Source organism: Glycine soja, chromosome 20 (genome assembly GCF_004193775.1).
Source record: "Glycine soja cultivar W05 chromosome 20, ASM419377v2, whole genome shotgun sequence".
Taxonomy (NCBI): Eukaryota; Viridiplantae; Streptophyta; class Magnoliopsida; order Fabales; family Fabaceae; genus Glycine; species Glycine soja.
This window is the reverse complement of record NC_041021.1, coordinates 30319237-30587638: the sequence shown is the minus strand read 5'-3', so window position 1 is coordinate 30587638 and position 268402 is coordinate 30319237. Positions and strand designations below refer to the sequence as shown.

At 39.3% G+C, this 268402-nt stretch overlaps 5 protein-coding genes, 1 long non-coding RNA gene and 2 pseudogenes across 8 annotated transcripts; 4 read left to right on the top strand and 4 right to left on the bottom strand.

The window, feature by feature from the left end:
• The first annotated feature begins 33604 nt into the window (after positions 1 to 33604).
• On the top strand, positions 33605 to 118132 carry LOC114402956 (chromosome transmission fidelity protein 18 homolog). Of its 2 annotated transcripts, XM_028365665.1 has the most exons (23): positions 33606 to 34275; positions 35532 to 35593; positions 35770 to 35907; positions 36040 to 36315; positions 37687 to 37773; positions 50397 to 50498; positions 50584 to 50649; positions 69804 to 69911; positions 70064 to 70125; positions 78227 to 78271; positions 90718 to 90791; positions 92136 to 92203; positions 104520 to 104588; positions 104695 to 104789; positions 104875 to 104956; positions 105049 to 105127; positions 105206 to 105293; positions 105394 to 105547; positions 106074 to 106262; positions 106358 to 106417; positions 108061 to 108368; positions 109618 to 109723; positions 117805 to 118132. In XM_028365665.1, exons 1-23 carry the CDS (start codon positions 33759 to 33761, stop codon positions 117856 to 117858), a joined length of 2889 nt encoding a protein of 962 aa, XP_028221466.1. In that variant the 5' UTR covers positions 33606 to 33758; the 3' UTR covers positions 117859 to 118132. The 2 variants fall into 2 exon arrangements, with proteins under 2 accessions (XP_028221467.1, XP_028221466.1); XM_028365666.1 differs by lacking the exon at positions 78227 to 78271 and having other exon boundaries at positions 33605 to 34275.
• Positions 118133 to 118533: 401 nt separating this feature from the next.
• LOC114401578 lies at positions 118534 to 121083 on the top strand. Of its 2 annotated transcripts, XR_003664304.1 has the most exons (3): positions 118534 to 119217; positions 120430 to 120693; positions 120776 to 121083. XR_003664304.1 is itself a non-coding variant. In XM_028364126.1 (2 exons), the coding sequence occupies exons 1-2, from the start codon at positions 120547 to 120549 to the stop codon at positions 120950 to 120952; spliced, it is 324 nt and encodes a 107-aa protein (XP_028219927.1). In that variant the 5' UTR covers positions 120316 to 120546; the 3' UTR covers positions 120953 to 121083. The 2 variants fall into 2 exon arrangements, 1 of the variants encoding a protein (XP_028219927.1); XM_028364126.1 differs by lacking the exon at positions 118534 to 119217 and having other exon boundaries at positions 120316 to 120693.
• Positions 121084 to 121679: 596 nt separating this feature from the next.
• Positions 121680 to 122460, bottom strand: LOC114401768. The gene is made up of 2 exons (XR_003664367.1): positions 122299 to 122460; positions 121680 to 122014 (listed from the first exon to the last, which is right to left on the bottom strand). It is a non-coding gene; the product is annotated as an uncharacterized LOC114401768 (long non-coding RNA).
• A 15123-nt stretch (positions 122461 to 137583) lies between these two features.
• On the bottom strand, positions 137584 to 138501 carry LOC114401973 (annotated as a pseudogene).
• Positions 138502 to 233369: 94868 nt separating this feature from the next.
• On the bottom strand, positions 233370 to 234239 carry LOC114401972 (uncharacterized mitochondrial protein AtMg00860-like). The gene is made up of 2 exons (XM_028364537.1): positions 234109 to 234239; positions 233370 to 233727 (listed from the first exon to the last, which is right to left on the bottom strand). Exons 1-2 carry the CDS (start codon positions 234237 to 234239, stop codon positions 233370 to 233372), a joined length of 489 nt encoding a protein of 162 aa, XP_028220338.1.
• A 4326-nt stretch (positions 234240 to 238565) lies between these two features.
• On the top strand, positions 238566 to 239501 carry LOC114401971 (annotated as a pseudogene).
• Positions 239502 to 245384: 5883 nt separating this feature from the next.
• LOC114401562 (zinc-finger homeodomain protein 2-like) lies at positions 245385 to 246484 on the bottom strand. The gene has a single exon (XM_028364093.1). It carries the CDS (start codon positions 246340 to 246342, stop codon positions 245593 to 245595), a length of 750 nt encoding a protein of 249 aa, XP_028219894.1. The 5' UTR covers positions 246343 to 246484; the 3' UTR covers positions 245385 to 245592.
• A 1312-nt stretch (positions 246485 to 247796) lies between these two features.
• LOC114402276 lies at positions 247797 to 249259 on the top strand. The gene is made up of 4 exons (XM_028364787.1): positions 247797 to 248299; positions 248555 to 248706; positions 248828 to 248977; positions 249071 to 249259. The coding sequence occupies exons 1-4, from the start codon at positions 248275 to 248277 to the stop codon at positions 249227 to 249229; spliced, it is 486 nt and encodes a 161-aa protein (XP_028220588.1). The 5' UTR covers positions 247797 to 248274; the 3' UTR covers positions 249230 to 249259.
• The last annotated feature ends 19143 nt before the right edge of the window (positions 249260 to 268402 follow it).

Below are 268402 nucleotides of genomic sequence, written 5' to 3'. Positions count from 1 at the left end.
CGGTATCCAGAATGGGTTGCCCACATCGTACCAGTTCCTAAAAAAGATGGGAAAGTACGAATGTGTGTAGATTATCGGGACCTGAATCGGGGCCAGTCCCAAGGACAATTTTCCTTTACCACACATCGATATCCTCGTAGATAACACGGCCAATTTCGCTTTATTTCCTTCATGGACGGTTTCTCTGGTTACAATCAGATAAAAATGGCGCCCGAGGATATGGAAAAGACTACTTTCGTCACCCTGTGGGGAACGTTCTGTTACAAGGTGATGTCCTTTGGACTCAAGAATGCCGGGGCAACTTATCAACGGGCCATGGTAGCTTTGTTCCATGATATGATGCATCAAGAGATCGAGGTCTACGTGGACGACATAATTGCTAAATCTAAATCCGAGGAAGAACACCTTGTCAACCTGCGGAAATTGTTCGAAAGGCTTAAGAAATATCAATTAAGGTTGAACCCCGCTAAGTGTACCTTTGGGGTCAAATCAGGGAAATTGCTTGGTTTCATTGTAAGCCAGAAAGGATAGAGGTAGACCCCGAAAAAGTGAAGGCTATCCTTGAGATGCCAGAACCCCGTACAGAGAGGCAAGTCCGAGGTTTCCTGGGGCGCTTGAATTATATTGCCAGATTCATATCGCAGCTCACCGCCATTTGTGAGCCGTTGTTTAAACTCTTGCGCAAAAACCAAACTGATCGGTGGAATGAGGATTGCCAAGAGGCTTTTGGAAGGATCAAAAAGTGCCTAATGAATCCTCCCGTGCTTATGCCACCAGTACCTGGAAGGCCTCTCATTTTGTACATGACAATCTTGGACGAGTCAATGGGGTGTATGCTGGGGCAACATGACGAATCCGGGAAGAAAGAGCGCGCTGTTTACTACCTAAGTAAGAAGTTCACGACCTGTGAGATGAATTACTCCTTGCTCGAAAGAACGTGTTGTGCTTTAGTATGGGCATCCCATCGCCTAAGGCAGTACATGCTGAGCCATACTACTTGGTTGATATCCAAAATGGACCCGGTTAAGTACATCTTTGAAAAGCCAGCTCTCACAGGACGAATCGCCCGGTGGCAAGTCTTGCTATCTGAGTTTGATATAGTCTACGTCACCCAAAAGGCGATAAAAGGAAGCGCTTTGGCAGATTATTTGGCTCAACAGCCTCTTAACGACTACCAGCCCATGCATCCGGAATTCCCGGATGAGGACATCATGGCCTTGTTCGAGGAAAAGTTGGACGAAGATCGGGACAAATGGACTGTATGGTTTGACGGAGCGTCAAACATTCTAGGCCATGGCGTTGGAGCAGTATTGGTCTCTCCGGACAATCAATGCGTGCCTTTCACAGCCAGGTTAGGATTCGACTGCACCAACAACATGGCCGAATATGAAGCATGTGCCCTAGCCGTCCAGGCAGCAATTGACTCCAATGTCAAACTACTCAAGGTGTACGGCGACTCAGCGTTGGTAATCCATCAGCTGAGAGGGGAATGGGAAACTAGAGATCCCAAGCTGATACCCTACAAAGCCTATATCAAGGAATTGGCTAAGACTTTCGATGAGATCTCCTTCCATCATGTTCCCCGCGAGGAAAATCAAATGGCGGATGCACTTGCTACGTTGGCGTCTATGTTCCAGCTAACACCGCACGGGGATCTACCCTACATTGAATTTTGGTGTCGTGGCAAACCCGCACATTGTTGCCAAGTGGAAGAGGAACGGGACGGAAAGCCTTGGTATTACGACATCAAGCGATATGTCGTAAGCAAAGAATACCCGCCAGAGATTGCCGACAACGATAAAAGGACATTGAGGAGGTTGGCAGCCGGTTTCTTCATGAGCGGAAGCATACTGTATAAAAGAAATCACGACATGACACTCCTACGGTGTGTGGATGCCAAGGAGGCAAATCACATGATCGAAGAAGTCCATGAGGGCTCGTTTGGAACGCACGCCAACGGACATGCTATGGCCAGGAAGATCCTAAGAGCAGGTTATTACTGGCTTACCATGGAAAGTGATTGTTGTGTCCATGTGAGGAAGTGCCACAAATGTCAAGCATTCGCAGATAATGTCAATGCCCCACCACATCCTCTGAATGTCATGTCCGCCCCTTGGCCTTTCTCCATGTGGGGAATAGATGTCATCGGGGCCATTGAGCCCAAGGCCTCGAATGGTCATCGCTTCATCCTCGTAGCGATAGATTATTTCACCAAGTGGGTCGAGGCGGCTTCATATACCAATGTCACGAGGAATGTGGTGGTCAGGTTCATTAAGAAAGAGATCATCTGCCGATATGGTTTGCCAAGGAAGATTATCACGGACAACGGCACCAACCTGAATAATAAGATGATGGCGGAAATGTGCGAGGGGTTTAAAATCCAGCATCACAATTCCACGCCCTACCGGCCAAAGATGAATGGAGCCGTGGAAGCGGCCAATAAGAATATCAAAAAGATTATCCAAAAGATGACCGTGTCATACAAGGATTGGCACGAGATGCTCCCCTTCGCGTTGCATGGTTACCGGACTTCAGTGCGAACGTCAACTGGGGCAACGCCGTTCTCATTGGTATATGGGATGGAGGCTGTGTTGCCGTTTGAGGTAGAAGTCCCGTCATTAAGGATCTTGGCAGAATCCGGATTAAAGGAATCAGAGTGGGCTCAAACACGCTACGATCAGCTCAACCTCATTGAGGGTAAGCGCTTAACGGCCATGAGTCATGGGCGCTTATACCAGCAGAGAATGAAGAGTGCATTCGACAAGAAAGTACGCTTACGCAAGTTCCATGAGGGAGACCTTGTGCTAAAGAAAATGTCCCATGCTGTCAAGGACCATCGAGGGAAATGGGCCCCGAACTACGAAGGGCCTTTTGTTGTGAAGAGGGCTTTTTCCGGAGGAGCCCTGGTGCTTACCAACATGGATGGCGAAGAGCTACCTTCACCCGTGAACTCTGATGTCGTCAAACAATATTATGCTTAGAAGCTGGGGCAATTAAGGATGTCGCTGAATGTTCTTTATCTTTATGCGTTTTCTGGATTTCCCCCAGGGATTTCCTGTCTGTTGTATCTCTCGTTACAATCTTTCAAAGAAATGAACGTAGGATTCGAGGCTTTTAGTCCTCACGTTAGTCTCACACCTTGCGTTAATCTGTGATCACCTGAGCCCTTCCGCTCAGTTCATGGGATCCCCCAAGCGCTTAATTAGAATTGAACCTGAACCAACTTTCCCTAAAATTTTCTGTGTTTGAAAACATTCATGCATACGCATGTATATTGTTGTGGTAAAACAGGAGCAGGATCACCTGGGGCTACCTTCTGGAGTAGAGACGAAACATGAACGGCAGAAACCAATCAAGGTAGGGTAATGACGCGGTCAAGATTGGCCATACCTGGTTGTTTATTACTTGCAGGTACTTAAGGACGAACGCAAGGGGGGATGGGGTCACGACCGACCGATCGTTGCCCTTCTCTGTGCGAAACAAGCAGAGAATGTCGCTGCAAGGCAGCCCCGTATCCTTTGTATTTTGCAGCTTTCTTTTACTTTTTGTTTGTTTTAAAAAAGGTAAAAAAATAAGTAATCAACACCTAAATTCTAACCTAAGTAAGTTCAAGTTAGGCAAGATGCTAATCCATAGGAAGGGAGGGGACATGGTTAATGTTCCCCTCAAAAAAAAAAAAAAAAAGAACCAAAAAAAAAAAAAAAAAAAAAAAGTGCAGGTTAGCTCGCCTGGGCGAGCCACCCCTGCACCAAATTATAAGAATGACGAAAGGGGGGGCGTTTTTACATTCAAAAACTTCTTTTCCCCCCTTTCAAAAGCCATACCCACGGGATTGACGAGTTTGCAGCCCTAGGGTCATCCTTTTTCGCATTTTTTGATTCCGTTTTGCGCTTTTGTTCATCACCACCAAGTAAGTGTTCCATCCCTAAGCTTTCTAGTTTTTCATTGGTGTATTTTGATCTCCTTTTGGTGCTCTAAATTGTGGGAGTGTGCTCAAATATATGGGGCAATTTTGGTTTGTTTTCTTGCTTGATTAGGTTGAATTAGGGGTTGGTATGGGATGGCCCTAGGCCTATAATGCTTTTTGAAACAATGGGACATGCCACATTGTCCCCGTTCTCTTGCTATTGACACCTAAACGCGCGCCCACCAAGTGTTCGGTGAAATGCCTCAATGGCATTAGCGCGTGACTTTTGTAAGGAAACAACCCATGGGGCATTTTGGTTTGTACATTTTTTCTATTTTTGGAATATGTATTCATTCCCGAAAAAGGCTAGGGTAATTGCCACACATATATCCTAGGCCTAGAAACTAAAATTTTATGCAAAAAGAACACAAAAGGAGGTGCATATTGGGTAAAGTTACCCTTTTTGGCCAGCAATCAGCTATGGGCCACACTACAATATTTTCCCTACGCCTAGATGTTTAGGAATTTTGCTCGTCATGAATGTGTAGGTTTAGAATAGGTAGCAAGATACCTTTGGCAATTTACACTTTGGGTATGATAGCAAGATACTCGGATGTATGTATATATAATTTTTGGTAGTCAAAATGTCTCACAAAAAATATATATAAATATGTTGCATGTTATGTGAAGAAACCATATTACAAAAAATATATACCTTTTTAATTTGAATACAATTTTAGTCAGCAAAGGAAAATATGCTTGAATTTGCATGCGGCTTTAGGTAGCAAAAACTTGAAAAAAAAAAAAAAAAAAAAAAAAGGCATGAAATGTAGCACCTTATTGTGTAGGTAGTCAAGATTCATCGTGAAGTTTGTGTATGTATAGGTATTAGAAATACCAAGGTGAGCGCATGTGCAATTTTTGGTACCCCAAAATGCTTTGAGTATGCATGTGTGTAAATTCAGCCAAGGAGGCGTGTGTGATGTAAATAACAAATACACCTTGGGAGTACATGTAAATGATCTAGGTGATGAAGCTACCTTGATTGTATATGGGTGCATTTTTCATAGTTAATAGGATGTCTTGTGCAAGTGAACGTTCGTAAGGAAATATGCGCATAAGCTTGCTCTAAATTTACATTGATGTTTGTATTTATGGGAGGAGGTTGTATGCCATTTTTGTTTTAAGAGTAGTGTCTCACTGGTAAGACTAACTTTCCAAATGTTTGCCTTCGCAGGAAATGGCCCCGAGGAAGCTTGCCTCAAAGAGGTCCAGGAAGGACAAGGCAGCTGAAGGAACTAGTTCCGCTCCGGAGTATGACAGTCACCGCTTTAGGAGTGCTGTACACCAGCAGCGCTTCGAGGCCATCAAGGGATGGTCGTTTCTCTGGGAGCGACGCGTCCAGCTCAAGGACGATGAGTATACTGATTTCCAGGAGGAAATAGGGCGCCGGCGTTGGGCACCACTGGTTACTCCTATGGCCAAGTTTGATCCAGAAATAGTCCTTGAGTTTTATGCCAATGCTTGGCCAACAGAGGAGGGCGTGCGTGACATGAGATCCTGGGTAAGGGGTCAGTGGATCCCGTTTGATGCCGACGCTATCGGCCAACTCCTAGGATATGCGTTGGTGTTGGAAGAGGGCCAGGAATGTGAGTATGGCCAGAGGAGGAATCGGTCTGATGGGTTCGATGAGGAGGCCATCGCCCAGCTGCTATGTATACCGGGGCAGGATTTCGCCCGGACTGCTGCAGGGAGGCGAGTGCGAATCATGCGCACCAACATGACCACCCTGACCCAGATATGGATGACATTGCTCCTTAGCAACATCCTGCCCACCGATCATAATTCCGACCTTCCCATGCCGAAGTGTCAGCTGGTGTACGCCATCCTGACACGGATGAGCATCCATGTGGCTCAGTTGATCGCTGATGCCATCTATATTTTTGCAGGTATGGCGCCCACTAGGCACCCTTTGGACCCAGATAAGTCCAACAGGGCCCTGGGATTCCCCGCACTGATCACAGGACTCTGCCAGTCGTTCGGAGTCCCCGTTGCACCTACCAAGGTGATTCGGCCGCCCATCACCCGGGCTTTTATTGAGAAGTACTGTACCCAGAGACAAGCTCAGGGTGATGCTCCACAGGCCGCAGGCGCGCCCCCACCACCTCATCAGGCTGGCCAGGCTGGGGCATTTGACATGGAGCAGTATTTACGGCATTTGGTTCGCCAGCAGGCGGCCAACCACCGAGCACATGTACAGACCCATGATTGTCTGTACCAGATGAGCCTTAGCATGCAGAGCCAGGGCTTCGCTTCTTTTTCATGCCCTACTCCAGACCAGTTCAGGGCAGAGGTTGCATGGCCCGGAGATTGGCCCGAGGCCCAAGCAGGAGAGGCACCCCCAGAAGCTCCCGGCGACGGAGAAGAGGCCCACGAGGATGAGGAGATGGCCGATTTGCTTGACTTCTTGGGAGGGAGTGGAGATACGTGACTGGGAGATCCCCAGATTCATGTTTTCTTTCATATTTCTTTTGTCATTTTTATTCTATGTTATTGTTTTGACTTGAGAGACTAATGTTTGTTTTTGTTGTTTCGATTGTCATTTGTACAGCGCATACATTTTTGTTTAGGTTGTTGCGTTAGTGTTTATATATCATTACTATTGATGATGTTTGGAATTCTGGAACCGTGTAGAGTTCTTCGTTTAGGAACATCGTCCAAAGAATATATGTGTGAAATAAAAAAAAATCATGATAAAAATAAAAATAGAAAAGAAAAAATGAAATGAATGAAATGGAAAAAAGAACAAAAAGGAAAAGAAGAAAGCAAGTAAGGAAAAAGGTAGAAAAAGAGAAAATAAGTTGTCAAGCTGAAAAACCAACATGCTTTTGAAAAGAGATGACTTCCAACTTTTCTTTGAAAAAAAATTCACTGATCATAACTAGTTTTTGAAAAAATGTGTATACACCTGAAGGGTGAATGCTGTGAAGATTTTCCCAGACGCCCAAAATGGACTCGGATAAATGCACAAATTGATGAAAGAACATATTTTGGAAACATTGGGTTGACTAAAATAGAGGAAACGAATCATGAGCCCTAGCATCACATGACCATAAAAATTTGACACTTGAGTGTCCGCATAGGTGCATGCATGACCAGTTTTGCATAAAGTTTCCAAATCATCATTTTTGCATTTGTGTCATGGAAATAATGTGGGGCATCCCTTTTATCCTTGAGCCAAACCAAACCCCGACATGTATCATGTCTAGTCATTCTACAAACCTTGAGCCAAAATCCTGACTCACCATAATCCTTACCCTCGGAAGCGAAAAAAGAAAGAAAGGAAATTCCCAATCAAAGAGTGGGAGAAAGAGAAAAAAGAAAAGAAAGGAAATTCCCAATCAAAGAGTGGGAGAAAGAAAAAAGAAAAGAAAGAAAATTCCCAACCAAAGAATGGGAGAAAGTAAAAAAGAAGGAAGCTCCTGGTCAAAGAAACCAGAAGAAATGTGCAGAGAGGTCTTTGGACCAGACAATATCTGAACAGTACAGAATTGTCACCAAATGAACAAAAAGGAAGGAAAGGAAACCACGACCTAAAATGGTCTTCTCCCTTTGATTACCAACCAAAATCCCGTGCGCTAGCGACTTTTTTTCTCGCCCCGCACTAAACAAAAAAAAACAGAAAAAGAAAAAAGCCAGAAAAATCAAAAGCCAAAAACACACAAAAGCCGAAAAACTCCCCAAAAGAACCCATTCCCAAGGGAAGCCCTATTGATCCATGATCACGCATGTGATTTTTGATTTGATAGGTAATAATTTGCAAAGTCAAGTCATGACATATCTATGGTTCGGAATTAGGATGAAACACTTACCTGTGCGAGATTGATACACTTTGAGTGATTTCTTCTATTTTTGTCGAACCCGGTGTTTCCTCTAAATGGTCATTTAGAAACGAAATGCTAACATCCAAAATCTCATTTATGGTTATGGGGAATTTCATCAGCAGACTCTCCTTCCCCGGTAGACGCATTGTTTTTCACTCGAAAAAAGCATATGCTGCTCTAAATCAGTTGGAATATTTGTCTCTTTGCTAAAGCATGTTTGCATTTTAGTGGAGAAAACACCGAGACTTTTTCAAATCTCACAAGTTATCCAGAACTACGTAGGTCTGAGTTCCTCATTGGAGGATACGTAGGAGCAAGAGCCTCGCTTTTGTCGACCACACCGCCTTTTGTTGCCATGACTCAAGAGCTGGTAGCCCGCGGAGACACCTTACGGTTATCCGCACCTCGTCGTTCAGTGACCCCAAGTGTGATTCACGAGCAGAGACCAATATGGTCATCTGCGCCCTTTCCGGAGATGTCAGCATTTTCCGATGGAGACTTTTCAAGTCTCACAAGTTATCCAGAACTACGTAGGTCTGAGTTCCTCATTGGAGGATACGTAGGAGCAAGAGCCTTGCTTTTGTCGGCCGCCCCATAATCTTTGTCATACTGACCCTGAGGTCATGTGACGTGCACCCTTGTATCATCCAGAGGCGGCGGGCCCGATGATACGCGGAGATACCTTACGGTTATCCGCACCCTTTTGTCATCCAGAGGCGGCGGGCCCGATGACAAGCAGAGACCAAGTTTGGTCATTCTGCACCCTTGTATCATCCAGAGGCGGCGGGCCCGATGATACGCGGAGATACCTTACGGTTATCCGCACCCTTTTGTCATCCAGAGGCGGCGGGCCCGATGACAAGCAGAGACCAAGTTTGGTCATTCTGCACCCTTGTATCATCCAGAGGCGGCGGGCCCGATGATACGCGGAGATACCTTACGGTTATCCGCACCCTTTTGTCATCCAGAGGCGGCGGGCCCGATGATACGCGGAGATACCTTACGGTTATCCGCACCCTTTTGTCATCCAGAGGCGGCGGGCCCGATGACAAGCAGAGACCAAGTTTGGTCATTCTGCACCCTTGTATCATCCAGAGGCGGCGGGCCCGATGATACGCGGAGATACCTTACGGTTATCCGCACCCTTTTGTCATCCAGAGGCGGCGGGCCCGATGACAAGCAGAGACCAAGTTTGGTCATTCTGCACCCTTGTATCATCCAGAGGCGGCGGGCCCGATGATACGCGGAAATACCCGAGTGGTTATCCGTATAAACATTCTTTTGCTATCTGTAAGACAGAACGCTTGATAGCATGCAGAGGCTGACGCAGTCTTCTGCACCTTTTGTTCCTCCGGGAACAACAAGTCATTTACATGCGGAAATTTCATGGTCACCCGCGACTCTCGTCAACCGAGAGGAGCGAAATTAGTGTCATACACTGATTTTCGTCCGGGGACCTTTGCTTGATGACATGCGACCATTCTTTGGTCCTTGTGAGGTGCTTGGCATCCATCATTAGGCAATTTGTGAAATTCTAGGAGCGACAAGTCATGGTCACCCGCGACTCTCGTCAACCGAGAGGAGCGAAATTAGTGTCATACACTGATTTTCGTCCGGGGACCTTTGCTTGATGACATGCGACCATTCTTTGGTCCTTGTGAGGTGCTTGGCATCCATCATTAGGCAATTTGTGAAATTCTGGGAACAACAAGTCATTTGCATGTGGAGGTTTTATGGTCACCCGCGACTCTCGTCAAATCGAGAGGAACGAAATTAGTGTCTTATCTTTACTTTCCTTTTATCTCCAATAAAAGACAAGTAAAGAGGGGCAACTGTCATACCCTAATTTCGTCCGGGGACCTTTGCTTGATGACATGCGACCTTTCTTTGGTCCTTGTGAGGTGCTTGGTACCCATCATTAGGCAATTTGTGAAATTCCAGGACATGCCGGAAAACCAAAAAAATATTGATGCACAATCCGTAAGTTTCCGTGACACACCGGAAATCAAATGGAAGCATCGTTGCATAATTAAGTGAGGTTCCGTAACATTCCGTAAGTCAAAAGGGGGGTGATTATGTAATCCGCAAGGTTCCGTAACATTACGGAAAGAAAAGAAGTATCGTTACGAAATTCGTAAGTTTCCGTAACTTTACGAAAAAAGAATCACAAAAAAAAACAGCAGGGGGGGTGTACTTAGTGAAAATGGGGGTGCAAATAGCACCCAGGCCCACTTGGGCCCTCTAGAATATTCCTCCAGAAGGTTGTTGCTTCTGGAGGAAGCAACCTGGCTCGCCTGGGCGAGCTGAGCTCGCCTGGGCGAGCTGGGCGGCAACCACCTCCCCTATTTTGCTATAAATAGGGGAGGAAGTGAAGAAGAAAAGGGTTCAGCCCCTTTGGCACTTCTCTCTCTTTCGAATTTGCTTGGAAAAATTGTTTCCGTGAAGAAAATCTAAGCCGAGGCGCTTCCGAAACGTTTCCGTAACGTTTTCCGTGAAGAATTTCGCAAAGGTTTCAACCGTTCTTCGACGTTCTTCATTCGTTCTTCATCGTTCTTCGATCTTCAACGGGTAAGTACCTCGAACCAAGCTTTTCGATTCATTCTATGTACCCGTAGTGGTCCACATTGTGTTTCGTGCATTTTTATTCTCGTTTTGTTCACTTTTTATACCCCCTGTTGACGTGCTTAAGCCATTTTACTTAAGTCATTTCTCGCTTAACTTAAAAATAAAATAAATTTCCACCGAACGTTTGAATTGTATTATCCATTAACTTCGGTTAAAATAAATTCCGACCGTTCGGTCGTGCCGTAACCACGTTGGAAATCAAAAAGAGGTAAAAAATAATATAATAATCAAAAAGACATCTTTTAGTAAAATAAAGCGGAAAATCAATCGGACGTTTTCTCTTTGGGATTTCTCATTCTTAATCGAATTGATTAATAACTAAAGTGAAACTAAAGGCTAAAATCAATTCGCCTAGTCAAGCTCGTCCATAAAAATAGGCTTTTGAAGTTTGTCATTTCATTTTCTCACTAAGTAAAATGGATCATTTTTAAGGTCCAACGCCTTAAAATGATCACCTCTTAAAGTAAAAAAGAATCACTTGATAAAAAAGAACTACGTAGGTCTGATTTTCTCATCCCAAATTGAGGAATACGTAGGAGCAAAGGGAAACACCCTTGTCGACCACAAAAAAGAGAAAATATAAAAAGGGTATAAAGGATATAGAGACATAAAAAGGGAACATAAAAAATCAAAGTCATGTTTGCACATTCGATTAAAGGCTGTCGTCCCTTGGGGCGGACGTGTGGGGTGCTAATACCTTCCCCGTGCGTAAATACAACTCCCGAACCTTTCACTTAAAAGTTCGTAGATCGCGTCTTTTCCGGTTTTTCCGACGTTTTCCTCAAATAAACGTTGGTGGCGACTCCGCGCGTATTCCTTTCGTGGAACACGCATCCCGCGAGTCACGCGTCGCCCTCCCGCCGAAGGGTAGGTTGCGACACAAGGCCATGATGTCCTCATCCGGGAACTCGAGGTGCATGGGTTGATAGTCATTGAGAGGCTGCTGAACCAAATAATACGCCAAGGTGCTCCCCTTTATCGCCTTTTGGGTGACATAGACTATGTCGAACTCGGATAGTAAAACCTGCCACCGGGCGATCCGCCCTGTCAGAGCAGGCTTCTCAAAGATGTACTTGACCGGGTCCATCTTGGATATCAGCCAGGTGGTATGGCTCAACATGTATTGTCTTAGACGGTGGGACGTCCAGACTAAAGCACAACACGTTCTTTCCAGCAGGGAGTAGTTCATCTCACAAGCTGTGAACTTTTTACTCAAGTAGTAGACAACGCTCTCTCTTTTCCCGGACTCGTCATGTTACCCCAGAATGCACCCCATTGACTCGTCCAAAATCGTCATATACAAGATGAGAGGTCTTCCGGGAACCGGTGGCATAAGCACGGAAGGGTTCATGAGGCATTGTTTGATCCTTCCTAATGCCTCTTGACAGTCCTCGTTCCAGCGGACGGATTGGTTCTTGCGTAAGAGGTTGAACAACAGCTCACAGATGGCGGTGAGCTGTTATATGAATCTGGCAATGTAGTTCAAACGCCCCAGGAAACCTCAGACCTGCTTCTCGGTACGCGGTTCTGGCATTTCAAGGATGGCTTTCACCTTTTCGGGGTCCACCTCTATCCCTTTCTGGCTTACGATGAAACCCAGTAATTTCCCTGACTTGACCCTGAAGGTGCACTAGGCGGGGTTTAACCTCAATCGATACTTCCTAAGCCTTTCGAACAACTTCTACAAGTTGACAAGGTGTTCCTCCTTGGTTTTATACTTGGCGATCATGTCGTTCACATTGACCTCGATTTCTCGGTGCATCATATCGTGGAACAAAGCCACCATAGCCCGTTGATAAGTTGCCCTGACGTTCTTGAGCCCAAAGGACATCACCTTATAATAGAACGTCCCCCATAGGGTGACAAAGGTAGTATTTTCCATATCCTCTGGCACCATTTTTATCTGATTGTAGCCAGAGAACCCGTCCATGAAGGAAAATAGAGCGAAATTGACATATTATCCACGAGGATATCGATGTGCGGCAGAGGGAAATTGTCCTTGAGACTGGCCCGATTCAGGTCCCGATAATCCACGCACATTCGTACATTCCCATCCTTCTTAGGGACTGGTACAATGTTGGCAACCCATTCCGGGTACCGAGCAACAGCCAAAAAGCCAACGTCAAATTGTTTCTTTACCTTTTCTTTTATTTTCAAGGATGTCTCGGGCTTCATCCTCCTCAGCTTTTGTTTTATCGAGGAACACTCAGGATTTAGAGGTAATCTGTGTTGTACGATGTCAGAACTCAAATCGGGCATATCTTGGTATGACCAGGCAAAGATGTCTTGGTAGTTTTTTAGTAGGGCCATCAATTCTTCACGGATGGGTGCGGTCATACCCGTACCTATCTTTACTTCCTTTTTCCCACTGTCGGTTCCTAAGTTTACTAGTTCTGTCTCTTCTTGATGAGGCCCCATCTCTTGGTCCTCCTGAGCGATTATCCTCTCCAGCTCTGGGGGAAGTCCCACATCCTCGTCCTCTTCACTCTTCGTCCGACCCGCTTCTTGCTCGAAATCGACGGTCGGGTCCCGGGTATTAGTACCTTCGAGGGACTCATCGTCGGATCTGGCGTTTTTTAAGCATAAAGAAATAAACATGCAAATGAAATGCGAATGGGTAGAGGCGCAGGAACAGATGAAGAAAGATCAAAAGACATAATGCCTTAACAAAAGGAAACTCTAAAGCCTACCATAGAGTTTTAAAGCAACAAAGGGTTACATTATGCTTGTCGCGTAAACATCTGGGCGCTCCTCCACTCACCAATTTCCTAGTCGGAAACCAAGAGGACATGGTCGTACCAAATCCGATCCCCTCGGGGGGTCATCCTCGTATATCGCGGCGATTTGGCCTTCGTGTCTTAGACCCGCACTTATAAAGGTTCTACTGATGTGGCAGGGCGGGGCCCCTTCGGCTTGTTGTCCCAATCGCAAGCCTTGGCCTCTGTTATTCCTTTCCGCGATACTTTTCCTTATGTCCGCTTGCGTGGGTTTATAGTCTAACCCAAACTTCCCGTGATTTCCACTGGTGCATACCAGGCTGGTTCTGCCGCCGTTGTTCTTGTCCAAACCCATTCTGGGCTTGTAGCCGTACCCCAACATCACCCGGGCCACCATCATTGTCGTGTCGGACAGGAAAGGCTGCCCAGAGAGGGAATCTACAGAGGCAATGCTTACTACCTCAAAAGATTGGAAGGTCGTTTCCAATGACTCCTCTGCGACTTCCACATATGGCATAGAGGACGGGCAACTTACCAAGACGTCTTCCTCCCCCGATACAATGACCAAATGCCCCTCCACTACGAACTTCAGTTTTTGGTGGAGCATAGAGGGAATGACTCCTATCGAGTGGATCCACGGGCGTCCCAAAAGACAGCTATAAGCCGGGTTAATATCCATCACTTGGAACGTAACCTGACAGGTATGAGGCCCTATCTGTACAGGGAGGTTGATCTCTTCCCTCACCTCTCGACGGCTGCCGTCAAAGGCACGAACCACCATGGAACTTGGCCTTAGATGGGAAGCGTTAAACGGCAATTTCTCCAACGTGCTTTTGGGCATTACGTTCAAACTGGAGTCGTTATCGATGAGTACCTTGGCCACGACATGGTCCATGCATTTGACTGACACAAGCAAAGCCCTGTTATGCCCTCTCCCCTCGGCAGGGATTTCCTCTTCAGCGAAGGCGAGGTAGTTGTTGGCGATGATGTTATTGACGAGTCCCCCAAAGCCTTCTACGGAGATGTCTTGGGCTACATGAGCTTCGTTCAAGACCTTTACTAGCAAAGCCCGATGAGGCTCAAAGCTCATGAGCAGTTCCAAAAGAGAGACTCTGGCCGGGGTTTTGTTGAGTTGCTCAATGACCTTGAACTCGCTTTGTTGAATAATGCGGAGGAACTCGCCTGCCTCCTCTAGCGATACTTCTTTCTTGCCACAGCCATCCCTTTTCTCAGAAAGACCTTTCATTGGAACATCCTCGTTTAGAGCAGGGATCACTTTGTCATTTTGTCCTTCCGCTATCTTCGCCTTCCCTTTAGCGTTTGCGGGCTGTGTCGGCAGGTCAGGGGGTGCGAACACGCGACTGCTGCGGGTCATGCCGCTCAGCCCCGTGATATTGGTTACCTTGGCCGACAGCGTGCTGATGTTGGTGGCTTCTTCCTTCCTTTCGCTTGGAGGCGCATACCTCCATGGAACTGTGTGGTTGTTTTGGTATGGAAACGGAATAGGTCTAACTACCGAGGGGTATGAGGGCGTTTAGGGAGCTGCATCTCTGGTGAAATATATCACCAAAGGCTTAGGCTTTCTAAGACCTTCCTCATCTGCGGACTGCATGCATATGTGCTGCTCTTCACCCCCTCTCATCGCCGACTTCTAGCCAACCTTGGTCTATCATCTGTTGCAATAGGTCCTCTACTGCTAAACATGCTTCCATGTTATATTGCATGTCGGGATGCATCAAACAGGAATCTTCCTCATGCCCACTGTGGGGAATTACGCCCCCCTTTTGTAGGGCCTCGTAGATAAACCTTCTAGGGGTCGTCACGTCCTTCAAAGGTTTGGACCTGCGCGGCCTACCCGACTCGACGGCATTAACCGCTCCCCCTCCATGATTGGCAAGCGGGTTGGTTTTTACGTTGGGTCAGTCCTCTTGAAAGGTCAGCCATCCAGCTTCTATCAAACTTTGGATCTTGTGCTTAAAGGCCAGGCACTGTTCGGTTGAGTGGCCCGGGGTTTCCCATGGTATCCGCAAGTTCCGTCAGGGTTCTACCACTTTGGGAAAGGAGGCTGGTAGATCCTTCCGGGAGATATTATAGCCATCTGGTTGGCGACGAGGGATGGCAAGAGGTCCTCGTACGTCATTGGAATCGCAGTGAATCTTGGAGTTGGCCTCAGGGGAAAGTTCCTTATCGCGTTGGAACCAACGCCAAAGTGGGCATTGCTGGCTAGGCGAGTCGAGGTTGGAGCCGGAGCTTGGGGGGGCTCCCTCTAGATGGGTGCGGGCGCCCTAGTTTGTATAAGTGCTGAGTTGGAGGAGTCCCCGGCGCGAGCTAAGAAGCTCGGGTGATGTTGCACATACTGATGGGTACCGTGGGAGATCTGCGGTGGCTTGATCCATCCGGGCGTTGAAGTGACGGCATGGGTATCTCCTTCCTTCCTCTTTGCCGCAGTTGCTCCGATACTTCTAGCGTTGGTACCTGTGGAGGAGACGTAATCGAACTTCCCTCTCTTCAAGCCCACTTCGATTCTTTCCCCGACGAATACCAAGTCTGCGAAGCTGAAGGGCATGTAGCCTACTAATTTCTCATAGTAAAACACTGGCAAGGTGTCTACCATCATGGTAATCATTTCCCTTTCGACCATGGGAGGGGCTACTTGCGCTGCCAGGTCCCTCCAACGCTGAGCGTACTCTTTAAAGGACTCGCTTTCCTTTTTAACCATGTTCTGCAGCTGAGTCCGGTCGGAAGCCATATCAGAGTTATACTGATATTGCCTAAGGAAGGCAGTAATCAGATCCTTCCAAGTGCGGATGCGGGAAGCTTCTAGATTAGTGTACCAAACGACCGCGGCCCCAGCCAAGCTATCTTGGAAGAAGTGCTTCAACAACTTTTCATCCCTAGAATGCACCCCCATCTTGTGACAATACATTTTGAGATGGTTCTTAGGACAAGTCGTCCCTTTGTACCTATCGTAATCAGGTACCTTGAATTTTGGGGGGATGACGACGTCCGGTACTAAGCAAAGATCAGCCATGTCCGTGAACGGATAGTCGCTAAAGCCTTCAACAGCTCTCAATCTCTCTTCGATGAGATCAAGTTTCCTTTTTTCTTCCGCTGCCGGGGGTGGCCCTTTTGTGGACAAGAATATTGGTTATGCTGGGAGGTTTCGAGGTTCTCCCGTGAGGTTGGGCTGAGGTAGTGTGTTAAGTGTCGGCCCCTCGACGAGGACCGAGGAGTAGGAATCGATGTCTTCTTGGGCATGCTCTCTATGATCCTCATGAACCTCGTCCGACTGTCGAGGAGGCTCCCCTTCAAGGATGGGGAAAGGGACATGACCCGCGTCATCACGCATGACTGGTGGCGTGTAATTAGGTGGTAATCCATAAGGGTAAGCCACTCGGTTGTATCCCAGATGGGGGTTTTTGATGTGCCCCAGTGTGCTTCTTTCTCGTCCTACCACGTTTGGGATAGGATGGCGCGCGGTAGCTGGGAGAGTTGGGTCTGCTTCGGCAGCCGAACTAACAGCGGCAGCAGTGGCCACGTTATTCTCCATTAGTTGCCTCATTCCTAGCATGGCATCCATCATGGAAGCCATTTGCTCTTTCAAAGCCGACATGTCAGCTTTCATCTGTTCCTGTATTTCCTCTTGGTCACCCATCGTCCTAGATTTAGATCTGGTGCGATAGGGATGCCTTGGGGCGCGTTTAGTTATGGCGTTTTTTCCTAAAAAACCAAACGTGAGGAGTACGTAAAAAATAATGAATGCATGCTAGAGATAAAATGTGGGAGTGATTTGATTCGCACTGATTTTTGGAGTAAAAACTCGGGATAAACTCATCTTATTCAGAAAGTTATAACTAGTCAAGATCTGAGTGACAATACAAACTTCCTAGCGGTTCCTAATCATATGGGCCATTAAGTCTATCATATGCTGGCAATAGCTGAGAAGTACGTGGATCTCCTCGAGGGCGGAGTAGGTGTCCGCCATTGCTTTGGCCTTGGCTAACAATCGGGGAAGTTCTTGACTCCCGTTCAAAGTAAGAGCAAATCGGTCCATCCACATTGTTGCCTCTTGATGTAACGAGTCAATTACCCTTCCTCTAGCCTCCTTTTCCGCGTACACTCGGGCATACTCGTCCACCACTTTGTGCTCGTGGGCTGTGGCTAGATTTAATTCTTCTTGGTATTTGTTGATGATGGCTAACATGTTGGTCTCTGTCTCGCATAACCATTGAGACAAGCTTCTCTTGGACCTTAGGCAAACCTTCAACTCATCCTTCAAGATCAAACTATCTACTCGTGATTGGTCTCTTTCCTCTCTCCGAAGCTTAAGCTCGTTTTTACTGCCCCACAAAGCCCCTCGGAATTTGTTCCGGCCATGTTCTTCCCTACGGGCCCTTTTGGTCTCTTGTTCCAAGGCCTTGGTGGTAGCTATATTTACCTCTCTCAGTTTGGCATTCTCCTTTCGGATCTTAAGAGCTGCTGATTTGAACTTTTCTTTGACTGTTTGGGCTTTCTCGAGTTCTTCCCTGAGGGCCTACACCTCTTCGTCTTCCTCTGGCGCTTCAACTTCCACCCCTTTAGTGGTTCTCAAACTCGGGATCCAATCCAAACCTTTCATGTGGGCTTTCAACCACCTACGGTAGCCTCCGATGGGCCCATTGTTACTACCTCTGAGTTCCTTGTCCTTCTTTTGCACCATCTCCCATGCCTTACGGACCTTCTGAAGTGCCTCCGCGTTAGTGTTATTGAAACCTCGTGCAATAATAGGTGCGAGCTCTTCCTCTAGTGGTGCCCCTCTCATGGGGTAGCCAAGTTGTCTTATAGCAAGAACGGGATTTTAGTTGATGCAATCCCTTGTCCCCATCAAGGGAACATTTGGAAATCCTCCGCACGAAATCAAGACCCCGGTTCTTCCTTCTTTCCATCGGGGGAACCAGTTGACAAACGCTCCTTCTTTGCTTGCTAAGAGTCGGTCCCAACGTGCCTCTTTCTTCTTTGTACATGAACGGTGGCTTTCTAGCGGGCAAGCATGTCTTACCTCTTGGCGGAAAAGGTGCAAAACCAACCATACGTAGAGGGCCGGAGTACAGCAAACAATCCTTGTACTGCTCTTTTCACATCTTCGGTCGAAGGTGTCATATAGATCGGCTAGGATAGCGACAACCGGGCTTTCCTTGCGGTCATGAAAGGCGAGAAAAGCGTCGATCGCCGCTAGGTCCACCAACCCATCCACATTTGGAAAGAGGACTCCTCCGAAGATCAAAAGCGCGAGGATGTCTATGAACGGGGCCCATTCGCCTCTACCTGCCAAGATTCTTGCTTTTTCCTCCAAACATTTTCTCGGTACTCCAACCACCCCATTTTCGACTTGCTTTCTGTGGTCTAATTCCTGCGCCGAGATTTGGACTATCTTAGAAATTCTAGCTAAAGAGGGATAGAATCCTGAGAAGAGGTATGGTTTCCTTCCCCCTAGAGGGCATCCCAGGATCTCTTCAAACTCTTCCACCATGGGTGATAACTAGAAGTCCCCAAAGGTGAAGCACCTCAACGGCCGGTCATAATACTGGGTGAGGGAGGCAATGTGTTAGACAAGTGGCCTCAGATATCTTAAGAATGAGGGGTTGAATTAAGATATTACAAACTATTTCCCCAATTAAAATTCTATTTCACTTTCTATTCAAGTTACAAATTCCCTTAACAATGAACTTCTTAAATATTGATTCAAATAGAACAATATGAATAAGAATATAAAACAATAATAAATAAAATAGTTTAAGGGAAGAGAAAGTGCAAACTCGGATTTATACTGGTTCGGCCACACCCTTGTGCCAACGTCCAGTCCCCAAGCAACCCGCTTGAGAGTTCCACTATCTTGTAAAATCCTTTTACAAGTTCTGAACACACAAGGACAACCCTTCCTTTGTGTTTAGAATTCTTTTACAACAAGAGACCTTCGGCCTCTTAATCCCTTAAAGAATTAGAAAGAGAAGAAGAATGAATCTCTCTTGAAAGAGATAGATTTTACAATCTGAGCACTCAAATGATTCCTTAATGAATTGCAAGTGGATTGGCCAAGGAATTCTTAAGAGGATAAAATGATTTTGCTCTTTGAGAGAATAAACACTTGTTGTTCTGAAAAACTCTGAGCAAATTCGTGTTCTAAGTCACATATATATAGACCATTGGTGGTCATGTAAAAACCATTTGAGAAGTTGTGACTCTTAGAAATATTTTTCTGAAAATCTTGTCTGGTAATCGATTACAAGATTTGTGTAATCGATTACAGCTTTTAAAATTTGAATTAAAACGTTTATTAACTGCTGGTAATCGATTACTAATATTGTGTAATCGATTACACAGTCTAAAATTTGAATTCAAATATTTAGTAGCTGTTGTAAATCATTTTTGGCCACTGGTAATCGATTACCAGAGAGTAAATCTCTTGAAAAACACTTTTTAACTTAAATTACTTGGCCAAACCTTTTGTTATATCAATTAGGAATTCCCTTCCTAAAATACTAGTGATCATCTTGATGTTGTGGCTTGTATTCTTGAATCATTGTCTTGAATTTAAACTTTAAAAGCCCATTTGCATCAAATCATCATGATCATCATCAAAACACTAAAGGCATTAGCGTCTACACAATAGCCTCTGTGGAGACCTCTACCATGGCTAGGTCCCAGATTTTACCGTAAGCTTTGTGAAAGGCTTGTCGCTGGAGCTGACCCATCAACTGCCCTAACTCTTTCAGGCTGGTGATTCCTAGGCTCTTGACCTTGACTTGATAGAACCTTTTTTTAAGCGAAGGCGCCTGACTCGATCCCATGTTTTACTAAAGTGAAACAAAACCCAGTGCGAATCAAAACTCCGACATCTATCATGGGTGGAATGGATGAATGCATGAAGAAATGCATATGACACAAATGCATTTTATGAATACAGGAGCCCGGGAAATTGTCCCCTTCTTAGATACAACATTTGGGCAGCATGGCGTCCGACGTATGCATTTAAGAAGGAGACACGGACCCTCCGTCGGTTTGACAAAGTGAGTGGATCAAGACACAATTCGTGCATGATGCAGATGCGAAAGGCATAACACAGGGATGCACATAGTACGACAATATCCACAAATAATTATAAGCAAAGGCGTACATGATATTTAGGACTACATGCATGGCAGTGTTTAAAAATGGCACGCGGCGTGTTTACTCCGTGCCCCTATTTTAGGGACCTACATGGGAGGAACTAAAAGGCTTTTTAGTGATAATTCCCAAGGTGGTCATATCTCTCTCGATGGTTTCTAGAGGTATCATCCCCTTCGAAGAACATATTGCGGCAGTAAGGACTACCAGCAACAATATGTTATCAAAGAGAAAAACTCTAGATGAGGGTTCACTGTTATCAAGCAAGTCGGAGACCTAGCATGACCACATATTCACCTCCACTCCTTATGTTCCCATGGACCCGGGTATAGGGCCCCTTTTCAACTCACTGTGTGTGCAAATAGTGTTGGTGTTTGTGTGCATCAAATGAATAAATATTTATCTCATGCATACATTTTGAAAACACACTAAAAAAGCATCAAAAATTTTATATATATACAAGAGCATAAGGAAAAAGACAAAGAAAAAAAGAACAAAAGGGAAGTCATGGTAAGGAAAGCACACTGATTGATTGGCCTAACTCTCTAAAAACAGTCCCCAGTGGAGTCGCCAACTGTCGCAACCTACCCTTCGGCGGGAGGGCGACGCGAGACTCACGGGTGTGTCTTCCAAGAAAGGAAAATGCGCGGAGTCACCGCCAACATTTATTTGAGGAAAACATCGGAAAAACTGGAAAGGCGTGGTCTACGAACTTTAAGTGTGAAAGGTTCGGGAGTTGTATTTACGAACGGGGAAGGTATTAGCACCCCACGCGTCCGTCACAAGGGACGACAGCCTTTAATCGAGTATGCGAATATGACTTCAATTTGTTTTATTTTCTCTTTTACGCTTTTTATGTCTTTTTATGCCTTTTATATTTTTTGTCTTTTTGTGGTCGACAAGGGTGTTTCCCTTGCTCCTACGTATTCCTCAATTATGATAAGGAAATCAGACCTACGTAGTTCTTTGAGAACTAAACGTTGGTTAAGTTGTTTTTATCTTTTTTTGCAAGATATATTTTGACCAAACAAAAGGTCGTTTAAGGCGTTAGACCATTTAAACGATCTTTTGATTCTTTTGAAATGAGAGAAAACATTAAGGCATTGGGCCATTAATGATCTCTTGGTTTTTCAAAGAGGTGACAAAGTTATGTGTTGATTTTAGGCTTTCAAAAGTCCACGTTTAACTAATAAAAGCAAAGAGGACCATTCAAGGCGTTGCATCTTGGAATGGTTTTTAGGTGATTTTTAATGACAAAGCTTGATTTGTGAGTTGATTTTAGCCTTAGTTTCACTTTGGTTATTAGTCAATTCAATTAAGAAAAATCCCAAAGAAAAAACGTCTGGTTGATTTTTTTATTATTTTTTTAAAAGATATTTTTTATTATTTTATTATTATTTTTCCACTTTTTGGTTTTAAACGTGGTTACGGCGTGAAAGATCGGTCAGATTTTATTTTAACAGAGATTAAAAGATATTACAACTCAAATGATCGGTGGAAATTTATTTTATTTTTTATTAGGCGAGAAAATGACTTAAATAAATGGTTAAAGCACGTCAAAAGGGGGTACGGAAAGCAAACGAAAAAAAAATAAAAGCACGCGAAACAAGTGGGGACCACTAAGGGCACATAGAATGAATTGAAAGGTTCGATCTCGGGAACTTACCAGTTGAAGATCGAAGAACGACGAAGAACGAACGAAGAACAATGAAGAACGGTGGAAAACCTTCACGAAGTCGCCCACGGAAACGTCTGAGAAGCGTTACAGAAGCGCCTCGGCTAGGATTTTCTTCATAGAAACAATTTTTCTCACTAATTTCAAGTGAATCCTAGATACCAGGAGGGTTGAACGAATTTGCTCTACCCTCTTTCCCCTATTTATAGGGGAAAAGAGGGAGGTGGTTGCCGCCCAGCTCGCCCAGGCGAGCTGAGTTGCTTCCACTAGAAGGCACTGCCCTGGTTGCTATTTGCACACCCCTATTTACTAAATACATCCCCTTTTGCCTTTTTTGCTGATTCTTTTTTCGTAACGTTACGGAACTTTACGAATTACGTAACGATACTTGTTTTATTTCCGTAACGTTGTGAAACTTTACGGATTACGCAACCATCCCCTCTTTGACTTCTGGAATGTTATGGAACTTTACGGGTTACGCAACAATGCTTCCTTTCGACTCCAGACATGTCACAGAACTTCACGGATTGCCTAACGATGGGTGTTAAGTTCCTCAAAGCGATCAAGCGAAGGTTGCATCCCACCAAACAAATGGTCCTCGGACGAAATTAGGATATAACAACAGCAACAAATTATATTTAATAAATTGCAAATTTCAGCAACAAATTTCACCAACATATTATATTTAATTGAAATGGGTAATTGATAGTAGCAACAAATTACACTACAAATTCTTCAACAAAACAAAAATTACAATATCAAAAGATGCTATTACACATTTTACCTAAAATACATTCCCCCTAAAACTAACATTACAATTAAAAATGAAAAACCTAACAACACAATGTTTGTTAAATTTCTCATTTTCTTCTGCAAAGCTTCAATATGTAGCCTCAAATCAGCCACTACCATTGCTTCTCTTGAGACAGAAGATGAATTAGAAACTTGGTTTTCTTCTTCAACCCATTGAAAAAATTGACAGTTATCTAGGTCTGTTTGGGGCAATGCACAAGTATCGAATAACCTTCTTGGGTTCCTCCTTGTTCTTGCGGTTCAAATAGCTACACGTCTTCCATGGTGGCATTGCCGAATGAAACTACCAAAAAATGTGCAACAATTGCCACTTGCAGACATGGAGAAATCAACTGAACAACAACAAGCAAAGGGTAGATACAGATGAGACAAGAAGAAGCAACTGAGTGTCAGAGGAGAAGAAGAAGAAGCGACTCAGCGTGAGAAACCAGCAGCTTCGTAAACCCTAATTTATTTGGGGAAGAAGAAGAAGCAACCTTGCGTGAGAGAGGATTTATAAATGCAGACTTCAGTGCCACGTTGGACAGTCTACATGGCACTGAATTGCCACCTATGCAACTCACTAACACCATCACTTGGGAATTTAACGACAAGGACTATTTTGCAAAAATTATGTAAAGTTAGGAACTATTTTGAATTAAAATTTAAGTCAGGGATTAATATGCAAACTGGTTACAATCTCAGAGACTAAATTTCCTATTCACTCAAAGCTTAATATTAATAATGATTAACTTCATAGCTATGTTCTGTTCCTTAAGAAAAATATTTTTTTAAGACCAAAAGCCTATTTACCTTAAAATATCTTATAAAATAGAAAGTTAAAAAATAGAACTCAAACAAGCACATTTTCAAATATTTCCTTTTCCTAAAACAAAAAAAAATCAAAACAAACTTACTTTTTAAATTCTGAAAAATTGGAAGAATAAAAATGATTGACAGACAAAAATTAGAAAATGAAATAAAAGACATTTTCTCAAATCAACGTGCTCATAATTTTATTTTTCCATCAAACAAGTACCATTGATATGTTTTTTCCACTGAATCAATGGTGTGCCTTGACATGCTTTTGTGCACTATATATATATAAGATGTTACAACTTTTAAGTTAGAAGTAGTAACACTCATTATAATTTTATATTTTTTTAAGTCAGATCGTAAAATTATTTTTCATTTCAATTAAATGCTTTTTACGACTTTAAAATGTAAGTAATTTTTGTTTTATTATTTTTTTTCATTTTACGACTTTAAAGTCCTAAAAGTTTTTTTATTTATTTTACGACTTTAAAGTTTTTTTAAAATTGTTTAAGTTTTTTGTTTTTTTAAAAATATAAAAGTTTATATTCTTTTACGGTCTATTTTTTTAATTTTTTAAAATTGTAAAAAATTATTTATCTAAATGTCAAATAAATAATTTTAGTTTTACTTATTAATAATTTTTATTAATATGGTGTACATTTTTTATGATTATATTTTATACGTTATTAATTTATTTTAATGTTTTATTATTAAAATATATTATATATTTTTAATATTATTTTATTTAAATATTTTTACTTATTTAAAATTTAGATAATTTATTAATAAAAATACATAATAAAATTAAAAACAATATAATACATTAATATAAAATACATCTTTTATATGAATAATTATTAGGATAAATAGTCACTTTTGTTCTTCAATGTATAATTCGTTGACAAATACGTCCCTAAAAGATGAAAATACAAAATTCAGTCCCTTAAAGTGTAATAAAATACAGACGGATAAATTTGTCACTGAAATAATTGTCAACATGAATTTTCGACATATGAGCATATTTGTCATAATATTTTTTTTTTACTCTCCATTTTTCCACTCCGCTGACAAATGCGTTCAAAGATAAAAATGTAAAATTTAGTCCCCGAAAATATAAAAAGTACAACAAATATATTCAGACTCAGAGGTTAATGATAGATTGTGACTAATTATTATTATTATTATTATTATTATTATTATTATTATTATTATTACTACTACTACTACTACTACTATTGCTCTTGTTCATTTAGTAATTTATGCAATATATTTTTTAAATTTCCTTTTAATATATATATTTTTATTATTTTGATTTCCTTGTAAAACCTTAATCTTTGCTGTTAAAAAAATCTTTATCTTATATCTTATAATTTTATCAAATTTCTACTAAATTTCTCACTTTTAATCTTTAAAATTATTCCATATCACAATTTCAACTTAAATGTCCTCATATTTATATTGAAAATAATATGTCAATAATTTTGAGAGAAAAAAACACACAACCGACTACGGGACCAAATTTATTTATTTAAAAATTATAATTTTATCAACTATTTTTTTTTAAAAGTGTTAGGAAATTTAAACTAGATAAAGCTAAAGTAAAATTATAAGTCTTTTTTCTTAATCAATAATATATATATATATATATATATATACCTCAAATATGAAAGAATTACTAGATAAACCTTATGTGTTTTCACTAGAGATAACACTCATTATACATAATATGAATTAAATGAAAACAATTTCTAACAAATCAAGAACCCAAATAAATTTAAATAAAAATACAATAATACTCAAACTAATACATATATTAACTAAAAAAAACTAAGGGTAAATAGTCATTTTTATCCCTCAATGTGTAAATTAGGGGTGTTCGCAGTGCGGTTTGGGCGGTTTTTATCTCAAAATTACGTCCGAACCAAACAATAAATTAACATGCGATTTGGGCGGTTTTTTTTAAATTATAAAATCTTGTTTATAATCATAATAAAAATTAACATATTGTAGATCTAAATATTCCTTAATAAAATAAAGTATAAAAACATAAAACAGTCAAATAATTCAAGTAATTCATAAAAATTTGTTACAACGATAATTCAAGTAAAACAATCAAAGAATTAATATTTCTTTTAATACTCAATCAGTACTCAGTACTATTATCTTTGAATTGAAAATGTAAAGGAGATGTGTCATCCAAATTCAAATCCAAATCTATTCATGCTTCCTAGAATAACTCTAATTAGAACAACAAATCATGTCATACAAACACCTTCACATACTAATCAAACATAAATTTTAGCAAATCTCCCTACAATAATTTTTTCCCTGTGTAGTGAACTGTGTGGAGGCGCGCTGTTTGGTAGGAGGAAGAAGAAGAAGGTTGGGGTTTTGAGGTGCGCCACTGCTCGCTGGTACTCGTAGAAAGAAGAGGAAGAATATTAGGGTTTAGGGTAATGTCATTACTGTAATGGTAAGTGAAACGTGAATTGTATAGTCAGTAGTGTGTAAGTGAAACACAACACAGAAATAAGTGAAACGCAATCCGCACCTATTGGGTAATGTCACACGTACTAAAATAAAAATTTAAAAAAAATATATATAATATGTAAATATGCGGTTTGGTTTGGTTTGGTTTGGATTTTCAACTAGGAACCGAAAATCGGTTTCTATAAAAAAAACCAAACTAATCCGAAAACTCGCGGTTTGGTTTGGATTTTGGTTTTTTTTTTTTTTTGCGGTTTGTGGTTTTCCGTTTGGGTTGGTTCAGTTTTGAACACCCCTAGTGCAAATCGTTAACAAATGCATCCCTGAAAAATGAAAATACAAAATTTTATTCCTTGAAAGTGTAAAAAGTGCAACAAATATGTCCTGATGTTAACTTTCGTTCGTCACCGTTAATAAAATAACCTACATGACACGGAGGGACAAATTTGTCACTGAAATGATTGCCGACATGGATTGTCAACATAAGGGCATATTTGTCATAATATTTTTTTGGCTTTTCGTCTTGTAAAATGAAAATGCAAATTTAGTCCCCGAAAGTATAAAAAGTGCGAAAAATATATCTAGACATTAATAATGAATTGTATAGGAGAGAAACTATGGAAAAAGGAATTAAAAAAGAGTAAAATACAACTTAAGATTTAAACTCTTATATTTTGATTATCTATCTATTTATTCATCTATCAAATTATTAATTAATTTTTTAATTAATCAATATAACTACTTATTTTTTAAAATAAAATAAAATTCTTTAGTTTTATGATATAAAAAAATTGAGTTACCATTTAAAAAAAATGAAAGTCGTTTATTTCTTGAAATTTTTTATTTCTTCAATTAATTATTAATCTATATCATGTACTCTGTCACAATATGTCAAATGGAATGTAAGGTCACTGCAGCTCCTAAAACAACGAGAGATACAATTCTACGTCCCAAAGGCAAATAATAAACCTTTGTATTAGTTTTTTTTGTTTTGTTTTAAAGTTAACATCTCTATTAGTTTAAGCATTATTGTATTTTTTTTTATTTAAATTTATTTAGATTCTTTATTTGTTAGTAACTATTTTCATTTTCATTCATATTATGTATAATAGTGTTGTCTCGAATGAAATGGAAGCACATAAGGTTTATCCAAGAGATTCTTTTATATTTGAAGTATATATATATATATATATATTATTGATTAAGGAAAAGACTTATAATTCCATTTTAGTTTTATCTAGTTTAAATTTTGTGAGATTTTTTTAAAAATTAATAGTTGATTAAATTCTTTTTTAAAATAAATAAATTTGGTCTCGCGGCCAGTTGTGTTTTTTCTACTCAAAGCTCTCGACATATTATTTTCAATCTAAATATGAGGACACTTAAGTTGGAATTGCAATATGGAATAATTTTAAAGATTAAAATTGAAAAATTTAGTAGAAATTTGATAAAATTATAAGATACAACATACAGTTTTTCTTAACAGCAAAGATTAAGGTTTGTTAAATAAATCAAAATAATAAAAATATATATATTAAAAGGAAATTAAAAAAATATAATGTATAAGAGACTTCCGGATCAACTTGATCTGGAAAAGGAAAAATAAAATTTTTGTTAATTATACAAGATATTTAAATATATTTATTTCATTAATTATAATATAATTAAATATATTTGTTTATTTTATTGATTATAATATATTTATAAATATTAATTTATTATAAATAATTAATGCTGATCAATCATAATCATAATTCATGCTAATCAATCATAATTCCCTATAAGAGGATATAAATAATTTCAGAGTTAGCAATTTTCAGAATCAATCAATCATGCTAATCAATCAATCATAATCATAATTCATGCTAATCAATCAATTATGCTAATCAATCATAATTCCCTAAAAGAGAATATAAATAATTTCAGAGTTAGCAATTTCAAAAACTGCATTATGATTGCTAACTCTGAAATTATTTATATCATCTTTTAGGGAATTATGATTGATTAGCATGATTGATTGATTAACATGAATTATGATTATGATTGATTAGCATTAATTATTTATAATAAATCAATATTTATAAATATATTATAATTAATAAAATAAATAAATATATTTAATTATATTATAATTAATGAAATAAATATCTTTAAATATCTTGTATAATTAACAAAAAAATTATTTTTCCTCTTCCGGATCAAGTTAATCTGAAAGTCTCTTCCGGATCAACTTGATCCGTAAAAGACTTCCGGATTAAGTTGATCTGGAAGTTACAGATCAAGTTGATCCGGAAGAGAAAAACCAAACAAGGGCACTTTTGTCATTTTCTTAGAATGTTGGGTGCACCAGCAATAATGTTGGGTGCACCTAGCAACACTCTTTCTTAAACTCAAAAAGTCGCGCATAGAGAGTGCTGCTAGGTGCACCCAGCAATTTTGCTAGTGCACCCAACAATTAGTGTGAAAAGGCAAAAATGCCCTTCGTTAATTTTTTTAAAAAACGTAACCTCTCTCTTTCCCTCCCCGCGTTTGCGCTTCCCTTCTTCTTCTTTCAGATCAGCTCTCTCCTTCTTCTTCCTGCTTCTTCATCTTCCTCATCTTCCTGCTTCATCACATTTCTTCTTCTTCCTGCTTCTTCTTGATGCTTCTTCTTCTTGCGCCTTCTTCTTCCTACGTCTTCTTTGTGGCTCTTCTTCTTCTTCATTGAGGAGGTGCGGTGGTGGTGCGAGGAAGCTTCCTGCGTCTTCTTCTTCCTGCTTTCCTGCGTCCACCGTCGAGGTCAGGCCCGTGAACTTGACTTTTTTTGGCTCCAATGTTGTCGGCGATGGCGGAAAACGCTGTCGGAAATCGCTGGGAGCTTTACAGATCAAGTGATCCATAAGGTATGTTGAGTAGTTTACGGATCACTTGATCCGTAAAATACTCAACATACTTTACGGATCACCTGATCCGTAAAACTCACAGTTTGATTTTAATTCAAAAATTGCCAAATATTATTTGATACCTCTGAATGTATGCTAAATATTTGATAAATAGTGTCATGAATATCTACTATTTCATACAAATTGCCATGAATGTATGCTAATGATTGATATCCCTATAAGCTAACTTCCATGTGCTTCCATATAAGCCAACTTCCATGTACTTCCTTTAACTAAGTTATGACCAATATGATTGATGCAAATACTTGTGAGTAACAATCTGCAGCTTCTTGTACCTAAATTCATACCTTAGATAACAATATGCAACTTCTTGTACCTAAATTAGAGGAGAACAACAATGAATAACAATGTGCAGCTTCTTGTACCTAATCCAAATTAGAGGAGAACAACAATGAATAACAATGTGCAACTTCTTGTACCTAAATCCAAAATTAGAGGAGAACAACAATGAATAACAATCTGCAGCTTCTTCTACCTAAATTCATACCTTAGATAGATGCAAATACTTGCAATTAATGAATTAAACTAGGAAATAGGAATTTGACATGATAGAATTGGGAATTTGGCATGATGGTAGTTTGCTTAGAACCTTTGAGCCTGTATGTGAAGAAATGCATTTGGAATCATGAACCAACTATCCCAAAACCTTAAGTTATTTAGAACTCTAAGCCACATGGTCGGCTATAATATAATATCACAAATGATGAACCAACTATTCCATACAAATGGTTTTATATCAAACTTTAGAGCAATAAGCATTTTGGTCATCAATTAAGCAACCATTCTATCACCTAATGCTAATATTAATTCAATTCCCAAAACCCTATCATAATCATCAATTAAATTTGAAAAACTGAAAACATAAAAGGTAGAGAAACAAAACACAAATTCTCAATTAATAAAAGGGACTTTAAATTTAATCACAACCTCGAGATCCTTGAATTGACTTTGGGCTACACTAAACATTCTTAGCAAGAAATGAAAACTTGTTTTAATTTCTCATGACTTTTTTGGTAACATAAGGAATTCCTTGTTCAACAGTGAGCTTGCCAAGAGCTTCAATTATATGGTCATGAAGTGATCTGTCAGGGGACTCAATATGAGAGAATATGGATACCATTTCAGCTTCATAACCTGAACCATTCCTGCTTCCCATGTGTGAATTCATTCAACACCTATGGAATAAATCATTCTACATGTCAATTTTCTCTTCCTGATTGGCTCAACATTGGCCAATCAAAGTCTTGATACACAAATATAATTAATGTTATAGACGTAAAGGAAAATTTAATGAAGAGATAAACAATCCATTCAATCCATTTAATGCATGGAGACATTTATAAAACAATCCATTTAATCCTCATAAGGAAAATTTTACCCTTAATTCTCGCAACAAAGTCCTAAATTCTTTGATCCATTGAATTCTGTGCCTTCTTTGGCCTGAATTAAATTGTCCATACTCTACTGATGTTAGTATCAATGAGACGAACACAACCAAAACCATGTTGTCCCAAATCAATGTCCTATATGCGTTAGACGCATGAAATTTGAGAAAATGAAATGAGTGATGCATTTTGCGGTACTCATTTGCAGATCATGGTTAGGACCAGAGGATTAGGTCGTGCCTTAGGTCAGGTCACTCGCAGAGGTGTGGGTAGAGGAGATCATGATGATTCCGATGATGCTCCACAGCGTCGACGACCTACTGCATCCGCACGGAGGCAGCGAGTCGCTGTGACTGCGGATCACGTCGAGGAGCCAGTCATCCCTGACCCAGACGTTCAGGATGACCCGATGGAGGCACCAGCTGTTGTGGAGGACATTCCTGCGGACACAGGCGCAGAGGTGGCTGAGGATCAGCCTTAGGGATTTCCGGGTGGTCCGAGCGACCCATCTGTGTTGACAACGTATGCGGATCACATTGCTTGCAGCGTATGGACGGGAGAGGTATTTATACTATTTATTTTTAGTTACTTGTAAATTATACTATTAGTTTTCCTTTAAATGATAATTTTAACGAATTGTGCGTTCCTTTTATACTTCAATTCAGGAGCGTCCTGAATTGAAGTTATCCTCGCATGGGAGGAAGGTCCATAGATTAGGTAGGCCTGTCCCTGCCATTAAGGGACTCATCGTTGGTACAGGACTAAGTCCTCTGATCGTGTGTTCGGTAGACACCGGTGATCGGGGACTTTTGTCCGCGTTTGTGGAGCGCTGGCACCGGGAGACGTCTAGTTTCCATCTCCCGGTGGGTGAGCTGACCATCACTTTGGACGACGTCTCCTCTCTTCTTCATCTTCCTGTTATAGGCGACTTTCACGCATTTGAGCCCTTGCATGTGGATGATGCGGTTCAGATGCTGGTGGACTTGCTGATGGTGTCTCCAGAGTCTGCTAGGGCTGAGATAGTCCAGTGTCGCGGACCGTACATACGCTTGCAATGGGTACGTGATGTATATCAGCGCCGATGCCAGGCAGGTCATTGGACAGCTGCGGCTCGTGTATATCTTCTTCACCTGCTGGGTTGCACTCTGTTTGCTAACAAGAGTGCAACCAATGTCCATGTTGTCTACTTGGAGGCCCTTCGGGACCTTAGTATGACAGATAGGTACGCTTGGGGAGTGGCTGCTTTGGTTCATATGTACGACCAGCTGAACGATGCATCCATGAGCCACAGTCGACATCTTGGCGGTTACATCACACTATTGCAGGTAACAAATATGTTTTTCATTCATTCAGGCTAAACAATGTTCAACTTTAAATTTTGTTACACTTTCATTATTAATGTTTATAATTTGAATGTTACATCTGTAGTGCTGGATTTACGAGCACTTTCCCTCAGTTGCGGAGTCCACCGTTGATCAGGACTACGACAAGGCTTCTCCGCGTGCGTGCAGGTGGATTGCGACGAAAAAGACCGTGAAGAGCATTCGCACGCCGTCGTATAGGAAGCACCTGGACCGACTCCAGATTCCGGATGTCTGTTGGATCCTGTATGGGGAGCATCGGGAGGTCCGGGACTTCCACGTCAGATCATGCTACTCTGGTCTCTTGCGTTGGGGGCCTGTTGCTGTGTATTACCGACCAGAGAGGGTCGTGCGGCAGTTTGGTTACACGCAGACCATTCCTGCTTCTCCTGTCGATTCATGGGTCTCGTATGATGATATACACGACAGGTGGATGCACTACGAGGATCATATTGTACCTGCAGGTGAGGTGTGTGTGGTGCCAGGGGCGTGTTCCAGTGACTACATCGACTGGTTCTTCCGCATCTCCCATCCTTTCATGACACCAGGCCACGCAGTAGATCCTTTGCCTCATGGTCATGCCCCGCAGCCCCGAGTCGTCCCTTAGGCCCCACAGACGAATATCCCTCGCGTGCCGGAGCCAGGAGCATCGTCGACATCTACGAAGGAGCCCAGACATGCAGTGGTAAGTAATACTAATAATTTACGTCATTTACCTCAATATTTGCATAATAATTTGTGTAATTAGTTTGTTTTGTATGTAACAGGAAGTTTGTGATGACATTGCTGAGCGGTTGGAGCGCCATCTGAGTCTAGGGGTGGTCACTCGTGGCTCATCGACACATGAGGTGATCGAAGAATGCCTCAGATTGGCCAGGAGTGTCACACAGGACCATCTAGTATACGTTAGGTGTAGACGCAGGCGGCGCACTGATCAGGCTTAGTTTATATACATATTTTACATTGATATTCCTTGTATATACATATATTGTACATGAACTCATTTCATGAGTATTGTTGGTTTTATTTATTTTCATTACTAATGTTAGTTTTATTTATTTTCATTGATTGTGTATTCCATTTGTGTCTATATACACGCGTGTTATAACTTTAAATATAATTGAAATAAAGAAGTTGAAAAGGGTGTAAAAAAAATAATTAACCAAAAAATGGACATCATTCGTTATCTAAGATCGTATATACCGTACTAATATTTTTAAATTCTCTTATAATTACAATTTTCCCACTTATACTAATGATCATGTAAAAAAATGTATTGTAAAGTAGTTAGTATTTTAATTTTTTATATAATACTAATTATTTTTTTATATTCTTTATAAATATTAATAATGATATGATTAATTCTTTATAATATTATCTTTTATGTATTTATTGATTTTTATTAATATGTATAAAATAACCTTAAACAATAATTATAATGGGACTGAGTAAGTATTTTAATATCATCTTCTAAATAAATTTATTCTAAAAAAATATATCAAAAAAATTAATTATTTATAATAAATCAATATTTATAAATATATTATATTTAATAAAATAAAAAATATATTTAATTATATTATAAATAAATATGTTGTATTTAAAAGTATATTATAATTTTTTTTCCTCCTACGGATCAAGTTGATCCGTAAGAGACTTCCCGATCTGCTTGATCCGTAAGTCTTTTCCGGATCAACTTGATCCGTAACTTCCGGATCAACTTGATCCGGAAGTCTCTTACGAATCAAGTTGATCCGAAAAAGACTTACGGATCAACTTACGGATCCGGAAGTGAAAAACTAAGCAAGAACAATTTTGACATTTTCAAGAATGCTGGGTGCACCTAACCACGCGCATAGATTGACTCGTGCCCCTTGGAAAGCCGCATAGTAGAATACAACACTGTCTCCAATCCAGCAATCTTTTCTCACCTTCCCGCCAAAACCAGAGTTCACTTAACCTACACACAAACCTTTCTTCTCAATTCTTCTTACACAAATTGAAACCTCTCTCTCTCAACTGACATGGATGATATGGACATGGATATTCCCCTCCCCGAAGAACTCGAATTTCTCGAATCAAATTCTCATTTTGCCGAACAAGAACAAGAAGAAGAAGACCATCACTATTACTTCCCAGACCTAGACCCCGCCGCCGAATTTCTTGAATCAAATTCTCAACAATCGCCGTCGCCGCAAGATCTCGCGGTTCCTTCGGCGGAGCCCGAATTCAACGGCCACAAGCGATCGCGTCCGCCTTCTCCAGAAGAGAAGAGAGCGAAGGTTAGGGTTGCCGTCGAGGAGGATTTCGCCGTGGCCGACGAGGACTGGCCCCGGTACTCTCCTCCGCCGGCTCCTCCGGAGCAGGCGATGGAGGAAATGATGTTCGAGAAGGAGAAGACACTGTCGAGATTCGCCTCGGAGATTGACGGCGAGTGCATGCCGATCACCGCGCCCAGCGGCAACAGGGTTTACGCGAAGCTGAACCGGTTCCAAGGAGAGGAGCGCGTCACGAAGCTTGATTACAATGGATATTCTGCTGGTACCTTTTTTGTTTCTTTAAAATTTTAATAAACCACCAATTTCGTTCCTTTCAATAATAATAAAACTACTATTTAAGCAATTCTTGAAATGTCGAATATTCGATACTTTAGTCCTTAAGATGGTGTATTTTTTGTAAAATTTAGGGACCGAGGTTATTCTGCTGGTACTTTTTCTTCTTGAATTATTACTCCCTGTGCTAGTAGCTCCTAGAGAAATGAAACTATTTAACTAATTTAGTTATCCCCTCTCCTAATAATTCCTAGAGAAATTAAATCATTAAAATAATTCCTGAATTATTGAATATTCATCAATCATCACGTTAGTCCTTAAGTTGATGCTGATATATTTTAGTAGTATGGTTTAGGTAATTTGAAAGGTTTCTTTTAAATGTTTTTTTTGGGTGTGGGGTGACTGTCTAACATGGTTTTTAATATTTCGAGGACTACTAGAGTATATTTATTATTTTTATTTCAAGGATTTCTTAGCAGGGAGGGTAATAGTACTAGGATGAAATTGGTGGTTTACTTTTTTTTTTTTTTTCACGTCCCTAGCTAATTAAGATAAAGTTTTGGATGAAACTGTTAAAAGAAAAAGGGAATATTTTATTAAAAAATAACCTGAACTGAATATGACTGAAGATGCACCAAGATTATTTGCGTTTTCACAATTTCAGATCTTGAGGGCATTTTGGAGGAGAGGTTTTGGACTTTTGGTACAAAAGAAAAGGAAGGATAACTTATGAATTAAGAGAGTTATATAATGCTATTGTTGAAGTAAATAAAACGCTAGGACATTAAGTTAATGGTAGTTTATCATTTTATTTGTTTTCTTTTAAAAGATTATCAAATTAGAGAATATTTATTAGAAATTGTTCAAAGAGAGAAAGGAGAGGCATAGAGCTACTGAATCCATGTGTTCGAATGACATCACAGAGTTTGATATATAGGCTTAGTACAATAAATACTCATAATTAGAGGATATATTGTTCCTACAAATCAGATATGATTAGGCTATATATCAGATATGACTTGCCTACAAACAGCTATTCAATAAATACAAAATATTTGAATCTGATTTTTAATAGAAATGAAGGTATTCCTCTCTTTCCCCATCCAAAATCTGACTCCCGAACATTACTTTAGGATCTAACTTTGTTAGAAATACAATTATTTTAATGTAAGGTTTTTGCTTAAATTTTGATAATGATCTTTGTTTGATGCTGAGCTAATTTGCTTGAATTCTATTTGGTTGCAGAGCTTAGTTCAGAACCAGTTAATGTTATACTTGAGAGGTTGGAGCAAGAGGCTTTCGCTAAGGTTTGGACTAAAGAGTTAACAATGTGTTTTCTGAGCTTCTGATTTTCTGAAACTTGAATGAAAATTTCAGTGTTTTTGCATTGTGGTTGTTTGTCACTTGGAAAGCATCTAAAATTGTTATCAAACATGACTTGTAATATTTCTGATTCTTTATTCTTGCTCTTGTAATGATATAGGCCTTGGAAGCTAGTTCTGAAGGCCAAAGTGTTCTAGACATTCCTGAAGCACAAACGGTTCATGAGCGACTTTGGGTTGATAAATATGCTCCAAAATCATTTACCGAGCTTCTCAGTGATGAACAGACAAATCGCGAGGTAAGTCATTGGCATAACATTTAGCTATGAAAAACATTTATTAAAACTGTATAGTTAAAGATATATTATTCTTAGACTTTCTTGGCTTGGCTTCTGTTGCCATTGACGGATTTGACTGGTTGTCTACGATAGGTACTCTTGTGGTTGAAACAATGGGATTCTATTGTGTTTGGATCTGAAATTCGAAGCACATCAGATGATGTTTTGTCATCTTTGAAACGACATTCTTCTATTGTCCACAATCAGAAACCATTGAATTCAAAGTTTCCAAGGATGAATGGAGGACCCAAATGGAGTAATGGGAGGAGGTATATAAATGCTAGAAGTATGGATGAGAGTGGTAGTTCAAAGAGTATTCAAGATGTATGGAATGCAAAGTCAAGGAATATTGGTCCTCCAGAACAAAAGGTAATTTATAATAATTGTCTGATTGCATTTTCATTGATAATTGTCTGGTTAATATGATTTGTAGCCAAGTGGTTATTCTTACATAGCCATCCATGCATTTGTCATTTTTGAGAAGAAAATATGCAATAGTGCCAAATTGGTAGAATTGTGCTATTAATTGTGTTGATTTTGTGAAGACTGGTGACCATTTTTGTGAGATTTTTAACGGGCTGATCATAATTAACTAGTTAACAATATGTTTCTTCTAGACCGATCCAGGGTGGGTTTTAGAATATGTATTAGTATTTGGGATTATGTATTTGGGTTGTGATTAGTATTTTGATTGTTTGTGTGATCACGTTCACTAAACATGTAATGGTTGGGTTTGTAACAATGAACTATTGACTCTTTTTTGATAGATAATTTTGGAAAGCAGTTGGCTTTATCTTGAAATGTAAACATTTTTTACTCTTGAGGACTTTTGATATATTGGAAACAGGTCTATTCTTTCAGCTTCCTTCTGAGCATTTCCCACTCATGTTTTCTGATTATTTGATAGTTTATGGACAAAAATACTTATCTTCCGTCCAAATCATATTCTAAAATTCTGATGTATGGAGTGTGAATTGCCACATGCTGCAGCTCTCTCTAGAATACTTATTAATGGAATGCCACTCCAGATCCAAGTGGTCCAAATTTCCATCTTATATGTTTTATAATGGATTCTACTGAAAAATATTTTAATTTTTGAACTCTTTTGGGACTTTTAATATTTAAAGCCTTTTAATAAAACAACAGATATACTAACTCCTTCCCTATATATAAAATTCTTTTGAAAAATTTGGTTGTCCCTTTTTATATGACTACTTTTAGTTGTCTCTTGCTTTAATTTTTTTTTTGCCAAAATACTCTTAATTATTTACAATTTTTGTAATCAATAAACAATAAATGCTATAAGTTAAAAGGTAAATTTATTTTCTCTCTTGTGAGGATTGGGAAAGATGAGTAACACACATTAATTAATTAGGTAGAAAGTAATTAAGTAAAAAGAGTGAGATGATGAGTCTTAATAATTTTAATGGTAATTTTGAAAATATTATATAAATTGTTAACAAATTTAATGTTACTAATTAAATTAACTAACTTTTTTAATGAGTGCAAATTAGTTAAAAGAGTTTTATATTTAGGGATGGAGTTAGTATTAATGTATTGATTCTTGATAATATTTTCAATATGATCCTTCTAATCATGCAATTACACTATGCTCATTGTGTTGTTTGTAAATTGTATAAGATGCAGCCATTTGATTTATAATGTTTTATGATACCAACCCCATTGTTAGATATTGAGTGTTGAATCACATTGTTAACTGAATTTTCATAATGATTACAGATCCTTCTGCTCTGTGGATCACCAGGTCTTGGAAAAACAACACTTGCCCATGTAGCTGCTAGGCACTGTGGATATCATGTGGTGGAGGTATTTTTCTGTATTATTTTACACATAGATTCATGGGTCTTCAAGCTGTAACCTATTTTACTTTTTATTTATTTATTTTTTGATCGGAAAAATTAGATATATATTATAAGTAATAGTGAAAGCAGTACAAGCGGTACTGATTTGCATACAACCTAGCATCAACAGGAGCAGAACTATGGTTAACTAATACAATATACAGAACAAGTATTAAGGAACCAAAGATCTAGCTGTAAACTAGGTAACCACCCACACACAAGATCTGTAATTTTATACACTATTGTCCCCGAGTACAAAAAACATCCCTAATACTGCTAGACCAAGAATGAAATGGGATATCAAATCCTTTTTCCAGGTTTTTAAACCAGGTCCAGCAGAAGAATAAGGCATCCTCCATCAATTTATGACCATTGAAACTTTCATTTAGGAATACAATCCTATTACTATGATGCCAAATACACTAAGTGAGGGCGATCCACCAACTCGGCCATCGTTGACCCCTAAAACCTTCAGAATTACAATAAGCAAGTTGAAGGAAATGGTTTTTTGGAATTTTTGAGAATGCCCCCACAATATTTACCCACGACATCGACTCCCACCACAACGGCAAGATTTTATCACAACTAAAAAATAAGTGGCAAGATTTTATCACAACCAAAAAATAAGTGAGATAAAAATATCCTCCCAGCAAGGAGATGGATGCAAAGCTACGGGATGAAGAAGCTAGAAGATTGAGAGCAGCTGGTAAAGCTAATGCTGATGGTGTCAAGAAATCTCGTCCACGTGAGCGAGTTGGGAGGGGAGTTCCAGTTCCTGAGGCCAATGCTGAACTGCAAGCAAATATTGATTTAGTGCACCACTAGAGAGAGAATGTGTAGAGAGAGAAACAGTGGGGGGGAGAGTGAGAGGAGAGGAAGTGATGTAAGAGAGAGAGGTAGAGTGAGCTTCAACGAGGATCCTTGACGGACATCTACAACAAGCTACGATGGACAACAACAAGGATATAGTCGACAAAACTGGCGGGATAAGGGCGACATATCGACATTTTACTTCACACGTTTTGCAGAGGACATTACAGAGAAGGAGTTGTGGTATCACTTTAGGAGGTGGGGTGACCTGAGGGAGATCTTCATTTCTAAGCAAAAGAACAAGAACGGGGAGAAGGTTTGGCTTCGCCAAATTTAAAGGAGTGAAAGACGTACATGGGCTAGCAAAGGCAATGGACCAGATGATCATTGGTGGTCTGAAATTGTACGTTAACATTCCCAAGTATGGGAGACACACGGGGAGGGTGACTCAGTTGAAACCATGGTGGTACGAGGACAAGACCCAGATTTCAGTAGCACGAGGGAGACAAACATCAGCTTCCACCTCCTATGCGGCAGTGGTGGCTGGTAACAAGACAGAGGCTGGGCAGAGGAGGAGACCAAACGTTGACTTTAACGGTCACACACCTTCCCTATCCTCCATACACCTTGATATCTCACTGAAGGACAAAAAATGGTTCAGCGAGGCTTGGGTAGGGCGACTCAGTAACCTCGTGGTCTTCGACAGACTTGAGGAAGACCTTCTGTGGGACTTTGGAGTTGACGTAACTCCGAAATACATGGGAGACGACATGGTGTTGTTACTCGGGCTCACGGAGGATAAGGCGGAAGGACTGAAGAAGGAGATGGAGGATGGAAAAGTGGTATTATTTTACTCACTGGAAAAATGGCACCCAGGGCTTCGTCCGGGACAACGAATCACCTGGGTACAATGCTGGGGAATTCCTCTAATAGCAATGGAAAAGACGCACATCCAGAACATTGTCACCTTATTTGGGGAACTGGTGGACGTTGATGACGATATGGAAGCAGCCCGACGTGTCGACAGAACACGGGTCCTCATCCGCACTCCCTGGAGACCGACAATCCAGCATACTGTAAGGGTGTTCGTAGGAGGGGAGAGTTTCGATATTTACGTAGTGGAAGAATGTAGCCAGAATGTAGAGCCATGTTATTGCTGGAGAACGCGAAACACATGGTCGTCGGACGAAGTCGCATCTGATGACAGTAGTATTGGAACGCCTATATCGGGAAAGTTAGATACGTCATTCCTTGAGGCAGATGAAGTCGCACCTCCGGCGTCAGCACTCGTGCCTGAGCAAAGCTGGCCCCATCACGATCTTCACGGCGGGGGAGGTGACGCCGCGAGCATCCTGAGCCCGCCAAACACGACTGACCGGCGACGGGATGCCATTGTAGAGCAAGTCGGCGACGTCGACATTACCATTGTGTCAACTACCACCGATTGCTGTCGGCCAGGACGCGAGCCCACTGCCGGAAGCATTGACCGTGGATCCTCGTCATTACCCACCGGTCCAACCCCATCGCTTCGTTTGCTGGATAATGCCTTGGACCTGCGATTCAAACCACCAATACCTTCACCAACCACAACAGTCATGTGTGCAGACTCACGCACAAACCACGTGGCTTGTCAGGGGTCCAGTTCAGAGGAGGCGTTTCATGCAAAAGCCAGGTGTCAAGACTATGGGGTGCAGGCTGCCAGGGAGGTGGTTCAGCCCGAGGAGGATAAGAACTTTCACAAAAGAGGAAATGGTGCAGTGGAAGGAAAGGATGCACCAAAAAATAATGCTCTCACCAATGACACCGCGATTTCAAAAGGGGTGCACTTTATGCATCCTAGTGGAACTCCAGAAGTTAGAAAAGATGATGATGTGGCAGTGGTAGACCTGATGGGAGAAAAGATACAACATTATCACATGGGAGCAAACGTGGCTAGTAGGGAGTTGGGCTTTCCTAGTCACACCCCCTCCAAAATTAACAAAGCCAGTAGCAGCAGCCCACAACCATTAAAAAACACACCTAGCAATAACTGGATGGTCTAATCAAGATCTCGGAGGTGCAAACAGAAACTGCAACTGGACCCCTCAACTCAACCAACTATACATACAGCCCCAAAAATTAAAATACTGACCAGAGATCAACAAACTGGGTTGCCTGAAGATACTAGGGGAGATGGAAGCAGTGGGCCCAAATGGCATGAGGAATGCACTCAAACACTGCAACGAAGGGAGTGAAAAACCTGAGAGCAGTCAAACGGAGGAGCAAGGTGGGGAGAATGAAAAACCCGAGAACAGGCCTATGGAGGAGGCAGTAGTCATATGGAACATGGCTCAAGAAATGGGGGTAATTAGTGACACAGAACAAGGGGTGATAATCAGGAAAATAAAAGACATGGAGGAAAGAGATAAAAAGGAGGCACAGAGGCTGGGAGAAGGAAGACATATTCCATGAATATTATCTCCTATAACGTTAGGGGATTAGGGAGGAGAGTGAAGTGGGGCGCAATAAGAAGAATGATCAAGAAAGAACATATTGATATGATTTGTATCCAAGAGACAAAAAAGGAGTTCATTGATAAGCGATTATGTCAAACATTGTGGGGGGATTCAGCAGTACTGTGGGAAGCACAGCCTGCAAACAACACAACAGGTGGTTTACTGTGTATGTGGAGTGATGAAGCTTTTCAACTGCAAAGCAAAATAGATGGAGCAGGTTTTATCTTACTGAAAGGCCATTGGATCAAGGAAGACCAGCTGGTTCACATTATGTGCATCTACTCACCATGCGACATTCAGAACAAAAGAGTACTTTGGGACAGTATCAAGCAGTTGAGGAATCAAAACAGTGGGGGGCTATGGTGTATTTTGGGGGACTTCAACAATGTGAGAAATCCAGCAGAGAGGATGGGGCAGTGCTGTAACGGGGCTGGTGATACTAGCATCAAGGAGTTTAATGATTGGATCGATGAATTGGAGGTAGAGGATGCGCCATGGGTGGGCAAAAATTTCACTTGGTTCAGGCCAAATGGTTCAGCTAAAAGCAAACTGGACAGATTTCTGATATCTCATGAATGGATGGCAAAATGGCCAGATACAACCCAATACACTCTAGAAAGAAACTTTTCTGACCATTGTCCTATTCTGCTTAGATCAAAGATCATTGATTGGGGACCCAAACCTTTTAGGGTCATGGATTATTGGCTGAAGGATAGCTCCTTTACAAAAACAGTCCATGAATGCTGGACATCTACTCAGATAGGAGGTTGGGGCGGGTATGTACTTAAAGAAAAATTAAAACGCCTTAAAAGAAGATTGCAGATTTGGAACAAGGAAGAGTTTGGAGATACTTACAAGAAGTACAAGCAGATTCAGGGGGAGTTAAACAGGCTGGAAGAGCAGACAATTGACAGATTTTTATCACCCCAGGAGGCTAATGCTAGAAGGCAGCTGCAGCAAGACTTGTGGGTAGCTGCACTTTCTCATGAGTTGCTGCTGAGGCAAAAATCCAGGGCTAGGTGGATTAAAGGAGATATCATCAAGAAGTTTTGGCCCACAATTAAGTCTGATATCCTGCGCTTCTTGGACGAATTTTTTGTTAATGGACATTTTCCAAAAGGAAGCAATGCCTCTTTTATTGCATTGATTCCTAAGGTGTCTGATCCGCAATCCCTTCATGACTATAGACCTATTTCCCTAATAGGTTGTGTCTACAAGATAGTGAGCAAGCTATTGGCCAATCGATTGAAGAAAGTTATGCCTACCATTATAGATGAACGGCAATCAGCCTTTATAAGCGGTAGGCACCTGCTGCACAGAGTCATTATTGCAAATGAAGTGGTAGAGGAGGCTAAGAGAAGTAAAAAGTCATGCCTAGTGTTCAAAGTCGATTATGAGAAGGCTTACGACTCAGTATCATGGGAATTTCTGAAATACATGATGAGGAGGATGAATTTCTGCCCCAAATGGACACAATGGATTGCAGGATGTTTGTCTTCTGCATCAGTTTCGGTCTTGGTGAACGGGAGCCCCTCCGCTGAATTCAAACCCCAAAGAGACCTCAGACAAGGCGATCCATTAGCGCCACTTCTTTTTAATATAGTTGCTGAGGGTCTGAATGGCCTAATGAGACAAGCTGTGGAGAAAAATCTATTCAGAGGGTACTCAGTGGGAAGCCATAATGTGAACATTAGCTTGTTACAATACCTTGCATTGTTGGGCAAATGGAAATTGAGCTTATTCCAAAACCATAAAGAGCTATGGGCTAAAGTGCTGGAATCAAAGTACGGAGGTTGGAGGAGTTTAGATGAAGCATCTCGAGGTTCTAATGATTCTTCTTGGTGGAGGGATCTGAAATTGGCACTCCATCATCCGCAACAAGAGTTTGCTTTTCACAATGGCTTGGAGTGGAAGTTGGGTTGCGGTGATCGAATAAAATTTTGGGAGGACAAGTGGACTTGTGGTGGGACAACTTTGGCAGCCAAATACCCAAGGCTATATCTTATTTCTTGCCAACAGAATCACCTTATTCAGCAAATGGGAGATCACAAAGCCACTGGTTGGGAATGGGATTTCCAATGGAGGCGACACTTATTTGATTGTGAGGTATCTATGGCTGACAACTTCATAAATGAGGTGGCAGCAGTGAGGGTCCAGCTGAACTGCAGGGATGATTGGGTCTGGAAACCAGAACCCTCTGGTCAATACTCAGCGAAAACTGATTACGACATGCTGTGGGGGGATGCAGTGCAGGGGGAAGATGTTGCAGATTTTGTGCAATTATGGAAACTGCGGATTCCATCCAAAGTTGCAGTTTTTGTTTGGAGGCTACTTCGAGACAGATTGCCCACCAAAGCAAACTTAAATAGGCGGCAGGTGGAAATACAGGACCAAACATGCCCATTCTGCAGAAGTACAGTGGAGGATACATCACACCTTTTTTTCCAATGTAGCAAAATCATACCTCTCTGGTGGGAAATCACGTCCTGGGTGAATATCTCCATTGTTTTTCCACTGCATCAAAGGCAACATTTTGCCCAACATATGATTGACGGGGTCAAAGGAATTTGTGTTAGTAGGTGGAGGGTTTGGTGGGTGGCGCTTACATGGTCAGTGTGGCAGATGAGAAATAACATTATTTTCTCAAATGGGACCTTCAATGGAAACAAACTCATGGAGGATGCTACATTTCTGTTTTGGACATGGCTAAGAAACTATGAGAAGGATTTTGTAACTAATTACAATCAATGGTCATCTAACCTTACAGAGGCTTTTGCTGTTAGATAGGGATAGAGCTATAGGGTCTTCTTACATGTATATTTCTTATTCCAGTTTGGTTCCCTTCGAGACTGCCCTAGTCTGCCCTTGGGAACCATCTTACTGGTCTCTTTGTACTGGTACCTCTGGTACTCTATTTCCTATATAAAATTATATTATCGTTGCTGATAAAAAAAAAATAAAAAATAAGTGAGATGCATCCTCCTCATGACTTCTGCAAAATGAGCAGCCAGCATCATTTATTTTCACACCTCTTCTTAAATTGTTCCTTCTAGGAAATCTATCCGGTATTAATCTCCAAGCAAAGATTGAGGCTTTGCTTGGGATTTTTAATTTCCATATTGCTTTAAACACTTCATCCTGAGTCACAAATGACAAGGTTCTGTAGAGAAGTGTATACGCATTTCACACTGAACACATTGCACTTAACTCCCCTCCCAAAGTCCAAGTGTTTTTGCTGCATTTGTACTACCAAACCCTGTATTTCCTCCTTAAAATTTGCAGTTGCAGCTATTTTCTCCTTCCCGAAAAAACCTTCTCCACTGGAGTTGCCATTCCCAATCTGTATTTGGTTTTTTTTTTTATCAGCAAAGATAATAAGTATATATTACTAAGTACCAGAGGTACTAAAAAGATACAAGATGTACATCAGAACTGGATCCAAGTCATACGTAAAGATTGACTTGGGCCAAGTCTGAAAACAAGATTAAACTTTTACACATATTTATTCTATTTTCTTATCCTCAGCTTCTTAGAAACCCATCCCTGATATTGGTAGACCATTGATTGTAGTGAAAGTCAAAATCCTTCTCCAGATGTCTGAGCCATGACCATAGTAAGAACACTGCGTCGTCCAGCATTTTGTTGGGACTAAAGGTAACATTGGAGAAGATAATATTATTTATGTGCCTCCAGATCATCCAAGTCAATGCTAGCCGCCACCATTTCCATCTGTTAGCCATCATTTTCTCCGAACCACCATAAATGTGTTGGAGAAAATGTTGTCTTGGCTGAACTTGTTATCCCCATTTGCTGAACTTGTTATTGTTGTTGTTGAGAAATCTAGTATAGTCTTGGATACTTCTCCTTTAGCGACACTCCATCCTCCTTCCAAACATCTTCCCAAAATAACACCTTTGAACCACAACCTATTTTCCATTTTATGTTGCTATTAAACCACCTCCCTTCCTCCATCTAATTGCAAATGAAGCTGAGGTCCCTCCACCATATAGATTCTTTGTTAAACTTCATGTCTCATCTAGATTATGCCAACCTCTGTATTTTGAATTCAGAACTGCCCACAATTCACCTTGACAGTGAAACAAGTTCCAACACCATTTTCAAGTAAAGCATAGTTGAACTTCCTCAAATCCCTGATACCTAGCCCCCTTACCTCCTTTGGCATACATACTGTTCCCCAGCTCACCCAGGCGATCTTCTCCTGATTTGAATTTCCTCCCTACAAGAACCACCTCTGTAGCTTTACCAATCTATCCACCACCTTCTTTTACACCCTAAAAAAAGAGAAGTAGAATATTGAGATTGAGTTCAATACTGATTTTATCAAAGTCACTCTTCCCCCGAAAAAAGGATTTTTTTTGTTTCCATTTTGACAATTTTCTTTCACATTTTTTGACTACTGCATCCCATGTCTCTCTACGCCTTGGGTTTGCCCCAACACGGATACCCAAATAAGTAAAGGGTACTCACAACCTTCTGCAATTTAAGTAGCTGGCTACATTAATAATCCAATGTTCAGTCGTCCCAAACACCCCAAAACTACTTTTGGCAAAATTAATCTTCAATCCCGACAGTAATTCAAAACATCTCAGCATCACCTTGATTTCATGCAACCTTCATTCCATGTAATCCATTTAAGACAAAAACCCATCCTCCTCATCATATACACGACAAACTCCCAGCATACTGAGTCATACGCCTTTTCATAATCAACTTTGAATACAAGGTAGGTTTTATTGTCTTTTTGCTTCATCAACCACTTTATTAGCTATAAGCACACTATGCAACATATGTCTGCCTTCTACAAAAGCAGTTTGGCGTTCGTCAATGATGGTTGGCATGACCTTCTTCAATCTTGTAGATAACACTTTGGCCACAATTTTATACACACCTTCCTATTAATGAAATAGGTCCATATTCATTTAAACTTTGAGAGTCATGGACCTTTGGGATTAGTGCTAAGAATGATGCATTACCCCCTTTTGGAAAAAACTCCATTAACATGGAATTCATCCAAAAAGCGGAGCAAATCTGATTTGATATCATCCCATAAACTCCTTAATAAATTTTGAAATTTAAACCATCCGGTCCCGTACTCTTCTCATTACCACATTCCCACACCGCATCCCTCACCTCATTTTCATCAAATCGAACCGCCAGGAAATTATTGTGTTGTTGTCCAATGGATTTGAATCTGACCTCGTTTAATTTTGGTCTCTCCCACTCAAATTCCTTGAATCTCCTCAAGAAATCTTGAATTTCCTCTTTGACCCTACATGGCTCTGCTATCCAGCAACCATTAACAAACACACCTTTAATCATAATGCTTTTACGCTTTCAATTTGCAGTCATGTGGAAGAACCGGGAATTGCAGTCACCTTCCTTGATCCATCTAGTTCTTGCCTTTTGCGTCAAAATTGACGCATTTGAGTGTGTTGCTACCCACGAATCCTCTTGTAGTTGCCTTCTCAATTTTATTTCTTCAGCCGTTAGTTGTTTGTCATCACCTTCTACTTCCAGCTTGTTAAGCTCCGTCTCTAATCTTCTTATTTTCTACTCAATGTCTTCGAACTGGGTTTTATTCCATTCTTTCAGCCTTTGTTTTAGTCTCTTAATTTTTTCTTTTAAGACAAAACCCCCCTGCCACTTACAGGGGTCTCTGTCCAGCTATCACGGACCACCTTCCATAAATTGCGTGCTTACCATTTGGCAAACCATTCTACAGATACAAGCACTTTGTCCAATCTACTTTTAGTAGTCTCATTTGGTCTGTACCAGGTGAACTTTCTCCCCACACAGGCCAAATCCTCAACCTCTTAAGTCAGCAATCCATTCATTAAACTCCTTTATAATGCCCTCATCTTGCATCCTTTGAGAAATACCCACTCTTTCTAATGGTCTTCTAACATTGTTAAAGTCTCCTAATACACACCATAGCCATAGCCACCCCCACCCCCTATTTGCAGTTTTCAGTTGTCTGATTTGTTCCCACAGATTTCTTTTCAGAACTGTATCACAAGGCGAGTAAATGTTTTAATTATCACTTTTGCACCATTTGTTGCCCTTGTACCTTCCAGGTAAATGACACCACTTCCCCTCAGCTTCTTCTCTACTTTAAATGCTTCCTTATTCCAAATGCATAGTAGTTTCAGCACTATTACATGCTGACTGCATCTCCTGACTGACACCATAGTTACCTCACAAAGCTTGGCATATATTGTTTTCTATGACTTCCTTCTTAGTTTCTTGTAGGCATAACATATCTACCCTTTCTTTTGTCACCAATTTTCTGATTGAAGCCCACTTTAACCTCCTCCCTAACTCCCTTATGTATGTTATAATCTTCATTAATCAACTTCACTGCTTCCCATCCTCTAAACCTCTCCCTTATCCCTTTCTTCCATATTGACCATTTTATCCATCATTATCCCTTCTTGGTCACAGCAAGTAACTCCTAGTTGTTTTGCCATCTCCCAATTGTTAGCTACTTCTTTGACCAACTCACAATTTTTTGGGCTCAAGGCTGACTTCATTGACATTGTAATATGGTTTTCCATGTGCCTTTCCACCCAACCCACAATCTCCTTCAACCCACCTCTTCTAGGTACTTTTGTGGGTGTCTGTAGATTGTTTTGATAGTTATTGTTTTTATTTCCATTTAGACTGTTCTGTATTTTATTTTCCTCATGGATCCCACTTATTTCCTGGGCTCATGTTCCTTTTTGTACCCCCTACTTCTTGAATATACTTTTCAATTAGGATCAGGTCCTTTCGTACCAAAGCAAGAATGGAAAACAGGATCAGGTCCATTTGTACTAGAGCCCAACAGCTTATCTGTGTGTCTTTGTCTCTGAACATTGTTTCTTAGATAGTTTCCTGTAAGTGAACAACCACCAACAGCTTCTCTATCCTCTGACTCATCCTGTACCTGTACCTGTACCCCCTTTAATTCAAAGTTGTTATTCATGAGTGGACCCCTTTCTTCCCTATCTTTTCCATTCTCATCTCTATTTTCAGTCTTCTCTACACCAGTCATAATGCTATCCACTATTTTTGTGTATGCTTCTATAGATCTTTCCTCTTGATTTCTTCCCCCTTCGGTGTTGCTATCTCTATTTCCCTGTTGGCACCCTTGAGTGGGTGTCAATAATCTGCTGAAAGAGAGTATTGCATCATCCCCATGTCTTGGAACTCTATCGCTGGACCTAATATTGGTGGGTCCACATTTCAGTGGGTCCTAGTTAATGCCCATTGGTCCTTGCACATTGCATTGACCGTTAGATCAAAGGTTCTTCCCACTGTTTCGCGTCTATTTGTCCCCCTCCACACCCACCACCATGGGTATCATCAGAGACTCTCCAACATGCAGTGTTCCTCCCGACAGCAAGCTCAACCCCGCATCACTTTCATCTGACGATATTTCCTCTAATGACCCTTCTAAGTACCCCTGTTGCTTCTGCATTTGTTTAGACTGTAACACGCATTTTCAACAATATGAACAACATTGTTGACCCCGCTAATGGACACCAGCACATTGTGGTTGATTGTTGGGTGCCATGGTGTTTTCAGTAACGCTCGTGCCTTGTCCAGGCGTTTGAGATCTTCAAGATCATCGTCAAAGTCCACCTCTTCTTCCACTCCCGCCACTATCTTGTTGATATTCTCCAAGTCCCATGCATGTAATGGAATTCTCCAGCACAAAACCCGAACTAGCCTGAAACCAGTCCTCAAATGTGGGCTCCATTTCTCCTGTGAATGAAACATGGACAGCCTGCTGTCATCTTCTTCCCTGCATATTTTCTCTGCTTTTTCATCACTAAGGCCCATGAGTAGCACTATATCATCACCAAGGTATTTTGGCTTAATATCTTCCCCTCCATCGCACAAAAATTCTTCTCCATGGATATTGTAAGCTGAATTGATGAATGGGAAGGCTTTACCGTCACTTAAGCATCTGTCGTAGACCATCTCTTCTCTATCGTTTTGCTGCTTGTCATCACCATTGTCGCATACGAGACCGACAATGTTTGTCGATGAGTATAATTCTACTTTTTCCTCCTTTTGTTGGTGTTTGTGCTGTTATCGCCATGTCTTTTATGTTGACTCTGTCTACCTGCATATCCCTGAGTGGCCCTTGCTTATATTGGTCCTCCTTGTAGAGTTTCTTTGTCGGCTTCACCACCATTCCATGTTTCGGTAGGTTTGCATGCATTTTATGGCCACATATAATCAGATTATCCAGCTGTCTCTCAAGTTTCTGGACATCGTCAACCCCTTTGAACCTCACAAAACCATATCTCCTTTCGCTCCTATTTCTTTTCTTTGCAATAAAAACCTCTGACGTCACCCAATTTTTTGAATTCAAACCATAGTTCCTCTTCCCCATATCCTTTGGGAATCGCATGAAGTAGAAGGAATACACGTCTAGTGCATTCCTCCAATTTTTCCGCCTCCTCTCCCCTCGTTTTGCCACCACTATTGTCGTAGTATGTTGCTGGTACCCTTTTCTGACATAGTTGAGATTGGGTGTCTCAATTACTCTTTCTCTGTTTCGTTCTCTCACTTGCTTAATGCTGAGGTTGAGGGTGTGGGAGAAGGGCTGACTCTGGAGATCGCTGATGACGATCATCTCTGGGTGGTCGTTGGAGGAAGGTGGTTGTCGGAGGTCGGTGGACAAGGTTGCTTAATGCTTGTAGCAGGTCCTCAAATGTTTGAGAGGAGATGATATGTTTTTAGATGGGTGATAATTTTTTTTTAATGTTTTGGGCCTGGGTGGGGTCAGGGTTTTAGGCTTCTTTATAACATTGGGCCTTAGTTGGGTTGGGTTTTTAGGGTTTCTTTAATTTAGAATTGGTTTTGGTCTGGTCCAAATGCCCAAAACCCGTCTTCAATTTGTTTTCAACAAGCTTGTTCCTTGGTTGGAATATCCTTGGCATAAAATGTCATGCGTTCTAGAAAATATTCTCATATTATTATTGTATGTTCAAATATTTAAATTATTTTAAATGATCTCTTCGGACTTGGTAGTGGCTTCCATCATTATATTTCATGATTTGCTTACTTTTTTACTTTAATTAGGCCAAGTGGTCTGGATGTCTAGTATTGTCATAACTAGGGGTTACTGGCATTACTTTTCTTTCTTATCACAGCATCACATTGCATCATTATCAATTTCTAATTCATTAGCTCACTCTCTCTTTCCTCCTCCTCTACATACATCCATTTAATTTGAACATATACTAAACAAGAGTTTTAAATTTTGTAGGTCAATGCTAGTGATGATCGTTCAACAGCATCAATTGAAGCCAAAATCCTTGATGTGGTCCAGATGAACTCTGTCTTGTCTGACTCAAGGCCAAAGTGTCTGGTATTTTTCTTCCTTTCAATATTTTCATTTTGTATCTTACTATCGTTGCATGGATGTGAAAATGCTTATCTGTTGCCTTTTTCAGGTGGTGGATGAAATTGATGGAGCTCTTGGTGATGGCAAGGGTGCTGTGGAGGTTCTTTTAAAGATGGTTAGTGCTAGATGCCAATCTCAGTCTGTCTTCTAAAGTGAATTGTCTAAACAGACCTTGTTAATTGTAGATTTGTAGTCATACTAAACATTCTTTTCACATTGCCGAAGGTCTCCATTTCATGAAACAAGTTTGTACCTTGATTTTTGTTGTGGCTCCACTATAATTGATTTACTGGTTATGTTCACTATTCATGCATTCATCATTATGACTATAGTACAAGCACATAAATTATCTTACTAAACATGTTATGATATGCTTGATAACATTTGTATGTAACTGAATGTAGTTTTCTGGTTCTATTGTGTTTTAAAGTAGATTGAATAAACTTTTGAGAGGGTAGTGTTGGACTTTTGAGCTTGAACTGCACGATTATCTAAATATTGTTTTATATACATTTTAGAACTGTATATTTTTAATGAATTTTCCTAGGTTGATAGGATCAAGGTTCCTTGTCTATTGTGTCACTTGTAATTGACTATAGAACCTTTAATCAACTTAAAAATAATACATATATAGTTTTTTCTAACCAACTAAAATTATGCTAGTTAAGAAGAAAAGATCGGATAATGAGAGATGAGAGAGAGAGAGAGAGAGAGAGAGTGAGTGACGGTGGTAGAGAGAGAAACAGAGGGAGACAGAGAGAGAGTAAACACGAAACGGCGAGGACGACAGTGATTGGTAGAGCGAGGGAGAGATTGAGAGGTGGAGCTCAGAGGAATGCCACAGATCATTCCTTGTCACGCGAACATTCTTGGTCCTAGAGGAGCCTTAGAGGAAGACAACAAAGGAGATGGAGTGGCAGTGATCAAAGGGAGATTTATGAAGATAGAGGTTGGCATAACGAATATGGGAAGGAGGACAGGTATGATAAGGAAGGAAAATGGACGGAGGTCATAAGCCGGAGGTCAGCGAAAGAAAAGAAGAAGAATGTAGAAAACAAAAGAACTCCCGGCAATCATGGAACAAGGAGCAAACCCACAGAGCACCACTTCAACTGGAGAAATAAGGATGACATCACATCCTTCTACTTCACACACTTCACTGATGAAGTTAATGAAGTAATGCTGTGGGAAAACTTTAAGAGATGGGGGGATGTGCGCAAGGTTTACATCACAAAACGTCGCAATAAGGATGGAAGAAGATATGGCTTCGTGCGCTTTAAAGGAGTGTCAGATGTTAAACGCTTGGAGGTTCAGCTGGATAACATCTTCATCAATCACCAGAAGCTCTTTGTTAATATTCCCAGGTTTGCTAGACCAACCAGACCAACCAGAACACAAGTTGTGCAGTCAGTGATTATTAACGGAGGGGAGCAAAACAAGGACGTTAACAAATGCCGAGAAGGCCGTACACCACGACTGCGATCATACGCAGAGGTGACGGCCCAGGGTGGTGCTTCAGGAGGTATGGCGGCAGACGTAGGATCATCATTCGTGATCTCCATTCCAACCAATGAACACGGCGAGTACTGGTGCAACGGGGCTTGGGTTGGGAAATTAAAAACACCAATGACGATGGAGAGTATGGAGGATCGTATATCGTGGGATTTAGGGTACAACATTCGTACCAAATTTCTGGGTGACGATATGGTTCTTCTCATTGGACTATCCGATGATACAGCTCAACAAATCATATCATCGGAGATTGATGGCGGCAAATCAATATTCTATTCTCTTGAGAAGTGGCGACCAGGGCTCAGACCAAATAATCGGGTTATATGGATACAGTTATGGGGCTTCCCGATTGAGGTTTGGGATATCGATAACATGAGGAAGCTTGTTGCATGTATCGGTGACGTGATTGAACCAGATGACGACACCGATGATCGTCGCCGATTGGACCGGACTCGTCTGTTAGTCCAAACCCCACTCCCGCCGACGATTAACAAGCTAGTCATTGTTCGATTAGGGAACACTGATCATAATGTCTGGATGGTGGAGGAGGTTGGAGAAGATGGTGATGCGAGGTACAGGCGGAGCGCGGTGAATGACAATTGGACCGATGAGATTCCCTCCGACGATGGGTGCGACGGAGCTGATGACGACGCCTCCGACACAACGTTTTCGTTCTCGTCGGAGTTATCCTCGAAGAAGACGACCCACGGTACGAACCACTGGTCCCATGACATAACCAGCGGTCTCGGCCAAGCTACCGTTACCCACTCTAGTCCGCGGGATAATACTACCTCTGACGACACTCGCAGGGAGAAGTCAGAGGTTAGAGGGAACCAAAACTAGTCCCAGTCCCCCCTTTTGGCTAACGTTGACTCCGTTGAGTACTCTGCAGAGAAGAACATAGGAAATGAAGCACCAGAAAAGGAAACCTCGGTTAAGACAAAAGCTGGGCCATGGCAGGAGGATGGAGATCATTCGGGAAGTATTTTGAATGGTGAAGGAAGACCAGAAAAGGTGCTAGACTCAAATGGGGAAAGTAGGGCAAAGAAAATGACTACGGGACTCCACCTAGACACATTGTCTATGCAGTTCCAAAAAGAGATTGGCCCAAGTACTAAGTTGGGCCCAATACAAAATATTGAGGGGTGCAATAAGAATAATTATCCAATTAAGGCCCAATTAGCTAAAAGAAGCCCGGACATGTTCTCTAAAGTATATGTTAGGCAACGAAATGCATCATCAAAAGCTGTATCTCTTGAGCCTGTTGCTGAAGAACCAAACTTGTTAAAGGAAGGCACTGATCAGCAACATCTTAGTGGGCTTAATGACAGTGGCCCAAAACATAATGTTTCCGAGGAATGTCAACTATTAATTTTTTTTTGATCAGCAAAATAGAATATGTTAGTGCTTAGCTCTACTGAGTTTTAAAAGATTGGCTAAGATTTTGTTAAAACATAAGCACTTAGACAATGAAGGAAAGCTGGAGCTGCTGCACATGATGTCCAACGTTATGTCAAAGAATAAGATCGGGCTGCACAATGCACAAGGCAAGATGAAATGTCAAATGAAGAATTGAAGCTGCAGAATTCACGATGTCGGATACAATGTCCAGGACATCCTGCTCGAAAATACTGGAATTGCTAAAAGCATTGAAGCTGCAGGATCCACGATGTCGGATACAATGTCCAGGACATCCTGCTCGAAAACACTGGAGGTGCTGTACAATGTACAAGGCAAGATAAAAGTCAAATGAAGCTGCAGGATTCACGATGTCGGACACGATGTCCTGACATCCGGCCCGAAAATACTGGACACATAAATCTGTTATCTCTTTAACAGATTATGGTGCAGTTAGCAACAGATTAGACGATCTATCTTTAGGAACGAATTAAAAGATAATTAAAGTTCGAATTTCAAAGTAGAAGAGTTCGTTCAGGGATTAAAGATTAAAGATAAAAACTAAAAGATCAAACTGTATCTTTTAGATCTTTAAGTGCAGATTTTCAGGAAAATGATAGATCTCATCCAGCACAAGTAGTTGCAGCCCAGAAACGCACACTGCTATAAAAACACGGAGGCTGCACGAGTTCTGTACCAAGTCCGGGATTGAAGAGTTATTTTGAGAGTTTTGGGACTTGAGTGTTTTGTGAGCCACCTTGATGGTACCCTAACATCAAGTGTTGGACCTGAGTGTGTAGAGTTGATCTCTTGTGTGTAGAGTTGATCTCTTGTGTGTAGAGTTGATCTCTAGTGTGTAGAGTTGATCTCTTTTGTTCAGAGAGCAATCTCTGGTGTGTTTTTGAGTTGATTGTAAACACGGGAGTGTGATTGAGAGGGAGTGAGAGGGGTTCTCATATCTAAGAGTGGCTCTTAGGTAGAGGTCGCACGGGTAGTGGTTAGGTGAGAAGGTTGTAAACAGTGGCTGTTAGACCTTGAACTAACACTATTTTAGTGGATTTCCTCCCTGGCTTGGTAGCCCCCAGATGTAGGTGAGGTTGCACCGAACTGGGTTAACAATTCTCTTGTGTTATTTACTTGCTTAATCTGTTCATACAGTCAAATATAATCTCCACGTTCTGAAGCGTGATGTCGTGACATCTGGTACGACATCTGTCCCCAGTATCAGAATTTCAATTGGTATCAGAGCAGGCACTCGAAATCACTGAGTGAGATCTAGGGAGATAAATTCTGATGAACATGGAGAAAGAAGGAGGACCAGTGAACAGACCACCAATCCTGGATGGAACCAACTATGAATACTGGAAAGCAAGGATGGTGGCCTTCCTCAAATCACTGGATAGCAGAACCTGGAAAGCTGTCATCAAAGGCTGGGAACATCCCAAGATGCTGGACACAGAAGGAAAGCCCACTGATGAATTGAAGCCAGAAGAAGACTGGACAAAAGAAGAAGACGAATTGGCACTTGGAAACTCCAAAGCCTTGAATGCTCTATTCAATGGAGTTGACAAGAATATCTTCAGACTGATCAACACATGCACAGTGGCCAAGGATGCATGGGAGATCCTGAAAACCACTCATGAAGGAACCTCCAAAGTGAAGATGTCCAGATTGCAACTATTGGCTACAAAATTCGAAAATCTGAAGATGAAGGAGGAAGAGTGTATTCATGACTTCCACATGAACATTCTTGAAATTGCCAATGCTTGCACTGCCTTGGGAGAAAGAATGACAGATGAAAAGCTGGTGAGAAAGATCCTCAGATCCTTGCCTAAGAGATTTGACATGAAAGTCACTGCTATAGAGGAGGCCCAAGACATCTGCAACATGAGAGTAGATGAACTCATTGGTTCCCTTCAAACCTTTGAGCTAGGACTCTCGGATGGGGCTGAAAAGAAGAGCAAGAACTTGGCGTTCGTGTCCAATGATGACGGAGAAGAAGATGAGTATGACCTGGATACTGATGAAGGTCTGACTAAGGCAGTTGTGCTCCTTGGAAAGCAGTTCAACAAAGTGCTGAACAGAATGGACAGGAGGCAGAAACCACATGTCCAGAACATCCCTTTCGACATCAGGAAAGGTAGTAAATACCAGAAAAGGTCAGATGAAAAGCCCAGTCACAGCAAAGGAATTCAATGCCATGGGTGTGAAGGCTATGGACACATCATAGCTGAATGTCCCACTCATCTCAAGAAGCAGAGGAAAGGACTTTCTGTATGTCGGTCTGATGATACAGAGAGTGAACAAGAAAGTGATTCTGACAGAGATGTAAATGCACTCACTGGGAGATTTGAATCTGCTGAAGATTCAAGTGATACAGATAGTGAAATCACTTTTGATGAGCTTGCTATATCCTATAGAAAACTATGCATCAAAAGTGAGAAGATCCTTCAGCAAGAAGCACAACTGAAGAAGGTCATTGCAGATCTGGAGGCTGAGAAGGAGGCACATGAAGAGGAGATCTCTGAGCTTAAAGGAGAAGTTGGTTTTCTGAACTCTAAACTGGAAAACATGACAAAATCAATAAAGATGCTGAATAAAGGCTCAGATACGCTTGATGAGGTGCTACAGCTTGGAAAGAATGTTGGAAACCAGAGAGGACTTGGATTTAATCCTAAGTCTGCTGGCAGAACAACCATGACAGAATTTGTTCCTGCCAAAAACAGCACTGGAGCCACGATGTCACAACATCGGTCTCGACATCATGGAACGCAGCAGAAAATGAGCAAAAGAAAGAAGTGGAGGTGTCACTACTGTGGCAAGTATGGTCACATAAAGCCCTTTTGCTATCATTTACATGGCCATCCACATCATGGAACTCAAAGTAGCAGCAGCAGAAGGAAGATGATGTGGGTTCCAAAACACAAGACTGTTAGTCTTGTTGTTCATACTTCACTTAGAGCATCAGCTAAGGAAGATTGGTACCTAGATAGCGGCTGTTCCAGACACATGACAGGAGTCAAAGAATTCCTGGTGAACATTGAACCTTGCTCCACTAGCTATGTGACATTTGGAGATGGCTCTAAAGGAAAGATCACTGGAATGGGAAAGCTAGTCCATGATGGACTTCCTAGTCTGGACAAAGTACTGCTGGTGAAGGGACTGACTGCAAACTTGATCAGCATCAGTCAGCTGTGTGATGAAGGATTCAATGTAAACTTCACAAAGTCAGAATGCTTGGTGACAAATGAGAAGAGTGAAGTTCTAATGAAGGGCAGCAGATCAAAGGACAACTGCTACCTATGGACACCTCAAGAAACCAGTTACTCCTCCACATATCTATCCTCCAAAGAAGATGAAGTCAGAATATGGCATCAAAGATTTGGACATCTGCACTTAAGAGGCATGAAGAAAATCATTGACAAAGGTGCTGTTAGAGGCATTCCCAATCTGAAAATAGAAGAAGGCAGAATTTGTGGTGAATGTCAGATTGGAAAGCAAGTCAAGATGTCCCACCAGAAGCTTCAACATCAGACCACTTCCAGGGTGCTGGAACTACTTCACATGGACTTGATGGGGCCTATGCAAGTTGAAAGCCTTGGAGGAAAGAGGTATGCCTATGTTGTTGTGGATGATTTCTCCAGATTTACCTGGGTCAACTTTATCAGAGAAAAATCAGACACCTTTGAAGTATTCAAGGAGTTGAGTCTAAGACTTCAAAGAGAAAAAGACTGTGTCATCAAGAGAATCAGGAGTGACCATGGCAGAGAGTTTGAAAACAGCAGGTTTACTGAATTCTACACATCTGAAGGCATCACTCATGAGTTCTCTGCAGCCATTACACCACAACAGAATGGCATAGTTGAGAGGAAAAACAGGACTTTGCAAGAGGCTGCTAGGGTCATGCTTCATGCCAAAGAACTTCCCTATAATCTCTGGGCTGAAGCCATGAACACAGCATGCTACATCCACAACAGAGTCACACTTAGAAGAGGGACTCCAACCACACTGTATGAAATCTGGAAAGGGAGGAAGCCAACTGTCAAGCACTTCCACATCTTTGGAAGTCCATGTTACATTTTGGCAGATAGAGAGCAAAGGAGAAAGATGGATCCCAAGAGTGATGCAGGAATATTCCTGGGATACTCTACAAACAGCAGAGCATATAGAGTATTCAATTCCAGAACCAGAACTGTGATGGAATCCATCAATGTGGTTGTTGATGATCTAACTCCAGCAAGAAAGAAGGATGTCGAAGAAGATGTCAGAACATCGGGAGACAATGTAGCAGATGCAGCTAAAAGTGGAGAAAATGCAGAAAACTCTGATTCTGCTACAGATGAATCAAACATCAACCAACCTGACAAGAGACCCTCCATTAGAATCCAGAAGATGCACCCCAAGGAGCTGATTATAGGAGATCCAAACAGAGGAGTCACTACAAGATCAAGGGAGATTGAGATTGTCTCCAACTCATGTTTTGTCTCCAAAATTGAGCCCAAGAATGTGAAAGAGGCACTGACTGATGAGTTCTGGATCAATGCTATGCAAGAAGAATTGGAGCAATTCAAAAGGAATGAAGTCTGGGAGCTAGTTCCGAGACCCGAGGGAACTAATGTGATTGGCACCAAGTGGATCTTCAAGAACAAAACCAATGAAGAAGGTGTTATAACCAGAAACAAGGCCAGACTTGTTGCTCAAGGCTACACTCAGATTGAAGGTGTAGACTTTGATGAAACTTTCGCTCCTGTTGCTAGACTTGAATCCATCAGATTGTTACTTGGTGTAGCTTGCATCCTCAAATTCAAGCTGTACCAAATGGATGTGAAGAGCGCGTTTCTGAATGGATACCTGAATGAAGAAGCCTACGTGGAGCAGCCAAAGGGATTTGTAGATCCAACTCATCCAGATCATGTATACAGGCTCAAGAAGGCTCTCTATGGATTGAAGCAAGCTCCAAGAGCTTGGTATGAAAGGCTAACAGAGTTCCTTACTCAGCAAGGGTATAGGAAGGGAGGAATTGACAAGACTCTCTTTGTCAAACAAGATGCTGAAAACTTGATGATAGCACAGATATATGTTGATGACATTGTGTTTGGAGGGATGTCGAATGAGATGCTTCGACATTTTGTCCAACAGATGCAATCTGAATTTGAGATGAGTCTTGTTGGAGAGCTGACTTATTTTCTGGGACTTCAAGTGAAACAGATGGAAGACTCCATATTCCTCTCACAAAGCAAGTATGCAAAGAACATTGTCAAGAAGTTTGGGATGGGAAATGCCAGCCATAAAAGAACACCTGCGCCTACTCACTTGAAGCTGTCAAAAGATGAAGCTGGCACCAGTGTTGATCAAAGCCTGTACAGAAGCATGATTGGGAGCTTACTATATTTAACAGCTAGCAGACCTGACATCACCTATGCAGTAGGTGTTTGTGCAAGATATCAAGCCAATCCCAAGATAAGTCACTTGAATCAAGTAAAGAGAATTCTGAAATATGTAAATGGCACCAGTGACTATGGGATTATGTACTGTCATTGTTCAGATTCAATGCTGGTTGGGTATTGTGATGCTGATTGGGCTGGAAGTGCAGATGACAGAAAAAGCACTTCTGGTGGATGCTTCTATCTGGGCAACAATCTTATTTCATAGTTCAGCAAGAAGCAGAACTGTGTGTCCCTATCTACTGCAGAAGCCGAGTATATTGCAGCAGGAAGCAGCTGTTCACAACTAGTTTGGATGAAGCAGATGCTCAAGGAGTACAATGTCGAACAAGATGTCATGACATTATACTGTGACAACTTGAGTGCTGTTAATATTTCTAAAAATCCTGTGCAACACAGCAGAACCAAGCACATTGACATTAGACATCACTATATCAGAGAGCTTGTTGATGATAAAGTTATCACACTGGAGCATGTTGACACTGAGGAACAAATAGCAGATATTTTCACAAAGGCATTGGATGCAAATCAGTTTGAAAAACTGAGGGGCAAGCTGGGCATTTGTCTGCTAGAGGAATTATAGCAGCTACTGCTATCTGAACGTGCTCAAACGTCTCACTTAACATTAATAGCACGTTCACTACTAAGCCAAAACAAATTCGACCGTTGCTTCACACGTCCCTCTACATTCTTCATTCAAATTTATATTTTCGTGGCATTCGTGTTTTCACCAGCATTTCCCAATAGCTCTCAGAAATTCACGAAACCATTCCAAAAGCTCTGCTTCTCCATGGCTACCTCACCAAAAGAAACTTCAGCTTCTGGTTCACCCTCTGTACCATCATCTCCGCACCAGGGACAACCTGAATTCAACATCCAACCCATACAAATAATTCCTGGTCAAGCCCCTGTTCCTGAGAAACTGGTTCCCAAACGACAACAGGGAGTAAAAACTGCTGAAAACCCTAGCCTTGCAACAAGTCCTAGGGAAGTAGACCCGGAGATGGATAAGAAGATCCGCAGTATTGTGAGTAACATTCTGAAAAATGCTTCTGTGCCTGATGCTGATGAAGATGTTCCAACATCTTCCACCCCAGATGTTGCTGTTCCTGATGTTGATAAAGATGTTCCAACATCTTCCGCTCCAAATGCTGAAGCCCTCCCTTCACCCAGTGAAGAGGAATCAACAGAAGAAGAAGATCAAGCCACAGAGAAGACCCCTGCACCAAGGGCACCAGAACCTGCTCCAGGTGACCTCATTGACCTTGAAGAGGTAGAATCTGATGAGGAACCCATTGCCAACAAGTTGGCACCTGGCATTGCAGAAAGACTACAAAGCAGAAAGGGAAAAACCCCCATCAAGAGGTCTGGACGAATCAAAACTATGGCCCAGAAGAAGAGCACTCCAATCACTCCTACCACATCCAGAAGGAGCAAGGTTGCAATCCCCTCCAAGAAGAGGAAAGAAATTTCCTCATCCGATTCTGATGATGATGTCGAACTAGATGTCTCGACATCAAAGAGGGCCAAGAAATCTGGGAGAAAGGTGCCTGGAAATGTTCCTGATGCACCATTGGACAACATCTCTTTCCACTCCATTGGCAATGTTGAAAAGTGGAAATATGTGTATCAACGCAGACTTGCGGTTGAAAGAGAACTGGGAAGAGATGCCTTGGCTTGCAAGGAGATCATGGACCTCATTAAGGCTGCTGGACTACTGAAGACAGTCACCAAGTTGGGAGACTGTTATGAAAGCCTAGTCAGGGAATTTATTGTCAACATTCCCTCTGACATAACAAACAGAAAGAGTGATGAGTATCAAAAAGTATTTGTCAGAGGAAAGTGTGTTAGATTCTCCCCTGCTGTGATCAACAAATACCTGGGCAGACCTACTGAAGGAGTGGTGGATATTGATGTTTCTGAGCATCAGATTGCCAAGGAAATCACTGCCAAACGAGTCCAGCATTGGCCAAAGAAAGGAAAGCTTTCTGCAGGGAAGCTAAGTGTGAAGTATGCAATCCTGCATAGGATTGGAGCTGCAAACTGGGTACCCACCAATCATACTTCCACTGTTGCCGCAGGTTTGGGTAAATTTCTGTATGCTGTTGGAACCAAGTCCAAATTTAATTTTGGAAACTATATTTTTGATCAAACTGTTAAGCATTCAGAATCATTTGCTGTCAAATTACCCATTGCCTTCCCAACTGTATTGTGTGGCATTATGTTGAGTCAACATCCCAATATTTTAAACTACACTGACTCTGTGATGAAGAGAGAATCTCCTCTATCCCTGCATTACAAATTGTTTGAGGGGACACATGTCCCAGACATTGTCTCGACATCAGGGAAAGCTGCTGCTTCAGGTGCTGTGTCCAAGGATGCCTTGATTGCTGAACTCAAGGACACATGCAAGGTGCTGGAAGCAACCATCAAAGCCAACACAGAGAAGAAAATGGAGCTGGAACGGATGATCAGAAGACTCTCAGAAAGTGGCATTGATGATGGTGAAGCAGCTGAGGAAGAGGTAGAAGCAGCCGAGGAAGAAGAAGAAGCTGCTGAGGAAGAGGAAGATGCAGCAAAGGATACAGATTCAGATGATGATGATTCTGAAGCCACCCCATGACCATCAGACCTTTACTTTTGCTTTTTACTTTTACTAGCTATAAGGGCATGTCCCTTTGAACAATTGATTGTTATTGGTCTGTAATATTTGCACATTAATTTCATGCATTCTACTTTTGCCAAATTTATGTCTAAAAAGGGGGAGTAGTAGTATGTATGTATTATGCATGATTTTGAGTAGTAAGATACTATGTATGCAATAGTAGTAGGATACGATGTATGCATGATTCATGATTTTGAGGGGGAGACAAACTGCTGCTGCTGATGATGACTGGTGTAAGCTACTAGCTGATAGAAGATGCTGCAGTAAGAGCATGGAGACAGGGGGAGCAGAATGGTGATGTCACATGAGATGTCTTGACATCCTGAAAAGACTAGTAGCTGATAGAAGATGCTGCAGTGAAAGAGCTTTGAGACAGGGGGAGCAGAAAGCTGATGTCACGTGAGATGTCTTGACATCCTGGAGAAGACTTGTAGATTTGCAACTTGAAGAATTTCCGCTGTGCTTGATTACTCTGATAATGAAAGTTGCTGATCCCACTTGCATAACTGCTCGTACCTGCTCAGGAAGTGTCTAAGTATGTTTTAGACAAAATTTGCCAAAGGGGGAGATTGTTAGTGCTTAGCTCTACTGAGTTTTAAAAGATTGGCTAAGATTTTGTTAAAACATAAGCACTTAGACAATGAAGGAAAGCTGGAGCTGCTGCACATGATGTCCAACGTTATGTCAAAGAATAAGATCGGGCTGCACAATGCACAAGGCAAGATGAAATGTCAAATGAAGAATTGAAGCTGCAGAATTCACGATGTCGGATACAATGTCCAGGACATCCTGCTCGAAAATACTGGAATTGCTAAAAGCATTGAAGCTGCAGGATCCACGATGTCGGATACAATGTCTAGGACATCCTGCCCGAAAACACTGGAGGTGCTGTACAATGTACAAGGCAAGATAAAAGTCAAATGAAGCTGCAGGATTCACGATGTCGGACACGATGTCCTGACATCCGGCCCGAAAATACTGGACACATAAATCTGTTATCTCTTTAACAGATTATGGTGCAGTTAGCAACAGATTAGACGATCTATCTTTAGGAACGAATTAAAAGATAATTAAAGTTCGAATTTCAAAGTAGAAGAGTTCGTTCAGGGATTAAAGATTAAAGATAAAAACTAAAAGATCAAACTGTATCTTTTAGATCTTTAAGTGCAGATTTTCAGGAAAATGATAGATCTCATCCAGCACAAGTAGTTGCAGCCCAGAAACGCACACTGCTATAAAAACACGGAGGCTGCACGAGTTCTGTACCAAGTCCGGGATTGAAGAGTTATTTTGAGAGTTTTGGGACTTGAGTGTTTTGTGAGCCACCTTGATGGTACCCTAACATCAAGTGTTGGACCTGAGTGTGTAGAGTTGATCTCTTGTGTGTAGAGTTGATCTCTTGTGTGTAGAGTTGATCTCTTGTGTGTAGAGTTGATCTCTAGTGTGTAGAGTTGATCTCTTTTGTTCAGAGAGCAATCTCTGGTGTGTTTTTGAGTTGATTGTAAACACGGGAGTGTGATTGAGAGGGAGTGAGAGGGGTTCTCATATCTAAGAGTGGCTCTTAGGTAGAGGTCGCACGGGTAGTGGTTAGGTGAGAAGGTTGTAAACAGTGGCTGTTAGACCTTGAACTAACACTATTTTAGTGGATTTCCTCCCTGGCTTGGTAGCCCCCAGATGTAAGTGAGGTTGCACCGAACTGGGTTAACAATTCTCTTGTGTTATTTACTTGCTTAATCTGTTCATACAGTCAAATATAATCTCCACGTTCTGAAGCGTGATGTCGTGACATCTGGTACGACATCTGTCCCCAGTATCAGAATTTCAGAATATATATATATTAAGATATCAGTACCAGGGGTACTATAGTTACAAAAGAGTTAAAGAAAACGTAGTGGATCCACCTGCCAAGCTACTCAGCTTGTGGAAATCCACCCACTCAGGAGGTTACATAATCAGGCCCCTTGGCTTGTGAACCCTCCTAAATTACATCCCCACCTTTAAAACCCATCCTAATCTGCTGAAAAGCATATTGGTAAATTGGTGGACCAGTAGTTGTAGTGAATACTGAAGTCTTTCTCCGATGCTCTAAGCCACGACCACAACAAGAACAGAGCATGATCCATTAGCTTAGCAGCGTTAAATGATTCATTCGAGAAAAGGATCTTATTTCTGTGCTGCCATATTGACCACGTTAGTGCTACCCACCAGCACTTCCACCTATTATTTCTTTTTCCTCCATTCATCCCGATTTGATGCTGCAAAAAGTGGTACCTAGGGATAATGGGGAATGCCCCTACTATTCCAGTCCATGCTAGGGATTCCCACCATAGAGCTAGAGATTTGGGGCAGTTGAAAAAGAGATGTGCTGCGTCCTCCTGCTGAGATCTGCAAAACGGGCATAAACTGTCGTTTATCTCTATTTGCCTCCTTCTCAGATTAGATTTAGTCGGCAATCGATCCTTGATGAGTCTCCACACAAAGATTGCAGCTTTGGATGGGATTTTTAATTTCCACAGGTTCTGCATTGCTTCATCCAGATTGACACCCATTGAGCTTTCTTGTAGCATGTTATAGGCACTCCTTGTAGAGTAACATCCATTAGGCTCTGCTTCCCACGTCCAGGTATCAGATATATGTCGCTGTATAGTAATGTGAGAGATTTCTTCCAGAAAGCCTGCAGCGGATGCGATTTCATTATCAAATAAAGCCCTTCTCCATGAGAGATTCCATTCCCATGAGGATTCATTGAAATTTCCCACCTGCTGGATGAGTTGATGCTGCTGAAGAGATATCCTATACAGCCTTGGGTATTTTATCTGTAGAGCCTCTCCATGTCCAGCCCAAGAATCCTCCCAGAATTTAATTTTATCCCCACATCCCACCCTCCAAGTAATGCCATCTTGGAGGATAGGATTCAGCTGTTGGTCTTGTGTAACCTCCATTATATCTTTCCACCAGGCGGACTCGTTATTCCCTCTCCTGCCTTCCACCAATGACCTCCAACCACCATACTTGGAATCCAATATCTTGGACCATAGCTTGTTGCTTTGCTGGAGCATGTCCCACCTCCATTTACCGAGAAGAGCCTTATTGAAAGCCCTTATGTCTTTTATACCAAGGCCCCCTCTTTCCTTTGGGAGGCAAACTGTTTTCCAGTTCACCCAAGGTATCTTTCGCTGCTCCAAACTACCTCCCCATAAGAATTTACGCTGGATTCGGATCAGCTTCTCTGCTACTTTCTCGGGCAACCTGAAAAAAGATAAAAAATAGATAGGGATGGAGGATAAGGTGGAATGGATAAGGGTCACTCTCCCCCCATATGATAGGTGCCTTTGTTTCCACCTTGCTAATTTGTTCTCACACTTCCTAATAACCGAATCCCACAGCTGACCACGCCTTGGGGTAACACCAACAGGAATGCCCAGATATGTGAAGGGAAAAGATAAAATCCTGCAGTTCAAGAATCCCGCAGCTTCTCTGACCCACTGATCAGGTCTGCCCAATGCACCAAAATGGCTTTTTGCAAAATTTATTTTAAGACCAGAGACTAGTTCAAATCCTCTCAGAATTGATTTTATAACCTTGACATTTTGCATGGTGGGTTCCCCGAAAAATATAGTATCGTCCGCGTATTGGAGGGTATGCTGTCTTTACCAACCAGAAATTCAGAAAACAGCTTTTCATTTACTGCTTTTCTCATAAGGCCAGTTAGACCTTCAGCAATAATGTTGAAAAGCAACGGTGCTAGTGGGTCTCCCTGCCTCAGACCTCTATGGGGGGCAAATTCAGCAGTTGGGCTCCCATTTACTAAGACCGAAATGGAAGCAGATTTAAGGCAAGCTTGGATCCAGCAAATCCATTTATTACAGAAACCCATTCGGGACATCATATAGCTAAGAAAACTCCAGGAAACCGCATCATAGGCTCTCTCAAAATCCACTTTGAACAGCATACAAGGTTTTTGCCCCCTTTTTGCTTCCTCCACCACCTCATTTGCAACAATAACACTGTGTAGCAGCTGTCTGCCTTCTATGAAGGCAGATTGTCTCTCGTCAATGATGTTTGGCAGAATTTTCTTCAACCTGCTTGATAAGAGCTTGGCCACAATCTTGTATATGCATCCAATAAGGTCAACTATTAATAAATACAGAAGAAAGCAATTCTCAAGTTATAGAAGAAGCCAAACAGCAATGGTGTCTTGCGAAGATTTTGGGTGTACAAGCTGCTGATACAGAACAAGAAAATGGTATTCACAGCTTTGCTAATATGGAGTCTAGGGACAGGAAAGAGGCTATGGAGTTGGGGAATAGGAATATTCTTCGATGAATATCCTATCATACAACATTAGAGGGCTAGGTAGAGGCATTAAATGGGCCTCTATCAGGAAGTTGGTGGGGAAATTCAAAATTGATCTGTATGTCTTCAAGAAACTAAGAGGGAAGCTATGGATGAAGCTTGCTGCCAATCTCTGTGGGGCCAATTTGATGTGGCTTGGGAATGGCAGCTTGCTGTCAATGCTGCTTGGGGGCTCCTTTGTGCTTGGAACCCTAATACTTTTCAGGTTGACTCTCGGGTTATTGACAAGGATTTCATTATGCTAGGTGGGGTATGGCTGCCTGATATGCAAAGGCTGGTTGTGGTTAACATATATGCTCCCTGTGACCTCCTGGGAAAGAGACAGCTCTGGCAGAACCTAAAAAATAAAAAGATCCAATCCCAAGACACATGTTGGTGTCTTCTAGGGGATTTCAATTGCATTAGGCACCCTTCAGAAAGAATGGGATGCAATCGCAGCAGCTCTGATAACAACATTATAGCTGAATGTAATGAGTGGATTGCTGAATTAGAAGTTGATGATATACCTTGCATGGGAAAGTCTTTTACCTAGGTCAGGCCAAATGAAACTTGTAAAAGCAAGATTGATAGAGTCTTGGTTAGTGATGGGTGGTTAGATAAATGGCTAGATAGCTCCCAATGTAATCTAGAGAGGAACTACTCTGACCACTGCCCTATTATTATGAAATCTAAGAGCATCGACTGGGGTCCAAAGCCTTTCAAGGTTTTTGATGCTTGGCTCAAGAACAAGGAGTACCAGAAAGTGGTGAGGGACTGTTGGGCTGCCAACCAGCTCTTTGGGTGGGGTGGATTTGTCTTAAAAAATAAGCTCAAGATCTTAAAAGCTAGACTGAAATTATGGAGTAAAGAGAATGCAGCAGACATGTGTAACAAGATGAAGCAAATTCAGCAGGATTTGAATGATTTGGAGAATTCTATGCCATCCCAGCCTTCTGTCCAGCAAGTTCAGCTGCTGAAAAAGCTTCAAGCTGAGCTTTGGGAAAAGGCCAACATTTATGAATCCACCTTGAGACAAAAGTCCAGAAGCAGATGGATTAAGGAGGGGGACAGCAACACGAATTATTTCCACAAATTGATTAACCACAGCAGGAGAAGAAATAACTTGAGAGGGTTGACAATTGACAACTCTTGGGTGGAAGATCCTAACCTCATTAAGGCTGAAATCCTTCAGCATTTTCGGAGAAGATTTCATGAATCCCAGCTGCATAGACCTAACTTGGATGGAGTCTCTTTCAATGTTTTAACCCATACTCAGAGGGATACATTGGTTGAACCTTTTAAAGAAGAGGAGGTGCGATGTGCTGTGTGGAGTTGTGGGAATGACAAAAGTCCAGGGCCAGATGGCTTCAATTTCAGATTTATTAAACACTTTTGGGAGGAATTAAAACCTGAATTTCTTAGGTTTATATCAGAGTTTTATGTTAATGCTTCTTTCCCTAAAGGAAGCAATTCTTCCTTTATTGCTCTGATACCTAAGATAAAGGATCCCCAGGTTATTAGTGATTTTAGGCCTATTTCCCTCATAGGCTGCATGTATAAAGTTATCACTAAATTGCTGGCTAATAGGATGAGAAAGATCATGCCTCAGATTATTGATGAAAGGCAGTCAGCATTTATTAAAGGGAGACAGCTGCTACATGGAGTCTTGGTGGCTAATGAAGTGGTTGAGGAGGCTAGGAGATCTAAGAGACCCTGCATGGTTTTCAAAGTGGACTTTGAGAAGGCCTACGATTCTGTTTCTTGGCAGTTTCTTCTATATATGCTCAAAAGAATGGGATTTCATGAGAGGTGGATTAGGTGGATCAGGGGTTGCCTCACTTCAGCTTCTATATCTGTCCTTGTGAATCGCAGTCCTACTGTTGAATTCAAACCTCAAAGAGGGTTGAGACAAGGGGATCCTTTGGCTCCTCTTTTATTTGATCTAGTGGCTGAAGGATTGACAGGACTCATGAGGGAAGCAGTGTCAAATCAATGCTTTACAAGCTTTTTGGTGGGGAGCAATAAGGTGCCTGCTGATGTTCTCCAATATGCTGATGATACGATATTTTTTGGAGAAGCATCTATGGCAAATGTCAAAACTGTGAAGGTTATTCTCAGGAGTTTTTGAGCTGGTTTCTGGATTGAGAATTAATTTTGCTAAGAGCAAATTTGGAGCTGTTGGTCAATCTGAGGAGTGGTGTCTTCATGCTGCAAACTATCTTAACTGTGCTTTGCTTCAATTTCCTTTCTGTTATTTAGGAATTTCGATTGCTGTCAATCCCAAAAAAAGGGTTGTGTGGGATCCTGTAATTAGGAAATTTGAAGATAGGTTGAATAGGTGGAATAAGAGAAACATATCCATGGCTGGCAGACTCACTCTTATTAAGGCTGTTTTAACAGCACTACCTTTGTTTTACTTATCCTTTTTCAGGGCCCCTAAAACAGTCATTAATAGGTTATCTTCCATTCAAAGACAATTTTTGTGGGGAGGTAAACCAGAAGAGAAGAAGATTGCATGGGTATCTTGGACACAATGCTGTGCTTCTAGAGATGTAGGAGGCTTGGGGATCAAAGATTTGAGAATTTTAAATAATTCTCTACTAATCAAGTGGAAATGGTTCATGTTTCACCAACCACACCAGCTGTGGAATAGGATCTTAATTTCTAAATATCAGGGGTGGAGAGGATTGGATCAGGGGCCTCACAAACAGCATTTCTCAACCTGGTGGTCTGACCTAAAGGCACTCAATCAAGACCATAATATGACTGTTGTCTCTAAACAATTCTGCTGGAAGATGGGTAGGGGTGATCAAATTTTGTTCTGGGAAGATGCTTGGGCTGAGGATGGAATTCCACTCAAAGATCAATTTTCAGATTTATATTCAATTTCCTCTCAAAGAAATCATATAGTGTATGGGATCCTTTTCTGAAAATGGATGGGAATAGAATCTTCTTTGGAGAAGAAACCTGTTTGATTATGAGATGGGAATTGCTTCCAAGTTCATTGATCAAATTGCAATGACTAGGTTAAATAGCAACTTCAATGACACCTGGGTTTGAAGAGCTGACATTAATGGCAACTTTTCTACTAAATCTGCCTATCAAGTGCTAAAAGATGAGCAGCCTTCTGAGGTCTAGTACTTGGCATTCCAGCAACTATGGGATATTAAAATCCCCCCGAGAGCCTTGTCCTTTGCCTGGAGGTTGTTATGGGATAGACTTCCCACTAAGGATAACCTGGCTAAGCTGCAAATTCAAACTAACAATGATTTGTGCCCTTTCTGCCACAGCAAGTCTGAGTCTGCTTCCCACTTATTTTTCACTTGTGACAAAATTCAGCCTCTGTGGTGAGAATTCTTATCCTGGGTGAAGGAAGACAGAACCATCAATTGTAGACCAATGGATAATTTTCTCCAACATGCACCTACTGCAGGAACACAGGCTATTGGTAGAAGATGGAAAATCTGGTGGTTGGCAGCTACAAACTCAATCTGGAAAGTTAGGAATGATATCATTTTTCAGAATCAATCCTTTGATATCTCTAAATTGGCAGATACCATTCTTTTCGTTTTGTGGACCTGGCTGAAGGGGTGGGAAAAGGACTTCACTGTCCCTTTTACACAGTGGTCCTCAGCAATGTCTTTAGTATTTATTTAACACTATTAGGAAGGGCAGGTTTTATGTGTTGTATTTTGATGGGTGCCTGTATGGCTAATCTTCAGATGTAATTTCTCATTGTAACCTGTAGTACCACTGGTACTTCTAATTATCAATATAAATTATCTTTGCAGTTCAAAAAAAAATGCTAGTTAAGGCCTCCTTTTTCTGGTAAAGTATTACTAATAGTTACAAGGAAACTTTGATGAAAGGTTTTTATGGGAAATCATAAAGCTCTATTCAAATCAAATCATGCAGATTTCTTCCGAAAGGAAGCCTGATGCTGGGAAACAAAGTTTTGGCAAAGGACAGCAGGAAAGGAAGTCATCAAAAAAGGGTTCGAAAGCAGCTTCACTTTCAAGACCTGTGAGTTTTGGATGTTCTTTTTTTTTTTTTGGATGTTCTGATGTTCCTATTGTCAGTATTGTTCACTAGACAAATCATTTGCAGTTCCTATTGTCAGTATTGTTCACTAGACAAATCATTTGCAGTGATGTTGATATTGGTTGTTAATGTAGGTGATTTGCATTTGTAATGACCTATATGCACCTGCCTTAAGACCATTACGTCAGGTAGCCAAGTAAGTTTCTAATTTAGATAACTAATCTATGACATTAATGTTCTATGTCTGAACCTTCCTTAAATATTCTATACTACCTTAAATTGTTTTTCTCTTTTAATTAAATTTTCATGATTGTTTGCCACAATTTTAAAACTTTGCCAGATCAAAATCTTATTTGCGTGTTGATTTAGTTTGTGTTAGGATATAAGGATAAGGGAAAGTTAGTTAACATAATTAGACTATTGATTAGTTAGTTAAGGGGTTAGTTAGTTAGATAAAGGGGTTAATTAGATATAAATAGGGGAAGAAGGATAGGGGAGAGGGAGATTGTATCATTTGTAGATCAAGCATAAGCTCTTTGTGAAAGGAGAAATCCTTTGTGAAGAGAATCCCTTGGAGGAGAGTTTTCTCTCTTGTTTTTTGTTCTTTTCTTACTAGTCAATAAAATCTTTTATTTTGTTTCTCATTTCAATGCTGGTTCCTAACAATTGGTTCAACTTGCTGGATCCGAGTTGCGTGATGGAGAGCAGAGTGAGTGCTTTTGAGAAATTGGCCAACGAGTATGGAAAGGTGATTACAGACCTAAAACCAGACATGGATCTCATAAAAGAAAGATTGCTGGACATGAGGCAAATCAAGGAATTACTTCTTGAATTCAAGAAAGGAAAGCCACCTTCAGATGGTGGGGGAAACTCGGTCAACAGAGACAAGAAGCCGGAAGAGGAGAACAGTGACAATAACAGGTCTAGTGAGGACAGTGAGGAAGAGGAACCCAATTCTTGTGGGTTGCACCATCAGTCTTGCAAAATCAGCATTTCAGAGTTGAAGCTTGGACACGGCTAAAAAGTTTAGAAAACATTCTTGAGGTTAAAAGGGAGGAAGGCATGGAGGAGCTGCCCTCTGAAATGAAGATCAAGAAAACCTTGAGGGAATTAAAGAGATCAAACAAATGCTACAATTGTTGATCAAGAAAAGGGCATCAATCTTGAGTTCAAAAAAGAGGACAAATAACCCATGCAAACAGTATCGACTTTGCGGTTGGGTGTGTGGGTAACAAAGTCACAGCAAGAGAGTGATTTAGTAAAATCCCTTGAGGGTTCTGCCAATGAGAGAATTGGCGCCCATTGTGGGGAGGAGCTTGGTGTCGAAGACAGACTCGAAAACCATTGATGCTGAGACGGTAGAGGAGATCAGGATGGAAGAGTCTGGTAATTTGCAACAAAAAATGCAGGAACAAGAAGGGAATTTCTCAATTATCATCAAAGAATCTCATTCCTGGGTAGCAAATGTCGTTGAAGTTGAGGGTGATAATGGTTTCTTTATGAAACCCACAGCCATGGAAATTGGGATTATATGGAGACTGATTGCGTCTACACCACCACCAGACCCACCGGATGCAAGCTCACATACGACCCGTAATGGGTTGTCATCACCAGAGCTACAACTTCTCAAGGAGATAGATGGGTCTTCTTTGTTGACAAAGCTAAGGGATTTTGGCATGCTAGCCAAACTGCTATACACCAAACCACTTGTAACAACTAGTGGAAAAGGGCCATTTTGATGTTTCAAAGGATATCTTTACACAGGTTCAAGAAGCTGCAAGTGGTAGTGTTCAATGTTGTTAAATGGCGGCCATGGTGGCGTCACGGCGGAATTGCGTAGCGGTTTTTTGAAAAAAAACGCCACTAAATAGCGGTGGCGTGGCGGGTTGTAGATGGCGGCGAGGTGAAAAATGACAGATTTTTTTTGTTTTTTGTCCACGGTAGGAGTTGGGCTGACCCGACCCAACCCTACCCGGTAATTCATTCAAAAGCTTAGCCCTCCCCTCCCATGCACCTGTTAATCAAAACGCAGCCCTCCAACCAAAAGCAAACCAGCCGCACCCTCCTCCCTAGCACCCAACATTCATACCGCGACCCAGCTGCACCCAGCCGCGACACCCTCTGCAGTCTGCACATAGAATGCAGCCAACTTCGGCAGGAACGGCGGCGCGAGCACCGACAGGAACGGCGGCGCGAGCATGGGCCAGGAACAGCGACTAGCACCCCCATGAAGGCAAACAACATCGCGGGTGAAGTGGTGCCCTTCAGCTTTTATTTTTTTTTTAAATTTTGTTTTTGCTGTTTGACATCCCTTTTTTCTGCCTGCAACTTTTTTTTTTCCTTTTGCTATTTGACACCCTCTTTTTACTTTTGACAGTCCCATTTTTTCCTTTTGGTAATTGATTATTGTATGAACTCATGAAATATTTTTAGTTTATTTGAATGCAATCCATTGTTTTTTTCAATTTCAATGACTTTATATATATGTATTTTTTTTTGTCCGCCATGACATCTGCCATTTTCCGCTACGCCATCCGCCATATTTTTATGGCGGATTTTTGGCTTTCCGCCACGAACCGCCATCTGCCATTAACAACATTGGTAGTGTTTTTGTCTAGATGTGTGATGTGAGGATAAATCTGGCGCATGTTTATTTTGCTCAGGGAAATTTTACTTTGGCTGTGAAAATATATCAAAATTGCTTGCAGAATTTTTATTATAACACATACTCTCAAATACTTCAATCTTTAGCTTGTACACATTATGAAGCTGAACAGTGACAAGGCTGGACAAAAACTCTACTAATAGCCATCCATTTGGCATCCTCAAACTATAATTTAAGGTTTGATGCAGGGGTTGAAATGCAAAAGTTTTCAGCATCAACACTACAAAAGGCAAAGAGGTTGCAGGTGAGAGCAATTGTTGCTGAGCTGCAAAATCTTGTTCGTGTATTTAGTCAGTTGTCTGCTGCTTCCTACCTACATATTCATGGGTTTGATGGAAACAAAATTAACACATGTTGGATACTGCAACCACTTACTTTTCGCTGCTGAAGTTCTTCGGGAAGCAATTGAGCGTGAAGAGCAGGAAGTACCACAGAGACAAGAACTTGCTCGTCAGGTTGCATTGGTGGAAGAAGCCCAGCGAAAGGATGAAGAGCAAAGAAAATTTCAGATGGAAAGGAGAAAACTTGAGGATGTGTGTGATTTTAGTTTTCAAATTCCAACCATGAGGACAAGGTTGATTTTTAGGAGGGGTGTATTGTTAGGATATAAGAAGGGAAAATTAGTTAACATAGTAAAACTATTAATAAGTTAGTTACTACATTTAGTATCTTGATTAGTTAGTTAGATAAAGGGGTTTATTAGAGATATAAATAGGGAAAAAAGGATAGGAGAGAGGGAGATCTTATCATTTGTAGATTGAGCATTAGTTAATTGTGAAAAGGAAAATCCTTTGAGAAGGGAAAACCCTTGGAGGAGAGTTTTCTGTCCTATTTTCTATTTTTTTTACTACTAGTCAATAAAATCCTTTCTTTTCTTTCTCATCTCAATTCTTTGTTCCTGTTCCTAACAGTTTCCCTATAACCTTCAACCCAATAGTAGCAACTGATGTCTTATCTCGCTATTTGAGAAACTTTGATGGCAAACTTTTGTTGGAAATCAATACCTAAATTTCAAGAGAATCATGGCATCATGTTAATTGGAAGGATTATTGTCAACTATTTTATTTTTGTTTCATTCCTAGTGAATTTTGGGAATATTTTTTGTTATTTTTTTTTTGTTTTCTTCTTTTTATATAATGAATCTTTGCACTTATGAAATAATAGAGATGAAACTATTTTCTTCATGCTCATACTTTCTATTCTTCTCAAGCCTTTGCAACTTGATTTCAAGTCTACATGTTCTAGTTTTTCCGTAACCACCACCCACCTCATGTTGCCAACTAGTGCCAACTGTAGGTGGCCAAGCCCAATGCTCATCATCCTACCTACAACATTGCTCGATTGTTGCTTCTAACAACTTGTTTCTGGCTTTGGCTTAGGAGATGCTTACGTCCAGCAACTGCCATCAGCCAAACCTCACCCTATTCAAATTTATTCGTTCCATTATTAGGAAAGTTAAACTGTTTCTTGCCTTTGTCTGGAAAAAAAAAATGAAAGAATGCATTGATGATTGGTTCTTAATCCATTTACTTTTAGATGCGGTTTTGAATATAGCTTTTGTTAGAAAGGAATTTATTGTGCTGTGTTATTACCACACACAATACCTTTATTTATAATAAGAATTGATACATCATAAGGGAAACCTAATAATGAAGATTAAATAAGGAAATCCCTAATTTTAGCTATACAATTAAAGCATATCAATCATATCCTAATTGTATATTTCACACTACCCTCAAGCTAGAGCATTGTCACATAATAGTTTGGTATGTTGAACGTCTCCAAATTTTATCTGTTGGAGAAGTTGCCTAAGTGATGTGATCTTAGATGCAGCTGCTGCCATGACACAATACTCAACTTCGGAACTAGATCTAGCAACGGATTTTTGCTTCTTGAACTTTTGCCAAAGCCAAGTGGAATCTGCCTCTCATCTTTTCTTTTCTTGCAATAAGATTATGCCACTGTGGTGGGAATTTACCTCTTGGGTCAACGAAGCTAGAGTCATGCATTGTAGGCCTGTGGATCACTTCACTCAGCACCTCTCTTTGGCTGCTTCGCAAGCTATTAATAGAAAGTGGAAGGTTTGGTGGGTAGCAGCCACAGTTTCTATTTGGAACTATAGGAACGCCATGATTTTTAAAAATCATCAGTTTGCCATTTCTAAATTGGTGGATGATGCAATTTATCTTACCTGGTCTTGGTTGAGGCGGTGGGAAAAGGACTTTGCCATTCCGTTTAATCAATGGTCATCTTCTATGTCCTTTGCCTTCTCCTAGTCTGGGAAGGATGGGTGGTTTTTTGTAAGGTCTCTAGTTGGGGAAGCTTGTGTAGTTTTTCTTTATATCCTCAGCCTATGGCTTTCTTTTTGTATCTCTGTAGTACCTCTGGTACTATCCTTATTTAATATCTAATATATGATACTTTTGGCCGTTCAAAAAAAAAAGTTTCCTCCAATAAGGACACAATATCTAGACGTGAAACTCCTGTTTGATGGTCATCCTGCCCAATCAGCATTAGAGTAACAAACCAGGATACTTGAGTACAATCATCAATAAAAATGACAAACCAGCGGGCCCCAGATATTTGGAATGTTGGATGGACCCCAAACATCACTATGTACCAAGGAAAAAGGAATTGACATTCTTTTATTACAGATAGGAAAGCTAGCATGTTTGTGTTTAGCAAATTCACAATCATCACAATGAAACACTCCTATGTCTAGTCCTTGAAACAAGCTAGGAAACATAATTTTTAGAGACAAGTGGCCTCAATAACAATAACTTAAGGAGTAGGCGGGGGGGGGGGGGGGGGGAGGGGGGAGGGGGGAGGAGTGAAGCAACCCACTTGAGATTTCCACTAACTTTGTAAAAATCATTTTTACAAATTCTGAACACTCGAGGGATCCCTTTCCCTTGTGTTCAAGAAACTCACAATTCAAGAGACAAACAACCTCTTGATCTCAATAAATCTTTAAAGAAAGTACAAATGTTTTTCTCTCTTTTAGATAAGAAGATACAAGATGAAGTTCTTAGAAGAATCCTTAATTGATTTGCAAGTGTTTGGATAATGATTTGTTTTTGAGAGGATAAGACAATAAGGTTTTGAAAAACTCTCTTAAAAACTTTCGTAGATAAGTCACATATTTATAGGCCTTGGTGGTTTTTCAAAAACTTATGAAGGGATGTGACTTTTCAGAGTAACTTTTAAAATTTTCTCATTGGTAATTGATTACAACTCTTTGTTAATCGATTACACAGTTATGTAATGAGGAGTCATGACTTTTCAATTTGAATTTTTGTAATTCCGTTACTGGTAATCGATTACAGACAAGTGGTAATCGATTACCGCTTTCAAATTTTAAACTTCAAACTTTCTGAAAAAGCTTTTAAAATAGTTTTGCTTCTGGTAATCGATTAGAATGCCTGGTAATCGATTACCAGTGGAAAATGCCTTTTTCAGAAAATGTTAAATTATTTTAAAATCAATTTGAAAACTATGTTGTGAGGTCAAATCTTTGCAATCACTAAGAGACTCTTTTAACAAAGATAGACTAAGACTTAGCTTTCTTCTTGATCTTTGTTTTCTTGGTCTTGATTTGGACTTGAAATAAAACTTGTGTTTCTTTTGTCTTGGCATCATCAAAACCTTCATACACATACATTCACAGTACTAAATGAAGGGTGACCTAAACGATAGTGACACAACCATATGTCTTTATTGTGGGAAGGAAGTTACTCTGACAACAAAGACAATGGAAGTTGACTCTTAGTGCTACATGTCCCACGAGCTTCCTTAAGAAGGTAGAGCTCATTTTCCTCCGTAGTAAGTCCAATCATCTTCCCCGTTCCCTGATCCTGAAATTTGCATAGGGTGGGAGAGAATGTCACTAAACATTGTAAATCCGTTGTAAGTTTATGAATGAAAGCAGTTTGACAGATAATTTGGGCACATGTAAAACATCTTTCACAATTAAATCCAGCAACTGTAATAAATGTGTCATCTGCACTTGCAATTTTTTTATTGCTAGGACAAGGTCTATATGGGATAAATTCAGTAAAGGAATGGTCATGTGATTTGAAGCTCCAGAATCAACAACCCTTGTCCCTTGTGCAATAGATTGTAGAATGCTGAGATCATAGGCTTGGGAAGTACCTGAGAATGCCAAGGAAGAACTACCTGTGTTTGTGGGTTTGACTAAAGTCTCTAGGACTTTCCTCAATTTTTCAATTTCTTCTGTATTGTAATTTGTAAGGGGTCTAGAAGGAGTGCCCGCTGCAGCACCTGACTGAGCTAGGCGGGCTTGTGTTGGTTCTCCTCGTTGGGTACCTTTGGTGGTCCTATTTCAGTTCGGATTTGGAGGCTTACCATGACGTTTCCAGCATTTGTCTTGGGTATGTCTTCACTTCTTACAAAAGGTACACCATAGAGAATCCTTGTTCTCTCCTTTGTCGATCTCCATCTTGGGGGCTACACCTCCAGGTTGACTGTTCTGCCACTGATTTAGTCCAGTCGAGAACTTATAGATTTTGTCCTTCTTGTAACGTTTGAGTAAATCAGCATCTTCTGTGCATTTTGCTTCAAATTGTTCATAATGGTCTAAATCCAGCCAAAGATTCTGCAGAGTCTAGGCATACTCACTAACGGATCGGTCTCGTTGTTTGGTAGTCACGATCTTCATCTTTATTTCATAAATTTGAGCAGCATCACCAACCTTGGAATATTTTTGTTTACAGCTATCCCACACATCCTTGGCGGTCTTCATGAACATGCAAGCATTGCTCACCTCTGGCATCATGGAATTCCACAGCCTCGACATACTGCATATGCTTCATTCCAGGCACCAAAGATATTGTCTGTGGATTTTGGGGCATCTATCACAGTAAGATGATTCAATTTGCCCTTCCCTTTTAGAAAGTTTGGACAAAGTGAGACCATTTGAGGTAGTTTTTTCCATTGAGACGACGGCTGGGTTGAATATTTTGTAGCTCAATAGTGCCGTTATTTTTAGCTTGACCGGGATTATTGGCTGCTGCAGACATTCTCAGTTTTGGTGGGTGAGATTCAAAGGTGTGGAGGGTGTTTTAGGGCAGAAAAAAATTGCTAATATAGGCCGTCAAAGGGAGGAGAAAAAAACAATACAGGTCGCGTAGCGGAAGAAAAAAATGTGTGGTAGTGTAGGCCACGAGTTTACATAGGCTCCCACAGATTTTGGAGCACTGATACCATGTCAGAGGATAATTTTCTGATTCATATAGATAGAAGAACATGTGCTCTTAAATAGAATACAAGGTAATCTAAAAAAGGAAACTCCTAAAGTAATGCTCATCATTGTGTCCACGGTCAATTCCTATAATTAAGGGTCAATGATTCATGGTCATAAATACAAAATATGCAGCTAATCAAATCTCCTAATTATGGTATTTAAATCCTATCTATAAAAGGAAATAAAATATATAGTGGGATTCTGACAAGAGGTTTCTTTTTGTTACAACTTGATCCTTTATCCCTAAATACTAATTTTATCTCAAGCTAATATTCCTGCCTTTCCTGTTTGCATCAATCCTTCTGTTATTTGTAGATATGAATTTATATATAATTTGATTTCTTTACAAAAACTTTTGCTCCTTGACAGGGTTCATATATTTGTTCAACCAACGGTTAGTCGTGTGGTAAACAGGTGACCATTAGCTTGAAATAGTTCATACTTCATACATATCTAGAATGGGTTCAAGTTTACTTATGATATCTATGCCTACTTAATTTATTTTCTAATTGTTGACATACTTGATTACTCTTTGGTTCCAATTATTTTTGGGGGCTGGTCTAGAATACCCCATTTTAAAATAAATATCGTTTTAGTGTGTTGCATTTTTTTTTGGAAGGCAAAAATATAGTATTATTAATATATAAACATAACAGTACCAGAAGTACTGAGTATAACAAATACAAGACACTGAAAGTGCCACCTTCCAAAACAATACCCAACAAAAAAAACCCACCACGAAAGGAAATATTACAAGTTAACCAAAGGACTCCGGAAGATTGGTAGACCAATGGTTAAATGGAATATTGAAACCTTTCTCTGTAGCTTTAAGCCAAGACCAAGCATGAAATAAAGCATTATCCATCACTTTGGGAGGTTCAAATGGGGTGCCCTTAAACAGGAGGGAATTCCTGTGCTGCCAAATAGTACTAGTTAGAGCAATCCACCATACACACCATCTACTGTGATTCCTCTGTGCCCCAAAGCCATCACAGAATTGAATAAAATGTCTAGCTGGGTCATCTGAGAAAGCTCCTGTAATCTGGGTCCAACTCATGAATTCCCACCACAGCCCTATAGTCATTCTGCAATGAAAAAAGAGATGGCCAGCCTCCTCCTGGTGATTTCCACAAAGAGGACACATAGTATCCTGTAGAACCACATTTCTCCTGAGCAAATTAACCCTGGTAGGGAGTCTATCCCTAAACAATCTCCATGAGAACATCTCAGCCCTTGGGGGGATTTTAAGCTTCCTTAGAATCTGGAAATTCCTACTGTGCTGACCAGGGCTATTGGTAGGTAACAAGAGCCTATATGCTGACTTGGTAGAATAAAGCCCAGTAGGGTCAGCTTTAAGGAAATCCTAAATTTTTGGAAAAAAATGACAATAGGACTAAATTATCCCTTTTTCTGGTAGTATACTATATGAAAGAGGAATAGTTATTAAGAACTAGTATAGAGGGAGGACAGAGTTAGAAAAAGGTAACAAATGTTTTCCTGGTATTGTAAAATGATAGAATTTGGAATTGGAACAAAAAGTTATGCCAATACAACACTTCATAATGTAGGATGTACGATGGATTCATTTGATGGTATAGATATTACTTTAACTTGAATTACATTTGATTTTATTAAGAAAATATGTTTAGTCACATTTTAATTAATCCTTTGCTTTAGCCACTTATCAATTTAACAACTGTTTATGTATGCATTATAATGATTTATAATTATAATGAGATTGACTGTGTGCACATCCAAAATATGAACCTTCTTAGAAATTCGTACTGATATCTCAATCTTCACCAGAAACATCTGCCAGAAGTTTACTATTGTTGTTTTAGATATGGGAGAAGGACGAGAGGATTAAAGAGACTGAATATGTTGAGATTGATACTGAGTTGTTATGATAGGATGTGTTTAGATTTTCAAAACATAAAGCATTAACCCTTATTCATATTAATACTAGATCGAAATCCTAATTTAACAAGGTCACAAATCATGAAATATAAGAAAACACGGAAATTAATTCCAAGAGATAATAAGGAAATAAAAGGATTCATTGTTAGAGATAATTTATGATACTCTAAATTACTATAAGATACGGGAGGATTATGAGCTCACTGTGGTGGAGGATACGAGTAGCATGGGCACGAAAATGAAGAGCTATCGGAACAATAGCTGGTTCCCTCCATCACCTTTATCGACGCAGCCAAACACCCCAGCTCTCCCCGGCGACGGCACTCCTGGGCGTAACTCCGGCACCGATGACAGTGACGGTGGCTTTGACGACACGGACGATGGTTTTCCTAATCACTGGAACAACCTCCGTTCGTCCCAACCTCGCCGTGACCATTAGGTAAAATCCCTTGGTCGTTCTCCTTCGGTCCGGTCCATCAGTGACACGGATGACGTGGACCACTCCAAGGTGGTCAATGGCGGGAGATACCCAAGAGTCTCGTGTGGTGTGGATTCCGAACCCCACAACGGTCACATTACCCAGAGTGGTAATGCTTTTATTAATAAGGGAGAAAGACAAAACTGGGCTAGCATGAGTATAGCAAAATCACCAGAGAAAAGTAAAGGAGTAGAGGAGGGGCAGACGGCACAGATTTATATGGAGAATAAGGGAAGTTCAGACATAGATACAGAGGGGGACAGGGAGGTGTTTCGGCCTCTTGAGAATGACCACCCACATAGGGCTGACATGCCTACATTGAAGAAATGTGGAGTCAACTTACAATCTGGTCAACACTATGTAAAGGAAGATATAGGGGAAATGGGCCAGAAGTTAAAGGGCCCAATTAAGTCAGCCACAAAGGTATATGTTAGAAGAAAGGAGGTGCTGTTAAGTCATGGAAAGGCCCAATACCTTCAAGGACCAGGTGTGGAATCAGATTCAGTTCCAAAAACAGATTGCATGCCAACAATTCAAGGGGATAAAATAGAAAAGCAGTGTGCTTTAGTAAGAGAAATGGGCCTCAGTTTCGGGAGAGATGATAAGGATATCAAGGAGATTATGCTAGACATGGATAACAGAGACAATATGGTGGCAGCTGAGATGGGAATTAACAAACAGATAATATGATCATTCTTTCTTACAATTCCAGAGGTTTGGGGAGGGGGATTAAATGGACAGCTATCAGAAGGACCATTTCAAAATATAAGGTGGATATTGTTTGTATCCAAGAAACTAAAAAAGAGTGCTTTAATAAAGAAATATGTCAATCCATATGGGGAGATTCATCTGCATCTTGGGACAATGTACCTTCTGTACAGGCTGCTGGGGGGTTGCTATGTCTATGGAATAATTCTGTTTATGAGGTGGAAAGGAGGGTGAAAGGTAGATACTTTCTAATGCTTGAAGGTAGGTGGACTAATAATAATCAGAGGATGTTCCTAGTGAATGTTTATGCCCCTTGTGACCTTGCTGGGAAGAGAGCTCTTTGGGATGATCTGAAACAGCTTAGAGCTTCTAATTCCCCTGGTGCCTGGTGCTTTTAGGGGGATTTCAACAGTATTAGAAGCCAAGATGAAAGAGTTAGTTCCTCTAATCGAATTGCTGATCCCTTGGGTATCTCAGAATTCAACCAATGGATATCGGAAATGGAGCTTCAGGAGATTAAGTGTGTTGGCAGTAGCTTCACCTGGATTAGGCCTAATGGAAGTGTGAAGAGTAGGCTTGATAGATTCTTGGTTTCAGACCAATGGATGTCTAATTGGCCTGATAGCTGTCAACATGTCCTCCCAAGGGACTTTTCTGATCATTGCCCAACCATCTTGCAAACTAAGATGCTGGATTGGGGCCCTAAGCCTTTTAGGGTAGCTGATTGGTGGATACATCAAAAGGGTTATCAAAGAGTAGTGAGGGAGGCTTGGAGTAGTGCTCAGCAGGGGGGATGGGGGGGAGTTGTGCTCAAAAATAAGTTGAAGTACTTGAAAGAGGTCATAAGGCAGTGGAGTAAAGATTATGGGTTCATAAATGATAAGGGGATTCACAAAATCCAGAAGAAGCTCAATGAAGTGGAGGATTTAGCATCTAATAGAAGTCTATCCGAGGATGAGATTAAGGCTAAGAGAGATTTGCAGCAAGAGTTGTGGGAGGTCTCAACTGCTTATGAATCTTTATTAAGGTAGAAATCTAGAGCTAAATGGCTAAAAGAAGGGGACAACAACTCAGCTTATTTCCATAAAGTCATAAATTTCAGAAGACATTATAATGGTCTTCAAGGAAATCTCATTCATGGTGAATGGATTCAGAACCCCAATGATGTTAAGAATGAGGCTGTGAATTTTTTCCTCAACAGATTCACTGAGCAGCAGCTTTTTAGATCCACCCTTGATGGAGTACAATTCTCTTCAATAAACCAGGAGCAGAGGGAGGAATTGATTGCTCCTTTCTTGGATTTAGAGATCAAAGAAGCAGTGTGGAGCTGTGATGGGGACAAATGTGCTGGACCTAATGGATTCAACTTCAAATTCATTAAAGAATTTTGGGGAATGCTGAAAACTGACTTCAGAAGATTTGTAGATGAATTTCATGTGCATGGCAGCTTCCCTAGAGGCAGTAATGCTTCCTTTTTGGCTCTAATTCCCAAAATTAAACATCCTCAGGCATTTGATGATTATAGACCAATCTCCCTGATTGGGTGTATGTACAAGGTGATAGCTAAGTTATTAGCAAATAGATTGAGACATGTGATATCTGGCCTTATTGATGAGAGACAGACAACCTTCATCAAAGACAAACACATCCTTCATGGCATACTAATTCTCAATGAGGTGATTGAGGAAGCTTGTAGAAGCAAAAGGCCAGTTATGGTCTTCAAGGTGGATTTTGAAAAGGCCTATGATTCAGTCTCATGGGCTTTTTTGGATTATATGCTGCAAAGAATGGGCTTTTGTCCCAAATGGAGACAATGGATTTTTGCCTCTCTCAATTCAGCAACCATTTCAATTCTTGTGAATGGCAGTCCTACAAAGGAATTTGCTCCTACTAGAGGCTTGAGGCAAGGGGACCCTTTAGCTCCCTTACTCTTCAACATAGTTGGAGAAGGCATCACAGGATTGATGAGGGAAGCAGTTCAGAAGAATTTATATAGAAGTTACATGGTTGGAAAGAAAAAGGAACCCACTAATATTTTGCAGTATGCAGATGACACAGTATTTGTGGGAGAGGCTGATTGGGAGAATGTTTTTGTTTTGAAGGCTATGCTCAGAGGATTTGAATTGGCCTCAGGTCTGAAGATTAATTATGGAAAAAGCCAGTTTGGGATTATAGGAGGTAGGGTCAATTGGGTAAGTCAGGCTGCCCAAACCCTGAATTGTAGGCAACTGGAAACCCCCTTCTGCTATTTGGGTATTCCTGTTGGGGCTAAACCCTCAAGCAGGTTGGTGTGGGAGCCTCTGATCAGTAAATGTGAATCCAAATTATCCAAGTGGGCACAGAAGAATATCTCCATGGCAGGGAAGGTGACTCTAATCAATTCGGTCCTCAATGCTTTACCAATATATCTGCTTTCCTTCTTCAAGATTCCCTAAAAGGTAGCTCATAGATTGGTAGCATTGCAAAGAAACTTTTTGTGGGGGGGAGACAAGGACTACAAGAAAATTCCCTGGGTAAAATGGGAGGTTATTTGCCTACCTAAGGAGGAAGGTTGTTTGGGGATTAAAGAAATATCTAAATTCAATGAAGCTTTGCTGGGCAAATGGATATGGGCCTTAGCTTCTGACCAACAGCAGTTATGGGCTAGAATCATTAACTCCAAATATGGAGGTTGGGAAGAGTTTCAGTCGGGCAGAGATAAAAGGGGATGCTCACACTGGTGGAGGGACCTGAGGAAGATTTATCATCACTCTGGTCAAAACATCTTTCAACAAAACATGGCTTGGAAGGTTGGTGGGGGTGACAGAATTCATTTCTGGACAGACAAATGGTTAGGGGAAGACTGCACTCTACAACAGAAGTACAATTCACTTTTTATGATCAGTAGACAGCAACACAGCACCATTTCAAAGATGGGGACCTTCTCTGAAGATAGATGGAGATGGGATTTCAAATGGAGGAGGAATTTATTTGACCACGAAAATGATTTGGCAGTGAATTTTATGGAGGATATTACTTCTATCTCTATTCAGAGATATGTGAAGGACAATATGATGTGGAAAGCTGAATCTAGTGGTGTGTATTCCACCAAGTCAGCTTATAGAATAATGCTGAACACCAATGCCTCAGCCTCAAATGTCAGAAATTTCAAATTAATATGGAAGATGAAAATCCCCCCAAGGGCAGCAATCTTCACTTGGAGGCTCCTCAAGGACAGATTACCTACTAAGGGTAATCTATTAAGAAGAAATGTGATTATCCAAGATGCTGGCTGCCCTCTTTGTGGTCAAGTGCAGGAGGAAGTGGGTCACCTAATTTTTAATTGCAAAAGGACAATGCCCCTGTGGTGGGAATCCATGAGATGGATCCAGGCTGTAGGACCTCTTCAAGCTTCCCCAGCAAGCCATTTAGCACAATTTTGTGAAGGATTTGGAGCTAATATAAACCATAGCAGATGGTGTGGGTGGTGGGTGGCTCTAACTAGTACTATATGGCAACATTGGAATACCCTCATCTTTCAAGGAAAACAGTTTGACTCCTCTAAAGTCATGGAAGAGGCTATGTTTTTAGCTTGGTCTTGGCTAAAAGCTAGAGAGAAAGGCTTCAACACTAGCTTCAACCATTGGTCCTCTAATATAAAGGAGTCCTTTGGTTAACCTATGTGGAGATGTCCTTATTGATGGGTTAGTTTGGGTTTTATTTTGGGAGGCAGCACCAGAGGTGCTTTGTATTTCCTTTTCATTCAGTACCACTTGTACTGTTTTGATTATTTCAATAATATATTATATTTTATGCCTTCCAAAAGAAAAAACTATAAGATACAATGAATATGACATTAAATGTTTTTCATATTTTCCAACACTCCCAAGCTGAAGCCTACTAATCTTTAAGCTTGTTACAAAAAATTATGACATGAACTCCACAAATCTTGGTCAGAAAGGTATCTTAAGGATGCTTCAGGACTGAGGTGTTAGAGAGATGAACATTGTTGGAAAGACAAGACAACTCAGCAAAATGGCTGGATTCATTGTTAGCCTGAAGAGCTGGTTGGAATGTTGCATAACCAAAGAAGAGATTCATTGGTGAGAACTAAAAATTCTTCAAATTCATCAAGAATGTGATTTGGAAGCTTTCATTAGGATGCCAAAAAATTGAAACTGAAACTGAGGCTGGTGTGCATCACAGCCATGGAGGTTTCGTCGCTGGTTGTCTTGTATGAACCATCAGTGAGATAGAAAAAAATCACTACTGGTATGATAGATAAAATTGAAACCGAAACTGAGGCTGGAGTGCATCACAACCATGGAGGATTCGTCAGTGGTTGTCTTGTATGAACCATCAGTGAGAGAGAAAAAATCACTATTGGTATGATTCACAATTGGAGGGTGGTGTGAATCTCAACGAATTCATCACTAATCACCGATGTATGACTCATTGGTGAAAAGAAGTCATCAGAATAATCGTTGATGGAAAGAAAACAGACAAACACTGGATGGTTTCGGATGGAGACAAGACTATAGCATTTGAAACTCAAGACTGCCAGGCTAGTGTCTGAAACTAACTCTTGTACCCTTAATTTGGATGCACTACAAGTAACTAGTGGTTTAATGATACGTATTGTATCAATTTCATGCTGCAAAAGAAAGAAAATAACAGACAGGCACAGATAGAAGATGAGAGCAAGCTCCCCCAAGTCAGAGAACATCTTCTAGACTCCAAATTTCTTTCCAAATCATCCATGAGGTTAACAGAAAGCACTCACCTCAATATAACAGACCCCCACTTGCCCAATCTCTCTCCTCAAACTAACTTAGGACACAATTGCCCTTTTGGGCCTACGAGTGTAATAAAACTTAAAAGGCTTAATCTGTTGGGATGGGTTCCTATGAATACCACCCTCTCTAAAATGTGCCTTGTCCTCAAGGCAGAAACAAGGGAATCTGGTCTTAATGAACTGAGCTGACTCCTAAGTGGCTTCTTCCACTGGCTGAGATTTCTATAGGATGAGCCATTCCTCAGCAACTGGACCTTGCTGTTTGTATTTTCGAGTAGCTAGAATAGCTTCAGGTGTAGGAGGATCAGAATCAGCCACCTCCATTCCTTGGGGTAATGCTGCTGGAGCAGTAACATTCTTCAAAAATCATTTAAGCTGAGAAACATGGATCATAGGATGAATACGGGCTGACTCTTGAAGTTGCAATTTGAAAGCCACTTCCCCAACATGAGATACAACTTGAAAGGCTGAAAATATCGAGGCGACAACTAGGGATTAGCTTGTCGGTGAGGCCTGAGTTTGACATAGACCCAATCCACCCATAACATATGTCACATGTCGGCAATGAGAATCAGCATAGGGCTTCATAGCCTATTGGGTGCGATTCAAATGTTATTTTAAATAACGCAGGGCCTCATGCTTATCCAGCAAAACAGCAGCCACATATTCCAATCGAGTTTCCCCAATCGAATAGTGAAGCACAGAAGGAGGCTTACGACCATAAACAACTTCAAATGGTAAAGATCCTGTGGAGGAATGGGTATAAGTATTTTACCAGAATTCGGCCCATAATAACCAAGAGTACCATTTGGTTGGTTGTTCTGAAACAAAACAACGGAGGAAGGTTTCAAGGCAATGATTGGCCATCCCGTTTGACCATCAGTTTGGGGGTGGTAGGACATACTCATTCGTAGCATTGTACCTTGAAGGCGAAAGAGCTCAACCACAGTTTTTGCAGTAAAAGGGTGCTTCAAAGCCAAGAAATGTGCATACCTAGAGAGACAATCACAACAACCAAGATGACCTTATAACCTTAGGAATGCGGCGGACGAGCGATGAAGTCTAATGGGATGTCCTCCCAAACTACTTCAGGCATAGGGATAGTTTGGAGTAAACCAGTTGGGGACATAGCTTGGTCCTTATATTTCTGATAAATATTGCACCCCCAGATAGCCCATGATATTCTTCTTCATCCCTTTCTGTGAAAAGGTTGCTGCAAGTTTCTTCTAGGTCTTAGTAAATCCCGAATGGACGATTGCTATCATGAAACTCAGTAAGCAAAATGGGAATAAGGACAGAACTGAGAGAAAGCACCAGTCTTCCCTTGAAGAGGAGCAACCCCTCATGAGAAACATAATCTGGCATTGAGGTTGGGTCTTGCTGTAATGCTTCTTTGATGTGGGTTAGGACAGGATCATTGTTCATCTCTTCGCGTAATTTGGAAAAATCTACCCAGTAAGAACTTAACGAGATAGTATTGAGCTCAATGTCTGCGGTTTTGTGGGGCAGAGCATCTGTAACTTTGTTTTCAGGCCCCGGTTTATACAGGACTTAGAATTGAAATCCAATCAACTTTAGCAACCAATATTGTTGGTCAATGGTGGCGACTCCTGTTGTAATAGATGGCGAAGACTTTTACGGTCCATATAAACCTTAAAATTGCAACCCAAGAGGTAGTATATCCAATGCTGGACAGACAAGGCAAGAGCCATTATTTCTTTATCGTACACGGATTTGGACAGAGTACCATGAGGCAGAGCTTTACTAACATAAGCAATTGGCTGGTGGTCTTGCATCAAGACTGCTCCTATGCCATGACTAGATGCATCACATTCAATGAAGAATTCTTTAGTAAAACCGGGTAAGGCCAAAACAAGGAACGACGCCAAACAACTTTGAGCACAAGGTGGAAACCGATTTGGTAGGTCTCCAACATTGGCCAGCAGAGATCTGAGTTGGGTAGTGTGTTCTTGTAATGCTTGGTCATGATATTTAAGAACTGGTTTGGTAGCAACAATTTTGGATCAGCAGCATCAAGTCGTGTTGTCATCCTTGTGTGCATACGACTGTGTTCAACTCTCAATGAAAGCACCAATGATACGTATTGTATCAATTTGATGCTGCAAAAGAAAGAAAATAATAGAAAGGCACAGATAGAAGATGAGAGCAAGCTCCCCCAAGTCAGAGAATATCCTCTAGACTCCAAGTTTCTTTCCAAATCATCCATGAAGCTAATAGAAAGCACTCACCCCAATATAATAGACTCCCACTTGCTCAATCTCCTCCTCTAACTAATTAGGACACCATTTCCCTTTTGGGCCTACGTGTGTAATAAAACTTTTTTTTTTTTGTCAGCAAAGATAAATATATATATATATATATATATATATATACCAGAAGTACAATGATTACATAAAGATCCAGTCAATTGGTTCCATAAATCAGACTAACAACAGTCTCGATGGGAACCAAAATCTGGGAAGTAACAGTATTATAAAGCTACCAAAAACCTATGGCTTCTTCCCTCGGCTAATAAACAAAAGCATCTCTATGATTAGATGACCAGTGATTATAATGAATTACAAAATCTTTCTTGAAATTTCGAAGCCATGTCCACAGTAAGAATATAGCATCCTCCATCAATTTATTGCCATTGAAGGTGTCATTGGAGAAAATGATCTTTTTCCTCAGCTGCCATACAGACCATGTAAAAGCCAACCACCAACACCTCCATCTATTAGCCCGAATTCTGTCAGCCACAACAGTCACATGTTGGGAGAAATGTTGCCTTGGGTTCTGTGGAAAAGCACTAAGAGTATTCACCCAAGACATAGATTCCCACCATGTAGGGAGAATTTTGCTGCAGTGAAGGAATAAGTGTGCTGCATCCTCCTCTATGCTCCTTCTAAATGGGCATCTTGAATCATTAATTTTCACCTGTCACCTTCGCGAATTTACTTTAGTTGGAAGTCTATCTCTAAGTAATCTCCATGCAAAAACTGAAACTTTGATTGGGATCCTTAGCTTCCATAGTTCTTCGAAAACTGCATCGTCATTCCCCTGTGTTAGATCTCCCCTCAACACATCATAGGCTCTTTTTGCTGAATATTGGCTTCTTGGGTCTGGTTTCCAAGCCCAATCATCCCTTCTATTAGGTTGAATTTGGCTGCCTACCACATCATTTAGGAAACTGGCAGCCATAGTTAACTCACTGTCAAACAAGTGTCTCTTCCATTTGAAATCCCACTCCCATCCTGTGTCTTTATGAGCTCCCATCTACTGAATGAGCTGATTCTGTTGGCAGGAATTGAGGTATAACCTAGGGTATTTGGCTAGTAATGTTGCCTCACCATCAATCCACCTATCCTCCTAGAACTTAATTCTATCACCACACCCCACCCTCCACACCATTCCATTATGAAAACCATTTTCCTGTTGCGGATGGTGAAGAGCCATTTTTAGATCCCTCCACCATATGGAATCATTAGTATCTCGTGATGCTTCATCTAAGCTCCTCCAACTACCATACTTTGACTCCAATACCCTAGCCCATAATTCTCTATGATTTTGGAATAAACTCCATTTCCATTTGCCAAGCATTGCAAGGTTGAAGCTATTGATGTCCTTGATTTCCAACCCCCCTTTTTCTTTTGGAAGACAAACTGTCTTCCATTTGACCCAAGCAATCTTGTTTTGGTCAGGTCCACCACCGCAAAGAAAACTGCGCTGTATGCACTCCAACCTTTCCACCACCATTCTAGGAACCATACTTCCATGAAAACGGATAAAAAGTAGGGTCCTTAAGGAAAACTAATAGAGCTTCCTCTCACCCACTATAATAAAACTTAAAAAGGCTTAGTCTGTTGGGATGGGTTCCTGTCATTTAACCATAACAATGTCCTAACAACTCAATAAAATATTATATCTCAATAATACCAAAATTATACCCAAATCTTAAGCTATTTATGCTTCTACTATTCAAACAAACCTTAAAAAACATGGTGGTAGTTGTATTCTTGTTTAAGCTATTTATGTTGGTCCTCTATCGCAAAACCCAAAACAACATTTCCTTCAACACATCTTTGGAGTGGCTCAGGGTGTAAGGGGCAATAGGTGGAGGTGGTGGTGGTTGGCTCTCACATGGTCGATATGGCAGCAGCGGAATAAGATACTCTTTTCCAATGACACATTTGATGCTAACAAAATTATGGATGATGCATCCTTTCTACTGTGGACGTGGCTGCGGAGTTTAGAGCAGGGATTTGAGACAAGTTACAACCACTAGGCGAGTAATCTTAGCTTAGGGTTTGTGTGTTAGCTGAGGATTGTATAGTGCATTTTTGCAAAGTACAGGTCACTTGTAATCTAGTCTGTGGTCCATGTCTTGACTACATAAGTCTGACAATGGAACCATAGGTTTGTGGTATTAAAATGTAAAACTTGTATTGATTGTACCTCTGGTACTCAATTAATATGTTAGCTTAGCAAAAAAAAAAAAAAAAGTGGAAAGAGCACACATGACAACTTATCCTTTAATTTGGTGAATCATCACAAAATCAAAGACTCAAACAATTATCCTATGATTGTTGTTATTTTCTTGTGGAAATCATTTGCTAGCAAGAAACCTCCCTGTCTTCAACATATAATAGCCCAAAGCTCTATATTTTCAGTAGAGAAGCGCTCAAAAGCTCTATATTCCACTTGCACTTTCAGATTGGAGAACTTTTATGATAGCACAAAGCACTAAGCGTAGAACTGAGGGAATCACAACTTTTGGAAGCTTAACAAATTAGCTACACAGGCCATATATTAATAAGATATGGATTGGGATTGTTATTATGAATTTAGATGAACTATAAACTCTATGGATTAGTACTCATTGTTGCTGGACTACATATTTGATCATTTGATTATTGTTTACCAGTACATTCTCTGTTCATTTAGTTTCATATATTTATCCTTAGACATAAATGATCTTTGTAGGCTGACATATATATGTAACAAGGAGGGGATGAAAGCCAGTGCAATTGCACTAACTGCTCTAGCAGAATATACAGGTGATTTTTTGTTATCTTTTTAAATTTCGTACCTTGCAAGTCGTGGAAATAAATTAAGTTGTTAATATTTTTTTTTTGTTTTACCAATGCATTTTAAGCGTTTTAGTGTTTGACTTCAAGTTGAGGGAGAAATTTTTTTTATCAGATTGGTGCAAATTAGCCTCTGTGTTTACCCTTTCACCTAATTTAGACCCTAAATGAACAACTAGGGAATAAAGTAGAAGAAAGACGACTAATAGAAGACGACCAAAGTCTGTTAGCCAATTTAAGAGGGATGATTAGCAATTGCTAGGATATACTCGGGATTCAATTGAAATAAAAATTAAGAGAAACTTAAAGGTGCATTCATAATCACAACCCTAGGTCTCTTTTTTTGTTAAAACTTTCACTCATTTTGTCTATTCACAATTACTGCTTTTCTACAATTGTTTGCCAAAACCATTCTTAATAAAATTCGCCTGGACTACTTGTAGAACATAATTATTTGAGAACCAACACTAGTCTGTAGGGTACGATATCCTGACTTTAGGTCTACTGTTATTGTTGTGTAGGGTTCGCTTGTCCTTAAGTGCAATTTTTACGCATCAAGTTTCTGGCTCTGTTGTCGGGAAATTGATAAAAGTGTCCTGAGAGTTATATCACTCCTTATACTATTGAATATATATATATATAGATAGATAGATAGATAGATAGACAGATAGATACACAGAGAGAGAGAGAGAGAGAGTTGATAAAAGTTTTTCTATTATTGAATTGTAGAAAATGTACAAAAAGGTGCTAAGCTGTGCAAAAAGCTACAGCTAAGACCTAGTGCCAGCTGTGACAGTTATAACTGACATGAAGACAGGTATAAATCCCTTACAACAACAGCAGTTGAGAGTTTTTCTTTGTTTTTTTTTTTTGGTTTGCCAGCTGAGAGTAATTAATACACAATGCAAAATAAAGAGAAATGGTATTCTCTTAGATGAATGCTGTCCAAAAGTCTGAGCAGGCTTATGTTGTAGTGTACACTAATTCCTTTTGATGTGCCTTTTCTGAACCTAATAACGGGTCACCATTTTAACCACCTTCTTGGCCACTCCCATGTCAGCATTGAAAACTGCCTCTTCCTGATCTACCACTTCCTCTCATTTCAAAATCTAGGGTTAATCTTTATCTAATATGGTGATAGTGTTTGTGACATCTTGAATGCTTGATCCATTCTGGGTCTAATACTTGATTTTGTGGTGTGTCTAGATGTTCTGACACCCTGTGTAATTAAAGCTGTTTTAACATTCTCCAAATCATCTTTCCAGTCATTTAATTTTTCTCTTGTGCTCTTTCTTTTTCCCCCATTCGTTACAGAATGTGATATTAGATCATGCTTGAACACTCTCCAATTTCTCTCCAAGAAGAATGAGGCCCTCAATGTGGTAAGACTTTAATGTGATCCAGAAATTCTGAAGAACTTTTTAAGACTTGTGAATTCATACAGGTTGGTTGTGTAGTACATATTTCTTGTACAATTGGCTGGAAACTCCAAATTTCTTGCTTTGAAAACGATTGAAAAAGTTAAAGAAATGTGTTGCTTTTTTTAATTTTTTTAGTGAGTGATTATCCTGTTTCTGTCTGCTAAGATTTTCTAAATTTCTAGAATAGGATGAAGTTGATTATTTATAAAATCTCAATTATAGGAGTATACTTACTGGGTGTACTAGTTTTCTTTTCTTTTTCCTTAACTGTAAGACTAAACTATTGTTAGTAGTTAGTCTATAGTTAATTAGTTAGTTAATAGTTAGGAGAGCTATTTAACAGCTGTCACTAACTAACTTGGGTTAGTTGACAGTTACATAATTGTAACTGTATATAAACAGAATTGTAATTTGTTTCAGGTTGGGTTGAATACAATCATCTTTTCACCTCAATTGAGTTCTTTCTCAGTTTCATTCTCTCAGATTCCTTTATCAATTTTCCTAAGTATCTCTCAACTTATTCCCTAGAACCACTTTATTGTTAGAAAACATGTGTAATATTTTTTTTTTGCACTGCAAAAATCAATAATATATATTATAAAAGAAATTCAGTACTAGTTGTACTGAAGATACAAAGATAAAGGCAATAAAGATACAATGAGAACCCCTCTAGGGAAAATCGAAGGCAGCCCACAGAATACAACAAGCCCAACCCCTCTAGGAAAAAACATCCTGTAAATTGGTTGACCAAGAATGAAAGTGCAGTTGGGAATCCTTCTCAACATATTTTAGCCATGACCAAGTGTGAAACAGGGCATCATCCATGACCTTTTCAGGATTAAAAGGCTGGTTCTTGAAAATCATGGCATTTCTATAATGCCAAATGGAGAAGGACAGGGCTAACCACAGAAATTCCCATCTTCTGTTTGTACTAGCTTTGCTACTCCATTGAGTGAATTGTAAGAAGTGATTCTTTGGGTCTATGGAAAAAGGACCCACTCTATTAACCCAACTCAATGGCTCCCACCAAAGGTTCCTTGTCATAACACATTTGAACATAAGATGGTCGACCGATTCTTCTTCATGATCGCAAAGGGGGCAGCTATAGGAAGGCATTGTGACCTGTCTCTTTCTGAGATTGTCCCTAGAAGGGAGTCGGTTCTTGAGGAGTCTCCAAGAAAAAGCACTCACTTTTGGAGGGATTTTCAACTTCCACATAGTGTTAAGAACATTGTCTTGACTAATACTATGATGAGTCTCCTGCAGCACTTTATAGGCAGATCTTGTTGAAAATAATCCATTAGGGTCTGGCTTCCACCAAAGGATATCCCTGTTGGATTGGTTTAGGTGAGCAGAATCAATCTCCGCTAGAAGGTCAGCTACCATTTGTATTTCATGATCAAAAAAATCCCTTCTCCATGATAACTTCCATTCCCATCTGCCCTCCACAAAGTCTCCCATGGAACTAATTGAAGAATGCTGCTGTTTACTAATAAGATATAATTGGGGGTATCTTCCTTGGAGATCACAATTGTTCTCTAGCCATATATCCTTCCAGAACCTGATGTTGGACCCCGTACCCACTCTCCATTTGAAATTATCACTAAGGCAATTGTTGTGTTGCTGCTGAAAGATTATCTTCAAGTCCTGCCACCATTGAGAACTGTTATTTCTCCTTCCACCAGAAATCAGCTCCTTCCATCCACCATACTTCGAAGTTAAAATTCTAGACCAAGGTTGGTTATGATCATTTGCCAACTGCCATCCCCATTTACCAAGTAAAGCCTCATTAAATAAAGATAAATCTTTAATCCCTAGGCCCCCTTGGCTCTTAGGAAGACAAACAATATCCCACTTTACCCAAGGAATCTTTCTGGCCTCTTGGTGAGCTCCCCAAAGGAAATTTCTCTGAATGGAAACGATTTTGTGCACCACTTTTTTGGGGATCCTAATGAAGGACAGAAGGTAGATAGGTAAGGCTGAGAGAACAGAATTAATAAGGGTGATTCTGCCCCCCATTGATAGAGTTCTTTGCTTCCATTTTGCAAGTTTAGCTTCAAACTTCCTAACAATAGGCTGCCACACAAAATCTTTTAGAGGACACCCCTATTGGAATTCCAAGGTAATTAAAAGGGAAATCCAAAGTACTACAGTTGAGAAAATGGGCAGCTTCCCTGCACCAGCTAACAGATTTACCCACACAGCCAAGTTGACTTTTTGAGTAGTTTATCTTGAGACCAGAAGCCTCTTCAAAGCATCTCAAAATGCATTTTAAGATTCTGACATTATGCTGAGTAGCATCTCCAAAAAACAGGGTATCATCAACATACTGAAGGATGTTTACTTCTTCTTTTAAAGATCTCACTAGGAAGCTTTTAAACAAATTCTTGGATACAGCTGACCTCATTAAACCTGTGAGCCCTTCCACTACAATATTGAAAAGGAAAGGTGCAAGGGGGTCACCTTGCCTTAGGCCCCTCTTAGGAATAAATTCCTTAGAAGGGCTTCCATTCACTAAGATGGATATGGTTGCAGTGTTTAGACAACCACTTATCCATTTCCTCCACTTTTCGCAAAAACCCATCCTCATAAGCATGTAGTCAAGAAATCCCCAGGAAACTGAGTCATAGGCCTTTTCAAAGTCCGCTTTGAAGACCATACAAGGCTTGCTTCTTGATTTGGCCTCAGCTAGAGTCTCATTGGCAATTAAAACACCATGAAGGATGTGCCTCCCTTTCAGAAAAGTCGTCTGCCTTTCATCTATAAGGCGAGGAATAACAGCAGCCAACCTCTTGGCCAAAACTTTTGCCACAATTTTATAGACACACCCTATAAGGGAGATGGGTCTATAATCATTGAAAGATTGTGGATCATTAATCTTTGGAATGAGGGCTATAAAGGAAGCATTAGATCCTTTTGCGAAGGATCCATTGATATAAAATTCATCCATGAATCTCAAGATGTCTGGTTTCAAAATCTCCCAAAAATGTTTAATGAAATTGAAATTCAAGCCGTCCGGACCAGGGCTTTTGTCCCCCCCACAGTCCCAAACAGCAGTTTTGATTTCCAATTCATTAAATCTGGACACTAGGCTTTCTTTATCTCTTAGATCAAGAGAGGGGAAATGGACACCATCCAGAGTTGGTCTATTAGAGCATTCCTCCGAAAATCTGTCTTGGAAATAGAGGACAGCTGCATTTTTAACCCTACAAGGTTCATGAATCCACACCCCATCCATGAAAATACCTGGAATAGCATTTTTTCTTCTTCTATGATTGATCAATCTGTGGAAATAAGAAGAATTGCTGTCCCCTTCTTTAAGCCATTTAACTCTAGCCTTTTGTCTCAACATAGATTCATATGCATAAGCTGCCTCCCACAGTTGGACTTGAAGAGATTTCTTAATATTAACTTCCACTTGAGACAGAGGTCTGCCATTTAAACCATTCTCCAAAGCATTCAGCTCCTTTTTGATCTTGATGACTTTTGTAGCATTAGCTTCACCATTTGATAAGCTCCACTGCTTTATGCACTGTTTCAGATGTCTAATTTTATGATTCAGAACATATCCTCCCCATCCTGGAGGGTGGTAATTACCCCACTGCTGCTGAACTAGTTGTTGAAGACCCTTATCATTCAGCCACCAATCCATGACCTTAAAAGGTTTTGGCCCCCAATCTATGTTCTTAGATTTCAACAGGATGGGGCAGTGATCAGAAAAGTCTCTGTCAAGAACAAACTGGGTAGAATCCGGCCACTGAACCAACCAATCATCTGATATAAGAAACCTGTCCAGCCTACTCATAGCACTGCCATTAGGTCTATACCAAGTGAATCTTCTCCCAACAGATCTAACCTCCTCTAAATTCATATCTGAAATCCAAGCATTGAATTCAGAAATGCTAGGATCCACACTTACATGCTGAGCTGAGCTCACTTTCTCATGTTGGTGTCTTACTGAATTGAAGTCACCTACTACACACCACATGGCTGCTTGAGAAGCTGTCTTCAGATGAAGGATCTCCTCCCATTGTTGCCTCTTTCTTTGAAGATCACAGGGTGCATAGATATTGAGTATGGAAACCCTTATGCTGTCTTTAATCCACTTCCCTTCCAACAAAATAAATCCACACCCCACTACCTTTCTGTCAACTAAGAAGGAGTCATTATTCCATAAACACAAAAGACCACCAGCAGAATTGATTGCAGGAGCAAACTCTGAGTAAACATTACAATCAGCCCATAAATACTGACAAAGTTTTCTATCAATGCTCTCCATTTTTGTTTCTTGGATGCAGAGAACATCAAGATTGTTAGACAAAGACATCTTTCTAATTGCTGATTTTTTAACAGCCCCACCCAATCCTCTAGAATTAAAGGATAAAATATTCATGAGGCCAGATTCATACTTCCCATCCTAGCTGATGAGGCTGTTGCATTCTCACAGCTATGTTCTTCAAAAATCAACCCCAGGTTTTTAGCTACTTCATTGTGAAAAATCTCCTCGTCCTCTGAAGAAGCATTAATGAAGCTGTTAGAAGGACTAGGGCTGAGACAGGTGTGAGGCTGAGATGGAATATCTTCAGCTACGTGTGACCCCCCTGGCATGTCATGATCCATAAGAGTGGGGCCAGAGACTTGAAGTTCCAGAGGTAGAGACTTGTTAGCTATCCTACTGGTCTCATCAAATTTATTTGTAAGGCCCGAAGATATACTACCTGCACCCATCTTTTTTCTAGAATAAACCTTGAGGTTATGGTTAGATACTTCTCCCTTTTCTTCTGGGCCTTTAAGATTGAGGCCCAAGTTGTATGTGACTCCTTCTGACCCCCTGTTTTGAGTAATATTATTCAAACCGCAATTCGGTGGGTTTGAAGGTGAATGGACCGCGGGACATAAAGCAAGGTTATTATCCTCTGGTCTATGGTAAAGGACCCTAAGGTCAGCCCCTTTGACTATATCTTCTTCGTTGGACCCAGCAGCACCAGAATCTCCTTTTTCCTCATTCAGCTCCCGCTTCTGATCTAGAAAGGATATACTATGATCCTTCCTTCCACATCCATGCAAAAGGTCTTTGAGAGGACCGTTGTAGTCCTCGTGACGCGTGGCGCAGACTGGCAGTCTCCCAGCAGAGAGCAGCTCCTGTTGGTGGGGTGACACGTCCCCATCAGAGGACACCTCGGATTCTGCACGCCAACGGTTGACGGCATTGGCCCATCGTCGCCGCCGTCCATCCCCCATGAATTCCGACGAAGCTCCATCTGGATCGCGAGAAATAGAATCTTCGTCGGAATCGGCCAAAACTGTCGTGAACGGTGATGGCGGAAAAGCCTCCATCTCCGGCCGACACCACCGTTTCCCATAAGGACGTGAAACCTCTTCCCTCAGGAACAGGAGATGTTCCGTATCATTGACCCTAGCCACCATTGATTTGGAGAAGATGGGATTCTCCTTAGTGCGAATCAAAATCCGCGCTACATCCAATCTCAAACGGTCCGCCGTCTCCTCGTCAAGTTCAACGACTTCACCAAATGTCGACAACAAGGTCTGAAAGTGCTCTGCGTCCCAAATCTCCAGGGGAACACCCCATATGTGAATCCATGCTAATCGGAATTCAGGCGTCATCCCCTGTGTCCATTTCTGGATTGAGTAGATCGTTGTGTCTCCTTTGGAGTGTTCTCTGAGGTTGAGTTTTTCTGCTTTTGCCTCGTCCATGTCTTGTAAGATAACCAAGTCATCCCCCCAGTATGACACCTTCACATCCATACCTACCACCTCCTGAACCTCATCCACCGCCTTCTCAAACATACCCCTATTTTTTAGATGGCCCACCCAGGTGTGGTCCAACCATGTTGTTTTGTTTTTCGTAGTTTGTATATCTACTGATACTACTTCAGCTTCTGGTTCGTACTTCCCCATCCAAGACATCTTAATCTCCTTATCTATCATCTTATGATCGTGTCTGACAACTTCAGCATACGATTTCATATTATTGAGTGTCGTACTATTGGGTCTGGCTTGTGTAGGTACCGTGGGATTCATGGAATCTTTCCACCCTCGAGCCACTTCACCCCCTTTTCTCTCCGCTTCCCTTTTACCTCCTCTCTGAAATTTTGGTTTGTTGACAAAAAGCTTCTTCCCTTCTATGTAGATTTTATTGTCCAGTTGTCTCTCCAAACGTCCTTCGTCCTCCACTCCTTTGAAGCGAACAAACCCATAGCGTTGACCCTGTTTGTTCTTTGAGTTGGGTATGAACACCTCCCACACTTTTCCCCACTCTTGGAAGAGATTCCAGAGGTAAGTTTCGTTCACAAAATCAGGGAAATGAGAGAAGTAAAAGGATGTTATGTCCTTATTATTTCTCCATGATAGAGCTCTGTGATTTTGTCCTGGCCGATGTGCGTGAGTAGCATTTTGGCGTAAAGCATGGTCTGATGTTTTCTGAAGACGAGCCTTCCTCCTACCTTCCACCTGAATCCACTGGTCCTCATGGGGAGTGTCATCCATGTCTCTGTGGTTGGTCCTTGTTGTGTTGAAGTCTGTTTCATTAAAGGCATAGCTTCTTCTCCTTCGGTCTCCCTTACTCTTTCTGTAGCGAGCCCTCCCATTAGGAAAACCTTGCAGGTATCTAGTAGTCGAACGTCCTCTCTCTCTCGCATTCTCCTTCTCGAAATCATTCGCTACCTTACTGTATGGTACTCTCTCTCTCGCTCTGTGCCTGTCGTAATCTCTCTCACACTCTCCACCTCTGAATCTCTGTCTCTCACTATCTCTGTATCTCTCTCCCTCTCGTTCTCTCTCTCTCTCACTCTGTTTCTCTCTCTAACCATTCTCTCTCTCATTATCTTCCACAAAGATAAAGTGAAACAGCAAATTAGAAAACATGTGTAATATAATTTGGGCTTTTAGTACTCTGGCATTTTTGAACTTTACAGTTTCAAATTCCAATTATTGAAGTGTCCGGGTAATCATTAGATCTTATCCTTTGTGAAAGAAAAAGATGAGACACAAAATTCTTAAGGGGATGATCTTACATAACAATTAGGCTTCCAACTGTAGTGGTGAACTGGAGATCTGAAGTGAGAGTGGAGAATCCACAACACTAGAATTGATTCTCTGTCTTAAGTCTGAACACTGAACGGAGTTCTCATTTATACATTCAGTTATTATTCAGAACCTAGAGTCATGCCTGGTGTAACAGAGTTAGCTGTTAATCTGTTGTAAGTTGTAACATATTACAGAATTAACTATCACAGAAACAGAATTACACGTGAGACATTGTCTCTAACACACGAAAATAAGTTAGAGAACAAAATATTTTTAAATTTGTTTTTAATTTTTTGCTTCAAAAAAAGATTAAGGAGAACAAGATTTCAAAGATGAAAAACTAGTCACCTAAACAGATTGAGGTTGCAATTAAGGCAGTCCTCAATGCAAGTAGGGATGGGTAGGGGTTACCTCAATTATGACAGCTTTCCAACAGGTAAGTTTTATTAATCTGTTACCTGTATTGTACAAAGCAGTTGATCCCATTAGCTTCAAGCCCAGGCTTTTTACCAAATATGACAACATGCTTTCATCCCTTCCCTTAATTTGTTTTAGTTGTCGCAATGTTCATGGGGTATTATAGACTTATAGTGTAAAGTTGCAATGGCCATTTTGTGGGATTTGGGTTGTTGTTTAATAGTTGTAACTTTCTTAAGCATTATTAGAGTATATTGTAAGAGATGCAGTTACTCAACTGCAGTCTCGGGTAGTCAGTGTAGTTAGTAAGCTGTTAGACTACTTGTGCCAGCTGTCATTAACACAACACTCTATAAATACCTATTTGTACGCTCTTTTGAAGTGGTTAATAAGATTGGGTTTCCTTTTCCTCTTTCAATTTCTATTTGCAATCACCAAAAGTGTTGCAGAAGCCCCATTCACTGCAGACTTTCTGATGAAGGATAAAAAATGAAAGAAAATTTACCAAACTCCAAATCTGGCCTCTTTAAAAACTTAGCTAGTATATCACTGTTTTATTGAACCCGGGATTATTAGTAAAGTGTGAAGCTTTCCTCAAGTCACTCAAGAAATCACCATGCATAGTTGCTGGGTATTGCCTACTTGTAGCTTCATCAGCAAAAAATTGTGGGTTCCCTACATTTTCTGCGAGTAAATCATGACATCATCGGATGAGTGCACACTAACATTGGATCAGTGATCCCCTTTCATATGGTTGATATGTTGTTAGTGTGCACTCATGCGATGATGGTTATGATATACCTGTAGAAAATCTGGTGAATTGACTGTTCTATGCTAGTGAGGCCTCAAGCAGGCAATATCCAACAACTGTGCAAGATGCTTTCTTGAGTGGCTTGAGGGAAGCTTCATGCATTTATTGATCAGCCCGGGTTCAGCAAAATAATCCTAGGAAGTTCATGCGTAAGAATGCTGAACCAAACAATGACCTGTAGAAGCCTTATTCACTGCGGACTTTTTGATGAAGGATAAAAAATAAAAAAATTTCCAAATTCCAAATCTGGCCTCTTGAATAAATCAACCAGGATATCATTGTTTGGTCCAACATTCTTAAGCGTGAACTCGGGCTAATCGGAAAATGCATGAAGCTTCCCTCAAGCCACTCAAGAAAGCATTGTGCATAGTTGTTGGATATTTCCTACTTGTGGCCTCATTAGCAAAAAATTGTCGATTCCTCACATTTTCTGCAAGTATATCATATTCATCACCAGATGAATTCACACTAACATGGGTCAGCAATCTCCTTTCTTATGGTTGTTACTCTCATGTTAGTGTGCATTCATCTGATGGTGATTAAGATATACTTGCAGAAAATGTAGGGACCTATTGTTCTTTGCTAAGCGTGAACTCGGGCTGATCGGTAAATGCATGAAGCTTCCCTCAAGCCACTCAAGAAAGCATTGTGCAGTTGTTGGATATTACCTACTTGTGGCCTCATTAGCAAAAAGTTGTTGATTCCTCACATTTTCTGCAAGTATATCATAATCATCACCAGATGAATTCACACCAACATGGGTCAGCGATCTCCTTTCTTATTGTTCGTACTCTCATGTTAATGTGCATTCATCTGATGGTGATTAAGATATAATTGCAGAAAATGTAGGGACCAATTGTTCTTTGCTAGTGAGGCCACAAGTAGGCAATATCCAACAATTGTGCACAATGTTTTCTTGAGTGGCTTGACTGAAGCCTCATGCATTTACTGATCATCTTGGGTTCCGAAAACCAATCTTAGGAAGTTCATGGTTAAGAATGTTGGACCAAGCAATGGAATACTGGCTGATTTATTCAAGGGGCCAGATTTGGAATCTGGGAAATTTTTTTTCATTTTTTATCCTTAATTAGAAAGTCGCAATCAATGGGACTCCTACAAGTCACTTTTGGTGACGTTGAAGAAAGTTACAAGGAGTTATTAAACAATTACCCAAATGCCAACAAAGCAGCTATTACAACTTTACACTATAATATGTGAACAGGTTAATCAACTATAACAAATTAAAGGAGGGGGTGAAAGCAAGTTGTCACATTTGGTTAAAAGCCTTGGCTTGAAGCTTATGGATAAAATGCTTTGTAAATAGAGGTAACACATTAGTAAAACTTAGGCAGTCCTCACTTGTTAGAATGCTACCTTAATTGTGGTCACTTCTAGCATGTCTTAGTTGTGACTACTTTGGGGGCTGCCTTAATTGCAACTACATGGGGGGTGTTTTAGTTCCACATCGATTAGAGATATGTCTAGAGCTTATAAAGCTTGGATAGTCCTCACCTTATAAATCTGTTCTTAACTGTTGAGTTAGTCTGAAAGCGAAATTCTAAGATGGTATAACTTGATCCATAATCCATCCAGATCAGACTCGGACCATCCATTGACTCGGTCGGGGTATTGAGCCACTGGGTCAGGGGTCAACCCAATGAGTCACTAGTTGACTCACATGACCCGTCTATATTAAAAAATTATAAATAATTTATAACTTGTAAACTTTTATACTTAAAAATATAAATGGAAAATATAATCAAACTTCTATCAATTTGACAACTGCAATTTGACATTTCAATTATATAAATTCAAGTTTCTAACAGCTACTATCCAAATAAAATTACATTCCAATTAATTTGACATTCATTGAAGTTTCTAATGGCAAATTATGTTTCAAAAATATTTGTGTCATCATATTTTATGTTTTTAAAAATTTATTCCATTCTGAATTATTTATTAATTGATTTTTTTCTTTTTTATCATTTGTTATCTTAATTAAAATTACTAAATTGCCCATATTAAAAGTAAATATAAAGGATATTGAGAAAAGTCAGACAACAAATGGTAGAAACTGTAAAGTATTAGCTTTAGTGTGGTAAGGTAAGCACATCTCACGTAGAAGGTTGACGGCTCTCGATTTCTAGCAGTGCCACGTAGGAGTATTTGGTAGCTTTTAGTATATGAATTGTGTAGCATTTGACTGATTAGAGGCAACTTGGAAAATCAACAGCCTTGTAGAGAGAGAAAAAAGCGTGAAAGCTACAACTAGGCTGCAAGCCTGCAACATTGGAGAACATGAAAAGCTGTCTCTGCAGAGACAGATAGAGAAAGAAGTGAAAACCCAGTTACCTAGGGGAATTTTGCGGTCTGCTCCGAGTCAACTACACCAGTTTGGCACTCGGTTTGATGACATGTATGTCAAAGAGTTACTTACAGAAATGATCCAACAATTGAATCAGCTCTGCTTAGGGTCTGGTTTCCGATTCAACCAGCCGGGCTGAGCCAAGTTTAATAACACTGATTGGGAGGGTTCCTTGCTTAGTATTGAAAATCTTGCTTTCAATTTGATAGTAGGCAGTAAAGTCCTTCTTCATGGAGTATGTCTCATTAAGATTCTCCCGCATTTCACAAATGGAGGGATAAAACATACAATTACAGCTTATTTTTTGAATCAGAGTGCCATAGCCAGGTTTATGATAAGAGCATCCTCATTATCCCAAGCCTCAAACTTTGGACCACCACTTTCAATATGGCTTAACATCATATGCCTTTTGCAAGTTGTAAGAATGTACTGTGCCCATTGTAGATGGTTGTGACCATCAAGTTGATAAAAACCACCAAATTTGAAAGGTCGTTAGGACCCAAGGCGATAACTTATTCCTCTGCCATGATTAAGAGCCTGTTAGCATAAGAAAAATGCTGTAAAAAATAGGAAAGAGTGGCGTTGTAGATCTAGAGTGCACAACACTGGATTTTGCCAAATTGACCCCTGGGATAGTCAGAGGGCATGCTAACGAGCTATTCTGTGCCAGTGTCAAAGAGTGGCCTACACATGCTAGGTATTAGTGTGACGTGTGGGGTGGAGATCTGCCCCATTATGGTATCAAACCAGTAGAGGAAAGGCACTCCTCCTGTTCTGATCACTGGTCCTGAAGGCTGCAATGATGAGGGGAGCAAACAGGGGCATGCTGATATCGAGCACCGGAAACAGAGCTCCCAAGACTAGGAGCTCTGATACCATTTTGAGAAAAGGACGTTTGTGTGAATAGTAAAATCTCTAATTTCCCTTTTACAGATAAGCAACTAAGCCTAAGCAAGGAAATAAGAAATTATATCAAGAAATATAAACATCAGTATACAATGATACTTACAACATCTTGCTTCTTGCACACAAAGCTTATCTTGAAAAGTTCAAAAAAGAGGCAACGACATTGGTATTTCATTCAGAATCTTCCTTATCAGCCGGTGTATTATCCTCTTACAATCCTCCTCATGCACATTTTGCCTAATCACTTCACTCAGGGTCATCAAATCTCGGCTACCAGCCTTTTGGTAGTCGTGGAGGTTTCCATAGAGGCTGTAGTGGCCACATTGCAGGGCATTCCATAGCCCGTGGTGGCAGAATGTATGTTCAGTGTTCAGGTGTAGCATAAATTTGGCCACAATATGTCCATTTGCTTTCACTGTTTCAAGTATGACTTCATTCCACTAGTTTTTGTGAATTTGCAACCTTACTCAGTACAGGGACTAACTGTTAGAGTCGGTTAACAGTTTGCTGGTTTTTTCTGTCAGAAAACTCCTGGCATCATTTCATATATTAAAGGAAGTGAATATATATCAGAAGCTTGTCTTTCTTTGGCCCTATAATTGGTATCACAAGATTTTTGTGGCTCTGTGGCCCTTCACTTCAAAATTTGGAGTAGATTTTGCTTGAATGAAGAAAATGTGTTCTGTTCATTAGATGCTGGATTAATATTCACTTGCTTTACTTGTGCTCAGTTTGATATTGGTTCTCAAGTTGTTGGCCAGAAGGACACGTCAAAGAATGTTCTAGACGTCTGGAAAGAGGTAATAGACACCACTCTTTTAAATTGTCTATTTCCTATCCAGTAATTGCCTAAAAGTACTACTTTAAATTTACCATCTTTAGCATTGGGTGATATTCTTTGTGTAGATATTCCACAAGAGAAGAACAAAAAAGACGGAAAGAAAATCTCATAGAGGCAAGTCCTTTGAATTTGACTCCTTGTACTCCCTTGTTTCAAACCGGTAGGCCATATTTTACTGTTTTACTCATTTCTCCATCTTATGTTCAAATATCTCTTCATGGTAATATGGGAATGTTAATGTGCAGTGGTGATAGTAACTTGATTCTGGATGGAATTCATGAAAATGTTTTGCAGCTCAATTATCATGACCCAGTAATGCAGAAAACTGTAAGCATTTATCACACCCCCACTGATTTCCTGGGATTCGTTCACTTATTCTTTTGAATCATTGAGAATTTTGTTTTGAAATCTGTTTGAAGGTCAAGTGCTTCGACAATCTTGGAGTTTATGATCTAATGCATCAATATATAATGCATACACAACAGATGCCCCTGTATGGTAAGAAGATAATTTATCTACTTAATACTGTTAACAAGTTAAATCTCACTCTTGTTTCTCTATCTTTCCTTTCATCAGTATATTTGCCCCTAGTAGCAATTACTGTACATCATATAGTATCTCAAGTTCAGAAACCAAACATTGAGTGGCCAAAATCACATCAGAGGTATATCTTGTTATTGTGCTAGTAGGTTTAGCATAAATTGAAAAATGTATTTTTCTTACAAAACAAGATTTCCTAATGCTGTATCATATAAAATCTTCAGATATCGTACCATGATGATGGAAAAGATGGACATTTTGAATACCTGGCACCACAAAATCCCACCGTATATTGCAAGGAACTTATCAGCTAGTTCCTTTGTTGAAGACTTAATTTCTCCATTATTACATATTTTGTCCCCACCAACTGTAAGACCGGTAATGTACTAATTTTATTTATGAATACAGGTTTGTTATCTAATCAATTTGGTCTCCTTGTTTTCTCCTCTATAATTGCTTGAGTAGATGTAATTGCAGATCCCGTATTATTTGATGTTCAATTTTGTGTTTGTGAAGACACACTGTTCTTTTTTGATAAATTATTTGTTGAGATGTTTAGGAGAAAGGTAGTATTATGATAAAGAATGCATCTTTTCTTTTGTCTTATTATTTATTATTGAATTCAGTTTGAACAAAACTTTAGTCTAGTTTGCTTTAATCCCTAGAACCTATAAATTCCCAATCTCAGTTCACAGCCTGGCAACAGTACTGAGTCAGTTCTTAAAATTTGTTTATGAAGATCCTGCATTACTGTGTTCTTTCTTTAATTATATTTTTATTTATCTACAGCTCTTCTCATGTATTTTTGCTTACCTTATCTGATAGCTAAGTTGAGCTTGATTCAGCTCTGGTTACACTGTAGTTTGTTTCCCTCTTTTTTTTATGTGGTTTCTTTTTTCTTTAGGTAGCATTTCAATTACTATCAGATAAGGAGCAGAATGATCTTGCTCAATTAGTTAGCACAATGGTATCATACACTATAACATATAAAACTTTGAAATCAGATATTCTGCCTCAAACCCAGAGGTGTGAAGTAGCTGATGGCTTGGCACTGTCTCTTGTTCCTCCTATTAGCGACTTTATAAATTTCAAGGTTTGGACTTTGGATCATTGGTCATACTTCTATAATGGAAGTATATGAATCTCAGCCAGATTTTGATATCTATTTTATGGTCTACATTTGTGCAGGATTATACTTCAAACCATTATGTGCTTTCTGTAGCTATGAAGCAGGTTTTGGTTCATGAGGTTAGACTTCATTAATATTCATGTTTTACTTTTGTTGCATATTTTTCTCTTGCTTCTCTATTTAAGGAGGATATTCAGAACTTCTTTTTTTTTTTTCCTTTTGCTCAGCAAAAATAAGTATATATATATATATATATATATATGAGTACCAGAGTTACTAAAGATACATGATGGGATTAGGTAGGCATTTGGTTCCTATGAGCGGACAGTCTGGATAGGGACCAATGCTACTTACTTACAGTGAAAATATACTACCCAGATCCTATATCTGCTACCCTCTCCTAATCACAAAAACCTTCTCTTAGGTTGCTCACTTGCTCGACCATTGATTGAAATGTATTACAAGATCTTTCTCCATAAATCTGAGTCATGTCCACACTAAGAATACTGCATCATCCATCAACTTACTTCCATTGAAGGTCTCATTTAAGAAAACTATCTTGTTCCTCTGCTGCCAAATAGTCCATTAGTGCTACCCACCAACACTTCCATCTGTTAAACCTTATTCCTGCATCCACCCCATGGCCATGCTGCAGAAAATGTTGTCTTGGGTTTTGCGGGAAGGTGCTCGAGATATTTACCCAAGACAAAGACTCCCACCATAAAGGTACAATTTTACTGCAGCTGAAAAAAAAGTGAGCTGCATCCTCCTCCTTGTTCCTGTAGAATGGGCATAGCAGGTCATTGATCTGTACATGTCTCCTTCGCAGGTTTAATTTCGTGGGCAATCGGTCTCTAATTAACCTCCATGCAAAAAAAGATGATTTGGTTGGGATCTTTAATTTTCATAGTTCGTCAAAAACTCCATCCAAGTTCTCATCCGTTGATTCCCCCATCAGCATATTATATGTGGTTTGTGTTGAGTATTGGCCATTTGGATCAGCTTTCCATACCCAGTTATCTCCTCTATGTGGCTGGATTACAGTCCGTGCTATGTCCCCCAAGAAGCCGTCAGCCATGTCGACTTCATTATCAAATAAGGGTCTCCTCCATATGAAATTCCATTCCCAGCCTGCATCTGTGTGACTGCCTAGCTGCTGAATGAGCTGCTTTTGCTGGCAGGAAATGCGATACAACCTAGGATATTTTATCATTAATGATACATCATCACCAGTCCAGCAATCCTCCCAGAATCTGACCTTATCTTCACATCCTACCCTCCAAGCTATCTTGTTACTAGTAACAGAACTTATTATTTATAAATTAAAAAATGTTTGTTGACCAATGATTATACTCATAGTATTCTTACGGCTGTCTTCATATAATAATTGCTTTGTGTCTGAAAGGTGAACAATTAATTTTGCTTATAAGTTCAAGTCTGAAAGAATGAAAATGAAATTTGAATGTCAAATATAACTATCTGGCTCTATAAGGCTTATTTATATCTTTCATTTATTTTTTATATTATAGCAATTATCTTCTAATCGTATTATAGTTATAATTCCATTCTTGAGATTGCTTGTAGACTTTGGTAAAACCTTAGATTGTTTTTTATTAGCCAGATGGCATGTTATCATAAATGACTTAATTCTCAAATAGCTTTTTGCTTCAAATTGATTCATTTAAAATTTCGTAGTTATATTAGGGATGTCTGTATCCATTTTTTCACTTGTATTTCTGTTCTGCTTTTTTACACGTTACAGGTTGAAAAGCATAAGATTTTACAAGTTGGTAATGACAAAGCTGGGGCCTTCACAAATGGAGGGCATGAAGTTATTGAGACTGGAACTAACAACATCCCATTAGCCAATACCAGTCATGCAACTGCAGTTGATTTGAAAATTAATGAAAATCAGGCTAATGTTTTATCATGGCAATTAAATGCTAATCCAACAACAGTTTCACCAAACTTGGATTCCAATAAAATTTCACGTGCAGCAGACTGTGGGAAACTACTAAACATGGGAAATATGAAAAAACCATCCAGAAGTTCCTCAAGTTTCTTTGATAGGTAATTCTTCCTCAGTGATTTCTAAGTACCTTGTCAATCGCTATGAAAAAACTACTTTTTTGTGTCAATTGTTACTTCTAAAGTGAATATTGATATATGAGAATCATGTCTGCTAAACTAATCCATTTATTGTAATTATAGCTTCTAGTTTTGAAAATATAATTAAATGTCATAAAATTGGAAACACATTTTCCCGTTTGTTTAAAACTAAAAAAAGTAAAAAGTGTCATTTAAAGAAGTGATTTTTTAAGAAACAGATAGGATTTGCTTCTTAAAAAAAATACTTTTATTAAGCAAAAACAGTCTAAACAAACACACTAAAAAAGTTGAAAACTGATTATTTTATTAAAAAAAAAAATTGTTAACTAATAAGTTTAAACAAATGGATCCATTAAAATGAAATCTAGCTGAAGTCAGGCCTTTCTCAATATATTATTCCTTAATAAATTTGCATAGCCAGGTTTAGACATTTCCCGGCCTTTATACTTGGCATGGTATTGATATCTGTCTCTAAAAAGTATTCCTAGCATATCTTAATTCAATATTGATGTACATAATGAAATCATGTCTTAGACCTCCTATTAAAAATGTGTATTCTTGGAGAAACAGAAAACGGCTCAATACAAGTGGGTCTTTAACTGGGTGAAGTTTCTTTGGGAAATTAGTTGGTTAAAGTTGTTATAAATAGAAAAATTAAAGCAGTTTTTGGAGTTGTAATTGGTTGATTGGGAGAGATCATGCATTCAAAAGTCCTTGATCCATGAAATTTCAGTGCTATAAAATTTCTTTCGTCTAATCTACCAGACCAGTTATCCAACATTACCTATATCTTGTCAGATTTAGTATGAGAATGCGCTATTTTATATACCAGATTTTCATAATGTATCATGGTAAAGAATATTGATTTTGTTAGACAGCGACGTCAATATTTTTTCTTAAAATCTGGATCATTATTATTTTTAAGTATTTCCTTTTTTCTTTGATTTTTATTTAGACTTTGATACAATCTGGCAAAGATACCATGCTTCATGGATAAAAAATGAAAATCTCCACTTTAACTGATTACTATTTATTAAAAAACAATTATATTGAGTTGTGTATAATAGGATTAATTGTGTCCATTGATTTATATTGGTTCCTTTTATTGTACTATTGGATTTATGGATGGCTGGCTGGCTTGCCTTACTGAATGATTATCATTATGTAGTCATCATTTACTCCTGCTGATCTTTGTTTGCTTCGAGGACAGGTTTAAAAAAGTAAATGCTAAGGGTTTACAAAGTAATGACAGATCTCCACAGGAAGAAGCTACCTTGGAGAAAGATCGATACCCTTTACTTTTTAAATTTAACGAGGTATACTGCATTTCTTTTTAGTAATGAATGAAAATGGAAGTTTCTTTATTTTATCTGGCACTTGAAAGCAAAATAAAATGTAATTGCATTTAATTAATAAGGATAGATTGTTGTGGACATAAAGGCACTAATTCAATGCTGTTGGATATGTTTAAGAGAAACATTTGTTCAAAATCATTGCATCTAGTTTCACTATTTTTAAGCATAATGGAGAAATGATTTAAGTTAATAGCAATAGTTGATTCATTGATACGTAATTATCATCTTTGGTAGTGATGGTGCTAGAATAGTAAACTGTACTTGCATGATTTTCTTGTTGTTCAGCGCAATCTGGAAATATTGTATGCATCCATTTGTAGAGCATATGCTATATTAAAAAATCATATGCTCTGAATGTGTCAGAGGATAATTTTCTGATTCATATTGATATAAGAGCATGTGCTGTTAAATAGAATACAAGGTAATCTAACAAAAGAAACTCCTATACTAATGCTCATCATTGTACCCACTGTCAATTCCTACAACTAAGGATCAATGATTCTTGGTCATAAATACAAAATATGCAGCTAATCAAATCTCTTAATAATGGGATTTAAATCCTATCTATAACAGGAAATAAAATATATAGTGGGATTCTGACACTCCCCCTCAAGATGGTGAGTGGATGTTAACCATTCCCAACTTGCTAACAATAGATTGAAATGTTAGAGCCACTTAATCCTTTTGTTAGAACATCTGCAATGATGTACAAATTGTCCCACTATCCAACTTTTCCTTTATGAAGTGATTGTCTACTTCAACATGCTTGGTCCTTTCATGTTGCACTAGATTATGTGCAATGTTTATTGCTGACTTGTTATCACAGTATAGCTTCATAGGTCCATTCCACTCAATCTTTAGGTCATCTAGAATTATTTTCATCCATAGGAGTTCACAAATTCCTAAGGCCATAGCCCAAAATTCTGCATCTGCACTTGACCTTGCAACAACGTTTTCTTTTTTGCTCCTCCTAGTTACTAAGTTTCCTCCAAGAAAAGTGTAGTATCCGAAGGTGGATCTTCTGTCATCTACAGATCCAGCATAGTCCGCATCTGCATAGGTATACACCATAAAGTATCGGGTTGATGGGATCATTGAACGTTACAAGGCAAGGTTAGTGGTCAAAGGATTCACTTAGACATATCGAGTGGATTACTTGGAAACATTTGCCCCAGTTGCTAAGATGAACACGGTCAGAGTAATATTGTCATTAGCAGCAAACCATGATTAGGACCTGCAGTAGTTTGATGTGAAGAATGCATTCCTACATGGAGATCTTGAAGAAGAAATATACGTGGAGTTACCCCCTGGTTATGATGGACAAGTTGCTACTGGAACTGTTTGGAAGCTAAAAAAGGCTCTATACGGGCTGAAACAATCCCCGAGAGCATGGTTTGGAAGATTCACCAATGTTATGACAAGTTTGGGCTATAAACAGAGCCAAGGTGATCACATTTTATTTATCAAACATTCAATTTCAGGGGAAGTAACAATATTATTGGTGTATGTAGATGATATTATAGTAACTGGGGATGACAAAAGGGAGCAACAAGAGTTAAGTCAATGCCTTGCCACAGAATTTGAGATTAAGACATTAGGGAGACTTAAATATTTTTTGGGAATTGAAGTGGTCCATTCTAAGAAAGGAATCTTCATATCTCGACAAAGATACACCACTGACTTGCTTAAAGAAACAGGTAAAACAGCTTGCAGAACAGCATTGATCCCACTACATTACAGCCTATCCCATACTCTATTGGTTCAGTCAGAACCTCAAACACCTGGTTAATCCGAATTCTAAGAATTCTGGTCCAAGTCATAGTCAGTCCAGTGCCATGCTCACTAGTTTAACCTCTCAAGGGAACGGGCAAGCTGGTACCACCTGGATTCCAGATTCTGGAGTCAGCTTTCATGTAATTGGAGACTCACAGGATATTAAACAATTCACCCACTTGGATGGACCAGATCAGATATTCATAGTCAATGGTGAAGATGTAAGTATTTTTTCTACATCATTTATATCTCCTAATGATGTTGGCATAACCTTTAAACTTCACAAGTTACTAAATGTTCCTTCAATTTCGAAAAAATTTGCCAAAGATAACTCTGTTTTCTTTAAATTTCACCCTGATGTGTGTCTTGTAAAATCTCATGAGACCAATAAGATCCTTCTTAAAGGAGTTGTTGGTGCTGATGGACTTTTCTCCATTCATAATCTCAAGCTTCAAGAGTGTTCTTCACTGCTGATGTCTGCTGTTTCAAGTGCTGCCTCTCCTAGTTCAGCTCCCACTATTAATAATAATAGTTCTAATGTAAATGTCTGATTTTGTTTCTTCTTCTCTCAGTGTTGGTAATCTCTGGCATGCTAGGTTAGGGCATCCTAATGATCATGTAATGAAACTTGTTCTCAGTCATTGTAATATTTCTTCATCAAATAAAAATTCCACAGAGTTTTGTGCTTCTTGTTGTATGGGTAAATCTCATAGATTACCTTCTCATACTTCTACTTCTGTCTATTCTCCTTTAGAGCTTATTTTTACAGATTTGTGGGGACCTTCTCATATTACCTCATATTTTGGTTATAAATATTATGTCTACTGTTTCAAGTGCTGCCTCTCCTAGTTCAACTCCTACTATTAATAATAATAGTTCTAATGTAAATGTCTGATTTTGTTTCTTCTTCTCTCAGTGTTGGTAATCTCTGGCATGCTAGGTTAGGGCATCCTAATGATCATGTAATGAAACTTGTTCTCAGTCATTGTAATATTTCTTCATCAAATAAAAATTCCACGGAGTTTTGTGCTTCTTGTTGTATGGGTAAATCTCATAGATTACCTTCTCATACTTCTACTTCTGTCTATTCTCCTTTAGAGCTTATTTTTACAGATTTGTGGGGACCTTCTCATATTACCTCATATTTTGGTTATAAATATTATGTCTCTTTCATTGATGCTTTCTCTAGGTATACTTGGATATATCCTATAAAGTCCAAAGTTGAAACCATGTATGTTTTTCAAACTTTCAAGTCCATGGTTGAACTACAGCTTAATCTCAAAATCAAAAGTGTCCAGTCTAATTGGGGAGGTGAATACAGACCCTTTTGCACACTTTTAGCCTCTTTTGGTATTACTCACAGACTTGCCTGTCCTCACACTCATTATCAGAATGGTGTGGTTGAGAGAAAGCATAGACATATAATTGATCTGGGTCTCACATTGCTGCATCATGCATCTTTACCTTTGCAATTTTGGGATTATGCTTTTACTACGTCTGTTTATCTCCTTAACAGGCTTCCTATTGCTTCTCTAAAATTTGTCACTCCCTTTGTTACCTTGTTTAAAAAGGAACCTGATTTTCATTTTCTTAAAACTTTTGGGTTAGCATGTTTACCTTTATTGAGACCATATCATACACATAAACTGAATTTCCGTTCTCAAGAATGTTTATTCCTTAGGTATTCCTCTTCCCACAAGGGTTACAAATGCTTATCTTCTTCTGGTAAAGTGTACATTTCTAAAGATGTTTTGTTCAATGAGTTAAGGTTCCCCTATTTTGATCTGTTTTCCACTTCTACTAGTTCAATCACTAACCTTGATTTCTACTTTAGTCTCAATCCAAATCTTTCTCCACCCTCTGTCTCTTCCATTTCTCAAACATCTCAAGTGTCTGATACAACTTCTATTCCCCTTGTTCCTCTTGGGTTTTCTCCTTTATCAAATCAATCTTCTGGCAACACTGAGTCTGTACCTCAAAATTCTACTTCCATTGTGTCTGCCTTTGTTCAGCCTGTCAATTCAGAGTCTACTACCCTTGCTTCATCGTCTTCATTATCTATTTCTGTACCAAATTTTGTACCAGTTAATACTCATCCTATGAAAACAAGGTCTAAGTTTGGTATTCACAACCCTAGGTTACATACTTCTCTGTTTCTTACTCATTTTGAGCCTAAAACTGTAAAACAGGCTTTGGCAAATGCAAACTGGCTCACTGCTATGCGACAAGAGTATGATGCCCTGCTAAAGAACAGAACTTGGGACTTGGGACTTGGTATCATTACCTCCTAATAGGCAAGCTATTGGTTATAAATGGGTTTTCAGGGTAAAGGAAAATGCCGATGGTTCTATTAATAGGTTCAAAGCTCGATTGGTAGCCAAAGGATTTCATCAAGTGCATGGTTTTGATTTTCATGAAACCTTTTCTCCTGCGATCAAACCTGTTACTATTAGGATCATTCTTACTTTGGCTTTGTCTCATGGGTGGAAATTATTTCAACTTGATGTAAATAATGCTTTTCTGAATGGTTCACTTAAAGAAACTGTTTTCATGACTCAACCTCTTGGTTTTGAAGTTGCAGATAAGTCATTGGTATGCAAACTCAACAAAGCCATTTATGGCTTAAAATAGGCTCCAAGGCAATGGTTTGACAGGCTAAAATCTACTTTACTGCAGTTTGGTTTTATTGGAAGCTAAAGTGATTCATCTTTATTCATTTTTCGCCAACAAATGCATGTTGTTATCTCCTGGTCTATGTGGATGATATCATTCTAACAGGTAGTTCACCTTCACTAATACAGTAGATTACATACAAGTTAAACACTGCTTTTTCACTCAAGCAGCTTGGTCATCTAGATTATTTCCTGGGTCTAGAAATCAAGTATCTACCCAATAGTTCTATCCTTATGACTCAGACCAAATACATTAGAGATTTACTTCACTAGAATAACATGGCTGAAGTTCACTCTATCTCTTCTCCAATGGTATCCAACTGCAAGTTGTCTCGACATGGTGCTGATGCTTTTCATGATCTAACCTTATACAGGTCTGTAGTTGGTGCATTACAGTATGCTACCCTTACTAGACCTGAGATTAGTTTTGCTGTCTACAAAGTTTACTAATTTATGGTTGCTCCTTTGGATTCTCACTGGACAATGGTAAAACGGATATTAAGGTATCTGTAGGGCACTTTGTTTCATGGTTTGCTCCTTCAACCTACATATGTTACCAAGCCCTTAGTTATTCGAGCTTTTTGTGATGCTGACTGGGCATCAGATGTGGATGACAAACGCTCTACCTCAGGAACTGCTATTTTGTTTGATCCAAACTTAATCTCTTCGTGGTCTCGAAAACAGAAAGTTACTGCCAGGTCTAGTACAGAAGCTAAGTATCGCAGTATAGCTCAGATTTCCACTGAATTAACTTGGATTCACACTCTACTAACAGAATTGCAAGTTTCATTCACCACTCCTGTTATTTTTTGTGATAATCAGAGTGCAGTTTCTATTGCACACAATCCAGTTTTTCATAGCCGTACCAAACACATGAAAATTGATGTCTTTTTTGTAAGATAGAAGATTTGGGCCAAGCAGCTTACTAGTGTCCATGTTCCAACTCTAGATCAGTGGGCCGCTTGATTTGCACTCCATATGTGTCCACTCAAAATAAACTTTTAGATATATTCACCAAGGGGCTGAACTGTATCAACTTTGAAAGAATTATATCCAAGCTGGGAATGGAGAACATTTATTCACCAGCTTGAGGAGGAGTGTCAAAATCGTGTTACTTAGTGTGTATTTTAGGAAAGTTTATATTTTATCCCTGATTGTATTTTTATTCTTTATCACAGCTGTATATTGCTATTAATACTAGGATTATGTATTTAGAATAAATCCCATAATTATAGGGATTTGTCTCCCTAGAATTAGTTGTCCATATTTCCTAAATAGCCAGCAGACTCATGTACATATAGGTCCAATGACCTCATAATTCTATATGAGAAAATAAAATATTATTCCTTCTAAATTTGAGATTATCATCTGAAAAAAAATTGGAATATCTGGCTGACTTCGCTTTTTTGTTTCAAAAGATAAAGCCTAGATACCTAAGTACAATCATCAATAAAAATGACAAACCAGCGGGCCCTGGATATATTTGGAATGTTGGATGGACCCCAAACATCACTACGTATCAAGGAAAAAGAAATTGACATTCTTTTATTACTGATAGGAAAGCTAGCACGTTTGTGTTTTGCAAATTCACAATCATCACAATGAAACACTCCTATGTCTAGTCCTTGAAACAAGCTAGGAAACATAATTTTTAGAGTACCAAATGAAGGGTGACCTAAACGATAGGGACACAATCATATGTCTTTATTGTGGGAAGGAAGTGACTCTGACAGCAAAGACAATGGAAATTGACTCTTAGTGCTACATGTCCCACGAGCTTCCTCAAGAAGGTAGAGCCCATTTTCCTCCCTAGCAAGTCCAATCATCTTCCACGTTCCCTGATCCTGAAATTTGCAAAGTGTGGGAGAGAATGTCACTAAACATTGTAAATCTGTTGTAAGTTTATGAATAGCAAGCAGTTTGACAGATAATTTTGGCACATGTAAAATATCTTTCAAAATTAAATACTGACTTAGGAGAATGTCTCCCTTTCCACAAACTAATAAATGTGTCATCTGCAATTGCAATTTTTTATTGTTGGGACAAGGTCTATATGAGATAAATTCAGTAGAGGAATGGGTTATGTGATCCGTAGCTCCAGAATCAGCAACCCATTTGAGGTAGTTTTTGTCATTGAGATGAAGGTTGGGTTGAATATTTTGTAGCTCAACAGTGCCGGTATTTTCGGCTTGGGCGGGGTTATTGGCTGCTGCATACATTCTCAGTTTTGTTGGGTGAGATTCAAAGGCATGGAGGGTGTTTTAGTGCAGGAAAAAATGGCAATATAGGTCATCAAAGGGAGGGGAAAAAAAGGCAATGCAGGCCACGCAGCTGAAGAAAAAAAACATGTGGCAGTGCAGGCCACGAGTTTACACAGGCTCCCACAGATTTTGTAGCGTTGGTACCATGTCAGAGGATAATTTTCTTTTTCATATTGATATAAGAGCATGTGCTCTTAAATAGAGTACAAGGTAATCTATAAAGGGAAACTCCTAAACTAATGCTCATCATTGTACCCAGTTCCAATTCTTATAATTAAGGGTCAATGATTCATGGTCATAAATACAAAATATGCAGCCAATCAAATCTCCTAATAATGGAATTTAAATCCTATCTATAAAATGAAATAAAATATATGGTGGGATTCTGAGAGTATGGATTGGAGGTATTTAATTATTAGGATTACATGTGATAGAAAACAACCGGTTCTCTAATAGTAAATCTATTAGATAGCAGTTCTGTATCCCCGATACTGTAATCTGATAGCAAATCTATCAGAGAGCAGTTCTGTATTAGAATCTGCATGATGGCGGGTATGCATAGAAAATAATCGTTGGTAGGAGTATATATTTGATAGAAAGTTGTGTAATTAAAAAGTGTAAAGTTTTTTGCTATTTGTGGACAGAGAATACTCTGTAGGAGACTTTTGTCTCTGGGACAGCAAGCGTATTGCTGCACTGTGTAATTTAAGTGTTCAATAATTATATTTTATTACTTTATCAATTGGTGTTCTATTATGCTCTCAGTAATATATATGGAAATTTTCCAAACAGAATTGTATTCGCATTTACAAATCTTGTTTGTTATACTGCTCTTTTTTAAGCTAGTTTAGTCTTAAAATCTACAGTTAATAATATTCTTCACTCTTCATGTTTGACCAAATTTAGTCTCACGGATAATCTAACCATTTTTTGTTTTGTTTTCAAAACTTGTCTGAGTCTCTGATTTTGGGTGGTTGAACCATTTGTGAGTGGTTTTAAGGTTAGCCTGATCAGAGTGGGGTCTGGTTGGTTTGAGCAGTCCGATCTAACAAATTTTAAAACACTGATTTGGAGCACAATTTTGAACTTTTTGAGTGTTTAGCAATTTTAAACTTGTTTGTAACTTATTTAAATTTTACTACTGCTACTTATTGTTTTTACATATTAACTTGGTGCTATGAGAAGTTTTGCCTAAAAATAGGGCGAGTCTAGTAATTGGTCACGAGTTGAAATAGTTATTTTTGTATCTGTTCATGCATTTTTACCAACAAAAAAAATGTCTTTTAATTACAAAAGGACAATATATGCTCATTGTGACTTGTTCATTGCTTTTCAGGGCTTTACTAATGCAGTGAAAAGGCCTGTTCGTATTCGTGAATTTCTATCCTAATGTGTTTAACAAGTAATGTTCTTTCTTTGACTTGATTGCCTTAGAATTATCGATTTATCAAGGGCTCCATTTGTTCCCTTTAGATTAACTTTGTTGTATGCTTCAGAATCAAAGTTCTTACCAATTTTAGTCATGATCTTTATTGTTGTTTATCATTTACACTTTCCAACAAGAAGAGAATGTAGTGGCAGATATGTCAACCAAGCTAAATTGTCTATGGTTACAGTTTACTCATCTAAAACTAATTTGTTCAGCAAAAGAAAATTTACAATAATTCCAAGTTGCTGCATCTATCTTCATGTTCAATTGATATCCAATCAACTGGGTTGTATTTTTAGAGAGGTTTAATGAAATATTAGTTACCAATTCTTAAATTAATCTTATAAGTTTTTTAGCTGCAAAATAATTTATAAATGTTTTATATAATAAAAAAATTCTAATCATTTTACCTCAGACGGACCTATTAGCCTATAACAAAGTAATGGTAATAACGGGAGACGTGAGACTGCATTCCTGATGCAGTCACATAGAAGGCATCACCCAAGTAATGAAGAGAAATGATATTAAATATACATTCACTTTTTCAATTCACTATTTGTTATTTCGTAAATTCACTAACTTAGGCCCCTTTTGGTGTAGTTTTTGATTTTAAGTTTTCAGATTTATAAAAACAAAAATTGAGTTTTAAATTTCTGTTTTTTTTTTTTTGGTTTCCAATTTTATAATTTTAGTGTCAATCATTCTTATAGACAAAAGCCTTACAACGAGAAGAACCCAATCATAGGCTGAATCTTCACTGCCATTAGAATCAAACTCCACATGCCCGAATAAACCATAAACACAACCCGGGGGGAAAAAAATTGCTACTGTCATGACTGTGGGTTCAATAAAAATGGCACTACCCAGAACGGTGGGTTCAATCAAAATCGTCTCACTATCAATAAAAAAATTTGCCACGGCTTGGACAAAAGTTTGCCATAGAATCCCCTAACAAAATCTAGAGTGTTGCTAGGTGCACCTTGCAGTTTTGCTGGTGCACCCAACAATTAATGGGAAAAGTCATTTATGCCCTTCAGTAATTTTTTTAAAAAAACAGCTCTCTCGCCTCTCTCTCTCCCGCGTCGTGTTTCAACTTCTTCTTCCTCGGAGTTCTGCTTCTTCTTCAATCTTCTTCATTCATCTGCTTCTTCTTGTGCGTCGCCGCGATTCCATCTTCTTCACTGTTCTTGGCATTTCTGCTTCTTGGCGTTTCAATCCCTTCATTGTTCTTCGCATTTCTTCGCATTTCTGCGTAGGACTGTGGGTGTGGTTCTTCTTCGCGTTTCTGCTTCATCTTCGACACTCAGTTTCTTCCTCGAGGTACGTTTCTCCTTCGCGTTGCTTCTTCTTCCTCCATTGTTGTCGTCGATGGCGGAAACCGCCATTGGGAAGTTGTTGGGCTGTTTACGGATCACCTGATCCGTAAGCCTTTTCCGGATCAACTTGATCCAGAAGAGGCTTACGGATCAGGTGATCCGTAAACTATTTTTTAGTATTTACAGATTACTTGATCCGTAAGCCTCTTCCGGATCAACTTGATCCGGAAAAGGCTTACGGATCACTTGATCCGTAAAAGTACCAGTTTCATTTTAATTACTTTTAAATGAACTTGAATTATTTTGTTTTTTGTTGTTTCAATATTGTTGAACTTTTTTGTAGACATACATATTAGTTAGGATGCTCCCCCTTATATGATGAATAAAATAAAACACACATTAGTGGTTACATTTATGGGTCTATTTAGATAAACTTTTCTATATATATAGATATATCCTCTTTTAGTTAGGGAATTATCCAAATAGTATATATTGATTAGCATTTTTTTTATCAGCAAAATAGGATATATATATATATATATATATATATATATATATATATATATATATATATTAATAAAAGAGTACCAGATGTACTATAATTACAATGTGTTAGAAAAATCCTAGTGGATCCACATGTGATGCTACTTTCGGACTGATGTGATCCACCCTACAAAAAAAAATACATCATCAATACCCATTAGCGTTGAATGATTAGCATGAATTACTTCATTTAAAAAATTCCAAGAGATAGGTAGTGCTTGTATGAAATTATCCAAATATTCCAAACCAAATATTACTAGTAAAACTAGTCTCATTATTACAAAGATAAAAATCACAACTAGAGTAAGCACGGGCACAAAGATGTCACCCCCACCAACACCTTCCACAGTCCTAAATGCTGATTCCTAGGAATCCTAGGAATTCAATCATATATTTTTTGTAAGTGGTATACTCTTAGGTAGCATTTGGTAAACATATTAGAACAAAAGTTACAAAATGGAACATAACCAATGGTGAATTATAAAAATAGAACAAAACACAATATTGTGTTGAGAAATGGTATATTTTGATTCTATTTCGTTTATCCACACACATCAAACACATCAATCCTGGTTTGATTCTATTTCGTTTATCCACACACATCATTCCTTCATGAATCATTATCCGGTGGTCACACTACTAACTTCAATTTCAACGTTCACAACATATTTAGGACTAGCATTATTAGCTTTTTATAGAACTGGTCAACAAAAACATATTGGTCAACGTGGTGCCAGGGGCGTGTTCCAATGACTACATCGACTGGTTCTTCCGCATCTCCCATCCTTTCATGACACCAGGCCACGCAGTAGATCCTCTACCTCATGGTCACGCCCCGCAGCCCCGAGTCATCCCTCAGGCCCCGCAGACGGATATCCCTCGCGTGCCGGAGCCAGGAGCATCGTCGACATCTACGGAGGAGCCCAGACATGCAGTGGTAAGTAATACTAATAATTTACGTCATTTACCTCAATATTTGCATAATAATTTGTGTAATTAGTTTGTTTTGTATGTAACAGGAAGTTTGTGATGACATTGTTGAGCGGTTGGAGCGCCATCTGAGTCTAGGGGTGGTCACGCCTGGCTCATCGACACATGAGGTGATCGAAGAATGCCTCAGATTGGCTAGGAGTGTCACACAGGACCATCTAGTATACGTTAGGTGTAGACGCAGGCGGCGCACTGATCAGGCTTAGTTTATATACATATTTTACATTGATATTCCTTGTATATACAGATATTGTACATGAAGTCATTTCATGAGTATTGTTGGTTTTATTTATTTTCATTACTAATGTTAGTTTTATTTATTTTCATTGATTGTGTATTCCATTTGTGTCTATATACACGTATGTTATAACTTTAAATATAATTAAAATAAAGAAGTTGAAAAGGGTGTAAAAAAAAATAATTAACCAAAAAATGGACATTATTCGTTATCTAAGATCGTATATAACGTACTAATATTTTTAAATTCTCTTATAATTATAATTTTTCCACTTATACTAATTATCATGTAAAAAAATGTATTGCAAAGTAGTTAGTATTTTAATTTTTTATATAATACTAATTATTTTTTTTATATTCTTTATAATATTAATAATGATATGATTAATTCTTTATAATATTATATTTTATGTATTTATTGATTTTTATTAATATGTAAAAAATAACCTTAAACAATAATTATAATGGGACTGAGTAAGTATTTTAATATCATCTTCTAAACAAATTTATTCTAAAAAATATTAAAAAATTAATTATTTATAATAAATTAATATTCATAAATATATTATATTTAATAAAATAAAAAATAGATTTAATTATATTATAAATAAATATGTTGTATTTAAAAGTATATTATAATTTTTTTTCTTCTTACGAATCAAGCTGATCCAAAAGTAAAAAATTAAGTAAGGATAATTTTGACATTTTTCAAGAATGCTGGGTGCACCAGCAATAATGTTGGGTGCACCTAGCACCACTCCAAAATCAAATATCACCTTTACTATTCCAAGTCAGAAAAAGAGAGAAAACAAAATACTGAAAGTAGAAGCAACAGAACCAAGATATTGCTGCCGAATAAGACAACAAAATAGGGAGCATTGCCCCCAATTCTTGATTTATGTTCTCTTTCTCTCTCATGCCACCCCGCTATCGTCACGTCTCCTCCGCCATCATTGGTTGTTGCGTTGCTGCTTCTTCCTTACCTTTCTCTCTTTCTCTCTCTCTCTCTCTCTCATTCATTTCAGTGGGGGCTAGCGGCATTGAATGGCGATCGACATATATAGATCATACGAGAGAGAGAGCAGCAGCAACAGCATACGAGAGGCAGAACAGCGTGAAGGGAGAAGTTCGAGAGGGTTAGCGTGAAACCAACAATGAGAGGGTTAGCGTGAAACCAACAATAGAAACCCAAAAATCTAATTTTATTGTCTCTGAATTAGGATGAAAACATTTTGGTTTCAAAATTATATTTTATAATAGAAAATCAGAAATTTGTAACCACCCCAATCAAGGCTTTAAGAATCGAAATACATACCATTCGTCACACTTAGACTTGACTTGCAGGATACCCATAAAGCTTCTCTTAATAATGTTTCTCTTGACTTCGACAAATATTCCACATGGTTGGACGATGTGTGCAGTGTATAATATTTTCATTAAGAAAAAAAAAATCAGTAGTTATGTCTCAACTTTTCCTTTTAAACTGTACATCCGCCGAATCCACAGAATATCCATACGGTAATATAAAGTTCTCTGTGGAGAGAAAATTGTCTCATTTTGCAAATTGCAGCACAACTTCCATTCGACACTGATAGGATGGAAATGTCCCTTCCTTATTGCAAAGTTTAGACGCATTGGATTCTAGTGCTACATTTCGTTTGCATTGAATAAACTGAGTGATGGTTGATAGATATTTCTTCATTTTAAATACTCATTAATAGTCTGTTGAAATCAGAATATTATGTTCTGATTCTATTAACAACGGTGTAATTAATTTTTCTGTCATTAATTTCTTGAACTGTTTGGTTGTAATTAATTTTATCTGTGTTTGAATTGTTTGTAGTGTTTTATTTAAATATTTATTATAGAATTTTAAATTAATTTAATTGTTTGCATGTTCTTTGAATTTATTTAAATTCTAAAATTTGTTGGTGAAATTGGTTTTTGTAAAAAATTTCCTGTAAATAATTCTTCGGATGAAACTTTAATTGATATGTTTTATTAAAATGTAATTATAATGATATACAGTGTAAAATTACAATTCTTGGAATGAAACTTTAATTGATATATTTTAGGGTAAATAGTCACTTTTGTCCCTTAATGTGTGATTCGCTGATAAATGCGTACTTGAAAGATGAAAATATAAAATTTAGTCTCTGAAAGTGTAAAAAGTGTGACAAATATGTCATGTCGTTAACTTTCCTCCGTCACCGTTAATAAAATAGCCTATGTGATATAGAGGGACAAATTTGTCACTGAAATGATTGTCAACGTGGATTGCCAGCTTAAGGGCATATTTGTCATAATATTTTTTTTTTTACTTTTCGTCTTCTTGCTCCGCTAACAAATGCAATTTAGTCTCTGAAAGTATAAAAAGTATAACAAATATATCCAGACATTAATAATACATTGTGACTTATTATTATTATTATTATTATTATTATTATTATTATTATTATTATTATTATTATTATTATTATTATTATTATTATTATGTGTTTATAATTTACTACTCCCATTCGTTTAGTATTTATGCAATATATTTTTTAAAACTTCCTTTTAATATATATATATTTTTATTATTTGGATTTCCTTGTCAAACTTTAATCTTTGTTGTTAAAAAAAAACTTTATCTTATATCTTATAATTTTATCAAATTTTTACTAAATTTTCCAATTTTAATCTTTAAAATTATTCCATATCACAATTCCAACTTAAGTGTCCTCATATTTAGATTGAAAATAATATGTCGTGAGTTTGAGTAGAAAAAATACAATCAAATTTATTTATTTATTTAAAAAAAAAAGAATTTAATCAACTATTTTTTTTAAAAAAAAATCTCACAAAATTTGAACCAGATAAAACTAAAGTGGAATTATAAGTCTTTTTTCTTAATCAATAATATATATATATATATATATATATATATACCTCAAATATGAAAGAATCCCTTGGATAAACCTTATGTGCTTCCATTTGAGACAACACTTATTATACATAATATGAATGAAATGAAAACAATTATTAACAAATAAAGAACCCAAATAAATTTAAATAAAAAATATAATAATACTCAAACTAATACAAAGGTTAACTTTAAAACAAAACAAAAAAATAATACAAAGGTTTATTCTTTACCTTTGGGACGTAGAGTTGTATCTCTGGCTGATTTAGGGGCTGCAACGACCTTGCATTCCATTTGACATATTGTACAAAAGTATGTAATAAAGATTAATAATTAATTGAAGAAACAAAAAAATTTCAAGAAATAAAAGACTTTCATTTTTTAAATGGTAACTCAATTTTTTTTTATATCATAAAACTAAAGAATTTTATTTTATTTTGGAAAATAAGCAGTTATATTGATTAATTAAAAAACTAATTAACAATTTGATAGATGGATAAATAGATAGATAATCAAAATATAAGAGTTCAAATCTTAAAAATTGTATTCCACTGTTTTATAATCCTTTTTTTCATAGCTTCTCTCCTATACAATTCACTATCAACGTCCGAGTATATTTGTCGCACTTCTTATACTTTCGAGGACTAAATTTTGCATTTTCATCTTTTAAGGATGCATTTGTCAACAGGGTGGGAAGACGAAAAGTCAAAAAAATATTATGACAAATATGCCCTTATGCTAGCAATTCACGTTGACAATCATTTCAGTGACAAATTTATCCCTCCGTGCCACAGATGCTATTTTATTAACGGTGACGGACGAAAGTTAATGACAGAACATATTTGTCGCACTTTTTACACTTTCAGGGACTAAATTTTGTATTTTCATCTTTCAATGACACATTTGTCAGCGAATTACACATTGAGGGACAAAAGTGACTATTTACCCTATATTTTATTATAATGTAATTAAATTACATTATTTACACGAGATAAAATTACACTGTATAAGCTAAACTCAAGATACTAAAACTAAAATCCTAAATTGTTGACACCTAACCTAGACACATGTCCCCTTGCATTATAACTCAATGACACCTAATCAATCCTCTGCCTAACCCCTTCCATGACCCAATTGAGACACCTAACTTCCACTAACCTACTCCTAACTCCCTCTCCCCCTTCCCCCCTCCCCTTCCACGACCAACACAACACCATCACTCACTCATTCTCTTTCCTTTTCACTCTCCACTCATTCTAAGCTTCCAACTTCAGCCAAGAGAAAGAAAAAGAAACACTCTTCTTCCTTTGTGATTCTGCTGCTGAGACTGGAAGGGAGGAAGAAGAACCTTGGCCACCATTGTTGAGCTTGGGATCTCCATTGCCACTACCTTCATCTACACTCAAATTTCACCTTTTTCTTTGTGGGTGGGACTCCAAAACTTAGGTAAGGGAGGTTTTTCCCTGTGAACTCAATCCCATGGTTCTAAAAATTATTTTAAAGAGTAAGAATGGTTTTGATGAGAAAAACTACTTGTGGTGAAATTTGTTTGGGTTGAATGCATGTGTCTCTTTTTTTTTATTGTTTTTGCTCAGTAATTTGTTTGGGAAAGCTTCAAATACATAGGAACTGCCTAAATTTTCAAAATTTAAAACCAAATTTTTCTATTAAAATTAGGAGATAGCGTTTGTCTTTCGTTTTTGTGTGTGAACATGTGCTATTGTATCTGATATTTTGGAAAATTTAATTGTTGGGTTTTTTTGAAATTTGTTTTAAATTAAATTACACACAAAAATGAAACAACTTTGATGTTGAGGTTGAAAAGAACTGAGTTCAAATTTAAGGTCATTTATGGACTTCAAGTTGACCTCTTTGTTTTGGAGTTTGATACTGGTAGTGTTCTGTTTTTCTCAACTCTGTAATTTTTTGTTTACAATTTTGAAAATGTGATTCATGATCGTTGAACTAGAAAAATAATATGTTTTAATCATGTTTATTATGTAAATTAAAGAGGTTACCTTCTAATTTTAAAAGGAAAGACAAAATAGATTTGGTTGATGGAAAATGTTTTTCAAGTAAGGAGAAAGGTCTTTAAAGAAAAATTTGTTGGAAGTTGTAGAAAACTGGTTTTGATAGTGTTGAACAAGTGGCCTCAGATATCTTAAGAAGGAGGGGTTGAATTAAGATATCACAAACTATTTCCCCAATTAAAAATTCTATTTAACTTTTTATTCAAGTTATAAATTCCCTTAATAATGAATTTCTTAAATAATGATTCAAATAGAACAATCTGAATATGAATATAAAACAATAATAAATAAAGGAGTTTAAGGGAAGAGAAAGTGCAAACTCAGATTTATACTAGTTCGGCCACACCCTTGTGCCTACGTCCAGTCCCCAAGCAACCCGCTTGAGAGTTTCACTATCTTGTAAATTCCTTTTACAAGTTCTAAACACACAAGGACAACCCTTCCTTTGTGTTTAGAATTCTTTCACAACAAGAGACCCTCGGTCTCTTAATCCCTTTTCAGAATGAAGAAGAAGAGAAGAAGAAATCTCTCTTGAAAGAGATAGATTGAACAATTTGAGCACTCAAATAATTCCTTATTGAATCACAAGAGTTTTGGCCAAGGAATTTGTAAGAGGATAAAATGATTTTTCTTTTTAAGAGGATAAGACCTTTTTGTTCTGAAAAACTCTTAGCAAATTCGTGTCTCAAGTCACATATATATAGGCATTTGATAGTCATTCAAGAACCACACAAAAAGATGTGACTGTTGAGAATATTTTCTGAAAATCTGCTCTGGTAATCGATTACAGTATATATGTAATCGATTACAATCTTTAAAATTTGAATTAAAACGTTCAGAAACTACTGGTAATCGATTACCATATATGTGTAATCGATTACACAGTGCAAATTTTGAATTCAAATTTTAATAGCTGTTGTAAATTAGTTTTGGCCACTGGTAATCGATTACATCCTCTGGTAATCGATTACCAGAGAGTAAATTTGTTGAAAAAGACTTTTTAACTTAAAAATTCTTGGCCAAACTTTTTGCTACTTCAATTGGAATTCCCTTCCTATTTAATATACCCTTTCTAAGACTCTATAGACTGTCTTGATCATCCATCTTGAATATCTTTAATTTCTTTGTCTTGAATAAAGCTTTGAGACGCAAGTGATCTTTTGGCATCATCAAAACATCGGCTTGATCCTTTGTCTACAGATAGAATATTTTTTTGTTAGCTTCAATATGGAAAAAAGTATCACTTAATTTGGATTTGGGAAGGGGACAAAATTGAAAATATTTGAACTAGGTCAAATCTTAAATCAACTCTATTGTGTTGACTTGTAGAATATTTAGGAGTTTTTATAGGTTTTTGCTAAATTATTGAAATACTATGCTAGAAAGCATAGACAATAACCTTTAATTATATGTAAGAAAAATTATGTGTTGAAAATGCTAATTTTATCTATGGTATGTTTTTGATTTTGTTTTCGAATGGTCTAGAGTTTTGCTTGAACTAATTGATGAAATATTGGTTGTTTATTGCTTAAGTTAATTGAAAGGCCTAGAAAGTGTGAATTTTGGAAAACTATTATTGATATATGTAATGCTTTTATTAGAGACTGAATTTACATGTGGTTGTTTTTGTGATACGATTAATTTACAACCATAGTATGTAATTGTTGTGTTTGTATAGATGTTTGATGTATGGTAGTTATGGGGACTTGGACACGGGTACTAATCTTGAAAGAGTTGTTGAGGAGTCAGTCTTCAGAGTTGTTGGATGATCATGATTGGTACATGGAAAATGATCGTAGGACATGAATTGTCCTTAGGGGTGAGGCATGAAGTTGTGATTGATGTCCCCAAGTCAGCTTGGTAACCCTAACTGACTATAAGTATTGTCAGTTGGTGAGAGGTTTTCATTACACCATGGTAAAATATGTACTCTCAACCGTCATCCAAAACATAAAATGTTGTAAGACCACAACTCTGGAGTTTCGATGGCAGCCGGTTAGTGTGAAATAAGTACTGAATTAGTAATGAAAACGATAAGGTGCAAGTGAGACCCAGGAGAAAACCACATTGTGGGGTTAGTAGAATTGTGTGTGACTTTCTTTAAGTCCTTCTTGGTGTCATTGACGAAGTGTAAAGGCATACCCTTATGATTTTCTTTTTTAGGATCAAACGACAACATTTGTGCTGATCATGAAGATATTGACTATGTTACCTTCATCATCCTTATCATTAGTACCTTGAGTTGAGGTTCAATTGACATGCTAGATTGGGATTAGAGATGATTGCATTGAGTCAAGGACTTGTTAATTCTTATGTATTTTGATGTAATAAGATCTAGGCTTCAGAACTCTTAACACATGTGAAGTTAGTCATAATGTATTTGTGTTATACTTTGGGAGTGTACTTATTACGTGTTCAAAGGAAACATCTATGTTATCACCGTTTTTACTTAATATATGTGTGTGGGTATTGTTTTGCAAACTGGATGATGTACCTCTCTTGTCATTTTTTTATTTCCTTTAGAATTAAGGTTTTAAGTGAGACAATACTATGTGTTTTTTTTTTTTTTGCAAAAATTTAAATAATGTTTTATTTACTACATGGCATCAACTTAGAAACCAACTAATAAGAATTTGTAATTTTTTTAATCTAAAAGTCCTATCCACCTTTGCTTAATTTATAATTTTTGAGTAAACAAAGTGATTATGCAGAGAGGTGGTAATGGTGAATTATCTATCAATTTTTGTCTTATGTAAAACCCCTGTTAACATTTGGATTTAACTTTACGCTAAAATGTGTTTTCGATACTTAATAAATACTAAATACTAAAATTTTGTGTTTAGTCATTGATAAAATTTTTCTTTACATTAAGTCCCTAATAAAACAATAATTTTATTTTTGGTCTTTGATACTTTTGCTTAGAAATTAAACTTTAAAAGAGAAAATGATAAAAATAATGAATAAAGTATGTAAAGTTTTTTTTTTTTTTTAAAGTGAAAAGAATTGCAAGTTGGGAAATGAAAATGTATTTTCTTTGACCCAAATTAAAGTATTTTATAAACTTAATTTATTTCAAAGTTAAAGATAACAGTATTTTTATTTTTAATTTTATAAATTAATCTCTATACTTTTAAAAGGTGAAATTATATATATATATATGATTGAGTGCATTAGTAACCAACATTATAAATTTTTTATAAAAGATCCAATTTATTCTTTTGCTTTAGTAAGTTTAATTTAAGGATATAATAATAATGAAAAATAATAATGTCTTTAAGGTGTTGGTTAATTAATAAATTAAAAGAGAAATTATTTTAATGGAGTGTATAAAATTGTATTATCTATTTTTCTTTTTCGTTCTTCTATGATTTTCACGTTAAATATTTTTTTCTTTTAATTCATTATTTAATGTCCTAAGAACACTTATTAGTAAGACCTAACACTTACTTATCATTCATTTAAGAAAAAATCATTTCTCTCTTATCTCTCATATCTTACTATGTTAAATGTTCAAATTCTCTCTCTTTTCTCATTTCTAACCATTAATTAAACACTTTTTTTTATTAACAATTCATGTATTAAACAAACTAAAATTGCTATCTACATTTGATAATCTTAATTAACTTTTTTTTATTAACTGATTGATTTAACGTAAACCATTTGGTTTAACGTTTAACTACCTTAATTGATTTTTTTGTCATTTTTTTACTAACGTTTCTTTTCAAAATATTTTTGTTAACGTTTAAATAATAGAAAAAGTAAAATAATATTTTTTTTATTAAATTTTAAAGTAAGCCAAAACTAAAATAATAAGTTTTTTTTTGTCAAATTCTTAATAAAATTTTGACCTTAATTGATATATTTTTTTAATAAGAAGTTTGGTTAAATACAATATTATTCAGCAAGAATGTTTCACGTAGGAAACCACATGTAAACATATTAAGATTATACATTACGCAATCCGACTTATGATTTCCCATTCGGTGTAACACCTCTAGCGTATTCGCGCAATTTTTTCCCGTTAACACGCAGACTTGAATTGCATTCAATTGAAAATTGATAAATAACTATTTTTATCTATGTGTAATTTGCCAATAAATATATTTTTGAAAGATACAAATATAAAATTTAGTTTCTGAAAGTGTAAAAAGTGCAACAAATATATCTGACCATTGACTTCTGTTTCTCACTGTTAATAACATTGCCTACATGGTACAAACGAATTTGTCATTAAAACGATTGTTAATGTGGTCTGCTGATTGGATGAAAATGTCACTAAGATATACCATTTTTGGATGTAAATGTTAGTAATTTATTATTGGACAAAATGTCAATATTTTTTTATTAAAGGAAAATATCAGTAATTTTTTTAACCTAAATATTAGTACGTTTTGTTGGACCAAAATGTCAATAAGTTATCATTATTGAACGAAAATGTCAGTAATTTCTTATTGGACCTAAATATTAATATGTTTTTACTGGATTAATTTGTTAGACCCAAAATTTTGTTTTATTTAGGGATAAAATATAATTTTAGTGAAAATTTTCGTCATATCGTATCACTACAAACATAATATTATAATAATCACTTAAAAAATATATTGACAAACAAAATTTAAAACATAATAATAACAATAATATTGATGATCAATCATAATTTGTTTGTCACAAAGAAATACAAAGAAAGACAGGAAAATACAAAGAAAGACAGGAAAAAACAAAAACTAGCATCTCATATAAGAGTGTCCCATAGCATCAACAAAATAATAAGCAAAAAGAGAACTTGGGTACCGATGCAAGATAATTAAATCCGGTTGAGAAGAGGACCCCTCTTTGGCAAGCCAATTTGTAATCTTGTTTCCTTTCCTTTTAGATTCTTAAAATATCAGTTTAGACCTAAATCAACCTCAAAAGCTAGCTCATAGGGTGAGGGTTATCCCTCACTTATATACTCTATCTTTGCTTTATCTCTAACCAATATGAGTCTTGAAATTTGCTCAATATATCCCATAACGCTTAACACTTTTGGGCTTGATACATAAATAACATGGTGGATGACCCTTTTGAATAAATCTTGGATATGCTCTGATACCATCATAGATTCTTAGAATGTGATCTTAGGTCTAATTCAATCGTAAAAGTTAGCTGATAGAGTGAGGGTTGTCCCTCACTTGTATACTTTATCTGGGATTTATCTTGGCTTTTGAATGTATGCTTAATTCAAATGACCATCAAGCATGTTATCCATACACCAAGCCCAAAAGTGCTGAGTGCAAGGGGATTTATTGGAAAAAATCTAAGTCCCACATTGGTTAGAGATAAAGTCAAAATAGAGTATATAATAAGTGAGGGGCAACCCTCACCCATTGAGCTAACTTTTGGGGTTGAATCTAAGATTCCCTATAAACTTGATTGGAACTATGATCCCATGGAAAATTTCTGAATTTCAAGATCAAGGAATGATAGAGATGAAACCAATTCACACTCCCAAGATTGAGATCAATAGCTAATTGAGAATCAGATTCACAAATGATTTTCTTAAAGCCTTATTGCCATGCAATTTGCAAACCATTGTAAATGCCAAATAATTTTCACGAAGTGCCATAGTGTAGCCACAAGAACCATAGTAACCTGTAACCCAAGCTCCATGACTATGAACAACCCTATGCCAATGGAACTGCCATAAGTATTTAATCTCAAGAAGTCCACAAGAACCATAATGTTGCGATTGAATTTGTCTTGAATGTATTAGGTTTAATTTGTTTCACATATTAATATTTCCATTCATATTTTATCTTCCTATGTCTAGTTTAATTTTATTTATTGTGCAATGAATCCAGGAACTACAGAACTTTGCTACATGCTAAAATTTGCATTCATATTTTCTCTTCCTGTGTGATAACTGCGAAATTTGGGTTTAATTGATAGTCAATTTTGACTAAGAATGATTAAAATTTCTTTACTTTGTTGTTGTTTTTAATGAAATAAAGAGAAATTTAATATGATGTTATTTTTTTTACTAACAGGATTCAAAAGAAGAAAATTACAAGTGCTTTTGAGGAAAATTGATGCAAAAATTGAAGAAAAAGTTAAAGATTGGGATAGCTTGCTTAGTGCACAAGACAAACTCAACACGTCACAATGCTTAGCAGCCAGCCCAAGCTTACTGCGAAGAAAACCCACAAAGAAGCCCAAAGGCGTATTTAGCAAGAATCCCGTGCTAAGCGCGTGATCACCGACATACTCATTATGCTCAGAAGGCCCGTTTAGTGTGAGGTCGCGTGAATTTTAAGCTAACTTAGGCCTATAAAAGAATTAGGAAGCAAAGAAGAAAGACACATCGAGACTCAGAGCTCTCTAATAAATACATCTAAAGCATGAGTATCTCTAACAGGGGAAACCCTCCTTCTATAGTCATTCCCCCTTCTCTTCCTTTATCCATCCCTCTTCTTCTTCCATCCACATCAACCCCTAAAGTGTAAATTCTATCATGGTAATGAGAGGCTAAACCCCCATTGTTGGGAGCTTAGCAGCCAATACCCTTGTAATGTAATCTTTCCTTACTATCTATTAAATGCAATGTCAATTTTTATTGTTTCTTTCTTGCACTTTATTGTCATTGTTATGGTCTGAGCATCGATGCATATGTTTAAGGATTAGACATTCATAAGTGTTTAATTTCTAAAGAACTGGGAAAAAACATCTAAACAAATTATTGCTAGGGATAGGGTGATATTATTTAGCCTATGCATGGATATCTAAACTTCATGCAATTTATTGTTTTATCTCTGCAAAAGGAGTTGAGAGAGATAATAGATATATTAGGCTCTTCATCGTGAAGGATTAGGATTGAGTATCATAGTAAATGTGGGTGGAAATTGGAATAGTATTAAATAGAGAAACACATTAACATTGGATCAAGGGTAGTTAAGCATGTTAGGCCCTAACATATTTAAATTTTGAAGTCTTTTTTTTTGCATTCAAACTTGTTTAATTTTCCTGTCTTTTATCTTCTATTTCTTTCCTTTCAAATTTCTCACTTACAATTCCTTATCTTTTCTATCAATTGCTTGAAAATTGAGTTTGTATCAATCTAAGTACAAACAAAGTCCATGTGGACTCAACACCCGAACTTCCGTTTGCTTTACTACTTGTAACAATTTGGTACACTTGTCAATGAGTTAACACTTTGTCTATTTTAATTTTATTTATGTGTATTATCTTAATATCGAGATCAAAGAGGATAACCTAGCATGGGTGTATATGTTGAATTTCTTATTTTTTTTATCTTGTCCTTTGCTTTGGTGTGTAAGTTGAATGACTCGATTTGGTTCTATTTTTTCATTATGCATGTTTGGTTTTGTTTGCTTGTTTTTTACATTACACAACCATAACATGAATGCATTGTTGGAAACAATGTTAGAGATCCGAATAAGCACTACAAGAAAAAAATGAATTTAATGGGGTTAATTTTGGTGTTACCAAGGGTTCAAACCTTTGTTAAATATATTTCCTGCGGTTGACCATTCTATTGGAAAAATCTCTGTGACAAATGATTTACCTACAGTTTTGAGAAACCCTGAGAAATTAGGGCTTACCCGTGATATATAAACCCTCGGTAATTTCTGACAATTTCTAAATCCTGTATAAACCATAGTCATTGTTTAAGGTTATATTCCCTTTTTACCAGGTCCCCTGTTAATGCAAGAAATTTTTTATAAAGAAAATCCACCATTAATGGTTAATCTAGTTACAAATTATTTGTGACCAATTCGAGCTAAAGAATCATACATAAGCAATTTAAGTTTTTTTAATATAAAAAAGGAAAAATTAAACAAATAAAAACTCATTTTATAAAAATTAATTCATATCATTCATAAGTTTGATGTAAAATAGAAGAAGAAGAAGTAATTCTTTAGTTAACATTCCCATCTCCACCAACTCTGAGCCTCAAAATTGAAGTCATAAATTTGCAGCCTGTGCTATTGCTTCACTTTATCCAAATAGAATTGCCTCAACTGCTCTGCACCACACCTTGTCTTCAACATCCTGACTCTCCTAGTATCCCACACCAAGTAGTTCAAATTGGGAAGGAAGGAAATCAAAGTCACTTGAAAAAAAAAAACTACTCAAAGTTAGGAATCCAAAGTTACTATTCCGTACCAAGTAGTTCAAATGTGTAAGTCTAATAGACAAACGTGCAAGCAAAATAACAATTAATATTATAGCTTATGACACATAAATAAGGCACCATGTTTTAGTAAAAACATATTTAACTTTAATTTAACATACATTGAAATTTCACTAACCCAAAGGATAAAACTCTTTCATTTTTATATTTTCATATAAACTCAATTTATAGGTTTACAAACACAATATATATATATATATATAAAATCAAAATATGTTACAGAATGTTATTCAATATTTTAAAATTACAAGAATAAATATGCATATGTTAGTACTCTAATCTCAGTATTTTAAAATTCTAATATTTTTTAAAAATTTAAACATTTAAAATGTTATAAATGCTTTCTTAAAACTAATAGTTACGGTGAAATTAGTAATTTTAAGTTTATTGATTGTAATTATTAAAAACATTATAAGTATTTTCTTTTTTAAAATTACACTTTTAAAATGTTATAAATATTTTCCTGAAAGTGGGTGTAGTTGGTGCTGATTAATTAAATTTAAATTTACCAAGTTTAAAAACAGTAAATGTTATAAATTTTTTAATTTAAACATATATATATATATATATATATATATATATATAAACATATATATATATATATATGCATATTTTTTCTGAAAATTTAAACTTTCAATAATTGTTATAAATGCATTTTTGAAACTATGAGTAGTTAATATTAAATTAGTAGTTTGTGACATAAATGCTTTGTTGAAATTTATAAAGAAATGATAAAAATTGTCAAATTCTTTATGAAAATTTCAAACTCTTAAAAAATGTTATAAGTGTTTTCTTGAGACTAGTAATTATTGGGTATTAAATTAATAATTTCAAATGAAAATGCATCATTATCTTACCAAAAATGAAATTGATGGTCTTATGGTAGTTATTTTGCAGCTTAATTAAGCATTTGATTTTAATTGTATTTTCATTAGAAAAATACCATTTTTTTATTACTTCCATGGTGAATTCACCAAAAAAAAAAAATGCCATGTTAGGTAATGTGATCAATGCTTGGGCCAATTGGAGCAAGGTTGCGAATATAGTATAGGGTTTGAAGTTGTTGTTAGATGTAAAACTAAAAGAGTATTGCACCTCTAAAGATATATTATTAGTGTCATATTGTTACTTTTTAATAAGATAAAAGATTGAACAATACAAACTTTAGGTTTTAGATGTAATATCATTTTATAAATTTTAATTTATAAAAAAAATATTATTTCATCAAAATATAAAATTATATTCATACAAATTTTTGTTCCATACATCACACGGGTCCATAATCTAATTTTAACTAATAATCTCATATAATTAAATAACTTAAGTAATAAATGTACACCAAATCAAATGAATAGTATTTTATTATTTTTTAAAATATTTATATATATGATTTAATGATGATATTTTTTATCTATATTACAATAAATAACATGAATATTTTAATATAAATAAAAAAATGTTCTCACTAAATCGCAAACATCATTTTAAAAGATAAATATAATATATAATAAAAATAAAAATTATATAAATATACATATTCTAATTTATGTCAAAATAAAATTTAATCTTATATATTATATTTTAAAAGATAATATATGAGATTATAAAAATATTATAAATTAAAAAATAGAAAAAATTTGAATTTTAAACTATTTTCACATAAAACCTATATTAATAATATATTTTGCACCAAATATTTAAATGAACATTTAGGTATAGTGATAAAGGAGTGTGTTTCTCATTCCAAGAACCATGATTTTTGTCCTTCCTCAAGCATTAAAATCAGTTTTGGGAACTTAGATAATAAATTAAAAAATAAGAAAAATTTGGTGAAATAGACAAAATAGGAGGACAAATTTTACAATTAAACTTACAATCTAACATAACAATGACTCTAATACTCCTATGAACTTTTTTTTTTCATCAAAAATCATCTTATATTCTCAAGAATGTATTCTAAAAAGTATTTTTTTTTCTTATTACTGATTTCAGAAAATGTTATAATTTCCTTTTTTACCATGTTTTCCTATATTTCTATTCCCATGAGGATCATATATTTGTTATTTGGTTCAAAACAGTCAATCACAATTTTTTTTTTTGACTTCCATATTTAATCTTATAAGAATTTAGTAACCGAATGAGAGTCTTTTATTATTATTACTATATAACGTAGTGTGTTGTGTCTTGCACAGGTATTAAATTCATATTTTATAATTATAGGATTAATTATTTTATATTATTTTGAATTTTAACATATTATTGATTATTTAATTTAATTTCACTAAATATATGTTAATAAATGTGTCAAGAAATATTTAAATATATTTTTATACACATTTATTTATTTTTTCTACAATCTTAGTATTTTTTTTCTTGCATGATATGAACAATCAATTGTGGTGGCTCTTTCCTATGTTTTTCTCTTCTCATTAAGGTGAGACATAAAAAAAAGGTATTTTTTCAATTTATCTTTCAAATTTAATTCTTGTGATATTTTTCATGCATATTTGACGTAATTAGTTCTTTTTTTTTCTTGCAAATTATACATTCGAAAAGATTCTAACATTTTTTTAATCTTTTGGCATCTACAATTGCAACAGAAGGTTACTCTTTAATGATGTGTCTAGAACATCCTATTAAAATGCCAAAATATCAAAACACTGAATGTTCGTTGGAGGAAAATGTTAAATGACATGAAAATAAACCATGTTATAAAAGTGCGTCGATTGGAAACAAAAGTACAAATTACGATTAGTGCATAAGTACTTGTATTCTTAAAGCACAAATTTATCTCAACCTTGAACAGTTGTGTTGATTTTGGATTGTAAAGAGAGCATGACAATGAAACAATTAGAGGCGTATTTATGCTTCACAAAAAATAAAATAATAAGTCTATTATTTTATGGAGTAACATTTTTTTAGTTAATTGCTATAATCATACCATATAAAATAAATTAACATGTATTAATATATTAATGGAAGAGTACAAATTTCAAATCAAGCCTAACACTATAATGTAAAAAATGGCAATCCAGCGTATTGATTACTAAAATTGCATTAATCATATTAAATGAATTAAAGGTATGTTAATTAGAGGAAAATAAAAATAATTTAAATCGACTTTAAAGATATATTATTGTTTCTCATCAAATTTTAATTTTTGTTACTAGGTTGAATTAAATTCGTGATTTTTTTTCTCTTTTTTCTTTAACTATCCAACTTACTTTATATCTCATAAACATATATATTAATTTTTAAAATTCAATTATTACAAATAGCATAATGTTAATTTTGGTAGATTATAAAATAATTAATTTAAAATAAAATTACACGCAAATAGAATTCAGAATAATACATATTGGTCTTGAATATATTGCGATGACAAATGGAGGTTAATATATTATCTATTAATAATCAAATTAAGAATTCTAAATTGCACTTTGGAAGCAATATATTTATTTCTAGCAGGCTTTGTCAGAACTTCAACAACACGATCTCTTTGGCTTCAAGGTTGAGCTTCCAGTCAAGAATGGTGGTTGTTATTATGGTAACTTAAAATAGAGAAACATATATATATATATAGAGAGAGTTAATGGGGCTGATTTTTTTTTTTTTTTCTGTATAGGACTTCTTACCCAAGGTGTGCTTGTTGTTGTGCATCCACACCTTAAGCACATGAGGTTGGACACTAGTTTGAGCACAAAACTCCTGCACGACACTCTCATTGTGCTTCTGAATCCTCCAACCAAGCTTTTCTCCGAAGGCCAACATCTTCTCCTTTTGCTCTTGGGTGAACCTAGTCCTGAAGTGCTTTGTTGGACCCACCATGAGGAGTGGCACCACTCGTTGGGTCTGACATTGCCTCCATGTCCTCCCTCGAGGAATGGGCCCCACCACTGCCCCTTGACCTGGAGGGGAGTGCCAGTGTGGTGCATTGCTGCCCTTGCACATGGGGGTAGCCCACCGGTGCCCTATAGTATGCTGTGAACGGCAACGGCGGGTGGTGGTGGTAAGACTCCGGGTAGGTGTCATTGGGGGTCTCCTTACGATGGAAGTTTCGGTGGTAGTTGCACACGATGCATTTTAGCGCGTCCAGGGTTCCCTCCTTGCCCAATGGCAAGAACTTGATGCATCCATCAAGTGTGTGGCTGCCAATTTTGACAGTGTGGTTCTTGAGGCACTCATGATACTTCTCATTGTTGTTGTTTTGAGACATGGTGGGTGGTGTTGGGGTCATTGGAATCACCACTGGTATCGCTGCTGCTACTGGCTCCTCTTCGCCTTGACTTGAGGGCGGTATTCCAAAGTCCTCGTGACTCACTGTTGCTACGGGCATCCTCAACTCAGTTTCCACATGTTGCTTAAACTCCATTTTGGAAATATGAGAAGAATTCTTGCTTCAAAGTTGTGATAGCTAAGGGTGGTGGATGATTGAGCATATAAGGAAGCGCTGAAGAGGAAACAAACAAGAAGTGTTGAATAAACTCTCTTTCTCTCTCTCAAATAATAGTTTCAGTTTCATACACTTTTTATCTGCTTCTCTATTTTCTCCCTGATCCCCCAACCCTCGCGACTCTTAATTCTTTATCCTAATTACCTCACCCTCGCGACTCTTAATTCTTTATCCTAATTACCTCGGTAATTTTTTATTAGTTTTTTGTATTTTTATAGAAAAATTAATGTTTGTTTGAGGAAACATAAATTTCTTATCGGTGGAAAACATTAATCTGGGATCATTATTGCTTATAATACTGATTGATAATAGAAAACAAAAACTAATCCAGTTGATTAAAATCATATCTTACAAGATTGTAAATTTAAATCTGCCTATCAATGATGACTTTATTGATAAATATTTTTCAAGTAATTTTGTAATTATAATACAAATGAAATATATGTCATTATGATTGATGTCGACACATCTTATAACACATTTCTTGTAAGATGCTTTCTCCACTTTCAAAATATTTGACACTTGAAGTTTTTTCATACAAATTAAGAAAAACAATTTTATATGTTAATGAGAAAATTGATAATTGATATTATATTTATATGTTCAACAAACAATGAATATGGTAGAATATTAATAATTAATTTTCTCCTATGATTTAAATGACTTATTTTACTTTATATTCACTTTGAAATCTTTTTTTCTTTTTATGTTTATGTAGTATAACTTTATTTAAACAAGAAAAGTATTTTGACTAAGCAATGTATTTTTTATAACCATCGTAATTAGATCTTTGGTTCTTTCATGATTAATGGCACTTAAATTTTGTGGTCGCTTCCTAAATACACATTCAGCTAAACAATTGCATTTTAGTTTGAGTAAATTAGAGCAAAACCTCCTCTTGATAACTTTTTAAAAATTACACCTAATTCTCTTACTTTGTTTACTATTACAACAACCCCTACTAGGGGTACACAGTTTCAGCATTTGTAAACATTTAATAGGAGATAATTTAATTTGTAAGGAGTCTCAGTGCAATGCTCTTCATACAAAGGGTTTAGTGTTGATGTAAAAAATGAGGAGTATTATATGTAATTTCAAGAAACCACAAGGGGTGTTACTGTAATCTTACTCTTTTAGGGTAAAGTCAAACAATACGTTAAAGACGCGCTAATTTATTTGAGTAATAAAAGTGAGTCTTTAATAGGTGTGATTAATTTATTTAAATAATAAAAACGAGTCTTTAATACATGGTGTGATTCATTGCTTTGAATAATAAATTGATGAATTCTTCGAGGACCAGTTAAAGATTTGATTTTTGGTGGACAAACCATTATTTTTAACCATTTATAACCACAATAATTAGGGCATTTGCTTCTACCTTGAGATCCTAAGACACTTCCATAAGTTTTAGTTCTTTAGATCAACTTTGAAACTAAGACTTAATACTAGAGCTTGATTACTTTTAAGGTTCAACTCCCCTTTCCAAATATGTGTTCAACTAAACAATGCATTTATGTTTGACAAAGTCAAACAATGCATTAAAAACATTTTAATTTATTGAATAATAAGTGTGGTTCTTTAATATGAGGTCCAGTTAATTCATCTGAATAATAAATAGACGGATTCTTTGAGGACCGATTGAAGATGTAGTTTAAGGGACCATTAGTTTTGACTGTTTGTAGCGAGTCACTACCAATTGCATTAATATTTGCATACATCATCATAATTTTTTTTAGATTACTAAACATGCACTACTATTAGCCTTACTTTTGTTGTCATCATCTTCCATGATAGTTGTGTTCTCTATCTCTCTCTTTCTAATCCTTGCTCTATTCTCTCTTATCCTTGGTCTCTTTCCTTCTCTTCTTGTACTTGCTCTCTCTTTTTTTTTTCTATACTCTAGTCTTCACTTTCTCATTTGTTCTCTTCTCTTTCATCCTCACTCTCTTCACAACTAGAATGTCTATTATGGAAACATTGCTCTTTAGGGTTTATTTTATCTCCAATGTTATTTCATTTCCTTTTATTCATTTGTTGTTTGTTATTTGCAAAAGTTGCAAGCTGAGGGGAAATGGGTCAACCCAGCTTTCACCTTTTTTCTTTCTTTCTATTTTATAGATCTTGTTGTTTCAACACAAAATATATCAAATGCAACTCAAGCTTCAACTCTTAAAGTACCACCCTAACACCCTTTCCAAGGACCACTCCCTAACTCCAAACCCCATGTGTCTCTTCCCGACCTTTTGTAACACCCCATTTTTTTCGTAAAATAAATTAAAAAGGATTATATTTAAAAATAAAGAGTTTTAAAAAAATAATGAAGATTTTGGAATTAAATAAATAAAGAAGCAAATAAAATAAATATATGTTATTAAAAAATGTTTTATTTATTCATTTGATAGGTAGTAAAATAGAGTTTATTTTTATAAAATGATAAAATCACTACCACAAAAATGATCTTCTACGATGCAAGTTTTATGATGGTTCTACAAAAACTGATTGCATAAGTAAAGTGGTGACATTTTTGTAAATAACTAGAAATTTTCAAAGAGGATTTTATGAAAATCATCTTTGAAAATGAATTACGACATCAGTTCTTGTAGAATCGACGTAGCATACAAGAATACAATGTCTTCAGGGAATGTGAACGGGCTCTCTCTCACTCCTTATTTTCATCTTCTTTTTAATCTCTTTCTCCCTCAATTTTAGAAACCCCTAAATTCTCCTCCTCACTCTCTCTCTGTTCGTGCCTCTATCACCGTGGAGATCCCCACGAAGCCGGTGAAGATGTAGAGGCACAAGTGTTCATTGCTCACGAGATTGACTTGGATTCTTCACCGCCGAAAGCTATCCTCTTTCTCGTTCGAACATGGCATCTACATCCTCCTTATCAGGTATGTCTACTAAACCTTCGTTTAAACCCTAATCTCCATGCAGGTGCATTCGTTGCCCTAAAAAACTGCAAACCAACGCTTAACTTATCATGTGAGTCTCACTATTCTAACTAAGATGCTCGACCTTGTTTAGTTGCAAAACCCTTATGGTGCTCAAACTTATTGAGGGCTTAAATAGGAACCCTTTTTTGTTCGATTTTTCATCTGTTGATCTACCCTTACTAACAACCATGCATTTGCAATCATCTATACTGGAGCGTAGGGATACGACAAAGCTTCTTGGTGGGAGTTCGAATCTCAAGTGCTTGTTCGTGAGCCATCTTTATTTTAGTGGTCCTAAAGCAAGGTTTGAAAGATTGCCCAAGTTGGTTAGAGCCACGATTGCGATAGGCCATGTTCTATTGGAGGTTGTTAATAATGTTAAGTTTCTGCACTTAGATTGGGTACTACTAAGTGTGATATTTTTTTGTTACTTTCCATATTTTTAAGGAAGAAGGGGTTTCTGATATTTTGTTGCTGTGATACCAGATGATGGGCAAAGAGGAAGTGGACTTGATTCTCGAGTTTCAAAATTTAACCCACCTAGAAGGGTGAGTTCCAAACAACCATAACTCCTCAAGGCATGATAATCTGGTTCCTTCTTGAAAAAAATGTTGAAGGGTGAGTTTTGTTTTAGTAATGGTGAAGGAGTTCTGTTGATGAGAAAGGTTGTAGTGGTAAATCTTCCCAAAATGATATAGGGACTTTAGATTGGAAGTACAAAGCTCCAACTACATTGAGCAGATGTTGATGCTTCCTTTCCACCTCTAAATTTTGTTCTGGTCTCTCAACATAGGAAAATTGATGAATAGTGCCTATGGAAGCCAAAAATTGAGTGAGAGCAAGCTCTTTAGCATTATTAGATATGAGGCACTTGATGGAAACACCAAATTGAGTCTGAACCATGGTGAAAAATTGTTTCACATAGATTGAAGCTTCAGATTTATGTTTAAGTAGAAATAGCCAAGTGAATCTTGAGCAGCCATCTACCAATGTAAGGAAAAATCTCTTCCCCTCATATGTAGGGTGGGCATAGGGACCTACTATATCATAGTGGAGTAAATCAAAAGGTAAATCCGATAAATTGTTAGAGTTAGGAAAGGATAATCTTCTTAATTTAGCAAGTGGACAAACAGAACAATTAGAAGAAGCAAAATTAGGAGAGAATTGTAAACCAATTTTATTATTCAAATGATTGAAAACTTTGTCTGATATATGACCAAACCTAGATTTCCAAATATGAGCATTTTTACAAGGAGTGGAATTTATGTGTGAATTGATAACAGAAAAAGTAAATTTGCAATAATCAGTGTCCTTAAGGTCTAGGACATAAAGGCCTTGGATGAGATCCCCACTACCAATCCTCTTGCAAGCTTGCTTCTCCTAAATATCAAATTCATTTTGGGAAAAAGAAATGGACAAATTAGGATTAGTTAGTAGGGCACTAACTATAATTAAATTGAATTTGAATTTAGCAATGTAAGCAACATTATGCAAGACTAAGGTGTTGGTTAAGCAAACTGAACCAATGGCAAGAATGGGTATAATGTCACTATTAGGCAGAGTTCCAGTTTTATCAGAAACAAGCTGATAGGATCTAAAATGATGAAGAGAGTAAGTAATATGAATGCTTGCACCATAATCTAAAAGCCAACAATCATGAAGAAAATTGGAAGTGGAAGTAGAAAGAATCATAACACTTGAGGAAGAAACATAGTGAGGAATGACAACATTGGTAGCATGACTTTCTAAAAGATTCATCAGTTGGCTATATTGTTGAGCAATAAGTTGAAACTGGGAACCCAAGTCAACAGAAGAGGGTTGTGATTGAGGCATATCATTAGACACTTGGTGAGCAACCTTGTGTGATGGTTCAGAGGACGAAGAAGATTACTTCTTGACCTCTGAGGAATATTCATTTTTCTTATAATTTGGAGGATAGCCATGCAACTTGAAACAACGATCCTGAGTATGACCCAACATACCACAATGAGCACACAAGGGGCGGTTCTTGGAAGAGTCTTTGGAGCGATTGTCAGAATTATTTCTTGCATCAGAATAATTGTTGAATGCAAAAGCATGTGAAACCTCACTAGCAGAAGTTCCAGACGTGGATGCACAACCTCTTTTTTCTTTTCTTCTTGAACAATTAAGGAAAAAACCTTAGTAACTGAGGGAAAGGGATCCATGGATAGAATTTGACCTCTGATAGTAGAGAAAGATTCGTTCAGCCTCATCAAGAACTACATAGCATACTCCAGTTGCTCAAAATTGCACTATGGTTTAATTCCTCCACAGGTGCAACTATGTGATGGTTTCAGTTCTGATAGCGACTCCTAGAGAGAATGAAACTTGGAGTAGAAGGAAGAAACATACATGGACCTTTAATGCAGAGTGATCAATTCATGCTTAAGCTGAAAAATCATAGGACCATTACGTTGTTCAAAATGTTCTTTGAGATCATCCCCAATTGCTTTGGCAGAATAACAATGTAATATACTCACTTGCATCTCCTATGATAACGAATTAAGGAGCCAGAATGAGACAATACTATCATTTCAATTCCACAAAGCATGGGTAGAGTGACCCAAAGTAGGTTAAGGAATTGAACCATCGAAAAACCCATATTTGTTCTTCCAATGAATCTTCCAATGAAGTGCCTTGTGCATTCCTTTCTTCCAAGAATTGTAGTTTTCACTTGTGAGGGGGTGTAAAACTAGAGCACTGCCAAGATTATCGGATGAATGAAGAATTAAGGGGTTAGAATCATCAATGGCAGCCATGACCAAGGAGAGAAGGAAAGAAATGATATAGAAGAAAACAATCGTAAAGAAGAAAGTAATACACAGAGAGAAGCTTCAAGAAGAAGCAATAGGCACGGAAGGAGTAACTTCTGATACCATGTCAGATATTAAAGTGAAGAATTAAAATAGACTGAAATTCATTGGTGAATGTGCTACAAGAAATGGTTTATATACAATGGATTCAAAACAAAAAAAGAGTAACTAACTAACTGCATAGTAACTAACTAACTGTAAATATGTCATAACAATTTGACAGCTAATTATAACTAACTAAAGCTATATTTACAACAAAATTGTGATATACAATGATACTTACAACATCTTGCTTCTTGCACACAAAGCTTATCTTGAAAAGTTTAGAAAGGAGGCAATGGCATTGGTATATCATTCAGAATCTTCCTTATCAGCCTGTGTATTATCCTCTTACAATCTTCCTCATGCACATTTTGCCTAACCACTTCACTCAGGGCCATCAAATCTTGGCTACCAGCCTTTTGGTAGTCGTGGAGGTTTCCATAGAGGCCATAGTGGCCACATTGCAGGGCATTCCATAGCCCGTGGTGGCAGAATGTATGTTCAATGTTCGGGTGTAGCATAAATTTGGCCACAATATGTCCATTTGCTTTCACTGTTTCAAGTATGACTTTATTCCACTAGTTTTTGTGAATTTGCAACCTTACTCAGCATAGGGACTAACTGTTAGAGTCGGTTAATAGTTTGCTGGTTTTTTCTGTCATAAAACTCCTAGCATCATTTCATATATTAAAGGAAGTGAATATATATCAGAAACTTGTCTCTCTTTGGCCTTATAATTGGTATCACAAGATTTTTGTGGCTTTATGGCCCTTCACTTCAAAATTTGAAGTAGATTTTGCTTGAATGAAGAAACTGTGTTTTGTTCATTAGATCATGGATTAATATTAACTTGCTATACTTGTGCTTAGTTTGATATTGGTTCTCAAGTTGTTGGCTAGAAGGACACGTCAAAGAATGTTCTAGACGTCTGGAAAGAGGTAATAGACACCACTCTTTTAAATTGTCTATTTCTTATCCAGTAATTGTCTAAAAGTACTACTTTAAATTTTCCATCTTTAGCATTAGGCACTACTAGAAAAACCATTCTACATCGGTCCTACGAAACCATCATTGAATAATATGCGGTGGTAAATTTGTAATTATGTTATCAAAAACGACGATGGTGGTGAGTAACCCGTCTTCGTATGGATGTTACAACAACGAGTCTAGTTTTGACCATCGCTGAAATGAGAAATCCACAACGTTTGTAGATAACCACCGTCGTGGTATGGGAATTTGATTAAAAAACATCCTTGCGCCCATCAAGTTACTCATAGACCCTACCCTCCAGAGATTATCTTAGCTCCCGTCCTCCTGTCTCTCCTCCGCCCTCATTGGTTTTTGTGCCGCCATGCAAATGCGGTGTACCCTCTAGAGATTATCTCACCCTCGCTACCCCTCCAAAATTTACGTGTTTACTCTTCCCTCAATAGACATACATGGTGATTGTTCCTCGACAGTTTTACTCTCTAGCTACCTAATTATTTTAGTTTCTTATGTTCTCAAATGGTTCTTTATTGGTTTTGTTCACCCAATTAGGTTTATTTTAGCTTTATGTCAAATGCATAACATCATAAAAAATTGGTGTGGAAATGACAAAGTATAGATGCATTCATTTCTGATATGCAAATCTGTAGTGTCTTATTAGTATGATTTTTTTTTTCTTTTGAAAAAAATATAGAAAAATGTCTCCATCGCTACATGGTTTTGGGTATACAAGGCAAAACATTGGGGGTATGATGCCATTGGTAAATTTGCAGAATTTTACGAGTGTTAGACATATAAGGAAATTGTAGGCCATATGTATTTCTTCTTTGTAAAGGCTATTGTTGGTTCATACTTCAAACTCTTTCAAAGCATTTTATACCTTTTGGATCATTAAGTTAATTTCAGCTGCTTGAATTTTTCTTAGTTACTTGTATTCTATTCATGTTATTACATGTCTCCTTCTAGTTTGTTCAATTGTAAATAATCCTAAATGACATTGTCCTCCAATTATAAGTCGAGGCATTTTCTTAAGTTGAGAGAGAACCCTTATGCATTTCCTTCAATTACATTTTTACTTCAAAATATTTGATATATATATATGCTGTATGTTGCATAATGGGTTTTGTAGTAGCTATGACAACAACAATTGATAGAGGACTAGGAAGCTACAAAGGGCCTATTATGTATGTGTAATTTTTTGTTGGTTTAATTGGTCCTTTTATTGGAACTTTGTAATTGACTTCTTAGTTTTATTAGTTAGCAGTTGTTTAGCTTGTTGGGCACTTGTGCCAAATGGACCTTTTTAGTTAGGAATATAAATATGATGCTCTAAACATTTTGTGAGAGTTCTCTCTTGGTTCTTGGATTGGAACCTTTTTATTCTTATCTCTTCTATTATGATATTTCTTAACCCTTTTGAGTCCATTTATTGATTTTTTGATGCTGAAATTTGTGATCCATGCCAATGAAGTCAATGATTAAGTAGGTCTATATTAGAAGAAAATGGGATGGGCCACAACTGAGAGATCCCAAACTGGCCCAATAATTAGTTAGAGAAGTTGTTAATCATTTAGTCTTATTGTTGTATTCTAACAGTTAGGGAAAACGGGGCTAGCTGAGATTGTTGGTGAGGCAGAAGAGTCTAGAGTCTCTTGAATTTCTGTATGAATTTCATTTGCACTGTGCCCAATTTACACCGACTCTAGTCTGGAATTCAGTTCTTCAATAAAGTAAGATCCATTTTTTTCGTTAATTCTACAGTGCCAGTGTAACAATTGGATGAAATTTGAGATTAGCCTTTGTGGTAAGTGAGAGTTATCTCTTGGTTCTTGGATTGGAACCTTTTTATTCTAATTTCTTCTGTTATGATATTTCTTAACCCTTTTGATTCCATTTATTGAGTTTTTTATGATGAAATTTGTGATCCATGCCAATGAAGTCAATGATTAAGTAGGTCTATATTAGAAGAAAATGGGATGGGCCACAACTGAGAGATCCCAAACTGGCCCAATAATTAGTTAGAGAAGTTGTTAATCATTTAGTCTTATTGTTGTATTCTAACAGTTAGGGAAAAGGGGGCTAGCTGAGATTGTTGGTGAGACTGAAAAGTCTCTTGAATTTCTGTATGAATTTCATTTGCACTGTGTCCAGTTTACACCGAGTCTAGTCTGGAATTCAGTTCTTCAATAAAGTAAGATCCATTTTTTTTTCGTTAATTCTACAGTGCCGGTGTAACAATTGGATGAAACTTGAGATTAGCCTTTGTGGTGAGTGAGAGTTATCTCTTGGTTCTTGGATTGGAACCTTTTTATTCTTATCTCTTCTATTATGATATTTCTTAACCCTTTTGATTCCATTTATTGAGTTTTTTCTGCTGAAATTTGTGATCCATGCTGTCATACCCTAATTTCGTTCGGGGATTATTACTTGATGACATGCAACCTTTGGTTAGTCGCTTTGAGATACTTGGCGTCCTTTTTTGCACAATAAATGAAGTCCCGAGACGTGTCGGAAATCAAAGGGAAGCAAGCTATTGCGATATGTGAAATTCCGTAATATGGCGGAAATCAAAAGAGGTGTCTTTGCGCAATCCGTGAGTTTCCGTAACTTCTTCGAAAGCTAAAAAAGAGTAAATACATAATCCGTAAGGATTCGTAATCTTGCGGAAGGAAAATAAGTATCGTTGCGAAATTCATAAAATTTCGTAACGTTACGGAAAAAGAATTACCAAAAAAGTAAAGGGGGGTGCATTTAGTAAAAAGGGGGTACAAATAGCAATCAGGCCCACTTGGGCCTTCCAGATTCTTCCTCCAGAAGGCTGTTGCTTCTGGAGGAAGCAACCTTGCTCGCCTGGGCGAGCTGAGCTCGCTTGGGCGAGCTAGGTGGCAAGCTCCTCCCCTATTTTGCTATAAATAGGGGGAAGAGTGAAGGGAGAAGGGGTTCAGCCTTCTTGGCACTTCTGATTCTCTCGAAATTGTTGAGGAAAATTGTTTCTGTGAAGAAAATCCAAGCCGAGGCACTTCCGTAATGTTTCCGTAACATTTCCGTGAGTAATTACGCGAAGATTTTCGACCGTTCTTCAACATTCATCGTTCGTTCTTCGTTTTCTTCAGTCTTCAACGGGTAAGTACCTCAAATCGAGCTTTTCAATTCATTCTATGTACCCGTGGTGGTCCACATTTCATTTTATGTATTTTTATTCTCGTTTTCATTTACTTTCCGTACCCCTTTTTACGTGCTTCAGTCATTTATTTAAGTCGTTTCTCGCCTAATCTAAAAATAAAATAAATTTCCACCGATCATTTGAATTGTATCATCCGTTAATTTCTGTTAAAATGAATTCTGACCATTCGGTCGTGCCGTAACCACGTTGGAAATAAAAAAAGAGGTAAAATAATAATATAATAATAAAAAATATCTGTTAGTAAAATGAAGCGAAAAAAATCAATCGGACGTTTTCTCTTTGAGATTTCTCATTCTTAATTGAATTGACTAATAACTAAAGTGAAACTAAGGCTAAAACTAACTCGCCTAGTCAAGCTCGTCCACAAAAAAATAGGGTTTGAAAGTTTATCATTTCAGTTTTCCTTACCAAGTAAATGGATCATTTCTAAGGTCCAACGCCTTAAAATGGTCACTTTTCAAGTAAAAAAGAATCACTTAATTCACTCTTAAGGAAGAACTACGTAGGTCTGATTTCCTCTTTGACGGAGGGTACGTAGGAGCAAAAGCCCCGCTTTTGTCGACCTCAAAAAATAAAAAGAAATAAAAGTTAAGGTAACACAATTTCCACAATTCTAAAAAATAGGCTGTTGTCCTTTGAGACAAACGTGAGAGGTGCTAATACCTTCCTCAAACGTAAATACAACTCCCGAACTTAGAATTTTCATTTTGACCGGTTTCCTTCGGTTTTTACGACGTTTTCCACAAATAAACGTTGGTGGCGACTCCGCGCACCTTTCCTCCTTTGGAAAGCGCACCCGCGAGCCTCGCCTTCGCTCGCCCGCAAAAGGGCATGTTGCGACAGTTGGCGACTCCACTGGGGATCTTTTTGTGAGTTAGGCCTATTCTAAGGAAACTAATTTTTTGGCTTCAAGCTAAAACTCGAACCAACTTGAGCTATCATTCCTAAAAAATTTAAAACTAAACCAGAACCAACTTGAGCTATCATTCCTCAAAAATTTAAAACTAAACCAGAACCAAGGTTTTGGTTTGGTGTTTTAGCTCCAAACCAAGGTTCATTGTTATTTGAATTCATAAATGAAGAGCTATACCTTCACTACTATCAGAGTAGCAGTCAAATACCTTAGGTTTTCAATGACATTTATAGCATGTATTGGCATGTCCAGATGGGGATAATTTGAGTTATCTTTTCTCATATTAAACAAGCATAGGTGAGGTTAAAGATAAATGAAGGTGGTTCTACCTGATTATTTGGCAACAAATCACACGGAAAAAATCAAGAAAAAGCCACAATCGATGGTGATCATTTCTATAAGCCTAAAACTAATGTACATTGATCAAAGGGTGATATTACAAAAGCATAAAGAGGATTGCAGATAAATCCCATCCCAGGACACATTTATATTAAATAATCAATCAAAATGGTTCTCACCTAATATTGACAAACTCAACCACAACCTTTCACTGTCCTAATTACTAGCCAACTATAAAAATGATGACTAGTCATCTAGTCCATAATTCTACAAAATCATACTACAACCTTTCAGTAATTCACTGCATACGGTTGACAATCCTTTACTTTTAACTATTTTCTCATAAACAAAATAGCATGAAAATTCCAAGTTAACCTGATCAAAATTACCATAAACAAAGAAAGAATATAAATATGCCAAAGAGGATTTCACCAATAGAAGTTGCTAACCTGAAGAGGTTGCTGCTAATCTGAACTTGCGCAGTGGTTCCCATCTTTGTTGACTCTTCTGCATAACATTCCGATAACCAAATTCAATGCAACTAAAGAAGGTTTTATTTAAATATTGAACTTGAACTATCAAGTCAAATGTAATAAACGAATATGTAAATATAGCCAATATATATACATACCGAAATTGCTATTTTAATCTAATAAATTAGAAATTTAGAAATTGTTACGTTAAAAATTGTAGGTATGACTATGTGGTCAACCAAATATATATAATGCTTAGCAAAAGTATACTTAGACACGATCAGACTCCAAATTCTATTCTAGCACATATAATTTTTTTCTAACAATTTTACTAAAAATATCTTCACTTCCCCACATTAATTTTGACTATGGGATAATAAATAGTATTGATTCTAAAAAAATTATTAAAATTAGTAAAAAAAATCACAAAATCAATAAAATTTATATAGGAAAAAATTAGTAAAAATCACAATTCTTACCCTTTAATTTCCCTTTCTCAACACCAGCCAGTGAGAAACTCCATGGCTTCATAAGTCCTTCATTCTGACAAGCAGTGTCAGCTAACTGCGACAATTCGCTCAGAGACTCTTTGATGCCGAAATCCTGAACATCGTTCTTGCGCTCAACGCATACGAGGTACTCTTTTTCTTCAAAAACCTGAAAATGCCAAATAATGATAGAATCGAAGAAGGAAACCAAAAAACAAAGAGAGAGAGAGAGAGAGTAGAGACCTCTATTCCATTGTGGAGCTTGAAGCGGTTATCGGAAATGACGTCGTCTTCTTTCTTCTTTCAAAGCTTCATTGTTGCTTTGATTTTTTTGGCAGTAGAGAGTGACAGAACAAGAAGTGGTTCTTTGTAGAAGAATGTTCCAGTTCCACTCATCTCTTTCTTCTGTAGACAAAGGATCAAGCCGATGTTTTGATGATGCCAAAAGATCACATGCGTCTCAAAGCTTTATTCAAGACAAAGAAATTAAAGATATTCAAGATGGATGATCAAGACAGTCTATAGAGTCTTAGAAAGGGTATATTAAATTGGAAGGGAATTCCAATTGAAGTAGCAAAAAGTTTGGCCAAGAATTTTTAAGTTAAAATGTCTTTTTCAACAAATTTACTCTCTGGTAATCGATTACCAGAGGATGTAATCGATTACCAGTGGCCAAAACTAATTTACAACAGCTATTAAAATTTGAATTCAAAATTTGCACTGTGTAATCGATTACACATATATGGTTATCGATTACCAGCAGTTTTTGAACATTTTAATTCAAATTTTAAAGATTGTAATCCATTACATATATACTGTAATCGATTACCAGAGCAGATTTTCAGAAAATATTCTCAACAGTCACATCTTTTTGTGTGGTTCTTGAATGGCTATCAAAGGCCTATATATATGTGACTTGAGACACGAATTTGCTAAGAGTTTTTCAGAACAAAAAGGTCTTATCCTCTTAAAAAGCAAAATCGTTTTATCCTCTTACAAATTCCTTGGCCAAAACTCTTGTGATTCAATAAGGAATTATTTGAGTGCTCAAATTGTTCAATCTATCTCTTTCAAGAGAGATTTCTTCTTCTCTTCTTCTTCATTCTGAAAAGGGATTAAGAGACCGAGGGTCTCTTATTGTGAAAGAATTCTAAACACAAAGGAAGGGTTGTCCTTGTGTGTTTAGAACTTGTAAAAGGAATTTACAAGATAGTGGAACTCTCAAGCGGGTTGCTTGGGGACTGGACGTAGGCACAAAGGTGTAGCCGAACCAGTATAAATCTGAGTTTGCACTTTCTCTTCCCTTAAACTCCTTTATTTATTATTGTTTTATATTCATATTCAGATTGTTCTATTTGAATCATTATTTAAGAAATTCATTATTAAGGGAATTTATAACTTGAATAAAAAGTTAAATAGAATTTTTAATTGGGGAAATAGTTTGTGATATCTTAATTCAACCTCCCCTTCTTAAGATATCTGAGGCCACTTGTTGAACAAGTGGTATCAGAGCTTCATTCTTGTATAAGGTTTAGAAGCTTCAAGAATTATGGCCTCATCAAACTACTTGTTTCCCGAGGGAAATTCTATAAACAGACCTCCCATCTTTAATGGAGTGGGTTACCACTACTGGAAAACCCGCATGCAAATCTTTATAGAGGCAATAGATTTAAAAATTTGGGAAGCCATAGAACAAGGACCTTATGTTCCCTCTATAATAGCCGGAAGTGCAACAATAGAAAAACCTAGAGCAGATTGGACTGAGGAAGAAAGAAGATTAGTACAATATAATTTAAAGGCCAAAAATATTATTACATCTGCCTTAGGAATAGATGAATACTTTAGGGTTTCAAATTGTAAAAGTGCTAAGGATATGTGGGATACACTACAAGTAACACATGAAGGCACAACAGATGTTAAAAGATCTAGGATAAACACTTTAACTCGTGAATATGAACTTTTTAGGATGAATGTAAATGAAAGTATACAAGACATGCAAAAGAGGTTCACACACATAGTTAATCATCTTGCATCTCTAGGAAAAACTTTTCAAAATGAAGATCTAGTAAATAAAGTCTTAAGATGTCTTAATAGAGAATGGCAACCAAAGGTAACAGCCATCACAGAATCTCAAGATCTATCTAGTATGTCTCTTGCTACATTATTTGGAAAATTGCAGGAGCATGAAATGGAATTACTAAGATTAAATCAGCATGAAGAAACTGATAAGAAGAAGAAGGGAATCGCTCTTAAAGCCTCATCTGTAATCCAAGAAGACAGTGATAAAGAAGATTCAATTGACTTGGATAATGATGAAGATATCAGTCTGTTTGTAAAAAGATTCAACAAGTTCCTGAGAGTCAGAGGAAATCAAAAGCGACCCAATTTTAAACCTAAAAGAAGGACAAAAACTTCATCCTCTACACTAAAATGCTTTGAGTGCAATCAATCTGGACATCTGAGGGTTGATTGTCCCATCTTCAAGAAAAAGATGGAGAAGTCTGAAAAGAAAAATATTAATGAAAAGAAATTGAAGAAAGCATACATTACATGGGATAAAAACGATATGGAATCTTCTGAAGATTCAGAAAATGAAGAAATAAACCTCTACCTTATGGCAAAAAGTTATGAAAGTGATGAAGAGGTAACATCTTCAAACAATTTATCTATTTCTTTTGATGAATTGCAAGATGCATTTGCTGATTTGCATAAAGAGTCAATTAAACTTGCAAAGTTAGTTTCATCTTCAAAGAAAACTATTTCAAATTTAGAAAATGAAATTTTAAAATTAAACAAAGAATTAGATCATCTTAGAAATGAAGTCTCTATTTCTAAACCAAATGAAAAAGTTCATATCTCTACTATTTCTGACAAGAAAATGTCAGATTCTTGTAGTTGTTGTGAAAAGTATGAAAAAGAAATCAAAGAGTTGAAAAACTCACTTGCAAAATTCTCTTATAGTAAAAATAATTTAGATGTCATTTTAGGAAAACAAAGACATGTCTCCAATAAGGCTGGTCTAGGATATAAATCTGAAAAGCAACAAAAATTTCATAAAAACTTCTATACTTCCACACAAAAATATAATTCTAGTTTTATCACATGTTTTTACTGTGGAAGAAAAGGGCATGGCACATCTACATGCTATTTTAGAAGAAATTGTAACAATATTAAAATGATTTGGGTCCCAAAAGGATCTGTTATTAATACTAACACACAAGGACCCAATAAAGTTTGGGTACCTAAGTTACAAACTTGATTTTGTAGGAACCCTTGAGGAAAAAGTGGTACATAGATAGCGGATGCTCAAAACATATGACGGGAGACGAATCAAAATTCACACATATCTCTCCCAAGAAAAGCGGACATGTAACTTATGGTGACAACAACAAAGGTAGAATTCTTGGAGTTGGAAAAATAGGTACAAATTCTTCAACCTCCATTGAAAATGTTCTACTTGTTGAAGGTCTTAAACATAGTCTGCTTAGTGTGAGTCAATTATGTGACAAAGGCTATCTGGTATCATTTGATTCTCAAAAGTGTGTCATTGAACATAAACATGATACGAATATAAAGCATATAGGGTTTAGAGTCAACAATGTTTACATGATAGACTTAAGTCAAAAACTAGATAATAATCAATGTTTTCTTAGTAAAGATGATGATCCATGGTTATGGCATAAACGGATTGCACATATAAACATGGAACACTTAAATAGATTAATATCAAAAGATTTAGTTGTTGGTTTGCCAAAACTAAGATTTGAAAAAGATAGGCTATGTGATGCTTGTCAAAAGGGAAAACAAACTAGAGTTTCTTTCAAATCTAAAAACATTGTTTCAACTACTCAACCCTTACAATTACTACATATGGATTTGTTTGGTCCTTCCAGAATCATGAGTTTTGGAGGAAGTTACTATGCTCTTGTTATAGTTGATGATTATTCTAGATACACATGGGCTCTTTTTATCACTCATAAGAATGATGCATTCCAAGCATTTAGAAAACTTGCAAAAATCATTCAAAATAAGAAAAATCTCAAGATTATATCTATTAGGAGTGATCATGGGGGTGAGTTTGAAAATAAAGAATTTGAATTATTTTGTGATAAGCATGGGATTGAGCATAACTTTTCTGCACCAAGAACCTCTCAACAAAATGGTGTTGTTGAAAGGAAAAATAGATCTTTGGAAGAGATTGCTAGAACTTTATTAAATGATACTCCTCTTCCAAAATACTTTTGGGCTGAAGCCGTTAACACTGCATGCTAAATTTTAAATAGGGCTTTAATAAGACCAATTTTAAACAAAACTCCATATGAATTGTTCAATGGCAAAAAACCAAACATCTCACATCTCCATATCTTTGGTTGTAAATGTTTTGTATTGAATAATGGAAAAGATAACTTAGGAAAATTTGATGCTAAGTCAGATGAAGGTATTTTCCTTGGATATTCTTTGCATAGTAAAGCTTATAGAATATATAATAAAAGAACAATGACAATTGAAGAGTCTATACATGTTTCCTTTGATGAGTCTAATGCCATTCTTCCAAGGAAGGATTTTTTAGATGATATTTCAGATTCCTTAGAAGATACACATATTCATGGAAATGACTCTAAAGAAAAAGATGAAGGAAGCAATGAAGATTCTCAAGATAATGGAGTTAGAACAAATAATGAACTTCCAAGAGAATGGAAAGCCTCAAGAGATCATCCCCTCGACAACATTATTGGTGATATATCAAAAGGGGTAACAACTAGACATTCTCTTAAAGATTTATGCAATAATATGGCTTTTGTATGTATGATTGAACCTAAAAATATAAAAGAAGCCATAGTAGATGATAACTGGATCATTGCCATGCAAGAAGAACTGAATCAATTTGAAAGAAACAATGTGTGGAAACTAGTAGAAAAACCTGAAAATTATCTAGTCATAGGAACAAAATGGGTTTTTAGAAATAAATTAGATGAACATGGCATAATTATTAGAAATAAGGCTAGGTTATTAGCAAAAGGGTATAATCAAGAAGAGGGAATAGACTATGAAGAAACATATGCTCCAGTTGCAAGATTAGAAGCCATTAGAATGCTCTTAGCATATGCATCCATAATGAATTTTAAGCTCTATCAAATGGATGTTAAAAGTGCTTTTCTAAATGGTTTAATTCAAGAAGAAGTATATGTTGAACAACCCCCAGGCTTTGAAATCCTGGATAAACCAAATCATGTTTATAAATTGCAAAAGGCTCTTTATGGTTTGAAACAAGCCCCTAGGGCGTGGTATGAACGTTTAAGTAATTTTCTCCTAGAAAAAGAATTTTCTAGAGGAAAAGTGGATACCATATTGTTCATAAAGAGAAAGCATAATGATATTTTGTTGGTTCAAATATATGTTGATGATATAATTTTTGGATCTACTAATGATTCATTGTGCAAGGAGTTTTCCCTTGATATGCAAAGTGAATTTGAAATGTCAATGATGGGAGAACTAAAGTACTTCCTGGGATTACAAATCAAGCAAACTCAAGAAGGTATATTCATCAATCAATCCAAGTACTGCAAGGAATTGATCAAAAGATTTGGGATGGAAAGTGCAAAACACATGGCTACACCGATGAGCACTAGTTGTTACTTAGATAAAGATGAATTTGGTCAATCTATAGACATGAAACAATATCGAGGTATGATTGGATCTCTTCTCTATTTATCTGCTAGTAGACCTGATATTATGTTTAGTGTATGCATGTGTGCTAGGTTTCAATCCAACCGCAAACAATCACATTTGAGTGCAGTTAAGAGAATCATGAGATATCTATTAGGTACAATAAATTTAGGATTATGGTATCCTAAGAACTCAACATGTAACTTAATAGGATATTCTGATTCTGACTTTTCCGGATCTAAAACTGATAGAAAAAGCACAAGTGGAACTTGTCAATTCATTGGATCTGCTCTTGTCTCATGGCATAGTAAGGAACAAAATAGTGTTGCTTTATCCATTGCTGAAGCGGAATATATTTCTGCCGGCAGTTGTTGTGCACAGATTTTATGGATGAAGCAACAATTATCTGACTATGGTATCCTTCTTGATCGTATACCTATTGTCGCAACCTACCCTTCGGCGGGAGGGCGACGCGTGACTCGCGGGATGCGTGTTCCACGAAAGGAATACGCGCGGAGTCGCCACCAACGTTTATTTGAGGAAAACGTCGGAAAAACCGGAAAAGACGCGATCTACGAACTTTTAAGTGAAAGGTTCGGGAGTTGTATTTACGCACGGGGAAGGTATTAGCACCCCATACGTCCGCCCCAAGGGACGGCAGCCTTTAATCGAATGTGCAAACATGACTTTGATTTTTTATGTTCCCTTTTTATGTCTCTATATCCTTTATACCCTTTTTATATTTTCTCTTTTTGTGGTCGACAAGGGTGTTTCCCTTTGCTCCTACGTATTCCTCAATTTGGGATGAGAAAATCAGACCTACGTAGTTCTTTTTTTATCAAGTGATTCTTTTTTACTTAAGTGGTGATCATTTTAAGGTGTTGGACCTTAAAAATGATCCATTTTACTTAGTGAGAAATTGAGATGACAAACTTCAAAAGCCTATTTTTGTGGACGAGCTTGACTAGGCGAATTGATTTTAGCCTTTAGTTTCACTTTAGTTATTAATCAATTCGATTAAGAATGAGAAATCCCAAAGAGAAAACGTCCGATTGATTTTCCGCTTTATTTTACTAAAAGATGTCTTTTTGACTATTATATTATTTTTTTACCTCTTTTTGATTTCCAACGTGGTTACGGCACGACCGAACGGTCGGAATTTATTTTAACCGAAGTTAATGGATAATACAATTCAAACGTTCGGTGGAAATTTATTTTGTTTTTAAGTTAAGCGAGAAATGACTTAAGTAAAATGGCTTAAGCACGTCAACAGGGGGTATAAAAAGTAAACAAAACGAGAATAAAAATGCACGAAACACAATGTGGACCACTACGGGTACATAGAATGAATCGAAAAGCTTGGTTCGAGGTACTTACCCGTTGAAGATCGAAGAACGATGAAGAACCTCGAAGAACGGTTGAAACCTTTGCGAGATTCCTCACGGAAAACGTTACAGAAACGTTTCGGAAGCGCCTCGGCTTAGATTTTCTTCACGGAAACAATTTTTCCAAGCAAATTCGAAAGAGAGAGAAGTGCCTAAGGGGCTGAACCCTTCCTTCTTCACTTCTTCCCCTATTTATAGCAAAATAGGGGAGGTGGTTGCCGCCCAGCTCGCCCAGGCGAGCTCAGCTCGCCCAGGCGAGCAGGGTTGCTTCCTCCAGAAGCAACCGCCTTCTGGAGGAATATTCCGGAGGGCCCAAGTGGGCCCGGGTGCTATTTGCACCCCCATTTTTACTAAGTACACCCCCCTCTGCTGTTTTTTGGTGATTCTTTTTTTCGTAAAGTTACGGAAACTTACGAATTTCGTAACGATACTTGTTTTCTTTCCGTAATGTTACGGAACCTTGCGGATTACATAATCATCCCCTTTTTGACTTACGGAATGTTACGGAACCTCACTTAATTATGCAACGATGCTTCCATTTGATTTCCGGTGTCACGGAAACTTACGGATTGTGCATCAATATTTTTTTTGGTTTTTCGGCATGTCCTGGAATTTCACAAATTGCCTAATGATGGGTGCCAAGCACCTCACGAGGACCAAAGAATGGTCGCACGTCATCGAGCAAAGGTCCCCGGACGAAATTAGGGTATGACAGTTGCCCCTCTTTACTTGTCTTTTATTGGAGATAAAAGGAAAGTAAAGATAAGACACTAATTTCGTTCCTCTCGATTTGGCGAGAGTCGCGGGTGACCATAAAATCTCCACATGCAAATGACTTGTTGTTCCCAAAATTCCACAATTTGCCTAATGATGGGTGCCAAGCACCTCACAAGGACCAAAGAATGGTCGCATGTCATCAAGCAAAGGTCCCCGAAAATTAGTGTATGACACTAATTTGGCTCCTCTCGGTTGACGAGAGTCGCGGGCGACCATGAAATTTCCGCATGTAAATGACTTGTTGTTCCCGGAGGAACAAAAGGTGCAGAAGACTATGTCAGTCTCTGCATGCTATCAAGCGTTCTGTCTTACAGATAGCAAAAGAATGTTTATACGGATAACCACTCGGGTATTTCCGCGTATCATCGGGCCCGCCGCCTCTGGATGATACAAGGGTGCAGAATGACCAAACTTGGTCTCTGCTTGTCATCGGGCCCGCCGCCTCTGGATGACAAAAGGGTGCGAATAACCGTAAGGTATCTCCGCGTATCATCGGGCCCGCCGCCTCTGGATGATACAAGGGTGCAGAATGACCAAACTTGGTCTCTGCTTGTCATCGGGCCCGCCGCCTCTGGATGACAAAAGGGTGCGAATAACCATAAGGTATCTCCGCGTATCATCGGGCCCGCCGCCTCTGGATGATACAAGGGTGCAGAATGACCAAACTTGGTCTCTGCTTGTCATCGGGCCCGCCGCCTCTGGATGACAAAAGGGTGCGGATAACCGTAAGGTATCTCCGCGTATCATCGGGCCCGCCGCCTCTGGATGATACAAGGGTGCAGAATGACCAAACTTGGTCTCTGCTTGTCATCGGGCCCGCCGCCTCTGGATGACAAAAGGGTGCGGATATCTGTAAGGTATCTCCGCGTATCATCGGGCCCGCCGCCTCTGGATGATACAAGGGTGCACGTCACATGACCTCAGGGTCAGTATGACAAAGATTATGGGGCGGCCGACAAAAGCAAAGCTCTTGCTCCTACGTATCCTCCAATGAGGAACTCAGACCTACGTAGTTCTGGGTAACTTGTGAGACTTGAAAAGTCTCCATCGGAAAATGCTGACATCTCCGGAAAAGGCGCAGATGACCACATTGGCCTCTGCTCATCAATCACACTTGGGGTCACTGAATGACGAGGTGCGGATAACCGTAAGGTGTCTCCGCGGGCTACCAGCTCTTGGGTCATGGCAACAAAAGGTGGTGTGGTCGACAAAAGCGAGGCTCTTGCTCCTACGTATCCTCCAATGAGGAACTCAGACCTACGTAGTTCTGGATAACTTGTGAGACTTGAAAAGTCTCCATCGGAAAATGCTGACATCTCTGGAAAGGGCGCAGATGACCATATTGGCCTCTGCTCGTCAATCACACTTGGGGTCACTGAATGACGAGGTGCGGATAACCGTAAGGTGTCTCCGCGGGCTACCAGCTCTTGAGTCATTGCAACAAAAGGCGGTATGGTCGACAAAAGCGAGGCTCTTGCTCCTACGTATCCTCCAATGAGGAACTCAGACCTACGTAGTTCTGGATAACTTGTGAGACTTGAAAAAGTCTCGGTGTTTTCTCCACTAAAATGCAAACATGCTTTAGCAAAGAGACAAATATTCCAACTGATTTAGAGCAGCATATGCTTTTTTGAGTGAAAAACAATGCGTCTACCGGGGAAGGAGAGTCTGCTGATGAAATCTCCCATAACCATAAATGAGATTTTGGATGTTAGCATTTCGTTTCTAAATGACCATTTAGAGGAAACACTGGGTTCGACAAAAATAGAAGAAATCCACTCAAAGTGTATCAATCTCGCACAGGTAAGTGTTTCATCCTAATTCCGAACCATAGATATGTCATGACTTGACTTTGCAAATTATTTCCTATCAAATCAAAAATTACATGCGTGATCATGGATCAATAGGGCTTCCCTTGGGAATGGGTTCTTTTGGTGGTTTCTTCTTTCGGCTTTTGTGTGTTTTTGGCTTTTGATTTTCCTGGCTTTTTTTTTTTTCTGTTTTTTTTTGTTTAGTGCGGGGCGAGAAAAAAAAGGTCGCTAGCGCACGGGATTTTGGTTGGTAATTAAAGGGAGAAGACCATTTTAGGTCGTGGTTTCCTTTCCTTCTTTTTGTTCATTTGGTGACAATTCTGTATTGTTCAGATATTGTCCGGTCCAAAGACCTTTCTGCATATTTCTTCTGTTTTGTTTTTTTTTTTTTATCGGGAACTTTCTTCCCTTTCTTCTTCTCTTTTTTTTTCTTTCTCCCATTCTTTGATTGGGAATTTTCTTGCTTCCTTTTTTCCTTTGATTGGAAATTTTCCTTCCCTCTTTTTTTTTGCTTTCTCTTTGATTGGAAATTTTCCTTCCCTCTTTTTTTTGCTTTCTCTTTGATTGGAAATTTTCCTTCTCTTTTTCTTTGATTGGAAATTTTCCTCTCTTTTGCTTCCGAGGGTAAGGATTGACATCCTCACCCCGGGTCAAGGTTTATGGTGAGTTAGGATTTTGGCTCAAGGCTTGTAGAATGGCTAGACATGATACATGTCAGGGTTTGGTTTGGCTCAAGGATAAAAGGGATGCCCCATATTATTTCCATGACACAAATGCAAAAATGATGATTTGGAAATTTTATGCAAAACTGGTCATGCATGCACCTATGTGGACACTCAAGTGTCAAATTTTTATGGTCATGTGATGCTAGGGCTCAGGATTCATTTCCTCTATTTTAAATCAACCCAATGTTTCCAAAATATGTTCTTTTATCAATTTGTGCATTCATCCGAGTCCATTTCGGGCGTCCGAGGAAATTTCATAGCATTCACCCTTCAGGTGTACACATTTTTCCAAAAACTAGTTATGATCAGTGAATTTTTTTCAAAGAAAAGTTGGAAGTCAACTCTTTTCAAAAGCATGTCGGTTTTTCAGCTAGACAACTTATTTTTCTTTTTCCATCTTTTTTTCTTTTTTTTTTCATTTGTTCATTTTTTTTTCTGGTTTGTTTTTTTTTCTCCTTTTTTTTCATGAGGTATTTTGCTACCTAAACATGTGCATATTTTTGTGAGGTATTTTTGCTATATACATGCATATCCAAGGTATCTCTCTACCTAAACATACAAATATATATTTTGTGAAGTATTTTTTTGTTTACATACACGCACATCTAAGGTATCTCTCTACCTAAACATACATATATATATTTTGTGAAGTATTTTTTTGTTTACATACATGCATATCTAAGGTATTTTCACTACCTAAACATACATATATATATTTTGTGAGGTATGACTACCTTCCGAGCTTGCGCTTGTTTTATTTAAATCCCCAGGATCATGAGCAACTAGGTGCGTCCTACTATAAAAAGTGATCAAATAACAAGCATAGATTCAAAAGGTACTAGGTTGCCTCCTAGTAGCGCTTCTTTAACGTCTTTAGCTGGACGCGTCGCTCCCGGAGAAACGACCATCCCTTGATGGCTTCGAAGCGCTGCTGGTGTACAACGCTCCTAAAGCGGTGACTGTCGTACTCCGGGGCGGAACTAGTTCCTTCGGCCGCCTTGTCCTTCCTGGACCTCTTTGAGGCAAGCTTCCTCGGGGCCATTCCTGCGAAGGCAAACATTTGGAAAGTTAGTTTTACCAGTGGGACTGGCGTTACTCTTAAAGCAAAAATGGCATATAACCTCCTCCCATAAATACAAACATCAATGTAAATTTAGAGCAAGCTTATGCGCATATTTCCTTACAAACGTTCTCTTGCACAAGACATTCTATTAACCGAAAAAAATGCACCCATATACAATCAAGGCAGCTTCGTTACCTAGATTATTTACACGTACTTCCAAGGTGTATTTGTTACTTACATCAGACACATTTCCTTGGCTAAATTCACATACATGCATACTCAAAGCATTTTGGGGTACCAAAAATTGCACATGTGCACATCTTGGTATTTCTAATACCTATACATACACAAACTTCATGATGAATCTTGACTATCTACACAATAAGGTGCTACATTTCATGCTCTTTTCAAGTTTTTGCTACCTAAAGCCGCATGCAAATTCAAGTATATTTTCCTTTGCTGACTAAAATTGTATTCAAATTAAAAGGTATACATTTTTTGGTAATGTATCTTCTTTACATAACATGCAACATATTTATGTATATTTTTTTGTGAGACATTTTGACTACCAAAAATTATATGTACATACATCCAAGTATTTTGCTATCATACCCAAAGTGTAAATTGCCAAAGGTATTTTGCTACCTATTCTAAACCTACACATTTATGATGAGCAAGATTCCTAACCATCTAGGCATAGGGAAAATATTGTAGCGTGGCCCATAGCTGATTGCTGGCCAAAAAAGGGTAACTTTACCCAATATGCACCTCCTTTTGTGCTTTTTTTTTTTTTTTTTTTTTTTTTTTTTTTTTTGCATAAAATTTCAGTTTCTAGGACTAGGATATATGTGGGGCAATTACTCTAGCCTTTTTCGGGAATGAATACATATTCCAAAAAAATAGAAAATATGCACAAACCAAAATACCCCATGGGTTGTCTCCTTACAAAAGTCACGCGCTAATGCCATTGAGGCATTTCACCGAACACTTGGTGGGCGCGCGTTTAGGCATCAATAGCAAGAGAACGGGGACAATGTGGCATGTCCTATTGTTTCAAAATGCATTATAGGCCTAGGGCCATCTCATACCAACCCCTAATTCAACCTAATCAAGCAAGAAAACAAATCAAAATTGCCCCATATATTTGAGCACACTCCCACAATTTAGAGCACAAAAAGGAGATCAAAATACACCAATGAAAAGCTAGAAAGCTTAGGGATGGAATACTTACTTGTTGGTGATGAACAAAAGCGCAAAACGGAATCAAAAAATGCGAAAAAGGATGACCCTAGGGCTGCAAATTCGTCAATCCCGTGGGTATGGCTTTTGAAAGGGGGGAAAAGAAGTTTTTGAATGTAAAAACGCCCCCCCTTTCGTCATTTTTATAATTTGGTGCAGGGGTGGCTCGCCCAGGCGAGCTAACCTGCACTTTTTTTTTTTTTTTTTTTGAGGGGAACATTAACCATGTCCCCTCCCTTCTCATGGATTAGCATTTTGCCTTACTTGAACTTACTTAGGTTAGAATTAGGCGTTGATTACTTATCTTATTATTACTCTTTTCCTTTTTAAAACAAACAAATAGTAAAAGAAAGCTGCAAAATAGAAAGGATACGGGGCTGCCTTGCAGCGACATTCCCTGCTTGTTTCGCACAGAGAAGGGCAACGATCGGTCGGTCGTGACCCCATCCCCGCTTGCGTTCATCCTTAAGTACCTGCAATTAATAAACAACCAGGTATGGCCAATCTTGACCGCATCATTACCCTACCTTGATTGGTTTCTGCCGTTCATGTTTTGTCTCCACTCCAGAAGGTAGCCCAAGGTGATCCTGCCCCTGTTTTACCACAACAATATACATGTGTATGCGTATGCGTATGCATGAATGTTTTCAAACGCAGAAAATTTAGGGAAAGTTGGTTCAGGTTCAATTCTAATTAAGCGCTTGGGGGATCCCATGAACTGAGCGGAAGGGCTCAGGCGATCACAAATTAATGCAAGGTGTGAAACTAACGTGAGGACTAAAAGCCTCAAATCCATGTTCATTTCTTTGAAAGATCGTAACAAGAGATACAACGGACCGGAAATCCCTGGGGGGAAATCTAGAAAACGCATAAAGATAGAGAACATGCAGCGACATCATTAATTGCCCCAGCTTCTAAGCATAATATTGTTTGACGACATCAGAGTTCACGGGTGAAGGTAGCTCTTCGCCATCCATGTTGGTAAGCACCAGGGCTCCTCCGGAAAAAGCCCTCTTCACAACAAAAGGCCCTTCGTAGTTCGGGGCCCATTTCCCTCGATGGTCCTTGACAGCATGGGACATTTTCTTTAGCACAAGGTCTCCCTCATGGAACTTGCGTAAGCGTACTTTCTTGTCGAATGCACTCTTCATTCTTTGCTGGTATAAACGCCCATGACTCATGGCCGTTAAGCGCTTACCCTCAATGAGGTTGAGCTGATCGTAGCGTGTTTGAGCCCACTCTGATTCCTTTAATCCGGATTCTGCCAAGATCCTCAATGACGGGACTTCTACCTCGAACGGTAACACCGCCTCCATCCCATATACTAATGAGAACGGCGTTGCCCCAGTTGACGTTCGCACTGAAGTCCGGTAACCGTGTAACGCGAATGGGAGCATCTCGTGCCAATCCTTGTATGACACGGTCATCTTTTGGATAATCTTTTTGATATTCTTATTGGCTGCTTCCACGGCTCCATTCATCTTTGGCCGGTAGGGTGTGGAATTGTGATGCTGGATTTTAAACTCCTCGCACATTTCCCCCATCATCTTGTTATTCAGGTTGGTGCCGTTGTCCGTGATAATCTTCCTTGGCAAACCATATCGGCAGATGATCTCCTTCTTAATGAACCTGACCACCACATTCCTCGTGACATTGGTATATGAAGCCGCCTCGACCCACTTGGTGAAATAATCTATTGCTACGAGGATGAAGCGATGGCCATTCGAGGCCTTGGGCTCAATGGCCCCGATGACATCTATTCCCCACATGGAGAAAGGCCAAGGGGCGGACATGACATTCAGAGGATGCGGTGGGGCATTGACATTATCCGCGAATGCTTGACATTTGTGGCACTTCTTCACATGGACACAACAATCACTTTCCATGGTAAGCCAGTAATAACCTGCTCTTAAGATCTTCCTGGCCATAGCATGCCCGTTGGCGTGTGTTCCAAACGAGCCCTCATGGACTTCCTCGATCATGTGATTTGCCTCCTTGGCATCCACACATCGCAGGAGTGTCATGTCGTGATTTCTCTTATACAGTGTGCCTCCGCTCATGAAGAAACTGGCTGCCAACCTCCTCAATGTCCTTTTATCGTTGTCGGCAATCTCTGGCGGGTATTCTTTGCTTACGACATATTGCTTGATGTCGTAATACCAAGGCTTTCCGTCCCGTTCCTCTTCCACTTGGCAACAATGTGCGGGTTTGCCACGACACTGAAATTCAATGTAGGGTAGGTCCCCGTGCGGTGTTAGCTGGAACATAGATGCCAACGTAGCAAGTGCATCCGCCATTTGATTTTCCTCGCGGGGAACATGATGGAAGGAGATCTCATCGAAAGTTTTAGCCAATTCCTTGATGTAGGCTTTGTAGGGTATCAGCTTGGGATCTCTAGTTTCCCATTCCCCTCTCAGCTGATGGATTACCAACGCTGAGTCGCCGTACACCTTGAGTAGTTTGACATTGGAGTCAATTGCTGCCTGGACGGCTAGGGCACATGCTTCATATTCGGCCATGTTGTTGGTGCAGTCGAATCCTAGCCTGGCTGTGAAAGGTACACATTGATTGTCCGGAGAGATCAACACTGCCCCAATGCCATGACCTAGAATGTTTGACGCTCCGTCAAACCATACAGTCCATTTGTCCCGATCTTCGTCCAACTTTTCCTCGAACAAGGCCATGATGTCCTCATCCGGGAATTCCGGATGCATGGGCTGGTAGTCGTTAAGAGGCTGTTGAGCCAAATAATCTGCCAAAGCGCTTCCTTTTATCGCCTTTTGGGTGACGTAGACTATATCAAACTCAGATAGCAAGACTTGCCACCGGGCGATTCGTCCTGTGAGAGCTGGCTTTTCAAAGATGTACTTGACCGGGTCCATTTTGGATATCAACCAGGTAGTATGGCTCAGCATGTACTGCCTTAAGCGATGGGACGCCCATACTAAAGCACAACACGTTCTTTCGAGCAAGGAGTAATTCATCTCACAGGTCGTGAACTTCTTACTTAGGTAGTAAACAGCGCGCTCTTTCTTCCCGGATTCGTCATGTTGCCCCAGCATACACCCCATTGATTCGTCCAAGATTGTCATGTACAAAATGAGAGGCCTTCCCGGTACTGGTGGCATAAGCACGGGAGGACTCATTAAGCACTTTTTGATCCTTCCAAAAGCCTCTTGGCAATCCTCATTCCACCGATCAGTTTGGTTTTTGCGCAAGAGTTTAAACAACGGCTCACAAATGGCGGTGAGCTGCGATATGAATCTGGCAATATAATTCACGCGCCCCAGGAACCCTCGGACTTGCCTCTCTGTACGGGGTTCCGGCATCTCAAGGATAGCCTTCACTTTTTTGGGGTCTACCTCTATCCCTTTCTGGCTTACAACGAAACCAAGCAATTTCCCTGATTTGACCCCAAAGGTACACTTAGCGGGGTTCAACCTTAATTGGTATTTCTTAAGCCTTTCGAACAATTTCCGCAGGTTGACAAGGTGTTCTTCCTCGGATTTAGATTTAGCAATTATGTCGTCCACGTAGACCTCGATTTCTTGATGCATCATATCATGGAACAAAGCTACCATGGCCCGTTGATAAGTTGCCCCGGCATTCTTGAGTCCAAAGGACATCACCTTGTAACAGAACGTTCCCCACAGGGTGACGAAAGTAGTCTTTTCCATATCCTCGGGCGCCATCTTTATCTGATTGTAACCAGAGAAACCGTCCATGAAGGAAAATAAAGCGAAATTGGCCGTGTTATCTACGAGGATATCGATGTGTGGTAAAGGAAAATTGTCCTTGGGACTGGCCCGATTCAGGTCCCGATAATCTACACACATTCGTACTTTCCCATCTTTTTTAGGAACTGGTACGATGTTGGCCACCCATTCTGGATACCGAGCAACGGCCAGAAATCCAGCGTCAAATTGCTTCTTCACTTCTTCTTTATCTTCAAGGATGTTTCGGGCTTCATCCTCCTTAGTTTCTGTTTTACCGGGGAACACCCGGGATTTAGAGGTAATCGGTGCTGCACAATGTCAGAACTCAAACCGGGCATATCTTGGTATGACCAAGCAAAGATGTCTTGGTAGTCTTTTAGCAGGATTATTAATTCTTCACGGATAGGTGCGGTAATGCCTGTACCTATCTTTACTTCCCTCTTTCCACTGCCAATTCCTAAGTCTACTAGCTCTGTTTCTTCTTGATGAGGCCCCATTTCTTGGTCCTCATGGGCGACCATTCTTTCTAGTTCCGAAGGAAGTCCCACATCCTCATCTCCTTCATCTTCCGTTTGATTCATCTCTTGCTCGAAGTCGATAGACGGGTCCCAGGTATTAGTACCTTCGGGGGACTCGTCATCGGATCTGCCGTTTCAGAAAAAGAAGTAAACATGCCAATGAATGAGAATGGGTAGAGACCAGGAACAGATGAAGCAAGATCCTTGTATTATAAATTCAAAAACAAAAGACACAAAGCCTTAACAAAAGGAAAAACTCTAAAGCCTAGGCCCAACTATAGAGCTTTTAAAACCGTAAAGGTTTACATTATGCTTGTTGCGCAAATGCCGGGGCGTTCCTCCACTCGCCAATTTCCCAGCTGGAAATCAGGAGGGCATGGTCGTACCAAATCCAAAGTACTCGGAATATCATCTTCGCATATCGCGAACGCTTGACCTTTGTCTCCCGAACCCGCGCTTATAAAGCTTCTACTTATGTGGCAGGGCGGGCTTCCTTCACCTTCTTGTCTCCAACGCGAACTTTGACCATTGTTCTTCCTTCCCGCGATGCTCCTTTTAATGTCTGCTTGAGTGGGCTTATAGCCTAAACCATACTTCCCACGATTACCTTGGGTATTTATCAGTCTAGTTATGCCGCCGTTGTTTTTTCCTAAACCCATCCCGGGCTCATAACCGTTCCCCAACATAACTCGGGCCATCATTACCGCTGCATCGGACAGACTAGGCTGCCCAAAGAGGGAGTCCACGGAGGAAATGCTGACCACCTCAAAAGACTGGAAAGCAGTTTCTAACGATTCTTCTGCGGCTTCCACATAAGGCATGGAGGATGGGCAGCTTACCAAGATATCTTCCTCGCCTGACACGATGACCAAGTGCCCCTCTACTACGAATTTCAGCTTTTGGTGGAGCGTAGAAGGCACGACTCCCACTGAGTGGATCCACGGACGCCCCAACAGGCAGCTGTAGGGGGGATTAATATCCATTATTTGGAAAGTGACTTGACAGGTGTGAGGGCCTATTTGTACTGGGAGATCGATCTCTCCCCTAACCTCTCGGCGAGTGCCATCGAAGGCCCGAACCACCATTGAACTTGGTTTTAAGTGGGAAACATTGAATGGTAACTTCTCCAAAGTGCTCTTAGGCATCACGTTTAAACTGGAACCATTATCGATGAGCACCTTGGCTACGATATGGTCCATACACTTGACTGATACGTGTAAAGCCTTATTATGCCTCTCCCCTCGGCGGGGATTTCTTCTTCGGTGAAGGCAAGATAGTTGTTGGCAGTGATATTGTTGACCAGCCCTCCGAAACCTTCTACCGAGATATCCTGGGCCACATGAGCCTCGTTCAGCACTTTTACTAGCAGAGCCCGATGAGGCTCGGAGCTCATAGTAACTCCAGCAGCGAGACCCTAGCCGGGGTTTTGTTGAGCTGTTCGATAACCTTGAATTCGCTCTGCTGAATTATGCGAAGGAACTCGCTGGCTTCCTCTAGCGACACCTCCTTTCTACCATCCTTTTTCTCTGGGGGCCCCTTTGCTGGAATATCTTTATTCGAAGCGTGGGGTGCTTCGCCATCTTGTTCCTCCACCACTTTTCCTTTTCCTTTGACGTCGGCGGGTTGGACTGGTAGGTCCGGAGGTGCGAACACACGACCACTACGGGTCACACCACTCAGCCCCGTGATATTTGTTACTTTAGCTGACAGCGAGCTGACGTCAGTGACTTCTTCTTCCTTCTTCCCCGGAGGTGTATATCTCCACGGGACCGCGTGACTATTTTGGTACGGGAAAGGAACAGGTTTGGCCATTAAGGGGTGCCCGGGCTTTTGCGAGGCTGCACTTTTAGTGAAGTATATCACCAAGGGTTTGGGCTTCGCAACACCGCTCCCCTCCGTAGATTGCATGCATATATGCTGCTCTTCTTTTCCTTCAATGCCGACTTCTAGTCGACCTTGGTCTATCATCCGCTGTAACAATTCCTCTACTTCCAAACACGTCTCCATGTCATGCATCTCGCCGGAATGTAGCAACAGGAATCCTCCTTACACCCACTATGGGGAATTACACCTCCCTTTTGTAGGGCCTCAAAGATAAACCTCCTAGGGGTTGCCACATCCCTTAAAGGTTTAGACCTGTGCGGCCTATCGGATTCAACTGCATTAACTGCTCCCCCTCCATGATTGGCGAGCGGGTTGGTCCTCACATTGGGCCGATCCTCTTGGAAAGTCAGCCATCCGGCATCCATTAAATGTTGGACCTTGTATTTAAGGGCCAAGCATTTTTCGACGGAATGCCCCGGGACACCCCCATGGTACTTGCAAGTTGCATTAGGGTCATACCACTTCGGGAAAGGGGGTTCGAGGACCCTTCCGGGAGTTACCACGGCCAAATGATTGGCGATGAGGGATGGTAGAAGATCTTCGTACGTCATTGGGAGCGGGGTGAATTCCGGCAATGGCCTCGGAGGGAAGTTCCTTGTCGTGTTGGAATTACCGGCCGGTCGAGTCGTGTTCGGAGTTGGAACTTGGGGAGCTTCCCTCTGGGTGGGTGCCTTAGGCTGCACGGGTGTTGAACTAGAGGCGTTCCCAGCATGAGCCGAGAAGCTTGGGTGATGTTGCGCGTACTGATGGGTACCATGAGGTGTTTGCTGGGGTTTGACCCACGCGGGTGTTGAAGAGACGGCATGGGCATCTCCTTCCTTCCTTTTTGCCCCTGTTGCCCCGATTCTTTTGGCGTTCACGTTTGTGGAGGAAACGTAATCAAACTTTCCTCTCTTCAATCCAACCTCGATTCTTTCCCCGGCAAACACCAGATCCGCAAAGCTGGACGGCATGTAACCCACTAGCTTCTCATAGTAGAACACTGGCAGAGTGTCTACCATCATGGTGATCATCTCTCTCTCAACCATGGGAGGAGCTACTTGTGCCGCCAAATCCCTCCATCGCTGCGCATATTCTTTAAAGGTTTCACCCTCTTTCTTAAACATATTCTGCAGTTGAGTACGGTCAGGAGCCATATCAGAATTGTACTGATACTGCCTTAGGAAGGCGGTAATCAGATCCTTCCAAGTACGGATACGGGAAGCTTCCAAATTAGTGTACCACACTACCGCAGCTCCGGCCAAGCTATCCTGAAAGAAGTGTATCAACAGCTTTTCATCTTTAGAATGAGCGCCCATCTTACGGCAGTACATTTTGAGATGGTTTTTGGGACAAGTCGTCCCTTTATACTTGTCGAAGTCCGGCACTTTGAACTTCGGGGGAATAACAACATCGGGTACTAAGCAAAGATCCGTCATGTCTGCAAACGGATAGTCCCCAAATCCTTCCACAGCCCTCAATCTTTCCTCAAGGAGATCGAGCTTCCTCCTTTCTTCAGTTGCCGGGGGCGGCCCTTCCATGGACAAAACTATTGGCGATGCTTGCGATGTTGGGTTGAGGCAACGTGCCTGGTGCCGGCCCTTCGGGGATCGGGGGATAAAACTCGACATCCCTCCGAGCATAATCTTGAGGGTCTTTATGGACTTCGTCGGGCTGCTGAGGAGGCTCTTTTTCATGGACGGTAGAAAGCAATGTGGCCCGCATCTTCTTGCAAGATGGGTGGTGAATAGTTGGGCGGCAATCCATAAGGGTAAGCCGCTCGGGTTGTATCCCAGGTGAGGCATGAACATTCAGAAGGATGCGGTGGGGCATTGACATTATCCGCGAATGCTTGACATTTGTGGCACTTCTTCACATGGACAACAACAATCACTTTCCATGGTAAGCCAGTAATAACCTGCTCTTAAGATCTTCCTGGCCATAGCATGCCGTTGGCGTGTGTTCCAACGAGCCCTCATGGACTTCCTCGATCATGTGTATTTGCCTCCTTGGCATCCACACATCGCAGGAGTGTCATGTCGTGATTTCTCTTATACAGTGTGCCTCCGCTCATGAAGAAACTGGCTGCCAACCTCCTCAATGTCCTTTTATCGTTGTCGGCAATCTCTGGCGGGTATTCTTTGCTTACGACATATTGCTTGATGTCGTAATACCAAGGCTTTCCGTCCCGTTCTCTTCCACTTGGCAACAATGTGCGGGTTTGCCACGACACTTGAAATTCAATGTAGGGTAGGTCCCCGTGCGGTGTTAGCTGGAACATAGATGCCAACGTAGCAAGTGCATCCGCCATTTGATTTTCCTCGGCGGGAACATGATGGAAGGAGATCTCATCGAAAGTTTTAGCCAATTCCTTGATGTAGGCTTTGTAGGGTATCAGCTTGGATCTCTAGTTTCCCATTCCCCTCTCAGCTGATGGATTACCAACGCTGAGTTCGCCGTACACCTTGAGTAGTTTGACATTGGAGTCAATTGCTGCCTGGACGGCTAGGGCACATGCTTCATATTCGGCCATGTTGTTGGTGCAGTCGAATCCTAGCCTGGCTGTGAAAGGTACACATTGATTGTCCGGAGAGATCAACACTGCCCCAATGCCATGACCTAGAATGTTTGACGCTCCGTCAAACCATACAGTCCATTTGTCCCGATCTTCGTCCAACTTTTCCTCGAACAAGGCCATGATGTCCTCATCCGGGAATTCCGGATGCATGGGCTGGTAGTCGTTAAGAGGCTGTTGAGCCAAATAATCTGCCAAGCGCTTCCTTTTATCGCCTTTTGGGTGACGTAGACTATATCAAACTCAGATAGCAAGACTTGCCACCGGGCGATTCGGTCCTGTGAGAGCTGGCTTTTCAAAGATTGTACTTGACCGTCCATTTTGAATATCAACCAGGTAGTATGGCTCAGCATGTACTGCTTAAGCGATGGGACGCCCATACTAAAGCAAACACGTTCTTTCGAGCAAGGAGTAATTCATCTCACAGGTCGTGAACTTCTTACTTAGGTAGTAAACAGCGCGCTCTTTCTTCCCGGATTCGTCATGTTGCCCCAGCATACACCCATTGATTCGTCCAAGATTGTCATGTACAAAATGAGAGGCCTTCCCGGTACTGGTGGCATAAGCACGGGAGGACTCATTAAGCACTTTTTGATCCTTCCAAAGCCTCTTGGCAATCCTCATTCCACGATCAGTTTGGTTTTTGCGCAAGAGTTAAACAACGGTCACAAATGGCGGTGACTGCGATATGAATCTGGCAATATAATTCACGCGCCCCAGGAACCCTCGGACTTGCCTCTCTGTAGCGGGTTTCCGGCATCTCAAGGATAGCCTTCCCTTTTTTTGGGGTCTACCTCTATCCCTTTCTGGCTTACAACGAACCAAGCAATTTCCCTGATTTGACCCAAAGTACACTTAGCGGGGTTCAACCTTAATTGGTATTTCTTAAGCTTTCGAACAATTCCGCAGGTTGACAAGGTTTCTTCCTCGGATTTAGATTTAGCAATTATGTCGTCCAGTACGTAGACCTCGATTTCTTGATGCATCATATCATGGAACAAAGCTACCATGGCCCGTTGATAAGTTGCCCCGGCATTCTTGAGTCCAAGGACATCACCTTGTAACAGAACGTTCCCCACAGGGTGACGAAAGTAGTCTTTTCCATATCCTCGGGCGCCATCTTTATCTGATTGTAACCAGAGAAACCGTCCATGAAGGAAAATAAAGCGAAATTGGCCGTGTTATCTACGAGGATATCGATGTGTGGTAAAGGAAAATTGTCCTTGGGACTGGCCGATTCAGGTCCCGATAATCTACACACATTCGTACTTTCCCATCTTTTTTAGGAACTGGTACGATGTTGGCCACCCATTCTGATACCGAGCAACGGCCAGAAATCCAGCGTCAAATTGCTTCTTCACTTCTTCTTTTATCTTCAAGGATGTTTCGGGCTTCATCCTCCTTAGTTTCTGTTTTACCGGGGAACACCCGGGATTATAGGGTAATCGGTGCTGCACAATGTCAGAACTCAAACCGGGCATATCTTGTATGACCAAGCAAAAGATGTCTTGGTAGTCTTTTAGCAGGATTATTAATTCTTCACGGATAGGTGGGGTAATGCCTGTACCTATCTTTACTTCCCTCTTTCCACTGCCAATTCCTAAAGTCTACTAGCTCTGTTTCTTCTTGATGAGGCCCCATTTCTTGGTCCTCATGGGCGACCATTCTTTCTAGTTCCGAAGGAAGTCCCACATCCTCATCTCCTTCATCTTCCGTTTGATTCATCTCTTGCTCGAAGTCGATAGACGGGTCCCAGGTATTAGTACCTTCGGGGGACTCGTCATCGGATCTGCCGTTCAGAAAAAGAAGTAAACATCCAATGAATGAGAATGGGTAGAGACCAGGAACAGATGAAGCAAGATCCTTGTATTATAAATTCAAAAACAAAAGACACAAAAGCCTTAAAAAAAGGAAAAACTCTAAAGCCTAGGCCAACTATAGAGCTTTTAAAACCGTAAAGGTTTACATTATGCTTGTTGCGCAAATGCCGGGCGTTCCTCCACTCGCCAATTTCCCAGCTGGAAATCAGGAGGGCATGGTCGTACCAAATCCAAAGTACTCGGAATATCATCTTCGCATATCGCGAACGCTTGACCTTTGTCTCCGAACCCGCGCTTATAAAGCTTCTACTTATGTGGCAGGGCGGGCTTCCTTCACCTTTTGTCTCCAACGCGAACTTTGACCATTGTTCTTCCTTCCCGCGATGCTCCTTTTAATGTCTGCTTGAGTGGGCTTATAGCCTAACAATACTTCCCACGATTACCTTGGGTATTTATCAGTCTAGTTATGCCGCCGTTGTTTTTTTTCCTAAACCCATCCCGGGCTCATAACCGTTCCCAACATAACTCGGGCCATCATTACCGCTGCATCGACAGACTAGGCTGCCCAAAGAGGGGTCCACGGAGGAAATGCTGACCACCCATAAAAGACTGGAAAGCAGTTTCTAACGATTCTTCTGCGGGCTTCCACATAAGGCATGGAGGATGGGCAGCTTACCAAGATATCTTCCTCGCCTGACACGATGACCAAGTGCCCCTCTACTACGAATTTCAGCTTTTGGTGGAGCGTAGAAGGCACGACTCCCACTGAGTGGATCCACGGACGCCCCAACAGGCAGCTGTAGGGGGATTAATATCCATTATTTGGAAAGTGACTTGACAGGTGTGAGGGCCTATTTGTACTGGGAGATCGATCTCTCCCTAACCTCTCGGCGAGTGCCATCGAAGGCCCGACCACCATTGAACTTGGTTTTAAGTGGGAAACATTGAATGGTAACTTCTCCAAAGTGCTCTTAGGCATCAGTTTAAACTGGAACCATTATCGATGAGCACCTTGGCTACGATATGGTGCCATCACCATTTTGACTACCAAAAATTATATGTACATACATCCAAGTATTTTGCTATTCATACCCAAAGTGTAAATTGCCAAAGGTATTTTGCTACCTATTCTAAACCTACACATTTATGATGAGCAAGATTCCTAACCATCTAGGCATAGGGAAAATATTGTAGCGTGGCCATAGCTGATTGCTGGCCAAAAAAGGGTAACTTTACCCAATATGCACCTCCTTTTGTGCTTTTTTTTTTTTTTTTTTTTTTTTTTTTTTTTTGCATAAAATTTCAGTTTCTAGGACTAGGATATATGTGGGGCAATTACTCTAGCCTTTTTCGGGAATGAATACATATTCCAAAAAAATAGAAAATATGCACAAACCAAAATACCCCATGGGTTGTCTCCTTACAAAAGTCACGCGCTAATGCCATTGAGGCATTTCACCGAACACTTGGTGGGCGCGCGTTTAGGCATCAATAGCAAGAGAACGGGGACAATGTGGCATGTCCTATTGTTTCAAAATGCATTATAGGCCTAGGGCCATCTCATACCAACCCCTAATTCAACCTAATCAAGCAAGAAAACAAATCAAAATTGCCCCATATATTTGAGCACACTCCCACAATTTAGAGCACAAAAAGGAGATCAAAATACACCAATGAAAAGCTAGAAAGCTTAGGATGGAATACTTACTTGTTGGTGATGAACAAAAGCGCAAAACGGAATCAAAAAATGCGAAAAAGGATGACCCTAGGGCTGCAAATTCGTCAATCCCGTGGGTATGGCTTTTGAAAGGGGGGAAAAGAAGTTTTTGAATGTAAAAACGCCCCCCCTTTCGTCATTTTTATAATTTGGTGCAGGGGTGGCTCGCCCAGGCGAGCTAACCTGCACTTTTTTTTTTTTTTTTTTGAGGGGAACATTAACCATGTCCCCTCCCTTCTCATGGATTAGCATTTTGCCTTACTTGAACTTACTTAGGTTAGAATTAGGCGTTGATTACTTATCTTATTATTACTCTTTTCCTTTTTAAAACAAACAAATAGTAAAAGAAAGCTGCAAAATAGAAAGGATACGGGGCTGCCTTGCAGCGACATTCCCTGCTTGTTTCGCACAGAGAAGGGCAACGATCGGTCGGTCGTGACCCCATCCCCGCTTGCGTTCATCCTTAAGTACCTGCAATTAATAAACAACCAGGTATGGCCAATCTTGACCGCATCATTACCCTACCTTGATTGGTTTCTGCCGTTCATGTTTTGTCTCCACTCCAGAAGGTAGCCCAAGGTGATCCTGCCCCTGTTTTACCACAACAATATACATGTGTATGCGTATGCGTATGCATGAATGTTTTCAAACGCAGAAAATTTAGGGAAAGTTGGTTCAGGTTCAATTCTAATTAAGCGCTTGGGGGATCCCATGAACTGAGCGGAAGGGCTCAGGCGATCACAAATTAATGCAAGGTGTGAAACTAACGTGAGGACTAAAAGCCTCAAATCCATGTTCATTTCTTTGAAAGATCGTAACAAGAGATACAACGGACCGGAAATCCCTGGGGGGAAATCTAGAAAACGCATAAAGATAGAGAACATGCAGCGACATCATTAATTGCCCCAGCTTCTAAGCATAATATTGTTTGACGACATCAGAGTTCACGGGTGAAGGTAGCTCTTCGCCATCCATGTTGGTAAGCACCAGGGCTCCTCCGGAAAAAGCCCTCTTCACAACAAAAGGCCCTTCGTAGTTCGGGGCCCATTTCCCTCGATGGTCCTTGACAGCATGGGACATTTTCTTTAGCACAAGGTCTCCCTCATGGAACTTGCGTAAGCGTACTTTCTTGTCGAATGCACTCTTCATTCTTTGCTGGTATAAACGCCCATGACTCATGGCCGTTAAGCGCTTACCCTCAATGAGGTTGAGCTGATCGTAGCGTGTTTGAGCCCACTCTGATTCCTTTAATCCGGATTCTGCCAAGATCCTCAATGACGGGACTTCTACCTCGAACGGTAACACCGCCTCCATCCCATATACTAATGAGAACGGCGTTGCCCCAGTTGACGTTCGCACTGAAGTCCGGTAACCGTGTAACGCGAATGGGAGCATCTCGTGCCAATCCTTGTATGACACGGTCATCTTTTGGATAATCTTTTTGATATTCTTATTGGCTGCTTCCACGGCTCCATTCATCTTTGGCCGGTAGGGTGTGGAATTGTGATGCTGGATTTTAAACTCCTCGCACATTTCCCCCATCATCTTGTTATTCAGGTTGGTGCCGTTGTCCGTGATAATCTTCCTTGGCAAACCATATCGGCAGATGATCTCCTTCTTAATGAACCTGACCACCACATTCCTCGTGACATTGGTATATGAAGCCGCCTCGACCCACTTGGTGAAATAATCTATTGCTACGAGGATGAAGCGATGGCCATTCGAGGCCTTGGGCTCAATGGCCCCGATGACATCTATTCCCCACATGGAGAAAGGCCAAGGGGCGGACATGACATTCAGAGGATGCGGTGGGGCATTGACATTATCCGCGAATGCTTGACATTTGTGGCACTTCTTCACATGGACACAACAATCACTTTCCATGGTAAGCCAGTAATAACCTGCTCTTAAGATCTTCCTGGCCATAGCATGCCCGTTGGCGTGTGTTCCAAACGAGCCCTCATGGACTTCCTCGATCATGTGATTTGCCTCCTTGGCATCCACACATCGCAGGAGTGTCATGTCGTGATTTCTCTTATACAGTGTGCCTCCGCTCATGAAGAAACTGGCTGCCAACCTCCTCAATGTCCTTTTATCGTTGTCGGCAATCTCTGGCGGGTATTCTTTGCTTACGACATATTGCTTGATGTCGTAATACCAAGGCTTTCCGTCCCGTTCCTCTTCCACTTGGCAACAATGTGCGGGTTTGCCACGACACTGAAATTCAATGTAGGGTAGGTCCCCGTGCGGTGTTAGCTGGAACATAGATGCCAACGTAGCAAGTGCATCCGCCATTTGATTTTCCTCGCGGGGAACATGATGGAAGGAGATCTCATCGAAAGTTTTAGCCAATTCCTTGATGTAGGCTTTGTAGGGTATCAGCTTGGGATCTCTAGTTTCCCATTCCCCTCTCAGCTGATGGATTACCAACGCTGAGTCGCCGTACACCTTGAGTAGTTTGACATTGGAGTCAATTGCTGCCTGGACGGCTAGGGCACATGCTTCATATTCGGCCATGTTGTTGGTGCAGTCGAATCCTAGCCTGGCTGTGAAAGGTACACATTGATTGTCCGGAGAGATCAACACTGCCCCAATGCCATGACCTAGAATGTTTGACGCTCCGTCAAACCATACAGTCCATTTGTCCCGATCTTCGTCCAACTTTTCCTCGAACAAGGCCATGATGTCCTCATCCGGGAATTCCGGATGCATGGGCTGGTAGTCGTTAAGAGGCTGTTGAGCCAAATAATCTGCCAAAGCGCTTCCTTTTATCGCCTTTTGGGTGACGTAGACTATATCAAACTCAGATAGCAAGACTTGCCACCGGGCGATTCGTCCTGTGAGAGCTGGCTTTTCAAAGATGTACTTGACCGGGTCCATTTTGGATATCAACCAGGTAGTATGGCTCAGCATGTACTGCCTTAAGCGATGGGACGCCCATACTAAAGCACAACACGTTCTTTCGAGCAAGGAGTAATTCATCTCACAGGTCGTGAACTTCTTACTTAGGTAGTAAACAGCGCGCTCTTTCTTCCCGGATTCGTCATGTTGCCCCAGCATACACCCCATTGATTCGTCCAAGATTGTCATGTACAAAATGAGAGGCCTTCCCGGTACTGGTGGCATAAGCACGGGAGGACTCATTAAGCACTTTTTGATCCTTCCAAAAGCCTCTTGGCAATCCTCATTCCACCGATCAGTTTGGTTTTTGCGCAAGAGTTTAAACAACGGCTCACAAATGGCGGTGAGCTGCGATATGAATCTGGCAATATAATTCACGCGCCCCAGGAACCCTCGGACTTGCCTCTCTGTACGGGGTTCCGGCATCTCAAGGATAGCCTTCACTTTTTTGGGGTCTACCTCTATCCCTTTCTGGCTTACAACGAAACCAAGCAATTTCCCTGATTTGACCCCAAAGGTACACTTAGCGGGGTTCAACCTTAATTGGTATTTCTTAAGCCTTTCGAACAATTTCCGCAGGTTGACAAGGTGTTCTTCCTCGGATTTAGATTTAGCAATTATGTCGTCCACGTAGACCTCGATTTCTTGATGCATCATATCATGGAACAAAGCTACCATGGCCCGTTGATAAGTTGCCCCGGCATTCTTGAGTCCAAAGGACATCACCTTGTAACAGAACGTTCCCCACAGGGTGACGAAAGTAGTCTTTTCCATATCCTCGGGCGCCATCTTTATCTGATTGTAACCAGAGAAACCGTCCATGAAGGAAAATAAAGCGAAATTGGCCGTGTTATCTACGAGGATATCGATGTGTGGTAAAGGAAAATTGTCCTTGGGACTGGCCCGATTCAGGTCCCGATAATCTACACACATTCGTACTTTCCCATCTTTTTTAGGAACTGGTACGATGTTGGCCACCCATTCTGGATACCGAGCAACGGCCAGAAATCCAGCGTCAAATTGCTTCTTCACTTCTTCTTTTATCTTCAAGGATGTTTCGGGCTTCATCCTCCTTAGTTTCTGTTTTACCGGGGAACACCCGGGATTTAGAGGTAATCGGTGCTGCACAATGTCAGAACTCAAACCGGGCATATCTTGGTATGACCAAGCAAAGATGTCTTGGTAGTCTTTTAGCAGGATTATTAATTCTTCACGGATAGGTGCGGTAATGCCTGTACCTATCTTTACTTCCCTCTTTCCACTGCCAATTCCTAAGTCTACTAGCTCTGTTTCTTCTTGATGAGGCCCCATTTCTTGGTCCTCATGGGCGACCATTCTTTCTAGTTCCGAAGGAAGTCCCACATCCTCATCTCCTTCATCTTCCGTTTGATTCATCTCTTGCTCGAAGTCGATAGACGGGTCCCAGGTATTAGTACCTTCGGGGGACTCGTCATCGGATCTGCCGTTTCAGAAAAAGAAGTAAACATGCCAATGAATGAGAATGGGTAGAGACCAGGAACAGATGAAGCAAGATCCTTGTATTATAAATTCAAAAACAAAAGACACAAAGCCTTAACAAAAGGAAAAACTCTAAAGCCTAGGCCCAACTATAGAGCTTTTAAAACCGTAAAGGTTTACATTATGCTTGTTGCGCAAATGCCGGGGCGTTCCTCCACTCGCCAATTTCCCAGCTGGAAATCAGGAGGGCATGGTCGTACCAAATCCAAAGTACTCGGAATATCATCTTCGCATATCGCGAACGCTTGACCTTTGTCTCCCGAACCCGCGCTTATAAAGCTTCTACTTATGTGGCAGGGCGGGCTTCCTTCACCTTCTTGTCTCCAACGCGAACTTTGACCATTGTTCTTCCTTCCCGCGATGCTCCTTTTAATGTCTGCTTGAGTGGGCTTATAGCCTAAACCATACTTCCCACGATTACCTTGGGTATTTATCAGTCTAGTTATGCCGCCGTTGTTTTTTCCTAAACCCATCCCGGGCTCATAACCGTTCCCCAACATAACTCGGGCCATCATTACCGCTGCATCGGACAGACTAGGCTGCCCAAAGAGGGAGTCCACGGAGGAAATGCTGACCACCTCAAAAGACTGGAAAGCAGTTTCTAACGATTCTTCTGCGGCTTCCACATAAGGCATGGAGGATGGGCAGCTTACCAAGATATCTTCCTCGCCTGACACGATGACCAAGTGCCCCTCTACTACGAATTTCAGCTTTTGGTGGAGCGTAGAAGGCACGACTCCCACTGAGTGGATCCACGGACGCCCCAACAGGCAGCTGTAGGGGGGATTAATATCCATTATTTGGAAAGTGACTTGACAGGTGTGAGGGCCTATTTGTACTGGGAGATCGATCTCTCCCCTAACCTCTCGGCGAGTGCCATCGAAGGCCCGAACCACCATTGAACTTGGTTTTAAGTGGGAAACATTGAATGGTAACTTCTCCAAAGTGCTCTTAGGCATCACGTTTAAACTGGAACCATTATCGATGAGCACCTTGGCTACGATATGGTCCATACACTTGACTGATACGTGTAAAGCCTTATTATGCCCTCTCCCCTCGGCGGGGATTTCTTCTTCGGTGAAGGCAAGATAGTTGTTGGCAGTGATATTGTTGACCAGCCCTCCGAAACCTTCTACCGAGATATCCTGGGCCACATGAGCCTCGTTCAGCACTTTTACTAGCAGAGCCCGATGAGGCTCGGAGCTCATAAGTAACTCCAGCAGCGAGACCCTAGCCGGGGTTTTGTTGAGCTGTTCGATAACCTTGAATTCGCTCTGCTGAATTATGCGAAGGAACTCGCTGGCTTCCTCTAGCGACACCTCCTTTCTACCATCCTTTTTCTCTGGGGGCCCCTTTGCTGGAATATCTTTATTCGAAGCGTGGGGTGCTTCGCCATCTTGTTCCTCCACCACTTTTCCTTTTCCTTTGACGTCGGCGGGTTGGACTGGTAGGTCCGGAGGTGCGAACACACGACCACTACGGGTCACACCACTCAGCCCCGTGATATTTGTTACTTTAGCTGACAGCGAGCTGACGTCAGTGACTTCTTCTTCCTTCTTCCCCGGAGGTGTATATCTCCACGGGACCGCGTGACTATTTTGGTACGGGAAAGGAACAGGTTTGGCCATTAAGGGGTGCCCGGGCTTTTGCGAGGCTGCACTTTTAGTGAAGTATATCACCAAGGGTTTGGGCTTCGCAACACCGCTCCCCTCCGTAGATTGCATGCATATATGCTGCTCTTCTTTTCCTTCAATGCCGACTTCTAGTCGACCTTGGTCTATCATCCGTTGTAACAATTCCTCTACTTCCAAACACGTCTCCATGTCATGCATCTCGCCGGAATGTAGCAAACAGGAATCCTCCTTACACCCACTATGGGGAATTACACCTCCCTTTTGTAGGGCCTCAAAGATAAACCTCCTAGGGGTTGCCACATCCCTTAAAGGTTTAGACCTGTGCGGCCTATCGGATTCAACTGCATTAACTGCTCCCCCTCCATGATTGGCGAGCGGGTTGGTCCTCACATTGGGCCGATCCTCTTGGAAAGTCAGCCATCCGGCATCCATTAAATGTTGGACCTTGTATTTAAGGGCCAAGCATTTTTCGACGGAATGCCCTGGGACACCCCCGTGGTACTTGCAAGTTGCATTAGGGTCATACCACTTCGGGAAAGGGGGTTCGAGGACCCTTCCGGGAGTTACCACGGCCAAATGATTGGCGATGAGGGATGGTAGAAGATCTTCGTACGTCATTGGGAGCGGGGTGAATTCCGGCAATGGCCTCGGAGGGAAGTTCCTTGTCGTGTTGGAATTACCGGCCGGTCGAGTCGTGTTCGGAGTTGGAACTTGGGGAGCTTCCCTCTGGGTGGGTGCCTTAGGCTGCACGGGTGTTGAACTAGAGGCGTTCCCAGCATGAGCCGAGAAGCTTGGGTGATGTTGCGCGTACTGATGGGTACCATGAGGTGTTTGCTGGGGTTTGACCCACGCGGGTGTTGAAGAGACGGCATGGGCATCTCCTTCCTTCCTTTTTGCCCCTGTTGCCCCGATTCTTTTGGCGTTCACGTTTGTGGAGGAAACGTAATCAAACTTTCCTCTCTTCAATCCAACCTCGATTCTTTCCCCGGCAAACACCAGATCCGCGAAGCTGGACGGCATGTAACCCACTAGCTTCTCATAGTAGAACACTGGCAGAGTGTCTACCATCATGGTGATCATCTCTCTCTCAACCATGGGAGGAGCTACTTGTGCCGCCAAATCCCTCCATCGCTGCGCATATTCTTTAAAGGTTTCACCCTCTTTCTTAAACATATTCTGCAGTTGAGTACGGTCAGGAGCCATATCAGAATTGTACTGATACTGCCTTAGGAAGGCGGTAATCAGATCCTTCCAAGTACGGATACGGGAAGCTTCCAAATTAGTGTACCACACTACCGCAGCTCCGGCCAAGCTATCCTGAAAGAAGTGTATCAACAGCTTTTCATCTTTAGAATGAGCGCCCATCTTACGGCAGTACATTTTGAGATGGTTTTTGGGACAAGTCGTCCCTTTATACTTGTCGAAGTCCGGCACTTTGAACTTCGGGGGAATAACAACATCGGGTACTAAGCAAAGATCCGTCATGTCTGCAAACGGATAGTCCCCAAATCCTTCCACAGCCCTCAATCTTTCCTCAAGGAGATCGAGCTTCCTCCTTTCTTCAGTTGCCGGGGGCGGCCCTTCCATGGACAAAACTATTGGCGATGCTGCGATGTTGGGTTGAGGCAACGTGCCTGGTGCCGGCCCTTCGGGGATCGGGGGATAAAACTCGACATCCCTCCGAGCATAATCTTGAGGGTCTTTATGGACTTCGTCGGGCTGCTGAGGAGGCTCTTTTTCATGGACGGTAGAAGCAATGTGGCCCGCATCTTCTTGCAAGATGGGTGGTGAATAGTTGGGCGGCAATCCATAAGGGTAAGCCGCTCGGTTGTATCCCAGGTGAGGGCTGCCATCGTGCCCCAGTGTGTCCCTTCCCCGTCCTACTATGTTTGAGGGAGGATGGTGCGTAGTTGCCAAGAGAGTCGGGTCTGCTTCGGCAGCCGAACTGACAGCGGCGGCGGTGGCCGCGTTCTTCTCCATGAGCTGCTTCATACCTAACATGGCCTCCATCATGGAGGCCATTTGTTCTTTCAGAGCCGACATGTCGGCTTTCATCTGTTCCTGCGTCTCCTCTTGATCACCCATCGTTCTAGATTTGGATCTGGTGCGATAGGGATCCCTTGCGGCGCGTTTAGTTATGGTGTTTTTCCCTAAAAAACCAAACGTGAGGAGTGGGTAAAGAAAGAAAATGCATGCTAGAGATGAAATGTAGGAGTGATTTGATTTGCACAAGTTTTTTTGGAGTAAAACATGGGACCAACTCATTTTATTTCAAAAAGGAAGTCGTATCTAGTCAAGGTCTGAGAGACCATACAAGTTTCCTAACGATTTCTAATTATGTGGGCCATTAAGTCTATCATATGCTGACAATAGCCGAGAAGCCCATGAATCTCTTCGGGGGCGGAGTAGGTGTCTGCCATCGCCTTGGCCTTGGCTAACAATCGGGGAAGTTCTTGACTCCCGTTCAAGGTAAGAGCAAACCGATCCATCCACATGGTTGCCTCTTGGTGTAAAGAGTCGATCACCCTTCCTCTAGCCTCTTTTTCCGCATACACTTGAGCATACTCATCCGCGATTCTATGCTCGTGGGCCGTGGCTAGACCTAACTCTTCTTGGTACTTGGCGATGATAGCTAACATGTTGGTCTCTGTCTCGCATAAACGCTGAGACAAGCTTCTTTTGGACCTTGAACAAGCAATCAACTCCTCTTTCAGAACCATGCTATGTGCTCGCGACTGGTCCCTTTCTTCCCTTCGCAACTTGAGTTCACTATTGCTACCCCATAGAGCTCCGCGAAATTTGTTCCGGCCATACTCTTCCTTGCGAGCCCTCTTGGTCTCTTGTTCAAGGGCTCTTGCGGTAATTGCATTCTCTTCCCGTAACCCGGCACACTCCTTCCGAACGTGTGTAGCAGCCAACTTGAACTTCTCCTTGGCAAGTTTTGCCTTTCCTAACTCGCTTTTGAGAGCTTGGACTTCTTCGTCCTCTTCCGGTGCTTCAAAATTCTCTTCGCTGACGACTTTTAACTTGGCGAGCCAATCTAAACCTCGTATGCGAACTTTCAGCCATTCGTGGTACCCACCAATGATGCCATTACGAATGCCTCTAAGCTCTTGATCTTTCCTTAACGGGGTTTCCCATGCCTTATGGATTCTTTGCATAGTCTTGGAATTTTGTGCGCCGAGATCCCTCACCAGGAAAGGAGACATGCTTTCTTCCGTCGGTGCTCCCCTCATGGGGTACCCTAGTTGTCTTATAGCGAGCGTGGGATTGTAATTAATACAACCCCTCGTTCCTACCAGCGGAATGTTTGGGTATCTTCCACATGAGAAAAGGACTCCTTCTTTTCCTTCCTTCCATCGGGGGAACCAACTGATTGTTCTACCTCCTATCCCGGCCAAGAGCTGGTCCCAATCTATTCTCCTCTTTTCAGTACACGAGCGATGGCTCAGGAGCGGACATGGATGTCTTGTGTCTTGTTGGAACAAATGGGAAACCAACCAAACACAGAGGGCGGGTAAGCAACAGATGATCCGTGCGCTACTCTTTTCGCACCTTCGGTCAAATGTGTCAAATAGATCTGCCAAGACAGCTACCACCGGACTCTCCTTGCTATGGTGGTAGGCAAGGAAAGCGTCGATTGCTGCTAGGTCTACCAAATCATCCACGTTTGGAAAGAGGACGACCCCAAAAATTAGCAAAGCTAACACATCCATAAACGGGACCCAGTCTCCTTGATTGGCCATACCCCTCGCCTTGTCTTCTAGGTACTTCTGTGGTAGGCCCGCTATGCTGTTCCGAGTCTGTTTTATGCGGTCCAAACCTCTTGCTGAATCCTTGACCACAGTTGCAATTCTGCTCAAAGAGGGGAGACATCCGGAGGAAAGATATGGTTTTCTTCCCCCGAGAGGACATCCTAGAATTTCCTCAAATTCTTCAATGGTTGGTACTAATTGGAAGTCCCCGAATGTGAAGCATCTCAAAGGCTGGTCGTAGTATTGGGTAAGTGATGCAATGGCTTCTATGGACACCTCTGCTATGGTCAACTCTAAGATCTTTCCGTAAGTCTTGCGGAAGGCTTGCATTTGGAGGGGTTCCATCAACCGCCCTAATTCCTTGATGCTGGTGGTATCTAGGCTTTTGACCTTGACTTGGTAGAACCTCTTGCCGGTTTGATTTGTTCCCATGCTTACTAAAGTGAGACAAAAGCTGGTGCAAATCAAAACTCCGATATTTCATGGGTGGGATGGATGAATGCATGATGGAATGCATATGACACAGATGCAATCTAGGAATGCGGGGGTCCGGGGAATTTGTCCCCTTCTTAGATACGACGTCTAGGGGTAGCGAAATGCCCCAACGCCCGTTTTTCAGAAGGCGACACGGACCCTCCGTTGGTTTGTTTACAGTAGGGATCAAGACAGAACCCATATGCAATGCCTATGCAAAAGACACAATGCGGGAATGTGCACAGTATGACAATATTTACCGAACATAAGCAAAAGGGTATATGATACTCATGCATGGCAGTGTGAAAAATGGCACGCAGCGTGTTTGCTTCGTGCCCCTATTTAAGGGACCTATAAGGGAGAGGACTAACTAGGCTTTTAGCAATAATCCCCAAGGTAGTTATATCTCTCTTGATGGTTTCTAGAGGTATCATCCCCTTTGAAGAACATATTGTAGCAGTAGGGACTACTAGCAACAATAGGTGTCCAAAGAGAAAAGCTCTAGATGAGGGTTCACTGTAATCAAGCAAGTCGGAGACCTAGCATGATTACAGATTCACCTCCACTCCTTATGCTCCCATGAACCCGGGTATAGGGCCCTTTTTCACTCACAGTGTGTGCAAATAGTGTTGGTGTTTGTGTGCATCAAATGAATAAATATTTACTTCATGCATACATTTAAAACGCACTAAAAGCAACAAAGAGTTTATATACACAAGAACATAATGAAAGGAAACCAACAAAGGGGTAAGTCATGGTAAAACATTGCACAAAATTAAATGGCCTAACTCTCTAAAAACGGTCCCCAGTGGAGTCGCCAACTGTCGCAACCTACCCTTCGGCGGGAGGGCGACGCGTGACTCGCGGGATGCGTGTTCCACGAAAGGAATACGCGCGGAGTCGCCACCAACGTTTATTTGAGGAAAACGTCGGAAAAACTGGAAAAGACGCGATCTACGAACTTTTAAGTGAAAGGTTCGGGAGTTGTATTTACGCACGGGGAAGGTATTAGCACCCCATACGTCCGCCCCAAGGGACGGCAGCCTTTAATCGAATGTGCAAACATGACTTTGATTTTTTATGTTCCCTTTTTATGTCTCTATATCCTTTATACCCTTTTTATATTTTCTCTTTTTGTGGTCGACAAGGGTGTTTCCCTTTGCTCCTACGTATTCCTCAATTTGGGATGAGAAAATCAGACCTATGTAGTTCTTTTTTTATCAAGTGATTCTTTTTTACTTAAGTGGTGATCATTTTAAGGCGTTGGACCTTAAAAATGATCCATTTTACTTAGTGAGAAATTGAGATGACAAACTTCAAAAGCCTATTTTTGTGGACGAGCTTGACTAGGCGAATTGATTTTAGCCTTTAGTTTCACTTTAGTTATTAATCAATTCGATTAAGAATGAGAAATCCCAAAGAGAAAACGTCCGATTGATTTTCCGCTTTATTTTACTAAAAGATGTCTTTTTGACTATTATATTATTTTTTTACCTCTTTTTGATTTCCAACGTGGTTACGGCACGACCGAACGGTCGGAATTTATTTTAACCGAAGTTAATGGATAATACAATTCAAACGTTCGGTGGAAATTTATTTTGTTTTTAAGTTAAGCGAGAAATGACTTAAGTAAAATGGCTTAAGCACGTCAACAGGGGGTATAAAAAGTAAACAAAACGAGAATAAAAATGCACGAAACACAATGTGGACCACTACGGGTACATAGAATGAATCGAAAAGCTTGGTTCGAGGTACTTACCCGTTGAAGATCGAAGAACGATGAAGAACGAATGAAGAACCTCGAAGAACGGTTGAAACCTTTGCGAGATTCCTCACGGAAAACGTTATAGAAACGTTTCGGAAGCGCCTCGGCTTAGATTTTCTTCACGGAAACAATTTTTCCAAGCAAATTCGAAAGAGAGAGAAGTGCCTAAGGGGCTGAACCCTTCCTTCTTCACTTCTTCCCCTATTTATAGCAAAATAGGGGAGGTGGTTGCCGCCCAGCTCGCCCAGGCGAGCTCAGCTCGCCCAGGCGAGCAGGGTTGCTTCCTCCAGAAGCAACCGCCTTCTGGAGGAATATTCCGGAGGGCCCAAGTGGGCCCGGGTGCTATTTGCACCCCCATTTTTACTAAGTACACCCCCCTCTGCTGTTTTTTGGTGATTCTTTTTTTCGTAAAGTTACGGAAACTTACGAATTTCGTAACGATACTTGTTTTCTTTCCGTAATGTTACGGAACCTTGCGGATTACATAATCATCCCCTTTTTGACTTACGGAATGTTACGGAACCTCACTTAATTATGCAACGATGCTTCCATTTGATTTCCGGTGTGTCACGGAAACTTACGGATTGTGCATCAATATTTTTTTTGGTTTTTCGGCATGTCCTGGAATTTCACAAATTGCCTAATGATGGGTGCCAAGCACCTCACGAGGACCAAAGAATGGTCACACGTCATCGAGCAAAGGTCCCCGGACGAAATTAGGGTATGACACCTATTAGGTGTGATAATACTAGTGCCATAAATCTATCCAAAAACCCTGTTCAACACTCTAGAACCAAACATATAGAAATTAGGCACCATTTTCTTAGAGATCATTTCCTAAAGGGAGATTGTATATTAGAGTTTGTTGATACAAAGAATCAGCTTGCTGATATCTTTACAAAACCTCTCCCAAAAGAAATATTCTTTTCAATAAGAAGAGAATTAGGCCTTTTAGACCCTAGTGATTTGAATAGGTAATTTTTTTTTAATGAATGATTGATTGTGTTTTGATTAAGTATGACGCTTGTTTTGTTTAATTTAGTTTATTTTTCTTGTTAGTATAATTTACTCTTATGATTGATTGTTTATATGTTACTTTGATTGATTTTGTTTAAATTCTTGTTATTATGATAGAATTTATGTATTCCTGTGTGTTTTATAGTTGAATGATTGATTCAAGTGCATTAGTAGTGATGATTAATCATATTAGATGTTTTTAGCATAGACATAGATATTTTTTTAAGAAACTAGTCTAAGTTATGTTCTGGTAATCGATTACCATCCATTGTAATCGATTACACAAGAACAGACAACCTGTAATCGATTACAACATCCTGTAATCGATTACCAGAAGGCTCATTACTCATGTAATCGATTACCAAGCCTTGTAATCGATTACAATTCGTCTTCGTCTATAAATACTCACGAAATCAGAGCTGCTACGCAGCCACAGCCTCCTTTCACGCCTCCTCCATACCTAAAACTTCAAATCTTCGTATCTCACTCAATTCTTCACCAAATCACGTCCCGTAAAGCCCAATCTTCCTTTTTTTCACTCCTCTTTCACTTCCACCGATTAAAATCCACTAAAACTTCATCAAATGGCAGAGCCATCGAAGAAGAGAAAGGGATCATCCTCCACCGCCGCTGCTGTTGCCCATCGCCGCCACGGGCCATCTGAAGCATCCACAACACCTATTCATCCATCTTTATCATCTCCAAGATCATCCACATTGTTTTCTTCCGATGATCAACGTCTATGGTACCTCTCTCAATTTTCTTCTAGGATCATCTTAGACCCTAAGTACCTAGATGTAGAATTCTTTAATGATGAAACGTTTGATTGCTATCAAGTGTTTCAAAATTCTGGCCTTGTTAATTTCATGTAATTAAAACTGCCACATTATCCTGAACTTGTAAAGGTCTTCTACTGCAATTTGAAAATTCAGGATGGCATTATTTCCTCTGAGGTGCATGGTATTCCTATGATCATTGACCAATCCCTTTTCCATGACTTAACCCAATTGTCCAGTGACGGTGTACCATTTGAAGGTACACTGAATGACGATTGGAAGTTTGATTTTTCTGCACATGATGCCCGCCAGTTGGTTTGCACCAACAATGCGGATATGACCGAACGCCTTCTTGCCGGCTCATTGGCTTTTGAAAGCCGCATTCTTCATTATCTGATTGTGCGGATTTTGCTTCCACAATCTTCCAATCTTGCCCAGGTTTCTGAGGAAGATCTTGTTATCATGTGGGCCTTTCATACCGGGCGTCAACTTGACTGGGCACATCTTGTAAGATATCGCATGCATAAGGCATTGCGATTAAATGCACCTTTGTCATATCCACATCTTGTCACTCTCTTTTTCCGCCATTTTCAAATTCCTCTTGATTCTGAACCTTATGTTCCAATCAAGAGATCTTTTTTAATTGGTGCTGCTGTGATTGCTTCTTTTGGTTACCGCAAAGAGCATGATGGCTCTTGGGTCAAAAAGGGCGCTCAACCCGCTGATGAAGAAGGTGACCTACCAGTTGAAGATAATTCCACTCTTCTTCGAAGGCTTATGGACAAGTTTGATGGACTTCAGACTTTTGTTGGTGACAAGTTTGATGCCATGGAATTGCAAGTCGACATGCGGTTCGATGCCATGGAATCAAGGATCACCAAAGTTGAAGAAGATGTCTCCTTCATCCGTACTTGCTTTGATCCACCACCACCGCCTCCATCACCATCTTAGCATTATGACTAAGTCTTATTAGTAATTAAGTATTATTAGTACTTTGTTTTATCGCCGTGTATTTGGCTTTTTGTTGCTCTAGTTATTGTACTCTTGCACTATTCTTTTATTTCAGGATTTTGCTTTGGTTGGTTATGACAATGTATGGATTTATTTTGGTTTAATGTTTGGCTTTGTTTGGATTTTGTTTGTGTTGCTTAGTTCTTTTTGATGTTTCCAAAGGGGGAGAGAACTTGAGAGAGCTTGGGTTAGAAATCAATTAGAAATTTATCATTAAGTTAAGTTAGGCATACACGCCAAAAGATAGGGGGAGTAAGGGTTGTGTGAACGTGTTATCATCTTGTATATAGTTTGTCTTGATTTCAGGGATTGTCATCATCAAAAAGGGGGAGATTGTGGCGTCCCTAAATTAATGACTGGTTTAATGGTAATGAATTAAATAACAAAAAACCATGGTAAATTTTTTTTTTTTTCTTTTTCTTTTTCATTTCTTTCTCTTTTCACCATAACTAGGTTTAGAAGGAAAATCCTCACTATAGAGTCCTGAATGGCCAGTTCACAACTCTATTCGGAGTCATTTCTTTCTTACCGCTCATAATCTCTAAACTATTTTGCTGTTTCAAAAGGAATAACGTACCAGCCATTACTTTAGGTTGTCACGTGAAAATAAAAGAATAAAATACGGTCGATAAACTCTTTTATAAATAAAGGTTGCTAATGCTTTCTTTTCAAATAACAAGATTAAACATAAATGCATTCATCATTTAAAGCTGTCCAAAATATGGGAGTTTTACAAAATACATAGTGTCATCCAGAGCAAAGGTGTCCACAATGATGGCTTCAGCCACATGTATACAATCATCAAATTCCTATACAACAGGTCTACCCATACAAAAACAAAAGAGTAAACCTAACATTCAGTCCTAGATACACCCACCCTCAAAAAGTATAGAAAACTAATCCGAAGAGCTGTCCACTATGATGAAGAGCCTCCGCTGATCGCCATCTCTCCAGGGCCACTATCCTCCGTAGAGTCTGCCTCAGATGCCGACATGACGTCCTCAGGAGAATCCACCTCAGGAAGGGGATCCTCATCACCCTCTAGAAAGTCAAGAGCATCCACAGCCGGCTCAGGAGGTAGCTCCTCGAGATCCTCTTCTGGGTCTTCCTCAGATGACGTTACCTCGATCACTTAGACGGGCTCCACTAGACGATATGGTGTAGGCGTGGGTAGTATCCACTCCACAGTGCGCTGAAGCATACGCGCGGGTTCATCTGGATGCACCAAAGAAGTAGTCGTGAATCGAATCGTGCCCCGAAATCGACACCTCGTGTTGCCTTCGAGGGTCTCCCAAGCTCCCTCTAGGCACTCCATCTCCACACGATCATGGATTAGTTGCGCCGCCATCGCGATCTACAAGAAAGAAAAGAGAGGGGTAGACTCTTTCACAAGAATCTAACTATGCCGCAACACAATGCGTCTCATAACCACTACATGCAAGTAAGAGGGGTATCTTTAGGCTTTTCATCTCTGGTAATCGATTACACAGCCTTGGTAATCGATTACCAGAGGCCAAACTCGAATTACACAGCTTCAGGACATGAAAACCTGAAAAAGGCACTGTGTAATCGATTACACATACCTGGTAAACGATTAACAGTGACCCATTCCTCTGTGTAATCGATTACACATACTGGTAATCGATTACCAGAGGCCTCCACAATCTTCCAGTTCCCTTTTTAAGCCTGGTAATCGATTACACCCCTTGGTAATCGATTACCAGAAGCTCCCCTAGCTTCCTGACCTCGTTTTCAAGCCTGGTAATCGATTACACCCCTTGGTAATCGATTACCAGAGACTATCTTAGCCTCCTGTCTTCATTTTTAAGCCTTGTAATCGATTACCCACCCTTGGTAATCGATTACCAGAGGCCATATCTCACATATCAATCAAGTTCATAGCTGGCCAGCCACCACACAAGCCTCCTTGCTTTGTGGTCTTTGTTCCTTTTATCTGTTGACTGCCAGGAGCTCGCCTGCTTAGGTACATCACAGGTTCTCACTGACTGACTATGCCCGGGTTGGGTCGGGATTGGTCAAGCTTGGTTTTAGGCAATAGCACCCCACCTGACGTCCCCAAGGTCTCCTGACCCCCGCGACATATCTCTAGGTACCACTCTGTGGTCAACGAATAAAAGCAGGAAGTTTCACCCTTCTACACTTCCTCATCTCAAGCTTGTAGGATTATGGGGTACCCATCACATGTGGTACTAGGTGGCGATCAGGCGATGGTGCACAACAAGTTTTCCACATCCACAAATCACGCATAAACCCACCATCCCCTATTGCCCACCTCTAACTGAGCTCACGTACTCCCACGTAGCCCATATCCTCGTTTCTCTTAACACTGGGTCCCCATCAATCCTCCCAAGCTTCCCCAACATCCAGGTAAATCAACATTCAAACAGCACAAACTATCACAGCCAAGAAAACAGGGCAAAGGCAGAAAACTCTGCCCAAAACACCAACCAAAATCACAGCTTTTTCTCACTTAAAGACCCCAGTAACATTTCCTTCGTTCCAATTCGTTAACCGTTGGATCGACTTGAAAATTTTACTGGAAGTCTCTAGTACATAAATCTACATTTTGACTGTTGGGATCTGCTAGCAAATGTCCAGAACCCCATATGTACTACCCTTTTCACAACCAGCCATACACAAGCATTTTTCTGCACTTATACAAAATTCTGCTGCACATTTCAACAGCAAAACTCTGCATAAAGTGCAGATTTCGAAAACCACTCTTTCCCTCATCCAATTTGTCCCAAATTGAATCCTACAAGTCCCAAATCATGTACCAATCATGTCTAAACCAAGGGCAAGCTTCAGACCAAGGCAACACAAAATCTAGGTATCCAAAACCCCTCAATTTAATGGATTTTCAAGGTTTGAGAAGTGAAATTGAGAATGAGGTAAATTTGGAGCAAACTCTCACCTCACACAAGTCTATAACATCAATTTAAACTTGCTCAAACTGGATTTACACCTAAAATTCCACCGAATCAAAATTTGACTCCTCAACACCCAATTTTACCCTAGAAATGGCTCTTTGTTCACTTTGGTCGTTTGTTTTTCTCTCTTGTACAACCCAAACTTTCTCATAAGTCCTAAATGACATTTCAAGCTAGGATTAACTCACTTTAACCTCCAAATATCACTAAATCCAGATTTGACCTTCCAACTCTCAAAGCCTCACTCTTTTTCCACTCATAACACCACATTCTCACTTTCTAACCCTAGGTTAACTCTACCCTTCATCTCTAACAGTTTTCCATAAACAATTTCAGCACATAAACATCACAAGCATCATCATAAAAACCCTAAAACTGAATGGGTAATCTTAACTCATCCAAACATGGCAAGTTCAACATGCTTTCAACAAATTCCTTCACAAATAACTATCATGAAGCAGAAACTTAGCAAAACTACCCATCATATCTCTCAAAACCCCATACCCACGAAGATCAAGAGAGAAAGAAGTCCACCCAAACCTGAAATTTCGAAGTCCCACACGTAGAGATGCGCTTCACGACTCCGAAAATGCCCTCCTTTCGTGATTTGGAGCAGAAATGGACACTAAAGGTTGAAGCTTTGTTGGGCAACAATGGTGGATGAGAGAAAAGAAGAAGAAGGCTGCGTGAGAGAGAGGGAGAGCTTATGAATTTTCTTTTGGCTGAGTGAGGAGAGAGAACAACTTTTGGTTTTAAAAAGGGTTTTTCTCTTTTCCTATTATTTTATTTAAGCTATGCCACATGTCTCCATTTGAGTGGAGCAAAAGGGGCCCACTTTCTCTTTTGATTGTGACCCATACTCAGCCACAAAAAGTGAGAAAAATCTGACCTTTAAAACGATAAAATCCTGCCTCGGTTTGCATGCCGTTTCTCTGGTTCCAGTTCCTCACGTTTCTCTGCGTCTGTCGGGGCCAGTTTTCAAAAGTAATCAATATATATATCAAAACGCTCAGAATAAGACCCCGAGCGTGGTTTAGAGGTTGGTTTCATTAAATTTTAAGTCGCACGCAAAACGATGATTTTTAGACTAATTAATTAAGAATTAACCCATAACCTCCCAGTTATGGACTTCTCTTCCTTAATTAGCCTAACCCGCATATCTTGCCCCCACTATTCCTACTTCTATCAAGAACATATATGCATATACACTGAATAATACTTATATATATATATATATATATATATATATATATATATATATATATATATATATATATAGTCATTCAAAATACATCATTTCCAAAAATTCCGGGTAGAAATTTCCAGGATGTCACAGAGATTGTAGACAAAGGATCAAGCCGATGTTTTGATGATGCCAAAAGATCACTTGCGTCTCAAAGCTTTATTCAAGACAAAGAAATTAAAGATATTCAAGATGGATGATCAAGACAGTCTATAGAGTCTTAGAAAGGGTATATTAAATAGGAAGGGAATTCCAATTGAAGTAGCAAAAAGTTTGGCCAAGAATTTTTAAGTTAAAAAGTCTTTTTCAACAAATTTACTCTCTGGTAATCGATTACCAGAGGATGTAATCGATTACCAGTGGCCAAAACTAATTTACAACAGCTATTAAAATTTGAATTCAAAATTTGCACTGTGTAATCGATTACACATATATGGTAATCGATTGCCAGCAGTTTCTGAACGTTTTAATTCAAATTTTAAAGATTGTAATCGATTACATATATACTGTAATCAATTACCAGAGCAGATTTTTAGAAAATATTCTCAACAGTCGCATCTTTTTGTGTGGTTCTTGAATGGATATCAAAGGCCTATATATATGTGACTTGAGACACGAATTTGCTAAGAGTTTTTCAGAACAAAAAGGTCTTATCCTCTTAAAAAGCAAAATCGTTTTATCCTCTTACAAATTCCTTGGCCAAAACTCTTGTGATTCAATAAGGAATTATTTGAGTGCTCAAATTGTTCAATCTATCTCTTTCAAGAGAGATTTCTTCTTCTCTTCTTCTTCATTCTGAAAAGGGATTAAGAGACCGAGGGTCTCTTGTTGTGAAAGAATTCTAAACACAAAGGAAGGGTTGTCCTTGTGTGTTTAGAACTTGTAAAAGGAATTTACAAGATAGTGGAACTCTCAAGCGGGTTGCTTGGGGATTGGACGTAGGCACAAGGATGTGGCCGAACCAGTATAAATCTGAGTTTGCACTTTCTCTTCCCTTAAACTCCTTTATTTATTATTGTTTTATATTCATATTCAGATTGTTCTATTTGAATCATTATTTAAGAAATTCATTATTAAGGGAATTTATAACTTGAATAAAAAGTTAAATAGAATTTTTAATTGGGGAAATAGTTTGTGATATCTTAATTCAACCCCCCCTTCTTAAGATATCTGAGGCCACTTGTTCAACATCTTCAACCTTCCACCATAAGCTCTTCTCTTTTTCTATGTTGAAAACAGAAGACAACAAAATCCAAAAAATGCATATTCAAATAAAAATGATTAAAACAAGTAGCCTGTGAAATGGAATAGAGAAAGAAACTTCAAGCCTTGGGGAGAAAGCATGTGAATCTCGATGCACGTGCATTTCCTGAAAAAAAAAATGAAGTGAAAGGGTAAATAAATGGTGATGAAAATGAAAGTAAAGAAAGGAACCCTAGGAAAAGAGAAATGAATGCGCCATGAATGCTGTTAATTAGCATTGGTAGCGGCCGGGGGTGAAGAGTGAAAGGGGAAGTCTAAGTGTCTGAGTATACGAAGCAGTGGAGAGAGAAATGAATTTTTAAAAATAATGAAAAATATTCTAAAACGGTTTTTAAAAAACCGTCTTAGAATGATAGTCTTCTAAGGAGGTTTTATAAAACCGTCCTAGAATGACAGTTTTCTAAAGCAGTTTTCGTACGACCGTCGTAAAACTTTTGCATTTATTTATGAAAGTGCCACCATGTTTCTTTCTAATTCGGTTGTTGATCAACCGATGTAAAATCAACGTCGTAAAAAGCGCTTTTTCTAGTAGTGTTTATTTGAAATATACTAAATTTTACACCCTTATGAGTGGTGTGTGCTCTATTTTTAGTCTTAAACTATAAATATGCTAAATGCATGGAGTGAAATGAAGAATCTCAAGAAAAGAGGTCATATAATGAGTAATGGAAACAATTTTTAAGCAATGTTATGTTAATATAAAATCTTACTGCATTTTCCTTGGTCTCTAACTTCAGTGTTTGCAATATCAGTAGCATCAGAAGCTAATAAATTTGTATTCACAGTTTCACCCATGAATGTTCCATCACAAATATTTTTTTCTTCATCCAAAGGATGGACTTCCTCACCAATGTCATTATCACATTCAAGTAATATTTCTTCTTCTATATCAGGGACGTCATCTGAGGGCTTAAATTTTGATGGAGATGGAGGGTCACTAAAGGATTTTATCTTTGGCATTTCAGGTCGAACTCTATTTGGTGTTTCTTGAATAATATTCTCCCATTTTGGAATAGGACGGGTATCTTCAGCACCAAATATGTTACCAAGGTTTAAGGGTAGAATATCTTGAAGACTGCAAGTGTAAATCATTGTTTAATTCAAACAAATGGGATGAGTCTTGAAAGCACGAAATAGAAGCAATTACAATATAAATATTCTAAAAGTAATTACAAAATGGCTTCAGATGTATTTCATACACTATTGGAAGTGGACAAAATAGAAACTTATGACAAATACCAAAAGTTCATTAAAAAATATACCATGTCCAGCTTAACAAGGTGAATAAATAACAGTATTGAAATGACAGCTTAAATCACTTACTTTAACAACAATCCACCTAGCACCAGCCTTCAATTTAGGTTGTGGAGTATCGTCAAGTTTTTTCAAAGCACTGTTGAATACTAACATGGATGTTTATTGCACAATTAAAATATTGATGTTCCTAACTAATGCTAATGCAAATGTATTGAAAAACAACACTGACCTATTAATTATTCCTTTCAGGTAGTTGTCTGGCTTATTATGCAACGAACAAAACCAGACGACAAGATTTTCCTTAGGCAAAATGACGACCATTTGTCGATGTGCACTGTAGTGGAGACCAATATAGGTCATTATAGTATTATAAATTATTTAAATTCATTTGTTCAGTTTAACTTACCAATTCAGGTAGGCTCCTAGGTACACATCCCATTTTGAATTTTGCATCCAGTTCTTCAAGTAACTTTCTGATTCAAATTGTGATTGCGCAGATCTCTAGAAGGACTGTGGCTCAAGGAATCCATACACATCGGCATTCCCCACTCGCATACTTGTCTCAGTCATATGCCTATTGTTGTTAAGACAAAGTAAATTATGTATGAATTTAAAACAATAACTTAGGTAATTAACAATGATCTAAATTGACTTGCAGAATCCACAACTGTATAACAGAGATGCTGAGACATTGACCACCATGTGCTATTTCAGACAGATCTTCATGCTTTATGTACAAGGGGAAGTCTTCATTAAACACCCCGAACACGGTAGCATCCCACATAACCTGCAATGGCTTCAGAAAAAGCTATCAGATGGTCAATGTCATCAGATATAGGGGATCATTGACCTCATGATCCGGCCTATCTGTAGGTTTTGCCGGTCCCACAGCTCCTTATTTATCCAACATAGTTAATTAACATAATTTAATTACAGCAAAAAATTAAATTGAAAAAAGAAGCATTTAATGACACTGAAATACATGTTCTGATAAACTCTTGACGAGATGTGTTGGCCAAGCATGGAAGGTGTTAAGTGCCTGCCCCACTAAGTTAACCTCTTAAGTGGGTACAGGAATGAGAGCATCTGCATCTCTAACCTCCTCAACACCGATCTTTACTTGATCATGCAACAAAGGGATGTTGTGAACGGTTGTGGATCCCTCACAAACTCTTCCTAGGGCAACTAGGAGGGGGGGGGGGATTTTCTTTGATGTACAAGCCGCATTTTCCTGAGTCACCCATGTCTGGATCATTCCCTAAGGGATCAACACAACTCTCCTTTGTGCTGACACGATCAACTGAAGGACCAACCTTAGGCTCAGGAGCAGTGCAAGTCCCTGTGATTGCATCTGTGGCTGAAACTGGGACTGCATCTGGCTTAAGTATTCAACTATGACTTAAGAAACATAGGTGAATAACTGACAAGTAGAAATTTAAAAGGTACTTGGCTGCCTCCTAGTAGCACTTCTTTAACATCTTGAGCCGAACGTAGGATGACAACCTGTCGATCACGGGCCCAGTACCTGCTTGTACCTGCCCCTAAGTCTCCAAATACAGGAAAATATTACTGCATAGTAAAATATGACTACGCTACCACTTACCTTTGCTTACCTTTTCCCTTGGACTTTGTGTGGTATAGACCAACTCTTCTCCTGTCCACTGACTCACAGGACAACAAAGATGCACATGCATGCTTATGATCAGGCAGTTCAAGGGTAATAATTCAAACAAATATTTATTATGTTCAAAATTACTTAAACGCTTGCGGCACCCGTATAGATCGAGCGAGATGGCTCAGGATTGATCACATGCACCGTTTGAAGGATGGCTATGGATTGTCACACTTTGGTGTATGACCAAGTGAAACTTTCTTGATTTAAGGTCATAGAGTGATGCCAGGGGTCTGTCGGCCCCACTGAAACTTGATGGCAAGGGTTGATCTTGACAGAATTTACGTAACAAGGCTACCCTTGGATTCAAAAGAAATCTCAAAGAGTTTGCATGAGACTAACATCAGATGTTTGGGCATCTTCCACGAGCTCTTAGCCAAATGAGTTTGCTTCTCAAACGTGCAAGTGCGAACCTTAGGGGTTTCTCTTTTTGTTTTATATATTTTTTAACAATCACAAGCATGTGTGGGTTTCATTCTAGAATCCTAACTTAAATGCAAATTAGTCATTCCTTGATCCACATGGGCTTTATTGGGCTTGTAATGTGGACAGGGGTAAGAGGGCTATGAAAGAGTGTTTGAGGGTTATATTGAGTAAGAACCTCAAGAGTGTCTTGCTCGTACCTTTTGTTCATTTCTACTTGTAGAAGCAAAGAATTTGTCTTTGATGTTTTGATGATGATCGTGATGATTTGATGAAAATACGCTTCTCAAGTTTAATTCAAGACAATGATCCAAGAATACAAGATACAACGTCAAGAAGATTTCTAGTATTTTAGGAAGGGAATTCCTAATTGAAATAGCAAAAGGTTTGGCCAAGAAATTAAAGTTAAAAAGTCATTCTCAAGAGATTTACTCTTTGGTAATCGATTACCAGAGGATGTAATCGATTACCAGTGGCCAAAATGATTTACAACAGCTATTAAGAAATTTGAATTCAAATTTTAGACTGTGTAATCGATTACACAATATTGCTAATCGATTACCTGCAGTTAATAAACATTTTAATTCAAATTTTAAAGTTTGTAATCGATTACCAGAGGAGATTTTCAGAAAATTATTTCCAAGAGTCACAACTTTTCAAATGGTTTTTACATGGCCACCAAAGGTCTATTTATATGTGACATGGAACATGAATTTGCTCAGAGTTTTTCATAACAAAAAGTCTTATTCTCTCAAAGAGCAAAAACATTTTATCCTCTTAAGAATTCCTTGGCCAATACACTTGCAATTCAATAAGGAATTAATTGAGTGCTCAGATTGTACAATCTATCTCTTTCAAGAGAGATTTATTCTTCTTTTCTTTCTAAATTCTCAAAGGGGATTAAGAGACCGAGGGTCTCTTGTTGTAAAGAAATCTGAACACAAAGATTGTCCTTGTGTGTTCAGAACTTGTAAAGGGATTTTACAAGACAGTGAAACTCTCAAGCGGGTTGCTTGGGGACTGGACGTAGGCACAAGGGTGTGACCGAACTAGTATAAATTTGAGTTTGCACTTTCTCTTCACTTAAACTCTTTTATTTGTTATTGCTTTACATTTATATTCAAATTGTTCTATTTGAATCATTATTTAAGAGTTCATTTTTAATGGAACTTGTAACTTGCATTGAAATTAAAATAGAATTTTAATTGCGAAATAGTTTACAATATCTTAATTCAACCCCCCTTCTTAAGATATTTGAGGTCACTTGTCTAACACCACTTTGAGTTGGGCTCTACTCCTTTTGTCTTGTTCATTAATCTCCTATTGCACTTTTGAGCCTTTCTTTTGGACATATTTTGTCTCTCTTTTTTCACTTGCCTTTGGCAGAATCTTTCTTTTCATTGTTGCCCAACTTCATACATATGTTGTTTGCATTGCTCTTTAGCAGTGGTTCCCACTCAGGGTTTCTATTTTTTCTTTTTCGATTTTTTTTCTTTGTTCTTGTTTTTAGAAAACAACATGATTTGGCTCAGAGGGGGGTAGGAAAGGATAAACTAGTGTTTAGGGATGTTGAAACATTACCATGTGTCATTTCAAATAATCACTTAGATCTTTTTGTAGTTTGGATTTTGGGACCAAACCTTAACAACATGCCCCTCATTATTATTATTATTATTATTATTATTATTATTATTAACCCCAATTTTTCTTAGGCTGCCCTTTCGGGTTTTCAACCTAACGGGTGAGAAATTTTGATCTGCCCCCTAGGTTCGCTTGAGGCTCATGCACAGTGCCTCTTATTGCCCCAGTGTAGGGCTTTGAGGTATTTATTGTTGTTTTTCTTTTTCACGACCCTGTAGCAAGGAAGAACGAAAGAAGCTATGCAGATTGTCAAAAATGAATTTTTCAAGGATGAGAAACATTTGTAGGATTTTTCAATTGACAGATTAAGTTAAATGACTCATCTTCTTGATAACTCACTTCTCTCTCAAAAAGACAAACTTTCAAGAATGAGGTCACATGAATGTCTGTATATCTTTTTATTTAAAACACAGTCAATCAAATGCTTTTTCTTTTTGGTTTCGAACTTTACTCGTCATTTTACGGCACCCTGACCAAACGTGTAGAACGAGCAATTTCAGATTGACAAGACTTGGGGAGTCAAACTCAAGAGCGCAGGTCGCTTGAGAAAACAAAACAACAACTTACAACTCACATTCCAGTGGAAGTTAATAAGCAAAGATGTAATTGTGAGAGAATGAGAAACAAGGATGCCAAATTTATCCATATTATTAGCATTGTAACTGTGGTTTACAATAATGGCATAAAATTGAAAATCCTACTGAGTCACTGGAGACATCTAACAACAACCTTCAAATTACCCCATGTATAGTGTCGCTTGCCAACGTCAGAATTCACAAGCGATTCTCCCCTAATTTCAACCATCCTGCATCAACTAGACTTTGCACCTTATACTTCAGAGCCCTACAATGCTCAATGGAATGCCCCAGAACTCCTCCATGATAAGAACATGTTGCGTTCGAGTTGTATGATCGAAAAAACGAAGGTTGAGGAACTTTGGCTGGGGTTAGCGCTACCATTGAATTATCAAGTAGATATGGAAGCAAGTCAACATATGACACCAGAATTGGGGTGAATTTTATAGGCTTTTGTGCTGCAAAATTCCTTCCCTGGTTGGTGTTTTAGTTTGTGGTAAAGGTGGTGTGTGACATCCTAGAATTTCTACCCGGAATTTTGTAAGTATTATATTTTAAATAATTATATATATATGTACTATTCAATGTATATATATATATATATATATATATATATATATATTCTTGGTAGAAGTATGTACATTGGGGGAAAGATACGCGGGTTAGACTAATTAACGAAGAGTAATCCATAACTGGACAGTTATAGATTAATTCACAATTAATTAGTTTAAAAATTATCGTTTTGTGTGCAACTAAAAATTTAACAAAACCAACCTCTGAACCACGCTTAGGGTCTCATTCTGAGCGTTTTGATATATATATATTGCATACTTTCAAAAATGGGCCTCGACGGGTGCAGAGAAATGCGAGGAACTGGAACTAGAGAGGCGGCACGCAAACCGAGGCAGGATTTCAGCATCCAAAAGGTCAAATTTTTTCTCCTTTGTGGCAGAGTATGAAGTCAAATCAAAGGAAAAAGGTGGGCCCTTTTGTTCCACTTAAAATGGGACATGTGGCATTGCTTTATAAAAAAAAAAGAAAATCATTTTTTTTAAAACAGCCCAAATCTTCTCTCTCTTCATTCAGAAAATTTTAGAAGCTTTTTCCTCTCTTTCCACGTTGCTTTTCTCTTCTTCTTCTCCACCATTGAAGCCTCCATTGAAGCTCCAAAATTCCTCTTCACTCCTACCCCAAATTGCATGGAGAAGCCATTTTCGGAGTCTTGAAGCACACCTCTACTTCATGGGGCTTCAAATTTCAGGTATGGGTGGACTTCTTCTCACATGAAATTCGTGGGTGTTGGGTTTTTGGGAGCTATGATGGGTAGTTCTACTAGGTTGATGCCTTAGGGTAGTTATTTGTGAAGGAATTTGTTGAAATCATGCTAAACTTGACATGTTTGATGTGAGCCAAATTTACCCATGCTGATTTAGGGTTTTATGATGATGCTTTGTGATATATGTATGCTGAAAATGTTGATAGAAAACTGGTAGAGATGATGGGGAGAGTTAACTTAGGGTTAAATGTGAGAATGGTAGTGTTGTGAGTGGAAAAGTGTGAGATTTTGAGGGTTAGAAAAGCCAAATTTGGGGTTAGTGGAAATTGGAGTGTAAAGTGAGTTGATTCTAGTTTAGAATGTCAATTAGGACTTGTAGGAATGCTTGGGCAGAGAAAATGAGAAAAATGAGTGACAAATGTGAAAGAAAAGAGCCATTTCTAGGGTAAATTGGGTGTTGAGAGGTCGAATTTTGAATCGGTGGAGTTTTCACCTTAAAACCAGTCTGAGAAAGTCTAAATCAATGTTATAGACTTGATTGAGATGAGAGTTTACCCCAAAATTAACCAATTGTCCTTTTCACTTTTCAAACCTTGAGAATTCACTAAATTGGTGGGTTTTGGATACCTATATTTTGATTTGCTTGGGTCTGAAGTTTGTTTTTGGTTTAAATATGATTTATACATGATTTAGGACTTGTAGGATCCAATTTGAGTAAAATGGGATGTGGGCAAGTTCGATTTCGAAATCTGCCATATTATGCAGAAAAATGCTGTTAAAATTGTGCAGCAGTTTTTACCATAGTGCAGAAAAATGGTTGTGCATTGCTAGTCACGGGAAGGGTAGTACGTCTCGTGTTCCAGGCATTTTCTAGCAGATCCCAACGGTCAAAATGTAGATTTATGTACTAGGAACCTCCAATAAAATTTTCAAGGCGATCCAATGGTTAACGAATCGGAACGAAGAGAATGCTATTGGGGTATGTGAGTAGGGAAAATTGTGGAATTTGAATGAGTTTTGGGCAGAGTTTTCTGCCTCTACTCTGTTTTCTAGGTTTATGGTAGTTTCATGATAAATGGAATTGAATTGTTTGGATATTGTGGAAGCTTGGAGGGGTTGAAGGGGACCCGGTGCTGAGAGGAACGAGGATAAGGGCTACATAAGAGTGCGTGAGCTCAATTTAAAGGTGGGCAACTGGGGATGGTGTGTTTATGTTTGACTTGTGGAAGTGGGAGAGTTGATTTGTGCCATCGCCCGATCACCACCTAGTACCACATATAACGGGTGCCCCATAATCCACTAAGCTTGATGTGAGAAAGCGTGGAAGAGTCAGTCTTCCTACTTTTGTTTGTTGACCACAGAGTGGTACCTGGAGATATGTCGCGGGGGTCAGGAGACCTTGGGGACATCAGGTGGGGTGCTATTGCCCAAAACCAAGCTTGACCAATCCCGACCCAACCCGGGCATAGTCAATCAGTGAGAACCTGTGATGTACCTAAACAGGCGAGCTCCTGACAGTCAACCAATAAAAGAACAAAGTCCACGAAGCAAGGAAGCTTGTGTGGCGGCTGACCAACTATGTATCTTGGGTGGTATCTAGAAATTAGCCTCTGGTAATCGATTACCATTCGTGGGTAATCGATTACAGGGCTTAAAAAATGGAGACAGGATGTTAAATAGCCTCTGATAATCGATTACCAAGGGTGTGTAATCGATTACATAGGGTGATAGGGCACTGGTAATCGATTACCAGTTGGGTGTAATTGATTACACAGTGTTACCTGCTACTGGTAATCGATTACCATTTATGTGTAATCGATTACACAGTGTAATTTTTAGTTTCCAATGTGCAAAAGCTATGTAATTCGTGTTTGGGCACTGGTAATCGATTACATACTTTGGTAATCAAATACCAGAGAGGAAATCCCTTGAAAAAGACATTTTTACTATGCGTAGCCGTTATGGGACGCATTGTATTGTTACCTGTGTAGTTAGATTTCTTGTGAAAGAGTCTACCCTCTTTCTTTTATCTCTTTTAGATCGCGATGGCAGCGCAGTTGATCCATGATCATGTTGTGATGGAATGCCTAGAGGGTGTTTGGGAGACCCTTGAAGTCAATGAGAGGTGCCGATTCTGTGGCACAATCCGACTTACCGCTACTTCATTAGTACATCCGGAGGAACCCGCACGCACACTTCAGCAACTTGTGGAGTGGATACTACCTACACCTACTCCATATCGACTAGTTGAGCCGGTTCAAGTGATAGAGGTGTCATGCTCTGAAGAGGATCTTGAAGAGGACCCAGAGGAGTTACCTCCTAAACCTGCTATGGACGCCCTTGACTTACCTGAGGATGATGAAGACCCACTCCCTGATGTTGATTTCCCAAAGGATGTTATGTCAGCATCTGAGGCAGACTCGACAGAGGAGAGCGGCCCTGAAGGGACAGCGAATAGTGACAACTCTTCATCGTAGCAGACGGTTCCTTAGACTAGGTGTACATACTTTTTGTGGGTGGGTGTATCTAGTTCAGACTGCTAAGTTTACTCTTTTAATTTTTGGGTGGGTAGACCTATTTAATAGAAATTTTGATGGTTGTATATATCGTGGTTGAAGCCACCACAGTTGTTACCTTTGCTCTGGATGTCACTATCTTATTTTGCAAACTCCCATATTTTGGACAGTTTTAGATGATAAATATAATTATGTTTTATCTTGTTATTTGAAAAGGAAAGGTTAACTTACTTTATTTGAAAAGAGTTTACTGACCGCATCTTATTATTTTTTCACGTGACGACCTAAAATGATGGCTGGTATATTTTTGAAAGAGAAAAATAAATTGGAGGTTATGAGTGATCAGAAAGAAATGAATCCGAATAGAGTTGTGAACTGACCATTCAGGACTCTATAGTGACAATTTTCCTTCTGAATTTAATTATCGTGAAATGAATAACAGTGCAAAAAAAAAGAGAGAGAGAGAAAAGAAAAGAAAAAAAAAAAATTCCCATGGTTTCTGCGATTTAATTTATTACTATTAAACCAGTCATTATTTAGGGACGCCACATGGTGTTTGGCATTGGTTGTGTGGCAGGCAGACTTTGTGGCTGACTTAGTGATGGCCTTTGTGGATGATTGGGTGGTGGGTAATGAGAAGGGCTGATATCGGCTAAGTAATGACATTGTTGAGCATGTGGGCAATTTGGCCATGTAGGAATGGCAGCCACAACATGGGTTCCTTCCTCCTTCTCCTTCTCTCCATTTGCCACAGGTTTATTATTTGTCAAACGGAGACAATCAAATTTGCCTCTCTTCAGACCCACTTCAATCCTTTCACCGACGAGCACTAAATCCACAAAGCTTGAAGGCATGTAACCCACCATCTTCTCATAGTAGGACACCAGTAACGTGTCTACTATCATCATTATCAACTCCCTCTCCATCATTGGGGGTGGTACTTGAGCTTCCATATCCTTCCACCTTTGGGTGTACCCTTTGAAAGATTCATGCTCCCTTTTGCACAAGTTTTGTAGCTGCGTCCTATCTGGAGTCACATCAGGATTGTACTGATACCGCCTAATGAAGGCAACCATTAGGTCTTTCCAAGAATGAACTCGGGAAGGTTCCAAATTAGTGTACCAGGTGACAGTTGCCCCAATAAGACTTTCCTGGGAGAAATGCATCAATAGCTTTTCATCTTTTGTGTATGCCTTCATTTTCCTGCAGTACACCTTCAGGTGGTTCTTGGGGCAAGTAGTCCCCCTGTACTTATCGAAGTGGGGCACCTTGAACTTCGGAGGGACGGCGATGTCAAGCACTAAGCACAATTCCACCATGTCAGCAAAAGCATAACTTCCACCCCCTTCAACGGCTCCAAGCCTTTTTCTCTATATGATCCAACTTTCCTTTCTCCGCCATAGCAAGAAGGATTCTTCCCGCCACAAAATGCAAGGGTTGTGGTTGTGGGAGAAATTGAGGGCCCTCCAAAGTGTTTGGCAAGGGTACACCACCGACTACTCTCCCTTTAGTGGCAAATCCGAGGCGAGGCTCGAAGTCGGTTAATTATGGTTGGGTATTTCATATGTCTCCCCCATGGGTTGAGAGACATGTTCATGATTAGCTTGGGTTTGTTGGCTCTCAATGGGTATGGGTGCAGAGTTGTCGGCATCCTCATTGGGAGTGTGTGCAACATTGGGGGGTGTATGGTTGGGAGCCAAGCCATATGGTGGGAAGGAATGCTTGTTTTGAACTTGCACAAAATGGGAGCCACCTGTACTTCCCAATTCTTTGCTTCTCTGCCCTACCATATCTGAGATAGCATGATTTATTTGGTTGAGGCTAGATGTGGGAGTCAGGTCCACCTCAGCAACGACACTGGTAGCGGCAACTACAGCCTCATTGACCTCAATTATCTTCTTCATGCTCATCATGGCTTCCATCATTGTGGCCATTTGCTCTTTCATGGCCTCCAAGTCGGCCTTTATCCGCTCTTGCAACTTGTCTGTTTCACCCGTTACTCTAGCTCTAGCATGCGTTCGGTAAAGGTGTCGTAAAGCGCATTCTTTCCTTTTGATAACAAAGATTACAATTCGGTTTCAAGGAAAGAAATGCAATGAGCAATGCAACCAATGAAAAACATGAATGTATGTGAATGATGCATTGCAGATTTTACATAGGGTTGAATCAAATTTAGATTTAAAACAACATGGTTCATGACATCTTGTCAAAGTGAAACTGGAAATAACGCACGGACATTAACAGTCCTCAATTGGCATAATTATGTGTTGGCAGTAGACAAAGAAACGACGTAACTCGATTCATCTTTTGCCCCAATTTTTGCAAGCTGGTTACTTCCATACTTAACTTTGCCTTTATGAACCTTTTCTTAAAACATGTTTTTGGTTCAACCCCACAATCCAAGGAATGGCAATTTTGATTGCCAATACTTCGACAACATTTCAAAGAGATGAATGTCTCGGGCATACTTATACTATGCATGGCAAAATGTAATTATGAGATGGAGATGCCAGGAGAGCCATCATTTTTCTAGTTAACCATGCATTAGGTACCATATTCATATGATTTTGAATCAACACCCCCTTTTTTAGAGAAATGAGTGTATAATCCCAACATGGCTGGTTTGTAGCCATCACCATGGAACCCAACACATGTAATCATGAGTGTGGTGTGACTTTCTATTTGCTCTCTTTTTTTTCCCTCCCCCCTCCTTTTTTTTGCAAAGGAAAATGCAAGAGTCATGCATGAGTGAACATGACGTGCAAACGATGAAAATAGAATGTGTCGCAACCTACCCTTTGGCGGGAGGGCGACGCGTGACTCGCGGGATGCGTGTTCCACGAAAGGAATACGCGCGGAGTCGCTACCAACGTTTATTTGAGGAAAACGTCGGAAAAACCGGAAAAGACGCGATCTACGAACTTTTAAGTGAAAGGTTCGGGAGTTGTATTTACGCACGGGGAAGGTATTAGCACCCCACACGTCCGTCCCAAGGGACGACAACCTTTAATCGAATGTGCAAACATGACTTTGATTTTTTATGTTCCCTTTTTATGTCTTTATATCCTTTATACCCTTTTTATATTTTTTCTCTTTTTGTGGTCGACAAGGGTGTTTCCCTTTGCTCCTACGTATTCCTCAATTGCGATGAGGAAATCAGACCTACGTAGTTCTTTTTTATCAAGTGATTCTTTTTTGCTTAAAAGGTGATCATTTTTAAGTCGTTGGACCTTGAAAATGATCCATTTTTACTTAGTAAGAAATTGAAATGACAAACTTCAAAAACTTATTTATTATGGACGAGCTTGACTAGGCGAGTTGATTTTAGCCTTAGTTTCACCTTAGTTATTAGTCAATTCGATTAAGAATGAGAAATCCCAAAGAGAAAACGTCCAATTGATTTTTCGCTTTATTTTACTAAAAGGTATATTTTTTTATTATATTATTATTTTACCTCTTTTTGATTTCCAACGTGGTTACGGCACGACCGAACGGTCGGAATTCATTTTAACCGAAGTTAACGGATAGTACAATTCAAACGATCGGTGGAAATTTATTTTATTTTTAGTTTAAGCGAGAACTGACTTAAATAAAATGGCTTAAGCACGTCAAAAGGGGGTATAAAAAGTAAATGAAACGAGAATAAAAATACACGAAACACAATGTGGACCACCACGGGTACATAGAATGAATTGAAAAGCTTGGTTCGAGGTACTTACCCGTTGAAGATCGAAGAACGATGAAGAACGAATGAAGAACGTCGAAGAACGGTCGAAACCTTCGCGAAATTCCTTACGGAAACGTTACGGAAACGTTTCGGAAGCGCCTCGGCTTAGATTTTCTTCACGGAAACAATTTTTCCAAGCAAATTCGAAAGAGAGAGAAGTGCCTAAGGGGCTGAACTCTTTTCCTTCTCACTTCCTCCCCTATTTATAGCAAAATAGGGGAGATGGTTGCCGCCCAGCTCGCCCAGGCGAGCAGGGTTGCTTCCTCCAGAAGCAACAGCCTTCTGGAGGAACATTCTGGAGGGCCCAAGTGGGCCTGGTTGCTATTTGCACCCCCATTTTTACTAAGTACACCCCCCTGCCTTTTTTGGTGATTCTGTTTTCGTAAAGTTATGGAAACTTACGAATTTCGTAACGATACTTGTTTTCTTTCTTAATGTTACGGAACCTTGTGGATTACATAATCATCCCTTTTTTGACTTACGGAATGTTACGGAACCTCACTAGTTGTGCAACGATGCTTCCATTTGATTTCCGGTGTGTCACGGAACCTTACGGATTGTGCATCAATATTTTCTTTTGTTTCGCGGCATGTCCCGGAATTTCACAAATTGCCTAATGATGGGTGCCAAGCACCTTACAAGGACCAAATAAAAGTCGCATGTCATCAAGCATAGGTCCCCGGACGAAATTAGGGTATGACAGTTGCCCCTCTTTACTTGTCTTTTATTGGAGATAAAAGGAAAGTAAAGATAAGACACTAATTTCGTTCCTCTCGGTTGACGAGAGTCGCGGGTGACCATAAAATTTCTGCATGCAAATGACTTGTCGTTCCCGAGGGAACAAAAGGTGCAGAGGACGATGTCAGTCTCTGCATGCTATCAAGCGTTCTGTCTTACAGATAGCAAAAGAATGTTTATACGGATAACCACTCGGGTATTTCCGCCCGTCAGCGTGACTCAAAAGTCAGTATGACAGAACTTGTGAGTGCGGAAGATGATGTAAATCTCTGCGTGTCAACGAGCTTGTCGGCCGCGATTGACGAAGGGTGCAGAATGACCATTATTTGTCTCTGCGTGCCATCGGACACGACTGTGTCTGAATGGAAAAGGGGTGCGGAATGACCAAATTTTGTCTCCGCATGTCATCGGGCCCGCCGCCTCTGGATGACAAAAGGGTGCAGAATGACCAAATTTTGTCTCTGCGTGCCATCGGACACGACTGTGTCTGAATGATAAAGGGGTGCGGAATGACCAAATTTTGTCTCTGCATGTCATCGGGCCCGCCGCCTCTGGATGACAAAAGGGTGCAGAATGACCAAATTTTGTCTCTGCGTGCCATCGGACACGACTGTATCTGAATGGCAAAGGGGTGCGGAATGACCAAATTTTGTCTCCGCATGTCATCGGGCCCGCCGCCTCTAGATGACAAAAGGGTGCAGAATGACCAAATTTTGTCTCTGCGTGCCATCGGACACGACTGTGTCTGAATGGCAAAGGGGTGCGGAATGACCAAATTTTGTCTCCGCATGTCATCGGGCCCGCCGCCTCTGGATGACAAAAGGGTGCGGATAACCGTAAGGTATCTCCGCGTGTCATCGGGCCCGCCGCCTCTGGATGACAAAAGGGTGCGGATAACCGTAAGGTGTCTCCGCGTGTCATCGGGCCCGCCGCCTCTGGATGACAAAAGGGTGCGGATAACCGTAAGGTGTCTCCGCGTGTCATCAGGCCCGCCGCCTCTGGATGACAAAAGGGTGCGGATAACCGTAAGGTGTCTCCGCGTGTCATCGGGCCCGCCGCCTCTGGATGACAAATGGGTGCGGATAACCGTAAGGTATCTCCGCGTGTCATCGGGCCCGCCGCCTCTGGATGACAAAAGGGTGCAGAATGACCAAATTTTGTCTCTGCGTGCCATCGGACACGACTGTGTCTGAATGGCAAAGGGGTGCGGAATGACCAAATTTTGTCTCCGCATGTCATCGGGCCCGCCGCCTCTGGATGACAAATGGGTGCAGAATGACCAAATTTTGTCTCTGCGTGCCATCGGACACGACTGTGTCTGAATGGCAAAGGGGTGCGGAATGACCAAATTTTGTCTCCGCATGTCATCGGGCCCGCCGCCTCTGGATGAAGAAAGGGTGCAGAATGTCCAAATTTTTTCTCTGCGTGCCATCGGACACGACTGTGTCTGAATGGCAAAGGGGTGCGGAATGACCAAATTTTGTCTCCGCGGGCTACCAGCTCTTAGGTCATGGTAACAAAAGGTGGTGTGGTCGACAAAAGCGAGGCTCTTGCTCCTACGTATCCTCCAATGAGGAACTCAAACCTACGTAGTTCTGGATAACTTGTGAGACTTGAAAAAGTCTCGGTGTTTTCTCCACTAAAATGCAAACATGCTTTAGCAAAGAGACAAATATTCCAACTGATTAGAGCAGCATATGCCTTTTTTGAGTGAAAAACAATGCGTCTACCGTTGAAGGAGAGTATGCTGATGAAATTTTCTCATAACCATAAATGAGATTTTGGATGTTAGCATTTCGTTTCTAAATGACCATTTAGAGGAAACACTGGGTTCGACAAAAATAGAAGAAATCCACTCAAAGTGTATCAGTCTCGCACAGGTAAGTGTTTTATCCTAATTTCGAACCATAGATATGTCATGACTTGACTTTGCGAATTATTTCCTATCAAATCAAAAATTACATGCGTGATCATGAATCAATAGGACTTCCCTTGGGAATGGGTTCTTTTAGTGGGTTTTTTCGGCTTTTGTGTGTTTTTGGCCTTTTCCTTTTCTGTTTTGGTTTAGTGCGGGGTGAAAAAGTCGCTAGCACACAAGATTTTGGTTGACAATTAAAGGGAGAAGACCATTTTAGGTCGCGGTTTCCTTTCCTTCTTTTTGTTCATTTGGTGACAATCTCGTACTGTTCAGATATTGTCTGGTCCAAAGACCTCTCTGCACATTTCTTCTGGTTTCTTTGACCAGGAGCTTTCTTCTTTTTTACTTTCTCCCATTCTTTGGTTGGGAATTTTCTTTCTTTTCTTTTTTTCTTTCTCCCACTCTTTGATTGGGAATTTCCTTTCCTTTTTTCCTTTGATTGGAAATTTTCCTTCTCTCCTTTTTTTTTGCTTTCTCTTTGATTGGAAATTTTCCTTCTTTTTTTCTTTGATTGGAAATTTTCCTTCTCTTCTTTTTTGCTTCCGAGGGTAAGGATTGACATTCTCACCCAGGGTCAAGGTTTATGGTGAGTCAGGATTTTGGCTCAAGACTTGTAGAATGGCTAGGCATGATACGTGTCAGGGTTTGGTTTGGTTCAAGGACAAAAAGGGATGCCCCACATTATTTCCATGACACAAATGCAAAAATGATGATTTGGAAATTTTATGCAAAACTGGTCATGCATGCACCTATGCGGACACTCAAGTGTCAAATTTTTATGGTCATGTGATGCTAGGGCTCAGGATTCATTTCCTCTATTTTAGTCAACCCAATGTTTCCAAAATATGTTCTTTTATCCATTTGTGCATTCATCCGAGTCCATTTTGGGCACTCGGGAAAATTTCGCAGCATTCACCCTTCAGGTGTATACACATTTTTTCAAAAACTAGCTATGATCAGCGAATTTTTCTTCAAAGAAAAGTTGGAAGTCATCTCTTTTCAAAAGCATGTTGGCTTTTCAGCTAGACAACTTATTTTTCTTTTTTTCTCTCTTTTTTTTTATTTGTTTATTTCTTTTTCTTGTTTGTTTTTTTTTCATGAGGTATTTTGCTACCTAAACATGTGTATATTTTTGTGAGGTATTTTTGCTATATACATGCATATCCAAGGTATCTTGCTACCTAAGCATACATATATATATTTTGTGAGGCATCTTTTTGCTACATACATGCATATCTAAGGTATCTTGCTACCTAAACATACATACATACATACATATATATATATATATATATATATATATATATATATATATATATATATTTTGTGAAGTGTTTTTTTTTTTTGTTTACATACATGCATATCTAAGGTATTTTCACTACCTAAACATACATATATATATTTTGTGAGGTATGACTACCTTCCGAGCTTGCGCTTGTTTTATTTAAATTCCCATGATCATGAGCAACTAGGTGTGTCCTACTATAAAAAGTGATCAAATAACAAGCATAGATTCAAAAGGTACTAGGTTGCCTCCTAGTAGCGCTTCTTTAACGTCTTGAGCTAGACGCCTTATGACTTGTCGGTCACTGACCTAGTACTTTGCTTACCTTTGGCTTTGGACTTGGTCGCCTATTGGTCGGCCATGTGGTGTAGGCAATACTCAAACCTTTTTGTGGATGAGCAGAGGTGAACTCTAGAGGTGATGGCGGTGCGTCTGTTGCCCGCTGCCGACCATCCCCAGGCTGCTGTGGTGTTTCGCCCTGTGCATGCCTGGAGACGCAGTACTTCTTGATGAAAGCTCGATTAGTAAGGGGCCTGATGCCCTTGCTGGAGGTGACAGGTACTCCGTAGAACTGACAGAGACCCGTAATTAGAGCTTGACAACTCTAAGACCATGTTGGACTTCTTCGGGTCCACTGGGTTTCTTGCAGGCGCGATCCCTGCAAACAATAGATGAAATCAGAAATCAGTTGAGCGATGTGCATACTTACCTATGATGACGTGACCTTGCCGGGGGGGTACAGGCACCCTGTAGGACTGATAGAGGCCCGTAACCAGAGCTGGAAACCCCAGGGCCTTGTTGGACTTTTCCGGGTCCACTGGGTGTCTTGTGGGTGCGATCCCTGCAAATAGTAGATGGCATTAGAAATTAGTTGGAAATAATGCATACCTACCTATGTCGGGACGGCACAGACCAACTGATACTTCCGCAGGGGGAGATCGGCATTACGATCACTGGGCAGAATGTTGCTAAGTAACAACGTCATTTATATCTGTGTAAGAGTGGTCATGTTGGTGCGCATGATCCACACTCGTCTCTTTGCAGCGGCCCGGGTGAAATCTTGCCCCGGTATGCATAGCAGCTGCGTGATAGCCTCCCTCTCTAGTTGTGCTTGCACAATTGGTCGCCCTCCAATATTAGGGGGTGGCCCAGGAACCGTTAAAAGGAAACTACTGGTCCCTTAACCGGGAGTGCAAGTCTCGGTTAAGCATTTAAGGATAGAGGACCTTAAATTCTCTTAAGGTGCGGATGTGGAGCACACTGAAAATGAGGACACGTAGCCCTCTAAAGGTGAGGGCGTGTAGCCTTCTGAAGTTCAGGACGTGTCACCTTTTGAAGGCGAGGGAGTGTAGTCCTATGATGGCGAGGACATGCAATCCTCTAAAGGTGAGGGCATGTCCCCCTTTGAAAATGGGGGACATGTAGTCCTCTGATGGCGAGGACGTGTAGTCCTCTAAAGGCGAGGACGTGTAGTCCTTTAAAGGTGAGGGCGTGTAGCCTTACGAAGGTGAGGACATGCAGTCCTCTGATGGCGAGGGCGTGTAGCCCTCTGAAGGTGAGGACATGCAGTTCTCTGATGGCGAGGGCGTGTAGCCCTCTGAACGTGAGGACATGCAGTCCTCTGATGGCGAGGGCGTGTAGCCCTCTGAAGGTGAGGACGTGTGGTCCTCTAAAGGTGAGGGCGTGTAGCCCTACGAAGGTGAGGACATGCAGTCCTCTGAAGGTGAGGACATGCAGTCCTCTGATGGCGAGGGCGTGTAGCCCTCTGAAGGTGAGGACATGCAGTCCTCTGATGGCGAGGGCGTGTAGCCCTCTGAAGGTGAGGACATGCAGTCCTCTGAAGGCGAGCCAATAGGTACAAGTACCAAAGGACTTTAACCTTACAAGAAAGCAAGAGGTTGACTCTTTGAGAGGGCCTCTCATCTATTCACTTATTACCTAATATGAACATGATGATTTTTTGGGGATGCAAATGTATGCAACCTTCATCTTGAAATGCAGTAAATGCAGGCTTTGTATGCAATAATGCAATGTTATGGAAAATCGTACAATGTTCATGACATTCTTTCCCTATTTTGTGATTTTGATTTTGATTTGATTTTTTTTGGAAAACACAAATTGACTGTCCTTTTGAAAGAGGTGATAGTCCATGCAACCTTATCCTATCTTTTGCAAATCTCTCTGAGAACTCCCTCAGAGTGTGTGTTTTGTTTGATTTAGTCATTTGACCATTTTGGAGTGACGGCAATGGAGTCGTTTGATGTTTAATCAATCCATTGAAATCCTAGGGTTTGTCCCCCTTTTTTTGTTGAAAACATCGATGGGTGAGAACTTTTGATCGGCCCCTATGTTCACTTGAGGCTCATGCACGATGCCCCTCATTGCCCCAGTGTAAGGCTTTGAGGTACCAATCGTTGTCTTTCGTCATGACCTTGTAGGAGGGAACCTATTGGGTGAGAACTTCTAATCTGCCCCTAGGTTCACTTGAGGCTCATGCACGATGCCCCTCATTGCCCCAGTGTAAGGCTTTGAGGTACCAATCGTTGTCTTGTTTTCATAGCCTCGTAGTGAGGAAGAATGAAAGAAGCAGTTGATTCTTGCAAAAAGAATTTTCCAAGGACGAGAAATAGTTGAAGGATTTTTTCAGTTGATGGATTAAGTCAAATGACTCCTATGTAGAAGCAAGATGTTTTGATGATGCCGAAGGATCAAGTGCTTCTAAGTTTTATTCGAGACAAGAAATCAAGATATATGATCAAGTTGATCTCTAGAATCTTAGGAAGAAGTTTCCAAATTGAAAAACAAAAGGTTTGACCAAAGAATTCTGTCATTTCAAATTGAGATTTGCTCTCTGGTAATCGATTACCAGCAGTTGAAAATGTTTCAATTCAAATTTTTAAAACCTGTAATCGATTACATAAGTCTTGTAACTGATTACCAGAGGGGATTTTCAGAAAATAATTTCCAAGAGACATATCTATTCAAATGTTTTATGAACGGCCATTCAAATGTTTTAAAGAGAGTTTTCATTGCCCAAACAGTTTTATCCTCTCGAAAGATCAAGAGTTTTTCTGAACTGAAACGTCTTATCCTCTCAAAAAGATTCCTTGGTCAACCACTTGCATATTCAATAAGGAATTTTTGATTGATCTTCATTTTACAATCTACCTCTTTTACGAGAGACCTCTTCTTCTCTTCTGAAAAGGGATTAAGAGATCGTGGGTCTCTTGTTGTAAAGGATTCCTAAACACAAGGGAAGGGTTGTCCCTGTGTGGTTCAGACTTTGTAAAATGAGTTCTACAAAGAGAGTGGAAAATCTCAAGTGGGTTGCTTGAGGACTGGACGTAGGCGCGGGAAGTGGCCGAACCAGTATAAATCAAGTTTGCATTCCTTTCTTCCTTTAAAATTTTTTATTTATTTATTGCTATTTATCTTTTACTTTAAAGAAGTTTATTTTGAATTGTCTTCTGAGTAATTCATGTTAAGGGTGCATTGTTAATCCAAAAAGAAAGAGCGATAGTTCAATTGGGGAATAGTCTTTGCATCTTAATTCAACCCCCTTTTTCTTAAGGTAACTGAGGCCATTTGTCCAACATCCTACTTCTCTCTAAAAAGACAAAATGAGGTCACATGAACGTCTATATTTTTACTTGAAAACACAGTCAATCAAATGCCTTTTTATTTTTTATTTTGAAACTTATTTTTTATTTTGAAACTTATTTGTTTTGAACTTTACTCGTTGTTTTACGGCACCCCCACCAACGTGCAAGACGAGTAATCTCTGATTGAACAGTCTTAGAAGTCAACACTCAGGAGCGCAGGTCGCTTGAGCAAACAGACCAATGGCTTGCACCCACATTCCAGTGAAAGTTGAATAAGCAAACATGCGTTTGTGAGAGGATGAGGGACAAAGATATCAACTTTATCCATTTCATTTAACATTGTAACTGTGGTTTACAATAATTGCATAAACTTGGAAATCCTGATGAGTCATTAGTGACACCTAACAACAGCCTTCAAAATTGCCCCATGTGTGGCATCTCTTGTCAATGTCAGGATTTACACGCAATTCTCCTCAAATTTCAGCCAGCCTGCATCAATTAGACCTTGCACCTTATGCTTCAGAGCCCTACAATGCTCAATGGAATGCCCCGGGGCTCCTCCATGATAAGCACACGTTGCGTTCGAGTTGTATCCTTAGAAAAATGGAGGTTGAGGAACCTTGGTTGGGGTTATGGCTACCATTGAATTATCGAGTGGATATGGGATCAAGTTTAGCATATGACAACAGAATTTGGGGTGAACCCTACAGGCTTTTTGCTGCAAAATTCCTTTTTGTTGGTGTTTTTTTGGTTTGTGCTAAAGGTGGCCTTTGTCATTGGAAGTGCGGTAGACAGGCTTTGTGGTTGATTTAGGGATGGTCTTTGTGGATAACTGGGTGGTGGGTAAGGAGGAGGTTTGTTATTGGCTGAGTAATGACATTGTTGGGTTGGTGGGAAACTTGGCCGTATAGGAATGGCAGTCACAGCATGGGTTTCTCCCTCTTTCTCACCCTCTTCATTTGCCCCAGTTTTCTCAGTCCTCCTAGTAGGATGATCAAATTTGTCTCTTTTCGGACCCACATTGATCCTTTCACTGGCGAAGACCAAATCTGCAAAGCTTTGAGGGTGCGTAGCCCACCATCTTTTCATAGTAGAGTACCGATAATGTGTCTACCAGCACGATTATCGTCTCCCTTTTTGCACATGTTCTGTAGTTGCATCCTATCCGGAACCATATCAGAATAGTACTGATACTGCCTAACGAAGGCAACCATTAGGTCCTTCCAAGTATGGACTCGGGAAGGTTCCAAGTTAGTGTACCAGGTAACAGCTACCCCGGTAAGACTTTCTTGGAAGAAATGTATTAGCAGTTTCTCATCTTTGCGTATGCCCTTATCTTCCGACAATACATCTTTGGATGGTTCTTGGGGCAAGTAGTCCCCTTGTACTTGTCAAAGTCCAACACCTTGAACTTGGGAGGGGTGATGATATTGGGTACTAGGAACAACTCTTCTAGGTTAGCAAAGGCATAATCTTTACCTCCTTCAATGGCCCTGAGCCTTTCCTCTTTCCCATTTCTGCCATAGCATGAGGGTTTTTTAACCGCTGTGGAATGTGAGGGTTGTGGTTGTGGGTGACACTGAGGGTCCTCCAAAGTGTTTTCAAAGGATATACCACCAACTGCTTGCCCTTCAGTGGCATATCCGAGCCAAGGCTCGAAGTCTCCCCCATGGTTTGAGAGATATATGCCTGATCAGATTGAGGTTATTGGTTCTCAATGAGTATCGGAGTGGAGTTATTGAGATTTTCATTGAGAGTGTATGCCACATTGGGTGGTGTATAGTTGGGAGGCAAGCCATATGATGGGAAGGCGTGCTCGTTTTGAATTTGCACATCATCGGGTCGTCCGTACTTCCCAAATCTTTGCCTACCATATTTGAGGTTGGATGATTCATTTGCTTGAGGCCAGATGGGAGCATCGGGTTCACCTTAGCGACAGCGCTAGTAGCGGCAACTATAACCGCATTGGCTTCCATTATCTTCTTCATGCTCATCATGGCCTCCATCATTGTGGCCATTTGCTCTTTCATGGCCTCCATGTCGGCCTTCATCTTCTCTTGCACCTCCTTTGCTTCACCCATTACTCTAGCTCTAGCACGAGTTCGGTAAGGGCGCCGTAAAGCGTGTCCTTTTCTTTTTTATAACAATGATTAAGTTCATTTTATTTTATTTTATTTTATTTTTCAAGGAAAGAATGCAATGAGCAATGCAACCAATGAAAAGCATGGATGTATGCGAATGATGTATAGTTGAAGTATTGCGAATTTTAATGCAGGATATGGGGTTGAATCAATTTAGATTTTCAACATGATCCATGACATCTTTGTCAAGGTGAAACTGGAAGTAACAAGGACATCAACAATCCTAAATATGTTTGGCAGTAGACGAAGCAGTGATGTGACTCGATTCATCTTTTGCCCCAATTTTGCAAGACGGTTACTTCCATATTTCAACTTGACTTGATGAACCTTTTTGTAAAAGCATGAGCTTGGTTCAACCCTATAATCCAAGGAATGGCAATTTTGATCGCCAATACTTCAACAACATTTCATAGGGATGAAAGACTCGGGAATACGCATAGTATGCATGGAGAATGTAATTATCAAATTGAGATGCCCGAAGAAACACCATTTCCTAGTTAACCATGCATTAGGTACCATGTTCAATTATTTTGTTTTGTTGTTGTGTGTTTCTTTTTTAGAAATGGGTTTATGATCCCAACATGGTTGGCTCATGGTGCCTAACACATGCAACTAAGAATGTAGTGTGAAGTTTCACGCTTCCCCTTTTGTTTTTGTTTTGTAGAGGAAAATGCAAGGCTCACGCATGAGCAAACATGAAAACAAAAGGTATGCAGTTTGTAGAACAAAAAGTTTGTTGAACGCATATGCATGATGATGCCATGACTCATGCAAAATGTGAGGCTGGAATATGATAACGGACAAATGCAGGAACGATATGTTCATTATGATGTTATGAAGAGATGCTTATGCGATGCATGATATGAACGCATTTTACGGACACGAGAGCCCGGAAAATTATCTCTTCTTACTTGTGCATTTGGGGGCGCAGTGCCCCATGTGTACAATTAAGAAGGTGATATGGACCTTCCGGCTTCCCGTGACAAAGGACGAGACCAACATACAATGCATGCTAGAGATAAAATGCGGGAGTGACTTGATTCGCACTGATTTTTGGAGTAAAAACGTGGGATAAAATCATTTTATTCAAAAAGTTACAACTAGTCAAGATCTGAGCGACAATACAAACTTCCTAGCGGTTTCTAATCATATGGTCCATTAAGTCTATTATATGCTGACAATAGCTGAGAAGTCCGTGGATCTCCTCGGGGGCGGAGTAGGTGTCCGCCATTGCTTTGGCCTTGGCTAGCAATCGGGGAAGTTCTTGACTCCTGTTCAAAGTAAGAGCAAATCGGTCCATCCACATTGTTGCCTCTTGGTGAAATGAATCAATTACCCTTTCCCTTGCTTCCCTTTCTGCTGACATCTTGGCGTACTCATCCTCTAGCCTTTGCTCGTGAGTCACCGCTAGATTTAGCTTCTCTTTGCACTCATCGATGATGGCCCACATATTCCCTTCAGTCTCGCTTAACTGTTGGGACAAATTTCTTTTCGACCTAAGGCAAGCCTTTAGCTCGTCCTTCAAGATCATGCCTTTGACCCGTGATGATTCCTTTCACCTCTTTGGAGCTTGAGCTCACTATTGCTGCCCTATAAAGCCCCTCAAAACTTTGCTTTGGTCGTGTTCTTCCTTTCAGGCCTTCTTGGTTTCTCGTTCCAAGGCTTCAGCGGTGGCCATATTGACGTCCCTTAGTTCATCATACTCTTTCCAGACTTTGATGGCTATGGACTTGAACTTCTCTTCGACTACCCGGGCTCTTTCAAGCTCTGCCTTTAGGGCTTGTACCTCATCACTTTCTTCCAAAGCTTTAACCTCATCATCTCTCATAGTCTTTAGATTTGGGAGCCAATCCAATCCTTGTGTCCGGACTCTCAGCCACTTATGATAGCTGCCGATGCTCCCATTACTGCTTCCCCTAAGCTCTCTGTCCTTTCTTCACACCGCATCACATGCCTTGTGAACTCCTTAGAGTACCCTCGCATTGGGGTCACTGAAACCCCGTGTGATGAAAGGCGTGATGCTTTCGTCTGATGGCACTCCTCTCATGGGGTAGCCAAGCTGTCTTATGGCGAGGACGGGATTATAATTAATACAACCCCTTGTTCCATCAAGGGAACATTTGGACATCCTTCGCATGAAGATAGAATCCTGATTCTTCCTTCCTTCTAGCGAGGGAACCAATTAACAGACGCCCCTCTATGCTAGCCAAGAGTTGGTCTCAATTCGTCTTTCTTTTTTTCGACGCACGAGCGGTGACCTTGTAGCGGATAGACGAGCCTACCTTTTTGGAGAAAAAGGTGCGAAACCAGCCACACATAGAGAGCCGGTGCACAACAAACAATTCTTGCGCCACTCTTTTCACATCCCAGGTCGAACGTGTCATACATGGCCAAAATGGCGACGACCGGGCTTTCCTTGCCATGATGAAAGGCGAGGAAAGCGTCAATCGCTGCTAGGTCCACTAAACCTTCCATATTCGGAAAGAGGACAACTCCAAAGATCAAAAGCGCCAAGATGTCAATAAAAGAAAGCCCATTCGCCTTGATTTGCCAAGGCCTTTGCCCTTTCCTCCAAACACTTCCTTGGTACTCCGACTACCTCATTCCTGTTTTGCTTTACACGGTCCAACTCTTGTGCTGAGATTTTCACCACCTTGGCAACTCTTGTCGTGGAGGGATAGAACCCAGAGAAAAGATATGGCTTCCTTCCTCCCAGTGGGCATCCCAGGATTTCTTCAAACTCTTTCACAGTCGGCACTAGCTGGAAGTCCTCAAATGTGAAGCACCTTAGGGGCTGGTCATAATACTGGGAAAGGGATGCAATCGGTTCCATGGAGACTTCTACCCTAGCTAGGTCCCAAATGTTACCATAGGCTTTGCGAAAGGCTTGCCGTTGAAGTTGACCCATTAATTGCCCCAACTCTCGTAAACTAGTGACCTCTAAGCTCTTGATTTTGACTTGATAGAACCTCTTTTTAAGCGAAGGCTTTTGACTTGATCTCATGTTTTACTAAAGTGAAATAAAATCTAGTCCGAATCAAAACTCCGACATCTATCATGGGTGGAATGGATGAATGCATGAAGAAATGCATATGACACAGATGCAATTTACGAATACGGGAGCCCGAGAAATTGTTTCCTTTTTAGACACAACGTCTAGGGGTAGCAAAGTGCCCCAACGTATGTATTTAAAACGGTGACCCGGACCCTCCTTTGATTTGTCTATAGAGGGGATCAAGACAAAACCCCTATGCGATGCATATGCAAAAGGTGCAATAGCATGACAATATTCACTGAACATAAGCAAAGGGGTATATGATATTTATGCATGGCAGTGTGAAAAATGGCACGCAGCGTGTTTGCTCCGTGCCCCTATTTTAGGGACCTATAAGGGAAAGAGCTAACTAGGCTTTTAGTGATAACCCCCAAGGTAGTCATATCTCTCTTGATGGTTTCTAGAGGTATCATCCCCTTCGAAGAACATATTGCAGCAGTAGGGACTACTAGCAACAATATGTTTTCAAAGAGAAAAACTCTAGATGAGGGTTCACTGTAATCAAGCAAGTCGGAGACCTAGCATGATCACAGATCCATCTCCACTCCTTATACTCCCATGAACCCGGGTATAGGGCCGTTTTTCAACTCACAGTGTGTGCAAATAGTGTTGGTGTTTGTGTGCATCAAATGAATAAATATTTACCTCATGCATACATTTTAAAACGCACTAAAAGCAACAAAGATTTTATATACACAAGAACATAATAAAGGGAAACCAACAAAGGAGTAAGTCATGGCAAAACTTTGCACAAGATTAAATGGCCTAACTCTCTAAAAACAGTCCCCAGCGGAGTCGCCAACTGTCGCAACCTACCCTTCGGCGGGAGGGCGACGCGTGACTCGCGGGATGCGTGTTCCACGAAAGGAATACGCGCGGAGTCGCCACCAACGTTTATTTGAGGAAAACGTCGGAAAAACCGGAAAAGACGCGATCTATGAACTTTTAAGTGAAAGGTTCGGGAGTTGTATTTACGCACGGGAAAGGTATTAGCACCCCACACGTCCGTCCCAAGGGACGGCAGCCTTTAATCGAATGTGCAAACATGACTTTGATTTTTTATGTTCCCTTTTTATGTCTTTATATCCTTTATACCCTTTTTATATTTTTTCTCTTTTTGTGGTCGACAAGGGTGTTTCCCTTTGCTCCTATGTATTCCTCAATTGCGATGAGGAAATCAGACCTACGTAGTTCTTTTTTATCAAGTGATTCTTTTTTGCTTAAAAGGTGATCATTTTTAAGGCGTTGGACCTTGAAAATGATCCATTTTTACTTAGTAAGAAATTGAAATGACAAACTTCAAAAACTTATTTTTTATGGACGAGCTTGACTAGGCGAGTTGATTTTAGCCTTAGTTTCACCTTAGTTATTAGTCAATTCGATTAAGAATGAGAAATCCCAAAGAGAAAACGTCCAATTGATTTTTCGCTTTATTTTACTAAAAGGTATATTTTTTTATTATATTATTATTTTACCTCTTTTTGATTTCCAACGTGGTTACGGCACGACCGAACGGTCGGAATTCATTTTAACCGAAGTTAACGGATAGTACAATTCAAACGATCGATGGAAATTTATTTTATTTTTAGTTTAAGCGAGAAATGACTTAAATAAAATGGCTTAAGCTCGTCAAAAGGGGGTATAAAAAGTAAATGAAACGAGAATAAAAATACACGAAACACAATGTGGACCACCACGGGTACATAGAATGAATCCAAAAGCTTGGTTCGAGGTACTTACCCGTTGAAGATCGAAGAACGATGAAGAACGAATGAAGAACGTCGAAGAACGATCGAAACCTTCGCGAAATTCCTTACGGAAACGTTTCGGAAGCGCCTTGGCTTAGATTTTCTTCACGGAAACAATTTTTCCAAGCAAATTCGAAAGAGAGAGAAGTGCCTAAGGGGCTGAACTCTTTTCCTTCTCACTTCCTCCCCTATTTATAGCAAAATAGGGGAGATGGTTGCCGCCCAGCTCGCCCAGGCGAGCAGGGTTGCTTCCTCCAGAAGCAACATCCTTCTAGAGGAATATTCTGGAGGGCCCAAGTGGGCCTGATTGCTATTTGCACCCCCATTTTTACTAAGTACACCCCCTGCCTTTTTAGGTGATTCTTTTTTCGTAAAGTTACGGAAACTTACGAATTTCGTAACGATACTTGTTTTCTTTCTGTAATGTTACAGAACCTTGTGGATTACATAATCATCCCTTTTTTGACTTACGGAATGTTACAGAACCTCACTAGTTGTGCAACGATGCTTCCATTTGATTTCCTGTGTGTCACGGAACCTTACGGATTGTGCATCAATATTTTCTTTTGTTTTCTGGCATGTCCCGGAATTTCACAAATTGCCTAATGATGGGTGCCAAGCACCTTACAAGGACCAAATAAAAGTTGCATGTCATCAAGCAAAGGTCCCCGGACAAAATTAGGGTATGACAGAATGTATGCAATTGTCAGAACAAAAGAGCATGCTAAAATGCAGATGTGTAGTAATATAGTGATTTATGCAAATGCAATGCACGAATATGATGAACGACAAATGCGGGAATGATATGTCCATTGCAATGCCATGAAGAGATGCATGATGCAATCAAGGAATATATCAGAGTAAGTTTGATATGTGCCCCCTAATTTGAGGAACCTAATGGAAATGATCCAAAGGTCCACTTCTAGTGATAATTCCAGAGGGTGGTTTTAAGTAACTTTACTGGCTTCTAGAGGTATCATCCTCTTAAGTAATACATTGCGGCGATAGGGACTATCAGCGACAATGCATCACTAAAAGAGGAAAACTCTAGATGAGGCTTCACTGTCATCAAGCGAGTCGGAGACTCAGCATGACTACAGATTGACCTCCACTCCTTATGGCTCACATAGACCCGGGTGTAGGGCCTAATATCTCAATGTGTGTGCAAGGTGTAGGTTCCATGTGTGTGTAGAAAAAATATTTGTAACTATGAATGTAATCAATAGACAAACCCACACCAAACACAACAACAACAAAGGTTATGTACAAACATGGACAACATAACAGATAATAGGGGAAAGGGAACATAAATAAAGGAGAAGTCATGATAACAACATTGCACATTGACAAGACGGCCTAACTCTCTAACTGTTCCCAGTGGAGTCGCAAACTGTCGCAACCTACCCTTCGGCAGGAGGGCGACTCGAGGCTCACGGGTGTGTCTTCCATGGAAGGGAAATGCGCGGAGTCTCCACCAACATTTATTTGAGAAAACGTTAGAAAAATCAAAAGTAGGTCTACGAACTTTAAGTATGAAAGGTTCGGGAGTTGTTTTTATGCACGGGGAAGGTATTAGCACCTCACGCATTCATCACAAGGGATGGCAGCCTCTAATCGAGTGTGCAAATCATGACTTCAAAATTATGTATTTTTCCTTTTTATGTTTTTTTATGTATTTTCTTGCCTTTTTATGTTTTTTACTTTTTGTGGTCAACAAGGGTGTTTCCCTCACTCCTACATATTCCTCAATTGCGATGAAGAAATCAGACCTACGTAGTTATTTCAGAACTGAAAGTTGGTTAAGTTTTTTTTATCTTTTTTGCAAGATTGACTTTAGTTGCGAACAAAAGTCATTTAAGGCATTGGACCTTTAAACGATCTTTTTATTTTTTTTTAAAGTGAGAATCATTTAAGGCGTCAAACCCTTTTGAACGATCTCTTAATTTTGAAAGGGGAGAATCGTTAAGGCATTGGACCTTGAACGATCTCTTGATTTTTGAAAGAAGATAATCGTTAAGGCGTTGGACCTCGAATGATCTCTTGATTTTGAAAGGGGAGAATCGTTAAAACGTTGGACCTTGAACGATCTCAAATGACCTTTTTGCGAGCAAAAGTTTGATTTGTGAGTTGATTTTAGCCTTAGTTTCACTTGGTTATTTCTCAACTCATTTAAAGAAAACTTTCAAAGTAAATGTCTGGTTGAAACTCGCCTTTTTAATGATTAACCGAGGTTACAACACAAACAATCGGTTGAATTTTATTTTAAAGGCAATTAAATGAGATTACAATGTAAATGATTGGTCGGAATTCATTTTAACATTGATTAAGTGAGGTTACGGCTTAAACGATCGGTAGAAATTCACTTAAAACGAAGAAAAAGAATACCGAAAGTAGACGAGATGAAGATCAAAACATACAAAGCAAGAATGGCCCCTAAGGGTGCATAGAATGAATCCAAAGCTTCGAAATCGAAAACTAACTGGTTGAAGATCGATGAACGATGAAGAACGAATGAAGAACTGCGAAGAACGTTCACGGAATTGATCATGGAAACGTCACGAAAGTGCCTCGGCTTGGATTTTCTCCTTCTTTCTTCTTCTACTCACTAATTTTAAGTGAATTCTGAATACCCAGGGTGTTGAACCCTTCATACTCAGTCTCTCTCCCCTATTTATAGCAAAAATTAGGGAGGTTATTGCCGCCCAGCTCACCCAGGCGAGCTGGTTGCTTCCTGATGAAGCTTTCTGATGGGCCCAGTGCTGAAGGACACCCCCTAGTTTGATTAGTTCACCCCCATTTTTCGTATTTTGCTCATTTCCTTTTGAAACGTTGCGAAACTTTACGGATTACACGGCGAAGAGTGTTAAGCATCTCAACTCGGCTGGCAAGAATTTAAATGGTTGTAAACAAACGTCCCCAGATGAAATTAGGGTGTGACACATAAGTATTAATGTATGAATCATCATCTTCAACATTAACACCAATTGTTTTCCCATGTAGAATCACTGACCACCTTTCATCACAAGGGTCTTGAACATAAAATACCTATTTAGCTTGTTCTGCCATGATGAAAGGGTCATTCTGGTAAGCGAGTTTCTTTAGATCTACCAATGTAAATCCTACATCATCGGTCCGTACACCGGTGTTGTTGTCATCCTATTTACATTTGAAAACACAAATAGTAAATTTGACATAGTTTAGCTCCCAAATTTCTTCAATGAGCCCAAAGTAAGGGATGGAAGCTACATAGGGATTTTCATCTTGTACACTGGCGAAGTGTTGAGATTCAGCACTTAGGGTGACCCCACTATTTTGCATTGTACTTTTCTCGTCTTGTGCTTTTGTATAAAAGGAATACTTGTTTATATCGTATCCTTGCCAAGTTATAACATTTCTTTTAGGCCCATCTGCTAGATTTCTTAATGTTTCAGAAGCATTATCATCAGCAAAGATTGTATCTTTAAACCAATCTAGGAAAGTCTTGTTATGCTTTTTCAAGACCCAGTTCTTTAACATTTTTGGATGACTTTCTTTCACTAAACCTTCATGCCGAAGTATGTATGGAAAAACTTCATTACTGTTATTCAACACATACAAGTGAGCTTGCAACAAATCTTCTACAGTTGGAGTGATAACATGCAGTCCTCTTGAACCCTTAATGCCCACTCTTTCATCATGCCGAGACTCAAGAAGCCCAACAGGTTTAGCCTTTTCAATGTACTCTGAACAAAATTCAATGGCTTCTTATGTAATGTACCTTTCAATAATAGATGCTTCCAGATGATGTAGATTCTTGGTACACCCTTTTAAGATCTTCATGTATCGCTCAACCGGGTACATCCACAGCAAATAAATAGGACCACGACATTTGATTTCTCTAACCAAATGAACAATTAAGGGAACCATGATGTCAAAGAAAGCAGGAGGAAAATACATCTCCAACTGACACAGTATAATAGCAGCCTCATTTTCCAGCTCATCTAAATTCAAAAGATCAAGGACTTTACTACATATGGCATTAAAGAAAAAGCATAGAAAAGTTATGACTAACCTGACTATGTTTGGCAAAATGTCTCATATGGCCACGACTAACAATTGTTGCATCAAGACGTGACAATTGTGAGACTTTAACCCTACCAACTTAAGATCCTTCAACTACACAAGGCTTTTAATATTTGAAGAGTATCCTTGTGGGACTTTGACTCGGCACAGACACTGACAAAAATTGATCTTATCCTTTATGGACAAAGTATGACAAGCTGGAGGCAAGTATATTTTTTACCATTAGACCTTGGATGCAATTGCGATCATATACCCATCTCAGCTAGATCTTGACGAGTATTCAAACCATCTTTTGTCTTTCCTTGAATGTCAAGGAGCGTCCCAATGAAACTATCACATACATTTTTCTCCACATGGATAACATCAATACAATGTCTAATATCTAGATCATACCAGTACGGAAGATCAAAGAAAATCGACCTCTTCTTTCATATACAAGTCTTACTTTTTTCCTTCTTTTGGGATTTTCCAGATATAGTATTCAGGTGTTGAACCTGCTGGAAGACCTGCTTACCAGTCAACGGTATCGGCACAGTTTCATGCTCTTGACTTCCATTAAATTCTTTTTTCAATCGCCTATAAGGGTGATGAGGTTTTAGAAAATGTCGATGCCTAGTGTACACTATTTTTCTACCATGTTTCAGTTGTATGTAACTTGTGTCTTCTTCATAGATGGGTCATGCATGATGACCCTTAACACTGTAACCGCTCAAATTCCCATATGCTGGAAAGTCATTAATGGTACAAAAAAGCATTGCACGCAATTGAAAAGTCTTATTCTGAAACCCATTAAATACTAAAACCCCCTTGTCCCATAACTTTGTCAAGTCTTCAATCAATGGACTTAGATAAACATCAATGTCATTTCCTGGCTGTCTTGGGCCCGATGTCATCATAGAAAACATCATGTATTTTCGCTTCATGCACAACCAAGGAGGCAAATTGTAAATTACCAGTAGAACAGGCCATGAAATGTGTTGAGTGCTTAAACTGCCATATGGATTCATTCCATCACTGGCTAGTCCAAGCCTAAGATTTCTTGCCTCTTTGCCGAAATCCGAAAACAAACGATCTATCTTCTTTCACTGCAAGGAATCAGATGGATGACAGAGCATTCCATCGTAGTTTCTCCCATTTGCATGCCATGTAAGGTCTTTTGCATCGTCTACATTAGCAAATAGACGCTTAAACCTTGGAACGATCAGAAGATACCACAACACCTTCGCTGAGGGGCCCTTATTTGAGTTTTCATCACTACTACATTCCTCATCATCCTTGACTTTGTACCGTGATACCCCACACCTAGGGCATTTCAACATTTCTTGAAATTCATGTCTGTACAATATGCAATCATTCAGGCAAGCATGAATCTTCTGATACTCTAAACCCATCGGACACAGTATCTTCTGTGCCTGATAGTAACTTTTAGGCAATGTGTTTTCCTCTAGAAGCATATCGTGCACTACTTGAAGCAGCGAACAAAAACTTTTGTCACTCCACCCATATCAGACCTTGACATTAACGAGACTTAACACCACTGACAATAACATCAATGAATTCTTGTACCCCAGATACAAAGGTTTCTTTGAATCAGTTTGCAATGTATCATACATAGGGGAATGTGCTTGCTGAAAAGACTCTTGTCCAAGGTCACTAATTATATCCTCCAAGCGATCTCCCATTTCTACATCAAATGGTTCACATTGGGACCTACTCTGCATCTCTGTCAATTCACCATGCCATATCCATGTTGTATAATTCTTCTTAATTCCATCACACAACAAATGCTCTCGTATGCCGTCGACTTTTTATCATCTCCCGTTCAAACAATTTATGCACGGACAAAAAAATTTGTCGTTTTCATCCGATCGACTTCTTTCTGAAGCAAATTGTAGAAACTGTTCCATGCCTTCCTCATACGCAATGCTCAAGCAACTTTCATTCATCCAACTTCGATCCATCTAAATAATAACTCGGTGATACTCTGAAACTCATTGAATACATGAAATCTCACTTTTTCATTTAAGGTGTGGCCCTATCCCATTCAGGAAGCCATTTTTTATGGTAGATTCATGCTCAAGGTTAATCTTATTTTGTTAAATTTAACGAAATTTTGGCAGCATTTCGTATTGGTCTCCAAGTACACGACATGAAATCAGTGATATTAATTCACTGATAATCAAGTATACACTCAGAGAACAACTAGAAATGCATCATACCGAAATTCCATCAAATTAAACAAGGTAATGTTAACTTTAATGTAACAACCCGCCTCGTCGCTACGATATCACCATTCTAATAACTCATGAAATTAAATTCTTTTTCTTTCTTTTATGAAAACTCCATTATTTTTGCTTATGAAAATCATAGTAAATTTGAATTTCACAAATATATATATATATATATATATATATGTATGTATATATATATATATATATATATATATATATATATATATATATATATATATATATATATGTTCCCAAACACGCACCAATGATTAACCGAATACATGAATATTAATATAGTAGTTCAGTACACATCATACACAGAATGAAGATTAAACCAGTTCATAGATATAATTAAATCTGTGATTTACATCCTTAATCCAACAAAAGAAATCATGAACCATTATAGAGGAGTTGATTAACAAAACATAACTCTCTCCCCAAAATAATCCCAACGTCATCACGTCGACTTGGCGGCTCCTCAACAGAATATCATCCCTGCACCCTACAACTGTCATTTTGCTCCCACGAACAAGGTTCGCGATCATCACAGGTATCAACCACATGATACAAAATTGCAAGGGTGAGTTCATTATAAAAATAACCAATGTTAAATCCAAATAATCACAGTTAGCAAGAAAATGTAAGCAAACATCATGAGCTTACACAACATTCATTATCCAACACTCACATCCAACAATTGTTCATTGTCCACATCCGACAATTACTTATCATCCATATTCAACAATTACTCATCATCCATCCATGGATCCAATCAAGACTGCACAGAATGATGCATGCATCTGACTCAATTCTCAGATGCAATGTGGTATGTACCAACAACCAAATCCCAGGAAATAGCCTAAGCGTGTCCACACGACACTCTCACTTAGGAAACCATGCATAGTTCATCTAGATCACCCGGTTGTGCATGTAACTGCCCCCCCCATAGGTGATCAGCCTGGGGCCAAAAAAAGTTCCCTAACAGGTGACAAGCCCCCTCAGTACAAAGTACACTCTGCTATAGTTATTTTATTTCCTGTGTCGTATGAGCTATGAACATGGCCAAAAGCAAGTGCTAAAGACCATGGACCAATTAAAGCGCCTAAGAATCCCCTCGGAAATGGTTAGATTCTTTAACCATGCTTGCCACGCACGTTTGGGCCATCCGACAAGGTCAGTGCACTTCACCCCCCATGACATACACTACATACGATGTATGAACGTGGCCCAAAGCAAGTGCCATAGACCCTGGAAGGCCAGTGCACTTCGCCCCCCACGAACATACACAACATCCAATGTATGAACATGGCCCAAAGCAAGTGCCAAAGACCATGGAAGGCCAGTGCACTTCGCCCCCCACGAACATACACAACATCCAACGTATGAACGTGGCCCAAAGCAAGTGCCGAATACCCTAGAAGGTCAGTGCACTTCACAAAATTTGAAGATGATCCAATGGTTAACGAATCCGGTATAATGATTTCATTGAACTTGGTTTTGGTAAAATCTAAAATCTCATACTTTCAACTCAACTCAACAAAACTCCACATAATTCAACATCCATATCAAGAAATTCACCCATGACTAGTTCAAGGCATACTTCAACTTATTCAAGTCTATCATATAGTCAAACAACACAATAAATACAATTAAACATCGATTTATAACTTATAATATCTCAGATAGGCGGCTTGCATTTGAACTTCTAATTCCCACGTGGCATCTGCTCCTGATGTACCTCCCTAGATCACCTTGACCAATGGAATCTCCTTCCCTCTTAGGTGCTTTGTTTGTCTATCCTCGATCCTCAAAGGCAATGTTTCATATGTCAAGTTCTCTCTTACTTGCACGTCATCCAATTTGACCACATGAGATGGATCATGGATATACTTACGGAGTTGAGACACATGAAAGACATTGTGAAGATTAGAAAGTGATGGGGGTAATGCAATTTGGTATGCTACAGGGCCAACTCTCTTAAGAATTTGGAAAGGACCGATAAAGCGAGGTGTGAGTTTTCGGGATTTCAATGCTCGACCAACCCCAGTCCACAGAGTGACTCTCAAGAATACATGATCACCAACCTTGAATTCCAGGTCTTTCCTCCTCTTATCTTGATAACTTTTCTGTCTACTCTGAGCAGTCCTCATCCTTTCTTGAATCAACTTCACCTTCTCGGTGGTTTGCTGTACCACTTCAAGTCCTAAGGTGAGGTTTTCTCCAGTCTCTGGCCAACATAGAGGTGTCCTACACCTTCTACCATACAAAGCTTCATAGGGAGCCATGCCAATGGTAGAGTGAAAATTGTTGTTGTAAGTGAACTCTATCAATGGCAGAAAACTCTCCCAACTTCCCTTTTTCTCTAAGACACATACCCTCAAAAGATCCTCCAGGGACTGAATGGTCCGTTTAGTTTGGCCATCAGTCTGAGGATGGTACGATGAACTCAGTCTATGCTTGGTTCCCAACGCTTTGTTCAGGCTCTCTCAAAATCTAGAGGTAAACCTAGGATCTCTATCAGACACTATGCTAGATGGCACACCATGTAATCTAACAATCTCACTAATATACAGGGAGGCCAACTTCTCCAAGGAAAATCTAATATTAATGGGAATAAAGTGAGCAGACTTGGTCAACCTGTCAACAATAACCTAGATAGAATCAAAACCTTTGGGGGTTCTAGGTAGTCCTACAACAAAATCCATAGAAATATTGTCCCACTTCCACTGGAGTATCTCCAAGGGTTGTAACTTCCCTGAAGGTCTCTGATGTTCTATCTTAGCCTTCTGACAGACTAAACATGCATACACAAACTCACTAACCTCTCTCTTCATGTTGGGCCACCAAAACATCATCTTCAAATCCTGATACATCTTGGTAGCACCAGGATGTATGCTCAAGTTACTCCTATGTCCTTCCTCTAGGATCATCTTCCTAAGTTCAGGTACATTGGGAACACAAATCCTATCTTGAAGTCTCAAGACTCCATCTGATCTAACCTTGAAACTACTATTTCTTCCAGACTCTATAGCTTCTAACTAGGTCCTCATAAAAGGATCAGTCTTCTGGCCTTCCCTGATATCTCCTAGTAATTCACTGGTAATCCTCAAAGTTCCTAATCTCACACTATTAGGAGTAACCTCACATGCAAGGCTAAGGTCTCTAAACTGTTCTAGGAGATCCATTTCTCTTACCATCAAGGCCGATATATGTAGGGATTTCCTAGTCAAGGCATCAGCCACTACATTCGCTTTGCCAGGATGGTAGCTAAGCTCAAAATCACAATCTTTAAGAAACTCTAACCATCTCCTTTGATGCATGTTCAGATCTTTCTGACTAAACAATTACTTAAGGCTCTTATGATCACTAAACACCTCAAACTTGGAGGCAAACAGGTAATGCCTCCACATCTTAAGGGCAAAAACCACAACAGCTAACTCCAGATCATGAGTGGGATAATTCCTCTCATGAGTCTTGAGTTGTCTAGAAGCATAGACCACTACTTGGACATTTTGCATCAACACTCCTCCTAAACCAACTTTGATGCATCACGATACACCTCAAAAGGGTTCCCTCGGGTTAGGCAAAACTAGCACTGGAGCGGTCATCAATCTTTCCTTAAGGGTCTGAAAATTATGCTCACATTGGGTGTCCCACACAAAAGCTTGACCCTTACGAGTCAGTCTAGTCAAAGGCAAAGCTAACTTGGAGAAACCTTCTATGAATCTCCGGTAGTATCCTGCTAAACCCAGAAAACTCCTAATCTCAAAAACAGATTTAGGACTCTCCCACTCAAGAATGACTTCTATCTTAGATGGATCTACAGTTATGCCCCCTTGAGATATCACATGCCCTAGGTAACTAACTTTCTCTAACCAAAACTCACACTTGGACAACTTAGCATAGAGTTGTCGGTCCCTAAGGGTATGCAACACAATCCTCAAATGTTCTTCATGTTCCTCTCTAGTCTTGGAGTATACCAAAATATCATCTATGAATACCACCACAAAACTATCAAGGTAAGGGTGAAAGACTCTATTCATGTAGTCCATAAACACACTTGGAGCATTAGTCACACCAAAGGGCATGACTAGATACTCATAGTGACCATAACGGGTCCTAAAAGTAGTCTTAGGTATGTCCTCAGACTTCACTCGAATCTGATTGTAACCTGACCTAAGGTCTATCTTACTGAACACACAAGCTCCTAACAGTTGGTCCATAAGGTCATCTATTCTAGGCAAAGGGTACTTATTCTTAACCGTTACCTTATTCAACTAGCGGTAGTCTACGCACAACCTCATGGTCCCATCTTTCTTCTTCACTAACAACACTAGTGTTCCCCATGGAGACACACTCGGTCTCACAAACCGCTTCTCCAACAACTCCTCTAACTGTTTCTTAAGCTTGGATAACTCTGTAGGAGACATCCTATAAGGGGCTATGGATACGGGTCCAACACCAGGTACTAGGTCTATGGAAAACTCTCTCTCTCTCGGGTGGCAGATTGGATATATCCTCAAGAAACACTTCAGGAAACTCTCTGACAACAGGGAGGTCACACATAAAAACCTTTGTCTTTATTCCCAGGCTAGACAATATCATGTACACTTGTGCATCTTCTTTTAAAGATGTCACAACTTGGTTGGCAAAGATAAACATCATGTCCTTACTCACTCCAAAATCATCAAACACCACACTTTTATCAAAACAGTTTAACAAGACATGGTTGGAAGATAATCAATCCATACCAAGAATAACATCAATTTGGCTCAAAGGAAAACAAATCAAATCAATCAAGAATGTTCTACCAGAAATTTCCAAAGGACAGTCCAAACAAACATCAGAAGTTAACAAACTTGGAACTTTCACCATCTCTCCCTTAATAATGGGGAAAGTATCTCACCAGCTCCTCAAACTTGGCTGCATATTCAGCCACAGTCATGTTTCCCTGCTTGAGCTCCAAGAACTCCATCTCTTTCTTGTTCCTAACATCCTCGGGAAAGTATTTCTCCAAAAATACCCTCTTGAAGACATCCCAGGTCACATCTTGACCTTCAGCCTCTAGGCATCGGCGAGTATTCTCCCACCAATACTCAGCTTCTTCCACTAAATGTAATGACCCGCCTCGTCGCTACGATATCACCATTCTAATAACTCATGAAATTAAATTCTTTTTCTTTCTTTTATGAAAAATCCATTATTTTTGCTTGTGAAAATCATAGTAAATTTGAATTTCACAAATATATATATATATATATATATATATATATATATGTTCCCAAACACGCACCAATGCTTAACCGAATACATGAATATTAATATAGTAGTTCAGTACACATCATACACATAATGAAGATTAAACCAGTTCATAGATATAATTAAATCTGTGATTTACATCCTTAATCCAAGAAAAGAAATCATGAGCCACTGTGGAGGAGTTGATTAACAAAACACAACTCTCTCCCCAAAATAATCCCAACGTCATCACGTTGGCTTGGCGGCTCCTCAACAAAATCTCATCCATGCACCCTACTATAGTCATTCTGCTCCCATGAACAAGGTTCGTGATCATCACAGGTATCAACCACACGATACAAAATTGCAAGGGTGAGTTCATTATAAAAAGAACCAATGTTAAATCCAAATAATCACAATTAGCAAGAAAACGTAAGCAAACATCATGAGCTTACACAACATCCATTATCCAACAGTCACATCCAACAATTGTTCATTGTCCATATCCGACAATTACTCATCATCCATCCATGGATCCAATCAAGACTACACAGAATGATGCATGCACCTGACTTAACTCTCAGATGCAATGTGGTACGTACCAACAACCAAATCCAAGGAAATAGCCTAAGCGTGTCAACACGACACTCTCACTTAGGAAGCCATGCATAGTTCATCGAGACCACCCTTGGACCAAAAGACCATGGACCAATTAAAACGCTTAAGAATCCCCTCGGAAATGCTTAGATTCCTTAACCATGCTTGTCACCCATGTTTGGGCCATCCGACAAGGTCAGTGCTCTTAACCCCCCATGACATACACTACATACGACGTATGAACGTGGCCCAAAGAAATTGCCAAAGACCCTGGAAGGCCAGTGCACTTCGCCCCCCACGAGCATACACAACATCCAACATATGAAAGTGGCCCAAAGCAAGTGCCAAAGACCCTGGAAGGCCAGTGCACTTCCCCCGCCCGCCCTCCCCCCCACGAACATACACAACATCCAACGTATGAACGTGGCCCAAAGAAAGTGCCAAAGACCCTGGAAGGTCAGTGCACTTCGCCCCCCACAAACATACACAAAATGTACATGCCAAAGCATTTCCAACATCACTCAACATTCCATTTTCACATAATTCTTAACATAGACATCATCTCATCTCAATGACGTTATCAACACAACAATGACCTTATTTCATATTCACATAATCATCAACAATACCATCAATTCATGTTGACATGGTCTTTATTAACAACGTCATCTCAAATCAATATCATCATAAACATCAACATCACCACATATCAATTAAAGTCACCAATAGCGACATCAACAATGAGTCTCATTCCGCATGTAAATATATTTTCCATGCTTGAGGTTCACACTCCCCAGGTCTTCAAACAACACAAGTTTAATAAACAATAATGTTATTCATCAACATTAGATATATCGCATCCCATTCATTCAAAACATAGTTTTTCTTGAAAGAAAATCAACATTCCACAGGGACAGGCAGATATTCTCATAGCTAGGTTCCCTGACCCTAACTATGGTGTCAAAATGGTAAATTTTATAATAACTCCCCTCACCTATCGTGAGCTCTCCGTCAATTCTTCTTTGCGTCACATAGAGGTCTCTTTCTCGTTCGCGCTTGTCGGTCCAACGCAAGTCTCTATTACACCAAAACAAAAGGAATTTAGCATAGGCTTCAAAAACAATATTAAAGGCAACATTCAGGGTCAAATACCACTGTCAAAACATAAGGGACTGAGGGGTATTTCAGGTTCTACAGAAAAGAAACATCTTTTTGAAATTCCGATCACACCAATGTGACCGGGGTTCAGTGAATGCCGCAAAAACAATCTCAAGGCTATAAAAAGATAACTTTTATGATGTCTCATTCTCTAGGGTTTTTCAAAGGAAGTGTAAAAACACCTTGTTACAGTACCCAACACATAAGAGACACTAAGAGGAACTCAAACTAGATAGAAGAAGGCTTACAAGTTAAGGTTACCTCAGAGAAACTTTGAAATAGAGGATTGCGGGGTTTTCTCCATCAAATCTTCAAGGAGGATTCTGAGGATTCTGCTCCGATTAAAGTGTTCCGCTTGGTGTGGGGGTCCAACGGCAAGCAATGGCGGCCACCAGTGGTCTTGGGTGGTGGAAAATAAGGTTTTAGGGTTTGGGGGACATTTTTGGGAGAAGAAGAGAGTGGAAATCATGTTTTTCAAAAGCATAGGGATTCGAAAGGTGATGATAGACTTGCTTTCTCCTTAAATTAAGGAAGTGAGAAGAAGTAGTGGAGTGAAAGTTCCTATATGGTACTCCTATCTATGGAAATCTAATTAAGGACATAGGGATTGGAAAAGTGATGACAGACTTGCTTACTCATTTGTCATCCAATCATTCTCCCTGCCTCATTTCATCTTTCTACATTTTAATTCTAGCTGCCATTGGCTCATCAAGCTGAGAGTTTCTTATTCTTTTCTTGAATTTCTTGTACTAATTTTAGTAAGCTGACATGATCATATTTATAGGACATAACTATGTTCAATCAACGAGAACCTATGCATAATTGATCTGCAACACCCATCTCAGACCAACCACCAATATATATATGGTGTCTCTCCTATAAGTGCTTAGCCTTTCATTGTTATTATTGATATGCCAAAATTACATTAATGGCTATAATAGTTGATCATGTAAGTGTTGCGAATTTAGATGGGGCCTGCATATTTGACTTTTTGTTGTGGCAGTTAGTTTGGTGGTATGTGATTTGGCTTTGGGGTGGACGTGGGTGCTGTCATGTTCTCAGATGGGGGAGGTTATTTCAGGATGGTTTATTTGTGAAGATATCTATGTTAGGTATGTGATTAAGCTTTGTGGTGGACTTGGGTGTTGTCTTGTTCAAAGAGATTAACCACTAGTCCACTAGATACACAAAATGACCATTCTTGCACCTTTACAACCTGCTCCATTATTATTAGACCATTTACCTATTTCAACCACATAAACATCACTATTAAGAGAAACAATATAAGCAAGGAAAAGAATGTAGCCTAATATTATCAATCTAAACATCATAACTTAGTAGAAGCTGAGAAAATCAGTTATCCAAACATGATAAACTGGGAGCAAATCAGTTATCAATCCAAACATGATAAACTGGGACCAAATCAGTTTATCATGACTTGAGCATCCAATGAGTGGTCCACTCTATTCCATTCCACAGTGTGTTAAATTAACATTATTTTGTAAGTTGTCGTGTGATAAAAAGGAAAACCTTTTCGCTTCAAATAAAAATCTATAAAATAATATTATGCTTACAACAATATTTATCTTAAACGAACATGTTGTTAAATGAAGAAGGAAGTCATGTGACAGTAGAAGTGTTACTAGTATCCGAATAAGTCATCATTTTTAAAATATAAGGACTAAAATCAATTTTCATCAACTTTTAAGACACTTAAAACACATTTTACTTTCTTTATTTTGTTTGTTTCCAGATATATATTAATGTTAAATTTTACTACTTTTTCAGGAAATGATACTAGCGGAGTCTGGATTTGATGCTCCCTAGGAGAACCCGCCACCATATGAAGATGATTCTTCAAATAGTGAAAGATCATTCCAACATCCTGAAGCTATTTCTCAATTAGTTAAATTAAACCAAACTGTATATGAAAATCCAAATCAGGGAACCGTGAGTCATGAAGAATAGTTTAGGGTTTTGGATGAGATGAAAACCAAGAGCTACTCTTTTGACACTGATAAGGATACAAACATCTATAATGGAAACACCTCATATCTTGTAACATGCACAACGAGCGACATAGATGATGATCTTTGCAAGGGTTCTTTTACATATGAAGCTGAGGAGGTGGGAGGAAATTAACTTGGTTGTCTCACATCATGTGTCGGAACTCGGTGGTTCCAAGCTGCTGAGCTACTCTATGGATCTACATACTATGGTTTAGAGATTGATCTTTGGTCATTGGGATGTGTCTTTGCTGAGCTATTAACATCGAAGCCATTGTTTCCTGGAACAAGTGATGTAGATCAACTAGCAGAGTTGTAAGTGTATTAGGGAACATTAATGAGGAAACATGGCCGGGTTGTTCCAAGCTTTCTGATTATGGATCAATCTCATTTGGTAATGTGGAAAATCCAAGTGGTCTTGAACCATGCATGCCCAATTGCTACCCTAATGAAGTTTCCCTAGTGCAAAAGAGACCCACAACTATGGAGTTACTTCAGGACAAGTACTTTAGGGAAGAACATCTTCCTGTTCCAATTTCTCAATTGCGGGTTCCTTTGACTAGAAATGGACAAGACCAGGATTCCCCTGGTGGGCACAATGAAATGGGGTCTGATTATGATTTGGAGGAGTTTAGCACCTTGAATATCACCACAACTGGTTCTGATTTATCTAAACAGATCCATTTAACATGAAGGATATGATGCACCTTGAATTTTGTTTCATTATTAGTACATAAAAAAAAGTTAATTCAAGGTGCACCGTATTCTTTGGACAAAATTTGTCCTTTGTTGTTCAATTGTTATTATATTTGTTGAATGATAAATTGTTGCTACTTATCTTGTTGATAAATTAGCACTAAGGGCTGGCAATGAGAAGGTATTATGTTGGTATATGCACTTGCAAACTCTCATTTGTTGTAATTGCAAGTTTCCTTCTACACCAAAGCATAGATATATATACAAGATGTCAAGACTTCACCAAAGCATTTTGAAAAAAGGGTGCTCTATTATAATTTATATCCGTTCCTAATTTGGGTGACCTGAGCTAATAGAGGAGGAGTTTTTTTTCTATACAAAGATTGAGTTTTTCATATGGGGTATCTTTGTTCAAAGTCTGTGAAAGGTGACAAGGTTTTTGCTAAATCAGATGGACATTCTGATAACCATAAATCTGATGGTAAGAACCACAAGTCCACCAACATGCCTAGTGATTTGACAAGTGCAGGGGATCATGGACCGGACAAGAAAAAACAAGAAGCAGCTATTGCTGCAGGGAATGGTTCTGATGATTTCTATGATGGAATCCCATGGTTTAATGATTCTTTTCCCCACAAGTCTAGGTCAGTAAAATCAAGGCATGTTATGGTAAAGGTTGGTTATTTTTTAGGCTTCTCTCCCTCCTTGTTCAGTTTCACCAATCTGTTTTTTTTTTAACATTTTCATCTTGTTTCCTGCTTAACTTGTCAACTGATCAATCAGTAACCTAAGTCTACCAGAAGCCCAATATACTCATGAAACATGTTGCAATTGTCTGTGGATTGTGTTAGATACATCCAGGGTGAAAGTAGAGATGTCCTTAAACTACTACTTTACATTTTATTTGTTTGTATATTTTTTTCTCAGGTGTTATTGGCAATGACAATTTAAAAAAGCTGAGAAAGTAGTTCCTCTTCCCTTCCTCAAGCTGCCTTTGAACTTTTCTCCAGTATTAAGGCCAGCATATTCGAAACACTTGGTGTAACATCCCTTTCCGGAAAATTCTCCCCAGTCCCTGCATTTCAAAAGGGCAGTGAATCTGGCTACCTTTATAAGAAAAATTTGGACACTTGTGGTCCTGAATCTGAATCTGAATCACATCCAGTGAGCAAGATGAAGTCTTCTAAAGACATAAATCCTTATTGTGAAGTTATTAGGACTCATGAGAGGAATAATTTTCCAGTTTCTAAAGACAACAAAAATAGTTTAGATCAGTCGAAGCAGTATGATGTAATTGATAACTGCTCAGACCACCACTTTTTTCATGAGGGGGAAAAGATTGACATGATCTCATGTAAAAAATTAACAAAACATTACTAATAGTGACACTATACATAGATTGGAAGCATTAGGACTATTTTTAAAGAAAACCGGACAGCAAGGCATCAAAGTATTCAAGTTAGTTACCATAGGAGAAGAAATGGATTTTGCCACAACCATGTCAGTTTTCTGCAGGAGATCACAAATGTATTTGTTTTTGAGTGAGTAACACAGAATCAATAGGTGTATGATGAACTTCTATGCTAAGAAAGTAATCTAGTTGAGGAAGTTGCTTTAGAGCAAAGGTGGAATTTAGATGACTGACCAGAGACATGATGAGATAATTGGAGCTGTCAATGATGATGATATCATCAACAAACACCAAAAGATATACCATATTTCTGTCCTTTTTGTAGATAAAGAGAGAGGGGTCACACTTGGAGCAACCTATGCTGCAGGATTTGCTATTGGGATTTGGAAAGAAGCTTATCTTTTCAATACTAAGGACAAGTTCAGACATGGATACAAGACATTTATCTACCCCTCTATGTATGTATGTATATATATATATATATATACATACGTACATAGATACACACATATTTTCCCCTAGCTATCCCTCTAATGTAGCTTATCTAATTAGATTAACATAATTAGATTTTAGTTAATTGCAGTGAACTTGTGGTCAATTTTGGCTAACACCATATAGCACTGCTCCTATCATCAGCTAAAGTATCCAGTACAACTACTAGGTAACAAAACCAGTGTCGTTTGATATGAGGTAATTTTGCTTGAACTTTTCATCGAACACATGATGTCAAATCAATGCAAACATATACATGCATTAAATCAAGTGGCTAACATGATCATAAAACTATTTAGTCATATGAATATGCTGCAAAGGAAAAGCTTTAGGCAATATACATTAAGCAAAACTATTTTCACATTTTTATATAAAGCAGCTTGCGGCATCAAAGCCTCAAATGCATTAACACTTGGCAAAGTAAGCACAACTTACCTCAATCAAAATCAGACCCTGTGAGCACGACTGAGCACCCCAAACGGACTGCAAAGTGAAACGTACCTAGATAAGGTCCTTGCAGCAGAAACAAACAAAGAGTCCTTACAGTGAGCACGAGTTCGTACCTAGGTATTTAGAAGAAAGACTCATGAAACGTACCTAGGTAAGGTGGCGAGCTGTCACGGTCTCGAGAGCGATGAAGAAGAAGAAGCTTAGACAGAGAAGAAGAGAGCTTAGATGGAGATCGAAGAAGAGAGTGCGAGCAAAATAGGGCTCACGCCTGATATATTTTAAAATGTAAGTCCAACATCGGTTTTCAATAAAAAAAACCAATGTTAACAAAATGATGTTAAAGTAAACATCGGTTTTCTAGACGAAACTGATGTTACCTTAGCATACGTTACATCGATTTTCAGCCCACCTTCTCTATAATTTTCCTCAGTTTCCCAAAACCAACAAAACCCCCCACAACAGAAACAACCAAAACAACCACCCACAAACATAAAAAAACAAACAAAGAAACAAAAACCATCATAGGGAGAGGAAAAAAAATAGTACCTGTTGGTGGTTTGGTGACCTATGATGATGCTTCACCACTGTTCAAAGGATCACCCAATAATAGGATATTTCATTTCATCAGAGCAGGTCGATGAAGGAGGGGTCGGAGGTGAGGAAGGTGTAGATGGTGTGTTGAAGGTGACGTCGTAGAGGTTGTGCTTGTCGTAGAGGAAGCAGTGGTCCACCACACTGATCGGCGCTACCACAGGGGGGGATGTAGGGTGCTGCAGTTGGGGAGGAACTTAGTTGCACACTGCTTTGGTCTTGCTGTAAGGTAGAGTCAACGGCACGAGTGTAGGGAGGCGGCAATGAGGCCATGACGCAAGACCGAGTCTAGGGTTTAAAGATGGGTTTATTTCAAAACCATCTTAAATTAACTTTCATTTAATTTAAAAAATGTCAGTGTTTTTTATACAGTGTTTTCTCGCGACCGTCGTAGAAGGAACATCGTATAAAAGCTTCTTTTTAGTAGTGAAGTTTCTTTATTTTATCTAGCACTTGACAAAAAAATAAAATGTAATTGCATTTAATTAATAAGGATAGATTGTTGTGGACATAAAGGCACTAATTCAATGTTGTTGGATATGTTAAGAGAAACATTTTCCAAAATCATTGCATCTAGTTTCACTATTTTTAAGCATAATGGAGAAATGATTTAAGTTAATAGCAATAGTTGATTCATTGATACATAATTATCATCTTTGGTAGTGATGGTACTCGAATAGTAAATTGTACTTGCATGATTTTCTTGTTGTCCAGCGCAATACAGAAATATTGTACGCATCCATTTGTAGAGAATATGCTATATTAAAAAATCATATGCTCTGAATGTGTTAGAGGATAATTTTCTGAGTCATATTGATATAAGAGCATGTGCTCTTAAATAGAATACAAGGTAATCTAAAAAAAGAAAATCCTAAACTAATGCTCATCATTGTACCCGCTGTCAATTCCTATAATTATGGGTCAATGATTCTTGGTCATAAATACAAAATATGCGGCTAATTAAATCTCCTAATAATGGGATTTAAATCCTATCTATAACAAGAAATAAAATATATAGTGGGATTTTGACACTCCCCCTCAAGATGTTGAGTGGATGTTATCCATTCCCAACTTGCTAACAATAGATTGAAATGTAGAGCCACTTAATCCTTTTGTTAAAACATTTGCTAGCTGATTTCCTGTGGATACAAATGGTGTATAAATTCTCCCACTATCCAACTTTTCCTTTATGAAGTGTTTGTCTACTTCAACATGCTTGGTCCTATCATGTTGCACTGGATTATGTGCAATGTTTATTGTTGACTTGTTATCACATTATAGCTTCATAGGTTCATTCCACTCAATCTTTAGGTTTTAGATGTAATATCATCTTATAAATTTTAATTTATAAAAAAAATATTATTTCATGAAAATATAAAATTATATTCATACAAATTTTTGTTCCATACATCACACAGGTCCAAATCTAATTTTAACTAATAATGCCATATAATTAAATAGCTTAAGTAATAATCTTTTCATTATATAAAGTAATGTACACCAAATCAAATGATAGTATTTTATTATTTTTAAAATATTTATACATGTGATTTAATGACGATATTTTTTATCTATATTACAATAAATAACATGAATATCTTAATATAAATAGAAAAAATATTCTCACTAAATCACAAACATCATTTTAAAAGATAAATATAATATATAATAAAAATAAAAATTATATAAATATACATATTATAATTTATGTCAAAATATAATTTAATCTTATATATTATATTTTAAAAGATAATATATGAGATTATAAAAATATTATAAATTAAAAAATAGAAAAAATTTGAATTTTGAACTATTTTTTCATAAAACCTATATGAATAATATATTTTGCACCAAATATTTAAATGAACATTTAGGTGTAGTGATAATGGAGTGTTTTTCTCACTCCAGGACTCATGATTTTAGTCCTTCCTCAAGCATTAAAATCAGTTTTGGGGACTTAGATAATAAATTAAAAAATAAGAAAAATTTGGTGAAATAGACAAAATAGGAGGACAAATTTTACAATTAAACCTATAATCTAACATAACATTTTTAATCAATTAAAATAACAATGGCTCTAATACTCCTATGAACTTTTTTTTCCCGTTGAAAATCATCTTATATTCTCTAGAATGTATTCTAAAAAGTATTTTTTTTGCATATTAATGATTTCAGGAAATGTTATAATTTCCTTTTTTTTTACCATGTTTTCCTACATTTCTATTCCCATGGGGATCATATATTTATTATTTGGTTCAAAACAATCAATCACAAATATTTTTTATTGACTTCCATATTTAATCTTTATAAGGATTTAGTAACCGAATGAGAGTCTTTTATTATTATTAACATATAACATAGTGTGTTGTGTCTTACATAGGTATTAAATTCATATTCTATAATTATAGGATTAATTATTTTATATTATTTTGAGTTTTAACATATTATTAATTATTTAATTTAATTTCACTAAATATATGTTAATAAATGTGTCAAGAAATATTTAAATATATTTTTATACACATTTATTTGTTTTTATTTGTCTACAATCTTAGTATTTTTTTTCTTGCATGATATGAACAATCAATTGTACGTGTTGGCTCTTTCCTATGTCTTTCTCTTCTCATTAAAAAAAAGGTATTTTTTCAATTTATCTTTCGGATTTAATTGTGATATTTTTTCATGCATATTTGACGTAATTAGTTCTCTTTTTTTTCTTGCAAATTATACATTCAAAAAGATTCTAACATTTTTTTTAATCTTTTGGCATCTACAGTTGCAACAGAAGGTTACTCTTTAATGATGTGTCTAGAACATCCTATTGAAATGCCAAAATATCCAAACACTGAATGTTCATTGGAGGAAAATGTTAAATGACATGAAAATAAACCATGTTATAAAAGTGCAGAGATTGGAAACAAAAATACAAATTATGATTAGTGCATAAGTACTTATATTCTTAAAGCACAAATTTATCTCAACCTTGAACAGTTGTGTTGATTTTGGATTGTAAAGAGAGCATGACAATGAAACAATTAGAGGCGAATGGTGGTTGCTATTATGGTAACTTAAAACAGAGAAACATATATATATATATATATAGAGAGAGAGAGAGGTAACGGGGCTGGATTATTTTTTTTCTGTCTATAGCTTCTTACCTAAGGTGTGCATGTTGTTGTGCACCCACACCTTAAGCACATTAGGTAGGATGCTAGTTTGGGCACAAAACTCCTGCACGACACTCTCATCGTTCTTCAGAATCCTCCAACCAAGCTTTTCTGCAAAGGCCAACATCTTCTCTTTTTGCTCTAGGGTGAACCTAGTCCTGAAACGCTTCTTGCTGGACCCGCCATGAGGAGTGGCACTCGTTGGGTTTGACACTGCTTCCATGTCCTCCCTCGAGGACTGGGCCCCACCACTACCCCTTGACCTGGAGGGGAGTGCCAGTGTGGTGCATTGTTGCCCTTGCACACGGGGGTAGCCCATCTGCTCCCCATAGTACGCTACCAATGGCAACGGCAAGTGGTGGTAGTAGGGCACCAGGTAGGTGTCATTGGGGGTCTCCTTACGATGGAAGTTTCGGTGGCAGTTGCACACGAGGCATTTTAGCGCATCCAGGGTTCCCTCCTCACCTAGAGGCAAGAACTTGATGCATCCATCAAGTGTATGGACGCCAGTTTTGACGGTGTGGTTCTTAAGGCACTCATGATACTTCTCATTGTCGTTGTTTTGAGCCAAGGTGGGTGGTGTTGGGGTCACTGGAATCGCCACTGGTATCACCGCCGCCACTGGCTCCTCTTCGCCTTGACTTGAGGGCGGTATTCCAAAGTCGTTGTGACTCGCTGTTGCTGCGGGCATGCTCAACTCAGTTTTCTCATGGTGCTTAAACTCCATTTTGGAAATATGAGAAGAATTCTGGCTTCAAAGTTGTGATAGCTAAGGGTGGTGGATGATTGAGCATATAAGGAAGCGCTGAAGAGGAAACAAACAAGAAGTGTTGAATGAACTCTCTTTCTCTCTCTCAAATAATAGTTTCAGTTTCATACACTTTTAGGGTAAAGTCAAACAATACATTAAAGATGCATTAATTTATTTGAATAATAAAAGCGAGTCTTTAATAGGTATGATTATTTTATTTGAATAATAAAAGCAAGTCTTTAATACAAGGTGTGATTCATTGTTTTGAATAATAAATTTATGGATTCTTCGAGGATAAGTTAAAGATGTGGTTTTTGGTGGACCAACCATTTATAACCACAATAATTAGGGCATTTGCTTCTTCCTTGAGATCCTAAGACACTTCCATAAGTTTTAGTTCTTTAGATCAACTTTGAAACTAAGACTTAATACTAGAGCTTAATTACTTTTAAGGTTCACCACCCCTTTCCAAATATGTGTTCAACTAAACAATGCATTTATGTTTGACAAAGTCAAACTATGAGTTAAAAACATTGTAATTTATTGAATAATAAATGTGGTTCTTTAATATGAGGTCCAGTTAATTCATCTGAATAATAGATGGACGGATTCTTTGAGGACCGATTGAAGATGTGGTTTAAGGGACAATTACTTTTGATTGTTTGTAGCGAGTCACTACCAATTGCATTAATATTTGTATACATCGTCATAATTTTTTTAGAATACTAAACATGAACAGTTGTTAGCCTTACTTTTGTTGTCATCACCTTCCATGATAGTTGTCTTCTCTATCTCTCTCGTTCTAATCCTTGTTCTCTTCTCTCTTATCCTTGGTCATTCTCCTTCTCTTCTTGTACTTGCTTTCTCCTTTTTTTTCTATACTCTAGTCTTCACTTTCTCATTTGTTCTCTTCTCTTTCATCCTCACTCTCTTCACAACTAGGATGTCTATTGTGGCAACACTGCTCTTGCATATTCAAATGCTGCCCGTGATGCTTCGGTATATGAAGAGGCTTTAGGGTTTATTTTATCTCCAATGTTATTTCATTTCCTTTTATTCATTTGTTGTTTGTTATCTGCAAAAGTTGCAAGCTGAGGGGAAATGTGTCAACCCTGTTTTCATCTTTTTTTTTTCTTTCTATTTTATAGATCTTGTTGTATCAACACAAAATATATCAAATGCAACTCAAGCTTCAACTCTTAAAGTACCACCCTAACACCCCTTCCAAGGACCACTCCCTAACTCTAAACCCCATGTGTCTCTCTTGACCTTTTTAAACACCCCATTTTTTTAAAAAGAAATTAAAAAGGATTATATTTAAAAATAAATAGAGTTTTAGAAAAATAATGAAGATTTTGGAATTAAATAAATAAATAAGCAAATAAAATAAATATATGTTCTTAAAAAATGTTTTATTTATTCATTTGATAGGTAGTAAAATAGAGTTTATTTTTATAAAATGATAAAATCACTACCACAAAAATGGTCTTCTACGATGCATGTTTTATTATGGTTGTACAAAAACTGATGTCATAAGTAAAGTGGTGACATTTTTGTAAACAACTGGAAATTTTCTAAGAGGATTTTATCAAAATCTTCTTTGAAAATGAATTACGACATCGGTTCTACAATGCGAAAATACAATGTCTTTAGGGAATGTGAACGAGCTCTCTCTCACTCCTTATTTTCATCTTCTTTTTAATCTCTTTCTCCCTCAGTATTAGAAAATCCTAAATTCTCCTCCTTGCTCTCTCTCTCTCTCTCTCTCTCTCTCTCTCTCTGTCCGTGCCTCCATCACCGTGGAGATCCCCACGAAGCCGGTAAAGATACAGAGGCGCAGGTGTTCATTGCTCATGAGATTGACTTGGATTCTTCATCGCCGAAAGCTATCCTCTTTCTCGTTCGAACATGGCATCTACATCCTCCTTATCAGGTATGTCTACTAAACCTTCGTTTAAACCCCAATCTCCATGCACATGCATTCGTTGCCTTTAAAAACTACAAACCAACGCTCAACTTATCATGAGAGTCTCACTATTCAAACTAAGATGCTGGACCTTGTTCAACTGCAAAACCCTTGTGGTGCTCAAACTTTTTGGGGGCTTAAATAAGAACCCTTTTTTGTTCGATTTTTCATCTGTTGATCTGCCCTTACTAACAACCTTGCATTTGCAATCATTTATACTAGAGTGTAGGGATACGACAAAGCTTCCTGGTGGGAGATTGAATCTCAAGTTCTTGTGCGTGAGCCATCTTTATTTTAGTGGTCCTGAAGCAAGGTTTGAAAGATTGCCTAAGTTGGTTAGAGCCACGATTGCGATAGGCCATGTTCTATTGGAGGTTGTTAATAATGTGAAGTTTCTGCACATAGATTGGGTCCTACTGAGTGTGATATTTTTTTGTTACTTTCCATATTTTTAAGGAAGAAGGGGTTTCTAATGTTTTGTTGTTGTGATACCAGATGAAGGACAAAGAGGAAGCGAACTTGATTCTTGAGTTTCAAAATTTAACCCACCTAGAATTGGGCTATTCAGATTATACTAGGGATTGGATTGAGGGGTTAGAAGTGATCAAGCGTTGCCTCAATCTTCAAATTCTTGACATTGATATGGTTTGATGAGTTGAACATTTAAAAGTGATTTCTATTTTTACCTTTTTCTTTACATAAATTGTATTAATTTTATTCTATAATTGTTGTTGACAGGGGAGTATTGACATGAATGCTAGAGGCGATGAAGGAGCAGATTGGCCATTCCCTCGATCTGTCCCTTCATGCATTTCATTACATCTTAAAACATGCGAAGAAGAAGAAGAAACAAAGAAAGGTGGTGCTAGGTGTGGCTGTTACTCTATTCTATGGTGACACCCAATGAGTCACTAGTTGACTCATATGACCCGTCTATATTAAAAAATTATAAATAATTTATAACTTGTAAACTTTTATACTTAAAAATATAAATGAAAATATAATCAAACTTCTATAAATTTGACTACTGCAATTTGACATTTCAATTATATAAATTAAAGTTTCTAACAGCTACTATCCAAATATAATTACATTCCAATTAATTTGAGATTCATTGAAGTTTCCAAAGACAAATTATGCTTTAAAAAATATTTGTCTCATCATATTTTATGTTTTTTAAAATTTATTCCATTCTGAATTATTTATTAATTAATTTTTTTCTTTATTATCATTTGTTATCTTAACTAAAATTACTAAATTACCCATATTAAAAGTAAATATAAAGGATATTGAGAAAAGTCAGACAACAAATGGTAGAAACTATAAAGTACTAGCTTTAGTGTGGTAAGGTAAGCACATCTCACGTAGAAGGTTGACGGCTCTCGATTTCTAGCAATGCCACGTAGGAGTATTTGGTAGCTTTTAGTATATGAATTGTGTAGCATTTGACTGATTAGAGAAAAAAGCGTGAAAGCTACAACTAGGCTGCAAGCTTGCAACATCAGAGAACATGAAAAACTGTCTTTGCAGAGACAGAGAGGGAAAGATGTGAAAACATAGTTACCTAGGGGAATTTTGCGGTCTGCTCCGAGTCAACTACACTAGTTTGGCACTAGGTTTGATGACATGTCAACGAGTTACTTACAGAAATGATCCAACAATTGAATCAGCTCGGCTAAGGGTCTGGTTTCCGATTCAACCAGCCGAGCCGAGCCGAGTTTAATAACACTGATTGGGAGGGTTCCTTACTTAGTATTGAAAATCTTGCTTTCAATTTGATAGTAGGTAGTAAAGTTCTTCTTCATGGAGTATGTCTCATTAATATTCTCCCGCATTTCACAAATGGAGGTAGAAAACATACAATTACAGCTTATTTTTTGAATCAGAGTGCCATAACCAGGTTTATGATAAGAGCATCCTCATTATCCCTGGCCTCAAACTTTGGACCACCACTTTCAATATGGCTTAACATCATATGCCTTTTGCAAGTTGTAAGAATGTACTGTGCCCATTGTAGATAGTTGTGACCATCAAGTTGATAAAAACCACCAAATTTGGAAGGTCGTCAGGACCCAAGGTGATAACTTATTCCTCTGCCATGATTAGAAGCCTGTTAGCATAAGAAAAATGCTGTAAAAAATAGGAAAGAGTGGCGTTGTAGATCTAGAGTGCACAACACTAGATTTAGTCAAATTGACCCCTGGGATAGTCAGAGGGCATGCTGACGAGCTGTTCTGTGCCAGTGCCAAAGAGTGGCCTACACATGCTAGGTATTAGGGTGACGTGTAGGGTGTAGATCCACCCCAATTCTTATGGTATCAAACCAGTAGAGGAAAGACACTCCTCCTATTCTGATCATTGGTCCTGAAGGCTGCAACGATAAAGGGAGTAAATAGAGGCATGCTAATATCGAGCACTGGAAACAGAGCTCCCAAGACTTGGAGCTCTGATACCATTTTGAGAAAAGGAAATGTGGGTGAATAGTAAAATCTCTTATTTCCCTTTTATAGGTACGCAACTAAGCCTAAACAAGGAAATAATAAATTATTTCAAGAAATATAAACATCAGTATACGATGTCAGATATTAAAGTGAAGAAGTAACCTTCTCAACCAAACAACTTTACTAGTAACAGAAGACAAAGCACGATATTCAACCTCAGTGGACGATTTAGAAATAGTTGGTTGTTTCTTAGAACTCCAAGAGAGAAGGTTGTTCCCTAAAAGCACACAAGCTAGAAGCGGACCTTTTGGTATCAACATAGCTGGCCCAATCAGCATCAGCAAAGACAGTGAATTTGAGAGAGTTATGAGCAGGGAAAATAAGCCTTGTCCTAGAGTAGATTTGAGATATTGCAAAAGATGATGGACAACATTTAGGTGACGAACTCTATGTTCTTTCATATATTGACTCAAGCGATTTACAACAAGTGTTATATCAGGACGTGAAATGGTTAGATAAATTAATTTACCAATTAACCTTTTATACACTGAGGGATCAAGGAGTAAGTCTCCATCATGAAGATTGAGCTTCAAGTTGGGATCCATTGGAAGATTGGAAGGTTTGCATGCCAAGAAACTTGTATCTTCTAAAAGAGATAGAGTGTATTTTCTCTGGGAGAGTGAGATACCTTTGCTGGATTTAGCTATTTCTAAGCTAAGAAAATATTTCGAAGGGCCAAGGATCTTCAATTGAAACATAGATTGCAATTGGAACTACTGCAAAAGTGAGATTTTATGACACTAAAACAAGGACGATTTTATAAAACCGCCTTAGTAAAAGATGCGACAAGCTTTCAACTCCGGTTTTCTAAAAACCGCCCTTGAAAGCAACATTTCAAACACGGCTTTTAAGAACCGTCTTTGTCTTTAGATATTTTCCCATTTTATATTAAGCTGAAAACAAACACAAAACCTCATCCATGTTTTCTCTCCTCAACCCACACACAGCCCCATCCTTTCCAAATTCCTTCTCTCCCAATCCCCAAATACTAAATCGTCACGCCTCGTAACAGTGTGCGCGGAGGTGAAACAGACCTCCACCGTCGCCACCACCACCACTTCCTTCAACAACAAGATCCGCGAAATCCTCGGCAACCACAACTACAACAAGCTCGGCCTCCCTTTCAACGAGCAGAAGTACCTTGCCAACGTCATAGTCGACACCATCCTTGACAATGTCTCCATTGCCACAACGCACTGCAAAACCCTAGAAAAGTCAGCGTCATTTTCTAAGTTAGGATGATAAGTGCCTTCTGGAAGAGCAAGTTTAAGAAATTCCAAAGTAATTGGTATTTCCTCTTAAACATGTTTGCTCTATTTTTAATAGCATTTAGATGAGGAGATATGAAAATAAATCTTTGCAGGTTTGGTTTACTCCCTTCCACTCTTATGGATTCTTTGAGGTTGGTATGCAGTGCTCACTGATGTTTCTGCACAGTTGTTCCTCTATATGTTGGTGTGTTTGTTTGGACATCTATTTCAGAATGTGCAATGCAAGGTCATAGGTTTGTTGTGGCTACCCCTGTTTCCTTCATGCTTGCTTTCTTCCTACTCCTTGCACCTTGTTTTTCTTTAAATAGTTTAGCTTTTTTAGACTCCACCTGTTTGTGCTTGTTGCTTGCATGATTGCACTCTCAATACATCAGTTACACAAAATTTTATAAGATGTTTTCTTGATATTTTAAGAATCAATAGAAGTCACATTCAATTTGATCTATCTTTTGTATCCATTTTCTTCTGCTTCCATTTTGGTTACAGTTTACAAACAACTTACAAGTTTATTATTGGGTAGGCTTAGCAACAGGTTCCTTAGAACTGGGTCTGGTTTAAGTTCTCACCAAATGAAGATTTTAACTGTCATGAATGTAGCATTAGCATTCCTCATCTTCATATATTATGATATGCATCTTTCGAGTAGCTATTTATGTTGCTATTTTTATGCATCATTGCCTGATATGTTACTGCCCTGATATATTATGCTTTAAACTTTTTATTTCCTTTTTTTCATAGTGCATAAGAATTGATGGCGCCAATCTTGTAGAGCTCTCAGCCATGGGTCGAGAAATAGTAACATATTTTTGCTTTCCATTTTCATTTTATTTCTTCTATATCTTATATTGTGCTGCTTATCTCTTGTATTTATCATAAGAAATAAAATTACATGGAAGCACTTTGTCCTCACAATTTTTATCTATTTTGAATTTAATTTACTTCAATTTTTATTTTATATTAGTTTAAATGGATACTGTCAATATATTACCAATTGGTTTTAATAGGATTTGTTTATTTAGATTTTACTTTCGGTAGTTTTTACTCAAGATATTTATCCTAGTGCTATATTAAAGAAAGTGTCTATATTAGTTTTAATTAAAATAATAAAGAATATAGTGACTATGCCGAAAAAAAATATATGGGCAAAAGTATGATATATAAAAGTAAAGTCAAACATGAAAAAAAATATATGGGCAAAAGTATGATATATAAAAGTAAAGTCAAACATCCTTCAACCTTTAGCAATAAAATGTTAACTATTTAATTATGGGGATTTGATAAAGCTAGGATCATAATTGACAATCTCTATTACTGTCTGCAGGTTCAAGGAATGGGGATTTGATAAAGGTTGGGGCAACATTGCAGGAAGGGTTAAAGAGACAATGAAATTGCTCTGAGGTACTAGAATCAGCTGATCCACTGAAATTGGAATCACTTTTCAGCAGGCTTCCAAATATGTTCAACATAATTATCCTCTCTATTCATGGATAATTTGACCAAGCAGATGTCCTAGGATTGCTAGACATTGGAGGCCAGGTGGGAATTTCTCCTTATCAATGATTTCATTTAAGAAAAATTTATGCAGTAAAAAACTTTGTTCCTAAATCTTTTAATGATGCTATTTTGTCTAACAACCACTCTTGAATATAGCTGAACATAGTCAAAAGTATGACATTTTTTTTCTGGTTTTGTAACACTACTCTTTATTGAATAACTTCAATGAGGTTGGGGCTTCTTTTTTTTTTATCAGGTGGTATATATTCTTGATCAAGTAAGGGCCTTAGAGGAAGAGCTACTCCATAAGATTGAGCTGCAAGTCCTTCACGTGAAGCCTCAGATTCTTGTGGTAAGCTACTAAGTACTAACTACTAATACAAAAAATATAAACCTGGATGATAGTTTTTAATTATTTTAATTTTTTGTTAGTGTCGTGAGAGATTATAGGCTTACACACTTTTATTTATTGTTATGTTGTTCAAGATTGATGCATGTTTGATAATGACATGTTGACCGGTAATAAATGACAATTTTTTAGTGAGGAAATTTAGCAGTAAGGAAAGTAGGATCATTATACTTTCTCAAATAAAATGTTTTCCATGTTATGCCTTCAATGATAATAGTCTCATTGCTAAATTGCCAAACTAGGAACCATCTAAAGAAAGCAGACATTTCCTTTTGTATAGTTTGTGATAATTGTGACCTATGATGCTTTTGAAAGACTTTCACAATGATAGTAATCTTCTGCCCTATAAGTGCTCCCACAAATTATTTTGAATATGTTTGCATGTATTATACTTGTCATTTTTTGCTTCTTTTTTTTATACTATGCTCAAGGCTTGCATCTGCTGCCTAAAATTTGTTACTAATTCAAGTTTTTGTTTTCCTCTGGATGCAGAGGTAACATGTGCTCAGGGTTTACGTTTATGGCGTAATAGTTCTTCTAAGGTGAACAATGAGCTATATAAAGGTTATCAGCGAAATAACACAGAGAGATAGATCAACGAGATAGTTGCAGGTAGGTATATAATTATAATTAGTATATGACATTAAGTTTGGGGCAATACTTATTTTCATATTACTTTTGACAGGTTATGATTTTTTAAATTCAAATGGGAGTATATTTAATGTCAGCATATGGTACAACTCGTACTTAAGTCATTTAGATGGAAGCGATTTGAAGTAGGCATATAATTTTTTCAAAGAAACTTAATCATTAGTGTTCAAATTCATGTGTGAATTCTTTCTTACATAAGAAACTTAATCATTAATGTTCATATAATTTTTACTTGTATTTATAAATACTTGCAAAATATATGAGATACTTGTTAGTATCAAATTATTTGTGTGAATTCATTCTTACATAAGAAATTAAAACTGTTGTTCTTGTGGGAAAGATAATCTCTATTTATACTTTTATTCTCACATAATCACACATCTTTTTTATTTTATATTATAGCACATGTTTTTTGAACTTTCACATTTAACCAGATCCATGTTTTTTCTTCTTTTGATGTGTTAGGTAATCAAAATAAATTATGTTTTCTTCAATTTTTAGCTAATATTAATTTTTTAATTAACTTTAGGGGTATAATGAGATATTTATTAAATAATCATTTCAACAATATTTTATTAATTAAAATAATTGTTATACTTTTAAAACTGAAAGCTTCAAAGTTCAAAATGTTTTTTATACAATTTATTTATAATTGTAATTACTGGTTTATAAAAATATATGAATTAGATTAAATTAAATTATTTGTTATTTTTTATTATATTTTCAGTATTAATTGTATTTATAATAATCATACAGAATATGAGATACTTATTAGTGTACGTAAAATGTTCTTTGTGTGTTTGGTAATGAAAAACCAACATAAACAAATTTATTAGTATTTTGTTACAAAAATTTACTTTTTATTTTATACTACATATTCAGGTATCTGAAATTTGTAACAAATAAAATTTCAAATTTATTTTGAATTTAATATACATAATGGTTAAAAATAATATCAAATAAAATTTATATTTCACAAAAAGAGTTATTAAATAATATATATATAAGTATCTAAAGTTTAATCTTAAAACAAAGTAAATCTTCACCTATACCTACACTCACACATACATATGTGATATTACACTTTTGTGATATTTTTTTGTAATCTTAAAAAAGTAAATAAATCTAAAATGCTAATTTTTAATTTACTTGTGTATATATCCATGTGGGATGTGGCGAAGGACCCAAAAGGGTGTAAAATGCTTTTGTTGGTGAAATGGTAAAGAAGATGAATTAAGGCAAAAAACTTACTACTTTGGAAACAAGAATAACGTAAGCACATGATTTCTCTAGTCCATAGGGATAATGTATTGTGACATATTTAATGGGCTAGGGAAGCATTATCATTGATGCGAGAATAACTTATTGTCCTTGGAGACGGGCCATATTGGAAACTTACTACTTTGATGTTAGTATATGCATGACAAGCAACAGAATTTAAGAATCATGATGAAAATGCATGGCCTTGGAGACGGGCCTATTGGATGATTTCGTATGGTTATTTTCTTGTCATATCCATTGTCTACATGTTGTAGTGTTTTGTGATATTTGGCTTAGTCATAGGTAAGAATGCAACCAATGTACTGTGTAACTGTTTTCTTGCCATATCCAATTTGTATTTTATTTCATCTATACAGATTTACAAATTTCATTGGCTTTTTATTGGCTTCTCTGTTTTCAAATGTTAAAACTGCTACAAGTTTGATGATTGTGATTAAGCTGTTGTATTAGTATTTTCTTCTATCTGATGTGATTACCTTTTTTTCTCTCATTTTGTTTTTTTATGTAAATGCAGTACTTGCATACATTGGTCTGTTTGGAACTGGGCTATTTGCTGGCTTTCTTTTCCAATTTTTTGTTCAAGACACATCATTTCCCAGTAAGTCAAAAAATGACTGAGAAATGATACCCATCTTGGGTCATTGATGTAATTTTTCCTAAATATTTTGATGTTGCTAGTTTAAAGACCTATCTATGGCTTGGTGTTTGGATTGATAGTTATTGTACCATATCACAACTCTCAAACAAATAGTTTTCTGCATGAATTGTTGATGATGCAAATAACAATAGCCACAGTCATTCTAATAATTGCTTTTGTGCCCAATAAATCTGGGGAGATATTTTAATCATTGTTAACATGTTCATGCCAAAGGACAGTTGTAGCCACTATTCATTTATAAAATAGATCTTCACTTTTTTGATATTTAATAATACCTTTATGATAGTTTTTAATTATTTTAATTTTTAAAAAAATACATTCTAAGACGGTTCTAAAAAACACATCTTAAGGATACCATTCTAAGATAATTTTTGGGAAAATTGTCTTAGAATTCTCAAATTTTTAACAATTTTTTTCTTTTTTGAAAAGACATTCTAAGAAGGCTCTCTTTTCTAAGAAGGTTTTTCTAAACACCGTCTTAGAATCTTCACTAATTTTCAATTTTTTTAAAGGAAAATCATTTTAGAAATTGTACTTTCTAAGACAGTTTTTATTTTATATTAGTTTTCGACTTTTAACGACGCTGGCTTCAAAGACGGTTGAAAACCATCTTTGAATATGCGTTACAACTGTCGTAAAAGGGTTTTTTCTAGTAGTGTGAGTCTGAATAGCATGCACAGAGGCAGAATTTGGTCCTGACAGGATGATGTCATCTATATATACTAGTAGAATGACTAAGGAATTCCCTGAACCAATGGTGAATAGGGAGTAATCATGTTTGGACTGATGGAACCCATGACTAAGAAGGGTAGTGGAGAACATACAAAACCATTGCCTAAAAGCTTGTCTAAGTCCATACAATGATTTGTTCAATTTGCATCCCAAGGAAGAATTTTCTGACTTATAACCTTTGGAAAGTTCAATATAAACTTCTTCAAACAAATCTCTATTCAAAAAAGCATTATTAACATCTAATTGGAGAAGACACCAGTTTCTAGCAACAGCAACACAGAGCAAAACTCTCACAGTGGTAAGCTTGGCCACTGGAGAAAAGGTATCAGAGAAATTGATTCCTTTGGGAAGTTCCATATAAACTTCTTCAAACAAATCTCTATTCAAAAAAGCATTATTAACATCTAATTGGAGAAGACACTAGTTTCTAGCAGCAACAACACAGAGCAAAACTCTCACAGTGGTAAGCTTGGCCATTGGAGAAAATGTATCAGAGAAATTGATTCCAGCTTGTTGAGTATACCCTTTGGCAACCAATCGAGCTTTGTATCTATCCACAAAGCCATCCATTTTATATTTAACCTTATACACCCATCTACAACCCATACAATGCTTATCAGGTGGTAAGGGAACAAGTGTCTAGGGGGAATTTTCCTCAAGATCTTTGATTTCCTCATTCATTACCTGACGCCATTTAGGATAGGGGGAAACTCAATGATGAAATTGAGGTTAATACACAGCTAAAATCAGGTTAATGAGAGCTCTGTAAGGGGAGCAAAGAGCCAACAAGGAACAATGATGCTGGATCAGATATGAAGTCTTTGATTTTGATGTAACATAGTCAGACAAGTATAAGGGAGGCTTAATATGGCGCGTACTCCTTCTTAAAGTGACAGAAGGAAAAGGGTCAGGTTGATCTGGGCTAAGGACTAAGGGTGGATCACTTGGATCTTGGATACAGCTAGTAGGTGTCTGTGGTGATTGGCTAGTATTTTGGTCAGGGTTAGGTAATGTATTAGTGAGAGGAATGAGGATAACCAAATCAAGTAAGGAATCAGGAATGACTTGGTTCTATGAAATGGTTTGAAAGGGAAAAATGGATTCATGGAAAACAACATCTCTAGACACAAAAAACTTCTTAGTGTCCAAGCTATACAATTTGTATCCTTTATAACCTCTTGGATAGCCAACAAATACTGCAGGTACTGCTTTAGGGGAGAATTTGTTCCTTGATGACGAAAGAATAGAGGCAAAGGCCAAACAACCAGAACTCCGCAAGGCATGATAATCTGGTTCCTTATTAAACAGAATGTTGAATGGTGAGTTATGTTTCAGTAATGATGAAGGAGTTCTGTTGATTATAAAGGTTGCAGTGGTAACACAATCTTCCCAAAATGATATATGGACTTTAGAATGGAAGTACAAAGCTCTGGCTACATTGAGAAAGCTCTTTAGCATTATCAGATCTGAGGCACTTGATGGAAACACCAAACTAAGTTTGAACCACAGTGAAAAATTGTTTCACATAAACTGAAGCTTCAAATTTGTGTTTAAGTAGAAATAGCCAAGTGAATCTTGAGCAGTCATCTACCAATGTAAGGAAAAATGTATGCCCCTCATATGTAGGGTGGGCATAGGGACCCTATATATCACACTAGAGTAAATCAAAAGGTAAATCAAATAAATTAGAAGAAAAGAAATTAGGAGAGGATAATCTTTTAAATTGAGCAAGTGGACAAACAGAACAATTAGAAGAAAAGAAATTAGGAGAGAATTGTAAACCAATTTTATTATTCAAATGATTGAAAACTTTGTTCGATATTGGACCAAACCTAGAATGCCAAATATGAGCATTTTTACAAAGAGTGGAATTTACGTGTGAATTGATAACAGAAAATGTAAATTTGCAATCATGAGTGTCCAGGTTTAGGACATAAAGGCCTTGGATGAGATACCCTCTACCAATCCTCTTGCAAACTTGCTTCTCCTGAATATCAAATTCATTTTGGGAAAAATAAATGGACAAATTAGGATTAATTAGTAGGGCAGTAACTGAAATTAAATTGAATTTGAATTTAGGAATGTAAGCAACATTATGCAAAACTAAGGTGTTGGTTAAGCAAACTGAACCAATGGCAAGAATGGGTATAATGTCACTATTAGGAAGAGGTACAGTTTTATCAGAAACAAGCTGGTAGGATCTAAAATGATGAAGAGAGCAAGTAATATGAATGCTTGCAACAAAATCTAAAAGCCAACAATCATGAATAAAATTGGAAGTAGAAATAAGCATACCACTTGAGGAATGACAACATTGGTAGCATGACTTTCTAAAAGATTCATCAATTGGCTATATTGTTGAACAAAAAGTTGAAACTGTGAACCCAAGTCAACAAAAGAAGGTTGTGATTGAGGCATATCAACATACACTTGGTGAGCAACTGTTGACCCCCTTCCACAGTTCCTTTTTCCAAAATCTGTAATTACTCGTTTTATGTGGAAGTGGTTTAACCTGCAAGTGCACCGGGTTGCCAAGTATTTAATTAAAATGGAATGATCCGAGTATCGAACATAGGGAACTTGTTTATTTAGCAAAGTTTTGTTCAATAATCAGGCATTTTGTAAACAAAAATTAATAAATGTGAATTGAAGTAAAAGTATGATATATCCTAATGGAAAAGCAGTAAACCTGAGCAAATAAGCGTTGGGTCTTCCTACTAAACAAGATGATGCAATTAAAGTTGTTTCTCTAATTAAGGATGTTCATGTGTTCTATGCCGAAGGCTCAAGTACTAAACCTCGATGTCTCTCAAGTTTAGACTAATTTAAACTAAACTTCATTCTCAGATCCCTCTTGTTGAACTCGGCTTAATTTAAACTGCATTATAATCATAGCATAATAAAAACAAAAACCCTGCACCCTATCCCTAGCAATGTAGTTATCTAGCCCTACTCTATCTAGTTCTAAGGAATCAATACATTTCCCAATGCTAAACTTCCTAACAGCACACACCAATGGGTGATTAGACCAACAACATGCAACAATCAAGCACCGATAGAAGCAACAAACACATAAGGCACACTTAATTAGATGTGAAAAAGGTTTTACATCAACTGTTCAATAGAAATCCCCAACTGAGGGTTTTAGCCTTCCATTGCAAGGAAGCTCCTTTTACAATAAAGAAAGAGAATCAAGAGAAATTTCTTGCTTACACAAGAGGGGGAATGTCTCCTCCACCTCTTAGCACCTCACAATCACTCAAAAGCTCCCTAATATCTCTAAAAGTTGGAAACTTGGCTCCTTGCTCTGCTTCTTCGTTCTCTGAAGTTCACACCCAAGAGATCTCTGTGGTGGTTATTCTCTTTAAAAAAAAAGCTCTCTGTTTCTGTGCAAATTAGGATTAAAAAGGGCTTAAAAAACCTAGACGTCACACTTAGGGCCATTTTCGCGCTTAGTGCGAGTAAGTGAATATGAGCTTAGCACCAATCTCACGCTGAGCCTAGAAAGCGATAGACGACTCGCTTAGCAAGCTGATATCGCGCTAAGCGCGAGCTTGCATAGTAAATGCCCTTCCTGATTCCCTTGACTCGCTAAGCGCTCTTGTGCTGGGCCTAGCTCGCTTAGCGCGACATTCACTTTGGCACTTCTTCAAATTTGCTCCTTTTTTGCCTGAAATTGAAGAGAATTTAACATTAATTCCATATAAAGAGGCTTCTAATGAATAGAGATAAAAACAAAGCAAAATTTATTTACAATCCTACAAAAGAACTTTAAATTGGGGATTTATATACATTTTTTAAAAGTTTTCTATACAAAAGTTAGTCGTTTAAGACGAGTAACATCAACCTTTTGTGATGGTTCAGAGGAGGAAGAAAATTTCTTCTTGACCACTGAGGAATATCCATTCTTCTTATAATTTAAAGGATAGCCATGCAACTTGAAACTATGATCCTGAGGATGACCCAACATACCACAATGAGCATATAAGGGGCGGTTCTTGGAAGAGTCTTTGGAGAGACTGTTAGAATTATTTCATTCATCAACGGGCTCGTTCGCCCCTGGTTGATGAAAGGTGCGGGTAACCATAAGGTAATCCTGCATGTCACCTGACTTCATGGGCCAGGACGATAAAAGGAGCAGGAGACAATGCTAGTCTTTGTGCGTCAACGGGCTCGTTTGCCCGTGGTTGACGAAAGGTGCGAGTAACCATATGGTAACCCTGCGTGTCACCTGACTTCACGGGTCAGGATGACAGAAGGTGCACGAGACGATGTTAGCCTCTTCGCGTCAACGGGCTCGTTTGCCCCCTTGTTGATGAAAGGTGCGGGTAACCATAAGGTAACCCTACGTGTCACCTGACTTCACGGGTCAGGACGACAGAAGGTCCAGGAGACAATGTTAGTCTCTGTGCGTCAACGGGCTCGTTTACCCCTGGTTGACGAAAGGTGCGGGTAACCATAAGGTAAGCCTGCATGTCACCTGACCTCACGGGTCAGGACGACAAAAGGTGCACGAGACAATGTTAGTCTCTGTGTGTTAACGGGCTCGTTTACCCCTGTTTGACGAAAGGTGCGGGTAACCATAAGGAAACGCTATGTGTCACCAGACTTCACGGGTCAGGACGATAGAAGGTGCAGGAGATGATGTTAGCCTCTGCATGCTATCATGCGTTGAGTCTAACAGATAGCTAAAGAATGTTAATAGGGATAACCATTTGGGTATTTCCACCTGCCCCCTAACTTCACGGGTTAGTGCTAGACAGAGGTAGTCTGCACGGAAGATGATGTAAATCTCCGCGTGTCAACGGGCTTGTTGGCCACGATTGACAAAGGGTGCAGAAGACGACGTTAGTCTCTGCATGCTATCACGTGTTGAGTCTTACAAATAGCAAAAGAATGTTTATACGGATAACAACTTGGGTATTTGTGCCTGCCCCCTAACTTCACGGGTTAGTGCTTGACAGATGTAGTCTATGTGGAAGATTACAGAAATCTCCGCGTGTCAAGAGGCTTGTTGGCCGCGATTGACAAAGGGTGCAGAAGACGGCGTTAGTCTCTGCATGCTATCATGCGTTGAGTCTTACAGATTGCAAAAGAATGTTTATACGGATAACCACTTGCGTATTTCCGCCTGTCCCCAAACTTCATGGGTTAGTGCTTGATAGAGGTAGTTTGCGCAGAAGATGACGTAAATCTCCGCGTGTCAATGGGCTTGTTGGCCTCGACTGACAAAGGGTGCAGAAGACGACGTTAGTCTCTACATGCTATCAAGCGTTGAGTCTTAGAGATAGCAAAAGAATGTTTATACAGATATCCACCTGGGTATTTCCGCCTGCCCCCTAACTTCACGGGTTAGTGCTTGACTGAGGTTGTCTGCGCCGAAGACGACGTAAATCTCCGTGAGTCAACGGGCTTGTTGGCCGAGATTGACAAAGGGTGCAGAAGACGACGTTAGTCTCTACATGCTATAATGCGTTGAGTCCTAGAGATAGCAAAAGAATGATTATACGGATAACCACTTGGGTATTTCCGCCTGCCTCCTAACTTCACGAATTTGTGCTTGACAGAGGTTGTCTGCGTGAAAGACGACGTAAATCTCCGCGTGTCAACGGGTTTTTGGCTGCGATTGACAAAGGGCGCAGAAGACGATGTTCGTCTCTGCATGCTATCAAGTGTTGAGTCCTAGAGATAGCAAAAGAATTTTTATACAGGTAACCACCTGGGTATTTCAGCCTGCCCCCTAACTTCACGAGTTAGTGCTTGACAGCGGTTGTCTACGCGTAAGATGACGTAAATCTCGGCGTGTAAACGGGCTTGTTGGCCGCGATTGGCAAAGGGTGCAGAAGACGAAGTTAGTCTCTGCATGCTATCATGCGTTGAGTCTTAGAGATAGCAAAAGAAAGTTTATACGGAAAACCATTTGGGTATTTCCGTCTGCCCCCTAACTTCATGGGTTGGTGCTTGATAGAGGTAGTCTGCGCAGAACATGACATACATCTCCGCGTGTCAACGGGCTTGTTGGCCTCGACTGAAAAAGAGTGCCGAAGACGACGTTAGTCTCTACATGCTATCATGCGTTGAGTCCTAGAGATAGCAAAAGAATGTTTATATAGATAACCACTTGGGTATTTCCGCCTGCCCCCTAACTTTACGGGTTAGTGCTTGAAACAGGTTGTCTGCGCCGAAGACGACGTAAATTTCTGCGTGTCAATGGGCTTGTCGGCAGCGAATGGCAAAGGTTACAGAAGACGACGTTAGTCTCTACATGCTATCATGCGTTTAGTCCTAGAGATATTAAAAGAATGTTTATACGGATAACCGCTTGGGTATTTCCGCCTGTCCCCTAACTTTACGAGTTAGTGCTTGACTAAGGTTGTTTGTGAGGAAGACGACGTAAATCTCCGCGTGTCAACGGGCTTGTTGGCCGCGATTGAGAAAGGGTGCAGAAGACGACGTTTGTCTCTACATGCTATCATGCGTTGTGTCCTAGAGATAGCAAAAGAATGTTTATACGGATAACCACTTGGGTATTTCCGCCTGCCCCATAACTTTTTGGGTTAGTGCTTGAAAGAGGTTGTCTGTGCCGAAGAAGACGTAAATCTCCGCGTGTCAACGGTCTTGTTGGCCGCGATTGACAAAGGGTGCAGAAGATGACGTTAGTCTCTATATGCTATCATGCGTTGACTCCTAGAGATAGCAAAAGAATGTTTATATGGATAACCACTTGGGTATTTCTGCCTGCCCCCTTACTTTACGGGTTAGGGCTTGATAGAGGCTGTTTGCATGGAGGACGACATAAATCTCTGCGTGTAAACGGGGTTTTTGGCCGCGATTGGCCAATGGTGCAGAAGACGACGGTACTCTCTGCATGCTATCATGCGTTGAGTCTTAGAGATAGCAAAAGAATGTTTATACGGATAACCATTTGGGTATTTCTGCCTGCCCCCTAACTTCACGTGTTAGTGCTTGATAGAGGTTGTATGCGCCGAAGACGACATAAATCTCCGCGTATCAACGAGCTTGTTGGCCGCGATTGACCAAGGGTGCAGAAGACGACGTTAGTCTCTACATGCTATCATGCGTTGAGTCCTAGAGATTGCAAAAGAATGTTTATACGGATAACCACTTGGGTATTTCCGCTTGCCCCCTAACTTCACTAGTTAGTGCTTGACAGAGGTTGTCTGCGCGGAAGATGACGTAAATCTCCGCATGTAAACGATCTTGTTGGCCGCGATTGGCAAAGGGTGCAGAAGACGACGTTAGTCTCTACATGCTATCATGCGTTGAGTCCTAGAGATAGCAAAAGAATGTTTATACGGATAACCACTTGAGTATTTCCGCCTGCCCCCTAACTTTATGGGTTAGTGCTTGACAGAGGTTGTCTGCGCGGAAGATGACGTAAATCTCCTCGTGTAAACGGGCTTGTTGGCCGCGATTGGCAAACGGTGCAGAAGATGACGTTAGTCTAAGCATGCTTTCATGTGTTGAGTCTTAGAGATAGCAAAAGAATGTTTATACGAATAACCATTTGGTTATTTCCGCCTACCCCTTAACTTCGCGGGTTTGTGCATGACAGAGGTGGTCTGCGCGAAAGACGACATAAATCTCTACGTGTCAATGGGCTTGTTGGCCGCGATTGACAAAGGGTGCAGAAGACGATGTTTGTCTCTGCATGCTATTATGTGCTGAGTCCTAGACATAGAAAAAGAATGTTTATACGGATAACCACTTGGGTATTTCAGCCTGCCCTCTAACTTCACTAGTTAGTGCTTGATAGAGGTTGTCTGTGCGGAAGATGACGTAAATCTCCGCGTGTAAACGGGCTTGTTGGCCGCGATTGGCAAAGGGTGCAGAAGACGATGTTAGTCTCTACATGCTATCATGCGTTGAGTCCTAGAGATTGCAAAAGAATGTTTATACGGATAACCACTTGGGTATTTCCGCCTGCCCCCTAACTTTACGGGTTAGTGCTTGAAAGAGGTTGTCTGCGCCGAAGACGACGTAAATCTCCGCGTGTCAAAGGGCTTGTTAGCCGCGATTCACAAAGGGTGCAGAAGAAGACATTAGTCTCTACATGCTATCATGCGTTGAGTCCAAGAGATAGCAAAAGAATGTTTATACGAATAACCACTTGGGTATTTCCGCCTGCCCCCTAAATTTATGGGTTAGTACTTGACTGAGGTTCTTTGCATGGAAGACGACGTAAATCTCCGCGTGTCAATGGGCTTGTTGGCCGCGATTTACAATGGGAGCAGAAGACGACGTTAGTCTCTGCATGCTCTCATGCGTTGAGTCTTAGAGATAGCAAAAGAATTTTTATACGGATAACAACTTGGGTATTTCAGCCTGCCCCCTAACTTCACTAGTTAGTGCTTGACAGAGGTTGTCTGTGAGGAAGATGACGTAAATCTCCGCGTGTAAACGGGCTTGTTGGCCGCGATTGGCAAAGGGTGTAGAAGACGACGTTAGTCTGTGCATGCTATCATGCGTTGAGTCTTAGAGACAGCAAAAGAATGTTTATACGGAAAATCATTTGGGTAATTCCGCCTTCCCGCCAACTTCATGGGTCAGTGCTTGATAGAGGTAGTCTGCGCAGAACCGGACGTAAATCTCCATGTGTCAATGGGCTTGTTGGCCTCGACTGACATAGCGTGCAGAAGACGACATTAGCCTCTGCATGCTATCATGTGTTGAGTCTTAGAGATAGCAAAAGAATGTTTATACGGATAACCACTTGGGTATTTCTGCGAGCCCCCTAACTTTACGGGTTAGTGCTTGACTAAGGTTGTTTGTGTGGAAGACGACGTAAATCTCAGCGTGTCAACGGGCTTGTTGGCCGCGATTGACAAAGGGCGCAGAAGATGACGTTTGTCTCTACATGCTACCATGCGTTGAGTCCTAGATATAGCAAAAGAATGTTTATACAAATAACCACTTTCGTATTTCCGCTTGCCCCCTAACTTTACGGGTTAGTGCTTGAAGGAGGTTGTTTGCATGGAAGACGTCGTAAATCTCCGCGTGTCAACGGGCTTGTTGGCCGCGATTGACAAAGGGCGCAGAAGACGATGTTTGTCTCTGCATGCTATCATGTGCTGAGTCCTAGAGATAGCAAAAGAATGTTTATACGGATAACCACTTGGGTATTTCCGCCTGCCCCCTAACTTCACTAGGTAGTGCTTGACAGAGGTTGTCTGCACGGAAGAGGACATAAATCTCCGCGTGTAAACGGTCTTGTTGGCCGCGATTTGCAAAGGGTGCAGCAGACGACGTTAGTCTCTACATGCTATCATGCGTTGAGACTTAGAGATAGCAAAAGAATGTTTATACGGATAACCACCTGGGTATTTCAGCCTGCCCCCTTACTTTACGGGTTAGTGCTTGACTGAGGGTGTTTGCGTGGAAGATGACGTAAATATCTGCATGTCAACGGGCTTGTTGGCCGTGATTGAGAAAGGGTGTAGAATACGACATTAGCCTCTACATGCTATCATGCGTTGAGTCCTAGAGATAGCAAAAGAATGTTTATACGGATAACCACCTGGGAATTTGCGCTTGCCCCCTAACTTTAAGGGTTAGTGCTTGACTGAGGTTGTCTGCACCGAAGACGACGTAAATCTCCGCGTGTCAAAGGGCTTGTTAGTCGCGATTGACAAAGGGTGCAAAAGACGACGTTAGTCTCTACATGCTATCATTCGTTGAGTTTTAGTGATAGCAAAAGTATGTTTATACGGATAACCACTTGGGTATTTCTGCCTACCCCCTAACTTTACAGTTTAGTTCTTGCCTGAGGTTGTTTGCGTGGAAGACGACGTAAATCTCAGCGTGTCAACGGGCTTGTTGGCCGCGATTGACAAAGGGTGCAGAAGATGACGTTTGTTGCTACATGCTACCATGCGTTGAGTCCTAGAGATAGCAAAAGAATGTTTATTCAAATAACCACTTTCGTATTTCCGCCTGCCCCCTAACTTTACGGGTTAGTGCTTGACAGAGGTTGTTTGCATGGAAGACGTCGTAAATCCCCGCGTGTCAACGGCCTTGTTGGCCGCGATTGACAAAGGGCGCAGAAGACGATGTTTGTCTCTGCATGCTATCATGTGCTGAGTCCTAGAGATAGCAAAAGAATGTTTATACAGATAACCACTTGGATATTTCAGCCTGCCCCCTAACTTCACTAGTTAGTGCTTGACAGAGATTGTCTGCGCGGAAGATGATGTAAATCTCCGCATGTAAACGGGCTTGTTGGCCGCGATTGGCAAAGGGTGCAGAAGACGATGTTAGTCTCTCAATGCTATCATGCGTTGAATCCTAGAGATAGCAAAAGAATGTTTATACGGATAACCACTTGGGTATTTCTGCCTGCCCCCTAACTTAACGGGTTAGTTCTTGACTGAGGGTGTTTGCGTGGAAGATGACGTAAATCTCCGCATGTCAACGGGCCTGTTGGCCGTGATTGAGAAAGGGTGCAGAATACGACGTTAGCCTCTACATGCTATCATGCGTTGAGTCCTAGAGATAGCAAAAGAATGTTTATACGGATAACCACTTGGGTATTTCCGCCTGCCCCCTAACTTTACGGGTTAGTGCTTGACTGAGGTTGCCTACACTGAAGACGACATTAATCTCCACGTGTCAAAGGGCTGGTTAGCCGCGATTGACAAAGGGTGCAAAAGATAACGTTAGTCTCTACATGCTATCATGCGTTGAGTCCAAGAGATTGCAAAGGAATGTTTATACGGATAACCACTTGGGTATTTCCGCTTGCCCCCTAACTTCACTAGTTAGTGCTTGACAAAGGTTGTCTGCGCGGAAGAGGACCTAAATCTCCGTGTGTAAACGATCTTGTTGGCCGCGATTGGCAAAGGGTGCAGAAGACGACGTTAATCTCTACATGCTATTATGCGTTGAGTCCTAGAGATAGCGAAAGAATGTTTATACGGATAACCACTTGGGTGTTTCAGTCTGCCCCCTAACTTTACGAGTTAGTGCTTGACTGAGGGTGTTTGCGTGGAAGATGACGTAAATCTCCGCATGTGAACGAGCTTGTTGGCCGTTATTGAGAAAGGGTGCAGAATA

Bases quoted from the DNA above. Each gene is read 5' to 3' on its own strand.
- LOC114401578 (XM_028364126.1), top strand. From the start codon at position 120,547: ATGACACCAGGCCACGCAGTAGATCCTCTACCTCATGGTCACGCCCCG. The intron at 120,694-120,775 runs GTAAGTAATACT...TGTATGTAACAG, and splicing joins AGGAGCCCAGACATGCAGTG to GAAGTTTGTGATGACATTGT.
- LOC114401972 (XM_028364537.1), bottom strand. From the start codon at position 234,239: ATGTCTCCTACAGAGTTATCCAAGCTTAAGAAACAGTTAGAGGAGTTG. The intron at 233,728-234,108 runs GTTGTGCGTAGA...GCATACCCTTAG, and splicing joins AAGAAAGATGGGACCATGAG to GGACCGACAACTCTATGCTA.
- LOC114402276 (XM_028364787.1), top strand. From the start codon at position 248,275: ATGGCATCTACATCCTCCTTATCAG. The intron at 248,707-248,827 runs GTTGTTAATAAT...TTGTGATACCAG, and splicing joins TAGGCCATGTTCTATTGGAG to ATGAAGGACAAAGAGGAAGC. The intron at 248,978-249,070 runs GTTTGATGAGTT...TGTTGTTGACAG, and splicing joins AAATTCTTGACATTGATATG to GGGAGTATTGACATGAATGC.
- LOC114402956 (XM_028365665.1), top strand. From the start codon at position 33,759: ATGGATGATATGGACATGGATATTCCCCTCCCCGAAGAACTCGAATTT. The intron at 50,499-50,583 runs GTATTTTTCTTC...TGCCTTTTTCAG, and splicing joins ACTCAAGGCCAAAGTGTCTG to GTGGTGGATGAAATTGATGG. The intron at 108,369-109,617 runs GTAATTCTTCCT...CTTCGAGGACAG, and splicing joins TCCTCAAGTTTCTTTGATAG to GTTTAAAAAAGTAAATGCTA.
- LOC114401562 (XM_028364093.1), bottom strand. From the start codon at position 246,342: ATGGAGTTTAAGCACCATGAGAAAACTGAGTTGAGCATGCCCGCAGCA.